The sequence below is a fragment of the Megalops cyprinoides genome, chromosome 12 (assembly GCF_013368585.1).
Source record: "Megalops cyprinoides isolate fMegCyp1 chromosome 12, fMegCyp1.pri, whole genome shotgun sequence".
Taxonomy (NCBI): domain Eukaryota; kingdom Metazoa; phylum Chordata; class Actinopteri; order Elopiformes; family Megalopidae; genus Megalops; species Megalops cyprinoides.
In genome coordinates this window covers 26,410,206-26,698,563 of record NC_050594.1, presented here as the reverse complement: position 1 = coordinate 26,698,563, position 288,358 = coordinate 26,410,206, and the positions used below count along the sequence as shown (strand labels likewise).

The 288,358-nt window shown below is 44.0% G+C and overlaps 8 protein-coding genes and 1 long non-coding RNA gene across 16 annotated transcripts in view; 1 reads left to right on the top strand and 8 right to left on the bottom strand.

The window, feature by feature from the left end:
* kcnh5b (potassium voltage-gated channel, subfamily H (eag-related), member 5b) overlaps nt 1–74,596 on the top strand; it is a 75,540-nt gene extending 944 nt beyond the window's left edge. Inside the window, exons 2-12 of one of the 2 annotated variants that reach the window (XM_036542326.1) lie at nt 9,514–9,637; nt 11,774–11,880; nt 13,321–13,449; nt 17,070–17,185; nt 19,175–19,567; nt 25,531–25,623; nt 28,636–29,065; nt 48,109–48,308; nt 49,245–49,497; nt 54,242–54,438; nt 73,572–74,596. In XM_036542326.1, the coding sequence (XP_036398219.1) occupies nt 9,514–9,637; nt 11,774–11,880; nt 13,321–13,449; nt 17,070–17,185; nt 19,175–19,567; nt 25,531–25,623; nt 28,636–29,065; nt 48,109–48,308; nt 49,245–49,497; nt 54,242–54,438; nt 73,572–74,549 (3,020 nt within the window). In that variant the 3' untranslated portion in view covers nt 74,550–74,596. The remainder of the gene's footprint in view (nt 1–9,513; nt 9,638–11,773; nt 11,881–13,320; nt 13,450–17,069; nt 17,186–19,174; nt 19,568–25,530; nt 25,624–28,635; nt 29,066–48,108; nt 48,309–49,244; nt 49,498–54,241; nt 54,439–73,571) is intronic. The other variant, XM_036542327.1, reaches the window with a different exon arrangement.
* A 36,370-nt stretch (nt 74,597–110,966) lies between these two features.
* Nucleotides 110,967–137,350, bottom strand: ppp2r5eb (protein phosphatase 2, regulatory subunit B', epsilon). Of its 5 annotated transcripts, none has more exons than XM_036541937.1 (14): nt 136,956–137,350; nt 132,213–132,376; nt 119,231–119,427; nt 118,192–118,293; nt 117,402–117,494; nt 116,746–116,876; nt 116,601–116,660; nt 116,171–116,279; nt 115,947–116,000; nt 115,798–115,848; nt 114,232–114,351; nt 112,997–113,124; nt 112,447–112,548; nt 111,651–111,750 (listed from the first exon to the last, which is right to left on the bottom strand). In XM_036541937.1, exons 2-14 carry the CDS (start codon nt 132,367–132,369, stop codon nt 111,651–111,653), a joined length of 1,404 nt encoding a protein of 467 aa, XP_036397830.1. In that variant the 5' UTR covers nt 132,370–132,376; nt 136,956–137,350. The 5 variants fall into 5 exon arrangements, with proteins under 5 accessions (XP_036397832.1, XP_036397830.1, XP_036397831.1 ...); XM_036541938.1 differs by having other exon boundaries at nt 132,213–132,373; XM_036541939.1 differs by lacking the exon at nt 136,956–137,350 and having other exon boundaries at nt 110,967–111,750; nt 132,213–132,369.
* A 4,525-nt stretch (nt 137,351–141,875) lies between these two features.
* On the bottom strand, nt 141,876–143,889 carry wdr89 (WD repeat domain 89). Its single transcript, XM_036542974.1, has 2 exons — nt 143,832–143,889; nt 141,876–143,314 (listed from the first exon to the last, which is right to left on the bottom strand). The coding sequence occupies exon 2, from the start codon at nt 143,293–143,295 to the stop codon at nt 142,153–142,155; it is 1,143 nt and encodes a 380-aa protein (XP_036398867.1). The 5' UTR covers nt 143,296–143,314; nt 143,832–143,889; the 3' UTR covers nt 141,876–142,152.
* A 3,607-nt stretch (nt 143,890–147,496) lies between these two features.
* Nucleotides 147,497–170,200, bottom strand: sgpp1 (sphingosine-1-phosphate phosphatase 1). Its single transcript, XM_036542595.1, has 3 exons — nt 168,971–170,200; nt 160,969–161,058; nt 147,497–152,206 (listed from the first exon to the last, which is right to left on the bottom strand). The coding sequence occupies exons 1-3, from the start codon at nt 169,850–169,852 to the stop codon at nt 151,655–151,657; spliced, it is 1,524 nt and encodes a 507-aa protein (XP_036398488.1). The 5' UTR covers nt 169,853–170,200; the 3' UTR covers nt 147,497–151,654.
* A 3,727-nt stretch (nt 170,201–173,927) lies between these two features.
* LOC118786478 lies at nt 173,928–176,400 on the bottom strand. The gene is made up of 4 exons (XR_005005340.1): nt 176,127–176,400; nt 174,830–174,926; nt 174,561–174,676; nt 173,928–174,441 (listed from the first exon to the last, which is right to left on the bottom strand). It is a non-coding gene; the product is annotated as an uncharacterized LOC118786478 (long non-coding RNA).
* A 712-nt stretch (nt 176,401–177,112) lies between these two features.
* Nucleotides 177,113–202,118, bottom strand: syt16 (synaptotagmin XVI). Of its 3 annotated transcripts, none has more exons than XM_036542078.1 (8): nt 201,943–202,118; nt 190,300–190,479; nt 185,102–185,314; nt 183,748–184,007; nt 181,111–181,554; nt 180,224–180,413; nt 179,360–179,677; nt 177,113–178,684 (listed from the first exon to the last, which is right to left on the bottom strand). In XM_036542078.1, exons 1-7 carry the CDS (start codon nt 201,953–201,955, stop codon nt 179,364–179,366), a joined length of 1,614 nt encoding a protein of 537 aa, XP_036397971.1. In that variant the 5' UTR covers nt 201,956–202,118; the 3' UTR covers nt 177,113–178,684; nt 179,360–179,363. The 3 variants fall into 3 exon arrangements, with proteins under 3 accessions (XP_036397971.1, XP_036397969.1, XP_036397970.1); XM_036542076.1 differs by lacking the exon at nt 201,943–202,118 and adding an exon at nt 196,045–196,185; XM_036542077.1 differs by lacking the exon at nt 201,943–202,118 and adding an exon at nt 192,660–192,824.
* Nucleotides 202,119–205,005: 2,887 nt separating this feature from the next.
* On the bottom strand, nt 205,006–210,569 carry snapc1b (small nuclear RNA activating complex, polypeptide 1b). The gene is made up of 10 exons (XM_036542629.1): nt 210,320–210,569; nt 209,200–209,359; nt 208,824–208,964; nt 208,512–208,616; nt 208,011–208,166; nt 207,721–207,795; nt 207,367–207,429; nt 206,171–206,306; nt 206,012–206,086; nt 205,006–205,612 (listed from the first exon to the last, which is right to left on the bottom strand). Exons 1-10 carry the CDS (start codon nt 210,448–210,450, stop codon nt 205,578–205,580), a joined length of 1,077 nt encoding a protein of 358 aa, XP_036398522.1. The 5' UTR covers nt 210,451–210,569; the 3' UTR covers nt 205,006–205,577.
* Nucleotides 210,570–214,402: 3,833 nt separating this feature from the next.
* On the bottom strand, nt 214,403–233,393 carry hif1aa (hypoxia inducible factor 1 subunit alpha a). Its single transcript, XM_036542580.1, has 15 exons — nt 232,961–233,393; nt 223,859–224,049; nt 223,087–223,232; nt 222,884–222,968; nt 222,183–222,295; nt 221,177–221,379; nt 220,389–220,495; nt 220,104–220,251; nt 219,599–219,828; nt 218,582–218,832; nt 217,953–218,072; nt 217,521–217,756; nt 216,710–216,803; nt 216,414–216,528; nt 214,403–215,733 (listed from the first exon to the last, which is right to left on the bottom strand). The coding sequence occupies exons 1-15, from the start codon at nt 232,990–232,992 to the stop codon at nt 215,582–215,584; spliced, it is 2,223 nt and encodes a 740-aa protein (XP_036398473.1). The 5' UTR covers nt 232,993–233,393; the 3' UTR covers nt 214,403–215,581.
* Nucleotides 233,394–245,110: 11,717 nt separating this feature from the next.
* On the bottom strand, nt 245,111–281,705 carry prkcha (protein kinase C, eta, a). Its single transcript, XM_036541641.1, has 14 exons — nt 280,787–281,705; nt 271,381–271,444; nt 266,792–266,945; nt 266,279–266,313; nt 265,820–265,902; nt 264,573–264,702; nt 264,023–264,156; nt 263,561–263,704; nt 263,111–263,284; nt 259,035–259,189; nt 253,389–253,527; nt 252,316–252,504; nt 248,177–248,323; nt 245,111–247,992 (listed from the first exon to the last, which is right to left on the bottom strand). The coding sequence occupies exons 1-14, from the start codon at nt 281,135–281,137 to the stop codon at nt 247,843–247,845; spliced, it is 2,049 nt and encodes a 682-aa protein (XP_036397534.1). The 5' UTR covers nt 281,138–281,705; the 3' UTR covers nt 245,111–247,842.
* Nucleotides 281,706–288,358: the final 6,653 nt, after the last annotated feature.

The window sequence follows — 288,358 nt, the reverse complement described above, 5'->3', positions numbered from 1 at the left end:
CAAATACCTTAGTTGCCTATATAAGGCATCCTATGTAAGCAACGGCAGTTTACAATGACAACATTTACGTAGTACTTCTAACTATTTGATATATTGTGCGCAGTTTATTGTTTTGGACGTTCTATTGCAGAGTCAAGATGCCACCACTCCCCTCATCGCCCCAAAACTATAAACGCACCCTAACCCTGTTGACTTTCTAACATATAAGACAGTAATTATAACGCACTCGGGGACAGAAAGCATGAAGTGTTGTTCACAAAAACTACTGTATTTCATTCCGAATCAGTCTAAAATTTCATGCCAACGAATGATGTCTTCCTCAGAAAATGTCCTAATCGTCGCCAATTCCCTGATGTGATGCTGAAACTGTAACTAAAGGATACTGTAGATCTACATTCGCATCAACTAAACGCAATACTCCTCCTTGTCAGCACAACGTTCAGCTTTATTTTCCACTGCTAAGTCAATTCTGATACGTTCTGTCCAAGAACATTTGAGACATTTAAAATGTCACAATTTGCCCTCGATTATTTCTTCCAAAAGTGTGTGTACAGTTGAAATATTCCGTAGCGAGCTGTTCTCTGAAACTGTCTACTGTACTTGGAAACGAAAGCTTCCCCCAGAAAATGTTGCATAAAATAGGGCATATGAACTGGGTTACAGAATGGCATGGCATAAAGCCCTGCTCAATTCTTCACTGTCAGGATTTTCTATTTGTGGCAAAAAAATGGGAAAGGAGAATTCGCTTTATATATTTTGGTCAAATAAAAAAATTGAAGTAACGTCGTTCACAGAGGAATTTACCTCACTTCAAACGTGCTTTTAACTGCTTTTATTTTAAAAAAGGAAATATCGTTACTCAGCATGGTAGTGTACCTCATATTGCTTACAGACGCAAAATACTGCCCTACCTAATGGATTCAACGCGCATACTTTTTTCATAACAGAGATTAAAGATTAACAAAGATTTAAAACAATAGAATTTAGGAAACAATGCTTCCATAAAGCAATCAGTCTTGTCTCCCTGTCTTGTCACCCTCTTGCTATATTTTCTGTAATGCATATTACTGTATGAATTGAAATGAAAGTACTAGCAAAATCAAGAACCCAATAGAACTTGTGGCATTTGTTTAGTGAGTCTTTGGACTATATGTTGAGATGCTCACATTCTGTTACTGTTTAAATTATGTAGACAACACTTTGCATTTCTACCGTTATTGACAGTTTTTCGTTGATAAAAGATGTATGTAGTTCACTACACGTCTGTGCTGATTTTATTCCGCATTTCGTTTTTTTTACCGTTTCCCCTTACAGGTGTCAAGTTTTAGCATTGATTTGTGAAATTTCTACGACTCAGAATTTTACCTTTTTGTTTATTTAGTCATTTCATTTGCTTGTGTATTACATCGTAGAGCTTATGAACTCGCACACTTTTCGGATGACGTAGTTGTTCGTGAGGTGGTGGTGCCTTTGTCTTACTTTTTTGATTCCTGACTGATGTTTGATGAAAAGCCCATATACTGCATTCCCACTGTTTCCATGCCATGGTACACCACTAGAGGTCAGATTTGGACATCTGGACGCTCTCCGTCTACAGTATGCCTTAGTGAGAATTCATCCTTTTCTGAAACATCGCACTTGGTGAGCGTTTCACAGCGCAGAATGGCGTATTTGTGGAACCACAGGGTCACAGTCATGGTCACTTTAAACTTGATTTTCAGATTTCTGAACAATAAATAATAGTCTGTCATCGACAAGATACAACTTACTGTAGTCTATTAACTAAGGCAAAATATACCATAGGTCAGCCGGTTTAAACAACAGAGCGATCGTCATCATATAGACCTAATCGTGTAAATTAGAGGAGATTAAATTGCAATATATGATCCTACACGTTTAGAATTATTTTTGCGTCAAACAGATTCAAATAAATCACGTAATAACGTGCACGCAGTGTTATCAACTGTTACTTGGTCCCGTGTACTTTAACTTTATGGAATAATATTCTCAATGTGGTTACATATCCCACTTATGAATTTACTGTAGGACGAAGTGCACTATCATTGCACTAGTTATTCCAGTGTGAGGGACAGGCACGTTTCGACGTGGTCGGCTGTGTTCAATCTGTTCCGTTTTAATGTAACTTTAGTAAATGCTTTGTACTGTTAATTTGTAGCTATAAGAGCATTCTGCAAAATGACTAAATATAAATCTGCACATTGCTCGTGATGTTTGTGTTTATAACTACAAGTCGCTAGAAAGCTATCTATTTAAGTGCACCAAGCGAAATTCGCGTGCAGTCATCACGGAAGCGAATGAAAGATTTATGTCAAGTGGAGACTATTGAGGGAGGGGCGCTTGTTACATCACGACTCGATTTAGATGCGAGGCCGCTGACCCCGGTTAATGGTGCTGATGAAATTACGCTATTGAAACCGTTCCTGAGATTTGGGCGGATAGAAGTCTGGTGGAAGTGGTGGTACCAAGCCCGTTATTTGGCTGTTACGTTGCCTTTTACGGTGTGACAGTGGTTGTTTAACTCACATTTCAAAACAGCTTGCGCTTCCTACTACAGGTTAATATACTGAGTGCAGCAGACTATTTTAAGATTGAACACATCACTCGTAAATGAGTCACTTGTTTTAATTACTCTTGTTTTATCTTTGTTTTTAATACAGTCTCACCAAAGATGATTAATTAGTTCCAGACCAGTTTATTTTGGTATTTAACCAATGAGGATTACAAAACTCCTTGATTTAACATGTGCAACAGCACGGCTGGTTCTGCAGGACTGGGTAAACTACCTGTGGGGTTCCATTCAAAGAGAATGCCTGATTAGAGCAGGGAGTTCGGCTATTTCTGGTGAGACCCCGCCCAGAAAAAAAGCTATCAGAGAGGATGCATTATCTATGCGGTATCGACACCACACGTGACGGATGCTCTTGATCCTCGCTGTCGAAGGCTGCAGTCGGATCCCTTTTGAGTTCCCTTCCCCGCTGCCTCCCGCACGGCCCACCTCATCCTACCCAGCAGCCTGCCGGACCCTGTCCCGCTGCTCGGTGACATTTATGATCCCTCTCGACAGGTGGCTCGCAAACAGCCCGCAGGAGCCGTGTGAAGGTCTGACCCCTTTGCTCTTGAAGAGACATAGAGCCAGTACCCTGCAAACCCCACCCCCCAACCCTCAGGCTGAGCTCTGCTGTGGTATTGTGTGATATTTGCTTATGAAACTTGACTAGAGGATGCATGTCATGCTGCCACAGTGCTCAGACAAGGGCCCAGTTGCATTTGAAAGGTTCTCTGCTGTATTATTGATGTATTTTTTTAGGGGCATTTGAAAACCATCACGGCTCTTTTTACTTCAGTCGGCAATACTGACATTTCTTCCGGGCGACTATTACAGGCCTACTTTAAATGTGGCACTGTGTCTGTGCTCTGCTTTTTCATAGTTACCTTGGTAACTAAAAACGCTATGTGGGGCTCCTAATCAGCAAAGTTAAAGGTGTGTGAAGCCACAAATTTGGGCATAATGCTTCTGCCTCTTCATTCACAGCACCCAGGCTCAGCAATTTTAGGTGAGGAGTGTGTCGTGGGTCTCTGAACAGTGCGACCTAACAGGCACTTGAGTGTCTAGTTGGCTGGATTGTGGTGAGCTTCACACTTGGGCTGGACAGAGGGTTATTGATTGCTCTGTTAGAAGACAGGCCACTGTATTCTGTCACTGATTTTTACCGGTGCATTGCTCACGGAAAGGGCTGTCACGGCTGGAAGGTGCACTGAATTCCATCAAAGTCTGAGCTCATTACCGGAGAATGTGGGTGTCTAATGAAATCGGTACAGAGCCTAAACATTATGTTGCCCCCTTGGACAGTGATTATGTGCTGTATTAAGGGATTACATGTTTGCCTCTCGGCTCTCTGTGGTTTGATGGGGCCCTGGAGTCCTATTTAGAGGACAGCTGGAAGAGATGAGCAGCATTACGACACCATCTCTGCCTGATTGTTTCAAAAGGGATAATCAGTGAGGTATACAGTGTGACATTAGGAGTGGGATCCTTTGTTTGAAATTGGATTATAGTGGTAGAGACCCCTTTGGGACTAACAATGACCTCCATGCTTTTTCTGCTCGATGCACACTTTTTTAAAATGAATTTTTGTTTCATTAACCAATCTTTAAGAAGGGAGGTCAGTTGAGAACCAGTTCTTATTTGCAATAACATCCAGGCCAAGCGGAATAAAGATACAGTAGAGTAGCTGTGTTGGAAGTTCAGAGACCAGTGGTTAAAATGACAGTCATATACAAAGAAGAAAATAATCACAAAACTACAGAGCACCACAAGCACTCTGCACAATACACTTTACATATGATAAACCCGGAAAGAGATCAACAAGACTCAAAGTTTGACAGGATATACATGATTGATGGTAGGAAAACAGATACTGAGACAAGTTAATTTCAGAGTCTTTTGTTGAAACCAGTGGAGAAAGATCAAGACCAGCTCATGCAGGGTCCAATTTCTACATGCCTTTCATGCAAAGTGCATTCAAGTTAAATTTTCCTCTAGAGAAATATTTTTTTTTCAATCTTTCCTTTCCTGACATGTAAGAGAAGAGATGTGAGTGAAGTTTAGAAGTCTTGAAGATACATTTGAAGCACGCTGTTTCTTTATAGCAGAAACTGTTGTAGGGGCTTTCGAGTGGCTCAGTTTGTTAAGGCGCTCTGTGCAAATGCAGGCTGAGACCTACAGCCCAAGGTGCACCTACAGGTTTCTCAAATGAAGTGAGTGGGAGATGTGTCTGTCCGCTGTTCAGTATTCCAGCTCCGGTGGTGCACTGTGGGACTTATAGTGTGAGAAACAGCCGTTGGTGATGGTGAGTGTTTCAGAGGTTTGCACTTGTCATGCTCTGAAGAGGCAAGTCTAATATGATAAATAGTGTTGATTCCAAGAGTTAAAGTGAAAAACTAGGGAACAGCATAAAAAACAATGATGAAAAAGAAATAGTTGCAGCCCAGAACAAGTCAATTGTTGTTAGCAGCAAAAGAAGTCTTGGGTTAGGTAAGTGAAAGTGTGCAGATTGCCACTTGCTCTGTGGAGTAAGAGTTGTTAGAGAAAGAAGCAGAGATCATCAGAAAGTAGTGGAAATGGGTTCTGAATGACAGAATTGCTGTTTTTGTTGACAAGGTAATAAGTAGACTTTCAGCTGGTGACTGCTAGTTCTCCTCCAAGCTCTGCATGTGCAGTAATGGCCTTTTCACAGATGCAGTGTATAAGAATTCGTGATTGAATCAGAAACAACGTTGGGAATTTACTTTTGCATCACTGCCTTTTTTGCTCCAGAATGGCCTGCACTTGCCAGACCTTTTTTATAACACATATTGCCCCAGTTGTGAGCGATTTTCTGCATGCAGAACCAACCAGATACTTACACAGCAGAGAGCTACTCAGAGATGGAGAGAGAGAGCAAGAGAGATGGGGAGGTGGGGAAGGAGAGAGCAGGGAGGGGAGGTGGGAAAGGAGAGAGCAGTGTCATATGTTGAATAATAAGGGTCAAACACTTACATGTATTGCATGTGGAGTCCTTCAGAAGTCCCACTTTAAGCTTCAGGACCAGGAGTGATCTGCCACATCTGCAGCTTGAATTGTCTCTTTTAACTCAATTGAAAATAAATGAAAAACCCTTACAGTAGCATTTTTTTCTGCTGAGAATAATGCAGGACACCATACTTGTATCCACAGTGCAGATATATATAGCCTGTTTTTAATGGTTAGACACTGTTCAGAGAGGAAAACAATAGGTTTTTTCTACTATAGAGATTGCATTGTGGTTCAGGCAATTCACTTTTTTCCTCAGTTGTAGATATGTTTAACATACAAAATGACTGCAGTGCATGAAATGATAGATGGACCTCTCTTTACTCTATGCCGCTAAATTTCAGCAAAAATACTGTTATCAGACAGTACCATAGAATCCATTGCCAAAGTGCTTCTTTGAAAATGATAATGCTGGATGTTTAAAGCATGCCTACAATTCATAAATGCATTTAAATTCCATTCAACCTGCCATAATTGAATCATCTGTGTCAGAGTAATTTCTGTCTATTATGTGCATATTTCATATTACACTTTGTTCCGTGAATAAGTCTACACTTAAACTGTTATTACCATGTGTCTTAACCACTTTTTCCTGCATGTCCTTTCCTTTTGTGTTCCCCTTTGTGTTGCCTATTTGAATTCATGTTTATACGTGTACATTTCACATGACACTGGTCTGCCGCAACGCAAACCCACTCTCTGTAATGTTGTCTTTAAATCTCCTCATTTCTGTTGTGCCGGGATAAATACTTGGATATGAAACTATGCCAACTACTTTTGCAGCTAAATAACGTTTTTTCAGATGCAAATTTTGAGGTCCCACAATGATGTCTGCCTCTCCTTGACTGAGCCATTCTAGATTATCAATTGTTAAAACCAGGCACCAGCTGTGTACTACCCTAATCTCACTGGATGGTAATGTGCATCATCTGTTCTCCCAGCTATTGATCAGCGCTCCTCGTCTTGTCAGCACCATTTACACTGAACTCCCTGCTCAGTGCTCATGAACATTTGCTCCACCTGAACACTGTTGAAGGTTGTTACTTCCTATGAACCCCAGTGACACTGACATCCAGCAGTGCCACATGAGAATTTACAGCAGAAGATGTTTACTGCAATATATTGAAAGGCTTTGAAACTTTGCTTACGTACATATCAGTATAGTATTGGCCAGGTTACCATGTGATGTAGTTATTTGTGAGAACCTTTTTGTAAATTGGTTCATCCTACGATAGAGGAAATAACTGTAAGGCATATACCAGGGAATTTACCATTCAGAGGGTAATTGAGCAGAATTTGCCATTCTGCTCAATGAGCTCATTATTCCAAAAACTTCTAGCCCTAGTAAACACTACAACTAGGGCAAGCAACCTGACCTGTCTTGCTCCCAATTGAAAATAAATGTCTTGTTGAAGATGAAAAAAGCTTTTGCAGGGAGGCACAGTGCACATATGTAGTAGAATTGCCTCTCAGATGGATTAATGGATCTGAATGCTGACACAGGAGATAGGGGCACTGCGTCATGGTGTAATTGTAATGAGCAAACAGTGGGAGTATTGATCAACTTGCTGATCTCTCAGGAGAAGCCTCCACAAAGGCATGTGGGCTCATTTGAGGTTTCTTTCCTGCTTTTTCCCACTATAACTTATCAGACCGTATTTTGAACACCTTGGCCAAATCTCTGTCAGGATTTCTGCTGCGCACTGCTGTACACTGTCTCTAACCTTTCCATAGTACCCTTCATCTGCCCACTGCTGGGCACTGGGCAGTGCATTGGATTGTGGGAAATCTTTCTGTTTGCCCTGGGGGCAGGAAACATGTGACACACATGATCAGCCTTCCAGGAGCAGTCTGTCTTGGTCATTCAGACTGACACTCAGCATGGGAAGTAAAGTACTGTGTAGTTTTACATGAATATCTCACTGGAAGACATTCTTCATCATCGCTCCTTCCTGATCAACGTGAGCTGCCAGCTTAATTTGTGGAAAGAGAAAGAAATTACAATGTCGCCCATCTGTTCACACTGAGTTAAAACTGTCCAAGCATGGCAGTAGCCCAGCAGCTGCAGAACATCGCTTTGTGAGACTGGAGTGTATGCTGCACAATCAATCTCTATTGCGTCTCTCATCCCTAAGCAATATGTACCTATTCATTACTCCATTAACACTGAAAATGTGTCAGAGGTATCTTAGTGAAGGGAAAATCAACACAATAACATAATCATGCTTCAAACAATAGTCTTCCACATTTTAACCCTTCAGTCTTTTAGGTGAATATACCACTTCATGTAATGATCTTGTACTGTATAAAATAAGGAAGCCTATATGCCCAATTTTTGTGTCTGTGGCTATGGATTACTCATTGGTTCATGAATCAAAAATGTAGTTTTTGCATGTGATTTATCAACAGGATTTTGACCCAGCTAGTAGTTAGCTTTTTGATGTGAAGAGAAAAAGAGCTTATGTAGTGTAGTTCCCTTTCACCAGGGGCCACTTGACCCTCAGTGAAAAAGCCTGGATATCTAACATACTGTATCTACCTACTTGTAAAAGAACCACAGAGTACAGACCAAGCTTTAGAGGATTTCATATTAATAGGCAGCTCAGCACTCATTATATAGAGATAAGTCATATGTCCTGAATTTCATTTGTTGGATGCAACAACAATGTTGGATGTAATCGGGTCATTGTGGTATTCATAGTTGTGTAAGCTCACTGAACTTTCCTGTTACCTTTTATTTCCCTTCTCCTCAGTTGCCTTGCTCTATTACACATCTGTCAAGTAGAAAAGGACTTGGCTTTCATTTAAAATGGCCAATCAGGAAAGGCTGCAGCAGTGTACCTTGGCTCAGGCTGAAATGACTAAGCGAAAGGGCCCTGAACATCTGCTCTTGTTGGCCAAATATGTCGGCGGTTTTCTCAAAAGAGTAAGCAGAATAGAGTGCCAGGGCTGAAGAGCCTTCTATCTGTCTGTGAGCAGGCCTCAATCATTAATGAGTCCCACAGAGCTTCTTTACAGCTCACACGATTAGCTCATCGCATCACTGGCTGCTTCCGTGCGATATTGTCATAGGCATAAGAGCGGAGAGATGTGGCTTATAATAAGGGTTGGCAGCCATTGATCCAGGTGGCACAGCATGCCAGTGCACAAGGGATTTGCTGTGGAGTACTGGTGTGTGCTGTGTGAGAGTGTATGAGTGGAATGTTCTGGCCAATACCCCAGATTTCAGATATTTGTCCAGATGTGTATTTCTGTGATTTCCAATGCTGATACCATAGTTTTGGGAAGTTTGTTTCTTGTGCAGTGAAAATTCACATTCTCTGCCAGCAGTGCACTTCTTAGCAACCCAGTCATTGGAGTGAGGATAACAAGTAGAGTCATTGCAAGAAAAATAGTAATAAAACCAAATAAAGAAAGGTTGACTGATGTCTGTTTTTAGGCCCAATTCTGATACCACTTTTTTAGAGATCAGATAGGCTGAAGGCTGATATGTAGTGGGGCGGCCACCAGTTGATAAATCAACTGATATTACACTCTGATAAAGTCCTGGTGTATCTGGTGTCTGGTGATCAACTTTTAAGTGGACTTCCAATTAACTTTACTTTTAATGCACTTTTAATGAAGCTGAGCTGGACCTGATGTTCTGATAGGTAATATGAATGTTTCTTGATGAATCATTTGGACATCATACTGGCCGTGCAGATATGTGATCCAGAGACTTTATCTATCAAGTATCATGCATAACAAATATGTAACAATATCTTTTGTTATAGAATTTACAAGATGTTTGCTAATTAGTGGAAAAGAGAGATTTGGTTATGCTTAAATTGATGTAATGTTTAATATTACAGACAGATCAGAATGTCTGTAGTGTCTGCTGTGTTGCACTGTTTGTAATGTCTCTTCTTTTTGCCGTCCAGAAACAAGTTTCCTCCTTGGGAACGCGCAGATTGTGGAGTGGCCTGTAGTGTACAGTAATGACGGATTCTGCAAGCTGTCGGGGTACCACAGGGCCGAAGTCATGCAGAAGAGCAGCACGTGCAGGTAAGTGCAGCTCTCTACAGCCTCTGAAGGGTATTACTGAGGGAGGCCTAACAGCACGAGTCTCGTGGCAGACATCAGTGTGATGTGTTGTGCTCTGATGAGCTTTTGGCCAGCTGTGTGGTTGCCTGAACCCACATGCACGTTTGTGAAAGTAAAGCCAGGGCTGGTGTTTGTGTGTACTCTAATTAATGGTCAATTAAGATTTCAAAATGTTCCATGGCTTGCGATGGAGCCAAAGTGTTAAAAACAACCCTTGGCTAGTGTGGCCTTTGGTGTCGCTTTGAGAGTGCTCGTGTTGGTTAACTGCCGAGCACTGCTGTCAGGATCTCCCTTTTATGTTTGTTTATATGCCCACTTCCTCTGGCTACACCAATGACAGTCCTCTTCCCACTGCTTCTACCCCCTGAGCTGTCCCTGGATGTCTCATTACACACACATCAATAGTCCCAGAGTGCCAATAATCACAGGATCTAGAATAGAAACACTGCCCACTAGGGGACGCAAGGTGTGGAGTGGCATTGGTGCAGGGAGGCAAACAACAGAGACAATTCACTAAAGCATTTATCTTCACAATACAGCTCTCTCTAAATCCTTGTGTTAGAGCCAACTGGTACACTCTGACCTTCCTTCTCATTAATGACTGGAAAAAGAAAGTGGCCAGTGTTGTCAGAGGGAAGTTTAATCTCCCCCAGAGAGCAGATGTAGCTCCCACTGCACAGCGGCTGGTTCCATCAAAGACTTTCTGAAGATGATGTCTATGATATTGACAAAGAGGAAAACAGTTTGTGGATTTCTGGCACTACTTAAACCTGTCTGTGCAGGTGCAGAAAAATCACCAAAACTGCCTAGCATCTGGTGTCTGCCTGTGCAATAGCTGGCCATTCAGATAACGTAAAAATGGACCAAACTGCTGTTGCTATGGGGATTGCGTCTATCTGTGTGAGTGGCTGGGTCTCTGGGTTTCTCAACTTAAAGGTAATTCTGTTGATGATCCCAGGGCCGTTATTTCTGACACTTTTCGAGGGACTTATCAAAATAGAAGCATTTGTGAATTATATTACTTTTTATAGTCCTCCTTTGTCAATTTTGTGAAACTTCACACTCTAATATATGTAACAAGCGGTACAGTCTTTTAAACTTTGGGTAACAGTCAGGTAATTGTACTTGCATGTGGTTTACTAATTTTAACCACTGCTTAACTTTTGGTATAACGCTGTGTAAGAAAAGAAAACAGTAACACTTAAATCTACAGGACTAAGTGCACAGTACTTAGATATAATCGAGGTCTCGACATTTCTGTTCAATTGAAGGCATTTAAATAAAAATTGTTCTATGGAAATTAAATGTCAGCCTGTCCTATCTGATCCCTTTCGTGAGTGCTTGACATGAGAGTAAGCTCACCTTGAGCAGATATTCTTTTTGTAGTTATACTGGATTATAGTTCCATTTTTAAAATGTACTAAATGTTGTAAAAGAACTAAATAAATCATGAAACAAATAAATAACATTTAAGTTTTTATTTTTCTGTTTAATATCCACTATGCATCTCTGTGACACATGATAACAGTATCTTTTCCAGTGCAGCTAATAGTTGTGAAGACTGTTTTTTCTACATTCTACATTTTTCTAAATGCTGCAGTTATAAATCGGGAATGTTCAAAAACTATTTTTTCAGTGAAAAATGTGACTGTGACAAAAGGTCAAGGCTATGATATCATTTTAAACAAGGCACTGTAGTTATGTCAACTCCATCGACTGGACTAACCGTGGTCCCCTCTCTGCATCCCCAGTGGAGGAGAGACAATTATACAGCCTCTCCTTGTTTACCAAGCAACTCATTGCCCAGTGTAGACAGCGTGAGGGTGTGGATGTGAGTGGACACTGTCATCACCCATACACCGAACAGTGGGTCACATACGTAATGGCTGTGATGTTTGTGGAGCACAGACGTGCTTCATAACTCTGTATCTTCTGTACCCCCCCCCCCCCCCGCTTCTTTTCTTTTCCTTCACTTGATCTCCCTGTCTCCTTTCTGCTCTGTCTCCATTCCTTTTAACCCACTATTTCTCTCTCCTTTATTCTCTCCTTCCCTTCTTTTTCTCCCTCCTCTCTGCACCTGTTTGCCTCTTCCCACAGTTTTATGTACGGTGAACTGACTGACAAGAAGACAATAGAGAAAGTGAGACAGACCTTTGATAACTATGAGTCCAATTGCTTTGAGGTCCTACTGTACAGAAAGAACAGTGAGTATTCCTAAGCATGTCATGTACATTTACTGCACTCTTAACCCTGCAGACAGCTAAAAAAACTGTTTATTTTATTTGATAATGTAAATTGTAGTGGTTTAGAATCACAGTTAACTGTAACCTTCATTTAAGAAATGCTTGCTTCCTTGAAGAGGAAAGATCACTCCAGTGCTGTTTTTCCCCAATGCAATGCTCTCTGTTTATAATCATTACTGGTGTATGAGTAAACTGCATATATTGATCAAAAATAGTGGGATAAAATCATTCCTTTTCTAATGCTGCTTAAAAAATCCACTTACAAGAATTAAGTAATCCGCTTATGAGAATCAATTTGTGTTCACTCACAACAAGTAATATGATACTCCTGTGCAATGATAAATAATATTTGAAAATGCATTTGAATGCGGAAAGTCATTTACCGTGCGTTAATCACTGTAGCACCTAGCACATAAACTGTTTCAAGAAAAAAGCTGTGCAGTTAAGCTACTGTAAGTGCCTGGATGCCAGCTGATATGGCAGGGGAAAAAGATGGTTTTTGCCAATTATTTTTTCTGCTGCCTTATTGAGTGTTACCGTAGTCTCGTTAAAACAAACCAAGGAGATGCAGCTGAAAAATCTGGCACTCCACAGTCTAACACTGTCTAAGATTTTAAAAGGCAGGGAGAGCATGGAGAACAAGGGAGACAGGAAACAAATGAGAGCCAGCAATACACTTATTATTGCCATGGCACTTAACACACTGGAGAAAGGGCTTTATCAAACAGTTACTGCGCCACAGCGTTGTAGCCTGCTTAGATGCAGTTATTACGTGGACATTCAAAATCAGTTAGCATCGGTCAAATTCTTATCTTAAGTTTGAAAGAATTTGGTTAAGCATATTGCAATTCCGTCTTTTAGCCTCCACAGCAGCAACACAGTGCAGAGTGACTTTATAAAATAATCACGTCATAGTGTAATTTTTAAAATTTTATTTACTAAATAACTGTGTAAAATGCTGTACATTGTCATTTTATTCCATGTCTGCAGAATTTAATTAGGAAATTACTCATTTAAACAAGAGAAAGAGAAAGTAATTTGAAATATAAACATCCATTTGATTGATTCATTTGGAAGTCTCTTTGGAAGACTCTTTTTAAGAATCATTGCTTTATAAATATCAAGTAGCCCTGGATGGATGGGATTCCTGTCAGCAGAGTGCACTGTAACTGTCTTTTACAACTTCCATCCGCTTAGTACAAAAACAGAATGGCTTCATACCGAAGGCTGTAAATATGCCTATAAACAGGGCATTAACATTTTTTCAGATTAACATTTTAATGCCAGTTCTTGCCTCACAGGCTTCTCATCAAGACCAAGTTTTGACGGCAGAGCACCGTTCCCGTGCAGTCTATATCAGCCACCTGGTCACCCTGTCTCCTTTTTCTCTGAATCCCCCAGGGACCCCTGTGTGGTTCTACATGCAGATTGCGCCCATCCGGAACGAGAATGACAAGGTGGTCTTATTCCTGTGCACTTTCAAAGACATCACTGTCTTCAAGCAGCCCATCGAAGACGAGTCCACCAAGGGTAGGTGCAAAGGTTTACTGCCGTACTGAGATGTGAGCACAGAACTCAGACAGAGAGACTAGACGGGGAATCCTTTGCCTTTTAAAGCTGGACGCAACATTTGCGGAAAAGTGCTCCATAAATTGCACGAGAGAGACGAGCTGTCAGCTTGTGTTTAATAACGCTCCATCCAGGCAGCTGGAAGTGGAAGAGATGGAGTGCTCCTCTCAGCTGTGATTGATAGGCATTGTCAGCTCTTCCCTCTCCCCGGGCTGTTACGGGCTTGTTCTTGGCCGAGTTAAGCGGGCGTGTTTGCCCTTTGACAAGGATCCTGCCCACAGAATCCCCCCCAGACAGCTGCGTGTGTCTGAGAGGGCCCCTGGGAGGATCAGAACACCTTACTTCTGGTTGAGCAGACAGGGCGGCACCAGAGACGTATCGCTCCTCAGGGACGCTGTACCTGGATGGGGCTGCCAGTCATGCCCTCCGTGATGCCACACACGTGCTGGTCAACGCCCCGCAGTGGCTTAGGTGATAAGTGCAATCTGCAGACAGCAAGGAGGCTGTTTTTTGTTGTTTTTTCAATGTGGAGGGATGTCAGTTCTGAAGTGAATAAGAGGTGATCACACATGGTAGCTCAAGCTGTTCCCCTGGGCTCACCCCGTCAGAAAGCATTCACTCAGCACAGGGAAATCAGCCTTTGACTGATCATACCCCTGACACACGTCTTTTTAGATGCTTACACTGTCCGTCCCACTGAACGACAGTAAGCCCCTCTCATAGGGTCTTGTATGTTACTAATTATGTGATATAACCTGAATGCTGGCTTGTAGGACATTTCAGGTGTGAATCACAGCACTGCTAGCACAAGTACCTCAGCAGCAACCCTAACAGGTCTCCATGTAAGAAAAGCATTTTGTTCATTGACATGTTTACCCAACCCCCCGATTTCATAGCTCTATATGTGATATCTCTTACCATATTTCATGCTGAGTAGTTTTCTAAATAATAAGATTCCCAGATATTTTCAAGAATCTTTGTGTATTCTCCCAGCAGGGTTTTACTTTAAATGTGTTAAGCTTTAGAAATAGAAGCACCTGCAGTTAGGAATATTGATTTGGTCTTGAGTATAATGTTGTATTCTGTGGGCCAGAGGTGTATGTTCATCAATAAGCACAGAAGCATTAGCATGCTCTATAGAGCAAATCACACACCCACTGGTCCTGCTGCAAGGGCAAACATTTAGGGCAGCCACCAGGACACCTCTCACACTTTGAAACTGGATTATTCAGGTGCGCTGTGCAAAAAGTTACTGGGTGACATGTTGGATGGAATTCTGTAGTCTTGTGTGGAATAACTTGCTGTCAGCCATCTGCATCTTTCTTTGAAGACTCTCAAGTGAAACACTGCTTTTAATAAATGTCTCCGAAGGTATAAGAGCCTCATGCCAGCTGTTTTCAGAAAGGAGCCCTCATTTTCCTGCAGGATGACATTATTCAGCAATAATATAAGATCTGGAGCCCCAGCTCTGTAATGGTGAAATGAATGAGAATACCAGCCAGTGCTGGGTTCCCACTAACCAAACTGCATTTCTGCTTTACTGCCTTTGTAATAAGTATAAAAGTATTGTGACTTCCATGAAACTTCTTCATTTGTTTCACCGAAATTGGGTTATTTGTAATGGGGAGAGGTTGTGTAATTGTTCTATAATGGGAAACCACTGCGAGCTTTCTTTGCATGTGGTAGTGCCATCTCCAGTTTCCAGATGCACACAGTAATAGTAATAGTAACAGTCATATGATCAAAATAATAGACTCTAGGCTGTGGAAATGAAGTATTTGTTGGTTAAAAGCACAGTGCCAGAAATAGAATTCCCACAAAGCTTTGTGGCACCACCTTTAGAATTCACTCAATTAGCAAAAGCAACATGCTTAAACAGCGCTTTGTTGTTTCGAAGCAGGCTGGTGCGCTCTGGCTTTAAACGGCAGATGCGCGCCAGCAGGGCGGTGGTCTCCTTGAGGCGGGGGTTGACTGCATTAGCCCACTAGCCAGATGTGTATGGCTGGGCAGACGTGATGTGTGTTACTCTCGCTTGGCTGTCAAAGCACAACCCCTCCACCCATCAGACAGCAGCAAAGAGGATGGGTCCCTAATGCAGCAGCAGATGGCAGGAGCACTGCTTTCCCCCCAAGGGACAGCTTTTGGAGAGCTCTTCCTCATGCTCTGAAGACGGAGGTTAAGCACAGGCGCCTGCGTGGGGTGTTCATCCCCTTATGATCCTGACATGTGCATTTTTTCCCCTTCTACACTGTAGCATCCAGGAATACGACCTCATTGTCATCTATTTGTAAAGATCCACTGCCCTCTTTGCCTCAGGCTAATTATCTTTTTATCTATTCATGCACAGTTGTGTTGTTTGGTGCCGTTGGCTATTTTTGCATCCTGTTTTTGTGGTCATAATGCTGGAAGGTCGTGGCTTATGAAACAGCCCTGTTATTGGGGGAAAATAGCCCTCCTATTGTCCTGCTCTGGCCAGTCCCTGTGGAAATGCTGTCCTGTACAGAGCATTACTAATCTTGGGCAGTTCCTGTCCTCTACTGCTATTTATTATGCACTGTTATGCACAGAATTATTTTAGATTTGGAGAAAATAATGTTGTTCACCGTTAATTCTGCTCAAAAAAGTGCAAATAGTTATGCTCCTGATAAACATGAATGGAAATGAGGTTCCCTTAAAAGAACAGGAGATGTGGAGAGGACAGAAAGTAGAGTTGTCAACAGACAGACTTTTTCACTTGCACAACAATGAAGGGAACGTCAAGTCAGTGGGCTGTTCTAATCTGCGGCACCACGTTCAGAACATTGCAGATTTAATCACCTCATCACTTGCTGCTATTATGTTCTTAAGGGAAACAGTCACAGAAGTACTTTACCTCATTGCCGGAAGCATCTGTTTATCATTCTTGCACAAGCACACATGCAGGTTTTGAGACAAAGTGTAAGGGTGCATTTGTACCTGGGTGGTCTTGCTCATAATGCCAAAACCGGTCACATGACTCCATACATTCTGTTTAGCTCTGAGGCATTGTCAAGGAAATACATGTGAGATACCTGAGCTTTAATGGCTTTGTATAGGTTTTGTCATATCCTGCATCCAAGAAATTCACTTTTCAACCAAAAAAACCCATTAAAGGAAGAGCCCTGGTCTTTAAAATGTTAATGAGAGACTCACATCAAAGGCTTAGCTCTGCAGCATTCTCGTGTCTCCTGTCACCGCCCCATAATGTCTTTCAGCGCAGAAGTTGTTCACAGTTGTTTCACATTTATTATATGCCAGGGGCGTTGGAGTTTTTAGTTGTGTGTGTGTATGTAGGAGGGGGGACAGCTATGACGAGCTTTGTTGGTTGGTTGACAGTTAAAGGTGAAGGCAGTACTCCTCTACTGTACAGTGTGGAGATAAGCTGAAGGCAAGGGTATTGAAGCTTTGCAAAAACAGGACCTAAGGTTTTTTTTTGTTTGGAAGAGAGATCAGGACTGAGCCACTAATTGCTGCATGGGATGAGCCCGTCTCTCCACGTCACGTGCAGGCCGGCTGTCCCTCTGGCTAGCCAAAGCTGAGACGACTGTCCTTGTTTCTGGCAGGATGGACAAAGTTCGCTCGGCTGACGCGGGCTCTGACCAACAGCCGCAGCACCCTGCAGCAGCTGACGCCCATGAACAAGACTGAGGTCAGCCACAAGCACTCAAGACTGGCAGAGGTGAGTTCTACCAAGACACCCACACACGTACTGTATGTCTAACACACACACAGGCACACACACAGACATACACTGTATGCTTATGTGTCTCACACACAAACTATGTTCCTAAAAAGTTACAGACAGAGCAGAACATACTCACACTGCACAAAAAAATGAAAATTGGTCAGCCGTTTAGGTTTTCAGCGTTTTTGTAACTTGCATCAGGTGAGAAGCACTCAGGAAAGACTCTGCCAAACCTTTTTTAGCTGAGTTTTTTGTGCCATTTTTGCATAGTTTTAATAGTGCTGTATCTGTGCCCCACTTCCACAGCTGGGAATGATGAGCACTCTAAGGCAGAGCGCCCTTTTTAAAGCTGCAACACTGAGTGAAATGCACTCGGCGATGGCCCTGACAGAGCTCATTGTGGAGTCATGAAGAATTCAAAGGGCCTCACTGTGGTGCTGTCGTTATGGAGCGTGTCCTCAAACTGTCCTGAAGTGTGACTTTCTCTCCCTGCCTCGCATCACAGCTGCTCAGCGTAGCGTTTAGAGTTCATTAGAACCCTCCAGCTCAGCTAACAGCCACAATGCTGCGCAATGTCGCCCCTGTCATCTGCACCCAGGAGCTGAGCAGTGCCACCCCCTGTCTCTGAGTCTCAGTCATACTGTACCTGAGCAGCGGGCATATCCGTGCATACAGCTCTGTTTCCGCCAAACTTCCTGCGACCAGGTCGTTGAGGGTTTGTTCAATTAGAAGTGGTGTGAGGGACAGCTGGGTCACCATCTGTATGACTGAGGGTGCTGCAACTACTGTAGCATGACGCAGCACCCCACAGGCCGCTGATGTCAGCGGTAGGTGTTAATTTTTCATGCTGTTGTGGGAGTGCTACTTCCAGCCCATAAACCCCTGTCATCGCTGGTTCCTGGACTTGCTCCACAACGTGCACCCAGGTTGAGGGCTGCCGTGCTTATCTTGGCTGAGTGTAAATGGGAACAGAAGCCAGTCTTTTAACAAAGAAAAGGGAAAGCTTGCCTTTTGACTGGGTGGATACTGATTGTGGAGAGACTGCACTCGATATGGTGTGCCCATCTGAGCCCACTGACAGACCTAAAGGAATTGCATGGTTTAATCTCGCAACTTCCATCTTCTCGATCCAAAAATTCTCACACCAAGTACAGCCACTGTACTGTATGTCCTGAAACTGCACAGGAAAGCAGATCGTGTAAATGGTGGTTCTTGGAAAAACATTTATGGAGAACCGATGTGAACAATTGAAATCATTATTCACTGTGCACATATGAAACTCAGTGTCAGTTCTCATAATGAGATTTAAATGAGAACGAGCAGCTGGTAGCCAGTCTGTCGTGTAATTTCTTCGAGTGTATTTGACTGAGGCTTTGAGCCTCTTTTCTCCATGAAATGAGAGAGCCTCTCCTTTTGTGAGATCTTGTAAGAGAGTCTTCCATGAGAAATAAATTCAGCCTTCTGGAAATGAGACGGCTGGCTTTTGTCTCCTCCATGGTTGCTTCACCCCTTGTGCTTTGAGAGAAAGATAACATTTCACTGACATGCTATGTAGAGGCGAGGGTGAAATTTTCCACCGGCTCTTACAACTTGCGAGACGACCATGAAACTTCAACCCACTTTATAAAGCCTGGTTTCTGTGCAGAGATAATAATGAGTCAGAACCCACTCTCCTGGTGATGATCTTTTCAAAGAAAAGGTCCTACTGCTATTTTTTTTTCACCTTAGTGTCACTAAGTAAGTCAAAAGTCAGTCTGGTTAAAATTTATTATTAGAATTTTATGCTTAAATACCAACTTAATTACCATGCTGGTAGAAAAAATTCTGCCCACTATAAGTCTGTGTGTGATTTGCCTTGATACACGTAAACACACAATGTAATTCTATGAATGTAGCGATGAAGAAGGCTGAGTCATGACTCCTCTTCCCTCCATCTCTCCCCTGCATCTCTCCTCCATGCTCTCCATCTCTCCCAATCCCCAGGTTCTACAGCTGGGCTCAGACATTCTGCCCCAGTACAAACAGGAGGCGCCCAAGACTCCACCCCACATTATCCTGCACTACTGCACATTCAAGACCACTTGGGACTGGATCATCCTCATCCTGACCTTCTACACCGCCATCATGGTGCCCTACAACGTGTCCTTCAAGACCAAACAGAACAACATCGCCTGGCTGGTGCTGGACAGCGTGGTGGACGTCATCTTCCTGGTGGACATCGTGCTCAACTTCCACACCACCTTCGTTGGCCCCGGCGGCGAGGTCATCTCGGACCCCAAGCTCATCCGTATGAACTATCTGAAGACCTGGTTCGTCATCGACCTGTTGTCCTGCCTGCCCTACGACATCATCAATGCCTTTGAGAACGTGGACGAGGTAAGCCGCATGTGTTGTGCTGGAGGCTGACTCTGCGCTAGGCACAGCCCAGAGACCAGAACTGGGGGACTCGTGAGAGGAGATCGTTAGATTTCCAGTCTGTTCAGTAATCAATATACCTTCAGATTTTCTGCAGGCTTTTATCCTGGAGATTTTCTACCTGAAAGAATGTGGAGTGAATTGAATTTCAGCCTGAAAAAGCAAAGCCCTGTTTTGTTGGGTGTCTGTTGTGAGGTCCTCTAAGTTCTCACCTCCTGATGGTGGCATTTACAGCGCATCTCTGCCGTGACTCCCTAGATACAGAGTGAGGTCACATGGGAATGACACTCAGTCCCTCTTTTCCTCTCTATTCCCCAGAGCACCTCAAACCTTTGGCCAGTTAGGCGTGTGTCACACACACAGCCCACAGGTGCTCTGTATCAAAGGACTGGGAAAGCAGGCTCATTAAAGAAACATTTCTCTCCTTTTCTTCCCCTAATCAGCCAGGCGGTGCTCAGCTAGCTGTAAAATCCTTGCTGATCAGTCTGGTGTGTCAATAAAAGGCATTTGGGAGAACCTGCAAGCGGGTCTGATGAGTGGGTGATTTATGTCAGTGTTCCAGACCTTGTGATGCTCTTAGTAGAGTCCTATTGTTTTTACTTGGCGGCAGCTTGCAGCAGTCAGATGGGGACAGCTGTGTCTCTGTAGTGCACTGTGAGATGCAGGTAGGGGAGTGGGGTCTGTCGAGAATAGCAGCCACCTCAGGGCTCTTGTTTGACTGTTTGAGATGGAAATTATGTAATTAACGTCACGTCATGGCATGCAAGCCAGTCCTGCTGTAGCCCAATGAGGTTAGGGTGGAGTCATTGTTTACAATTTACAACTTGGCATTTCGCAGACGCTTTTAAACCAAAGCGACTCACAATTAGTGCATCAATCAGGTTTAGCTGACTTCCTCATAGGCAAAAGGTCGCAGTAGGAATACGAATAATTATTTACAGTACCTGGCTCCTGTATATCCTGCAACAATAAAACAGAAATCTGCAAACAAAACCTGCAACATAGAGACAGGGTTAGGTTCCCGAAGTGAGGGGACCGCCAGCTGCCCAGAGGAGGTTGAGCGGAGAGATCTGGTTGGAGTGTATGGAGTGGTCAGAGACTGAAGGTAGGACGGGGCAGAGCCTCTTGTGGTCTGGTAAGCCAGTGCCAGTGTCTTAAACTGGATGCGGGCTGCTACCGGAAGCCAGTGAAGTGCAGTGAGTAGTGGAGTGACATGAGAGTGTTTTGGGAGGTTGAATACCAGGCGTGCATTCTGAACCAGCTGAAGCGACCTGATAGCGCAGGCCGGTAGGCCAGCCAGTAAGGCGTTGCAGTAGTCAAGGCAGGAGATGACTAGTGCTTGAACTAGGAGCACTAGGTTGCTTGTTTGGTAAGGAAAGGGCGGATCCTCCTGATGTTGTAGAGGGAGAATCTGCAGGACCGGGTGACGGTGTGGCTTGAGAAGGTTAGCTGGATGTCCAGGGTCACACCCAGGTTTTTGGCTGACCCTGAGGGGGTCACCACAGAACCCTCAACGGTGAAATTGCGGTGCAATCTTTTTTGAGCACCTGAATAAGTTGATCAGACTGCTTCTTATTTCACTTCGGTGTCATATCCAGACATTCTCAGTAAGGCTTTCATCCTGACTGCTCTAGTCATTAAGACACGCATACACACACTGACACACTTGTATACACCCACACATACTGTACAAGCACTCTGTAAAAACAAATATTAAATCCACAGCGTGCTCTGCTGTGTTTTTGTTCTCCGAGCAGATTCCTGTTAGTTCTGAAATTAATTTCCATGTTCAGTGGACCCAAAGTATCCCCCTGCGTTTAAATGCTGGTAATTATTCATGCATTGACTCGCATTGATCTCATTTTTCATCATTATCCATCTTTTTTATCATTCTAAATTTCAAGATTAATTAGGAAAGAAAGCAGAAATGAGATTTGCATGAATCTGCATAGCTTTCTGTAGTAGGTTCTTCACTGTGGCATGGCTCAACATGTCAAGACTGAGTATTTATAAGCTCTATACCACTGACATTGAAATATTAAAACTTCTTTTTGCAAATTCCGGATTTAAAACACAAACTGAACCTAAATTTTAAAAATAACACTTTTTTTGTGCTGTGCTTTACAATTTCCAGATTGCATATTCAGTTGGCAGCAAGACAAGATTTACTTTGTATATACAAGTTTTATTGTTACAAACCCACTTCTAATAATTTGTTTACCTCCTAATGTAAGTAAAAATGAATACATTGAAAAGTGCAGAATTAATGGCTGTACTTTCATTTCAAAATTATAATAATTAAATTATACAAATGAATTAAGCAATTTTCTTAATTTGGAGGTTTTTGAATCACCCTGCAGTTCACCCATCATCCAACTCTATATAATTGCAATCAGAAACAATCATTCAACACATAATACAGGCATTTTATTATCATTGTCTAAAGTATATGATTATCTGCCTTATAAGAAATATATGTGTGCTTGAAAAAGTGGTTGTTTTATGCACCAGTTTCCAAGGTTACCTGTATCAACTCTGACGTAGAGTTATGAGATTGCAAACCCTGGCAACAAATGGAATCAAGTAAGATACAATTATGTATAGAAGAAATCTCTTTACATCAGGATTCTCAGCTACACAGAGCTTGGCAGATTGTTTAATCAATCCTGATTCCCTTAAACTGCAATATACAAAATACAGTATACCACTTGATATAACTTGATTTGGTGTGATTCCATTATATATGTAGAGATGTAACAGTGTGTTGCTAAGATATCAGAATTTGTAAGCTGTCAGCCTTTATTGTAGCTTCTACATTTTAATATGTTGCTGTCAATTTAAAAAGAGCTGGCTGGGCTTTGATACCAGGTCTGAGGTAATAAAAGTAGGCCTGAAAAGAAATCCATACTGTTCTCAATGTTCTAAAGCAATATGACTGTGACTGTTTTAGGCAAGACCTGAAAAGCCCTGGATCTAGAGGTACGTCCTCACCCAAAACCGTTGGTAAATTAAGCTTGTTTTTTTGCTGTGCTATAGTTAAAGTTGGTGATACTTCATAGCAAATACTGGCCCAGTCTCTGATGGCAGATAAGGCCCTCTGTTGGGAAGAGTTTGCGATTGATGGAGAAGGGGCCCAGGTGATGAAAGCCACTCAACAGGACCGCAGTAGGTCAACAGCAAGTGAGGTGCACGCAGAGAGCAATGTAATGTAAGACTGCAGCTCTGATGTATCCAAACACCCTCCTCTCTGGGATTTGTTGGCATTGTTTGAATGTTTGTGTTAAATCTTTATATCTGGATCCATTAATGCCAAGGTGTGGTGACTCAAGCATGATCCCCTGAAATCTGTATCCAGCACTGTCAGCCTAATGTTTCTCTGATTGCCTTTTGTCCCATTCTTCGCTGAAGTGAGATTTAACATCCAGATGCTGATGTGAGACCTGCCCAGAACTGCTCCAATCACTCATAGGGTGCAGCCAAGCAGGCGCTGCCACCTGTCCAGATACTGCTGCCTCCCTGTCTGAGTCACTGCAGCTGCACTGTAAGGAGAGAAAACCTTCCCACAGAAATATAAGTTCAGAGACTCAGAGGGTGGGGGAGGGATGGAGACAGGAGAAAGACATTTACAGTGGGGGCGAAGGGTGGGAGAGGACAGAGAAAGAGTAAGAAAAGGTCAGCGCTGGTAAGCGGAGGTGAGAGACTGTAACGGTAACGCGTCACTGCTCCTCTGCGCGCTCCCCATGCGGCTGATTGTTCCCAGGGTCCCGCTGTGGAGCGCAGCGTCTCGTGGAAGCAGGGGCGAATGGGAAATGAGCTGGAGCTCATGGGAAATCAATGCGGTCAAATTCACAGCGTCTTGAAAACTTTTAGCGGGGAGCCCTCAAGCTGTGTGCTCTCACTGAGAAGTGTCTATATAACAGGCTTTGCCATGGCTGGACTGGGGAAACATGTTTCTTTAGCAAATTCTTTTTCGCAATAAAAAATCCCACTGCACTAAAGCTGGGCTTTTTATTGGAGTTTGTATACCTGCCTCTTTTGTTACAAATGTTTGAACCTGTCAGTCTGTTTTGACGCACATGGTTGAAAAAGATAAAATTAAAATTTCTTTTAATCCTCGGTTACGTTTTCAGGACGTTACTGAGCTAGAGCTCCAGACAGTGTTGATTTAACTGAAGACATTGAAAAAGTCTAAACAATAACAACATATGCACTGAGAAACGAGTCATTACATAAGGCTACCAAATTCCCACGATGACAAGCATCTGCTCCATGTGCAGGATGTGCCCCAACAGATGAAGAAGATATGCTGTTGGGTGAAACGACCCAACAGCTGGAAGAAGAGGCCTGAGGGGAGGGCAGATTCAGGTGAATACCGATAGGTGGCTGAACACCACTGAGACAGGGTCATGTCTCTGTCCCACAGAAAGAGAGATGTGGGAGCAGTGGAAAGTGGGAGGGAGAGACCCTGCTAGGAGGTGAGGCCCGCATAGACTGAGAGAGTGGGGACATTCCACAGCAGCTCAGCATATGTGTGGGCACGCCGTTAATATCAGAGGCGCTTCGGTGTGTCAAGTCTCTGAAATCAATTACATTACTTCTTACACAATCCGTTTAAAAGATTTGATGCTGGTTGCCATGTTAACGTAAGCTGCCGTGTGTTTATAGACTGATTACTCTTGATGTGACACTGAGTTGAAATGGTAATCCTTTTTATTGTTTGGATTGTTTTTCCTCTGTAAATCCCATCCGTTTCCACTGTTGGCTAATTGAAAGCGCAGTGGTAGGAAATGAAAACCCTTCATATGTCCTGGATGATGTCGCTGTACTATAGCTGGCCCCATGTACACATGCAACCCCCCCTCCTCCCCCCAAACAAGTCACGTTTCTTACAAATGCATGCAGTTGCATGTTCAGCAGCTATGATTGCGTGTGCACATAATGATGTAAGGCTCCTTTGAATATTTAATGTTCATCAAGTGTCCCCGAGGCCATGGTGGAAGAGATGCACATTCAATCGCCCGGACTTTACCTGCTGTTAAGGGGGCTTTTATAACTGCACTTTGGAGCACTTCTCGTGCCTGACGGGCAGACCGGCCCATGTTTAATCCAGCATGACCTTTTTGTGTCGCGCTGTGTTGCCAAGAATGTGGAAACAAGCTGACAGAGCTCCTGGGAGCCTCCTTCTAGCATGGCTGGAGTTAGCTTTTGGGCTCCAGCTGAGAGAAAGCAAATGTGTTCGGGGAAGAAACACATGTATAAATGCTGTATAGCTCTGGACAACAAGGAGCTGACACAGTTAGCCTGTGTGGTGTGTCTTCATAGACAGGCACATGGGGACATGGTCGTGATGGTTATGTTCCAAAAACAGCTAATCAGTTTTTTTCACTGTATCTTGAAAGTGTAATCTTAATCACTACAGTTGCAGCTTTCCAAACCAGACAGAAAATGTTAACCTTGAGACAACACATCTCAGACAGAGCTTAGATAAAAGACTGAAATTTAGACAAAACAAATACAGAGAATGCAGTACAGACTACACAGGAGCCTCTTGCCAATGCTGTCATGAGCCTCTGTGAAATGAAAGACCCAAAAACACTTATCCTGACCAAATTACGACACTGCCTTAACTGAAAACTGCCACGGAGACACACAGGAGTGTCTATATGTTTTACCAGACTAACAGCAAATAAAAGTAGAAATCAATACTCAAACTATGTGTACCCCACTCCTGGTTAAATGTATCTATTAGAGATGTCATGATCTCCTGTGATGGCATTCATCTTGCATATAGTGAAAGGAATTACCAAACACAGCCTCTCTACAGTTAGTTGAAAGCTGGGAAGTCACCAAGAGCGGGGCTACAGTCCTCGCAGCGTAGAGATGAGGACCATGTGTTCTGAGCTGTGCTCGTTGTGTCTTTAAAGGAACCGATCTTGGACGCCTCGTCAGTCGGGCATCTGCGGGAGACGGCTAATCCGCAGAGAAATGCTACCCGGGCAGAAGACTCTGTGCTCCCGGTAACCGAATCATTCCATGTCTTCTCTTTATTGCCTGGGCTCTGAGAGGTGTCCCTTCTCACTCTCTCTGTCACCTCTCAGCCCCAGAGTTCAGTATCAGTCCTGACAGTATGTCACGGCAGTGGAAGTAGCGCACTGCAGCAGAGGGCTGCGTTAGTGTTCCACTCAGACCTATTGCCAACTCCCACTGAACACTGCAGAAAAGCACACCGCCACTGAGCACTTACATCCGATGATGCTTGAGCAGATCTCAGGAAAATGTTGACCGTACCGTGAGCATAACACCTAAATCTGTTTTCATTGGTCCTTTTTCCTCAGATCGATGATGTGTTTCAAAGAGAGCATCCTCCTTGTGCACACCCTCTCTGCCCTCCTCTCACTTCCCTGCCCCTCCCGTCACCTATCCCTTCACATAGCTGCACTACACTCTTTGCTTTGTACTGGACAGCTGTATTTGCTCACAAGGATTCTCTGTATCTACTTTATTATTTATGACTCCTCATCTGTACCCAACCCCACAGTATACGTTTCTGAGTTTGTTTACTAAATGTAGGCATGTTGCATGAGCCGCACGTGATACAGGCCCCAGGGATGCCGTCAGTGCAGGCAGGCTTGTGAGGAAGCCAATCAAAGAGACAGTTTTTTGCTGGCCTGCTGCTGTGTCCTCGGAGGGTGCCTTTAATGGAATCAGAATCTGTTTTCTAAGACGTTGTGCATGCACAGTTTTATTTGCATTTTCTGGTGCTGCTGCATACAGCCATCCTTGAGAGTGTTTTTCTAAGAGCCTGCCACTTGTTGCAAATATGCCCATGGGCTCTCCCAGCGTGTTTGGGTATTAATTAGCTACGCGTTAGCGGAGTTCTTTTTTGTGCTTTTCACTGTGCTCCCAAGACATTGCACAAATTTGGACAAATAGGCCCTTTCAGGAGGAAAATGGGTGGAATGCAGTAGAAAATAAGAGAAACCAAAGGGGTATCATTACAGCGACCAAATGAACACTAACTTACCCCCACTGGATCAGCTGAAAGGAAATACAGTAGAAAATAAGAAATAAGGGAAAAAAAAACATCTGGAAATAGTCCATTTATCACAAAAAGGTAAAAAAGAACATTAAGGAGCAGAAGCTGTGATATGTTAAATGAGTAAATACACCTTTTTTGTGAAGCACTGTCAAGGACCAGCATGAAAGAAATATCAGTGAGGCTGCATCTGAACAGTACCTTACATTATTAATTTGCTTAGTAGGTATCTTTATCCAGGGATTCAGTGCTGTATCCCTTACATGGTTATTACCTTACTGTCCATTTATAGACATATATTCTCATATATTCCAGGGTCCAACACCTTTTCCACACCTGGTAATTGAACCTGAAGTGGTCGTTCACACTATACCACCCTTCTGTCCACTATGCCACACATTGCTGCCAATAATTAAATGATCATCTAGTAAGTCAGCAGAATCCCACTGTTTTTCCTTAGGATGGATCCGTGTTTTTTGTAACAGCATCATATATAGAGAGCATTATTTCAGACACAAATGTATATTATAGTGTTCTGAAAAAGGCTGCTATTGTCAATGAGATCACGTAGGCAACAGCTCCATGGGCAGGAGTGTAACATAGTGGTAAGGAGCAGGGTTTTCGGTTGGACTCCACCATGGGGCACTGCCGTTGTAACCCTTGGGTAAGTTGCTCAACCCAAAATGTTATAGAAAATATCCTTCTGTACAAATGGATAATGGATCATTGAGGTGCCTGCTAAGCAAATATAATGTAATGCAGCAGAAAATTAAATGCAGGCGTGTAGGCTATTGCCTGATACTTCTTCTCTCACAGTGACCCACAGAGTATGAAAGATGTAATTAACCCTTTTTCTTTGCATGTGTGTGTATGCGTGCATGTGTACAGATGCAAATTCACATGGCAGTGTATGTTGGGATGCACTTACATCAGCAAAATGAACTGATGTCAACATCCTGCTTCCTCCCAAGCAGAGGGTCTGTACAGTGTTAGACTGTTCCCCTCTGACAGGGAGGTGAGATGCATGCTAGGAATTGGCATATGGTTACAAATGTACAGATGATGTGCTTGTCCTCAGACTTCTTTTTACTGACCGGTGTGATAGCCTTTGATATCTTATGGCCTCTAACCTTCTAAAGAGCACAACACTGTACAGTTAGCCATCAGTCCAATCCCCTCCGCTCTGACACATCTGCGTCAGACCTCCTGATTCAGAGGACACTGTTTGGAGCCATGTGGTTGAAGGGCTGGTATCACTGTCTTTTTGGATGTGACTTTGGCTCAGTCCCTCTGTTGTCTGCTAGAATCTCAACTAGCCTGGACAAAAAGGAGGGAGGGATCCAAGACATTCTCCTCTCAGGCCAGAACAGATGAGGCTTTTCCTCAAAGACATAAAAGGCATCAGATAAAAGAGCTATAGGTGGAGGGAAATGTAACTTCTCTGACTGGAATTATTCATGTAGTCTGTAAGATCTTTCCTGGTAACTTAACCCTTCTGTTGCCTCACCAGCTATAGGTAGGTTGCGGCTGTCAGTGTTTACAATGCAAAGCCATTGAAAATCGTGTGACTTCAAGCTAGCAGTCTTAATGAGTAAGATGCCTTTTTCAATGATACAGTTCAATGATTTGACTAGGCTTTTGCTTAATTTCTCTGGGGAATAACTTGACATGAGACCCTTCATTTGAAGCCACTGAACAGGGGTTAGGTGTTACTGCCAATAGCATCAAATGTAATCTTCTGAGAAAAAAAGCTTGAAATAATATGAGGAATTAGTGATTTTTACCTGGCCTCGTGTAGTCCTAGTCTGAATGTGTGTGTGTATGTGTGTGTGTGTGTATGTAAGCATATGTGTCTGTGTATGGGAGCATACAAAAAAATTTGTGTGAAGTGTGTAGCTGTTATGTGTAAACAGTTTGCGTGTGTGTGTTTTTTTCAAGTCAGTGTCATTAGCAGATGAGTGTCAGCATCGATCATGTGTCTCCCTCCACACAGGGCATCAGCAGTCTCTTCAGTTCCCTGAAGGTGGTGAGGCTGTTACGCCTGGGCCGGGTGGCCCGCAAACTGGACCACTACCTGGAGTACGGGGCAGCGGTGCTGGTGCTGCTGGTCTGCGTTTTCGGGCTGGTGGCCCACTGGCTCGCCTGCATCTGGTACAGCATTGGCGACTATGAGGTGATCGACAAGGTCACCAACACCATCAAGACGGACAGTTGGCTCTACCAGTTGGCTACCAGCATCGGCTCACCCTACCACTACAACACCAGTGGTTCTGGCCAATGGGAGGGCGGCCCCAGCAAAGATTCACTCTACATCACCTCCCTCTACTTCACCATGACCAGCCTTACAACCATCGGCTTCGGGAACATCGCACCCACCACCGACGGGGAGAAGATATTCTCTGTGGCCATGATGATGGTGGGCTGTAAGTACCCTCAGTTCCCTCCCCCCACTGTAATTAGCCAGATCTACAAAGAGGCATGTCTGTACATTTTGGACTGAGATTGATACACCATCCATTTAGAGGTCCTTGCACTGGTGGACGGCAGACATTTGTGCACTGATAGCAGCTTTGAGAATTTATGTTTGTAGTTTATTCTTCAGCTTCCTGAGCTTGGTTTATAAATACAAACATCCAGCAAGTATTGGATATCTGAGTTGAAATGTGATTTATGGGAACTTGTATTGTGGCAAGACCCTGCGAGATATTGAGATGTACTGCCTCTAATGGAACAGTCAACACACCTGCTGGCAATGGACAATAGCACACCTGCAGGTGGTTGTGTGTCAGAGCTGTGTGTGGGGCTTTCCCAGAGCAGTTTTTGCAGTGGCTGAAGCACAGGCAAGACTATTAGTGCCATTCTGAATTCTGGTTTAAATTACAACAGGATGCATTAGTTGAGTCGTGCTGGTTTTCTTCACTGTCACCTGGTGACTAAGATTTTTATGTCAAATAGGAAAGAAAATCCTGTGCTGAACCTCTGTTTCAAATCTGCCTCTCTCTAACATTTGTATGTGTGGTCCATCTGGGCTCAGTCTGCGTCTTACCTCTGGGATTTATACAGTTCCTGCTAGCAGACACCCAGCCCTGGCTGATCCCGGTACAGTAAGGTGGAATTATCAAAGTAATGGCTATGCAGTAATGAGATGGCAGTGTCTCCCAAACAGTCAATAAAATGGAGTCGTTGAGCCAGTGGTTGTTCACAGCAGTGTGGAGAATTGACCAATTAAAAGGTCCCCTGGTGCTTTCAGTGAGGATCAGTTTTGAGTCATAAGCATTTGTTTGCAATACGGATCCATACCAAGGCAATTAAGCACAGGTCACCTCACTTCCTGTTGGTATAGAATGAGAGATGTCCTTCAGGAAGGTTGTCATAGCAGTGGATGGTTTAGTGGATTGTAGATTAATTGTAGTAATTGTAGATTATGGGACAGATTGTAGAGTGGAGAGATGATAGATTCCAGTGGTGTGTAAAAGCATTGCAAACATGTTTTCTTCCCCTCATAGATATGTACCACTGCATAAGGTGGTAACTGAACGATGCATTCCTAAATGAATGGAACGAGCAGCCTTAGAAAGTGTAGTTTTCTGATGATTATGGCTAAGGGTTGTTAGAGGTGATGAATTATCCACAGACAGCTGATCCAGTAGGGTCAGGCAGTGGTCATGTGTTTGCCATAAGGATTGATTCCCTTTAAAATCGACAATAATTTTCTGAACTCTTGTTTTTGAATAGAATGATGTTGCAATTGTGTAAGATGGATTTGAACAAATACCATGGCATTAATCTAGTGCTCTGAAAAAAAGATCACAGCACTTGTTTCTAAAATTTATGTAAGCTTTGTTGCCTATTCAGACAGCATCTTGGTAATCCGTCATCTTCGTAATTATGTTATATTTTCCACACTTGTAAGGGGATTATGTGGTTTCAGACAGGTTGAGACCCAGACCTTTTAGCAGTGTGGTAGTGTTACTGCATGTCATTATAGATTAAATTTAGTTTCACAGCAGTTCTCACTGTTCCAGTCCCCTACATCCCTCCCTTACTATTGACTTCAATGTTGTCATGCAATGGCCTTAAAGAGCCTCTGGAGCTCCTAGCTTGGTTTCTCTTGCCTAGGGAATGTTTCTTGACGGTGTTTCTTTTATTATTGATCAATAAGGAAATTATATGGATTACCTATGCCATGTACAAGAAGCCTACTCTTGAAGGTTCTGGTGTGTGATTATAATATTGAAGTTGGCTAGTGAAACACGGTAGAAGTGATTCAGTGTGTTGAGTGTTGATTGAGGTGAAACAGTGACCTGTCCTTGAGAAAGCTCCTGCTAGAGCAGACTGCCTCATCATAAGTTCTCACCTCTAGCAGATGATGCCGCCTTCAAGATGTTCCTCAGTTCAGAGGCACGGATGATGAGTTATTGTGACGCAAGAAACATCACACAGTATCAGACCACACGTATTGGGTGTGCTTTTTTTAACCCTTCCCACTCCCTGTCCATTATTCATCACAGCTGCTGGCTGTGAACTCCCAGTCTGACCTCATTTCAGGTCATGCATCTCAGAGAGGAAAGCAGACATTCCCTCATGCCCTCATATTATATGGAGGCTGAAAAGGCAGCAAGGGCACTTGTATGAAAGGCGGATCTAATATCTCCCATATCTGTGATTCATAAACAGGTGTCACAGTGAAGACATCGGAAAGACATTGAATAAGACATTTTTGCAGTGTTGTGGGATGTTACATAAACATGATCTTTAATACAGGTGACAAGCGTCACCAATTCTGCAACAAAAAAAAAACATAGCAAAATTAGTGCTGTGGTGCTGTGCCTGGGTTCTGCAGTTTCACCGATCAATGTTTGCATGGCTGTAAGGATATAACTGCTGGCTTCATTTAAGATGCATTCCCAGTTTCAGTTATAAAGCTTGGCTTCCTGTTTCATCTTGTGATTGACATCGCTCTGTTTGAAAGAGAGTCCACCATGGACAATTCACTGCAACGATAATGTACTTATGTTAGTGGGCATTTAAGACGAGCACCATCCTTGATGATTATTTTCCATTGTTTGCGTTCTTCCTCCCATTGAGTGTTGGGTAATGCTGAACTCTCAAGTTGGACCCTGTCACTGTGATAAAAGGACCACATTAAAAGCTTCATTTATTCATACACGTCTTCTCAGCCAAGCACTCTGTGTCCTTTCTGTTAAGTCCTAAGAAGGAACTAAGGAGCAGTCACACTTATTTTCTCTGCTCTGCCCATAGCTGCAGGCTACTGTGTGAGCAGATGTCTGTGTGGTGAGTTAATCTGATGGGACTGTATATTTCCAAGATTCCACAGAAATGGCCCCAGTGTTGACTTTCTTATTAGTGTTCTCCATTGCTGCAGGATGCTTGTTTCTTTCTGCTATTACGCTCTGTTCGGCTTCTCCGCTCTTCCTCCCTGTCCAGCTATGTTAAGTACAGTCCCAGCATCACTGATTGCCCTATTGCCTGAGACAACCCCGCACCCTAAAGATACTGCCAATTTCTATCAGCTAATGCAGTGCTTGTGACCCTTGGTCCCGCAGTGCCAATGTGTCTCAAGCCAGTCAAGCTCATAAGTGACTTAATTGGAATCTTTCCTCAAGTATCATTTGGGCATCTTTGAAGTAGTAAGGGCTCTTAAACAGCCAAAATTTGGGCAAATGCTTGAGACGTATGACTGGTCAGTGGAGGTGGAACAGGCCTGCGCTCAGTCAAACGCACTGACCATAAAGATACCAGCTCTGAACACACCAGTGGTCCCCGTGCTGCAAATACGTAGGAAGTAAGGGGAGCGTTTGATTTCCGATCCCTGCGGAAATCAATAGCCCTTCACATTTGTGTACACAATGTGTTCTCTCATTCATTTTATGGAGTACACTAACATATCCCCCCCCCCATCTTCTGGCTATTGATTTACTGTATTTACTCCCAGGTCAGTGTGACTCATGCACCAGAGCCTTTCTGTCTAATTACCACAGACATTGTGATGCACCAGAACAGTTTGTTAGGAAAGATTTCCCATGGAATTCCAGCATCAATGACCAATATTCACCGACTCACTTTGCTGCTTTGGAATGCATGCTTTGAAGAGTTCTGTTTACCCCCATGATGGACACAGTTTCCTAAAATTACAGTACAATGTACAGTGAACCAAGCCGTTTAAAGAAGTTGAAAGAATGAGGATGAGTCTTCATCGTTCATATAATTGGTCTTATAGAATATAGGATGAGCCTTTGAAAAGTCTCCTCAGATTGCTCAGAGGGCATTTTGTGATGAAACAAACACAGCTGTAATAAATGTCAAAAGCTCCCTCTTTCATATTGAAAACTTGTCTTTTTGGGAAAGAAAATATAGAATACAACAAAGAGAGTCACCCTCTCTTTGAACACATGTAAATCACTGTGCCTCGGTCCAGATCCATCATGTTTGATGCTTTAAAGGGCTCGCTTGGAATGGGCACATAAAAATGGAAATGGTTAGTCAACTGGAGGCTCTGGCTTTAATGGCAAAGTGCTGCGTTCCCTCCAGTGTCTGTCTCGTGGACAAGAGGGGAAGTGTGTCTGCCACCACAAAGGGAGATGCTCAGCAAGGTGAGCTAATGCTAACTTGATTTTCAATGGTGTTACGTGCACACGTGCCACAGCAAATAATACAGGCTTAGCATTTTTAAGTTGTCATTGTATTTTTTTTTTTTTCATTTTTTTGTATTGTTGTTTTCTGGTGGTTTTAAGGTTATTAAAGCTGGCAAGCATTTAGGAATGTAGCCTTTATTGATTAAAAACATTTAATTATGTAACATTTAATTATGTGGACATTTAATTATGTAATTATTCAATTATGTAATGAGGTAAAGCATAACATGTAAATGCAAGTGATTGTCCTGTACGTAACATTTATGCCTTGCTACATATAGGACCATCAAAAGAAATATATTTATTTTAATAAACGAGGTAGATGACAAACATATACCTATATAAGAAAGGGAAAGCATTCGGTAAGTCCCTGTAGCTGTGCTCTCTAAAAGAAGATAAGAGGTATGTGTCTAGCTTAGATGAAGAGGTGGAACCTTGATGGGACCAGTTGTTTATCCTTCGAAACAAAGCCTGAAGATGTGAATCTCTATGGACAAAGACATTGAAACATGCTAGGTAGATAAAAGGTTTTAGTTGAGATTCAGGTGTAAAGAGCCGAAAAAACAGGACATATGTTTAGGAAATGAAAGGTGACCTAACCTATAATGAGAGAGTCTCTGTACACTTTGTTGCTGAGTAGAGGCTACTGTGTGCTTTTTCATCAATCAGTCACACTGAATATAACATTGTGCCCATTATACTGATATTTTGTTCAGTACTTAAAATAGAGTGCTCTTTCTGCCTCCTTGACAAACACAAGCCATATTGTCTCCTGAAACATCAGGAGGTTTGGCTTTCAGCTTTGTGAGCCTTTCGACATAATCTTCTGTACTGTTACTATATGTGTCTGTATCGTTGTCTGAGAACATGGTGGTGTATAACACAAGGCATGATTTGAACGCAGGCTGTTCGAGACAGCGTCTCTCCTGCACAATGCAGTCTGTGTCACTCGGTGGAGAAGCAGGAGCCCATGTTTGCTGAGATGTGTGTTCTCCAGAAAGGTCTGCGTGTCCTCTTCCCACACCTTTCTCTCCCTGGCAGAAATAGCTATTTTTGATTAATGGGCCACTTAACTCCATCAGCAGCAGATATGCATGTGAAGGCCACGCTCATCTGCTGAGAGCACATATGGCAGCACGGCTCAGAGATAGTAGTTTTAATGGAACTAAAGAAATCAAATAAAGCGGCTGCTGTTTGAGCAGGAATAAACCATCGCTGTTGCATCTGTGTTCGAAGAGATTCTGTGCTGTGTTGAGATCACTTATTTAACTCATGTTATGGGAGAGAGGTAATCAAAGGAAAAAAATAAGGGGAAGAACCTACTGCGAAATGACTATAATGGTTCGATAAATCTAAATTGTAAGGTAAGCCATCAATAAGTCCCTTGTAGGACTGAAGGGAAGGCTTGTATGGAAAAGCATAGTTTAGCAACCTGCATTCCAGGCTGAGGTAAACACCTGTCCTTTAGCTTCCATGGAAAGTAAGAACACACCACACAACTCACTGGAGCAGGATATGCAGTCCGTAAAAATGATAGAGACCTCAGCTTTGTAGTGAGAAATAAGCTTCGGCCCAAACTGCACGGCTTGCCCACTTCCTTCAATGCGATTTAAATTGAGCAGAATAATTGATCCAGGGTGATTAAAGTGATTATAAATGCGTAAATCGGCTCTACCCCAGAAATGTCCCCCCGCGGCAGCCGCAACGCGGCAGCCACTTAACACTCTTCTGACAGATGGTCTTTCACACTGCCTCCAGTGGCAGAGGGAGGGGGAGGAAAAAAGCAGGCAGAACATGAGAGTGTTGTCAATCCTAAATATATGGGCCCGGTTGGAATGGATACTTTTTTAAAGCCCTGTGGTGACAAAAAGGTTTATTAGGGGAGCCAGCTTTGTGAATGTGACTCTAGAACCCTCTCCTTAGAGCTGGCTCCCTTAATGTCAGACTGATAGTTGTCCTGTTGGCTGATCCCCAACAAGAGTAGAAGCATTCCATCACTGCCTACAGGACGATGAATGCAGAGTGAGTCTGGTGCACACAACTCATTCAGGTTGTGTCTGCTTCCAATACGAAGTATCTCAGCTCTGGAAGACTGTAGCCCAAATCGGGCAGAGCTTCATTACAGAGGAGGGAGAACAATTAGAAAGCATGCTCAAGACACTTCCGATGGGAGTCCTCACAGCCTGGTGGTGTTGTTAATTGTAGTTTCCCTATAGAATGCCCCTGAGAGGCAAGCTCTCCAGGCTTTAGAGGAGCAAGCTCAATTTGTTCTACAGAGTAATTGGTTGCGATTCATTATCTCATGGTCTTTTCTGCGGCAAAACTGCAGAGGCTGTTAAAAGGACGACCTGTAGTTTGTGAGAGCTTGATCTTTTTGATATATTATAACAACACACACACACATACACAAAAAACCCGGTATGTCCCTCTCTCTGTCTCCCTGTGTGTACATGCTGTGTACTATCAACTCTCCCTCTGTTTAGTATGTACCCTCTGTCATCTCCTTACCTTCGAATACCCTTTCGTCATCTCCCTGTCTATACAAACCCTCTTACGCTTACTCCCTCTCACCGTACATACTGTATGTGTTAAATTTGATCTTCATGGGCTTAAATAAATTATAAATTAAATTACTTTTTCACCAAAGGCTAACTGACGTAGTTTACAAGGAACTTTCCCATGATTTCCCCTCTGATTAATTATACTTCATCATATCAGTTGATCATCATTGCGCATCTGTTTTACTGTTGCAAGCATACCCACATCAATGTGATTTAAATTTTGCAGGCTAATTGATCCAGAGTATCAAGCATCCACATGTGAACCAGCTATGTCAATCAAACACTTAAGTGGTCATAGAAATGAATGAGTCTCCCCTGCAGCAGCCCTTTAGTACGCTTCAGATAGTTTCTCTTGCACATTGTGAGAGGAAGAGAGCAAGAGATAGTTATCAGTTCACAGTACCAATCACCATCTACCTGGATTTAATGAGGAATTCACACGTGGACAGGGAGAGACTGAACGGACGCATGGAAGGCTCAGCGATGTAATTACTCTAACACAGGCTAATTACCAGTGCCTTCAAATTGTTTCATACATTTGCATCTTGTTAAGGTAGCATTCTATCCACATAATAGGAACAGAGACACGGATATTAAGATTATCCCAGGGGAGGTACAGTTATAAAATGGAAAAATCTCTGAATGGATTGGCATGCTTGTAAAATTACTCGTTTGACTGCTTAGGTAAGATTAGAGTTAATGCCTTAGCCTTTTTAATAACATATGAAAGTAGGGCCATACCTCTCAAAAGATATTTATCCAGCTTGGTTTATCAGTTGGCTGTAATATTTGAGCCATCACTCATTACTTTAGTTCCTGGTGGCCTTATTCTTTTAAATGAATTTGACTGAGCATGAAGTGATCACAATTTGTATGCCAGTTAGTAATTAATACCCATCTTATGTAACTTCCCTAAGAGAGGTCGTCACTACATCGTTTTGCGCTGGTAGTTGGTGTGGCTGTTTCTCTCTGTGTGTATGTGTCTCTCTCTGTCTCCTCCTTCAAGTACCCTGTTTTTCTACAGGGTACTTACTTGCAGCACAGAGAGGCTTGTTTGGCTCAGTGCAACATGAAACCAATTAGCATGGAGAAGAAGCACAGCAGGATCCCACAGTTTCCCTGTGGCAGAGTCCCTCCCATTACCCTGTGTCCGGGCCCGAACCCCACCCACCAGCAGGTCCGCAAAGACCTGTCTGGCAAGGTTTTTCACTCACCCCTCGTCAAATGTGAGGGGATGTTCTCAACAGTGCAAATGAATGCAGTCAGCCAAAATTAAAGGCCTTTGAATCTGTAGACAAAATAGAATAATTAATGTGAGGACTAAGCAAATGCACGACTGTTTCAAAATTGATGTCTATTTCAGCTTGCCTGTTGCAGCTTGCAGCTTTTTTGTAGATGTTGGAATAAATATAGGGAGTGGGATTTGTACTCTGACAAAGTTTGGTATTTTTTCCACTCTTTTGGAAGGTGCAGTGAGTCAGCAGTTATGGGGAGCAGTGCTACAGCATTGATTTTTTATTTCAATTGGTGGTATAAAGAGAGGAAAGCTCTCATTTCAACTCTGGGTCTGTAGCAACAGATGTAATCTGTATCATATAACAGAATATATTCTGACAAGAACTACTGACCTCTATACCATTCAGTTGTGTCCTGCACCAAAGTCTCCCATCTGTCAGTCTTTGTCTTTCTCTCGCTCTCTCTCTCTCTCTCTCTCTCTCTCTCTCTCTCTCTCTCTCTCTCTCTCTCTCTCTCTCTCACACACACACACACACACACACACACTTGCTTTGTCTCTTAATATATAAAGTATTGTTAAATTAGGTTTGTCATCAAAAGAGAGAATATAAATGACATAATAATGGTAATTCAGTGACATGAATGGTACCAAAAATAACAACTATAATAATAGCATGGAGAAGAACTTAAAATATAGAAGTTTCATTGAGTTTGTTGGCGATGGCATTTTCCTGTTCTATCTTTGAAATCCTTTCAATGAACTGCCTCAAGAAAATGTTTTGCTCTACTATTAGAAGTACATTTATCAAATGAAAGCTATGTTCTGGATAAGGGTCAATATATAATGCTATACATCATGTCGTATTCAGAAAAATCAAGCCACTTATTTAATGTAATGCATTTTTTAAATGGCAGCCATCTGTTGCTATGTACCTTGAGGTAAAAGGAAAAAACGATGGCTTTCGTGAGGAGAATGTCAGAATGTTAGAATGTATGAGCAAGCAGTCGAAATCTGACTGGATGGCCTTGCTAAGAGAATGCCACATTTCCTACTGAGCCCTGTTGTGAAGCAGTTTATTGAGTCCACTGTCAGACCCATTGTGATGTATTGAAACTCCTGTGGCACTGTCATTTAGCAACCGCTGGTTTTAGATGCTCTGTCTGAAATCTCCAGTTGAACAAAACCCCAGGATGTGTATACTCATGCATATGGCAGCCTAAAAGTATAAATCAACGGCAGATTTGTAAATGTGCTTGTTGATCCTCACCTTTACTAAAGCAGGGATACACATTGAAGAGCCCTTATTTTTAATAGGCTATAAAATAAGGTAATTGGACATTTTGTGTGGTTCTGTCACTAATTCTGTTGCAATTGGGACTCATACAAACCACAGAATGTATTATACCACCTTTCTCACTCTTTGGAACAAACAGCTTATTAAACACTGTGCATGGAGAGACTGGAGGAGCATTATCAGGGATCACAGCCTGTTTTAAGTAAAATATTTTGAAATAACAGCCTCCCAGTAAAAATAAAAATGGCTGATTTGGTCAAATGCTGTTGAAAATGTTTTGGGCTCATATGGAAATAAGCTCGTACTTTACTTCAAAGATATTAAGGTAAAAAAACACAGTTGTACCAAGGAGTCTGAAGTCAAGTATGCATTCACTTTTAATTCAGTGGAGAAGGGAAGTGTAATGTTCAGACACCAGGGGGGGTAAATATTTAGAAGTGAAAGGGAGAGTTCTTCTGATTTTGCACACTTATTCTGAGTACCCATAAACTGGGTAAGGCACAAGTTAAAAATAAATTTGAGGTCTGCTGAGTGGCAAGGCATGAGCCCTATGACCGGTTTTGACCAGGAGTCCACAGCAGTGAAACAAATTGGCTTTGTTTCAACAAGGACAGGGGTGCGTAGGGCCACGTCTCACCGCTCACAAGCACCCTGCCATTCGTGACAATAGTGTCATGAACAATAATGATTGGTTGAGTGTAAAGAGTTCATTCGTCCTGCTTTAGCACTCCAGCACGAGTGCACAGATTGTAGCCATGAGATGAATAGCAGTGTAGCAATGCACAATTGGAAATTCTAAAGCCAGGTTGCATAAAGGGCAAAAAGAGATAGAAAAAATTAAGGAATGAATGTGATTTGTGAGTTAGTATCACTTTAAAGATTCTCCTTAAGCCTAAACACTGAGGTTGGGAAGTCAGTCTGACCTCAGGCTGAGGACATGGTTCTAAGTATGCTGCATTAGGTACTACAGTCATATTGTGCTGTCAAATAAGGCTCGCTGTGTGTGTGTGTGTGTATCACTGGATTTGCCAATTGTATCTACCTTCTTCTTAGACTGTTCTTGCTGCAGCTTTGCAAATCCAATATTTCAGGAGAGAGCTAGAAATTGACTCAAATGTGGCTTCTACAGCATGGATATAATCAATTGCTATGGGTATATGTAGCAGTGTCATTTATTTTATTGTGTGCAGTGCTTTTCTCTGCCATACCTTTAGTCTGTATGGGCCATCAGCCACTAAGTCTGTCATCTACAAATTTCACTTACATTTTTCCTGATTATAGGGCTAGTTTTGTGTGCATGTTTGGGGATTCAATCCAGTACCCTGTATTGGCAAAATATACCTGGCCCTGTGGGAGTGTGAATGTTTGAGCTGGATTTAGGAGTTGGCTGGTGGTGGTTTTTCAGGCCCTGTGAAGTACGGCTCATTTAGAAAGTTTGACATTCACAGCTAAATTCCCAACTTGTTTCTGCTGATCCCCCATTAAATAAGTTTTCAGTTTTATTTTCTTAATAGATCCCACAGGTAACTGCCCATTTTAAAGAAATTACTAACATAAAGTGTCTTAATAGGACATTTGGCCACCTAAAGCCACCAGAACAGCTTCAGTTTGCCTTGGCATAGATTCTACATGTGTCTAGAAATCTATCAAGGGATGCGGCACCATTCTTCCATGAGAAATCATTTGGTGTTTTCTTGATGGTGGTGGAAAATGCTGTCTTAGGCATTACTCCAGAATCTCCCATTTGTTCAGTTCGTTTGAGATCCGATTACTGAGACAGCCAGGGGACATGGTTTGCATTGTTGTCATGCTCATCAAACCATTTAGCGGCCATTCATGCATTGTGGATGGGGATCTTGTCATCCTGGAAGAGACCACTCCCATCAGGATAGGATAGGATAGATATAGTATAAAGGTGATCACTCAGAATGGCTCTGTATTTGTTGGCATTTACCTGATTGGGCTGAGTAGACCTAAACCATAGCAGGTGAATGCACCCAACACCAAAACACAGCCAGTGGAGCATTCAGGCCTGAAGGTTTCTTTTGGGGTGCACCACACATGCCCTGTTCACTTGTTTACTTGTTAGAAGATGACTCCTCTGACCATATGAGCTGGGCGGAGCTTTTCCACTGCTCATTAGACCGCCACCCCTGTTCTTTGCACCACCAGACAGACTGTTCCTGATGAAACTGCCTTCTCACACCCTAAATTTATACTGATTCAACTGAACCAATGCAAGGACCTCATGTCCAAGGGGTGTGCGGTTATCCCCATGTCCACTCTATCAAAGTCACTGAAATGTCTTCCTCTAGCCATGGTAGCCAAAATAATGGGCAACTGGGCCAGCCCAGCCTGTTTATATGTGACCCTAAGCACAATGGGATGTTAGCTGCTCAATCAACTCAGCAACTACAGCTGTGTGGAAGCACTTGCTTTCAATATACTTTGTATTCCTCATTTACTGAAGTGGTTGCTTTATTTTGGCAGTCATCTGTATGTATTCTGCATTCACGTTTTTGTGAGAAACTTTAGCCTCCAGTATTTTTCATGCTGTTCAATATTACTGTTTTTCTACCCCTTCCAAATATATTGCCACAAAATAATCTATGTCCATATTATGAATTCATTTCATACTCCCATTTGGAATTCATTCGTTCTGGATGCACAAACCAGCTGTGGTTCACATAGAGAGAAGTAAAGAAACCCACAGTAGGCTCTCTGATTATGTACTCCTGTAGAAAAATCATGACTAATACCCTACTGATTTCCGCCTGAAGTGTGGCGCCTCTGTCATTCCTCCTCTGGTTTCAGTACTATTCCAAAGTTTTTCCTCCTCCTCTCATTGATATTCCAATACCTTGTGCCATCCTACATGGGGAGGGAAGCGGTGTGCTAGGAAAATATCATTAAATGAGGCTCAGCTAGTAAATATTTAATATGAGTTTCAATATCGAGCTCAGTGCAATTACAAGGGGGTTGCTTTGTGGCGAGCCGACCATTATTTCCATAATTATTACTGTTATTATTTTCTCTCTTTCCATCTCCATGACTCATTCATTTATGGTCCTGTTCTGTATCGACCCAATCTCACGGTGTGAAAAGCTGGTGAATTAGCTCTCCTCTTTTAATTTCTTTCTTGCGATTTATGCGAATTCTGAAAGAGGCAACTATGCCGTGTGAATGACGGCAGCAATAATTGAATCAAGCAGAATCAAGACTTGATGGATAGCTTCTTAACATAATTGCTTTCATTGACCATTGGACATACCGCATGTGCAGGGGTGTCAGAGATGGATCATTGAGTTAGAGGTGGATTGCGAGATTAGGAGACGGTACAATACGTGTGTGCATCAAGAGGGGAAATGGAATAATAATAATACAAATTATGAGATGGATTTATATCATTACTTTAATCCTTTTCATTGGGAGGAAAATGCTTTACAGTACAGTGGGGCTAACTCGCATCAACAGTCGCCAATATGTACCCTCATCTGGATAACTGCCTTCCACAACCCCACCCAAAAGTTGTCATGGTTTAACCTAAGCCCATTAAACTGACTACACACTCTACCTCTAGGGTTGATTAATATTCTCATAAAAAAGACAGTCCTGATTTATGAGTGCCTCTCCTATATGCTGACAGAGGTATGATTGGAATATTATTTGTCCCGATATTTAGGTTCTCCCCTACATTACTGAAATATATTGTAATATATCGAGAAAAATGTTAATCAAAATATATTGCAAATACAATTCAAATATCAGTAGAAATCAGAAATATATTACTATATACCAAAACAGCAATAATTAAAAAATATATATTTTAAATACCTTGATTGTGCTAAAAATACATTCTACATTTAAAAACTTTGTAAACTATAATTCTTTTTGGGGTTTGGATCTTTTTTGAGATAACAAATGCTGCCACACTGTTCATCAAAAATGACAAGTTACGGATGCTGCATGCCAGGTTGTTTCTTACATCATTGCTAGCCAAGTGTGCTACCCAGTGAGCTAGGCAAAATTGAAATCAAAGACAAATTTAAAATTTAAAAAGACAGTGTAAGTATTGAAATAAGTGGTGGAGGGCTGTATTCAGATCTGTGCTCCTTGTGACGGTGTGATGAAAGCTTTTTGCAGTGTCTGCAGTATTTCTCATGGCAATGAGGCTGACACAAAACACTCTATAAGCGGCAGGAACTGAGCTGTAAAAGTCAATGAAGCAACGCCCTCATCTCTGGCTTTTTCAGTAAACCCAACAAGTCTCTCGGTGATCACGTAGCTAGTACCAAGCTCATGACTGTCTTATCACATTGCTGTACATCAGCATTCATGCTGTTTGCACTGACTGTGAATTGAAACTCTCCCACCCTTTGCACCTCTACAGTAATAAGCAGAGCTGAGAAAAGAGGGAGAGGGAGAGCAGCAGTGGGGAGCAAAGCTCTCTGTGAAGATTGATCCAAGTTAACTCCACTACCGTCCAGTATTGATTTGTAAATATGTTGAGTGGGTTTTACACCACACACCGTTGTGCACAGCACATTGGCTTATTGAGCGATTGTTTGTTCTTTTTAAGATCTTATGAGAGATTGTTTAAAGCCCAGTCCAGGTACAGATGCTGTCTAACTTTGTGAATCCCCCCCACCACCACCACCCCACCCCCTCAACCCCTCACCCCCTCATCCTTACTGTAGCTGAGCATTTTCAGTGGGCATCACCCATGAGATCTGCATCGTAATTAATGGTACTTGGGGCTTATTCCGATTAATAATAAAGCTGTCAAAAAGGTGGAGACAATCTGCTATTCTCACAGTGGTGTTTTACACATAATTCATTAAACAAGGATCATTTGAAGAGAATCTTGTAGAGAAAGATAAACCTTGCATTTGGAGGTTTATTGTAACAGTTACTAAATGAAACAGGAGTTACAAAGTAAACTACACAGGAATTAGAAATATACACTGCCCAGTTCTACTGAGAGTAACAGATTGTCTCTGCCACTTTGATGGCTTTATGAGTAATAAAAAACTGAAAGTGTTTGCACTGAAGTCTATTTCAGCACACAGGTGCTTTTTTGTCAGCCTGCAATTGCCCTCTAGCCCGTAGTACGAATGATAGTGTGGTCATGGATCTATTTGTATCTCTGTTAATGGTGATGTATGAGTGTAATTAAAAAATTGAATGAGACAATTAATCTTGTCTCCCGAAAAGGCTCAGCAAATCTTGGTTAAAAATTACTGAATGAACTTTGTGTCTCATTATTTGCTATAAGAAAGAAAAAATGGTTGATGTTTCTTTCTAATTATGTTTCTTATAGTTGTTAATGGTTTTAATTAATGCACAGTGTGATTATGACTGTATACATTGAAGAAACAACACAAGCTGCATGTTTAATGGTAATGGATTTAATCAGATATAGCTGGACCACTTTTCTATGAAATTTGCTCAATACAATATTAATAACTGCCATTAAAACAAGCCTTTTAAAACAAATGCACTGTTGGATATTTTTTAATGTGTTAAAAGTGCTTTCATGATGCTATTTCATACCCATTTCATTCATAAATACCATTAAATTAGATTTTAAGTTAACAAAATGAGAAATCGGAGCCTTGAAGGGAACACAAAGGTGTTTATGAAAACGATCACCTCCCAACAGGAAGTATGAGTAGAATGCAATTCCTTTCCTCGACCCTCAGATCAATTTTTATTTACAGACATTAGCAAGACCGTTTCACTTTGAAGAAGCTCCTTCTCCTCAGTTACACTTTATCAAACAGAATTACACGGTGGCATTTTGAAAGTAATAGGCCTTGCTAGCATGACCCTTTTGTAAGCGCTGTGAAGGCGTGCTGCTTTAGCATGGCTCTGAGTCAGAGCATGCCCACTGATAGGGCAATAATGAGGCGAATGGAAGCTTGAGGTGAGGCCCTTGCTATAGGTTGCAGCCAGTGTGTTTTTTTTTTTGGGGGGGGGGGGGGGGTGGAGTAGCACTGATTGGAGTGCCTGAAGAGAGGGTCAAGAGCTGTGTCCTGTGGGTTCCAACCTGCAGTTCTTGGGCAATTGAGAGAACACTTGTCTGGAGGGCCTGCCCCTCCTATACAGCTTAATGACATGGTAAACGAGCCAATCACCCATTGACTCAAGGGTTCCATCAAGGGGTTGCTGGAGAACCAGCTGGGATCTGAGCGTTTAATTATTCATTATTATTTACCTAATTAATTAGAGCTCTATATGGCAGTTCGAGTACATTGGTAAAATGGATATAGCCGTGGTTGACCATTTAATTTCCTTTAATGCATCCTGAATTTAGTTTGGTTCATCGAATGGGTGTTTTTTGTATCTTTTTCACTTTATTCCAGTTAAGTGTAATGTAAGTGTGTGTGCATTTTCTGTACTGTTAACAGCTCTGTAACCTGTATTACCACTCTATTACTGAGTGTTGTCTGCACAGTTGGTATAACAGTCACTGTTCTGTTTATATATTATCAATATAAACTAGTTCAGCAGTGACTGTCACATTATTATTATTATATTTAACATTTTATTCTTATAACAATTTATAATAGCAGTAGTAACTAGTTATACTTTATACCCGCTTCTTTAGTAGTAATAGTTCATAAAATATAGTGCCCAACTGTCTCTCATTTTGTTCATCCCATAGCAACATACTTTATGGCCTCTCCTTGGTGGATTTTAGAGACTGGGAATTCAGGGAGGCTGTTAGCTGTGCTTTCACTCAGTTTCAATGTAGCTCTCTGGTGCTTTAATCATGGACTGCATATAAATCTTCCCTGTCTTAATTTTACACTCAGAACTTGTTAAGGCAGAAAAGTAAATGTGTCCTCCAAAAGTTTAAGGTTTGGATTTATAACAAAAGAAGTTAAGGCTTGTTTCTGGAGTAGGATGATCAGTTTCTTTGACAAGCCTACTGCCCAACAGAGACTGGCTGTCTGCTATCCATCAAGCACAGAGAGTAAGTGTATACAAACAAATTTTATCTCAGTTTGTTACCCCTAAACCCTCTGCATTCAAATCAGACTCTTCCAATTGGCTGAGAAATGTATTCCATTCTTTGGGAACGACTGGCATAAATAAGTCCCAGAATGGCCTTATTACTTGTCTAGCTGTGCTGTCCTCGCTGCTTTATTGGTCACTTACTTATTCTATGCTACCACTAAATAAATGGAGTCACTTATTTATGCATTGTTAATCTGTGCCTGATCAGCAGTCTCAGTGTGCTGCTACTGTAAACCAGCTGTAGGGAAAATACTCTATGCATCTCAATGTAGTCATAGTTCTCTCTCTTTCTGGCATCTTACTACCTCAGTTTTGTCAGCAGAATTTATTTATGCACAATTAATATTCATCTCTCAGCATTCTCCTTGTAGTGTTACTTTATATCATCTATATGGCACTCACAAGACTATGAATGTATGCTAATGACCTTTCATTAACTGTCTCTCTTGGCTTTTCTGTCACTGGACTGCAAAGTATGGCCATGTTTGACATCAGAGCAAAGGCGTAGTGTTTATAATTCTACTATGATCAATGTGGACTCAAGTAAGTAATAGCAATTTGTGATAACTTTTGTTTTTGTTGTCACAATTTTAAAACAAATGTAAAATGTATGCGTATGTTTGCCTTTTTTGAGTGCTTCTGGGATTTTTCCAACTAGCTGATAATCAGATCCATAAGATACTTCTTCATAACAGATACAGTTTCTGTTTGTAAAGTGAAACTAGAAAGCAGAGTATGAAGTATAGAGTTCCACTTGTTTTTGTTCATTTCTGTACTTATTATTAGCAGTACTGATTAGCAATTCAGCTAATGAAGAGAATTGTTAGATTGAAAAGCAGGCTGCACAGTCAGTCCCCGAGACCAGGGCTGAGAAGCATATAATTAGATTGCAGGAATCTGGTACCCCTCACAGTGAAGCCCTTATGTGATCATTCCAGTTTTTCCTTCTTCAGTCCCTCTTAGACATGGTATCACTTTAGAGCACAGTGCACACATACAGAATCTGGCTTTTTCTATCCACAATGTGTTCCACTTTTAGTTTTATTAAGTAATAGCTCGGGTACAATCTACTTTCATTCCATTGCCCTATATGCACACACAGGAAAAAAAGAGCTGTTGATTTAGAAATACACTGTAGAATATCGGTGCCAAACTCACTTCTTTGATAGCCAGTGAATGTGTGGTTTTTGGTACAACCGGTTTTTAATTTCTTAATGAATCCAGTCATTTGCTTACTTTTGCATTCCTCTGATAATACGCTACATTGCAGCTGAAGATTGGACTTATGCCCAAAGGGTAAATATTTTACTGGTGTGTATTTTGGGAAAATGCATCAGTGTAAATGTATAATCAACTAATTGAATCAATTAAGCCGGGGTAATTGGCTGGAACAAAAAAACAGAGTACAAAAAGGCCTTCCAGGAAGAGATATCAGTTCACATGAAGTACCATGTACCAGTGCAGCATTAGCTTAATCCTTTGGTAACTTCTATGCCAATCAGACGGCTCTTAAAAAAATTCCAGCGTGATTCCACCCACCCCTTTGAAGTCTGATAATTCTACTCATTATTTGCATGTGGTGCAACAGCTGTCATGTTGCAAGAGTGTATCCAATATTAACTATGTGCATGATAGTTCCACTGGGCTCTAATGATCAAAGCTGTCTTTGACTGCTGTAGTCCCTATAACTGTCTAGGCTCCCTTCAATAGATGCACCAACTATAGGTATTGTGGAAAGGTCACCCAAATTCTGGTGTGTCTCTCTACTGTTTTGTAGCGAGTAGAGACTACTGTTTCAAAACGACCAATAATAGATTACCTTGAAAACATTATTTAACAGAGTAGAATGATTAAACTCGAATTAAATCATGACGTCTTTAGGTGAAACGGTTCACCACATTTTTAGAGTCCCTGTGTCTACTTATTATTACGTTATGCTCTGTATTATCACTGGATGGAGAACACTCATCATAAACAGATACATCATAGTAGATTTTCCCAGGAAAAAGGCCTTTTAACCTGATAACCTTCTTCCCTGCTGTTCTTAATAATTATGTTCTGAGCAGCTCTCCTCAGAGTTTTGTGTGCCAGAGCTTCTTCCTTGAGTAAGTCTTAAATTGTTGCCTTTCGTTTTTTTTTCTTAGTGGTTTGAAAATGACTGAATTATTTTAAGAACTATTTTGGGTCATGTTTCTATGGTAACACTGCACGGGGGAGCAGTGTTGGAGGCTGTCAGTAAACAGCTCGGAGGAGCTGGAGAATCAGCGCGTTCGCATTCCTCCAGACTGCCTGTACAGGGACACACACAGTACAGTACAATGCCTCATAGCAAGAGTTTGTCCAGAGATAAGCCTTTGCAGTTTCTATTCTTGGTTTCTAGTTGTGTAGCTTCAGTGTCTGGGGTCATATGTTTATACTATGCATCATTCAGTTTGTGCTTACGCATTGTTTCTGTGTGTTATTTCAAGCTGATATTTCAGGCTGAACTTACAGTGGAAAACTTTCAAATGAAAATCTCCCAGTATTTGGCAGCATATCCCAGAATGCACCTACACTTGTGAACTTGTTCAGTTCTAATAACTCAGCACAGATAGTGTAACTGTAACCCAATATCAGTGACCCAGGTCAATTTATGAACAAACCTAATGTGCCTGAACACAAAGGCTTACCCATGGCTCTTTGTGATTGCTTCCAGCTCTCCTGTATGCAACTATTTTTGGGAACGTCACCACCATCTTTCAGCAGATGTATGCCAACACCAACCGCTACCATGAGATGCTCAACAACGTGCGGGACTTCCTGAAGCTCTACCAGGTGCCTAAAGGCCTGAGCGAGAGGGTCATGGACTACATCGTCTCCACCTGGTCCATGTCCAAGGGCATTGACACCGAGAAGGTACAAGACTCACACTATATCTGAGACGATATTCTCATCAAAGCAGTACCTACATAGCATTTTGCCATACGAATTGAATGGAAATTACACTTCAAAAGTGTGTGGTGATATTAGCTAAGAATAAGAGTGTGTGTTCATCTCCCAAGAAACTTTAGAGAGCAATCTAGGGCCAATATCATCTTTTAGGCCAGCATGATATACATTTACTTTTGAGTATCTTAGCTGGGTTCTGCAGCTTGCTTTTAGGCCCATGTGAGGTAGTGAGAATGCTGGTGTGTGTACAGGGGTGATTGAGAGCAGCCCTCAGTGTATTTCCATGGGCCCTGAGGACTCCTGACCTTGAGTTGGCTTCAGCATGCTGTCTGTAGGCGTATGAAGCAGCAGGCCACTCCAGACAACTAATGACAACGTTTGTGAGGTGAAGAGATCCCCCATAAGTGTGTACTCACAACTCCTTTCACTGAATCTCCCCCTGTGCCCTGACTGAATGTTTTCCATGCAGTGCAGCTCTGCATCACTGTTCACTCTTCCACAGCAGGAGACCCCTCTGGAGGCTTTAGTGTGTATAAAAGGTGTCTGAACTGTTCGTGGCATTTTGTGTGGCTAGTAGGTTGCTTCAGTCTTAATTCTCTGAAGTATTTATTTCTGAAGGCTTTTGCAGAGAGAAAAGAAAATGATGAGGCATTATGGTATGTCTGTGAAAGCAGATTAGGACTCGTGATTGTCATGGGATTTTGTGTCCGCGCAGACTTTGTTTTGTCACTTTATTTCTAAAGATGAGATCTTACTGTAGATATTAGACTTGCGGCAGATTGGCTCTACACTTTGCGGGCTTGCCCGTCCTCTCATACCTGCTTCTTCTTCCTTACACCTTTTGTCTAGCATTACTAGTTCCTGTGGAACAACACCTGACGGCACGCTCCCATCTGTCCCCAGGTGCTGTCCATCTGTCCCAAGGACATGAGAGCGGACATCTGCGTCCATCTGAACCGTAAGGTTTTCAACGAGCACCCGGCCTTCCGGCTGGCCAGTGACGGGTGCCTGCGTTCCTTGGCGGTGGAGTTCCAGACCATCCACTGCGCTCCTGGAGATCTCATCTTCCATGCCGGCGAAAGCGTGGACACCCTGTGCTTCGTGGTGTCAGGGTCGCTGGAGGTCATCCAGGACGACGAGGTCATAGCTATTCTAGGTATGAAGCAGAGAGGAAAGGGAGATAAAGAGTCTATTCTTCATTCATTCGGGAGATGTGCTTATCCAAACAGGATCTTTAGGGATTTCCATTCCAGCTGATTAACCCCTCAGGTTTTGTATTGTTCAAATGATTCCAAAGAGCACAAAGTGCGCACTATTCAGCTCTCTTCACCTCCCTGCTTGTTGATCCCAGTTTTTGCTCAGCCAAGCATTGCACATGAACATGAATGTGGTATTTTTTTCAGGGAGCTTTCCCCCTGAGGGTGCCAGGGTATATTACCGTCTCGGCATCAGCACATCTCCCTAACAGAGAGAAATTTCCTTTCATCAGCTGTAGGGCCGGGGGGCGGAGCAGGGACTGTATTTACTGTGAACAATTCTGTAGCATCATTAGAAGCGATGCAAAGTACCATTGGAGGGTTCATAAAAATCATATTAGCTTGCAGATTCAGTGTAGAAGAAATGTGAGACATTAATCATGAGCTCTAATGGATGGCAAAGGAAGGCCTGTTCCTCCATGGGTGGGCCTGTACCCTCATTAATGCTCCATGCATGGGGTGGGCTCCAGGAACTGATGATGTGATGTTTTAGGCCCATTATCCTGACAGGATTAACCCAGGGGGAGAGGAGATGGGGAGAGGAATTTCCATGGTTGGGACTGTGATTTTTCAAAGCAGTGACACTAAGAGCCCATCAGAAACAGGGAAGGCCTGTGACTACTCAGAATCTGTGTGTGTTTCTGGATACTCAATTCCTGGTTCCCAGGCTAAACTCCTTAATGGGAAATGGGCAATGATGGGTGCTGGCTGGTTTGAATCCCTGTATCTGTGAAATTCACAGAAATGGCTTCATGTGCGATGCACATACTAAAACTCCAGAATGTGCAGCAGCTGTAAACTAAAGAACACATCAAAACTGGGGGATGGCCCCACCCTCCAAACTGCCAGGAGTTTTATCAGACCCTCTAATGGACTATTGAAAATTCAATACTCTATATTGCTATTTTATACTACTCGGTCTGCCTTTATTTTATACAACTTCATAAAATTAAACTACGCCTGCTTTTGAGCTAGGAAGCAGTTAACTTTCAACTGTTAGCCACAGTCCCGTACAGCATATGGCTTATGTGACGGGGCGAGTCATGGGCAGACTGTGTCAGCTCAGTCAACTAGGCAGCAGTCTGTCAGTGCTGTGTTCCTCTTGAAAGGTTGACTCTATTTTATCTGCAATCCCTTTACACATGGGCTGTAAAAAGCTAGATAAGCATGGGTGTACTTTCTTCTCATTACTGAAGATGCCACTTTGGTGTCAAATTCTGACATGACATTCAAAGAGGCCACATTGGCATTTTCTTTGAAATGTCTCCCGACATAATCATATTGTTATATTGCCCGCGTTGTGTGAAGTTATATTGTGTATAAAGTGCAGTCACAGCGAATCTATTGATTTTCCAAATTGGTTTTGTAGATGCAGCTTCTATGAGCATTAGCCCACATCTGAGCTGTTGTGTTCCCACAATGCTCTAGGTTCAGAGTTGGCCTGGCAACAGGATTCCCCCCTCAGAGGTGGCAGTAGAGCACTGCAGTCTGTCAGACCTACACTTGACCTAGACCAGCACCACTCCCCTCCGCATGACAAACATGGTCAAAACACAAGAGTACAGTCATGGCAAATTTACACTGATCAGAACACTGATTTGTATTTGTTTAGTGGTATATGTTTGAGACAAGAGTGGCGCTCAATGACTTTGTCATTGCTGACTGATGTAACACATAAATTATTTTAAAAGGCTTATTGCCCTGCAGTTGCCACCTTCTAGGCCTTGCTGACCATGGTCATTACCTGCTTGTCAAGAGTGATGTGTAAGAGGTCTCTGCTCTTATCTCTTGCTGATAGTTCCCTTTACCCCACCATGTTGGTTCTTAGTGCAAAGCACCCATTGTTGAGGTCCTACTAAAGAGAACTTTCAGACCTTCAGTCTACCTAATGAAAAAATCATGTCCGATGCCCACAGAGCTGAGCTTTTGGAATGTGAAATTGGTTTGTTTAATTGGAGGTTTTATTGGGCTTTAAGCCAAAATGATGGCTACAAACTTAATGTCCAGACATTTCCCATCAAAAGTGGTAAAATTGATCCCTGTTCCTGATTTGCATGTGATTACACTGAAAAGGATTTTATCACAGCTGTATCATTAAAATCTGACACCTGTTCATGTCTGATTCTAAGCAGGTAGTGCAGTGAGAGTAAAAAGATCATCCCCTTTTAAATATGACATGAGTGACTGACATGTGTGTTGCTTGTTAGTAAGGTGATGGCAAATTTAGACTGTTGGCATGAAGATGCTGGGCAGTTTTACGCTTAAACACCATTGCCTCTAGACATTTTTGGTAGAAATTCTTGTGTTTGCCTGCAACCCCCAAAGAGATTTTTATTCCTTCTTGCAACACAAATAAGCTTCAAGAGCTGTTATTTCCTACAGGAGGCAAGAATCCTAAAACTTGCTTTCCCAAAGGATTTCAGCAGGAATTTTATGTCACATAACAATATGAACCCTGAAAGCATTGTATCCACAGCCCCGTTGAGCAGTATGTCTCCAGTGACCAAGATGACACCATATTGTGGTGAGCTACCTGAGCCAGAGGCCTCCATATTAATTGGCTCCAGTGGTGTGTGCACAGCCGCGCGGGAGTGAGTCACCTCAACAGGCATTGATCTCATTGACCATTGGCCGGCCCCCTCAGATTGCTGCACACCGGTGTATCAGCCCAGCACCACACTGCACTGGCAATTTAGAGCTCTCCTCCTCCATCTCCCAGCAGTGTCCAGGCACAGTAATGAGTTCTCCCACAGAGGGATAAAGCCCCATTCCTCATGCCAGGAGGGAGGGAGCGCTGCTGCTCCCTGGGCCAGTTGGCATCTTAATACACAAAGACCCCCATTCCAGGAAGATGTGAACCCACGGTCTAGAGTGAATGTGTGCCTCCCATCATGGGAGCTGTCCAGCTCCATTTGTCAATTTACTATAATGTCAGCCTAACACAGTCATCCATACTTGCTTCATTTATGAAATGGTGGCATAAAGCATACAATTACATTACATCAGGCTGAGCTGTTGGCTTAACTCCCATTTTATCTCACATCCTTTGTACCTCAGAAGGAGCATGGACTCCGCCCCCTCACCTGTATATAATTATGACTACCAGAGGAGAGAATGACAGTTCCCTCAAAATGTGAAAGATTTGAGCCAATTAGCCTGTGGCATTTCCTTGAATTGCTAGCCTTCGGAGCTGTGGAGCTGCTCAATTATCTCTACTGGCTGATGGGAGTGCTGGGGGATAGCTGTTTCTGCCTCCACAGCAGTCAGCAGACGGCACCTGCCACTCCCGCCCCAGGGGGCTGTCAGAGACTGCATCAGCATATTCTGGCGCCTCCGTCTCAGGAGAACGACTTGCACGTAGCTCACCGCCCTGTCGCTAAAGCCACACCCATCCAGCTATCAAAGCCAGTCTGAAATCCCAGCTCTGATTAACATGGCCACTCAGACCGTTGTTCACCCACCCCATTAAATCTGGAGGAGGCATCGTATTTGCAGGGCTGATACCGTGGGTCCAGGGTAGGACCAGGGTGCTGAGCTGGTGATTTGTAGACTGCGGACACACAGAGCCTCCCCAGTGCGCAGGGTTTAACAATGTTGAATGAGTTCCAGAGTGCCCCCAGGAGAACTATCGGCACAAGACTTATTTCTCCCTCTGCAATGTTATTTGGTTCATTTTTATTCTCCACTGCCGCTATAAACCACATGCAGGCAGCTGTGGGCTGGTCTTATTTGTTGTCTCTCAGTTAAATCAATCCAATCCCAGATTCCCTTTGGAACTTTGATTTAATGAGATGCAACGGTTGAATAGTTTCCAGTTTCCATTAAGCACATTGAGTATTCATTGAGAGGGATGTTGATTTTGTTTGTACTGCACTTGTAAAACAGTTAAATATTGCAGTAGTGGCATTGTTCAAGTTTTTTTTGCCCAAAATGAATTATTTAGTCCCACTTTCCTATTTCTTATTCCTAAAGCGAAATGTGTACTGACACATTGGTGGTACCTTCATTGATGTGGAAATTGAATGTGTTAAGATATTCTCATTCATTGCGGTGACTTAAGTTTGAAGCACTGTGTTTTGTTTCACTGAAAAGGTATTGCATTAGTTGGTTGCCAAAGGGTTAGGGTTAGGAGCCAACTCCTGTGGTGATGATGATGATGATTATTATCAATCTTATTATTCATGTATATGTATTTGTTTATGTTTATATAAGCATTTATGTAGCATCATTTGAGGATCTCAGAGCAGTTTACAGTTAGAAGGGGTATCTCATTCTAGCCATCACCAGTGTGTAGCATCTACCTGGGTGATGCACAGCAACCAATTAGCACCAGAGTGCCTGCCACACATCAGTCTGACTCGGAGAGGGAAGGAATTATTTCGCCAATTAAACATGGGGGTTTACTAGAAGGCCAGATTTAGTGTCTGAATTAAAATTTTACTAGCTAGGATATCATGGATGCCATGGGATCTTTAACGATCACAGAAGACAGGATTTTGGTTTAGCATCTCATCCAGAGAAACTGACACCTACTGATAATAGTTGTGAGCATGATAATAATGATGATGATGATGAAATGCCTCTGGTATATTTTTTTATTTTTTTACTATTCACTGAGTCTCCTTCCCTCTTCCCCTCTCCCAGGTAAAGGGGACGTGTTCGGGGACGTCTTCTGGAAGGAGACCACGCTGGCTCACGCGTGCGCCAACGTGCGGGCACTGACGTACTGCGACCTGCACGTCATCAGGAGGGAGGCTCTGCTGAAGGTGCTGGAGTTCTACACCGCCTTCGCCAACTCCTTCTCCCGCAACCTCATCCTCACCTGCAACCTGCGCAAACGGGTACGCTTATCGTCTGCCATTCCTCCCTCTAGCCCAGCAGAGTCTTATGGCCTGTGTCACAGTGGTTCACGATGGAATGATGCCAATCCAAACCTCATTGTAGAAAGTATAGAGCAGTGACAAACATAATGATGTGCTCCTTCTGTTTGCCTGTAATGTTGGCTCCATGCTGACAACAAGCTCCATTCACTTGATGCTGTGGTCAAACCGATGAGGCTGTCTAACATAATTATTTGCTTTCTAATTACTTGCCTTGGTCCAGTAACCCTGTGTTTATTTTTATGACATTGCAATGACAATTTACAAAAATATTGTTAATGACACAGTGCGAAGAAGTAGAGCACAATGACAATACACAAAGCTGCTGTCATTTCCAGTTCTGTAAATTGCAATCAGGAGACTGGTCTGAGTTTAGATTGAATCCAAGGCCTACCCTAAATCATGTTAAACACAAACTGAGTATAAACACTTGTCACGCTCATCAGGTAGATTATGGACAGTGTCTGAGTCAGGACTGAGCCCTGAATAATTGGGTGTGCCTGTACTTCCTGCAGGGACAATGCTGCTGTAATTCATGTTTAACTTTTGAACCCAGTCACTTTTTCTTGCAGCGTTTTTGCTATGATCAGATCTCTTGTCTGTTGAAAGATTTGTATTTACTGCAGAAACAAAAGCAGTCACAGATGGGTGTTTAATAGATGAAGAGGTCTGCTGCTGATGCTGCAGTTTGTTTTGTTTTTTAATTTCATGGGGATTTGTGTGCTCATTGCCAGACAACTGTATTTCAGGGCGTGGTGAATAAGACTGTGTACCAGCCATAAGACTACAGCTGCTTCAAGCCCTGACTGTTTGTCTGTTTTATACAGAATAAACAAGAGTACACTGATAGGCATACAGCACACATATAAAAACACATGAATGCAAGTAGACACGCGCACACATGCACATACACACACACACACTCCCACACAAACGTACAAACATCACTTTACATATCCTGCTCATCCCTGGAGTTTTTACCTCATCTGAACCCTGTGTCAATGCTGATTAGCAGTGGCTATACAAGATGGTTGCATCTGCAGAGATGTCCCCCGTTTGATATTAGTGAGGAACACAGGATTTGGCTTTTTGGAGCAAAGAGCCTGACGGATTCATTTTGACAGGCCTTTGGGCGAACGTTTAGTGGGAGCGGAACAGGACAGTTTGTGGCTAAGTCAGGATGAACACCCGTGCTGCCGCAGCACAGTGCTGTAGCCCTCTGTCTCCACTGTTTACCACCCAGAGACACAGAAAAACTCTCCCTGCCCAGGGGGCTACAGTACCTTTTTCATTTTAGTAGTGAAGGTGGTGAAGTGAAGAAGCAAGCAGCATAGGAGAAAGCTGAAACCCAAAATGGAGTACATGACTTGACTGTAGCAGAACCTGGACTGGGGATTGACTCAATCTGCAGTGCATTACCGCAGTCTACACCGATCCATTTGATGCTGTACGTAGCACCAGATTTTTATTTAGTATTGAGGTCCCATACTTCACTACTCCGTCTTCACTTCAGACAGAAGAAAACCTGAAGCCAAGCTCAGGACATCAATCAAATGCATTGTACTCTCTAATCTGACAGGAATGCCAGTCTAAAAGTTCTTGTCTTCTGCGAACATGCAGGAGTATTGGCAAGTGGATGATAGCCAAAGTAACTTTTGATGGACTCTGACACTTGTATCTCGCGAATACCCTACACTGTGGTTGTTTCTATTATTGTACTTCACGCTAAGATACGAGCCTGATCTCTTGTGAACTTTCCTCCATGTCAGATTCTGGATTTGCATCAGCTGTGGCTTGACTGGGAAATGAGACATTGAAAAGTGAAGAGGCCATGCTTGGCTTTAGTTTGTCATTGATGAGAATGATAATCCCTAAGAGGATGCATTTTTGAAGTGCTTTTCAATTGCCATCAGTCCTGTGGCCAGTGCAAGATCAGATTCCCTCTTCATATATAGTTGACACACAGGTTGAGGGGCCACATCATGGCCAATAGGAGAGCATTATACATTGTATACCAGCCAGTGCCTTCCTTCAACTCAGATTTACATAATGTATTTCAGTCTTGGTGAATGTTAGAAGAAGACAGACAAGCAAACACTGAAGGCCTTTATTTATTATTTATCAATGAATTCAGTCAGAATCTTTGAGCTTCTGTATGCTTTGCTATTGATATTGCAGTTTAAATGTGTTAATCCACATTAACTCAAAAGTATGTGTAAATGTTTACCCATTTAAATTAATTGTGAACAAAATGCAATGCAAAATCGATGAAAAGATCATTTAGAAGGAATGCTAATTATTTTGCTTGGTACAGTACAATAGTTTTGAGGATAGGGAACCTCACCCAGTGGGATGTAAATGTAGGTTCTGCTAAACAAATTATTTATAGAAATTAACTGAATATCCAGGGCTTATACAAAAAGCATTTTGCCCTCTGCTGTTAGCAGCCAGAGGGATGTGGCTTTGAGCTGGGATAATTGAGGAAAAACAGACTCCTACAGTGACTCTTGTGAATAAAGAGCAGATCAGAGCTGTGGGCTCATATGTCTCTCACACAGACACCAAATGGACTCTAACGGCTCAGACTGTGCCACTCTTCTTTTCTCTCTGCAGAGTACACAAACCAGCTTTCTGTCTGCTGTCCCAGTGCCCAGGCAGCCCCACCAGCACAGCACCCCATTTCCATCCACACTGTATGGCTCCTATTGGTCAGCTGTGCAACCACTGTGCAGTTTCAGTTGGTTTTACTCTGTTTATTAGAATGGCTCAGTGGCATATGAAGCCCCCCTGACCTGGACATTGTTCAGGTTTGTCAGAATGGAGCTTTGAACTGCAGCATTCTGCAGCACACACCACTAAATGGTTATTTCACAGGAAAACACCATTCTGCCCCCTTCTAGTCTCATTACACCTTAGAGGTTACAGCCAATTACAGAGATGGTAGAGAAAACTCTTAGGTGTCCTCCTTTACAGGAGACCTGAGAGCATGAGTCCCGAGAGATTAGACTTACTTCTTTTGTGTCTGTATCTGTGGTATTTTTGCTCTGTTTGCAAAGCAACTACTTTCTAAAATGTAGACTTATGAAGTCTTTATCGCCAGTCTCCCAGAGGAAGGAAGATATGCCTGCAGAGTAAATTTCATTTTCTCTCAGCTGACTGCCTCAGCTGATTTCTTCTGGCGAGTGCAGAGGAATGATGGGATGTTGGCCACGTGACCTCAGGACTGACACAAACGGTCATGGCAGCCCAAAGACCCGCATGACGGAGCAGTCCCTGATGGGTAATGGGAAGAGATGAAAACGCGCTCTGCCTTCCTCGTTTATGTCTGAAATGCTGGTTCACAGGCGCGTTAGCTCACATGCTCCCAGTTTCTGCAGTCGTTGCTCAGATCACTGGCAGGCACTCTGTCTTTGTGGGTTGTGAGAAAACAATGGTGCTCAGCTGCCTTTGACTCTGGTCTTCCGCATTGTTTTATTTCAGGCAGAGTTGTGCGGGCAGTATGAAGTAACAGCCCTATTTCAAAGCCATGAATTGAAAAATTCCCTAGCATGATTAACATATCACTTTTAGGCTGTTAACCTAAGGCTGAATAAAAATAGGCATATTACCTCTATGGCTTTTGCAGCGCTGACTGAAACAGAGCAGTGGCTGAGTTGCACAGGGGATGCACAGCAGAGTGGCCATTTAGACAGCAGTAGTTGGAAAGAAGAATTTTATGTTTTAGTTCAACTCCTCACTTCTGTGTTGAACTGACCTCCATTTGTTCAGAGCTGCTCAGGGTAGCATTTAGGTGAAGCGTTCTGTTCCGGAGAAAATCACACTTAGGCAGAAAGGAAGGGAGGGAGTTGCCTATGTGCCAGACTTTAGGACTTACCTTCAGTTTCTCAGCATTTTAAACCACTAATGCATTGATGAACAGCTTAGGACAGTGAACGAACATGCACTTTTGATGAAACAAGCCAGTTCCTTTATGTGTTCAAATGCAGATGAAGTTAACAATTGAGAACACCAGCAGTATTTCCATAGTTTCCATCAGTGTCGAAGGACAAAGGCATCTTGTATTTTTTTTAGGGTTTGCGTTGATGCAGTGTAGTTCCACCATGTCCCACAGAGCCCTATGTCCACAAGGAGCATACAGAGGGAATATGCTCGGGGGTAGAAGTGAAGGATGTAGCAGGAGGCCCATACATTAGTAATGTGACTCAGAAGGAAAAGCAGAAGTGAGTTAAGCAGGAAAAGACAAAGAAATAAGAGAGAGAGACTTGGAAGAAAGGATGGAAGTGACAGAAAGAGAAAAGGAGATACGAGGAGGGGATTGAGGGCGGGGTGAAGTCTCGGATGCAGAAAGACTCATTTTCTCCATTCCTGTCTGGTAAATAATGAATCGAGGACTTTGGAAGAGAACTGACCTACTTTCCCGGTGAGAACCCTGAGCTATGGAGGGGAGAGGGAATCTCTTGTGAAGGGGGTGGAAAAGGTTCAGAAAAAACTGAATAAGACAAACAAGCAATAACGGCAGTGTCCACCGACATCTCAGCACTAGGCCCGGCGTTTGACCCACAGTCAATGTGCTGTCCCCGCGGGCTTTAAAAACTCCACTGCTGCTCCACAGTCACACACTGCTGGCCCCAGACAGGTGCGTCTATTAGGGAACAACAGGGGGGTTTGTGCAGCACATTTTTAAATTACAGAAAGGGGTGAAAATAGAGATCTACCAGAGCTCTTGACAGTCAATGAAGATAGCCTGAGTCATCTCCAAACATACAGGTGTCTTTATGTTCTCTGGTATGCGTCAGGACTTAATCCTACCTTAGTTTTGTCATGTTATGTTACTTCCACTTCTTGATCTTCAAAAAAACATTTTCGCAGATTTTGCTGAGGCTTGACGCCGCTGAGGGAGATTTTCCCTGTCAGTGACTCCCCTGTAACCACATGGAGCGTAAAGTAATATTTTGAAATGGTGATTGTCTGCAGTCTTGTCAAGATGCGTATGGCTCCAGCGTGCTTGCTGTCATGCAGAGTTGGGGGTGGGATTTTGGGTGCCTTTTTGTCAGATGGTTCTGGGGCCCAATGAGGCCTGAGAGAATCAGTGCAACAGTAGCTCTCAGTGTTCCAAATCACCATTCTTATCACTTTATTTTATAAGGATCACTTTATTTTACATTTTTTAAAACACTCTTTGGTTTCTGATCAAATTCAGGAAGGCTGGATCCATAGGTTCCTGCATGAATCACATTACAGGAAAAATGTCTTTCAGACAGATTCTTATGGTGCTATCTTGCCAGAAGCAAGCACTGAGAAACAGTGAATTATGGATTTATATGACTGATTTAAAATAATCTGCATGCTGATTCTGTTTATTTATCTGATTCTGATTTGTCTTTTTATCATAGTTACCTTAAACTGAATGTCTGTTTTGTTCTCACTGAGTCGTGCACCCTATCTGCTGAAGGAACTCTGCTTTAATGTGCTAATTAATTGTTCTTGGCCCGTCTTTGTCCACTGTCAGCTTTCTGACCTCAGCAATGGTTTAGATAAAGTGTTTCTCATTATGTGCCAAAATCAGACCCATAGAGACATGTGAGGCAGTTATTTTTTTAATTGGCAGAAATGTCATGCTTTCCGATCTTGACTTGGTGGGTTTACGGAAACAAATTTTTCAATAATTAGCAGTGATGCAAGCTCAGTGTTAACATGAGACAGAAATAAATCAAAGCAATCAAATTCATTTTGTTACAGCACATTTTTATAATCAGGATCATCAGTAGGCACCAAACATGTAGCGCAGTCAATTTTCAGGGACTGGAATGACCAAAAAACCCAGTTACAAAAAAAATAGAAAGTTATTCCCTGACCCTGGGAAAAGATGGTTAATAGATTGCTGGAAAAGAGTGGAACTGTTAACATTTGAATAGCATATGAAAATGCAACGGCCAAGTAAAGTAAACCTGGCAGGTGGATGAGGGAATACTGAAGTCTGTGCCCTGTTGCCAAGGAGGCAGCAGAGCGGTCTGCCAGTAATCTGCTGATTGGCCGTGTTCAAGAGGAAACGCTGACTGGTGTCTGGCATTAGAGACCAGCCCTGGTGCTGTGGCAAGGCACTGCCGTCCCTGGCATCCCACCAGCCACTGCCTCATTGTTCCGTAAGTGGTTAAACAGGACAATAGATCACTGGCTGGTCTCATTAGAAGCCTGGCAGAGAGAGGGGGGCTGAGTTTGTGATTTTTCCCATGGGTTTCCCCCTCTCCTCCCTCTCCTGCTGTGATCAGCTTTAAGCGCTAGTGATTTACCGTAACTGTATGAGAACCAAATGTCACCCCTGAAATAAATATGCCAATCAACACACCTCAAAAAGGACAAGCAGGGATAGCTACAGGGCTTGCAGTGTGTTAAAGAATGTGTTCTCTCTGTGAATGCATCTGAGGGTGTGCTTGCCTATACCACTGCTGCTGCAAAAAAAACGTCTCTGTGGACATAAGTATCACTGCATCTGTCACATGACATCTAATGGCCTCCTCTGAGGCTTACGCAAGTGTTCCAACAGTAACATGCCTGGGGCAGTGGCCATAGTGAATAGTAAGAGTCTCAGCCACAGATTCACACTCCACTCATTCTTATTTACTTAGGTCACGTTGCTGTGATGTTCCTGTCTGTGATGCCAGAAGGGGCAGGGTGGGAGTAGGGAGGGATGCTTCCAGATTTTTGGGGGGGCTGTTGTCCTTCCTGTGTGCGGTCTCCCACAGCCTGGGAGGCATCAGGACCTGGGACAGCAGCAGTCTCACCGGCAGGCACCTACACACCTGAGGATGACTGCTTATTTTTCCAGGTGTGCCTTGCTGCCTTCATTAGGCTGATTATAAAGGCAGTCTAACTGCCGCCCACAGGGCTGTTTTTTGCTTTGTTTGCCTTGCATTTACAAATTGCCACTGAGCTGAACATGTTTTTCTTTGTACTTCATGTACTAAGTAAGCCTTTTTTGTGGTTGTTTTGGTTATTTTACATAACCCAAGTAAAATGAATAAAATAAATGGCTGTGGGGTAATCCAATGCTCTGGTAGTTATATTCTTGTCCATTCAGCTCCTGGTGCTGTGTCTACCCCATCACCCTCCCATCCACTCCCCAAGGAAGACCAGAACGTCCCATCTGAGACAGCAGTGGGAGAGAGATGGCAGGCAGGATTACAGAGGGAGCCTGGATTTGGTATCCATCCTCCCAGAGTGACCAATCTGGTGGAAAAGAGACTCTCTTGGATTGTTCTCCCCGTGGATTCTCTAAGAGCAAACAGATGCAGAGGTAGGAGAGAAAGAGCAAAGGGATGGCTTGTCACTTGAGGGCCAGCATACCATGTCACAGACACTAGTTTGCACAGAGCTGCTCCTCCTCCCTGTCACTCCCTCTCACTCTTCCTCTCCCTCCTGTCTGTGAGACCAGTCAGCTCATGGAATCTTCCACCATAGCCTCACTCCGTAGGAGGTTGCAGTGGTTTACATTTGTGTTCAAATATCGGTCAGACAGTCGCCAAATATTCTTCTTACCCATATTCTGAACAACAGAAGAAAAGACCTTGAAATTTGAGGATTATATCACTGGCATGACATGTGTAGTTAAAATCATACACCCAGAACTGCTGTCTGCAATAGTATTTGTTTGGATTTACTGCTATGGTATTGGACTTGTCATCTCTTCATAGTTTTATTTAATCAAAATGGACTTTGACATTCTGAACATGCTTACGTGAGCACCCCTCTGTTAAAGCGAATATTAACAGAAAATTATTCCCCTCTTAGGCATAACCCACATATTTTGAATATTCTGAATATTTTGATAATGAATGAGCTTCTAATGTGTACGGGCTAGTATATTTTGAACGTATTTCAGTGGTCAGAATCTGAGTACGATAACAAGATGCCTGTAAATATGTCACTGGTTTGTTCAGCTCTTCAGAAGTTCTGTGTTTCATCTGGCTATGATTTATTAGCCTGAGTTTCCTAATGCATGTGACAACTTGAAATGACACAGAAAATTAACAGTAGCAGCTCATGATGTCTCTGGGGCTTTTAACGCAATCAAATCCAACAGTCCATGTTTTTATGAAAAATTCATGAATATCTTTTATTGTAGCCTGTGTGATTATTCCATTTTTATTTGAATATATTTGTTAACCATTTGCATTTTAGGTTGCAAAGCCTGTCAGATATTTTCGTGTAAATGCAATGCCATAAAGCCGGGCTATCCCAGTGTCATAAGCCAACAAGTCACTGAGTGAATGAGTGTGAATCCCTTTTGAAGAGGCTCAACATGTTCTTGCATATCTCTCAACCCACCTCACCCTTTTTGTTAGTGGTTCCCACTTTCCCACGCATGCTGCTTTAAATTGTGTGATTACTCAAACAGCAACGTTTTCCCTTGAACAGTATCTGCATGAATATAGCATGTTCATGTAAGAGTGCTGGGCCTAATCATGCTGTAGTGTCCAACAAACCTGGGGTTTTAATACAGCATGTGGAAGAGACCCATCCTAGCAGAGCAAGGTCCATTTCTGTGGTGGTTGCTTTCTCTGCACAGCTGACACAGTTGCTGTTCTACTGTCTCTGATTTCAGATGTTAACAGGAGTTTACAAAAAATGATATAAAACACGTAATAAAAAGTAGTTTTTGTTCCAATATATCAGTGTTTTATTTTTCCCAGCATTGCTCACCCAAAACAAACTTCTAAAAGATGTGTGGAAGGGAAGTGATTTTTATTTCTTGGAAATGTCTGAACATACTGGGCTGGCATGGCTCTACATCTGTAATGCCATTAAGGAAATTAATTTCCCACCTGCTGCAGTAAAAATGAGTGTCACTACTTAGAATTCATTTACAAGATAATGACAAAAGAAGGAATAGGAATGAGTGCCTGAATCTAGACCTGATACCACCAACCTGTCAGTGAGCAATAGGGTTTACAGGTGTTTGTTCAAACAGCATTCATGACGTTATCCTAACTGTTTGCTCCCCTGTGGACATGACATGTTGCTGGCTGGGCATACTGTGTTGCATAAAGCTATTATAAACTTTGGAAAAACTTGTTGAATGCCAAATGTCAAATATCACAAGTGTGCACTTATGCACTTATGCACATTACCATAAACAGGCAGAAAAGAATGGCTTTTATTCAAATAGGTCAGCTTTTATCAATAGTACTTACGTGAACATTTGTAGGTATGTAACATCTTCAACAATGAAGTCTTTCTCGATTGTGTATTCATTGTACTGGTCTAAATGAAGCGTGTGTGAAGAATAGGTTAGACTGTTCACAGTCTGGATGGCTATGACAGTTGACCTACATGAGAATAAAAGGCTTCCCTCTGAAATGCACATTGGTTCCACTGCCATCAACAAGACAGCATTAATGGGAATTGCATAGCTGGAGATCTCAAATATGCATTAAAGTACCAGTAACCTAACTTTCAGATTTCATGAAAGTAACTTGCCAAACAGTATACTTAATAATTGCATGATGTTTTAAGATGAGATTTTTGTATACAGTGTATACTGTATTGTGTACAGTGTTGTATACATAAAATGAAAAGACATTTCACTGACATATTTTTTCAGTTCCTTATTGTGAAGGTGTTAAGGTTGTTGAATAAGAGTTGTTTTGATTTTTTGTGGAGTGTTGATTGCCTCTTGCAATGTTGTCCTGAAACTCAAAGCAGACATGAATATGGGCCTTAATTTGTACAGCATACTGTTTCTCTGCATGTATGCTCACAGTACAGGCCACACATTAGAGCAGGTTTGCTTTCACGAGAGGCTTTTGTAAAATGGTATACACTTGGAGAACTTGTATCATAAACAATATATCACTGTTATTCTTATACTCTTAATTTCTCTCATGCTCTCTCTCTTTTTCTCTCTGTCCCTCCCATTCTCTTTCATTCTGTCTAGCTGTATTTTATAATGACAGTTGGACCATGAACAATGGCTATATCTGGGGAGATGTACACAAGTATTGGCTCATGTTCCACATCACAAGACGGTTTCCTCCTGTTTGATTGAAATTGACAATAGGGTGTATGATTAGCAGTTGATGAATCAGTACACTGACTGCCAGCCTCAGAAGGGCATGTCTGATGGGTGCAGTTAAACTGCAGTTTTGGCTCCAGTGGGAGGACGCAGTAACGCTAGACATCGCTCAGTTCATCCAAATATTCTTTATATATTCATTACAATTGCCAGAAAGTGCCACTCCTCTAGAGTGTTAAATTATTATAACCTGTCATCTCCACGGCCAAGATTCTGTTTCCTTCTGTCTATTCAAAATTATTTCTTTTAGATTTGTAGCCATGATTTTCATAGAATTGTTTCTATTAGTTGGTTTCTGATCAAAGTGATTTCACAATGTCTTGTGCTTCCAAAGCAGACACTACCAGAAATTTGATATGAAAAAGTATGGCAGACTAACACACACATACACACACACACACACACACACAGTGATTCTGCATGTGGCTTAGACAGAGCCCTACTAGGGTAATTATATGGACTTTGCTTTGTTGCCTGTCATTCTGCCACTGCTTGCCACTTTCCCCATGTATTAATCACTACTTTCCTAAAATCAAGACTTCAAGGGGAATATAAAACCTGATATTTCAGAAATACAAATGCATGTACTACTGAAAAAAACATATTGTCCTAGTCATTAAATGTATATATTGTTGTATTACAGTATGTTTATATATTCCTATGTATGTGTGTAAAGGGGGTAGACAAAATAATGGAAACACCAAATAATATATGAATGTTTACTAATTGGTAAAGAGTTGGGCCACCCTTTGTCTTCAGAACAGCTTCCATTCTTCCTGGAACACTGTTATGCACGTTTTGTACTGTTTTGAACAGGATATTTGTCCATTCTTTAAGGAGGAGATGAAGGAGATGGAAATCTACTCTGCATTGTGTGATTCGGAACTTTCCATAAAGGTTCATTGATATTTAGGCCATGGAAGGGGTTTGACTTCACCCAGTAAGAAACCACTCTTGAATCCATTTGCCTGTGTGTATGGGGGTGTTATGGGAACATCTTAAGGAAATATTTCTCCATAGGATGCAACTGGGTGCATAAAATGGCTTTTTTCCCTGGCCATAATTCTGCTGTGCAGAACAATAATGATACCCAGAGACTCCGGTGAGATGGCTGCCCATACCATAATACCCGCCAGCATGTGTAATGGTTAGGAACAGGCAATGTGGATTTCTTTGGCTTTCTTTGGCTTTTTCCAAACCCGTTCAGGACAAAGAGTTGAAGATGACTCATCAGACCATATTACTGTCTTCCACTGCTCAGACGTCCAGGTTTTGTGATCATTATACCAGTTTATGCATTGTTGTGGATCAGCCTTAGTTACAGGTAATTTCCGAATGGGAGCCCAACCAAAAATTTCTTTTGAGTTTTGTGAAGCTCAGAACATACAGTTGTTGTTGACACTGGGTTACTGAGTTGTAGATTCAGTTCTGTGGTAATTTTGAGACTGTTGTTTTGTAGTCTTTAGCAATTATTCTAAATCATTTAGAAATGATCCTGTCTATCCCTGTGAGTGAATTTCAACTTGTGACCACTGTTTGTTCTTTCCTGATGCAGTTTTTCCTTGTTTGGAGAATGTCGTCACAGTTTTCTTAATTCATTTTGTTGTGTCTGTGACTGACGCATGTTCGATCTGTTAGACCTTTCATCCTCCTTTAGAAACTCACATGGTGAAGTATTTCTTTTAAAACATCTTTTTTAGCGGAAACATATTGATATATTGACATAGAGGGACTGGGAGGGATGAGATTAAAAAAAAAAACTGGATCTTGAGTCTCTGAGTTGAGGCTTCCAGCACTTTCTCTCTCACAGACAGATCTCCAGTGCAGTAGAGGACAGGCAGAATTCCAATCACACGTACAGAGCAGCATCCGCAGACCATTTTTCTCTCCTCCCGGTGTCTGATCTCTCCTCTCATTCGCAGTGTTCCTTCATTCTGTGATTGGCCCGAATCTTTACAGAGGCATTGTCAGAAGCAATGAAATGCAAAAATACTCAGGATTAACCTTTCCTCCGGTGCCTTTTTCCTCACCCTGTGCCATCTCTGAATCCCATCAGTGCCAACATCGGCGGCAGCATTTTTCATGCAGAGAGGAGCTGAAGGGGTCGCAGGGTCATGCTAAAATGCTGAGCCATTGTTAGAATGTTGGCTGTGAGGAATCTTTCTTACATGGTTAATGCTTTGGTCTATTTTGTGCTTCACTTTGAACAAGAGTGGGTTATTAAAGTTCAGTTTATATTTGAACAACGGCAACCAGCAAAGTCTGCGCACTAAAAATAGGAAATCCTCTGTATCTGGGCATGCTTGATATTGTCTACAGTCTGGAAACAGTTTAAAGCAGCTGCTATTTTTAGCCAGTCATGATTCCTACTTTGGTTGCATTCACTCATAATAGAGATGTATGATTTGCCATGCCAGTGTGAGTGAGGTGCCTTTCTCCTGAGCTCTGGCACCATACTGCATCAGGGGTTGGATCTGAGTGTCTGAGCAGTGGAACCATTGTGGGATCATAAATTACTAATGGAGTAATCCTAATCCATCCTTGCTCTCTCACCACTAATGATGATATGAAGGCATGCAAGATTATTCAATAGTCTGAGTTTTCGTGACTTCATTCTTGGTAAAAGGTAGAAACAATTTGCCTGTTTCCTCCCGACCTAATTACCCCAACATAACAAACTCTTGCTTAAAGCATCCTGTCTGTCTGGTCCTGGAATCTTTTTTTTTTATTATTCCTTTTTTTTCTTTGTGGAATAAACATTATTGTAAATAAGACCACACATTTACATCACATGGTTTAGTACAGGCATGACCTCATCCCATTAAGGTGGGTATTGTGACCATGCCGGACCTTGGCAGTCTTGGTATGTGAGGTGAAGACAAAACACATGCCCACTCTTTCCAGAGCCCAGCAGAGGGTTAGACAGGGTAACACTGCCCAATCTTTGTGTGACTGGGTGGCACAACAAAATCCAACTACCATCAGAAAAAAAACGTCCCAGACACTTTGCACCAAATCTAGCAAGAAACTGGATAGAAGAATCTAGACTACTGACGCAAAAGTACTGCTAAACCGTTGTGCTTTGCAGGGCTTCAGAAGTACAGAAGCCATCCTTTCAAAGCAGAGCAGGCCTCCCTGTCAGAGCACTGCAGCCCTGAGCCCTAACACCCATTATCATCATGAAAGCTGCACAATCCCTGACACATTCAGAACATTTTGTATTATCTTCTGTGAATAGTTGTTAAAAAAGGGACAGATGGAGGAGGAGGTGGGGGGAATAATTAGGTCAGTCGAAATCAGGACAAGTATTGGAATGTTTTAGTCGATCCAAACAAATGGTACACGAGCAGGCCCGCTCACCGCCTAGTCTGAAGGAAACTCTTCTGTGCCAGGCCCTGGTCTGAGGGCCATGCAGACATCTGCTACTGCATGACTTTGTCTGCGCGTCTGCTAGTGATGCGCAGCTTAGATGCCCACATGCCGTTTACATCTGTGTTTCCGCAGTAAACAGAATGGCAGGGCTAGGCAGACCAATTAGCAGTAGTGTTGTACTGCCAGAAAAGCTCCATTTTTACTTGTGGAACGGGAATAGAAAGTCACAGGAACAGGAACAGATAAAGTACATATTCAGTTTTAAAAAGAGATTAAATACGGAACCCTATTTGAGAGCATTTCTCTGTTTGTGGTTTCTGTTGTTGTTGCTTCAGTCAGACAGGACATAGAAGAGGAAGACATCTGTCCTTATCACTGCTCCTGAAGCCTACATCTGCTTCTATTGTTGCTTCTGGGAGAACTCAGATGGTATGAAGTGGGTCTGTGTGGTCTTTTGTCTTTGGATTGCTTTGCATTCCTCCTGCAAGTTTCCCCCTAGATGATTATATGTGATTATGAGTAATTAATTGACTGCTTAGTCTTGTTAAATTAGTTTCTCTCTGATCTGCTGATGAGGATACTGTTAGCACAGTCTTTGGCTTCAAAAGGTCTTGCATCTTGCATCCTGGCAGAAGATTTGTTGTTCAGGCATTCCAATAATCCAATAAGATACAGTGGGGGCAATTAATCATCGCTTCTAATAAGAAACTGATGGGTCATCAGGTCACCGTCTAAGGTTCCAAGACCATTTAGGTTTTATCCTGCTAAAAGCAGACCACCTGGTTTCTGCTAAGTTTGAATGGCATCATCAGCAGGGTTCCTGGTGGCTTTGTTGACCCACTTTATGCAGTTATCAAAGGTGTTAAAGTAATCACCACATTGCATGCGCATTCGGGTGCTCTCAGGTGTTCTTATTTCTGCTCTAAATATTAATGTGTTCTGTCGGCATGGTCTGGGGGGGTGTCTTACATCATTAGTTAAAACACTCCTGCGTTTTGGACAGCAGTTACATGAGCGATGTTGTGAGTCTGAATTTGGCTATTAATGGTTGATGCATTTATTTGTACTCCATTTGAAGACTGCGAGACCCATAAACCCTAACTGACTTCCCTTGGTAGACCGCACTTTCCACCAAGCGAGGAAAGGCTTTTCTTGCCCGAAAAGACCTGTGATTGCGCACAAGCCCTAACTGCATGCGGCACTGCACACGATCTCCAAAGTAGCACTCTGTTCTGCGGGCTCCGGGATGCCGGGGCGAGCTCTCCTGCCTGATCAAATGTCTTTCCGCCTGAAGAGGCTGGTGTTTTTTACTGCGCCGCGACATCCGAAAGTTTCTCATCTCGGAGCATCTCCGGCGTCTCGCTGACACTCAGAACAACATCAAAGCGGTGAAACCCATATCCGATCCAGGACGCGCACGCAGACCCCCCCCCCCCCCAACAGCACGTGTCGGCGGGAGGGTGAGGGGCGAGGTGGTGTAAATGGAGTAGAACACACCTCCCAATAATAGTCACTGCTGGCATGACACAAGCATTTCCCCAGTCCCTGCAGCTCAGAAAAACATTACTAGATTGATTTCCTGGTAAATACCTGACATTTTCCTAAATGCTGTACAGTTGTGTTGCAGACTGGACTTCACACCTGCGATTCACCTGGAATGATGCTCTGCTCCTCTCCGTGGGCTGTAACAATGTGGCAATCATTTCCTTCAGGAGAAATGGTGGCTTCACTGTGTAGGAGGCCTGTACCTTCTCACAGCTGTATCCACATTGCTCCAGAAGACTATTGTGTGGTTGTATTTTGGGTCTTCTGTTTGGCTGAGCTGTTGAATGATAAACACAGACACTATGGTGTCCTACTTTTGTCTTTCTTCCAATCTGAAACTTTCACTTAACTTTGGGAAAGACAAACTAAACACTTTGCTGCACTTTTTCGACTAAGAAGGTATTTTATCCCTGCAGTCATTTGCGTACTAATGTTATTTTTGATTATGTAATCCTGAACTTTAACTTTAATTGCCTCACTTTTCAGCCAAATCAACAAATACCATCTTTTCAAAGTTGTACTGCTGACAATAAGGTTTATCATTTCAAATCAACTTTATGCAGTTTAGGTGTTTTCTGTCCTGAATTGAAAAAGAAAGGTAAAATCTTACTTTCCTCATGCAGTTCAGACAATTTGATGTATTACATAAATGGTTATGAGTTCAGTGCTTGAGAAAGAGCGATAATTGCCCTAATGAATAGTCAGTCTTTGCCACTGAAAAGAAAGTGGTCTCTCCATAGTAGGTTTGATGGATGGGTCCTCTCTGCTCACCTGCGTTCAGGAATTTATCCTGCAATAGCATTAAAGGCACTAATACAGTGCGGATGTAATGAAGGCTTTTTTTTTGGGGGGGGGGGGGGGGGCAGCTGAGCCATGAGTGACACAGACAGAGAAATAGAGGAAAATTGTAACTACAGCTGCTGAGAGATTATTATCATTTCAAGTAAAAAAAAAAACACTGTCCTCCACAAATTCTTGCCACTTCCAGCATAATTAGAGTTGAAGTCCTCTCTCCGAGAGTCATCCGGGTGCAGCTTAAATAATGTAAAATGGCACAGGAGGCTGGATGTATAATTTAACAGAGACCTCCTAAAGCCAACACTTGGGGGTAAGAAATGCATAACAAGGGCACGTGATGGCCATTATTCTATTTATATCTCTATGGATTGTCTGTTGTTAACGGTGGGGGTAGGGCATGGGGGTGGGGGGAGGGCAAGTTTTCATCAGTCCATCAAGCCATGGCACATCATGCTGGGCGCCTCTCAAAAATGCCAGCAGTGATAAAAGCCATATTCACCTTCCATTTGTCTGTCGCCATGTTTAATTCAGAAAATCAAGAGGAGAAACAGCTTAAAAAGAACCCCGGAAACCAGACAATGATGCTGAGGAGGCCACGTGCAAACCTTGTTAAAACTCAGAGCACAGGTGCCTAGAGCTGGTTGAGATTGCCCAGAGTAAGTGTTGTGGTCTGTCTAGCGTGGCTGTTAAACCACTGCACCAGGTTTTCACTGTGCCAAATCACCAACTCGTACCTATGATGTGGTCACTGTTGCCAGCAGCCCATGGCCTGTTCCTCAGCTACTTACAGTGCAGTGCAATGTTAGAACAGGCTTAGGTTAACATGGGGAGAGAGTGTTAATGTGAAAACAGGATTTTATATTATTCAGCAACAGTTCCACTCCCCACTCAAGTGCCATGCTGCAAGTGTCTAATTGGAAGTGCAATTCAAAGTTATCCGTGACTCTAGACTAGAGTTGACTCCTTGCTTTCTGTGTGCCATCTTTCTTATCCAGTGCAATTCCTCCCAAAACCATCAAGCCCCTGGCTGACAACATCATTTATTTATACATATACTAACTTTACTTAGCTATGTAATTACAAAGACACAAGGTCATTATAATATCAAGATATCAAGTGTGATTGATTCATAGCATGAATATAATTATACAGTGAGAAAATGAAGATGTACTTGGTGTACTGTACTGATATTTGGCTATGTAGTTTGCTCTGTGCTGTCAACCCCCCCCTCCCCCCACCGACACACACACACACACACATTCCTTAGAGGATAAATGTCTTTGATTATTGCTATTGCTTTACCTGCTCCCTCTGTGATAGTGCTGATGGATCATTCTGGAGTTTGAGAATGTTTTTGAATGACTGATATGATTTTAAAATGCTCTTCTGTAGTAGTATAATCTGTAAATTAGATAGATTGCCAAGAGTGTGCCAGTATATTAAAAGAGCCTTTTCTCCGTCTCTCTGTATTGTTTGAATTGTTGTGCATTTCTGTGATAACTAACATGCCCCTTTTGTACCATATTTTGGCAGCAACCATCCTTATATAGTCCTATTTTTTGATGTTTTTTTTTTTTTTCGGGGGGGTGGGGGGGGGGGGGGGATCCAGTTAGAGCAGATCCAGTTTGGTCTGAGTGGATCTGAAATGGAGTCTGGCATTTTTCCAAACAGTTGGCCTACAAAGTTTGTCTGGGAGTGTGTTCAGGTCAGTCACCCATGAGGGTGCTCAGTGCTAAAATATTGTCTCATTTATAATATCCTGAAATGTCTGCACTTGATATTTCTGCTTCTTTCGTATCAAAGTCGGTTCAGTATCAGTTCAGTATGCTTGTTACATTGTATAAAAATCTTCTTGCAGATTTTTACATGGGATTATAGTCTTTTAATCAATCAAACTGTGTAAATGTACTGTTATGTGTTATGTCTATTAAGGAGATCATCCATGTTGTTCTGTTTGGTGGTTTGTTGTTTGTTTTGAATGTGGAATTGCTCCAGGTTAGTTGATACAGTAGATTGAGTGGGATGGGTTAATAGAGAAGAACAATAATTACTATAATGTAGATGGTTCAGGTAACACCTGTTTTTTAAAATAAGATTCATATTATGGGAATTGGAGGTGATATGAACCATTCCCTCATTGGTATTATGCCTATTATTGAGTGGTAAAAATAGAAGTTTGAGAGGAGAGGTTCATCCCTCTATTATTTGGAGGTCCAGTGAGTCATTTTATTCCCCCAGATGAACTGAGATTTTCAATAAATATTCAAACAAGTTATGTAGATGGGGAGTTTTTTTATAATATCTTTGTAGTATCATCACGAATGGTGTAAGGATATTTTACATCTATATCCATTTATGTGAATACCTTTTATTTCTCTAGAATTCCTTGTTTTTGCATGCTAATGGTTCAAGAGTCAGATTGGACAATAGAGGGGAGAGAGGGCAGCCTTGCTTTGTCCCATGGTATAGAATGGAAGGCTTCGTAATTTCCATTGAGTATTTTATGCATTTACATTCAGTCCAGTCCAGTCCCATATAATGTGAATATCATGTAGGCAATGCCACTCTGTTGTGTGGGGCGGTAGTGTAGCATAGTGGTAAGGAGCAGTACTTGTAACCAAAAGGTTGCTGGTTTGATTCCCTGGTGGGCCGCTGCTGCTGTACCCTTGGGCAACGTACTTAACCCACAGTTGTCTCAATAAATGTCTAGCTATATAAATGGATAGCATGAAAAATGCCTCTAATGTTGTCTCAATAAATATCTAGCTATATAAATGGATAGCATGAAAAATGCCTCTAATGAAATGCTTTTTATGTTGCATAGTGCAGATGTTATTTTGGATTGTTATTTAGGATTGCCTAATGTGTTCAGTCTGAACAACCAACATTCTAGTGTTATCAGAACAGATGGTTATCAATGTGTAATTAGTCTTTTACTTATAATCTTTTTTCTTGAAATTAGTTTGGTCTGGATGGTTTAATTTGTGTTGAACTGTAGGGGTTGCAAGTATTTTTGCAATAATATTATTATGAAAGTTTGCAGGAGTGATTATAACGGCACCTTCTTTGCATGAGTGACATTGTGGATTCATTAACAATTAACATGGCATATTTAACTAAAAATAGTCTACGGCTTGGTGTATTTCCAGTAAAGTGATAGGTCCTTCTAAAAAACTCCTCTTGGTGTCAATAGAGGACCTGCTATCCATGTGCAGCTGCTCTCATGCCAAGGAGGAGTTGGTAACTTTGGGAGGGGAATGTTTCTGGACTTTCTTCACTCCAATGTGTATTCTCCTGTGTCCTGCAGATCGTGTTCCGTAAGATCATCGATGTGAAGAAGGAGGAGGAGGAGCGGCAGCGGCAGAAGGACGAGGTGACGCTCACCATCCCAGTTGACCACCCCGTCAGGAAGCTCTTCCAGAAGTTCAAGCAGCAGAAGGAGCTGCGCAACCAGAGCTCCACCCAGGTGGACCTGGAGAAGAACCAGCTGCGGTCGGAGCACCACCTGCACTCACACCCCCACCAGCACCCGCACCCCATGCAGAACGGGGCCTCGACCACGGGCAGCAGCAGCGTGGTCACTGTGTCCCAGATCACCCCCATCCAGAACTCGCTGGTGTACATCAAGACCAGCGAGCCCAGCAAGCACATCAACCGCGACATCATGGAGCTCAAGCCCAGCCTGGCCATCGGCGACCAGAACTGCCTGAAGGTCAACAGCCCCATGCGCGTGAAGCCCGCCGGCGGCCGCGGCTGGATGCGCCTCAAAAACAACATGGCGTCTGCCGACGAGAAGAAGGAGGACTGGAACAATGTCCCCAAGGCTGGCTCCATGGAGCTGCTCTCCGAGGACGGCAGGGGCCAGGCGTCGAAGGCCCGGGCCAGGGCTGCGGACAAGAACTCCCTGCACAAGACGGACTCTTGCGACAGCGGCATCACCAAGAGCGACCTGCGCATAGACAAGGCCGGGGAGGCCCGGAGCCCCCTGGAGCGCAGCCCCCTGGACCCCAGCCCCGTCCCAGTGGAGGCACGGCACCCCTTCTATCCCATCCCCGAGCAGGCGCTGCACGCCACTCTGCAGGAGGCCAAGCTGGAGCTGAAGGGGGACATCCAGACCCTCAGCAGCCGCATGACCACCCTGGAGTCGCAGGTGGCCGAGATCCTCAAGCTGCTCTCGGAGAAGAGGAAGCAGCCCCAGACTTCCACCCCCAAAACCAAAATCAAATGCCAGGACATTTTCACTGTCTCCCGGCCAGTCACACCCGACTCAGAGAAGGACGATTGACAGTTCTCAACTGTGAACTCTTTACCTGCTCATTTATCTATTTCATTTTTTTGCACACATGCCTTTTCTCTCAGGAGAAAAGGAGGAAGAGAAAACTATTTTACATAAAAATGATAATTTGTTCTTTTATGTTTTTTTTTTCTTTGTAAATACCTATCTGCATGTCCAGCTGGATTCTGGCCTGCCAAAGAAACCTAATGACTGTAATTACTGCTTGTATATTATGCAGTTGACTGCATGCAAACTTATTTAAAGAAACAGAGAATTTATTGTTCTACACACTGTATCTACAGGAATTTAGGATTGTTTTAATGATGTCGATTTACAATTAAATTCAGGGTTTGAGGAGAACCTCGTCTCTTGAACACCTTTGGCTGAGTGGACTCAGCATACTGAACACAGCGGCTGCACTACTGAGTTAAGTTTAGGGAGTGCAGAGTGTTTGGCTAATTCCTGCCCCACAATGCAACATTTCCCTGTCCTTACCTTGCAGGGAAAGATGCATTCTTGTCCACATGACATGTGGGTACTTGTAACTTGAATGCATGTCACTTCATGTCATTGTAGCATATGGACATACTCAAAGAGATAAAATTCAGTCCTTCTGCTATAAACTATTTTCAGTACCACCACATGCATAATAAAATGCCTTCACTGGCCCACTGTAGAGGCTGTGTGTGCTTATATGTTGCTGTCAGCTGAGATTCAGGGAACAAGGTAATAAGTGATTTTAACAGTACTGTTAAGTTGGAAATGCAGCTTAGGTTTGAGAAAGACAAGACACAAATTTAGGGACACAGCTTAAGGGATATAGCTCCCAGTGCTCCTCCTCACAAGACAAGCTTTTCAGCAGCAAGCACTATGTTATGGGGATTACACCGAGGACAGCGCGCCAAATTGTACAGTCGAATGTGAGTGCATCAATTACACCTCCACAGCTAAGAGCCCATCTTTATGAAATGCTTCTTCCTCAGATTCCCATTTTGCTGAATAGCGGTTTTAGCCTCATTGCGAGCGGTGCTAGCCTGGGGTTTGATTGCCTTAGCAGGTTTTCCATAGGATCACTGCCTGAGGCCCACAACTCTGCCATACTGAGCTCTGGGGCTGTGCAGCATTGGGTGAGATCACTTCCTTAACTTAACTCATCATTGCAGCAGTAACTCCTGCCTACAGGGAGATATCTATTGCATGCTTCGAAGTGCTCTGTATTTATAACCTGTAAAAAAGTGATAATGAGACTTGCCAATGCTGCGTTTTTCTGGGGTTTTTTTGTTTGTTTGTTTTGTTTTTTGTCTTTTTCATGTATATGTTAACAAGATTCTAACTGCAGCTCATCCAGCGTATTCCTTAATGCAGCAAGCACTGAGTCTGTTTAGCACTTGTCACTGTTCTCAAGATCAATTTTGTATTGAGGAAAAAAAGACACTGAGTAGTGATTATGTTGCAGGATGGGATGAGGCACAGGTACGAATAGAAGACTTTGGAGGGGAAGTGGTCTGTTAAGGTGCTCAGTTACATTTTCATGAAGCTTTGCACCTTTTTATACTTTGTGACTCTATATATACATATGAAGAAATATATAGACACAAATTATTGAAGTAATTAATACTGCTAGTAATAATGTTAATAAAAGAATACATTTATTGTGCTAATACTGCTCACTTAAGTCTGCCATATCCAAAGTTGTAATCTCTTTCAGAGTATTGAGTGCCCTTTATTTGTGTACCCCACCCACCCTCTGTATTTTGTTTCTTTATTGGAGCTGTCCTTAGTATTGAGTGGTAAATAGATGGCTGGGGAAGAGGTTCTGACATTTAAGACTCCAACCTAACTTGGCAATATAATATCAGCACACAGGTGCATTTGTCCCAAACAGAGTCAAGAAGGACCTGAAAACACGTCTAATCTCTGTCCAGCCTTGCTGTGAAGTCCAAACCTCTCACACAGAGACCCAGTCAAAACAAGCAGCAAAAGGATGGAGCAAAAATCAGTTGATCTGAATGTGGATGAAAGCTTTTACATTCAGTGCACGCTGCTACTTAAATCTCTGTCTCCAGCTATATTTATGAGTCCTCCCCAGCCCTGCAACACCTGAGATTGAGTTACTGTGGATACAGCACTGTCCGCTGCCCTTGCCAGTACATTGATGGAGGATCGGTGTCTCTCTGATTACCCCAACACCCCAGAGTCAGGGGCAGAGTGGAGACAGCCAGACCATAATCACCTCCCTCGTGACTGAGAGGGGACCCGCACTCTTCCCCCCCTCTCCCTCTCCTTGCCCCTCTTTGCGACACCATATTCTCTTTCCCGCATGATGAGACAGGTGCCGGCAGTGATTTAATACCCTCTTGGTGGAGCGACACGCCGCTCCAGCACTCTGACCGTGCTCTGATACCCCCATAGTGGCATGAGGGTGGGATTGACACAACTTAGTGTACCTGCGCTCAGTGAGGAGGGGGGATCGGACTCTCAAGCTCAAAGGCTGCGCTCCTTCGAGAGACTCGCAGTGCACTGTGGTGTGTCAGCACTGGTGTTGTGAAGCACCGGGGTCGCAGAGGGTAAATTTTCCTACCTACAAACCATTTCGTTGCTATAGAGAACATCAATCTTCAGCCCCTTTTAAGGGGCTGTTTTCCAGTGACAAACCAGAAATTGTGCATTGAATTGTCACTGATTAATTCACTCAAGTAGCATCATGACATTTTTGAAAAGGGAAACTTTGCCCCAAAACAGTCTCTGATGTGCTCAGTCTTTTGTTGGTTATAGCCAGGGGACAGAATTTAGATGTGTACCATTCCGTTGCAAGAGGAAGTGTATGATTTCTTGTCGATGTCTCTTGTACTTGTTTTATGTTATAATGTCACAAACTATGCAACCCCCTTTTGATGTTCTAGCGCAGTGGAGAAGGGATTGTTCCCCACACTTTTTTACTAGCAGGGGAAATGGCTGGCCCTTAGTAGACATAAGCCCATGCCTGTTCAGCAGTGCATTGGACAACTGATGCTCCTGCATGGCTTCCTGTTTGGACAGGCCGCAGGTGTACAAAGCCGAATGTAAAATATTCTGTACATAGAAACGTCATGTCTTCAGCAGTATTTTTATAATCATAGATTTAAGAGGGACGCCTAGACAAAGTCAGTCTGTGCTACACAGAGTGCATATGGACTCAAGATGACCAAATATCAGTCCTACTGTTTAACTGACCAAATACAAGTAACGGACATATCTGAGCTTAGCTGTATCTGAAAGTGGTCCCATTGGATTCTCAGATGGGTGAAACCTTTTGTCATTGTTCCTTAATTCAACCGGTGGGAGGGAAATCCGACTCAAACCACTGTGCAGTTGATTCCTTGTGAGAAAGAAAATACACAACTGGATCAGCAGATGGTTTAAAAGTCCAACTGACAAAGAACATGTTTCCTTGCGATCTCTGAGCCTGAACGTCATGGCAGGAAACACATCGCGTCACAGTCACTTGAATGTACACTCAGTTACAAGAGGCAGGTTATCTTTTTTTTTTCTCTGTGAAGAGCTTATAAATCACTGATTGTCCTAAGCATGTAAATGTATGGCTTGTATGTGCTACTGTACTCATTTCCTCTGACAAATGTGGTGGTCTACTAGGGGCTACTCAATGGCAACAATGAGAAGCAACAGCTTTTAGTGCCAGCCCATTTAAATAATTACCTTGTATCTTCAAGTAGCGCCTAATAGGACCAGTGGCAAATGCTTTTTTTACTGGAATGTTTCTGTTTTATACATTTTGTTAAGCAACGTGAAGTAGCATTCACACAAAGCTGTTGTTTTGCAATTACACAAAACTGGAGTATCAGCACAATAAATTAATGTCTGGAAAGAAGGTTTATGTGATTCTTGGCTCTCTTTAATCCTTGTGTTTTCCACATTATTGAAAATGCATCCATAATAGGATTATCAGGGTACAGTGTACATTTTAAGGTAAAGCCAAGCGTTGGCAGCCTATGAGTATTATCATACAAGCATGTTACTTTGGAACACTTTAATAGCACTTGTTAAGATTAGGGCTACATACAGACACCCACTTTTTGTTTTGTTTCTATTTGGCATTGTGCTGCAACATAATTATGCAGCTAGAGGCAGCCTCCCTTTCAGGTAAGCATAGAAAGGCGAACCACTGACCGGAAACAGAGGGAGAAATACATAGGGCAGCAAGTCTGAACAGAACAGAGACATTGGGACCAGAACTGATGCAGTCTAGATGGGCAAACCAGTAGTGAACATTTGTTGGGGACTCACTACGATTTTGATCTTTTGGTTAACGGCTGTGTGTTTTGGCCGGGAAGCAAGTATGCAGCGCTAAGTTGTTTAATATGCTGTTTTCTTTCGCTGGGACTCGACTGACAACATTTTCGGAGCCACCTGTTTGCCTTTGGCTCCCTGAAGCCAGGCATAGGAATGTCGCCACTGTGCCACCCCTGTAAAAACCCCAGAAGCAGCTGACCTGCAAGGAGACCCCTGAAGTAACTGAGTTCACCTTTGCTACCTTCGACTGAGAGGTCTGCATCGTGACACGTTTGGATTTGTTTGTTTTTTTGCACACCCACACAACACACAGGTTAAACTAGATATTCCCCTAATATAGCCTTTATAATCATTTGCTTTCAAGGCAAAGGGAGGCTAGGTTGTAACATGTTTAGACCACTGTAGAAATCAATAAGTATGAAACATGACCGCTTTTTATGCTATTTCCCCTTTATGTAGCCTTGTTTGGAATCACCAGTTGTACAATAGGCTCTTTTCAAATATGTACACACACATATATGTGTGTGTGCGTGTGTGTGTGTGTGTATACATACACATGGTGCTTGTTTAGAATTCAGTTTATGGGATGAGTGCACATGTGGCTTACAATAGTTTGCCAGCAGCAATATAAGAATGTCTGTATTCAGTGCAACAAAGCAAGATCATATCCCAAACATTCTCTGGGGATTGATTTTATCATACCCAGATTTGACTGACACATCTAATGGCTTGTTTCCCCAACAAGGATGTTACTAGGATGTCAAAGGCACACTACTCTCCTGCCTGCAAATAGACTTAAAAAATATTTTTACCAAAGGCAATAGAACAATTACAGTAAGCCATTTCTACACCAGTGAAGCCTTTGTGGAATATTTTCCTCCATTACAAATTATCCACTTAATTTTATGGGTTATTTTTTAAGGGTTATTTCCACAGTGTGGACTTTTTTTCTTAACGCCATGTAAGGCAGCAGTGTTGTTTGACTCATTGTTGACCTGAACACTAAAATGAGAAAATCCAGCTTTGATGCTGAGTTTTTCAGCTGCCTGATAATGAAATGGAGTCACTGAGTGGGGAATTCAGCACTGGGGACTGACAAGTCAACCTCTGCACCTCATGGAAAGAGGATGCATAATAAATCCAGAGGAACTACGACAGTTGCACTTTAGGATCATGTTAATAGAGTGTGCAGTCAGAATATTCCATATCCGTATATTACTAAGCAATGTGCAGTATGACAAATTGTTTAGATGTACCCACTCTGCTCCCAGCTTAAACTGCGAGAGGTAGGATACAGTATACTGGTCCCAAAAAAAGACACAAACAAATAACAAAGTTGGCAACATTGACAGTACATTTCATTTTTTGTCCTGATAAGTGGGTAAGTAGGTGGGGGAAGGAACATGTTTTCACTTTTCAATGTGTGAATATGTATGGCGCTGTTAGTATTTTGAACCTTACCCAACAGGCATTTATGTACCAAAGGTTCCACAAATAGAACGGTTGTCTTTTCCTCAGCACAAAATTAATTCTGAAACACTTGATAGGAGGCCTTTGTTTTGAAGTTGGCTCACACAGTGCAGACTGCTTTGCCTTGCTGTTTCTCCTGAAGTGAACATAAAATATGAATTTCATATTACAGTGGCTGTGAAATACAAAATCTATGTATGCGGCATTGATTTACACTTGGAGCGGAGCAATGGCTTACACACAAGATGCATTGGTCTTATTGTGTTATTTACATAAATACATATGATATATGCTGATGCAAAGATTAATACATATATCAATAATAAAAATTGTACTTCATGCCTTCCTTCATTTCAGAAGGTGCGTACTTTTACATTTTGTCTGACCAGCAAACCAGTGCACAGATGAAAATGAATCCTGACTCAGAAGATTTCCAAGCAGCTCTAATCCATCGTAAGCATGCAGGAGCACTCCAAGAAAAAAAGCCTTAAACCATCTTTTTAATTTGGAGGCGTTTGTCCTGAACATGATATTTGAAAAGAACTGAAAAGACTACTGGAATATTGGCCAAAATCCTGCCATTTACATGCTTATCAGCTTCACTTCTCCTGTAGTGGATAATGAATGTTTCTCATGAAATAATTCTGAAAAGAAAAATACAGAAACAACAGAATTGATTACTTTAATTCAGCAATATTTAAATTTAATTATCTTTTTACTGTTTTAATTATTGTACTATATTATTTTCCAAGGCAGTGACCATGGTTTAATAGTTTCCGCTAGCTGACAACCAGCTTTGGTTACTTTTTGCCAAAAAGAGAGCATGGGTGGTTTGAAATAATGAAACGTGGTAGAAGTGCAAGCAGACCACAGCAAACTTAATTGACGGGGCTGTGTGTCTTTCCAATTGTACATGACTATGATTTGTGCTAAAGGAGTTTTGTGTTTGCATCCCCACCTTGAACATTGCACAGACTCTGTGAACATGAGAGGGAGGGACAGAACAGTTGGCAATAATGCAAAAGCTGGGGCTTTTATTTTGACTCCCCAGCTTGGTTATCCGGCAGCACAACATACGTTCTAGGAAAACAAACGTTAAAAAATCAGTCTCAGTGGAAATTAATGCTCACTGCTGAAATGAAAGCACACCAACTAAACCCCAAAAAGCAAGGCCTCTGTATGCATGCTTCATTAATTCAAATGAAAATCACAGCCAGCTCAGCACCTAATGTACTGCTTTAAAAGGCATGGAAGCTATGCTCTCAGACAGGCCCACTGATGAGAAGATAAGTAGGAGCAACACTGGCTGTGAGCAGGGCCAGTGCTCTCCACAGTCCTGCAGTTAATAGGCTAAACCCTGGTGCTAATGAAGGTGGTGAACAACAGCAGATATTAAAGATACAACAGGCATTTAACAGCTAATCATGAATATAAATGAATGAATATAAATTAACAAAAGAGGAACTGTCCCTACCAATTCCCATCAGAACCTGCCCTTTACAACCTAATAGTCCCCCCATAAAAAATGCAGAAGCCAAGTCTTTCACCATAGAGAAACTCATACGTAAACACTTACAGGCTGAAATAATAGAGTAAGAAGAAAAACATTTTGAACATCTGTTTTAAATTCATATAAAACTGCTCTTTACTTTCTTTTGCATAATAAACAGCTACATAGCTCATAAATAAAAGTATAATTGCCTTTCTTGTGACTGCTGTCTATTCATATGAAGAAATGTGAGTGGACATGAGGCAGATGTATACCAGTGACAAGTGCACAGAGATCTGGGCCCATTAAATGCATATCTAGGTTTGAAAAATTTAGAGAGAACGCAGCAGATGGTGAAACAGAATACAGCACATCTATATGTACCCTCAATTCAAGTTAGCCACATAAACTCAACTCCATGAACAAACCCAGTGTTAAGTAAGGCTAAGTGCTACTGTATTCTATGGTCAGGGCTGTCAGGACCTTGTTGTGTTCACAGACAGTTCCTCCTTAAGAACTCTTAGGACATTGTCTGCCATCAACACAAACAGTCAAAAGGTTACCAGCAAGGTCCAGTGTGACTATCAGAAAGGCATTGAATGCAGGATCTTTAAATGCAGGAAGAGCCCTACAGCCCAGGCTCAAAACTGGTTGTGTCATTAGGCAACAATGACTGACACAGCGGTGGCATAAATTGGCTTTGTGCCGCTGTAGTGGTGGGTAGGTTGGCCAGAGCTTCCTCACCATTCTCAGGCACCCTGCAATGTCAGGTGAACTGATGATGTCAATGGAGTGGTGCTTATCTCCCAGTGAGAGCACACTCCACCGCGGTGTCCTGTGTGGCTTGTAGTGTGAGAAGCAGCAGGTGGCTGCGTGCGAGCGCAGCATTGCATTCGTCTCGCCCCGGTGCTCCTGTGAGAGTGCAGAGGTTATTATGCAACTGATGGATGCAAAACAGGGTTGCATAACAGGAGAAAAGCATAAAAACATTACTACCAAAAAAGCAACATGTTGAACCTGCCATGTCTTTGGTTTTTGCCACAAAAACGTGAACCATGTTGAGGCTCTTCTCACTGGATAACATAAGCCATCTCCACCAATACAGTCTTGAGAGCTTGTCAGCAGCCATCATACTGCTCAACTGTGTCCTGCCCAGTCCTATATCTTTCATATCCAATCCAGTCTATTGACAGTGACTCAATTCAAAGGCATATAACCAGTTAGCAGCTCAATAAAGGTTAAGAACTCAATAAAAGCATAGATGGAGAGGGATTAGAGTGGGTAATAGATCAGTACTTCTGTGTGATGAAATTCAGCCAAGAGACACAGCTCAGAGCAAATCTAAAGTTATTACTGTTATTATTATCAAAAACCTTAACCTTAAAGTTCAACATGTCATTTAATGAGACATTAAATTTTTTGTCTTGGGCAATTATTATTCTAAGACGTTTTTTCAAGTTATGTTTGAACAAGCTAGCTATTTTTGAACAAGCTATTTTTATATATATCCTTTCTGACAGAATGGAGTTCCTATTAAAATTTTTGGAACTTCAAATGTCATGAGTCCGTGAAGTAACGATTTAAGATGTAAAATAACTTCAAGGTATTTCAAACCTTTTGAGAATTTTAAAGTCATGTGATAACGGCAAGGCAGCACATTTAGATTGGGTTTTAACTTTTTTTTATTCCAGTTATACCATAGCCTATAAATACACATGTAATGTTATAGTTAGCTGGATTACATAAATGCAATAAACTGACATTGCAGTTCAACCATAGTTTTAAGGTGATCCACCTGTAAATCTACTGCCCAAGCAAAGGGTTTTTATTGGACATCGATGGTTGTAAAATACAAAGTTGCCCCTGCCTAACGTGTATCTAATTTCTCTTTCAGTATAGTTCATTTCAACATGATAAAAATTTAGTAGGACTTGAACGTGTCTCTGTTTTTGTGGCAGGGAAAAGGGAAAGGGTTGTAAGGATGTTCCTAACTGCCCTTAGCAAATGGGCCTTAAAAGACATGAAAGAGACAGGCTAGCACTCTCCAAGATGCATAGGCACTGGAGGTTCTGGGCGCTGATGTACTGCCTCGATAATGAACGGTTATATAACTGCATATATGTATTTGCAAAGGCTGCATGAAAATGAGAGACCTGAAATAACATTTACAGTATCTTTATTTCTGCAACTACATGATTACAGTATCTGCAATAAACTGCACTTTGGAGCTTTTACTGAAGCCATTTTACTTCTGTCATAGGTCAAAACAAAACTTGAAGAAATGTGTATATATGCTTTTGTGGTGCTTTTTATTTAGATCTGTGGGTGAGGCACATGGTTACTAGAATTCAAATAAAAACAGCTCTTGACATGGCTTGTCATTGCATTCCAGAATATTGTTGTCAATAAGTGCTATGAAGTATAAAAGTATTTTAGCTATTGAGTTTACACAGCTAATCCAGTATGTTATTTAATGCAGCCCTCACTTAACCTTACAAGTCACCATGTGATAATAGCACGTGCTTGATTTGTGCCCTGCAAATTAGTGGCCAGGCTCAGCCTGCCTGAACTCTAATCACCACCTGGTCAAGTGTCACAGCTGAAAGATTATGACTCACCTCACTTCTGATTGTAGCACTGGCATGGACGGTATGTTCAAAAAACAAAGATGAACTTTACAGTAACCAAAATCAACTACTTATGCTTTTACATTGGTGAGGGGATTCCACATAGCCAGAGTAACCTGCAATGAACTGAAGTTTTAATAAATTAAATTAAACCATCGTACTACGTAATCAGTTTACAAAATATCCCAAAAATGCTGCTTCAATTTTTAATTAAATAGTCATTTTACAGTGCTGTTATTTATGTAAATGTAAAGTTATATGTACAGCATTTTACCAATATAATTCCTGTGTCTTTCAAAAGCCCAGATGGCAGATTATGTTTTATGGCAGATGCATTTTATAAACAATTCTTACATTTTGCAGATGCTAACCTTTAAGTAGCTAAAGACTGAAGACTGAAGCTGAAGCTGAAGCTTTAAAAATTTTCTCACGTGGCTATATTATTCAATGGCTGTAGAGGATTTTTTTAAAATGCAATGTGAAGTAAAATATTCCTGACATTTTTACTATCTGCTGGGGAAGGCAAACATGAGAAGACCTGAACTGGTTGGAGAGGAAGGAGTCACGTTGCCTGGTATAACTTGAGCATGCATGCGAGGACTGTCCGCCATTACGTAATACCTGTCATCACTGGCTTCCTTCTGATCACACTCTAAGCGCTGCTAACGTCACTGGTGGTCCTTTCACATGCGTACACCTCTGCATGCTGTGCCTTTCCCTCCGTCTTCTCGCCAGGAGCTGTGACAGGTTTCCCAGTGCTCAGCCACGGGAGGCCACATTGTCGGAGGTGATTAGGGAACCAGGAGCCAGGAACAGCGGCTCGCAACAGCAGGGCTAAATGCGATAACGCTAGAGCGACTGGTCGGGTGACGGGCCTAGTTGACTGTCACAACGTCTCTTTCGATTCAACACTCAAAGCACTGGACAGGGGACGATGCAATTATCCAAAATCAGAGCTAATTCACTTGCATTACCTTCAGTTGAAGTGACTCTTTTTATGTTGGAATAATAGAGACTGGTAGGTATTTATGGACAGACCGTGAGTCTATTTTGGGTGTTTTATAAGAATAAAAATGAGTTCTGACTGATGTGAGCTAACATCAGAGTCAACAGTATATATGCAAAGATCATACCACATCAATTCACTTCTATCTTTCCAATTTGCTTTGAATTTGTTCTTTTGCTTTTTGATTTATATCATGTTAACACTCACATGCAGCTGCATCTCATGTTTTATTTCCTCCATGATAAAATAGGTCCACATTTTCTCTCCTTATATATACTGTACTTTTTGCATTAAAGCATTACACTGCATTCCTATGCTTCAGCATTAACTGTGTGCATTTCTACAGAAATACTGCCCTTGAAATTTTCTGACAGATCGGACTTATTTGAATATTTGCAATAACTATACTTTTGCAAACAGAGCTACATTTTTCTGATTATTTTTGGAAACCTTCCTGTTTTCGATGTTTTGCCCTTGACGCTGCTGTTCTTGCACTGTATCTTGTTAACTGCAAGTTGAATAGTTCATGGCAGCTGCACTGATGCTTTCCCATTTATAAAACATGCTAATAACATGTGTGTGTGAGGGTATGGAGGAGGTAATGGTAAAGCAGGGAACCACTGTAATGTGGCAGTCCTGAGAGTAGCTTCCTTCAATTCATATGAAGGGTGTCATACAAAGACACAAAAATAGACAGAGAAATACAGGGCTTTGAGTTGATGTGTGCGGTCCTATCTCTTTATAACATGGGTTATTCAAAGATTATCAGTAATCCACCTGTCTTAATGCATACAGAGGGAGGGAATTCTTTAAGGTTTGCTATTATGAATGCTCGGGCTCGAGCAGAAAAGTCACCTTCAGACATACCATCCCCTTGCCATAGAAATACAGTGTATGTGCATTGTGTTATACTAAACACAACACAGATATTAAGAAAGAGGAAGAAAAGGAGATTTTTTGTAATCTGCAGGCTATTGTTATACTAGAAAGTTAAAAAATAATCTATTATGAATGATATATTTTCAAAAATCATAACAAACTATTTGTTGCATTCAGATAAAAACTAACTGTGCTTGTGAAAAATATCAGAAACACTTTAGCTGTGAGTCTTAGAACCACTGCACTTCAATCAGAGGTTTATCTCAATACATTCTGTCTAATTTCTTAAATTTAATGTATTATTCAAATTGCTGGGATCTTGGTTTTTTAGTGTTTTAAAGCTGTTTTGAAATGCAATGCTGCACCGTGACATCGAGTTTGGCAAAAGTGGTGTCTGTTTTCATGAAAGCCAAGCCTGGGCCCCATCGTCCAGACTTCACTCAAAGAGCCGTGTAAAACACCAGAGATAGTGACAGCTGCAGCCAGACTCCAGCTCCACCGTCATTCTGCAAGCCTTCTTTTAGCTGTCAGCAGAGCAGCAGATGAACCAGGACTCAGGCAGGGGCTTTACAGCTGCTGGTGCAGTGGATATTAGGTAGACATGTTCATGGTATGTGACCCTAAGCATGTGTGGTTTTAAACGAAAATGTAGTAAGTAAATGAATTTTGGAATTTACTGAAATTTTTATGCCCTCAGTTGGATAAATTGGTCATTTGTGACCAACAGACCATGATACAGTGAAAACATTAATTGTTGCATAAGCACTTCTTCACTTCAGTAGTCAAAGAGTTACATGATGATTTCATCCGTTCACCGTGAAGCCTGGTGAAAATCGATCAAAAAAATACACACACACATACACACACACACGCAAAAGGACTCATGAACCATTTATTAAGTGAGAAATGCTCTCCTACCATGGTTGTGTAGGAATATGTGAGCATACAGTTGCTCTTGGTTATGTTTTGTGACTATCAGAGTTACCTGAGCATGTTTCAGTTAGCCATGATTGCTTTATCAGCGTGATCAGCTTGATCAAAGATATCTCATCATTATTCAAATTGTGAGTATACTGTGCGTCTCTTCTCAATGTATGCATACATAACAGATATGTTTCTTTTGATTCTCAGTGTATTTTGTAGGAGGGATGTCCATGTTATAAGGGCCTTGTAGCCCTGTCTCTTAATAACTGGCTGCCATGTTGCCAGCAGTTGTTCAGTACCTGGTGAGGCAGGTGCATGTGACCCCTCACCGCCCAATACAGAACAGCTACGTCCCTAACAGATCAAATAGAACTGTGATGAACTTAGGGAGTAGCTCAGTATGATGGAACTGCAATTTACATTTCTGATACTTCCTGTGGAGCTTCATGATCATCATGATGATGTTCTTTGTGTGTGTGTGTGTGTCTCAAACTGTCTAATACATGTTATAAAAAGGGAGGCGATACCTTTCTTCATTTCCACTGAAAATCATATGTTCCAAAGATGAAGCTCTTTTGAAACCCAGTATGGAGTCAGTAAAATAAAGAGGCTGAGTCAGTGCTGTAAGACAAAATAGAGATCACCAGGAACTCTTGTGTCAGTTCCTTACCTCTTGTGTTTCTGAATTGGTAGGGCTAAGTGTGATCGAATAACTATGCAGTAAATTTTCCTCTGGGAGTTCAGAACAGTACAAGAAAGTTATTCTAAAATATTTGTCTTGTGGTGGACACAGTTACATGTTAATCACTATTATGGTGCAGTTTTGACCCCAGGGTATAAAGGGCCTCAGTCCCCTTCAATGAAGGGTCTCCTCACAATATTCTGTCATTCAGTTTTATAACATTAACCATGATCCCAATTACCTTCATTTGCTGAAAGGAAAAGAGAAGCTATAGACACACAATTCATGACGACATAATGCATTGGCATATGTCACTCAGGCAGTCCAATGCAGATCGGAATAGTCTGATGAACTATAATTATATAACTGTTTACAGACTGAACTGTACTATAACTGTATATGTACTGAACTGTACAAATTGGACAAGGACCATAAAAGGTCCTTGACAATAAAGAAATCATAAACTGGGCAAAATTACTGTACATAAAGGTAAAATTAGTTACAAATTTTGCTGTAGTGGTCCCCAAATGTTCACCTTGTTATGCCTTAAACCATTACAGATTGTAGGATTATGAATTCATTTCACTCAGATTATTCATCAGAGATCCATATTTCCATATTTTATCGGAGCAGAACAGAATCTTCTTGCTGCGATGACGTCCTTTTGGATGAAGTAATAGCATATTAACTCAAAATGGCTTTTGCTCACAGCATGAGAATTATTCCAAGCACATTTCTCCCAGTGCTCCTAATGCTCATCAAAGTGAAGGTTTAAACTAATGGCCCTCTCAATTTTCTGCAATAACACCAAGCTATCTATTGCTGTCAGCTATGATCACATGCGTTCTCTCTAGCTCCCAACATGTGGTGAACAAGTGTAAGACATTGCTGTATAACACTTTCCAGTTTGCCAGCTAGGGTCACTGAATCAGCCAGAGGTGTGGGTTCTGAGATAGAGAAGGGTAAGAGTTCATTTGTCCCTTGTTATACTTGGGCAGACTTGGGATGACTTTGCTGGACAATGCTGTTGGCCATCACAGATCATTAGCAGCAACGATTCATGTCATATGTCCTTGATGGGGATTAGAGGTGGTTGAAAGATGCAAAGATTACCAGATTATCAGATGGTGATTCTCACAGGACAGAGGGGGTCCACATGAAGCACAAAATCTCTTCAATAAGGCAAAGAGGGAGCATTTGCTTCGATCATTGCACTGAAAAATGAAAACGTGGAAGTTTAAAACTGTGATCCTGATCACATGTATAAAGGCTTCAAACTGAATGCTGACATAGTTCAAGACTTGTCTGGCACAGCCGATGGCCAAGTGATATGTGTATGCTGACTGTGTGTTAAAGGCAGTCACAAGGGAGTGCTACCTGCATTATCAAAGCCCTCTCTCACAGATGAAATAAAGGGTAAGCACAAACCTGCAGGAGAAGCAAAGCCGTTCGTCCAGGTGGCAAAGGAGAGGCTGGCTGATAGTGCTGTTGAGCCCGCAGGCTACCAGCAGGTAATGTATCGGTCTATTTCTGACCCAGCACTCTCTGTCTGTTGCCTGCTTTTATGATGCCTTTATTCAGCGGAACCAAGAGCAATGACAACACTCACATACAAAGATCACGTCCTTGCTGGTGTTTAACAAATCGCAAGATGCTGTCTTTGCATCCTCTAAAGGGTGATTTCTTAAAATCTCCCTTCCCACACACACCTGAAATTAATTACAACCAGAAAGTGCCAGTTTAATGCAAAAAATTGCCACCAGATTTACAAGATGCTTTTTTAATCCTCTGGTTTCCCATAAATTTGCTCTGGTCGATAGAGACGGCATATGCCATCTGTTCCCGAAAGCAAAGCAAACAGAAGCAAACTGTAATGATTTACGCTCTCTGCTCTAGCTTTTGTTTATTGTAGCATTTCTGAGCCAAAAAAATCTTGTCAGTTGCGCATTTTTAATTTATATACTACAGTGATAAATCAGATTTAGAGCTGTTTTTTTAACTAAACATCTAGATTTATGTTTTCAAATTTTGTTCCTCCTTCGTATATTGACAGTAGCACACTCTTGATGGGTACATAAAACTCACCCAGTTTTAATCCAGGGAGAAACGTTAGCACAGGTTAGCTGAACTTGTCTGTGTTGTGTGTGCTGTGTTGTGCTTGGTTGTGCTGTGCTGTGTTGTACCTTTCTACAGTGTGCTGCGCTGTGCTGCGCTGTGCTGTCCTGCAGTGTGCTGTGCTTTGTTGTGCTGTGCTGTGCTGTGATGTGCTGCAGTGTGCTGTGCTGTGTTGTGCTTTTCTACAGTGTGCTATGTTCTGCTGTGCTGTGCAGGGGTTAATGTCCAGAGTAATGCATGGCATATCAGCACCTACCCTTCGTGCACAACGACAGCTCCTCAGAACACCCATTCACTGCATTGTATACTAAGTGCCTTCTCCATTTGTTTTCTCCATTAGACCATCATTGCAGTTTAAAAAAAAACACCTAATTCCTCTGTGGGGCTCTTCAAAGTAGCATGTTAAAGGATTGATTTGAAGCTGCAGTTTGATGGAGTTGTTGTCTGGTGAGAGAAAAAAGGGTGTGAATTCAACAGTTGTTGAATGTGTTTTAATCTGTACTTTTCCTGGGAAAGGTGCTGGGATGGTGAGTATGAATGGTTGCAGCTGTGAGGAGATGCATGTTGATCTTTGTGTGCCTCGCTGATTGATGAATGGTGATTATGATTATGAAGAATAATAATGGAAGAGAAGACTTCCCCTGGAGGGTGTTACACCTCACTTGGCAGAGTAAAACTCTCACAAAGAAGGGCATTGTACATTAGATAGCATCCCTAATGTGTGCCCATGGGGCATGGTTATCATTCTTGTCAGCTGACACAGGGTAATATTGAAAAAAAAAAACAAAGGTTGATTGTGTCTGAGCAATCAGAAAAGTGAAAAAAATTTTAATGGATTGAGGTTTTAAAAACATTGTGAGTTTTTCATTTTTGTTCGGTTTCCAGACTCAGTACAGGACTCACCAGGAGTCTTTTTCTTGTGACACACTCATTACATTATTACATTATTGTGACACACTTGTGACACACTCATTACACTATTACATTATTGTGACACACTTGTGACACACTCCTTTTTATTAATAGACCAGTGTGGCTGCACCTCACACATCTCTCTGTCTGTATGTTTCACTGTTGTAAACAGTACACTTGGCTCTAACAGGAACAGTGTCCAGAAAGGCTTTCTCTCCATAAAAGAACTGTCTAGCTGCTTATCAGTTGTGCTCAGATCTGTCTGAGCTGGAAAGCTACAAGATTAATACATGCCTCCCCCTACTTTTTTATCATTGATTAGAATGAAATTTCCCATCAGAGGTCCAGCATTTATGGTGGTTGTTAACAAATGGTATGCAAATGAGGTACATGTTACATAAGGCATTCATAATCTTTTCCGTGGCTTATTGTCTGGGGAAGGAATCCCACTTGACCACTGAGGTGAGACAGTTGATCTCCTTTAACTATAAGTTCCACTTGTACACTTGTAACAAAATAATGACCATCTAATTACACAGTTTTGGCACTGCAGTCCTCAAACGAATTGGATGAAAAACACAGAATCGTGATCCTTGGCATCCCCCTGCCTTTGTGGCTGAGCAGGTCTATTCTGTACTGGGCACTGGTCTATCCTCACTGTTCATTGCAGGCCGAAACGGGCAGGACTTGACCCAGATGGACTGCAGTCACATAAACACTTCAGGCATGAGTGGCCGTACACCTGTGCGTACAGGCTTAATGAGCATGCTAAACACTGAATGTTCCACTCTGTTAATGTGTTTCCACACAGCTGTTCGATTAGCAGGTGCTGTCACGCTCCATCAGCTCCCAGACTCACGCCGTTTTTATCAATGCAGTCGCAGCTATCTGTGAGGCCTCTACACATGGCCCTCGGCTCTCTGATCCTCTGTGCACATACAGAGCAGCATCTGCAGCAGGAGATATCCCGAGGAGTGAATGCCTAGATCAGCACGCATTTAATGCTGTTTATACGCAAGGCATTTCATTGATTTCAATGGCCACTGAACTCACCATGTCAGTTCCTTACCTTAAGGACAAAAGTACAAGGCAATATAGACAAGCTTGCAACAATGCAGTAGTTACTTGTTTCATTGACCAGAACAGATAAAGTTTGGAAGTTAAGTCTTCTTCCAGTCTGTGCTATCTAATCCCTAGATAACCTGCCCCCCCTACCAAATACCCTCAGTGCTCTGCGGGTCATGAAGAGGAGACAGACCTTCAGATGAGAAACCGATGTGGATCTCCTCTTTCAATTTCACACCGCTTAAGTCTCTTGTAGAATCACCAGATGCACCCCCCACAATAAGAACGGATGGCTTTCTCTGCGGACCGGAAAAGCCGGCCCTGGCACAGCTGCAAGGGAGCAGTGTGTGTGTGTGTTGTGCAAGGGCAGAGGTGGGTGGGATGAGGAGACATCCTCTGCTCCCCGTCCCCAGCTTCCACTCACTGCTGAGCGCTCCTTTTCATTAAAGGACAGACACTCGAAGAATGCAGCGCTGCGATTGTGTCTAAGCGTTCGCGTAATGAAGGTCTTCCTCCCCAGCGATGCCCTGCAATTTCTCCCTGTGATTAGCACATGTGGGGGAAGAGTAGTGCAAAACAAAAAAAACACACCACAATGGGGCACAAAGAAACCAGTCATTACGGCCCTTTATTTTTCTGTTTGCTGTCTCTGTCCAATGAAGGATAAATGTGTTGCATTCCTATTGACTTCCAAAAATAAGCATACCAGCACGGTGTGAGTCTGGCAGGGAGGAGTGTGTTTTGTGTGATGTGTCTTCTATGCCCTGTTTTGTATTTGTAGATTTGTATTTGTTCATTGTGTCTCAGAAAGAATGGAGCTTTGCTGCTTTAGACTTTAAGGCCATTCTATGCTATTATTGCACTTAGAATGACGTATCTTTCCAAACACTGTGTATGTGTGTCTGTGTGGGGTTTTGTGTGTGTGTACGAAGCGAAGAGTCAACCGCCCTCCCTTCCCCAGGGGTCCGGAACACACACACAGAACAAAGAACACTGTCACATCCCTCCGATGATCAAGTTAACAACTCCTGGAATGCCCCTTGCCCCACAGTGACCTGCCTCTCTACCCGTCATGCCTGAACACCTCTGCAGTGCCATTCAGCTTTAAAGAAAGTGGTGAGATGGCAATGCACCTGCCCTTTCTGTGGCAGCACTACGGCTGGATTATGCCTGGATTCACTTTGAAGTGACAGTCTTCTTTGAGGTCTTTGCTGGGTCACACATTAGTTATTTTTAACTCTGTAATGTGTGACCCGGCAAAGACCTCAAAAACACAGTCATTCAGGGTCATGTTCTTTTTTGAAAGGGTGGTCATGTTGTAGTAATGAATTAAAGCGTGCTTGTTACCACCATTTCTAAGCCCTTAGGAAGCTGCTCCCATCCAAAATTATGCTTCATGGAGATGCATAACAATGGGTACTGTGTGTTAAAATGTACAAATTTTCTTGTACAATAGCCTTTATCCATCAATCCCTCCTCATGCAATGTGATGTTGGTAATGGATGATAACAGTGACGTGAGGAGCCATAACATACCCATTGGGAAGATCATGTCATGTCAACCAGTGTTTTTAGCCCATCCCTAACACTGAGTTTGTGGAATCGTGACTGCCAGCAATCAGTACTCGTCAATCTGACACACATGGTGTCATAACGTGTCTCAGTTAGCACTCCCCAGCACTACTAGAGAGCACCACAGAAACACACTCATTTACTGCCATCTTAACATGGCACTGTAAACCGTAAACACTACACATATAAAGGTATGGTATAAATGACATACTGGGAATGTGAAAGAAAAACCTGGAGCTCTTAATTCATCTTTCTGGGGAATGCCCATTGTGAAGCACTGCGATAATTTGAATGGACATGGTGATATACCACATAACATTTGATTGATTTATTGATACTACAACCCTCCATCTGGGCTCCATGTGAATTGTTTTGTTGTATATTAAACTGTTATCTTCTTGATCTTAATACAAGAATGGGCCAATCCAAACTTTCATTATAATGGAATGCATTATCATTATGACTGTAACAAGTGAGCAAAACAGCATGCACGGATTTAATACAATCCATATCAATCATTTCTATGCTGACAGAAAAACATCATAACAGATTCCTCTCCCTTGTGACCACAAAGTAAAAGAACCACTTGACAGAAAAATAAAGAATAAAAATAAGCAAATGGGCTGATTTGCATTTAAAGCACTGCTGCAAATTCTGAAATCAGATTTAATGTGACATCTCAAACCATGTGTGCCTTTTTATTGGGAAAAGAACCATTTAAAACATACGTGACATTTAATATTATTAAACTCTATCTGACATGAAGTGTAACTCTAACTGGGATGAACTGTAGCAGATTCCTTCTGTTTCATTGGCACCCGAAATCAAACTCCAAATCATCCAACTGGTGACCTGTTATGTCATAGCCATATGAATGGTGACGGGTGTTGAGACTGCTAATTAGCTAGTCATGCAGGAGCTCATTAAGATTGCTAAACTCAATGGCCAGCCTGACAGCATCTCTCTCTCTGTATTGCCCTCAGCTGATGGTTCAATTAGCACAGTGGTCCTTGGATCTGTAGAACAACTTGTCCACTAACAGGCCTGACAAAAAAAAACAATCTCAGCACAAAATAAGGCCTCATTTCTATTTTTCTGATTAGTTGGGCAATGGACAATATTCCTGGTCATTGATAATTCAGTTATAGAGTCATTCATGTACTCCAACCTCTCTTTACTTCATACACTACTATATGTAATGTGTGCGTCCCTATGATTCTACAGCATCGTTCCGTGCTGGAGTTGAACTCTTTTTAAACAAGTGTGGAGACTGGGGTATTAATGCTTCATTGCAGAGCTACAACCTCTCTCATTTGTGCCTCCTGTTCCTGTCTGTGCTATAACAGCTATTTTATCTTGCCACTCCTGTAATCTCCTGCAGTGTGTTACTCCTCAGCAGCGGCGTCGTTAGGTCCGATCATTCGGGGCATATAGCCCCGAACGTTTTAATCCTAGCCCCGAATATTTTCGCCCTAAAAAAGGAGGTGTTTATAGCAAAACAACAGACAGTCTGTGTAACAGAGCGGAACTTGACTTGCAGCGTCCGAAGGTGTGATAATATTTATTTATTATAAAGGTAGATATAACCTCCCCAACCTACTGATGCCGATCTCCCTTCAAAAAAAAAAGACAAGCCCCAGGCAAACTTGACTTAGCCCTGGATCTTTTCAACAGCTAGAAACACCCCTGCTCCTCAGCTAACTGGTATGTATATAGTATCACTGGTGTTTTGTTTAAGAAGCAGAGCCAGTGAAGAGGAAAAATGCTGGAGGTGTTATTGGTGAGGACTAATCTCAGGAGAGACAGGATGCACAGACTGCATTCCTGCATTCCCCCAGAGCACCATCCCCCTCCCCCAGGAGAAGTACTACAGCCTCACAGCAAAATCTGGCTCTCTTTGAAGAACACAGAAACTGCATGCTGATATGATGGTATTGGTATGCTGATACTGATACCCTATGAGTTGCTGAAACATTGTGGTAATGAAGCCTAGCCACATTACAAAGCATTGATTGGTATGCCAATCAATACCAATCAATAGTTTGTAATATAGACTTTCTAACGTACCCTAGCCAAGTATTGATTGGTATCTGTGGGCTGCTTTCAGCAAAGGACAGACAGAGCTGTAATCTTTTGTCCCCACTTTAGTGTTAATTATGCATTTCCTTTTCACTATACATGGTCTCATTTTCCCACCTGAAAACGCAAATGAATATACAAATTTATGAATTGTTACCATTTTCTGCCATGCATGAGTTACTTGCCATTTCCACATCCTTATAAAGAGGATGATGCCAACCAGTTTCCCTGGAAACACAATATTGGCTACCAAGTAACAATGTAAAAGACCAAATAAAGCATCTTGTTGTGAACCCAAGTTAGATCAATGATGCAACACTAATCACTGATGAAGCACAGGATGGAAAAAAATATGCTCATATCATGACATATCATAACACTAATGAGCCAGGTGTTTCAAATGCTATTGAACAGACACATGAGGAAAACCAGCTGCAGCTCTGATCACACGGGCTGTGGTCGGCGAATGGGCATTTGGCCCATACAGCCAGCAGCTTTCAACCTCCCTCCTGTTTACCATCAGCTGTAACCTTTCCAGAACTTTCCAGAAAAGTCAGATGTCAAAAACATTCCAGGCACGGTTGCTTGTGGACCACAGGGAAAGAGGGAGAGTAGCGGTATGGGGGAAAACATTCATAGACAGGCTGAACTTCATTATAGTTTCATTGGATGGTGCATTAAGTGTGCTGAATTATGCAACCACATGGGAGAAGTGTGGAGAAAACAGTATTTGTGTGGCCTGAACTGTATAGACTAAGCCAGCCTGGTTCTAACACTGTGCTTTAAAAGGGCACAGACCAGAATCCACTCTCTTCTTAAACACAAAGATCAATTCATTCCCACTCACAAAAGAATAAATAGACACTTTATAACCTGTGCAAAACATGAATACTCAGATATCGCTATTCAAGCATTCTCTTCACCTGACTCTGATATTCCCTAATAACTTCATAACAGGGGTTCACAAAGCAACGGCAGCAGTGTTTGAAAGCAACAGCATCCACAGCTATGGAGGACACTTAACCTCTTTTTGATGCACAGGCTTGAGAGCTCACTTGAATGTGACTGTGTTTGAGATTGTGTCATCGGCAAATTACCTCTCACTGCGGAACCTCTGTTTCAGCTGACTCACTCATGTTCGTGAAATGGATGACTCAAGCAAAGCTATTTTGTAAGATGAAATAATTAATTCATAATTTAAAGCAATGAAAAACGACACTCAGGTCCTCATTCGTGCCACATGCAAGGTTTCAAGTCGGCCAGAGGGAGAATTTTTATAATCTCAGAAAACATATCAAATTAGAGAGAACAAATCTTCAAGAATTTACAATACAGTCCGCAGGGACTGTTGTCTACAAGCAAATAATCTAATTCATTAACAGTCGGGACTGCTGAAATACTCTTTTCCAAGCATGCGTAAGTAAGGATCAATGCACCAGTTGAATGGACTTGCCATGGCAAATTTATCCCTGCATTCACACGATGGGAATTCAAAAGGTGCGTGAGTAACATTAAAAAACTGTTTTTGGGCAATGAACATCTCAGAGAGCAAATGACCAATAAAGTCACATTTAGTGCACAGTGCACAAAAGCATTTAACATTATTTTTTACATCCAGCTGATTTTTTACACGCATCAGATGTGCGTACCTTTAAGATTACATTCACATTTTTTATTTCCAGTAGATGCTCTGATACAGAGCAACCCCTGAAGACAAGCACAAAGGGCATCAAAATGACACAAAGTTTACACAAACAAGGAGACCATCGTCCTGGCATCATGAACAGTGTCATTACAGTGACATTACAATGCGCGCATTTCTCTCATGTCAGTGTTCATCATGTTCTTCCCAACATGCATAATTTGATGCAAAAAAAAAAACACATCTTCCAATGTGTGATCACTCTTTTCACTTTCCTTTGAGAAGGATGGGAATTACTTAGTGTCGTTGACTGATCGGCTTCATATGTAAGCGCGCATAAACAGTTCACAGTCAGACAGCATGTTTACACAGAGTCCACATCACTTCTTAATGAATGTGCGCTTTTTAAACATTGCTCTCCTGCATCGGCTGTGACGGGGGGGAGAGCCTGCGTTCCTCTGCAGGGTGTTCCTGTCTCTCTGTCTGAACATCTGCAGCCTCGGGGAGACACAGCAGCAGGAGGGGACCGTCAACATGTCATAGACTCTCCTGCCAGCGTCAAGCTGTCTGCCAAGCCACACAAAAGATCCTGACAGTGGCGGGACCTCCAGGACCACGCCCTTTAGCAGGACTCTTCAGACATGCCCATGGACTTTTCCTCTGGGACCCCAGAGCTTGTGCAAGTATGTATCAGAGGCATATGTATTTGGTTTCTTTGCCAGCTCATGTTCTCTTAGTGTGGTGAAATGTGGTCTTGTTGTGTTACATTTTACAACAGAAAGTATTCAGACAGATGGTGCATTGGAATTCCTCACTTCAGGAAATGTCCTCTGCTTAAGCCAAAACCAGCCAAACGCTGTGCCACAAAGGCCAAACTTTGATGCATTTTTCACATCTTCAAGCCACCCCCCAGTGAAAGGTAATTTTGGTAAGCGGATGAGAGGAGGTAAGAGGAATTTCTATATGGGGTAGAGGCACAGTTAATCCTGTATTTGCATCCGTAAGGAAACTAAAAGTAAGCTTCACGCTATAGTTCTCACAGTAGTATCTCTGTGGAAGGGAGCTGATAAGCACAGAGCACAGAAGAGGAGCTCTGTGTAGGCTCATGTGAGAGGCAGGAGCGGGCTCGTTGCTAGCGTCACTGTGCAGCAGACTAAGAGTCAACGCGGTATGGGCTTCCTTGCTTGTGGGCACGCAATGAGGAGCCATGCGTAGGCAGGGGGTTTCTGTTTATTTCTGTAACACCTGTGGGTGTTTTTCTTACGCACTGCTTTTCGCATCCAGAGGCAGACACCTTAAAGGCTGGATCAGAAGCATCAGAGGCTGTCGTTAGACAACACACCCACTATTGGACGATACTGCAGGTGGGGTAACGATAGGAACAGACTGAATGTGTCTTTTCTCTGGATCTCGAGCGGAGTTCCAGGGCACAATCTGCTGAAATCAGCAGGGTTTGGCCTTCCCCTGCGAAAAGTTTGGGCTGAGGTCAGATCTGAATGCATCCCGTATCCCTCTCATTTGTAAAACCCTGACAGTGCCTCCACCACACCAGCTCAGCTTTAATTAGGGGCATGAATTAAGTGATCACGACTTGCAGCTTTGAAAATGAACAGCTTCTTGCGGAATGCAAGCGAGAACAACTTCAAAAAGAAGCTCAGAAGAAAGTGATGATGGTAGCTGTGACATCATAATCCAACTGTAAATCCACAGGGGACCATGACTAGAGAGTAAGAATATATCATTTCACAAATAGCTTCCTCACTCTTGACCAGGATCAAAGGTCTCAGGTAAAACTCAGAGAGTTTTACATCAGCAAAATCATGACCGGGACTGAATCAATATTTTATCCTTTATATTTTAACAAATCAGTGAAGCTGCATTTTTATAGCAATAAAGAGCTATAGGCTCTAAGGTAATAAAATGCAAGGCATGAGAGTTGGTTGTACAGCACAGTGTTTGAGTGTGTGCCAAAGCCTTCTGCTAACTCAAAGCCTGCTGCTGAGCCACACACACAGCATCAAGAACCACAGCGTTAAGCCCTGAGGAAACCTACCCAAACCTGAATCTGGATCATCACAGGTACGAGAAAAAGCAAGACAGGCCAGTGATGTCACAGCCCTCCACCCTGGCCACAGCGCCTGTCTGTAAGCCTGCTGCAAGGTAGCCCCTCCCACCTGCTGCAGAGTTATAACCCCTCCTGGGCTGGCGTATTCCCTGATGAAGCAAATGTAGTAGTCCCATCACCTTAATGACAGGTAAGAATAGACTAGTGTAGCAATTAAACATACCTCCTACTGAATAATATCTTCAGACCCTGAAGGTAAAGTCTGACTTTATTCAGCAGATGTGTGACCATCTGTATCTCTGGTAGGTCTAATTGGTTTGGCTTGTTTTGCCTTCCCTGTGCAATTTTAGCATCCAAAATCCCTACGTGAGCAGGAGATCATTTAGTTTTTTCACTCCATCATAAAAAGGCCTGCTGAAGAATTTCAAATATTCACATGGATTGAAGCGTTACAACTTTTTAATGTGCTACAATATAGGGAGATTAGTAGCAGGCAATGCCCTGTTGATAAAATTACATTAGGCTTTTTATTATGTATAGTAACCCTAACACAGGCTAAGGCTGATCCTGGGCAATGCTTTAAACTGCTGTCAGGGACATGGAAAAGTAGAGGGGGTGGTGCGAGGAAAGGGGGGGGGGGGGGGGGGGGGGCTGGAGCAAGGGAAGTGACATGGCCAAATTAAGACATAAGAGAACATTTTCCACAATTCTGCATCAACAGCTAGGGTCTCAGCCCTGGAGGTGGGCCACTCATAGTCCAACTGCATTACATTACATTTGGAATGAGGAAAGGACATGTTGGAGCATGGGAAAATTCATTCTGAGTGGTCCCTCAGTGCTATTTAGGGGGAGCATGCTATTGCGTTGGACAGGTCAAATTGATCAGTTGAGTGTCACACAGGGTTAAGTCTTCCTTAACCTGCAATTGATTTATATGGGGTTCAGACTCATACTGAATCGAAGTCACCCGAAAAATAAACTGACCATACTGTGCTCAGGGATGTCTGCTCTCATATATTCATATTCTCTGAGCTTTATGTGGAGGAACAGAGCCAGATGGCAACAAGGTACCCAGGTCCAGAGAAGGTTTTTACATCTTGAAAGTCAGGGATAGTGCCTTTGTCTTTGGAATGTGTCCCAACACAGGAATGGGACTTTGGCTATAAAGCTTCCTTTCACATATGCATGCAGGTACATTTTGAAATACCTGTTAGCATCTCTAGGCCTTTCAAACAGTAAAACGTCTATCCTTTCTGCAAATGATTGGGAGAATGGTGCTCAATATTCGAAATCTGAAGGTAGTCAATTTAAGAGCATTCTCATATAATTATTATCCAGCAGCTTTTAAAACACAATGAAAATATTTATTCAAAAGGTACTAATGACGAATGAACCCATCTTCAAGATCCGTATGTGTGGTCTGTGCAACCACTCTCTGAAAAATCAGTTTTTTCCCGATGTATAACTGTCCAGAAACTGTGTGTCCTTCCATACACTTTAGTTTGAACACCTATGTAGTAAACCGAGCTCTCTGGCTGCACAGATGATGCACTTTTGATTGTTTTCCTGGAGCCTGTATTGAATCATTAAGATGCAACCTTCAGCAGACTATATTCCCTGTGAAAAGTACGGGGACCACACAACCCTATTTCTTATGCCTCCTGTCCCCCTCCAAATGCATACACACATACCATGAGTGCTTTTTGACTCATGTTATAACATTAATGGAAGAAATACTGTGTTTGTACACCCATGTTCAATTCAGTTTCATAATAGTCAGTTCAGTTTTCATGTTTGATTAAAAAATTACTTTCTTTGTTTAGGTGTACACTGCAGTACAGCCAATTCCCAGTAAAACAGTCAGACAGATTAACTGTCAATGTCGATGTTACACATTTAGTATTTCACACAGAATTTTGAGTTCCATCAGAACCAAAATGTCTAAAACAGCCAAACTCCTGAAAATATTCACAAAATAACTCTGAAGTGATCAAGAGCGCCACACTTTGATAGCAAAAACAGGGTAGCTGGTGTTCCCTTACACACGATAAACAAATAAAGATCACAGAGGCACCATTTATGCCAACATTAAGTCAGCTGTAAAAAATTGCCATATTTTATTCAGCACAGCAGCTTTGCATATCCCTTCTTGCCTCATAAACTTAGTCTGCTGTGAGCAGGCTGATATGCATGTGCTTTGTAAATGAAGAGGTGGGGTGGGGGTGGGGGTGGCAGAGGTACAGACACTGAGATACTCAAGCCCTAATGCAAATGAATAAAGTCCACACAAAGCCATGCTAATGGCATTACAGGACTGCAACGCCTATCTCCTTTCTGCTCTGGCCTTCTCTCCTCATATCTGTGAGGGGACCGTTTCTGCACCCATGCACTTTGTCCTCTTAATCTTTGAAACCCCTCAAAGAAGGAGAGTCAGAAGACCCCACCCCCCAGCCACCACCACCACCAACACCACCATCTTCATTGCTCACCTGTCCCCTCATTGAAGGAAACAAGAAACGATCCACTTGGGAGAAATGGGAGGGAGGAATAATTCAACAGCTCTGAGGTCAAACGGTGTGACACATTTCCCTCCCATTCCCTGGAGAAGCCGCAGCTTGGAAGATCTCCGTATAACAGCGCAGGTGAACCAGCAGGAATTCTTAAGCACGTGTCTGGGCAATCTGATCAGCAGACAGGGTGACGGAGGATTTGTTCAGAGCGTGTTTGTGTGTGTGTGTGTGTGTGTGTGTGTGTGTGTGTGCACGCATGTGTGTGTGAGATGTGGTGGCTTTCACAGCCAAGTCAGTCGTGGACGGATAGGCTGTCTGAGTGGGTAACAGACCTTTAAGTTTACTGCCTCATGGATCCATGTTACAGGAACTAAATCTGGTTGGAAAATTTTAAGATTTAAGATTATGAAAATGAAATCATGCAACTGTGTCATAAAAGCACAAGATTCATTAATAATTAAATTAAAATTAATTTAAAAACTACTTGTACCTTTTAAGTTTAATGCTGGCAAAAGATGGGAATTCATGAAATTTCTTCTGCATTAGACTAAGGCATTTGAGCACACTGATTTGATACATGCTATGATACTTTAGTTATATGGGTAACATTATATGAGTTGGGTAACTTCAAACATATAAGTATTTGGTTACTATATGTACTTAGACATTAGTTGTTACACATAATTTATCACCTACGTGTATTGGTACTTTCTAGTAAGCAACTGCTTGAGTCAATACACAAAACAACCCTTTATTAAGCCATAAATTTCCCATTCAACATTATATATAGACCAGGAGTGGGTGTAATCTGTGTCTGGGAAATGTACTAAATGATTCCCAAATGTCCAGGAAAATTAAACACTTTCTTTGATAAAGAACATATTTCAGAGAAGAAATCAGTATAAATCTGGTGCCTAAATGAATGGTATCTTCCAAAGGTTTCCAAACTCACAGTACACAGAAACCCATATACATCATCAAACTTCAAGTCCTCATTAGTTAGTGGACTTATTTGAATGTTTACATCAAGACATTTTCTACTTAAAATATCCAAGAAAACCTTTAGACACATGAAAATGTCATGTCATGTCCCTTTGTTTCTGAAGAAATGTAAATGCATTCCTTTCTATTAAAAATTATTTTTAACATTTCAACAAAAAAATCAATGTTAAAATGGAATCCCACTATGCCATTATTAAGTTCAGCTCATGGCTTGTGCAAAGGAAATAATATATCATTCTTTCCAGAAAAGAATGATAGCCACACAGATGGCAGTTTTAAAAAGATAATTTTTTGCAGCCAGATCATTCCATCATTGGACAGCTAAAAAACAGAATGTTTAGAAACAGCAGTAATGAAAGATAGAAGAGATACCATGCCCATAGATGATGATCTCAACAGACAAGAGGGAGCACTGGAAGACATAAAGGCAAGACAAAGAGAAGCATTGTAGTTAACGCGATGGTAAGTGGTAACAAGGGTTTCAGCGCTTGTTAGAGCAGCAACAGGGAGTCAATGAAGGGAGCTCGGCAGTAATGAAGCATGAGAGAGGCGAGAAGGTGGAGACAAGCAACAGAACTCAGGGTTAGTTAAAGAGGGAAGGGAAGGGAAATGCAGAAACCAAACTCGGCAACCAAGGTGAGGCAATTTCAATGAGCATGTGCTATGTGACAAGACCAAGGACACAGAGGAGTTTATGGTGACACCTGGATCTTCAAATGAAGAGGAGGTGGAGAAAGATAGACACCAAAAGATGGAGGAGTGTATTATGAGGTTGAAGGAACAAGAAAAAAGTGTCTGGATTTGGAAAGTTTGAAAGTGCTAGGACTCTAGGATATGTCCAATTAGCACTGTAAAATCCAAGACAAGTATCTGACAAAAAGGAGAAGAAGAAATAACTCCATCATCTGCAAAAATATGGTTGACACTGTGGGAAACAATGAAAAGATTCAAAGAACTGGCATAGATTTTAAAAAATCATAAATTTGCACCATAGCTTGCCCTTTCATATTGATTGGCTCAAAGCAGTTTTCTACTTTGCCTCTCTGATTCTCTCAAAGGCACATCTCTTTGGTGCTGTTGACATTAAGATCTAAAAAGCTGTCATCAAACTATGAGACAAGGGTATTTATGCGCTGAAAATATGAAACTGATTCGACTTTGTCTTCCAGACACACAACTAAAGCCATGTTGTCTGCATACTTAATGAGCTTTGGATCTCTGTCATTGTGCTCAATCTTATTAGTATAGATCGAGAACAGCATTGGTGCCAAGATGCACCCTTGGGGAACGCCAGAATTTGAAACCTGTATGATTGATTGACTGCATTTTCCTATCACCATGCTGAATCACTTAAAAATCTGCAATACACAAAAGTAGATTCATATTCAAGATGTAATCAAAATAAGAGCAAATGGACAGAGAGCAAAGCTAAGGATAAATCCATGAATAAAATGTAAATAACATAAAATATGTGTTGGCTTTGTCTAGATGATGGGAAACTTTTTCAGTGTCAGAGTAGCATCCTCCAGCCCTTACTTTTCTCTCTGTTTGCAAAATGCACTGAGTCTTTATTGTCGGCTACCTGCACAGTAAGCTGTTTGCAGGACCTTTCAATGCACTGTCAGAGAGAGGAAAGTGAAAACAATTGTTCTAAAATCATTCAATAAACTGGCATGTGTTACCTCAGACACTGGTATGCTGGAAAACAGATTAATTAGCTGTGTAAAAGCATTTCCTGGTTGTGTGGCAGATTCTTTCAGGACACTTCCCTTCCAGCCATCTGGTCCAGGAGACTTGCTGGGTGAAAACAACTGAAATACAGGGACAGCCTCCTTTTCCTCTACTGTTACAGCATATGGCACCATATCCTTGCAAATGGTGTTACATTCCTTGCAAAAATCCTTCTTGTCAAACCTAGCTTAAAAGAGGGCTGAACTCATTTGCAGATCTGAGGGGATCATTGCATTGTATTTAGGTTTTCTGCTTTCTGCTACCCGGCATTACATTCAAATCTTTCCATCTTCCCTTGCACTACCAAGCCTTAAGCTTCTCTTCTGTTGAATTCAGTTTTGGCAACCCGAATCATGCATCTGATAGCCTTATTTAATTGTTTAACTTTCTGGAAAGAGAGAAGCACACAAATTAGATCAGGGAATAAGATATGCCCACATATGTTTAAGGCCCAAACAGCTGTCTTGAGCAGAAAGCCTCGTGGAACAGCAGGGTGGAGGGGAGGCTGAGGTGTACCTCTGAGGCCCCTCCTTGATGAACTCCATTGGATTGATTTCCTGTCTCTGTGAACTTAGGCCTTCCATTTGTATCTCTTTACTGACACAGAAACTTAAACATTCCGCTAACGTTAACGGCACAAACTGAGAACATGGTTCCTGCAAGAGATTACAGAAATAAAATGAAACATTATTTCATTAACTGAAACATCTCTCATTTAATTTGCATTAATTGATTTTCAGTCCGTTCCCTGTATTGTGAAATCGAACTGACCCAAACTCTGGTGTGTTTTGCGTTGTGGTAGATCGAATGACAGCTGAGTCACTTTTGTTCCTGCAGAAAATGAGGCATTCCAAGACTCTAAGGAAATTACACAAGCAGGCTAGTCTGCAGCGTTAACATCGAACAGCTTCAAGCCAGCAATGGTTTCAAGGATAGTCAAATGTACTAAGGTTTCAGTGTGTTGTGATATCTCTGCGATGCTTCAGCACTGATGTAGCTGCAGTTCTTAATATCACATGCAGAGCAACTGAGCTATGTCCAGGAATCCCGGACAAGGTCCAGCTCTCCTCAGTTTTGGGTCTTTGCCCAGACAAGCAGCATCTCTCTCCCGGGCAGTCTTCAGAGAGGATGGGTACACGCGATGGAGGAGCATATGGACAGGTGGGTAAACCCGTGCTCACGCAGACAGATGGAGGAGAACTGCTGGACAGCAGAGAGAAAGCGTGCACCGGGTCTCTGCATAGCGCTGCTCAGCATCGGATACTGCAGCTACCGCACATCCATCACACGTGGCACTGCATTCAGCAAGGACGTTAGGAATACGCATTGACACGGGGAGAAAAACAAAGATGACAGCTTTAATTGCCCGGTAATGTGTGTCCTTTGGCCACATCAGCCTCAAGATTAACAAAATGCTGTACATTGTCAAGGCATGTATATTGATCTGCTTGAGCCTGGATGTGTGAAGCACGTTACATGTTTGTCTGCTTTTTTCTGGATAACCTTTATGTTTTGCATACAGGTCATACAGTATGTATAAATCCTTGTGCCACTGTGCCACTGTGCCACTGTTCTGTGGAGCCAAGGATTCCGTTAATGGGCCACTCTCCTTTTACATGCTCACCCCAAACCACCAGTGTACCCTGATCTGCTGTGAAACTCAGCCCTTCCCACAGAGATCAGAGCCAATCAGGTTATCACTTTCACCTGGAGACACTGTATACTGCTCAAGAACACAGTAGTATACAGGAGCAAGTGCACACTCTACTCGCAAGAGGAATATCTGACATAATGCATGAGATGGGTAAAGGGTCACTATCCTCATCTGTGCAAGTGGCGCATGGGCACTGTATTCATGTGCTTTTTGCAAGGGGTGTTCATCCATTTATGCATGACATCATGCATTTTGGAGATTGCCTGCCAAGATGTGTCTGCCCACATTTCTAAGAAAAAAGAAGTCAATGGATTGCATAATTTTGGAGATGCTTTTTTCGGGGACCTTCAATTCCATACAGATCTAGCAGAATTGCTTGACCTGAATTTTGACTTAATGATACAGGCAGAGAAAACTGCTCAACATGCCATGTCCACACCAGGCATCAGACACAGCTTCTGTGTTAGCTAGGTAATCCCCAATGAGTGAAAGCTTCCTCCCTGATAGGACAGCCTCTTTCTCTCTCTCTCTTCCTTTCAGTATCACAGTCCACCCCCAGGTGTTTATTTCTACACGCTAAGGTGACAAGTGGACAAATTAAACATGAAAGCTGCCTCCTTCTGTTAAATCCACTTTTCACATCTAAAGGACTGAGGAAGAGGAGCCTAAAAGCTCTTTAGAAGTGCACAGGGTGTTATACTATCTGCTGACCTTATTCCATCAATATGCTTTCAGAGAAATGTTGTTAATGACAACGTGTGCTAAGAAATTGGCTGAGATAATTCACTGCTATTTACTAGGGAAAGACAGAAAAATGCCTCATCCCATCCCATTATAAAGTAAATATAATGCAAACGGGTAAGGTTCCAAAAATTTATTTCCAACTGCCTGCCTGTATTCTTCACCAAAAATCATAAATCTGACAATATTACCTTTCATGTGGTACTTTACCACTCCTGCAGGTCACAATTTCCATGTTTTGAAGGTTGAATTCTTTGCCTCTGCACAGAAGTACCTTAATAGAGACAATGTTAAGTGTTAGGCAATCCATGTATGGCTAAAGTTTAATGAGTGGATCATTTCATCTCCCTAAGGTCCCATTCATCTCGTTTAGCAGTTGTGTCAGCATACAAGTTTTAGTGAACACCTCTCGGGGTCAGAACAGTGACGACACTCCCTGCAAGTTCTTACTCAAAGAGGAAAACACTCACTCGTATCTGTCTGCATCATACGTGGACACTGACTTAACTTAATTTTATTCTCCTGATATATTTAAACAAGCAAATGCCTGAAGCCCTGGAATAAAAGAGATTTTTTACTTTCTTTCTGAGTGAATAAATGAGGCATATTTTTAAAACATACCTGTCTCCATTCAAAGGTCTGCCTAATTGGTAAACCTAATTAAAATCAGAGATTTTCCATTGTCCAAATTTCCCTGGTGTTGTATAACCCTCAGCCAGCGGAATTAGACTGTCAGACAAAACTGAGGGTAAAAAGGGCCTTAACAACACCGTGCCTCTGACAATTAAACCAAACATGCTCCCCTCCTTTACCTGTGAAATCCAGTTAACTCCAAGCAGCTACCATCCAGTTATGTATCATAGCTGTTTCTTTTACATAGCATGTTTGGTGTCTTTTGACTGACAGCATGCAATAACATCACAATGCCATTCACAACAGAGGGGTGGGGCACTCTGGGATACTTCTCCAGCGGCACTCAATCACAGCAGCACTAATGAAAGCCAGACAGAACACCTCTTAACTCACACTGATTCAGCAACCAAGGGATTCATGAAACACAGGACCACTGACCATAACTGTTCCTGCTTACAGAACGTCAGAATGTGTTTGTGTTATTGCGGGTGTTCATTCAGTTGCCAATTACACCTCTGTAATATCTTTCAATAAAAACAGTAAACATAAAGCTGACTCTCAGGGTATTTTATCTGTAATTTATTGCAGTTGTTAATAATGACTATACCCTTGTAAATCAACTGTTCAGGCATTCTACTCTCACAAGTTGTTTATGAATGGAAATATGAGAAAATATTTTATAGTAGCTTCTGGATGCCAAATTTGAGCTTTCTGGATGGGACACTGCTGTTTTTTCTGTTATCATCAATACTGAACAGTGAATATCCTGTTTTTGATTTGTACACCTTCATTAGTTGTACAACTTCAGTATTTCTTCAGTATTTTTAGCATTGAGTAGACAGAGTGGAAGTGTAGAAGAGTAAAAAACATAGGCAAATTTTAGTAGATACTTTCAAACATAGGTCCACTTTGTGGCATGTTGGAAGTTGGAGGTCACAGGTTATTGAAATGGGTAATAGCTAACAAGGGGGAACAGAGGTCATGAAGGCCACAGGACAAGGGGGTCTTAAGGTTTATGGAATTTTTAAGGTCAAGGTCAAATTTGCTGGGCTTCAAACACATGAATAAACATAGTTGCAACAAGTCATGCAAGAGCAAGACCCTCTTTCACCTTGAGTTCCTGCTGACCCAGAGGGCTTTGTAATTAATCATATCTATCAATAGGGCTGCAAAAAATGTGACGGGTTTTAAATGGCATGGAGATACTTCTACTCAATAAAGAATAGACTCTGGGTCCATCCCATATTGAGTTCATTAATCCGCTTATTAATACTCAATGATAACATCCTTGGTATGCCTTAGACGCAGACTCCCAAGGTCCTGTGGATTTGCACTCCTAGTTAATTTGGTTGAGGTGACAAGAGCATTTGTAAATGCCTCAAAACAGAACTACAGTACTGAACAGCACTGAATCCTCTCTATTAAAGCAAAGAGCCACTCAGGCAACTTTCTAAGTGCCTTCTCTCTTCATGAGTGGGGTTTTGCTGCTCTCTAGTGGCATTATACAGTACTGCATCACACTACTGCAGATTAAAAAAAGGGCACTTTTTTCATTTACTATTAGGTCAGGTTTGGGGTTAACCACTGATCTCTTGTAAAAAAGTAATCTTTCAAAATTAGTTCCAGTACATTCAATGAAAGAGTCTATACAACAGTAGATAAAGCCATAACCAATAACTGCTTAACCTTGGTGGTCCGGGTAAGGAGCCTACCATGACAGATGGCCAAAGACCCCACTGCACACCTATGGACTGGGCTCATTTTAGTACAAATTTCTACTGCGTTTTCGTCTAACCAGAATTATGTGAAACAACATGGGCCCACCTGGTCACTGGCTCATATCACTCAAGGTCATATTAGCAGATTAGCAAAGATAAACTTCAGTCTCAACAGCAGTAAATTTACTTTCTACATTCGTTTCATTCTGTGGAGAAAGATGGACAGTGGGGGGGGGAGGGGGGTCTCCAGCAGGGGGGCCAGAGTAGAGAACAGACACAATCAAGAAGATGGACCCTTTTGGAGAGGAATGACAACTCAACCGGACGTTTCCGCGCAGAGTGGTCTGGCCGGAGTGAATGGTTTGATGATAGACTGAAGGTAACAAGGTGCAGTTCCTCTTTCTGCCCCACAGAGCAGCACGGCATATTTGTATTTCACTCTGGCCACAACCGGTTTAACAGTGGAGGGAGATGAGGGAAGACATTACATGCGAGTGTTTCAGCCGGATACAGATAAGAAAAGCAGCAACCTTCTGTATAGGCTGGAGGGGCCTGACACCACAGAGCAGCCAGTAGTCCAGTCAGGACAGCACATGTAGTGAGAAACGGACCATTTTTGTAGACACTGAACAGAAAGAACTGACTGCTCCAGATACCTGATGCTATGTAGCTGTAATAGACACCCTCAGACACACACTCATATACACATCCATGCATACACACACAGCAGAGCCAATACGCTGCTCCCTGACTCTCTCAGCAGCAGCAGACTTAAGTCTACAAATAAAACCATTCTGCAGCTCTGCTTTATCACAAAACAGGTTTAATTTAATATCTCTTTATTTTTTTAAAATAATTAGACATTTCATTTATCCAACCCTTTTTTTCTTTTTTTTTTTTTAATTGTATTATATCTGGGCCATCCAAAAGCACACATTAAGTTTGAATGGGGGTCGATAACGCAGCTGTTACTGTGGATTTGAGCACGATGTTGAGTCCTCCCCAACCCTCCTCCTGCACTCCACCACTAACAAAATCTCAAATGATCAAAAGAACTTAATAAAAAAAAACAGGAAAAGGGGAGAAAACAACATCATAAATACCAGGAAGTCTTGTTCCATTATACCACTTTATATACTGGATACTCCTCAACTGTTCCTAAGAAAATAGAAGCTAAATTACTACAAGATACAAGATATCAATGTACTGCATTCATTAACAATATACAGATTCTTAATACTGTGAAGATTTGACACAAATAGTGTTCCTTTTCACAATACATGAGTTTCACAAGTTCACCACTAACTTGGGAACCTCTACAGCTTGCAGTTGTTAACATGTTCATCTTTACAGGTTACTGATCAACGGTACCAGTACCAGACCGGTACCACCTGGTACTGCAGAGAGAGGACAGAAACCAAGAAAAAAAAAAAAGTTGAGAAGAAAAAAAAAAAAAACAAAACAATCCAATGGTTTGGTCAGATGCACACGCAAATGTTAAAAGTGAACAGAAGATAAAGTAAAAGGGAGAAAAATGAAAGTGTGCAGTAATTCAATAATTTATTTTCCACTTTTTTTTTTTTTTTTTAACTTCCCAGATTGATGCAGGAATCTGGGGGTGGGGGTGGGGGTGGGGGGGTTGATGAATTCTTTTTTGCCTTCTTCCTTCAGGCTAATGGCTCTGCAGCAGTTTGTTTCGGCGGGAGAGGTGAACGAGGCCAGCCTGCGAGCCTCCAAAAGGCGGGGTTGCATCCTCCTGTTCGGGGCCTGGCCTCGACGCCCCTCCTGCCTCCTGAAGGGACCCCGTGTTCTGCACAGTCAGGAACGCAGCCCTCCGAAGAGGTACAGGTACGCGTGCACCTTTGGAGAGAGAGGTGGAACCGAGTACATGGGGATGGACCGATTTCAGAGGGAGGGGCTTCCGAGTGGTGGGGGGATGGGTTAAAATAATCTTTTTTTTTTTTTTTTTTTTTAAATCGATTTTTTTTTTCCCAGAAGAGCTCGTTTCAAGTCCTACTGTCCGAAGTCTCTTTTTCCCCCAGCGTGTTTCTTTTTCTTGTTTTAATTTTTTTTTTTTTGCTTGTTTTTAACTTTTTTTTTCTTTCAGCGTAATATCATTTTAAGGGAAAAGAAGTTATTTACAGTGCGGTTGAAATAATGAAACAGACGTGTGAAATCTACCGTAAAGTAAGTCGCACAATACAGGGGGGGAAAAAAAAAGTGGGCTGCTCCATCTCTGGCGCTAAGACGGCCGTGGATGGCTGAGAGACAGGGCGCGGGGCGGCGCGGATGGCGCCTGCCTGTGTTAAGTGGGGATGATCCCGTCACTGCGAAGGCCCCTTTTCAGCTCCAGATCCTCCAGCTTCTTCCATAGCTCCTCCCGCTCCTTCTCCTTCTTCTTCTCACTGCGGGAGGGGAGGAGACGCGTCAGAAAGCACCATGAACACACACACACAACAAACACACACACACACACACACACACACACACACACACACACACAACACACACACACACACAACACACACACACACAACACACACACACCACACACCCCACACACCCCACACACCCCACACACCCCACACACCCCACACCACGCACACACCCCACACATACACACACCCACAAATACACACATACACACACACATACACACACACACACACACACACATACATACAACTGTCACCCAATCACCCAACACTCTCCAGCCACACGGTCAAAGGTCAGATTACTGCTGGCAGGTCATGCATGTGCACGATACCTACAAGTGTGTATGCAAGTGCTTGTGTCGACATAGTCACTTGTGATTAGTGATAAGTGTTCTTGGAAGTGCTTTTACCAATGTTTACATTTCCTTTGTGTCCTGGAATGGCCCAGTGTAAACGCCTTAAAGGCTGTGAGCACTGTGCTAGTACAAACGGCATTTGCTGTTATGCATTTTAATTATTTTTTAAACATATTCATTGCAAAAATAAAAACACAAGCTTTTTTTTAATAAACCAGACATCCTACAGTCATGCTGCTGGTCTAACAAATGGTACTGCAGATACTATTGTTTTGACGACAAATAGCAGAGTGCTTTAGGTGACTCTTACCGCTGGCGGTCTGACTTGTACGTGGCTGTGAGTTCATCAAACAAGGTACTGTTCATTTCCATGAATGCTTTCAGTACATTGTAGACTAAAGCTACTATCGCCCTGAAGATTAGAGAGAGACACACAATACAAAAATGAAAAACACTGTCATGTGAAAATGAACACAAACAAAAAGCAGGCAGTTTCAACAGGAAAACAGGAGGTCAACTCATTCATGCCAGGGGACGGGCAACTTCCCAATGTTTACAGTCTGTCTGTTTTAAAAATTCCACTCGCACCACCTTGTTTCACCCAACATCGTGAACAACAGCGCTTTGTCTCTCCCAGCAAACGTATGTAGAGAGGCCAGGAGAAAACCATGAAAATCATGCCGGTGGCATTAACAGACCGATCGGCTCAAGATAGGCAGTTCAGTGCTGCTTTAGCTAAAGCTGACAATAAAAAACACTCCCAGTGGACATTGTGGATGAGACTCAAAGTGGGCAGTCCAGTGCTGAGACAGTGCAAGCTAGCCGGGGTTGTGTGTATGGGGGGGGCAGGAGTCACTCACGGGTTCCAGTGTTCTTTGGAGATCCTGTAGAGGCTGGCGAACATGATGGGCAGGATGACGCTGGAGTTCTCCTCAATCAGACTCATGATGTACTCGTTGTTCCAATAGTACAATGCCCGTTCTGCCACCTGATGGAGACAAGAGCTTTCTTACACGCGTGTGTGTGTGTGTGTGTGTGTGTGTGTGTGTGTGTGTGTGTGTGTGTGTGTGTGTGTGTGTATGTGTGTATGTGTGTGTGTGTATGTGTGTGTGTGTGTGTGTGTGTGAGATCTCTTCTAAATATCTCTCTTAAACATGACTATTTAAGCTACTTAAGTCAAATGAAACGGGCTTTGTAGCAAAGATTGTATTTCATCAAAAGACAGTAAAATGAAGCGGCAGACTGAACAAAAGAGGCTATTCAGCAGACATCGTTGCAGGATTCTGGTCAGATCGGGTTTTTTGGTATCCTACTGCATAATATGTTTAAGGCTTTTTCCATGTCTTCTTTTAATATATGACACACTCTTCCTGTTGCTGTTACAAGGGTCTGTATTAGTCAAAACCTGGGCACAAGTTCACTGGAATGTCCCAAACACTTGGAGGTCCATCGAGATGGAGGAATCTTAATTTTACTCCAGATATTGTCATGGTAATCCCCAAAAGCAAAACCAAGCTGCCATTGTGCTACAATCATTCCATCAGACTCAACAGTGGCAAAGCCCCTGATGTTTCTCTCGGTGGCCTTTCTGAAATAACCTTCACCTGCCTCCTGGATTTTGACACTAGGACAAATCAGTGCTTTTATGTGTCTGGGATTATTTCAGCAAACTGTCCCTGTCCTTTGTCAATCTGTCCTCTTCCCAGTCTTTGCTGGAAAACATAAATGTGATTCAAATCGTATCCTCTCTGCCAGAAAAGATGTCTTCACCTGGTGAGTCTTAGGAATACTTGCATTTGAAGCAGTTCTGTGATGGTTGCCCCCAAGACAACCACAGGCACATAAAAATTCCACTGTTTGTTACATTGTCACCAGTGGCAAGTAAAGTCTTGCTTGCCTGGAGCATGATGGGAAATGGACAGGAAATTTCACAATTGGAAATCATATCAAGTTTCAGGAAACTCATAAAAGGCAACTCCAATATCATGTTGTTTTAACAAGGAATGCAAGGCTGATTTAAGGGTCAGTTTAGATGCACTTATCAACACACCCCAGCTTTAGAGGAAACCAGCAAATGAGCATTCTCTCGGCTGACCTGAAAGTGTGGGCTGGAGACGCATCTGGAGATCTGCTTGAAGAGCGGCTCCTGGATCTTTACAAACTGTGTGGGCTCAATCACATCCAGGATCTCCTCCAGCTCACCCAGGAACATCACCTGAGGAGACACAACCAGAGATGAATGAACACAGAGAGACTTGGAGTTGTTCACTGTCCAAACTAGAGCAAGGAACTAGGAAGCAGAACAGGGGAGTCAAGTCATGTATGTCATGAATGACTATACACCTGATGACATCCCTCAATACACACATGGTTAACCTGTAAGCCCCCCTTTGGCATGAGGAGAGTTGCTAACTGCTAAATACCCATTTCTGATGAATGGTAGGACTGTGTGAAGTAATGGCATCAAATTAAGGTAGCAATTCATGCTGGATGGTTGTGGTGCTGTTCCGATTAAATAAAATTGGTGAGGCTGGAAAGTTAGGCTAGCTAGGCTAGCTTGTTTTCTTACTACTGTGTAGGTAGCTAGTTAGGTGGCTAGTGTGGCAGCTAAAATGATAGCTTACTAGCTATCGTGATAGCCATTTACAAATTTAGCAGTGTATCAGAATTAAGTTGTGATCATTTTAATAACTAGCTGGCAAACTGATGTCGAACTACCTATTTGGTAAGTATCTACAATTATCATTGCCCACAGATATTTCTTGGACTTCCACAAAAAAGTAAATCACCTTTGCAATTCTTTGTTCAGTTGTCAGTTTCTCTTACATTTAGCCAAAGGCACAAATTTCCTCTTGACATTATGAATATCAAGGGGAATGCTGATGACCTGATTTAATTTTCAGGATACGTGTTTTGTCCAATTTTCTCCAGTAACAAGTACACTGTCAGCTAACATTTTAGCTCTGTAACTGCTGACTCAAGAGAAAGAAGTTAGAAGGGCTTTACTGTATGCTTGATCTGCATGCTAGTGTATATGTCTGATAGAGGAGACTCAATGAGATCATCCAAGACCATCATAATCCTCTGTTCAGAGCATGTGGTTGAGACGGTGTGGTTTTTGGATTCATTGAGATGTTACATGTCATTGCGTTACTGTTCATGGGATAAGTCACTAGATGTGTGGTCGTGCTTTGGTGGCTTTCCGATTGGCTGAGGCAGGCGCTGAACAGGTGCGGCTGCATGAAAAGGAATTCAACGGGAATATGAAACCAGAACCACAGCAGCTTTCTGGTTCATGGTTTTCAGTCTGTGACTGTAGTTCCCTCTGGCTTCTGACAGCAGAAAAGCAACTATGGGCAGCGGTGATAAAGAGGCTAAGTAAAGTAAGGGAAATTACAAGGTGGTAAATTCTGCTTCTGTGCAGGCTACAATGTCCCTCAGTATTAAAACTCACATTTATATTCTACTTCCAAACATGTGGTATAAATAAAATGCATGCTTTCATATCAATCAGGTGACATTCACTGCATCTCCAGCCAGCAGACATGATAATGTGTTTATAAATCTCTAGATGTTCTTATATGATGTGCTTATGTATAAAAGGTATAAGGTATGGAATGTGGGCTAAAAATGAATAGCATGTGACTAATGACAATTTTACCTCTTTCTGACTGCAGGTTTTTGGCCAGAACTTTAGCAAGCCTCTGATGACCTGAATGAGACAAACATGCATTAGCGACCGTAGTGAAATGAACCACTTGCTAATTAAGAGAAAAACGTAGGCTCTTCAGAAAAAAAAAAATCACTTACGGGTTCTGTTAATGCGGGGTCTTTCTCTAGGAACTGTACAATGCAATATGCCAACTGGAAAGGAACAGAAAACACAAAACTTCAGCGTTGCTGAGTGAACAAACTATTGGTAATAATAACAGGGAAGGGAAAATGTACACACTATATAGACAGTACCCACACACACACGCATACGCCTACTCTCACACAAGAACACACACGCGCCACCAGCTTCACCGCCTTACCTGTGCGTGGAAGAGGGAGAGACTCCGGACTGTATGCAGGGGAATCAGCACTTTGACCAGGAACTGTTTGTGTTCAGCCTTCAGAGGCAGAGCGAACCCATTGATTATGCTGTGAAGGCAGAGACGAGACGGTCACAAGGAGAGTTAGCTGGAGGATAGCAAGCAGAGCCTGACAACAAGCAGCCACTACACGTCACAACGCAGCTACTGTCAGATGTCAGCACGCATCAGCCGAGCGGGACAGGCTAAAACACGTCTCAACATGCATGCTATGCGCCGATTTCCGACTTCAGACAGCCTGTTGTCATTTCAGAACATCGGTGTGACAGTACAGAAGAGGGAGCATTACTGTAGCTGGGGGGTGTGGTCAAGTCATCACACCGAGTTCGGTGGCTTCAAACATTCAGTGGCTGGGGAATGATGCACGTACCTTCCCAAAATCTCCAGCAGCTCAGCTACCCCATTGAAGTGCTCAGTTTCATAAACAAAACTGCAGGAGACAGAGAGGGAAGGTGTGTTACATGAATGCACAATGCAACTCACGGGCATTTAGGGTGGGATTTCTGCACACTTACCGTAGAAAAATATTATTAATCTGTTTTCGTATAAAAGCCCGCAGTCCCAGGAACTTCCCGTAAATTCTGTGTAAGACTGTCTTCAGGTAGTCTCGCTCCCGGGGGTCCTCACTGTCAAAGAGCTCGAGTAGCTGTGTGGAGAAAGGGAGTGGGACACTGACACACCCATGTGCACAGAACCCTCATACACCCACATTCAGCTATACAGCACCTTCACACACCCACATTCAGCTATACAGCACCTTCACACACCCGCATTCAGCTATACAGCACCTTCACACACCCACATTCAGCTATACAGCACCTTCATACACCCGCATTCAGCTATACAGCACCTTCACACACCCACATTCAGCTATACAGCACCTTCATACACCCACATTCAGCTATACAGCACCTTCACACACCAGCATTCAGTTACACAGCACCTTCATACACCCACATTAAGTTGTGCAACACCTTCACACAGCAACATTCATTTACACAGTATTCTCATACACCAACATACAGTTATATGCTCCAACAATATCCCCACTGTGACCACCAAAACCCGGGTAATCTCAGATAATACAAGCATGTCCTCATCTCTCTTTGCCCATGTTTCCTGACACATGAATGCAGGGCAGGCACACTGTGGTGCAATATGCATCACCTACCTGTAATACAAATTTCTGGTCAATGTACTTTTTGGCAATGCTGGGCTGGAATTCTTGACTCTCCAAAAACCGTATGAAGAACTCGTATACGAGCTGTGGAAACAGAGAAGGGGAGAGCTATGAAAGATGGGCCGGGCGGCAGCGCGGACTTCAACTGAGGCTGGAGGACGACTGCAGGGGGGTGGGGGTCCTGGGAGGTCAAAACACATGACGGCCAGCATTAGGCACTACTGCCACAGGGGGGCGCAGGTCTCTAGTCTGAAGCCTCTATCACAGTGACGAGGGTTAGTAATATGGGGGCAGGGAGGATGACTGGGGATTAATCTCAAAATTTAGTTGATTGAATGAATTTGGTTTTTAATTCAAATAATACAATATAAGAAAAACAAATGAATGTAAATAAGGTTTTACCAGGAAGATTCTCCTTGAGATATGCATCTCATTTCTAAAGGAGTCCTGGAAAACAGAGCAGTAAGTACACAAAAAAGGGGGTGAGAGAACACCCGCACCAAAACGAAACCAAAAAAAAAATAAAATTAACTCATATGAAAAGAAAAGGATCCAAATGAATCCATAAAACACTGCAATGTTAGAAGACAGAACACAAACCAACCAAAAAAAAGGACTAAATCTACTCCACAGGCAGGGAGATTTCCACAGAAGGGAAGGAAGACTGTCAGGCCAAACAATCGCACGCACGCACATACACACACACACCCACACACACACACACACATTCTGCCTGCTTGGCCATTACAGACTGGTGCAGTCAGCGTTCCCTTCTCAGTACCTGTAAGTGTGGCCATGAAGCCTCAAGCGTCGGTTCATCTTCTTCGGGGTCAAATTCATTACTGTCACTGGGAGGGAGGGTCCGGAATATATTGTAGGACACCTGGGAGAGGAAAACATTACTCTGTTCACAAGGCTTTTCTGCAGCTGCTGTTCCAGCGCAGATGTTGTGGGATGGGCACAATGGAGAGAAGCCCACAGACAGTCTTGCTTCTGTTTACAGTGCACCGTGCTGCCCTCTAGTGGAGGGTCTAAAAAGTAACAATGGGCTTGGGTAGGGTAGGAATGCTCGGACTACGCAAAGAAATCGGGCGAGAAATGTAGTTTCTCACTACCCTGCACATGCTAAGCCTCAACATCTGCAAATATCTGAAAGGCTCTTAGCATACTAACGCTCCGTATTAGTCAGTCTTTTACACATTGCTCGGTGCGGGTTGTGTAAGTGTGAGGAATGCGAAAAATGCAACAGGACGGCACATTAACGCCTTTGAGAATGACATAACCTGTTACGAACACGTACTGAACACACGCCCGCTCAGTCGGATACCGTCACAGGCTCTCCCACAGGCAGCCGCGGTCGGAGGAGTGCCGCAGTGCCTGGGCTGTGGGCCCAGCAGTGAGCCGGCCGCGGATATATATTTAGGGTAAATATTTATATTTAGTTCTCTCCCTCCACACTGCTGGCCTCACAGGAAAATCTTAGTCTGGTCGCAGAGCAGGAATGAGTAACTGCAGCCGGTGCACCACGGGTAAATGCCACCGTGGTGTAGTCTTTTCACGAGCAGCTGAAACAATCTAGATTTGGCAGAGTGACGTTTGTGATTTAAAAAGTATGGCATTTATTCTGGGAGATACGGCGATAAAGACAGGCATGTCAAACGGTTTCTGACTGAAGGCTGCTCTGAGCATCTGATTCCTATCTGTCTCCTTCTGCGTGTTCCTTCGGAGACTATGAAGTACACAAGGCTGAAGGTCATGGGTGTGGGAGGAGGGAGCGGAAGTGTGTGTCCGCACGTGCGCACGTGCGCCTGTGTGCTCACCATTTTAACGACTTCAGGATAGGCCTGCTCCGTCAGGTAGCCCCGGCTGACTGTGACGTAGTCCACCAGCTCGTTGAGCGTGGAGCGCTTGTACTCCTTCATCTTGAGGTCGGACAGCGTGTCCATGAAGTCAAAGACGGTGCAGCACTGCTGCAGCTTCTTCAGGAACAGCTCCGGCTGCTCCGGCGCCGGGACGTCTGCGGGGAGGAGACCAGAGAGAGACAGACGTGAGACAACCCACCCGGGGCAGGAGAGGGAGCAGGAAGAGAGACAGGTGAGACCATCAGGAGAAGAGAAGTAGCAGGAAGAGAGACAGGTGAGACCATCAGGAGAAGAGAAGTAACAGGAAGAGAGACAGGTGAGACCAAGAGGAGAAGAGGAAGAGACAGGTAAGACCATAGAAGAGAGCAAGCAGGAAGAGTGATAGGTGAGACCATCAGGAGAAGAGGTAGCAGGAAGAGAGACAGGTGAGACGAAGAGGAGAAGAGCGGTAGCAGGAAGAGAGACAGGTGAGACCATCAGGAGAAGAGAGGTAGCAGGATGAGAGACAGGTGAGACCATCAGGTGAAGAGAGAAAACAGGAAAAGAAACAGTTGAGACCATCAGGAGAATAGAGAAAACAGGAAGAGAGACAGGTAAGACCATGGAAGAGAGCAAGCAGGAAGAGTGTTGGCAAGACCAACAGGAGAAGAGAGGGAGAAGGAAGAGACACACGTGAGACCAACAGGAGAAGATAGGGAGAAGGAAGAGACACACATGAGACCAACAGGAGAAGAGAGGGAGCTGGAAGAGACAGATAAGGACAGAGAAAGACCTTACCCAGAGAGAGAAAATGAGGTAATGAGAGAACAGCAATGTATAACATGAAAGACTACAGTACAGGAGAATGTATAAGAGAAAGGAAAATGTGAATGGGATAGTGGGAGGTGTCAGTATAAATATTCTAGGTATTTAACAAGCTACATAAATATCATGCCCACCATTTATATCTGTTTAGACTATGTGGTTAGAACTGAGTCGGCTGGAACTCAGCAGGGGAATTGGTATCGATTTACAAGTATTACATAACACCGGTCAGCTTCTGTGCTCGTAAGCTGTGTCTGACAACATATGGCTTTCCTACTGGCGGTCCTATTGAGTGGGGGAATCTGCCAGCTGCAGCTGAGCTACCAAACAGCTCCACTGCAAAAAACCCTGGGAAAGTTTTGCCAATCCCGGGCAAAGAAAGGGGGATAGAGAGAAGAGTGAGACACAGGAACTGGAGAAGAAAGGGAGGTGGGAGAGAGGGAGAGAAAAGAGCCTTCAGGCAGGGCAGAGATTGACTGAGAGAAAGAGTGGGCACAGCCTCCTTCAGATGGTACAAGGTTTCAGGGACTGACGCATCTCATCAGAGCGGTTACTGAAATCACTCCATTCTCTTTCCCTGAATAGGACTGAATGCTGCTACTTGAAAACAGGAAATGGATAAATACTGACACTGAGAGGGATTTGCACCAAACACGTTTGTCCTCAGAGGACCACAGGAAGCATGAACTCTGGGTTAGAGACATTTTAGATGGAGAGAACAAGCCAATGTTGTGAAACACTGAAAAGGGCTCAGCTGGAACAATCTTTCCTTGCATGGCCAGCTGAGCCATTGGGGAAAAATGTGAAATGAGAAAATACAGCACGCACCCACGATCAGAAAAGCCAGTGATGACCCTTGATAGGACATTCTGATACTTCAGGAAAAGGAGGGACACTGCGGGATCAAAACTTTCCAGCTCCTAGCTGGGTTTTGATAAACTACACCACACAGATCTACAAGATTCTACCACAGCTTCTGTAGCAACAGCTCAAACAGTGAAAGAGTGGTGGCATTAAGGCTTGATTTATATGTGTAGAGAGTACTCGCAGGCAGATTGCAAGGGATCATTCATGGCTACTGACAGATGATAGTGCCAGCTGGTGAGACCGGGGTGGGGTGAAGGTGAGGTCTACAGGCAGGGGTTTTTGATTTGGAGGAAATGACCCTTCCAGGACAGGGCACTTGTTAATTGTACCACACAGAACATTCCCCCTGCAACCCCCTTTTTTCGAGCACCGGTGATTAAAACGCTGGGATTAGCAGGAGTTTCCTGGAATGGCCCAGGACGACGGCGCAACTCTCCCTGAATGCGGGCGACGGAGCGATACAGCAGTGTGTGCACGGCCTAATCAGAGCTGGGTGCCATGCCTTTCTTGCTCGATGTAATTACCTGACCTGCCACGGACTGCCCTGGGCCCCTGAGACGCTATGGAGCATTTCAATGGCCTTAAAGGCGGCTATTAATAGCCAAGATAATCACAGAGGAGAGAGTAATCCCCTGCGGGCCACCATCACGGCCTGCAGCTCCGCTCAGGCCCGGGCTACAGGGCTCTCTCACCATCATGCACCTATTCCCCCAGTCTGGAGGAAGTCTGGAGTCTGTATGCAGTCTAAACACTCAAGTGGGGTAGCAGAGAGACAGAGTAACAGTACAACTGAGGTAGGGGAAAGTTCAGCCCTGCACCTTTGAAAGCCCTTCTCATGTATTCTGTATGAACAGAGGAGAGTCAAGTCCTGCCTAGAGCACCTGAGGTCTTCACTGTGGACGGTTATGTCTTTCTGTGACTGTTTCCTCATAGACGTTTACACCCCAGCCGATCAGACCTGTGTGAGAGAAACCTGAGGTGTGTCCTTTCCTGAAACTGACAATAAGGTTTTTAGCTCTCTGCCCTCCTATCGCAACCCAGCACAGGTGTGTTGGGTTGGACGTCACGGAAGCAGGACCAGGGAGAAAGGAGGACAAAAGCCACCGTCACACAGCAACTGCCACCTGTCATCATAACAGAAATTTCATTCTGCTCTCCCTTCAGAAACAGGGACCTTTCACAAGGCCATTCACAGACACAAAGCTATGTATTCTGTTTATCCTTCGTCAAATTTTTTGGTATTATGCTCACTCCTTAATAGTGATTAATAAACCTTTGAAGATCATCTAAACCTGGGAGAATCTGCCCTGATATGAGCCAACTGTTCATTCCACATCGAGCAGCAGTGTTCATGTTAGTGTGATTACATTCCGTTTTTCGCTTTCTCTCTAGCGCTTGGCATGACTCCTGTTAAAACTGGGAGCTCATATTAACTACCTGGTTCTCAGCCAACTAAAAGTACAGGCATTTCTGACCAAAGCAAACCAACCCTGCTGCAATTTTACACCTGTTATCAGGTCTGAAAAGTGACATGTTACATAACATAAACATGCCTACTGAGAAAAAAAAAAAAAAACATGCCGAAACCTATGTGTCATGATCAGCTACTGCCAACTTCTACAGTCAATTGTTTCAAATGAATTCAACTTCACGGGTGATTAAACCGTTTGCTATTTGCGCATCTGTTGTAGCCACGCTCCCAAGCGGAGCTATGACAAACCCTGAGAGGCGTACGCAGTCACAAATACAGCTTCTTTTCCCTTTAAGCTGAATGCTGAAAATACACAGCATGTTCTACGCTAACATATCCAGCATGATAAAGCATTGGGTTTTCCAAGGGATCAGTCTGAGGCCGGACCGAGCCGCTAGTTTTCAGATGCTGGATGAGAGCACTGAGGAAGGTGCAGTTCAGACCACTGTTCCTGCCTCTCCGCAAGGCCCTCGCCCTCCCAGCACCTAGAGCACTTTCAGTGCCTGCCGTCACTCACTCATGATGCAGAGTACTCTAGAGATTCATCATTAAATATCGGTATCAAATTCCTGCTTTAAATACTGTTGACGGATTATATTTTTAAACCTCATTTGTTTTTAAATATCTGAGCAACCAAAGGGTAGTTTGTAATATGAACGCATCAGATAGCCGGCCACTTGAAAACGAAATGAGCCTTCATGACAAGCTTTAAAATGACTTTTGGGTGTGTCTGAGAAGAGGTATGTTTCTGCCGAACAGTGATGTTTAAACAGAAACCAAAACATTTAAATGAAGGTCCTGCAGTGTTGTGTGACAGAGGAATCATCTATTGTTGGATGGCAATTCTCATGACAGTGAAGACACCATTAATTTACCAAAAAGTACCAAACACCAATTAAAGCAACAGTTTCAAACAAGAGTCATTTAAATAAGATGGGCCATCATTTAGTTCATCAGTATATTAAAATCTTTGAATTCTTACTGAAATATATAAAATTTTACAGATCATAAAAAATCCCTTTGGATATGTTCACCTAACCTAAAAGTGAACTTGGTTCTGGACTGATGACTAGTAAAACTGTCCAATGAAGCAGAAAAAGATTATTTCAGTCATAATTGAGTTAATCCTGACAGAACAATTCCTGTGTGTGTCTATTTTTGAAAGAATTAAGTCACAAAAAGGAATTTTTGTTAAATAAAATGTTACAAAAATTGCAGAACTTAAGAGTACTCTAGACATTAAAGTCAACAATTTTATTGTGTATATTAATTCTTGACTCAGTAACTGTACTGGAACTGTAAAAGTGAATGGTACTGCTGAATAAGCATGGCATTGGTACCAGTAGCAATAAAACCTTACAGCATTGAGCCCCAACATCTGCGTGAAACACTCACCTGCTTTCAACAGCAGGGTGCCTCAGTACTCTTAGAGAAAACACAATATTTGCTGTTGAAGTTGTTTTGACAAAAAGCCTCTTCCAAAGGACCAGCTTAATGGCTCGCCACCCAAATCTTCAAGTTAATTTATAATCGCTTAAACCTATTGAAAAGAGTCCAGCCATACTACGTGTGGTTTCAGCTCTGTCGTACCCGCACCGTGTCTTCGTTTGAACCAACCCAGACAGCAAACCCTGACTGGCCGGTCTGAGGCTCCTCGGGCGCAGGCTGGTATCCCCTTTTCCTTGCTCACACCAGAACCGGCTTAGCTTCCCTCAGCGGGGCTACGGCTCCCCTTTATCTCCCAAACCAGGGGATGGGACTCTCACCCGTGCATCCTCCCCATGAGGGAACAGTAATCCTTCCCCCCCCAACCCCACCCTCCCACATCACTCCGCCGGTCTCTGTCGCAGCAGTCCAGAGAGCTTCCTGTCTCCAGGGCTGCGGCCTGCGGCGGGGGAAAACCCCGGTCTATAAAAGCCCTCGCGCACGGCTGAGGTTGGATTACTGCTGGAGAAAGTGAGCTGAGCAAGCAGGTGCGTTCGGCAGGTGACCAGGCAAGATCATGCCAAGTGTGAAGGTCAATATGCATAATATGTACTGTATGCATATGCAAACCAGCACAAACACCAACAACGTCTCCAGGAAAGAATTTGTTCCACTGCTGTCGTTACCCTGCACATCACTATTCCTAGTTCTAGACATTACAGGGTATAGGCTACTTGACAGCTACTGCCCAGCTACTGGACTGATCAGAGAGTTAATGTGATTAGAGATCAGTCCAATAGCTGGACAAACACAAAATGTCATGTATACTAGAACAACTGTAATTGTCAAGTTAACAAACAAGATCAAGATCATACTTGTTTCCAATTTTTACAAATTTTAATCATTTCAGTACTTGGTACTTCACAGAGTGGGTGCCATGTAGTGTAAGTATCACTAAACTATAAGAAGGAGTTTCTGTATGACACTGGAAATTTAGTACTACCACAGTCGGAGCGTCTCACAGCAGACACAAAGAATGAACAAAGTTTTGACCTGAAAATGCTATGTCTAAGACACGTTATCGAATCCTTTTTTAGAAGCGTGAGTAAGGCACCCTTCTGCCAGAAGTTATTAACATCAGAAAGGTTGAGAAGGGCCAAATTATTCAGAAGGAAGGTCTGCCTCTTCAACATACAGACCATTGCAGTCCCTGCCGCTAAACGCTACCTATATGTCCCCCACATTAAGAGTAACCCGCTCCTAAACAACAAACATTACAACTGTAAAGCATTATGTTTTTAAAAAGTCAAATATATGGGATGATACATATGCTTACATCATATATAAGTTTTACTTTAAAATGATATATGAAAGTAACTGTCCAAATATGGAACTACTTCAACCTTAAAGATGCATTTTTCAGTGCGTAAAGCAGCCGATTAACTCCTATCTGGTAAGTGCATCTAGATAAAGACGATTATCGGTCAAATGGATAACAGTACGTTATCCTAACTGAATATATGATGTGGGCTACTTCATATATATATATAAAAGAAGAGGACAGAGGAGAATGTTGAGCACCCACCAATTCAAGACGTGCTCAGCTCAGTCTACAAACACCTGCCTTCTCAGGAGCAAACTCTCAGAGCAGCTAACCTGCATGCTAACCTGAACATTCTGTTCATCTCCCCAGCCGACAGATTTTGTGCCGCGTTCACACGCTTTGAGCGTCCTCCTACACTTTTTCATTGGTGTTATTTACAAAATGTGAGCACATGGCTTGAGCGTGCAGCGGAGATGTCATCCGGGGTGACAGGTCTTTCATCCTCCGGATCACACACATCCTGACAATACGCGTGTCTGTGTTTACAGAAATGTTCTGGAATTTACAAGTCTTTCTGAACTTTTCAGGCTTCAAGGCAACTTAAAAAAAAATCGTCAATCCACTGAAGTGGGCGACCTGACATGTAAAAACTAAGACTCATTAATAAACACGCCTGGCTCTTCTTAGTGCTGTGAATAAAAAAAATACTACACGACTAATACAGCGGGGGAAAAATACAATACGGCTACAGTGCACAACAGTTTTCAGGAAGTAAAAGCCGTTAGGTTCATGAAACTAAAACACAGCTCGGCACCACTTCTCCTGGAGCGTGAGATGGCCTCAGAAACAGGTTTCACTCTCTCGCTGTCTCCAGGACAGAGGCACCAGCAGAGGAGCGTCCTGCTTCGCGGTAATCTGCGCACATGCTGCGCTCGCACGTGCTGCCTGTGGGAAGCGTGCGGCTATAAACGGCCCCCTCGTCAGCACAACCCTTCACCTCACGCAGCCTCTCGGCTCTGCTCCTGCTGCCCTCCCCGACCTCCCCCCGCTCAGACCAGGCTGCCCGCTCAAGGCTAGGGAGAACTGCAGCTCAGAAGCCTTCACAGGTCTGTTTTTCAAAGTAAGCAAAGGTGGGGGGGTGTCCAAACATCAACCGAAGGTACCGCGAGGCCTCTGCCCCGCTAAGATGTGCTAAATAAGGGACAACACCCTCAGACGGAGTGAGAGGGAGTGAGGGTGGAGCAGAGCTCGTAATGACAAAAACAGAGACACCCCCCCCCTCAACGCCAAGAAGAGCGCCGCTGCGCCAGCCCGCGCTCAGCGGCTTGCTCAGCGAACGCAGAGCATTTCCCAACACCAGACCACCGAGGGGAGAGCCACGGTGTCCGGACCACCCCTGGGTCACTGCTCGCACCTCCTCACCCGAACCTGCCCCCTCCACCTCCCTGACAGCTGAGCGGAACATCCGGCCATGCCCAAGACACTCCCAAGCAAGCACAGCAACACCGCGCACCGGGGCACAGTGGCAGAGAGGGGGGTGCCTCCCACCCCAAGCAGATATACAGACCCCCCCCCAGTGCGTGAGGACTCACTCAGTCAAGCTTCTGTCTCTCTGCGGAGCGTGCAGCGAGGTGGGCGAGGGCAAAACCGGCCGCTTCGGGGGGCAGCGGTGAGGATCCACAGGGAAGAAGCACAGTGGCCCACCCTTCCTGCTGCTTGTTTAGAACTGGTGGGACGTGGAGGCTGTAAAGAGACACCTCGGGGATCGGATTACCCCTGCAGGGGGGGTAGGGGGAAGAAGAGAGCGAGGGAGCTGACCACAGGGGAAAAAAAGAGAAGGGAAGGCTGGCGAGGGAAGACGGCGAGCTGCCGCAGAGCCCGTGACAGCCTCTGCCTCTCCCCTGCCGCCGGCCTGCTATTTATGCTCGCCTCTTTATTTCTGCCCATGAGGTCAGGGTGACAGTGATCCGTCTTCCACCCGGCGCACAGGGGGTGGGCCTTATTTTAGAACTGGAGCGGGCCCGGCCTGCCCGACACGGGGGAGCGGTCGGCCGGGGCGAGCGCACCGATGAGCACCACGATGGCTGCAAAGGCGGAGGGAGAGGGACCCCGGGGCACGGCGGTGCTGGTGGTGGCGGCGGGGTGACAGCTTGTCCCGAGCTGGCCTGCTTTTCGGACAGGACAGGCTCGCCCCTCCCTCCCTCCTTCTGCTGCCGCTCCGTCTTGCATCGTAAAGAAGCACTAATCCCCCCCCGCCAGGCCTTGCGCCAAACCCCTCTCTCCCGTTCTCAGTATACTCAGCTGTGAACGCACACAACCATTCAAAAAAGCATGCAATACAAAAAGCACACAAAAACAGAGGGCCTTTACATGGACACAAACGCTGCAACAAGCTTCTGGTAGTGGTACAAAGCTGTATCACCATGGCATTACCGGAGAATGCCTTTTCCAAAGCTACCCACAACTGGAGCTTACAGAATGACCTGGCCTGGTGAAATGCAAAGAGGAAAATAACCATGTGAGGATGACAGGTGCATACCCAGTGGCTCCATGCGCTTTGGAAGCAAGTGTACAGCCTCACTGTACAGAGATGGCCTGCTGGAGTTGTGGGTTGTGGACTACGTTTAGAAAGGCTGAGACTACATTTCCCATCAGACCTTCCAGGGAATGTTACAAGTTGTTGAGCTGGAGATACTCAGTTTTCTGTCAGAGACTGAGATTACACAGACACAATCACCTCACAGCTGAGGGTTACAGCCCCTGTGCTGGATCTTTTTACTCATTGCAACACTCCTAATTCTGTTCCAGATGGAAAACTCAGTGCTTTAATCTGAGTATCTGTTTCACTGTATAATCACAAAGTGCTTTCAACTCTCATTTGACAGGCTGCAACAATAACCTGGAAGTACTAATTCTGATCACATCACACATTAAACAGCTTTAGTAATTGTTTTTAAACCCATTCCTAAACAGGTACATGCATTCAAAGATATTCTGATCTTGACGTATGCTTACATGCTTGAAATTTGTACCATACACAAATATATATAGTGACATTAATGGCTACATATGAACTTTCCAAAAATATTTTTGATTTGTTTAACACTTTCTTGGTCAGTGCATAATTCCATTTGCGTTATTTCATAGCTACCAGTCTAAAACATGGAAAATAACCAAAGAATAAAAGCTGTGTCCAAACTTTTGACTGGCACTGTACATAATTAGGAAATAACGTGGACGAGTTTCTGCTATGGAAATGAACTGCTGTGAATCACTATATCAGTGAGAAGAAAATGTACAAATCCAAACCTGTAAAAAAAACAGCTCTCTATCTCTGTGTTTGCCCACCAGTCGAGAGCTGGTGAGTGAGTCTAACTCTCACACTTAAAGCTGTTACCGGTGCTCGATTAGTGCAAGTGGCAGCGCTACAATAGCTAGCAGAGAGGCTATGAAAGCCACTTGCTCAGTTGTTGCAGGTTTTGATAAGGACTTACACAAGAGCAGAAAAAAGGCAGAGAGGGCAAGTGCGGAGAGATTTCCTGACTTTGTGGCCGTGCTCGGGCCCCGCCCCGCATGGAGGGCTTTCCTGAGCCCTGCAGCAACAGGACACGTGCCACGGGAAGAGGAGCAGTTTCCTGTCTCCCCCGCCCCTCCCACCCCACAACCCCCCCCCCCCCCCCCCCAAAACCTCCAACCTCCACAAGTCTGTCCCAGCCTTCAGCTGACACAGAGTGCCCAGCTAGATACCTACAAGGGAGGATGACCAGTTTGAATGTATGTCTCACCCTCACGCTGGGTCACAGTGCCAGAGGACTGAGATTATGAATCCCCACAATAAAAGGGTGGGTCTGCCGTTAAGAGCCTCGAAATGAGGGCACGGTCCTGGAGGGATCAGAAGAAATGCGGGGGTTTAAACGCGAAACAGCTGCCCGCTGTGACATCTGTGCCGCGCTGCCACCTACACAAGGGTCAAGCCTGCTACGGGCAACCAGAATGGCCACAATTGTACTAAAAGGGAACTTTGTCATTCTGTGGTGATTAGATCATTTTGTACACAGCTGCTTCTGTATAAGCCATAAAATCATCCTCCACAGACACTATACTCACAACACAATACTACTCAAATACACTCTATATATGAAAACTACTGTGTGACACAAAAGGATGATGCAGCCAGAGGCCAGAGCTAGAGGCTGCGATCCATTGCATAGCTATAGTCTATATCTTACTTTCCCTCACACTTGGATCTTTGGTAGACTTTGTAGCAAAAAATGGATTACTGTGCAGAAATTTGCATCAAAACACTGGAACAAAGTTGACAACTTCATGCTGTGAGTTTTATTCATGCAAACATCATTCAAGCCTTATGCCTGCTTCTTGCTTCTGAAAATCAACTTCCTTAGTGTACACTCTAGAGCACCAGATGCATAAACAAGGCATCCAATAGCTTTCCCAAAAAACTGTAACACCCAAACTTTTCATTTGTCTTTCTCATACATATGAAGCTCATTTATTCATATTAAGCTCACACACACACAGAAGTACACATACAGACACATATATAATACTGAGATAACTAAAGTGGCTCTGAAAGTGGCATGAATTTGCATGGATATGATTAAAAGCAGTACCTCACAGGGAGTCCTAATCAGAATGTCCACTTCAAAGCTCATCCCAAAAAGAGGTCTGGTGCGGGTGCCGCACGCACATACCCGCCCACGCACTGGAGGCACGCACCCCCACTGGGGCAACGATCGGGCGGGATTCGGATTCCTGTCTGTTTACATTCCAAGCATCCTTCCTCGCCACCTCCCCGAGTCACCAGCTGTTCCTGACTCGCACTGCCTCCTGCTGGCTGGAGGGGGTGCGGCGTCTCCGACCGACACGCGCCAGGCTCGTGGAGTTGGCCTTTGGGGAGCGGAGGCCCAAACCCTCACCCCACCCTGGGAAGGGACTGTCCTTGACCATGGCTCAGGCTGCTCTTGTGTGAGGCCTACGCGGCCGAGCGCACATGCATGTACATACACACCGGCCCCCTGGCGATGGTGTCCGCTAATGCGTGACACGTGATCAGGGACTGTGACATGTGATCAAGGACATCTCTGTCCTGCCACAGTGACAATAGGCTGACTAAAGTATAGAGCTAGTCAATGCAGACCAACCTCTCATCTAAAATGTGGGCATTAGGGTGGTGCAGCAATCTCTGTGTCATCACTGTTTTTGTGAACAATCATCAATGCATGGACTGGAAAATCAACTGGGATGGTCTTACACACAGTGTACACATCTCATTTTTGGCTGCTTTCATTCTCAGAGCTCACAGAGAAGTGGCATTCTGCTCAGACCACAGCTTTCGTTCTCATACCTCACAGAAAATTGATTCTGTTCATATCTTTAGCCGTTCTGCTCATGTGACCATGCAACAGAAGCACATTATACTGGATTGTTTTCTCTGTGTATTATTTATCGTCCCTTATCTTCTCATCCTTTCTCCCAGAAATCTCCACTTATACTGTCACCCTCCAGATACAAATAAAGGTATTTTTGCCCAGAATATAAATATGGAAATATAAATAGAACTATCAAAGTGCACGCTGGCCTGTGATGTAACATTTAAACAGAGAAGGATGTGTTCAGGAAAGGCAGAAGGGGTCTTGAGAAACAAACAATCCCAGTATTATACTGTCAGGATGATGGCCATGGAGTTCTGCTGACAACACAACTCCCCTATAGGAGGTATTCACCAATGAAGCAGAGTATCCTCTAACGCTGTGGGAGAAAAGACCATTTCTTTTTGATGGCAAAACTTGCCACACAGTCTATCTTAAGCACAACCAGACTGTGAAAGATGGTTCGCGCAGCAAGGAATAACATAACGTCTTAGCCATTGCCCTTAAACCAGAAACAGTGGTCATTGCTGGTACCAGAACTTGATCTTTGATTAAACATTTATTCTTACAACTGTTTATCAGATACTACTGCTTAAAGCTGGAAAGAGTCCATTGTTTATAGGTCATTCAAAAATTAGAAGGAAGTAAGCAAGTTCATTGTATTAATATCACATATCATAATGACTTATCTAGGTTTTCAATCATACTGTCAGATCAAGCTTGACTTTTTACATGGAGTGCTCTTACAGGTTCTGTCACAACCCCACTGGCTTTAGACTGCAGTCACTCTTCGCTGAGCTTTCGGAAATCTCTGGGTGCAGATGTCACACCACAGCACACAGGCTAACTTTTCGAGCGCTCTACCTGAACAGGAAAAAAGGCTGTCCACAGGCTGTGCTAATTATCCATCCCGGCCTCAATCAGCCACGTCCTGTGGGACCGGACAAAACAATTACTGCAAGCTCAAATGGTACCTGAGCAGTAATGAGCAGCCAGCTCTGTGTCCGTCTGGACCCTCAGCGTGCAAAACACCGCAGGAGATACGTACAGCGCTCACATAGAGCAGGGGAATACAATCACACCACACTACACCTTATACACTCCCTTACAGTGTAACATACCTACAGGGGGGTGACTCCTCCAAAGGTTTCCTCTCCCCCACGTTGCTGAAAATTGAACTCTCTCACCAAGTACAAACATGTATCCATGAAACGTGATTTGACATGCGAGGTGCACGACAGCATCACCCGGTCTGACGACACATTATGAGCTCTTGAGTAGCCAAGAGAAATGGTGCAGGGAACAGCAAGTGTCAGAGTTCAGAAACCCACTGACATCATCAGGCTGCATTTCACAGAGCACTGGTTTGTGAGGCAATTTCAATAAGACTTTCGTTTGTTGAAGTACACATCAAATTCAGCAATAGGTGTGGCAGACGTGTCTCTTCCACCCATCATTCCGCACGGCATGAGTTTGGAAAGTGACCTCAGCGTATGATCTTTCTCAGTTCAGATAACTTCAGAATTCCAACTCACACTCAAAATGAAAAAATGATTTTTCAACAGAAGCACAAAGCCAAGGGTAGAGGTATGAGTCCCTGCTGGATCCGAGCGTGTCGTTAAACTGGCAGTGTGGCGGAAACGCTCAGACGGGCCTTACCTTTCAGCAGTGGCAAAGGCGTGAGCTCGATGGGTTTGCCCTGAGATCGGAACTGTGAGGAACTCTGCGACCTCTTCTGTTTGGCCTTCCTGACAGACTTCCGGGAAAATCCGTCCACTTTGTCCACTGATGGAGGTGTGGTGGCTGTTGAGGACATAGCCCTGCTGGGGGGGGGAACACACACAGAAGGAAGGGTCAGCCACTCACAACGCAAACAGTCAGCGCTCGCAGGCACACGCACGCACGCACAAACGCCACCAATCAGCGCTGCCGGCACACCCCGCCGCAATCACGTGCGGCTGCTGGAGAGAGCAGAAGCTCCAAGCAACCATCCGCCTGCTCCCGGTTATCTTTCCCACCCTTTGATCAGAGTATCACGATCCCCAGGAGGCAACACACGAAAGCTGCAGAGCGCCTCTTCCCTGATGGAATGTTTTGTGACAGCAACATCAAAGCGATGAGGCATGCCGTAACCAACCCTCACAAAATCACCACCAAAGGAAGACACCGATGGCTGCATGGGTCACGATTAGCACAGACCTCGGACTACCACATGACAAATTAGGGTCACTAATCTAGAACTAATCTAATAACGCCGCTCCAGAATCCTGATCTGCGAGGCCCGGGCCCCGATGTGGAATTCCAGCTTTGCTCGCTATCAGCTGCTGGAATCAGCCACACGTGCAGGGGAGGTCAGGAGCCCCGGAGTGTTGCGTTGAAGTCCCACCGCGCTGAGACGGACGGCGTACACCCAGGCAGCCGAGCAGAGCAGAGAGGAGCACGAGCAGGAGCAGCAGCAGGCGCGGGGGGGGGGGGGGGGGGGGGAGGAGCCAGCGGCAGAGCCAGCACAGTACAGGAAGCAGGGTGTGTATCAACATGGTGCAAGCGCAGACAGGAAGAGCAACAGGCAGGGCCCTCCGCCGCTCACGCAGCACGCCGCAGACGGTGGCACTCAGCGCCCAGTGTCCGACGCCTAAAAGCTGCCGAGTACACTTCCCTGCCTGAAGGCTACACAAGTATTTTCTTCCACAGGTCTACAGTTAGCCTATTGGTAATGCCTACATAATTGCAGCTTTTGCTCAGTTGAATTTTAAGAGGTCAGACTGTAACTCCTTCCAAGTCCCAATCGATATCGCATACATGGGGATGATCCAATGCAAGTGCCTGTTATTTTATGGCAATTGAACCAACTCCTCTTGACTGTGGACTTCCAACCACACGAGAGGCGATGTATGTGTGCTGTTTAAAGCAGGGTGCTTCCAGATGCACTGTGCTCGTTACCGCCCTCTGGGACTTATTCCTGGTTGCGATCTGAACCTGTCGCTCCATGTGACAAGCTGTCAAAGGTGCGTCATGCGGTCATCACTGCTTATCTACAGTGTCCCGCACACTGACTCACTGCATACAGCAGAGAGCATGGTCCGGTTAGCCCGGCACAACTCCACCGGAGGCTAAAAAGCTCAAACACCGCCCTGTGGGTTAAAGCTTACCATTCAAAGTGTGCATTCAAATCTATACAAAGCACCAGTGTTCCAATGTCAAGGGCACACACCAGGATTCACAAATGACAGGACAAAAAAAAAAAAAACATGCCAGTAGATCCCATTGCAACTACACTACTGAACACTTCCTACCGTTAAGGAAACACAGTGCAATCTGAAAGATGCTTACCGTTATGCACCGCTTAGTCACAACAAATACACTGTCAGCGAGTGCTCAGACAAAGCAAGGACAGCCCGTGGTTAAACCGGGGGGGAGCGCGGAGGGCAGGCCGGCATACAGCATGTGCCGATCTCCCTCCCATGCATCCCTCTTACATAAGCAGCCAGATGACATCTACGCGGGCGGGGGGATTAAGGGCCGCCAGCCGAAGGGCCTGCCCCGGCCCAGCGCAACAGGAAGTCAACAGGCATTAGCCCCTGCTGCGAGGAGGCCCCGGCGCTCTGAACGCGGAGCAGGGCGAGAGTCGCGGGAGGGGGGGAGCCGGGGTTCGGCGGGTGGGCCTCGCTGCGGAACAGAGCTCCCAGTGCATTCCACATTAGGTGTGTGACCCCCCGCGGATGAAGTGATCTTTCTTCTCAGATTTCCCCCCCACCTGCCTGGCCATTTGTAGCAGACCCACTTAACAGGTTCTCATTCTGCTTTGATGAGTAACAAAATGGCTTTTTTCACATTCAAAGCCTCAATACACTCCCGCTTGTCAAGGTGTTCTAACTCTTCCCTATGGTTTAGTTCTCAGAAGGAGATGCACCAAGGATCTGGATAGCTGACAGCATTACCTCATACACTTCAACTACCCCATGGTACAGGAGCAAAATTAAAACACAGTATGGACACAGCAATCCCATAATGCACCACGGCACATAGCAATGCGTCCATAAAAAGCAGATAAGGAGAAAGAACAGCAGCGATGGCAAAGATGAAACTACCAGCACATGGCCCTTATCTCCAGCCATAAACTTTAGGGACTTTGGAAGGTAAGCTATCAACAGGTGGAGATTAAAATTACATGCCTTGTAATATCTGGAAACATTGAAAAAGCCTTCATGTCACATGCACATACTTTGGCACCTTATGAATTTGGCCTCTGATAAAAATGGGATAATGTGCAAGGCTCAATATGCCTTTTTAGAGTCAGGCTTCAACCATGCAATGATCTCAAGATATTTGACTACTTTAGAAAAAAATGTTTTCCCTTCTCGAAAAAACAAAAATCCACATTTTGCATGGATGGTGTCCACTCTGTGTATACTTACCGCTGGAAGGAGAGAGCATGGCTTGAAGAGCATATTTTCCCACAATCACACAAGTACCTGCAACATGTAGCCCCAAAGTTGTTTGCAGCATTTGGGGCTGATTATGGAGCATGCAAATAGCTACATGAACAGCAACCACATCATGGCCACCAGAGGCTAACGCATACCTAACTCCTTCCTACACTTCAAGAATGTCTCACCACACTGAGCATAACATGCAGCTTTAGGGAAACATAATACCTGCCTGGCTCTAACTGAACTGAAAACCTCCACACAATTCTTCAACAGACTCACTTGTGGGCATCAAAATGCACCCGAAGGAGAGCAAACTATTAAGTGCGGCCCCAACTGAACAACTCATCATGATATATACACGCCTATTTACTTCCAAGATGACCCTCTTGATTACACATAAATAATTTAGTGGTGTGGTGGGCAAATGTACCCTTTTTTCAGATGGTGTATCTTCTGCAATGCACTAGATGGACACAGTGTCAGAAATCACTGATCTAAATAAAACAAGCTGAGGAGACAGTGTCTTCCAACATTGTGAAATGAGGCAGGTCCTTCTTTCTCCTGCTTGCTGGCCAACATCAGAAAAACAGGTAAGGCTGTAGGGGTCTGGGAAGAACAGGTGATGGTGTACTCTAAAAATTCCATCAAGTCATAAGTGGGAGAGGCAGTTTATATCATAAACTTGCCGCCACCTCTATGTACCCACCAATCTTGTAAAGTTGCGAACTGGTGACGACTCGAGTGCAAACTATACACAGTGCCGACCAAATTGCCTTTGAGGAATAACAGACCGAGATACCACCACAACAGTAGCTGATGAATTTGCCAGTCTCAAAATCACAGCAAAGCCAGACACTAGACTAACTGCTACTGTGTCTTGGCCCTTGAGCAAAAATACCGACGAGCTAAACAGAAGCTGAGCAAACTGTAAGTCGACGGCGACGAATCCGACTGGGAGTAGCTAGCTAGTAGTTTGACATTTCAAACGTCTGTAGCCAGCCAAGCAAAAACGAAAACATTGCGTCAAAGGATTGTTTCAAAGCCCAAATGAAAATACAATTCCTTAGCTAACGATGTAGCTAGATATTTGGATGGAACAACATGCATTTTCCCACAACTATCTCCAGAAACTTAGGCTAACGGCAGCTAGCTATCCTGCTAGTATCACAGCCAGCTAACAGCCGTTAGCCGTTAACGGTACTGTACTGACTGCTGCCAGCTGTAAATTTAATCCTGATCACATCCTCCGCGGCATATATATTAGCTAACTAGTTTAGCAGCACGCTGTTGGTATATTTTCCATAATTTTGTTTTAGATCATAAAGTGTAGCAAGCTACCTCATATCTAACGTTACACTATATATTGCTAACGTTAGCTGTTCTTTGAAGCTGGGTAGCTACCTACCTTCTGACAAACAAAAATGTGAGCGTGCTAACTTCAGTGTTCTTTCCGTGCTGTTTTTTGCGCTGTCTTGCTAGCTAGTTAGCAGATCCAGCTAACCTAGCTGTCTACCTATAAGCTAGCTAGCAAGCACCTCACGATAATCATGAATAACACAGCTTGCTAGCGACTGTTAATAGGCCTAGATGGATAGCAAGCTAATCATCACAGACCCGTAGTGAAGACTTCTAGCATCGTTGAGTCTGATACTTTATAGCTCGCAAGCTAGGTTAACCAGCAAGCTGTGAGAGATAACTAACGTTACGCTCGGTGGCTGTCCAGCTTGATAGCTAGTACACAGCCACAGAATGGTGCTAGCTTGTCAGCTAACGTTAGTGCAATTTTTAATATTTTAGGAATGATCCTCATTTACTCGCCAACGTGTGACTGATGTTGCTGTAGCTAGCTAAATATGTTATTAGCTAGCTAGCTAATACCGTGTCACAGACGAGAGATCCCTCGCATTACTGAAATTAAGTGCACATACCAGAAAGGGCTGTAGGAAGGCGAATGGACTGTATCATACTTTACCTTGATCCTCTGTGTTTCGGAGCGGAGATGATGACAAGGAGTGATCCTAATTTAATAGTATTTGAACAAGGATGTTTTCAGTCCTGTGCAATGAGCCTCTCCTTGCAGCGGCAATAGCAGAAAAAGCTATCTTGGCCTTTTTAGACAGCCAAACCCACAAGCACCTTTTTACCTTCTAACGAAATAATCCTCCGAGTCCCATTAATAATGAAATACGAACGTATAAAAAGACGAAAAGAAATGAATCACATTCCCTGATAGTTTACGGAATCGCCTGCTTGCAGCGCACCCCCGTGTTTTCTGGTTATTTTTCTTTTGACTCTGTTTAATTTAGGGCAATCTCTTTTCACCCTATTGTCAATATTACTGGGCTGAGTCCATGGCACACATAACACAAGCACATTCTACCGTGCTGTTCAGCTCGGGCCTATGGCCGACGCCTATTGGCTGGTTTGAAGGAAATAAGCGATTGGGTTGGGTTGCCGATGACGTCTATCATTTCGCAAGTGGAGACGCTCCGAGAGAGATGAATAAGTAAGATCGGTTGTAGAGAATAGGGGTAGGAAGGAGATTGGAGAAGGTGGACCATTCCCCGTATGGAATGAGGCTAAACCTGTTCGAAGCCCTTCCCTTGCCGTGCTATACAAAGGTACCGTGCTATATTGTACAGAACTAGAGCGAACTACACTTTCTTATAATTGCTCTTAGCAAAACTCATTCTGTGCAGCGCCGTGGACCAAAGGACAAGGATTTACTCTGGCATCTGGCTCCGTTCGGAGAAAAGGATTAAATGGGGATTTTTTCAGGAACTAATACCACACACTCTAGAGCAAAATGTTACATAACAATAACAACAAAAACAACGATTATGACAAGCATGAACGTGCAGAAATCAGAGACATTGAAAAATATTTACAAAGAATGAAAGTAGTAGTTACAAATAATACGTAATAGTCATTATGCCTATGATAACAGTTAATGTAGTTTCATCGTATGAATTAACAGAAAACTGATTTATCCTTTTCCTTACTGTCTCTGAGAGGGTCGAATGTATATTAAAGGTTAAGAATCAATCCAGGAGCGAACAGATTACTCTGACTAGAGGTTGACGTGTTGATTTTGTGTTTTGCTCTTGGGCGTTTACTGCATGAAATACACTCGTATCTGTATTTACTGAGGTTATTAGTAAAAAATGAGCTATTGTGTGCAATGCAGAATAAAAAGTGGGGTCCAAGGGGTTGTGTGAACTGTCATTTTCCTATTTGTCACTACTCTTTCAATGCAACAGCTGTATCCAATGTGTAGATGTAACTAAGAACTGAAGATCAAGTTTACATAAAAGTTTACTTTCTTCCCCCCTGAGTCTCCATAAATTGAATCAGAATGAGACTGTCTGAATCAGTAGCCGAGTGTGGGTTTTTGATTTGTTTTGAAAGCATTTCTGATATCCTTGTCTTCAAATGCACAAGGAAAGATTACAATGGATCATGAGATCAGACAAGATTAGCTCTACAACAGAGGAGAACAGACACAGGGGTGGTGAGGTCAGGTTTAAACGATTCTGTTTTTATTGATTTCACACAAAAAAAGGCCTGCATCTAAAATCTCCTCACACCAGACATTCACAACACATGAGCCAACAGCGCACATTTGTGTGAATAATGTGCGATAATCCTGTAAAGCAGGTATTTGGTGTAGGGAGGGTTTACACATTGTGCAGTAGATTTATATCTTCATCGATTATTTATTGTGTTCATTTTTGGACCGTTAGTTAATCATTAGCTAATGGTTGTCCTCTTGTTGTCCTGGCAGCTGAACAGGAACGTACACTTTATGGCAAAATGTATTGCCCATTACTTGACTGAGCACTTTTGCATATCAGGATAGTTTAAATGTTACCAAGATGTAAATGTGATCCATGTGTCTTTTTGTACAGTAGCATTCAAACCCCAACCTTCCACCTTTGCTACTTCCCTTGGACACACACACAATCTTGTAAAGATATGAGATATTGCCTTTGCAGTAAATATTTAAAGATGAACCTGGCAGTGCTGATAAAAAGACATTAACCGTTCATCCTTGCTGGAATGGCACCAAACAAAACATATGAGAATTATCTACCCTACATCCATATGCTTAGACATAAACATTCGAAAATTAAATTATACTTCATGGCCCATCGTATCCCTTGACTTGGCAAGAGGTAGTGCTCATTGTAAACATGTCAAATCTCTTGACTTGGCTCCGAAGGAATGATATGAATGACCATTTTCAAGATTCATGTCCATATATATATGTTCCTGAAATGGCCCGGTACTCACCACTACACAGTACCTTGTGTATTTTAAATGTTAAATTGATATGTCAAAAGATACGTCAGTGTTGGCTTCTACAAAAAATGTTTTTCAGCTAATAAATAAGGCTTTATGTATTGGGTGGCCAGAGAACAGAGACGATGGACAGGAAGAGATGGAAAGCTTAAACAGGACTATAAAGTAAGAGACAGATAGAGAGACAGGGGCAATGAACAAAGGAATATAAACAGTGAGACACATAAAGACAGCTTCTCATAAACAGAGACAGGGGAGCATGGAGACACAGGGAAGAATACCAAAAGAGAGAAAGACAGAGCAAGGCACAGAAGGACTACAGTGAGGACCTGCCCCATGTTCCTCTTCATTTCAAGCACTGCAACCAAGGAACAGGCAAAAATCTGCCTACCACCTATAGCTGATCTCTTCCCAATGCTAATGTTTAACACCACAGTGCAGCATATGGACAGGCAACAACGGCATAGAACAGTAGCCAAAAAAAACCCCACAACAATCAAAACCTTGTTCCCAGAAAGGGTTTTTTTGCAGACGTGAATGCTGGTATTGTCAATTGCTGTGTGATTTATCTGTAGTTAAAAGGCCATATGCAGATCCAGTGGGTTCCTCTGACCCAACCATGCTCCAGTTTCCCTCTCTGATCTGTGCCAAAGGAAACCTAAGGGGAGCTAGTTAAAGCATGCTGAACATGTTAAAAAAAAAGCACACCCAGGCAAATTAGTGCCTTCTTAGTAGTGTTCTCTCCCTTGCCTAATTTTTAGGCAAAAACAACAGGAAATGGTGGCACAATATTAAGCATCTCTCCATTTGTGCAGCAGTGTGATGTGGGTAACTGAGCATGGTTTATTCAGCAACAAAAGCTGAGGTGCATCGTACTTTGTGTATTTCTTGAGTGATTTTGCTTTTCTAATTGCAGGCGCACGAAGTGAAAACGGAATGGGCCTGGCAATAAACAGATACATAAAATTAAATAGATCATAAAACAATTCATGTCACAGTCTTGCTGACCTATTGTCAACAGTCAGAAAGACCTTGTGACTGGATTTCACTGATGGTTCATTTGTTCATCTCAACAGTAGTTCAGTTTGTGACGTGCCCTACGACATAAAAAATACAGGTTGGCACAGTCTTGTTAGTATCTTATTATTTTGACATATGTGAAGGAGGAGCCGTTACCTGTGCCTAAAATGGCTGCATTGTTTGTTAATATGGTATTAGTCATCTGTTGTATTTTCATTACATTGCTAACATTTAGCAGATGCTCCTATCCAGTGCAACTTACAAAGGTTACAATTTTTAGATTGCCCAAGAGTACAGCAGCAGTGCCCCAGCGGGGAATCAAACCAGCAACCTTTCGATTACGATACTATTTCGATACTATTTAAACAATTAAGGATCCTTAATTTTTGTAGTTGCAATAGACAGATCTTATACCATCAGCTTCATTCCAAACAAGCTAATTGTAATTGTTATTGTATAATTTAATTGTAGACAGCCATTATTTAATGAGCAACACCTGCCTAATTAGGGGCCTATTAAATACAGGTGTGTGGCTGAAGAACAGGAGGCAAACTTTGTTTCAGCTGGTCGTGCACTCAGGCCCATTCTTTTTGTTGTTGGTTTGTTTTTTTATTGGTTGTGTTTTATTGTTTTGGTAGAAATACTCAAAAAATAAAACAAAATCTACAATGTCAAACAGTACTGTACAGTGCAGACACCATAGAAATGATCTGCTATTAAATATTTTTTCCAAAGATTTAATAAGGTTTTTAATGCAACTCTGTGGCTCAATACCTCACACAAACACCCAAACTTTTATACGCAACTTTTAAAATGTAACACAAAAAATCTATAGCAAACATGCAGAATTGTAACCTTTTCTCTGAAAAGTACTCACCTCCACTTGAATGACTCAGAACAACCTGTAACTACTGGCTACGTGAACCGTATTTTTCTGTGACCCATAGCAAACCTTCATCTGTGTGGAGAGGGCCTGCTCTGTCATTATGTTTCCTCGCTGTGTGGTTTCAGACGCTGGTCGATGCCCCAGGAAACACCGCGCAGAGCTGCCCATATCTCATCATCCTGAGTGATTACAGAGGACGCTCTCAAGACTGCAATCCACCTCAAAGTCATTAAATTTCATTATGTTTATTCTGCAGAACACACAAGGACATTGTCACTCTGGTGCATCTTCCACCACTTCACTGATTTTAATAAAGCGAACCTTGTAATCAGAATCCATAATGAGGACTGATTTTTAAACTATACCTGCTCATTTTCTGTCGACAATAACACACAGACCTCGGAGTGGAAAATTTAATATATTTATACATAAAAAATCAAACAGTGAATAGATTACATTTTAAAACCAAAGTCACAAGTCATGTTTTGAAGAAGTTAGAAACAGCATTGACTTGGACAAAGCACAGAGGAGATGGCTGTCCTTGCATCTGCCATAAACATTTCTGTTCTGCTGGCTTTGAAAGCCAAACCCCTGTTGACACTCGAATGACCTCAGGGTAACAAATGAAGACACATTAATGTCAACTACCAAGTACGACATCTCTCCTTTCTTCTGTGGCTGTCTCCCTCCTGCTGCAGAACGGTGGGACTGCCCTCTCCTTTCTGTGATCAGATATTAGCTACTGATGTGCAAACTTGCATGCAATCCAGGTGCTCCTTTCTGCTGACTCTTGGCTTACCATTAATCACAAGACAACTTTCAAGATCCTGTACCCTGATGCTTACACAGCTGTTTTCAACCAGCCCGAGAACAGCAGGCTGTCCTTAGAACTAGCCACTCCGCGACGCTGACTGCCGTTTCCCCTCTCTTTGATGTCCTTCCGAGCGACCACCCGTTTGTCTCATTTCTCCGTCTTGCTTTTGTGCTTCCCACGGGCCCGAACTTTCAGCTGCAGTGCAGAGGCACTCTTTAGGCTGCACCTCTTCCCAGACGCCTGCTCCTCCGCTCCTGGCTTCCACTGCAGCAGCTGAGCGTCCTCCCCGCCTGTGATCAAGGCGCCCCCTGCTGGATCCCACTGGAAGCAGCGCACAGTGGCAGAGTGGCCACCTTCCAGAGATTTCAGCAGCTCCAGGCCCTGGTCCCTGCAGTCAAAGACGTGGAGTTCCCCCCTGCTGGTCCCGCCCAGCACCAGCAGCCTCTTGGTGTCCTCCACCCAGGCCCCTCCGACGAAGTAATCCAGGGCTGCGTCTCCAGGGAGGGTGGCGGAACAGCGGGCATCAGGGACACTCAGCACAGTCAGCGGTTCTTCCGTGTCCACGTGGCCCAAGTCCCACAGGTGGAGGCCCTCGTCGTGGCTCAGGCACAGCAGCCGCCCGTATTCCTGACCCGCCCAGCATACAGTGCTGACAGAGGAGCAGGAGTTACAGGTCGCCTGCAGAGCGTCCTCCTCTGAGCCATGGCTCAGGTCGAACACGTTGACCAGGCCATCAGTGGAGCCTGAGGCCAGGCGGTCAGGATCCCGGGGGTGGAAGCACACCTGTGTGATGTCATCGCTGTGCGATTCCGAATACACCCCCAGGACCCTGCCTCTCTCCTTCGCCATGCGCACATCCCAGAACATCAGCAAGCTGTCCTCCTCCACCTGCTCGGTGCCTGCACACAGCACCAAGTCGTTGCAGCTGATGTCAAAACTGCAGAGAGGGTAGGAGGGGGAACTCTGGAACACCTGCAAGGGCTGAGAACCGGGGCAACGCACGTCCCAGGCGCGGAGGGTCCCGTCAGCAGAGCCTGAATACAGCAGGTCTGAGGAGGTGTGGGCGAAGCGCACTCCAAACACAGCCCCGGGGTGGCCCTTGTACTCACCCTGCAGCCTGAGGGTGTGGGAGCTGTGCAGGTGGACTGACCGGTTTGAGCAACACACAGCCACCAGACCGTCACCTGAGCCACACCTCTGAACAGCCATGCCCAGCAGATACGTGGGCTCGCTCGGCTGCAGCCGTCTGGCAACAGACAGAGCTTTAAACTGATCTTCCAGGTCCTCCATGGCAAAATTCAGTCACAGCCTGCAAGCATACCCAGGTAGGAAAGGAACAGGAAAAACACGATGAGAATTGTTGGTCGTATTTATGATTGAGAGAAGGTTACACTCAATGTTTAGATGACCAACCAGACCTTGTGAGTGTAAATACTGAGACGCGTGTGGTTATGGAGGTGTCGGCCAAGGGGGCTTCCACTAATCACATGGTCGAATGTGACACTCTTGCATTGACGTTTATTTCTGACTATACGCGTCTAAAATAACATCCCGTGTTAAAGGCACCGATGCCATCTAGCTCTCAAGTAGCTGGCACCTAATAAAGCAAACTGATGACGCCTGATGCTTTCTGGCTTATTATTTTATCTTCTAATTAGCTCTGCTAGCAGCTATACAGCTAGCTCACTAGCTTCACAACATGAAGCTCTATAACTGTATTTGTTGTCAAGCAAATAACGGCAACTCGAGTGTAACAGAAATACATTCCACGAAAATGATCGCCTCTTCTGAATATTTTTCATAATTACTAATGTGGTAGAACATACCTATGTCTGCCTGCCTCGGTCCTCTTCAACGACTTCGTGCATGTTCTGGCGTATTGAGTTGCACGAATTGCTGCTCCTAGGAAACTCACCACATCGAAAGATGAGTTCCGCTGTATGAACTGACCACGGAACGCTCATTTTCACTTTATTAAAAATACTCAGAGCATTTTTATTTATACCACAATACAGTATATATGCGACAAAGAGAAAAAGAAAAACCGACGAAAGTAAATAATGTGGTGGTGAAGATGGTGGTATTCTTCAAATAAAAATTATAGCTGTCACTGGCCACCAGGCGGGAGTCATTCACTGAAAGTATGGCGCTGCCAGTGGTGGGGACATTAATTTGAACGGGGCCCTGTCCCAAACCGAACGCTAAAGGTACTTTCACACCTGTTTGTTTGACTGTTCGTCTCATGTATTATAGGTCTCATACACTGAACTGAGTAGAGTGCTATTGAATTAACAAATTATTTGATGATTTCAGCACCACATTACATTTTTATTGACTTCAACAGTATTTTGTGTAACTCAGTGCTCATTTATTATTTTTACTTTCACTCTTCTATTGTGAAACCTGGTGATGTCCTTCACTAATGAATTCAAGTTTACTCGCCTGAAACAGAGCGAACCTAAATAGCAATTTTTAAAATGAACTGAACAGTGTACCTGATGTGATACAATTGCAAGGATTGGGAAGGGACCAACGGCTGCCCCAAATGTCATTGTCAGTCACTTATCTGAAGCACAGTGCATTCAGGGTGTGCCCAATGTACAAACTTTGGTGTCAATAAGAACATAAGAACATATGATGACGAGAACAGGCCATTCGGCCCAACTAAGCTCGCCATTTCTTAATTAAAGAGTATCCAAAACTGCATCGTCTAGACTTGAACACAGCAAGGGTCTCTGCCTCAACTACATGACATGGCAACCTATTCCATGTATTGATAACTCTTTGTGTAAAATAATATTTCCTTATATCAGTGCGGAACTTACTCTTAACTAGTTTCCATTTATGTCCTCTTGTTTTACAGACTGAACTCACCCTAAAGAATCTAGTATAGTTAACCTTATTGATTCCTTTTATAAATTTAAATACCTCAATTAAATCACCCCTAAGCCTCCTCTCCCTTAGTCTAAATAGGTTAAGTAACTTGAGTCTTTCCTCGTAGCTTTTATATTTCATGCCAGGAACTAATTTAGTTTCCCTTCTTTGAACCTTTTCTAGAGTTTCGATATCTTTTTTATAGTGCGGTGCCCAGAACTGCACACAGTATTCCAGGTGCGGTCTGACTAAGGCATTGTATAATTTCAATATAACCTCTTTAGATTTATACTCAATACTTTTGGCTATATATCCCAGCATCCTGTTGGCCTTTTTTACTGCTACAGCACACTGCCTAGATCCTATTAAGCTTGGGTCAACCATCACTCCCAAGTCCTTTTCAAATTGAGCACATTCTAGTTTTTTTCCACCCATGAAATAGTCTTGTCAAAGCTTCTTATTTCCCACATGCAAGACTTTACATTTATCTAAATTGAATGCCATTTGCCAGGTATCTGCCCACTTTTGGATGCTGTTTAGGTCTTCCTGTATTACCTTAGTTGATTCTATACTGTTGGCTAGACCCCCTAGTTTTGTGTCATCTGCAAATTTTACTATTTTACTACTAACTTCTGCATCAAGATCATTTATGTATATAAGAAATAGCAAAGGCCCCAACACTGATCCCTGCGGGACTCCACTTCGTACAGGACCCTGCTCTGATACAATTCCTCCCACAATTACAGTCTGCTTTCTATTAGACAACCAACTTCGAACCCACTCAGTGATATCTCCTGTAATTCCTGCAGATAAATATTCAATAAAGAATCCCAAATCAGTTTCTTCCCTGCACCTGATAAATCATTTTAGCCTGTTAACATAATGCCTTTATTGTAGGTTAAGTAAATTGTTTCCTTAGTGATTGAATGTATTGATCTACTCTACTTTTGCAGTTCTAGAAAAGGCTGTGGCTTATGCTCATGCAGAGTTGAAGTGGTTAAAAAGATGTACTTTTCTAACTAACCACTAAGTGGCGCTCCTTTCATGATCAAACCTTGTCAGGGTCAAACCTGCCAATATATAACCTGTATGTAGATTCAGAAATGATCACTTTCAAATAGAATGATAAAAGTGCACCTAAGCCCTTCAACCCCTCATATGCAATGAATTCCTAAAAAGCGTTATAAAAGCGCAGTGATGAGTGAAGCCAACGACATGATAAATTCCCAGACGGAGAATGTGTAATTTGGGAGTAGCAGAGGCGAGACTGAGACTGTGTTCTGCGCGATCCCTTCAGGGGTGCGCGGCGTGCACACAGCATTCTTCCACAGGAACAGAAGCGCCTTTGTCTCCCGCTGACTGAGAGAGCGAAAGAAATGCACTGCCCCCCCTTTGTTTTGATACTGTGTTATCTCCATAGCCGTTCCCGGTGGGCACTCTACTATCCCACTTCTGAGTCGGGTGATGAAATTTGGGGGGGAGGGAGCTGGATCTTGTACAGGACTCCCAGTTGGTGGGAAGTGCGTGGAGATGGGGAGGGGGGGGGCCAACAAGGCTGCCATTGTAAAGCAAACAGAAGCTGTTCATAGTGCCGTTCCTGCAGCTGTCTGTTCGGATACAATGAGAAGAAGGTGGGGCCTGGAGGTCAGGGTGAGGTCTGGCTGTCCGATCGCCTTTAGCACAGGCTCCAGCCATTCTCAACCAGCATCGGCACCGGGCCGCCCATAACGGCACACAGCATCAGACGCTCCTGCTGTGGTTTGGGCTGCTCTGCTTTGTGACAGGTGGCCGGACACGTGTGACACGCGTCTGCCAGGGCCGGGAACTCACCAAGCGAAGAGGACAGCATGAATGTCAGCTGACCAACACCTACACACACACACACACACACACACACACACACACACACACACACACACACACACACACACACACACACACACACACACACACACACACACACACACAATGGAAAAAGACCTTTCATCCACAGCCAGCTTGAAATCTGTTTTTGCGTGTGTGTGCGCGTGTTTGAATCTGCCTGGTACCGTCTGGCAGTTTGGCAGGCCAGAGTGGAAACTCTGCAACGAGTCTCTTTAAGGTACAAGCTAACTGATAATTTCCAGAAAACTAAACAGCAGAGAGGAGGGAGGAAGGCCGTTGGGTCAGCTGTGGGTGCGGCCTGGAGCATTTCACATTACATCTGCTCAGGTTTAATAGCGGATGCAGTGAGGTCAGGGACAAGCACTCGCAGGTGGACAGAAGAGAGCGGAGGTCTCAGTTCTTCAGCACCCATGCTGGGGCCCATATTAATAATTCAGCCATTGTAAAGCAACACAGCATGGGACTCGGGTGGATCTGGTGACCTGGTGCGCGCTCCGCTTTTCAGGACTGGAACAAGGAAGGCAGCTCTGTTACATAGCCAGAGAAGAAGGTGACAGGCAACACAAACAAGCCAAACCAACACTTTTCCAGGCTCACCAGATTACACTACATTACATTATGTCATTTAGCAGACGCTCTTACCCAGATCAAAGGCAACATTCCATTTCTAACTTGAAAACATCAGAAGCAGTGACTCACACAAACGATCAAATTCATCTCTTTATTTGCCATATGTAAATTAGAAAATACCAATGAATGGAGTGGATAGTACTTTATGCACAGGGGGGGATAAAAACTTGTTTGCTTCATGAACTTATTGTGCAATCTTATATATGAGGAGGAAAAAACGAGTCCCCATATGCATATGATACAAATATTTCTCAAAAAGGGAAACCAATGTGACGCACGCACAGGCACACATGTACTCTGTGTCACATGGGTTGCTGATTCTTACCACAGCTCTTTCCAGACAAACACTGTTATACATTTAGGAAAATGACAGGATAGTATTTGCTACAAATTCTTCCAAGGCAACCATGAAGGGGATATAGATTGGAGCATACAAGTTTGGTGTCATTTGTAAACTATGGGTTATGTACGTTTTCCAGTTTCACATAAACTAGTTGAATTGGCTTGAGATTTATTTGGTCAAAAATGGAGCAAATGTAGAACTGAAGCGAAAACAAGAGCTCTGACAGTTAGTTAGTGCAGGCGAGCCAAAAGTCAACAGTTCCAAAACCTTGCTCCTCAAACACTAGCCCTGCACTCAGTTGACACTAGCATGTAGTGCGTTTGTACACAGTATCAACGTTGCTAACATGAAAAGCACTAGTTTGCAATCCACAGGCCCAAGAGTAGCCCAGTGCAGTGAGCAGACAGGACCTGACAGTCTGGGAGAGACGTCACCATCCTAGTGGAGAACTACAGAAGCGCTGCTCACCTGGACAAGACCTTACACCTTAAACGAACCCACCCTGAGGTCAGAGACATACCAAAGCCTGCTGTTCAGGCAATATGTGCAAATTACTGAGCTTTCCTGAATACAGTCTTAAGTTCAATAGAAAAACAGCTGGCAAGTCATTTTGCTCGATTCGAATCCACAGCTGCAACTGCAGCTGTTAGTGATGTAACAAAGGCCTGAGTGAGATTTGCACAGATTAAAACTACTCACAGCTCCTTCCCTGTATGAGTATGGAGGAAAGAGAAACCCATATTCAACTGATGAAAAATATTTTTCAACATCTTTCAACATCAGTAGGACTCCTGTCCTTCACCTTAGGAGTGAAATCTCTTGTGCAAATTATTTATGCAGGTTAACACGTTAACGATTGAGGAGCAAACACCAACTCTGAAACGAGGAACTGAAGGCAGACATTTTTCAACAGATTAAATGCAAGATATTTTTTAAATTTATGCTGCTAAAATAAACAAATAAACAAATAAAAAAATCTGCATTATCTGCAGTGCAGCATGTAGAGAATAAATCGGTCAATTTTTACAGAATGAAATTAAAGACACAGGTTTTTATATGAAGGACCTACCCAAACTGGTACTAATTCCTTAACATTCCACAGTTCATTACAGAAGACAACTGTAGCCTTGCTGCTCCAACACACCGGACTCACTTAGCATTTCAGAGCACAGACTTGAGTTACAGTAAAGGCACAAGGGTATATAAGAATAATGGAGCTCGGTTCAAACCTGAAAATCTAGGGTTTTTTTTGGTCTTTAATTCTTTAGTCGCAACGCTCAATTCACCATCTCCCTGGACGGTTACAGTATGTCTCTGACCTAAAGTATACTGAACTAAAGGAACACCTATACCTACTGACTGTACATACAAGTACACAACTAAAAGCTTTAAAATAATCACAAAACACATATACACACATACATACATACATACATACACACATACATACAAATACATGCAAGGACACACAACCTCTTCTTTCTCATAGTACAATACTGAGGATTTGTAGGGACTGGAATCCAAAACATTTTGGCTGTCTTGACGCTGGTAAAGAAAAATGAAGTAGGGAATGAGAGAGAGACCATATCACCTTGGGGAAATCAGCTGAAGCTGAAATAAAAGGAGCATTTAAGGCATCTGAGTAAAAAATCTCTGAGATCTTTAACTTTTTTTAAATCAAATTTTTAAATGTCAGAATGCCTCATGGCTGCACACATAAAAATTTACGCTTTGTTTGAATATATTCATTAGGAGAGTCCAAATTTGGGGGCAGTTAAGAGTGAGTTTAGGGCATACAGGTCCCCGTTAGAGGAGCAGCAGCAGCCTGTTTCTCCATCCCTGACCTGGCCTTCCTGTTGAAGGGTGTGGAGGTGATTGTTGCAGCTCTACAGTGCCACAATCCCAGACGCAGGAGGCAGTCACAGCCATGGGTTGCCTCAGATGAGCTCCAATCAAGTGCAACCTGTTTTTTCGGTTTGTTTAGTTATTTTTGGAATCCAGGCCCTACCATGTCACACCATTGAGTCCTTTGCGTCCAGCTGACTGGAACACACCCACACACAGGACAAGGACACAGGATGAAAAGACAATTAAAAAACACAAATACACAGAGCCGTATCACTGCTGAGCGCTGACCTGACCCCAGGCTCCTCCTCCTGCCCTGGGGGAGGCAGCAAAGCAAAAGATAAGAAAGCAGTGCACTCTGGGAGCAGTACAACAAAATGGCACATGTGGAAGGCTGTAAATCAGCCAGCCAGCCAGTCATTTCTGCTGGTGGTGAAGTGGTATTCCTCCCATTTTGTCATGCTCCTTTTCTCACAAGTATGAGGACATTTTACAAAAAAACTTCAAACAATAACAAATATTTATGTATAATTTATGTACCGTACTAAAGCAGCGATTGCCTTGGTCATTTGGGGAGAGAGACCGATATGAGAATACTGAACTAACACTACTTTCTCCAGCTAGATTTAGCTGTGCCTCACACGCACTCGTTGGTTAGGGATGCAGCCCGGGGTTGGGCTAGTGAGGCCAGCGGGTAGGAAGGGAGGAGAGGGCAGAGGGGGTAGTGGAGGGACGCCATGCTACTCTCTACATTTTAAGAGACAACGCTGCTCCAATCACAGCACGTAGTAAAACACCTCCTGTCGCTGAATTCACAGCTCGGACAGCAGTCTCCCATGTGAGAGCGTGGAACCGTGACCTGCTTTGACGTTCCCTTGCGCTCAACATCTCTGGTATAGATGGCGGTATCATCTGCAGGGCATGACTGATAAGCTCTTCTAAGGCTTACGAAGACAACCAGCCACTCGGACATGAGAGGGATGGCGCCAGCCTGCCCTGCGAGCTGCATCCCTACCTCCCAGGAGCCTCAGCCCTCCGGCCATCTCTCCGACACTGGCCTCCCGTTTACCCTCCAGGAGGGGCGGGGCCAGTGCTGCCTCGCCCCTCGCGATCCCAAAGTGCAGGAGGTTCAATCCACAGGAAGGCGATGCGTGCAGTCCAGGCGACCCTCAGCTGAAACAGGAAGCCCCCGGGCAGCCAGCCCAGATCACAGCATATTGATAGTAACTGAGGGTCAGGTCAGGAAGAACAAGATAAATAAGGTCTGCTATCCCCAGCTCAGACAACCAGGAGACTTCCCTCTGCACTGAAACCACAGCTATCAGGGATGTCTATGAATTCTATGTGCCCATCCATGGCTTCTTTCCTATCAGTCCACAGCACTGGAATATATCCATTCAACATAACAAATAATTACTCTCTTAATCAAGAGTAGCAAAAATCACAAAGATACAGACAAAGAGCCCTTCAGAGAAAAAGAATACTAACCGTGAGAGTAGAGTCAGAAATTATACCATACATCGGGTATGATTCCTGGATAGATTTTCAAGTACAAAAAGAAATTATTTGAAATGGGCAAGCAAAAACCAAATACAATATTGAGTTATTGAAAAAAAAAAAAAAAAAAAAAAACATCTCTTCTGTGTTCCGTGGTTTTTGCAAGATCCGCGTGCTCGTGTGCGCATGTGTGTGTAGGAGAGACTAAGAGCAGCAGAAAGAGAGCGACAGAGAGCTAGTCAGAAAGAAAGAGAGGAAGGGGCTGGGCCAGACAATCTGACCACAAAAAGGCAAAACTCAACAGTGGAAGCCCAGTCACAGTACCCTCTAAACCCTGTTCCACCTCTGCTACACAACCACAGTCCTGTTACAATGGCCGACGGCCTGAGAAGAATGGACTTGACATACCGAAATCAATAAACATCTGATCGCTTTTAAATCTGAGCCACTGAAAAACGGAGAGAACAGACAATAAATCAAACAATAAAGCACACAGATTATGATGAAAATCACAAATAAAGGCAGCTGGTCCTTTGCGATAAGTTATCGGCTTGGTGTTGACAGGGGAGGCGCTCGTCAGGACAGGCCCAGGCATCTGAAGAGCTGGGGGACCAGGTAGACGGTGTTGAAGCCCACGGCGCCGTAGACGATGTACCTGTAGGGCAGCTCCACCTCCATGTGCTGGCGGGCCTTGCGCACGTCGTCGCAGGGGATGCCCGTGAGGCGGCACACCAGCGGGATGGTCAGGGCCTTCATGGCCGCCCGCGTCACCAGCAGCGCCACCACGCCCAGGCAGAAGCGCAGCAGGGACAAGGCCACCAGGGCGGCGCTCAGGGGCGGCATGGAGAGGGGCAGCTGGGACAGGGGCGGGTCGGGCATCAGGCCCAGCTGGTAGTTGAGGTGCGAGGCCAGGGCGATGCCCGCCCCCGAGCCCAGGATCTGGGCGGTGTCGCCGCGGGACGTGCTCCAGGTGTCCAGGGTGAAGGAGAAGAGGCCCATGCCCAGGTGCAGGGAGATGATGATTAGGGGCGCGTAACGGCACGTCAGGTTGAAGTTGTCGATCACCTCCAGCGCAGGCTGGAACACCACCAGGATCAGGATGCTGTACAGGAAGCCGGCAATGACATCCTGCAAAAGAGACAAGCACTGGTCAGTGTCAGGCCAACCTCAACTGACAGGAGTTTCCATCTCTCTGGATATGCTCCTCCACACTGTCTCACTTGGTACGAAGCCCCACACACAAACACACAAACACACAATCTAAGGTTCCAGACAGACCAACTTTGCTACAGCAGCAAAATCCAAACCAACACTACAATCGCGGACAATTTTCAAATGACCTTCCTATACAGAAATCTCTTTTATACACATGCAAACAGAACACACTGACTCACTGCAGCATGTGTTGGGGAATAAACACTCTGCTGATATCGAGCTACTCAGCGAGTCAGAACAACATGTTCCTGACCAGCTACCCCAAGTTTCACCTTTCGTTACCTTCGGCACTGACTGAATTCTCCATTCAGTGAGGTGGTAGGAGGTACGAGAGAAGTGACTTCCAGCACAGTAGAACATAAGTGTATCCATATCTTTACTGGGCTTTTAAAACAGACTGAAATGCATGGTATGTCAAAAGTGTGCCAAGTCCCACAACTCACACTCCACAGAGCCTGAAGCTCCATGCAAATGTACAGCGACACAGCTACACATTCTCTGATGTATGCTCCTTGTGACACAAGCAAGAGTGTGTGTGGTTAAACAATGACAGACAGGCTACCGTCCCCAGGTGACTGCCTGACAACAGGTTCACGCTTCATTACCAAACCAGCAGAGACCACAGCGCAGCAAAACATTATCCGCAACAGCGCTTAAGGACTCAGGCAAGCATGAGCAGCATCCAGTAACGCAATTAACAAGAATAAGACTGTTTCCATTTGCTTCACTGTTAGCCTTCGCTGCTAGTCTGTGATCATATGCTTGACAGATAATTAGAAGAACTGCAAGAGGATGACTCATGAGCATGAGTTTACTCACTGGTATCAATTCTCTGCTTAAAAACAGTCTGGGGGTGTTCTGTGAAAATCTCAGAGTCTCTCCATCCTATACCCCTGAACTGCTTTGTATGTAACCGAGTGGAACAAACCCACAACCACTGCCATGCACATCCTGAACAAGATGACCGCCGCGAACCGCATGGCTGGGAGAGGTGCCCTGCAGCTGTGGTACGAGAGAGGCACGTGGGGGGGGGCTCTCCACTAGGGCAGGGGTCTGCTACACCCGCCCCATCTGCTAACACTAATGATGACTCCCACTGAAGGCCTTGTGTGGGGGTGTGCTGCAATCTCAGAACATTTCTGGAGGACCACTTCTCACTAGAGCACGTCTCTGTACTTCGTCTAAGGCTATCAGCGCCTGAGAGTGTGCAGATTTTCTCATTACACATTACCATCTTCTAACTGAATAAACCCCTGAGAGCAGCGGATAGCAGCACTCTCTCGAGGGTTAACAGGCCAGGGGCCTGGGTGTGAGGCACACACTCCTTTTCACAATACAGGAAGCGGTGAAATGACAAAGTGCGGGGAAACCGAGCAGCAGTGGGGAAGTGAAAAACAGGATCTGATGCGGACGCTGCGGCTACAGGACAGGGTGCCTCTCTCCACCCTCTCCCCCGGACGGGGGGGGCCTGGGTTTGAGAGCGGGGAGGATTTCCATGTCAAAAGCAGCGCGACTCTCCCTGGGGCATCAGCCCCCCTCCCCCTCCGGCGCCGGGCCCCCGCCTCCTCTCCCTGCTCTCAACACACAGGATGATGCCGATGACACCGGGACAAGCGATGACGTCAGGGAGCCACATATCAACCCCCCGCCATTGCAGGCCTTTGTCAGAAGTCCATTTCACAAAGGCGAGGTAGGCCGTGGCGGCTTTCACAGCTCCTATAAATAACGCCTCCTCCCAGCAACACTTGTCGCGGCTGGATTCAATCAGCCCGTAATGAATGGCTCTGCTTTGACAGGCCCCGGGTGCACGGCCTGCGATGGAAAGGTGCAGTTGCTGTGAAAGCAGAGTTAGTGCAGCACCGAGGGCCCCCTGAACAATGTAAACCACACCATGCTTTATCCCCTCAGGGAAGTGTTATTGAAGCAGCGCAGACGATAGCCTCTCAGAGAGTCAGCCTCATAACCGCTTTAATATGCTGTGCTGTAAAACGCTGCAGCAGATTTATTTTATGCTTCAAAATGCTGATTTATCTGCAAACTAAAAAAAGAATGTTTTTCTTTTGACAGTACCACTGTAGGTTCATTCATACATCAACAAGTATTCAGCAAGTGCATCATCACTCACTCTGTCTTGTATAGATGAGAAACAAGCAGGCTTTTCGGTGGCCCTTTACCCTGTGGAGGTGTCAGAGCAGCATCCTTACCGCCCAGCGTTGGCAGTGCAGTGCCGGATCTGGTGTAGAGGTCCATTACTTTTAATGAGACGGAGCTGTGGGGCCACATGCATCACTGCTTTCAGCTCAGTCCTGCAGTCTGTTTTCCTCGCCAACCAGAGACGTAAACCAAGCTGCTGAGGTGCGTCGAGTTCATCAAAAATTAAGCATGCTGACACATCAGGAGCAACCGACACACAGGCACACGGCTAGCAGACAGAACACTGTCTTGTAGTAGGATGAGCCGGGATTCATTATGCAGCGAGACATTTTTGAATCCGTTCACCTCGTTAGTGTAGTTTTCCCCGTCTGCCTTTGTACTAGTGCGTGAGTCTTGGATTCGGGTTCTACTGTTGAGTGTGACATTCCACAGAAGACACACAACACACACTCTCCACACACAGACCACCACTTCTGTGTGTTTGTCACTTTCCACACAAAGGCCACGTTCACAATGAGTAAAAATGAGTTCCACTTTAGCCCAGCTGCTAGAAGCAGTTAGTGAAGCCCATTATTAGCAGTGCTTAGCATGCTAATGAACGCTAACTTATGTGCGTGACCAGGACATGTATTTGAATAGTAATTAAGGCTGTGCACTAGACGTCATTCCATTTCCTTATACCATCTGTGCATATCAGCAACATGTTCAGCAATTAAGATGCCACATGGCACTTGAGTGCTCTGTAACATCACCAATGGTCCTTATTCCCATCTGTGATGACACTGTCAACCACCAAAGAGAGCAAAAACAAGCGTGCCCAGTGTGTCCATACTGTTTAAAATGTAGCCTTGCATTAGTCACGCAGTCTCCTTGCGTTAGCATAGCCGTCTGACTGAGGGCAAGGTCTGTTTGTTGTAGACAGGAGAGGGCAGTCACTCATGTAATGTGTGCATGTGAGCAAACGGATGAACAGCAAGAGCTGTGTGGGACCGAGGACATCACAGCCCACTCCGTTCACCCAGTGACCTCTGACCCCGAACCTCACCAGCCTCCACATCTTCTTCAAAGCCAGACTTTGGACACGCACAAGGCGGCTCTCCAAACCCCCGTGACCGGGTCAGGGTAGATAGTCCAGGTGGGCTGTATGTGTGTGCGTTAGGAACACAGGCAAACCGCATCCCTGACGGTGATGTGGTAACACGCTCCGGGGGCTGCTGGCCGCGCTGACACGCCGCTCAGATCACATCGCACCCAGATCTTTTATTCATTAACCGGGAGGGCCGAGCGTCTCTCCGTGGCTGAGCACAGCGAGGCGGCGTGAGCACACCCCCCGTAACATCACATGTTCGGCTTAGAGGCTTCGCGAGGGGCCCTTTGAACTCTACGCCGTGAGGCATTCCTAAGTCAGGCCACCACTCCGGAGGGTGAGGAAGGAGCTCTCACGTTTTACGCCGCATTTAGCATTTTAAAAGGCAAGAGTAAACTTGTCCCTGTCCCCTGTCCCTGAGACAGCATTACAGGGAGGCAGTCTTTGTACTTCAAAGGGAGTGCTCAAGAAATGACTGCAATGAGCCTCATACTTTACATAGATGCATGCAATTATAGGCCTACGCTGCCCATTTCTTGTCCTGCAGTTTATCCTCAGTCTTCCACTGTCCTCCATTCCTCAGCTCCCTTCCTCCTCATCCCTACCCTAATCTTTGTTCGAACCCACCAGCACTCCTGAATCCTCTGTGCCAGGCCATTTCACACTATTCTGACAAGGCCACCCAGAAGAGGATCACTGCTGTGCAAGCCTACAGTAAGCCTTTTTGGGACAGTCCGCGCAAACCACACTAAACTCTGTACAAAAGGCAGTGTTGAAACCAGCCACATTATCACCACGGTTCAAAGGTATAGTAACAAGGTTTAAAAGATTAAGAAAGATGATTAGCTGAAGATGATTTATATCCTTATTACCGTGCCAATGCAATACCACGTGGTCGTTTATCACTTCCAAATCTGGGCACTTAATGATTAAACATAAGATGCATCCCTTGTCCCAAAGGGCTGAAGTTATAATGCTTAATTACATAACAGGATGCATAATCAGCTTGAATGACGACATGCTCATGGTTTTCAATGATCAGGAGAGACCTGGAAAATCTACAGGATCACATTACTTGAAAAACAGAAGTAGCGTAATTTTCTGAGCATGAAATACTAAACTGCTAAGAACACAGAACGAGACGAACACGAAGCGGCCTTTCAATAAAGATGTTGCCTGACCCTGGACTGGATGCATTAGCGACGAATGGTAATCAACTTTCACAACCATCAAAAAGAAACAGGAGAGCAGCACTGCTGTTTCCCTGACTGAGCAGAAAGAGCCCTCTGGATGTAAGCAGAAGGCCGTGGGGGGAGCCGAGCCCTCGAGCTGAGGCGCAGAGGGGCTCTCCTCCTTCCTGCTCCCCCACAAACAGCATTACGTGCCATTAGACCTGCCATTAAGTGCTTATTAGCAGGAAATGAGCGGCTCGATATCTGCCATCGCAGGGGGGTGGAGGAGATAAGGGAGGTAAGGGAGATGCGGAGATGCTGGGTGGTGTGGGGGTGCTGGTAAAGCTGAGGCCTAGCAGAATTCGCCACACTGAAGAGCAAAGCGCAGACAGACACATGGGAGGACCCGGTGGTGCTCTCGTTAAAAAGCCATGAGGTGTGACTGGCAGCAGTTACAGGGGACACTGATCTATGTTTGAGAGGCACAGAGAAGCTGTCAGTGTGTGCAGTCAACAGCTATGAGATGAAGTTCCACATTAACACAAGAACACATGCACTTCCACATATGTGAAAGGTGCCAAGGTCAATGGCTAGGTCTTTCCATATTCCTTGCTGCCATCTTTTGGATTGCAAATTAAACCAAGGTCCTAACCGCGGACATTAAAAACCCCACAGCTTTATTGCAAAGAGCAGGGAGTTCCTTGTTGCCCTGGCTAAATTCCCAATATAACTCTTTTGATCTAGCCATCTAATCACGCCCACTTTGCTTGACTAAACATATTCCTCCAACCACCCTGGCTGATGAGCGGTAAGCATTGTGTGGTGCTGGCACAAAACAGCTGCCGTGCACTGCCGAAGTAGCTGCTTCACATTGGTGATGGTTTAGGCGGCCATCCCCCAATCACAGCAAACTTTCAGATCCTTGAAAAGTGTAAAAGCAGTGTACTGAGGCGAATGTGCATGTAGGACTTGTCTGTGAACTTGTGTGTTTGTCTGTCTTGGTTTCTAAAGCAGTTTGATGGTTAGTAGCTAGCTACTAATACTTGAAATTTGCTGTTTCAAAGGTAATTTGTGTTAAGAACAGACATAACTAAGGAAATACATTTCTTTACAGGCAAATGGAACGTTCTTTTAAGTGCCCGTTAAGAAAAAAAATTGCCACATTCATGGAACTGTGCACTTGTTTAGCACATAGGCATGAAAGGGTTAATCCCTATCAATTTCATGAGCTCTCACCTAAAGCTCTCCCCAGTGAAACAGTGGCATAAACAACACAGACCGGCAGCAGTGAGAGGGTTAAGTTTGCCTGGCCTCTCCTCTCTCATTCTCATCTGCAGCTCCTGCTGTACACAGCCATGCCAGAGCGGCTCATTTCTCCAGCAGATGACCCAGCCTGGCAGAGCTCTCCAGCAAGAGTGTACACCCCCCCCCCATCTGTCCTGTGGAGGGGTGGAGGATGGTGCTGATGTTTCAGCTGAGGGTGCTCCGTTCGCACATGCGGGCCGGGACCCCTCGGGTCCGCGAGTGAGGGGGGGGGGGGGGGGGGGCAGTGTATGTGGTGTGATTTTCGGGGCTTAGCGCGAACAAACGCAGACGCGGGCAGATAAGGCGGCGGCGGCACGGTCAGCGCGTTCCAGCCCGCGGCTTTAGGGACAGTCAATAGCAGGATCAGGGGGGAGTCTGGAGGGCACCCAGCACAGAGAGGCTAGGAGGCGGCGAGTGCGCCGGGCTGCTTTCAGCAGGGCTGCGGGCAGTGCTGATTCAACACGGCCCGGGGATCAGCGGTAATGCCAATCGGTGCTCTGCGCACGGCTGCGTCTCGCTGCTAGCCTGGGACGCGACGCAGGTCACAGCGCAGCCAAGGCCTCCCAGACTGCAGACACTCATCTGCACACTAACATGTGACTAATGAGGTCATCTGAAATGACACTAACAGACCGAATGGAAGAGGAGAGAGAGCACTCCACCCTCGCAGCTCTGAAACCCGGCTGACACACTGTCTAATTAAATATAAGTTACTCCGCACAGATGGGAACCAAGAAGACGCCCCGCGCTGAAGGAACACCCCTCATCTGGACGGAGCTGAATGCAGTGAAGAGACGACCTGCCAAGCAGGCATTTATTCAGAACTTCTATTTTCTCCTCTGTGGCAGCGAGAGGGCCAGGAGCTGTGTGCGCAGGGACACACGCTTTCCAAAGAATCACAAAAAAAGGAATAAAGGGAACAAGACCATCAATGTTGTGTGAGGTGGCCAGCCCCATGAGCCTTGTTTCTTTGCATTAGAACAAGAATGCAGGGAGCATTCTGCTGAGCTGTTTACTTCAGAGAGACAGAAACACCCTGTCTAACAAATGATGACAGTGTTGGCTTCCTTGCAAGGAACAAGCCGACTGAACTTTATTGTGCTGGCAAGCGCTTTCTAATGTCTGCAGGGAGAAACACAGCCACTGCCAGAGCTACCCCCCGCCCCACCCCAAATCCCCCTCAACCCCCTCAACCCCCTCAACAGCAGTTCATCTCTGTCATGATCACAGGCCACTCTCGACTGGAATATTTCTCTTCAATATGCTGCCTTTTAAGGAGCAGGCTGACTGGGACAGCCTCCATTAACGGTCACTAATGCAAAGCAGTTTGTCTTCTGGACATGCAAAATGGTCTGCCCTGTCCTCCGTAAGGCGACGGGCAACTCTGCCTCAGGATCTCAACTGGTGCTTATAACTAACAACCCTAAGTGTGAGATGGTTTCAGTACATGCAGAGATGACACTGTTTACCAGATAATTTACACAGTTGAGGTGTTTAAATAGAGGGGGGCAAGTCAGGGCTGGTAACGTGAGTTTAGCAGAGGAAAGATCTCATAATCCAGGGCAGAGACAGCCAGGAAACACAGACAGTACTTATTCTACAGGGAGGTACAAGTCTGAGCCTGAGAGGGAAGCTAAACTTTTCTCTTCCCTGTTCTCTTTATCCTTCCACTCCTACCCTAGACTCCTACAGAGATGAGGCTAGCCTAATGTTCAGCTTCCTGTCGGTGGTCTGCAGGGGGGGGGGGGGGTGCCGGGACCTCAGCGCAGTGGCTGTGTGTATGTGTCTCTCCTGTGTACACTCTGAGGACAGCGTGAAGCCGTGTTCGGGTTGCGCTTGAAGGAGAAGATGTTCCGCTGCAGTTACAGGGCTATGAGTCACGGATTGCTACACTTTCCCAAAATGTCTAAACACATTTCAAGGTTATATAATCCTGTTAACAGCATCAAAGCCTGGATTAAAGGCTACAGAATTCTGCAAAAATGCCTGTTACATATAATATGTATTTACCTATGACATATTTTTGCCCGTTAATCATTGGCAATTACGTTTCCAGGCATGGAAATGTTATTTTTGAAATGGCCTTAGAGGTCTGTAGGAGCTTCCAGAGCTTCCGTTTCCCTGCTTATGTACGTGGCAGCTCCATGCTTTTGCACAGGACTGAAACAGTGGCCGTGTCACACCCTCTGATGAACAGCATACTGTTGCTGCTCCACAGCCAGCACTCAGTCTCAGACAGAGGGCCCTAATCCAGCCCTCCCAGGCTGCATGGCTGCAGCTCCATCTGATTAGGGCCTGTCTGAATTGCCTCTAATCCTCTGGTTAAGTGGAGAGTGATGAAGCCCTTCCTCCTGCCGGCCCCTGCGGCCTCCGACCGGCCGCACTCCCACCCACATTTTAAACACGCTGCTGCAGACCGGCGAAAACTGATATCTGCCTTAATTCAGCTCTGTAATTCTACCCAGCGATGGACAATCAGAACCCCTGCACTGCTCTTCGTGAGGGATGGATATTTGAGACAGCATGGGGGGTAGGGACGGGGGGGTTTCAGTGCTCTCTCCTCCTTCCAGTCTCTAACTGAGCTCACTGCTACTGGTTCCCTCTGACGTTTACATCACATTTACATTTATTCATTTGGCAGACGCTTTTATCCAAAGCGACTTACAAGTGAGGCAGAGTACAGCACAACCAAAAAGCCATATAAGAAGTCAACAATATTAGAAGCACTGCATGACCAACAGTTGGCCAGACACGGTACAAGCTAGCTGGCAGAGATTAAGGAGCACGAAACCATAGATTTGAATTTTTTTTAATAAGGAAAACGAAGATTAAGATATAAGAAATTGCTTTAGGTGGAAGTGTTTCAGGCGTTCGGGTGATTGTGGAAGAGCTGCGTCTTCAGCTGTGTCCTCGACAGCCGGACAGACAGATGAGGCAAAGACGCAATGCACACTCACCAGGATGGAGTGCATGCCCATGTAGATCCGGCTCATGCAGACCAGGACGCACCAGCTGAAGGCCAGCACCAGGCCCAACACGAACGGGTACTGTGGGGAGAGAGGGGGGTGGGGGAGGAGAGGAGAGAGACGGAGAGAGGGACGGAGGGGAACACATTACTTCAGTGCAGCTGCTGGTAAATTATGTATACCTCAGACCATTGCTTCATCTGTTTTTTACTACCCACACGTGCATCCAATATATTCACAGGGCCGATCAGTCATCTGCTGCCAGCAGCTAATAAACAACTGAGCTATACTGAAGTTCTGGTTTCTGTATTGTCGTTGAGGTCACATATTTCAATTATTTTTATACACTTTTAGACTGAAAGTTAAGAGTTTTGTTCACTGCCATTTTACTGCCATGTTGTTTTTTCAGATGGTCTTGATACAGACTTTCTCCACTCGAAGCTGAATGCTTAACATGTAAAACAGTAAGGCTGTGCAAAATAATACCAGGGTTTGACAGTTTGCTTGGCAAGCTGCTCATATTTGTGATTTGTGCGTTTCTTAAATCCTGGGCTACAGTTCAGACCAAAGTCCATTTTGCTTCTCTATATTGGCACCTCTTTACACTGGCTGAAATCACTACTTTGAATAAACTGTTTTGCTTCATGAAAACAATTCTGTTTAATCATTAAACACCACATAAGCAACATCTAGTCAGTAAAGGTCATTGTAATTCTATGTCAAGTGAAATCATAATCAGTGATAAAGTAATAAACTCATGTGCAAATGGAAAAAGACCTTCAAAGCTGCTTGGCAAATCACAGTCTGTTACTCTCTCTCTCACACGCCCACAAACACAGGTGTGTGACAAATTGCCAGTCACACACACACACACACACACACACACACACACACACACACACACACACACACACACTATTGCAACACTATTACAGAGAAATAACGTCATGCAGACATAGGTCATGTTTACTCAGCTTTTTCCAGCACTGTGCCCTGGGTGAAAATTAAGGGCAACCCATTTACACTGACCTCCTCAGCCAGCCATCCCCACTGGCCTCCAATCACAACCATCGGCACTGACGGCCAATCACAGCCATTCGCACTGATCTCCAATCACAGCCATCGGTATGGACTGCCAATCACAGCCATCCGCACTAACCTCCACTGACCGACCTGCACTGATCTGCCTGAGATTTCACAAGAATGCAAAAACTATCGTTCCTATGGCGATTTCACTTCCCCTACAGATTGTAAATAGCAAATTCCTTTTTCTTCTTCTTTTGTGTCAGCAACTCATAAAAATGTGACATTCTGCAGGCTGAAACCACTGCGAGCTTACTTAGCACATGGTAGTACAATCTCCGCTATCCACATGCACATAGTAACACTTAGTTAAACTATTATACGAGTATATGAGTTCCAGGAACTCTCAGACTGATGTACAATGTACACCATCTGTCAGGAAACAATGCACTGACCTTACCACAGCCATCCACACTGGCGTCCAAGCCACAATCATCCTTCAATCAAAGCCATCAGCGTTGACCTCCAATCAAAGCCAAGGGCATGGATCTCTCCCGTAGTGAGGCCTGGGGGCAGTGTATGGGGGGGTGGGGAGTCTCCAGGGAGACTGGCTGTTCCACAGAATATACCCTCTCCTGAATCAGTTAGGCCAGGCGTACGCTCCTAAATTGGGTAAGCCAGGCTCACAATGCTGAATCATTTAGGCCAGAGGCACACTCTTCAATCATTTAGGCCAGAGGCACACTCCTGAATCATTTAGGCCAGAGGCACACTCCTGAATCATTTAGGCCAGAGGCACACTCCTGAATCATTTAGGCCAGAGGCACACTCCTGAATCATTTAGGCCAGAGGCACACTCCTGAATTGATAAGACCAGGTGCTCACTCCTGAATCATTTAGGCCAGAGGCACACTCCTGAATCATTTAGGCCAGGCTCACTCTCCTAAATCATTTAGGCCAGGCTCACACTTCTGAATAGCTTAGCTAGAGCCCTGAACATCCTTGCTGGGAGAAGCCAGTGGAGGGTCCCAGATGAGAGTCTCACACCCTCATTGTCTCCTTGTGTTCTAGGCACAGTGTAACACAATATGCTACTGCTCAGAACACACACTCTCCCGAATCTCTGGCATCCCGGGGGCTGTGTGTGCGGAGGAGGCCCTGCTGCATTCTGCCCGGCTATGTAAAACCTGAAAAGCAGGCCCACTGGACCAAAGTACATTTCCACTACAAACAGAGACACGGATTCATAATCCCACACACCCTGGCACTTATCTCGTTTTGATCAGACGTATCGAGTGAGAGAGGGAGGCAAAGAGCCAGGACTGCTGATGTTTGCACACCACCTAAAAGCCTTTTGTTCCTCCTCCTCGCTATGGTTGCCATGTTTGGAGTGTAGCTCCAGTGCCTTTTTAGTAGGCCCTCCCACCACCACCCCTCCTGCTCCCATCTCCTGGGAAGCAATGACCCCCATCTGATTCTCAGGAACTAATGACTTCATTCACCTATGCTCCACAGCAGCACACTGGGCCTAGCAGCACTGAGATTAACCAGGAAGAATAAACCTTGGATCCAGCTGTCATTAAAACATTGGAGGAAGTACTAGCTTCGCTGAACATACAGTGTTGATTGCAGTCCTATTTCTAAGATGATCTCACAACTGAGTGTCCTAATCCAGTATATTCGATGTCTGCACCTTGAGCCAGTCCCAGACACAGTGGCCCAAATCTGAGTGGGGTCAACATGGCTAGGGGGAAAAAAACAGAGAGAGAAGGTGACGACTGGATGGATTAGAACAAAGCTGGGCCACTAACGAGCACATGGCAGCCTGCTGAACCCTGCGTGTCTGCGCTCAACGGGGGGAGGCTGGGAAACTGCCATTCTGTCGCGCTCTGCACAAAATCCCCACCTCCTACCAGCCGGAGAGCTCACGCAGGGAAACACACACACACGCACGCTACGAGCAAGGGCCCTCATCTGGCCGGCTTCCTGCGCTAGCGTGCTCGACTGAAGTCGCGGCGCGAGAAAATCCGGCAAACTTTCACGAGCCTGCGGTTTGCGGCCCAATGCGTTTCCGCGCAGGGTTAGGGTCGGCTTTATAAAGCAGCGGTGAAAAAAACGCGCATCTCCCAAGGGCAGGGTGAGGACGAGAACTGGCTGGGTGTCAGGGCCGATGATCTCACCAAAACCCCCAGGCAACGCGGCAGAGCAGAGAGGCTGATCCACCGCGGCGCCAAGAGGAGGGGTGGCACTGAGAATTAAGGAAAAAGTCGATCAGATTTTAATGAGGTAGGGCATCGCTTGCATTGTTTGCCAGAGTGAGTAAATAAGCAACAATGCAGGGCACACAGTACAGCCATCACAATCAATATTCATCTGTAAATGTAGTCCCCATCTTAATGACTCCAAACCACTGCAGCACACCACTTTTCTGGTGTATGCCATGGTCCTTACCAGTGGTGCCATTTGCTTTCCAAAAGTGACAACTGAATAGCTAGAGTGCAATTCACTTCTCAGGGATAGTCAATGACTACTGATCTGCAGTCTGATCTGTAGCGTGTGCACCCAGAGTAAATCAAAAAAAGGCAAGTGTAATATCAATCAGACCCAAACCCTATAAAATAGAAGGAACAGGCACCAGAAAATCTGGTCCACATTTCCGGCATCCCTCCCACCCCCGTCTTGACAAATCAGCTGAAACGGTCCAGACTCATCAGGACTCCAGCTAGCATCCTGGTGCTGAATTTCAACAAACTTCAACAGCAAACACAGAGAGCGAACCGCTGCCTAAAAGAAGGGGGGAGCAGATGAGCTTGCGGTGAAACTTTATATCTGCAGGCCACCAGTCACACCACTGTGCGCGCTTTGATGGGCTACCACAGCACCACAGCAGAAGCCGTGGCTGAAAAACCCATGCTGGCAGAGGCAGGGAGGCCGCGCTGCTCTCGTTCACGGCCGTTTGGCACATCCACCGTGGCGGCCCGGACTCCACGGACTCAGCTCACTGAGACACAAGTGTTGCCCCTGTTGTTTAATTACTTTAGGAGAGAGGCCCAGCAGAAAATGGAGTAACTGGCTCAAAACTGTCTTTGTTTGACAGTGTCAAACGAAAAAAGTCTAAATGTTTAAGGAAGAGGACAATCAGACTGCCCGACTGACATCCTGCGTGAGAACATATCTGTTTGAACAGGGTCACAATTATACATTCTGGCTCTGTCTATTGCTCAAATTTCTCTGATGTAAGAAAGAGAACTGTTAAAGACTCTGATTGGTGGATGTACTGATGACTTACATGTGGGAACACCATCATACTTATCATAACTTCTGGAAGGTCCCCTGACTATATAAATGCCTGCTGGGAAGCCTAGAGGAGAATCGCTTGGAACTCCTTAGATAGTTAGCGGAACGGGCCAACACTGATACGCAAGATCAACAATAGTGGGACGCAACCTTACAGGAAATCCGGCTGGAGTTCGCCAACACCAACACAGCTTTGAGTGGATTCCCGAAAGCACAATTCATTGACGTAAACGATTAAATGATCAGTATCTAAGCTGTCTTGTGTGACATAATGATCGCCTGAATCAAGGAGGTTCAGTAAGAAGGAAAAGAAGCTGCTGTCAGTTTAGCTGTACACCCAAATATATAACCTGCCAGTTCTTGCACTGACGACTTAAAACTTGGCTGTTAACTGCTGCTAGCTGACAATCCTACTACATCATACTAATTGGATTTAACATTTGTATTCCAGTTAAAAAATGGAAGAACAACACTATGAAAAATGTCACACTGAACCCAGTGGATGTAACAGTGTGGTTCAGTTAGAGATAGGAGAACACCATAGAATTGCTTCTGTTTAGAGTGACCATTTCTCCCTGTCCATTTCTCTCCTGCTCCAAACAGTACCATAAAGCATGGGCCACAGGATCTCCAATTCAACATCAAAACAGGGGGTTTAATACAAGTTTAGTGTACGCTGAGGAGGCTGAGGCCAGCTCAAAGCCTCCACATTCTGACTGTGTACATGCTCTCAAGACCATAATGTCACTACTGCGCCAAAAACACACAAAGGGAATGGCCACCTTCCAGTCACCCTACCATAATTATGATCGCACCTCTTTCCAGCAGAGCTTTAAGTGCCGTCTCTGCAGTGTACCGACTCCCAGAGCAGGGGAAGGGCTGTTCAGCTGGGAGCAGGGGAAGGGCTGTTCAGCTGGGAGCAGGAGAGCCGGCCCCTGAGATCAGAAACCCCCCCCCACTTCATCCTGGAGATAAGAAACCAGGCTTAGAGGAAGTGGCGCTCTGCCTCGTGCTTTTCTCTTAGATCCGTTCTGCTCGGATTTCTGTCAGACGCTCACCGCATGCAAAATGGAAGAAAACACCGTCTAACACAATTTAAACAAACAAAACGCTGAACTGTGACCTGAAATGGCAATAGCTGTGGTATCAGCTATCTGCCTTCAACGGTCGCTGAAAGCATCGCCTGCCCCACTCCCTTCTGGCCGCGTTCCCACTGGCGACTCCCCGAGATGGAGAAACATCTGTGTTCAGTTACAAAGGTGGGGGGGGGGGGGGGGGAGAATCTCTTGCGCATCCCAAAGTCCTGCACAGGCCTGTCAGTGCTGCAACATTCCAGATGCCTGAGAGGCACAGTCAACTGCTGCAGTCTCCACCCAGAGCGGGGCAACAGCACAGGAAGGGGGGAGACGGGGGGAGACTGGGAAAGGCAACAACAACCCCCGTCAAAGTGAGTGCAAAGAAGAAGGTAAACCAAGAGGAGTGAGAGTGTAAGGGAGGAAGTCATGAAGAGCTGAACAAAGCCGCAGGAGGAGACAGGCTGGGTTGTTTTCTGTGTGTCTGTAGATCACTGGCCTGGGAGTCTACAACTAACCTGGAGCTCTCCATGTTCTCCAAATAGCTGTTCCTTAATGTCTGAGCAGGCACAGAGATACCAAACTCTGCCACGGTCTCACCCCCATACTCACAACAATGTTTCGACAGTTCCCTCCAAATTACTTCATGAGAAAATTTCCAGCACCCAAGGGGGCCAGAAAGAAAGAAGGGGACTTCTGTAAATGTGGTTTCCAGGCACCTCATTGCTTTCTTACTCACAGACTTGGAAGAAATGACTCAGTGACCGTGCTGCACCACCCACACACATCTCAGCTTGTGGGGTCCCCGGTTCAGGCAGTGATGCTAAGCATCCAGTCACCATCTGAGAAAGGTGATCAAGTCCTACTTCTCTCATCCTGCAAAGTTCCTCAAGCGTTAGAATTAAGAATTTAGAGAGGGGGCTTTCTGAATTCTTACTTATTTGAATGTATCAAAGACTTCAAGTGCCTTTGATAAGTTCAAATGTTGCTGAAGTAATGTTTTGGTTACATGAATGAGTATGTGAGTATGAATGAGAATGTGCTCGTAATTAGAAACAGATAGAATATCATAATACCTTTAATAAGTACCTTTACTGTAGACATTCTGTCATTCTCTAGCTACAACAAAGTCAGTCGTCTGGCCACTTCAGCCAAATGTGGGCATTAGCTATGCTGCCCATCATTCCTAACAATCTTGCCTTAAGTTAGCTGATCTTCCAGTTTTGCTTCAAATATAGCCGAGACCGTATCTGCCTTGGCTCAGGCTAATAAGACTGTGCATCACAGTTACATTCATTATGTTCATTATCAAAGGCTTCATTTATAGCATCCATGCTGCTAGGCAAGCCATTTAAAGTAACACTAGTCAAGTACATACTTCAGGAAGTCAGCATGGGTCACGTAGCTGGAAGCAGAAAACCCAAGATGGAGATGTAAAGAGGCTATGACCTAATCTGGCTGGAAACTTCTATCATGTAGTTGAAAAAGAATGGTATTCGGCTGAAAGGTATGCGGCAGAAAGGTATGTGGTCACTGTCCACAAAGATACATAATCTAACCGGTGAAAGTGGATTGTCTGAGTAAGAAGTAGTGAAGAAGGCATCAGTGAAGAAGGCTGTTGGGCTTGTCAGTTACCTTCCGAAATGCAGAGACTCAGTGAGCCTCTTCTGCAGTTTAAACAACCCCAGAGTACACAATTTTATTTCTGTCCCTTTACTTCAGCCCCGATTAGCTGTTCAGCTGTCTGCTGTCAGCAGGATTTGTCTTTTGCACAATAAAGATATGCATTGTGTATCAGGCTGTTGTTTTCCCTAAGGAAAGCAACTCTTACAACATTCTGTGTATTTCACAACTAAAGTGCACCAAGCACACCAGGTGCTTATGCTGATCTGGTCACATGTTTCTTGCACTCAGTCCATGTCAACCTGTAAACCCTTCTGTAAGGGTCTGACAGCCTGACAGTCACCTTCCTCTCTGTCAGACACCTGCACACCGTCTAAGTGATGGTTAAAGTCAATGTGATCCTGACCACTTTCTGTACTTCAAGTCAGTGTTTATGTTCTACCAATGTGTCAGAATGACACTCAGACCTTCCAGTAGGGAACTGTGCCCCCTTGACTGAGAGAAGAGGCAAGCTATCCAACGCTGCAGCCCAACAGACTGACAGGGAGCCCAGCTGAAGTGCTGGTAGTGCAACGAAGCAAGTACCATCGTTGACAGCTATTGACTTCTGATGAGAGTCAGGGCAAGGTTATTAGAGTGCTTTGCTCTCCCTGTTTAGACATTTGTATTGCTTGCTTTGTGTTTAACTTACTAGTACAGTATTCTACACAGCAGTGTAAGTACAACTAAACAGTTTGGCTCTGAACACTGCTTATGTTAATCATCTGTGCAGTTACTACCTAACAGGTGTATCAAAACTCTTCGGTGAACATCCAACGTGCATGCATATGACTGAATATGTTTAATAAGAAGCATAACAATTATGTTTGAGGAAGACTCATTCTATCACCATCTAATGTACGTTACAGATGTATGTATATGTATTGCCAGAACGTGACGACGGCTGCTTTGGATAACAATAAATGCAATAACTTTACCTCCCATCGGCCGTAAGTGAGCAGGAATAACTCAAAGGGGATAGCAGTGCCCGACATGGCGTGCGTTGAGGGCATGCTATACTCGGAGTTGTAGAACATCTCCACCTTGACCACGGGCGGCGAGGCCGGCCTCGACCAGCGGATGACGTCTTTGGTGCACTGACCCAGGTACATGACCCACACCCACACCACGATCAGCCGCCGGCAAACGTAGGCGTCCACGTTCCACATGAAGAAGGGGAAGAACGTGATGTAGAAGAGCTCGTTGCCCAGCTCGGTCCCGAAAGTGAACAGGTAGTACAGAAACTTGTTCTTGATCAAAAACTCCTGCCCGACATCGCCGGTCAGAGAGTTCTTGCGCAGCGGCTTGACCGTCGTGCTCCTGCAATTTGACCCCTCATTCAGCCTGTCCACATCCGCATCTGGAATGCGCTCCCCGCCGCAACCGTTATTCGGGTTTCGCAGCGAGGTGTCCCTCGCCTCAGCGACATTGCTGTCACCAGAGAGGCAAGCGCTTAAGGTGCTCCCCACCGTCTCCCCCGCTCCGAGAGTCAGAGCTGCCCCGTTCGGAAGGCCGTTTCTACAGCCGTCCTCCTTCACGCGGGTTCCCGTCACGTTGTTTTTCCTCTGCCGTAGACCATCATTGCTCTTTCCCTCATCTCCGTAAATGTCACAGTTTTCGCTTTCGCCCTGGCAGTGGTTTATGCAGGCGCCGTTGTGCAGACCTTCGTGCTCTCCCCTTCTTTCACTGGAAATCCCAGAAAATGTCCCCCTCACCCCGCAGATCTCCTGAAACCTCGCTACATGGTGCGGATCTTGAAGATTCCGACAGAGCTGCACAACTTTCGCTTGAAGATTATTTGCCATATTTCTTAAACCCATGCTGAAACATTAAAGAAAATTACGCGAGCAACGTCTCAGCCAAATAAAGAATTTTAGCTAGCTATAACACGTTACCTACGCTCTCAGGCTAACTGGTACCAAGGGAGCATATGAGACTTGCAGGCTCTCTAGATAGCCAACTAGCTAGCTAAGCTTACTGCCAAAGTTTCCACTGGAAATATAACAAACACGTGCAGGAAGGGGAAAAAACAAAATACAAATCTCCCAACGCGTTCCAGGTACAAATGTCAATGAAGCGTGCTAAAGAGCAGAAATCACGATGACTCCATTTCTTCAATCAAGGACTATGCTTGGCGCTCCGTTGCTTTGGAGAGACTCCGCTACTCCTTTCACTAATATCCGGTAACTGTCAGCTCACTGTGAGGCAAGCTGACGGGAACGCGCACGTATGCCTGACGCACCAGATGCCCGCCAGCGAGTCCTTTTAACTGCGCTTGCGCGAATAAAAAATGAGCAACGCCGTAAACGAGCCAGTTACCGCCAGAAGGTGATTTACATTTACATTTACATTTCCGTTACTTAGCAGGCGTTTGAAGTTGTATATTTCGGCATACTGTATGCTGATAAATTAAATCCAGTTGTTTAATGCACAATATGTATTATATTATATTAACCTACCTTGCAAATCAGAAGCAGGATCTGGTTCTGTTAACCAGCGTAACGTGATGTGTAATATATATACAATGTGCATTAATTGAACATAATATTCACACGCTTTACATGGCCAGTTGTGTGATTCCGCTTCCTACTGTGATAAATATCATTACATATGGAATGATAGGGGTTAATGGTTCACTTCTTTCCACTAGTGCAATCCTTTTCACGCTGCACCTGGCACTTTTTGTACACACTATAAAAGATAATTTATTGACAGTACATGCTGCTATTCCCCTCCAAATATACTCTAAAGATATGCTGCTATGAGACTCAAAGACAATTTACAGTACACTCCTTGATTGTACTGCGTGTATTGTACATAGTTAGGCTGTTCTAATTCTCTTTCTTAACTTATGTACACTGTTGGTATAGGAGAAACGTTATTTCATGCCTGATTGTACGCAAGTGTATGATAAAATGACAATAAAGGAAATCCGAATATGTATCATTATATGTATGTATGATGTATGTGTAGTCTAGTTTATTAGTATAATATATAGTATATACTAGTATACAGTATTAATTGGTATATATTTGTATAAAAACATGTAGACACATCCTTAAATAGGCATAACTTCTGTATGTATTAATCATGTTTATAATAAAACAAAATCATTACCTGATTTGCTGTCTGAATAAATCCACAAATGTTGGATAACTGATATGACTCAGTCATATGGTTGCATTGAAAATGTGCATTTTGAGCTGTGGATATTCATGCTGAATTTTCCATTTTATTTAAATACTACAGTTCTGAACAAAAGAAGATCCTACCGCTACTGCTTGTCCACTATGACAACATTGCTGCCTGAAGACAAATGTTGACCGAACAACGGTTTCTCTCTCACATAAGCCATGGAATGCCACCTGTATTTTTAATGTTGAAAAAAAAAATACTGGTTTAATTTTAAAACTTATTCTGTATGAAGGAACATTTCTGTAATACAGGATCACTTATGCCACTCTTAACTTTGATTTAAATGTGTATATTGAGTTAATCCAAAATGTTACCTGTTTTCTGGTTGCGAGAACATTTCTTCCTGCTCTTTTCCATCTCAGTCATTTTTCCATCGCTAGCTGCAGAAAAGTGTCTTGTTGTGAAAGGTTTAATATTGCATGCCTTTCTTGTCTGCATTTTTACATGCAGCATCATCATAACAAAATGATTTTCAACTTCATATCCATGCTATAGATAAAGATATATATAGATAAAGAAAATCCCTTCACTTTTCTAGGTGTCTCGCCCAGCAGTCCTGCTGTATGTTTATTTAAAAAGTACATTATTTTTACATTATGATATTTTTGAAATAAGACCCATAATAGCAACATTACAACATTTGTATTTTATTTGATAGCAAACATCTCTGAAAATAAGGCAGATTATTGATGCTACTTTCCCAAGACATTTAGCAAAATAACATTATAATGTTTTATATATTACAATATTTTTACGAAGAATATTTTGAAGAAATATTGAACAATTATTTTTTCCTCAAAAATAATTTCATACAGTAAAATATTGTGCATTTAATCTTCAGAAAAATATTTCCAATTGTATAATTAATTATTCAAGGAGTCACTTCTAAAGCACTTTTGACTGAATCACTTTTCAGAAAAAGGATTAGAATTACTTTCTTAAATATATCAAAATAGAGAAACAATGATTTTACACACAATGCACATTTTTTAGAGAAATGTTTGAACAAATATTTCAACATTACATTATCATATTTAAACCACATCAATGCAATCAAATCAATCTTATTTTTGACTTGTTTCACCATATAGTTCTAGAACAATCATGTCATCGTTACCATCTCAGTTTTAATGACGACCTACAAACATACATCAGAACACTTCCTGTCAGTACCACAAAACCTTTCAAAAATGACAGCCACTTCACTAAGCATATATAATTTAACCAGAAAACAGAAACCTCTCAGACCAGAGACGTGAGATGCATGTTCTGTTCCTCTTCTCCAAATGTACAGGAATGAAAAGCCCATTGCAGCAACATCATAGCAGCAGCATGCTGTTAAGTAATCCCCTGTCGGCTCAAGAGGAAACAGAACGTGGGTAGCAGATATATCCACGAGAAGATATCTGAGCCAATGTGACCAAGGTAAGTTTGGACTAGAGTTTATTCCCATTGAGATTTCTGGATCATGGGAAGCAGTGAATACCATTTTTAAAGTCTTCAGTATCACTCAGCAAGCCATAAAACGCAGAACAAAAGATCATACTCTAACCACACGGCCTCTGAACTTTGCCTGTGCTGGGTAAGCAATGGTATACAGAAGGATTAAGAAATGACAACCAGGTCTTATTGGAGGACACACTCCAAAAGACTGTATCACTGCGTAGTCAGTTATATTGAAAAGAGTCGTGTTTTATAAAGTAAGTGGCTCTGCTGCTCTTTAATATGCAGAATGCGAAAATGGACAAAGCAAGAGTTTAAATGAGTCCAGAGACGTTTGTGCTCTCTGGGACAGTGACAGACAATAATAGGTAATTAGGTAAGACAAGAATAACAATGTCACAAATATACTCTCACTGAGTCTGCACTATTTATGCTGCAAAGAAAAGACTGTCTTGGCCAGTCACTAGTGTTCTTCATTTTAAGTGCAAATTTCAATGGAAATACAGTCACCTTTCAAACCATTAACAGTAGAGGGCAGCACAATGCATTTATTAAAAGACAAGTGAAAGTTCATGCAGCCACTCAATGAGTGAGCATTTACTATGAGAGGTTGAAAAGAATGTACCCTCAGTTTCACACTATATAGACAACAACAACAATAAGAAATACTCTTATACCTGACATGTACTGGCTTACTATAGGCTCATAAACCAGCACATCCTGAGCCTCCACGCAAAAAATTAATCAATGTCAAAATAAAGTTTTGCATCTAAAAATCATTCCTGCCAATGTCTTGTTCCCCCTTTCTTCATTCTGTATTCTTGCAGAATTCCAAACACTATTTGAAATGAAACATTTTGTTGAAAGTGTAACTATTCTGTATCACAACTTTGGCAGTTCAAAATGCACAACATAGCAATTATGCTACTGCACACTACACCACTTCACTCCCAACCATCGTAACTGTGTTTTATAGCTACAATAAATAACAAAGTTGACTGGTTCTGAAACAGTTATGTCTATGAAACAGGTGCATGATTTCAAGAACTAGATTTAAAAAATCCCTGAAACTGATACCAGTTCTATAATTAGCATAATCAATAACCAAAACAGTCTTATTATAAGTTGTGCATCATTCCCGTACTAAGGTATGATTAAAACTTAAAACAAGCTGTTGATTTGGACTTTTGCTGTATATTCTCATAAATCAATGTCCTCAAAACCCAGCTAGAATGATCTTTTCAAATCATGATGAGACTGCCTGCACAGGCACTCAATAAAGCAGCCCACACTACAGCATTCTCTAGCTCTGACCAAATATTGTTTGAATGTGTGTAGGTGTGTGTCTGTTTCTTCCAAGTACAGTTAGTAAGAAACTCGGTCACCCGTTATCGTCCAGGTTGTAGAGGAGGACCCGAGCGTTGTGGTCAGGTGTGATGCTGGGGTAGCTCCCCAGTCTGTAAAGGTAGCTGGCGGAGCTATAGGGCATGACGTGGTAGTGCTGTATCTCTTCATAGCCGAAGGTCTGGGAGCAGCACTCCGCCACCACCAGCTTCAGCCTCTTTCTGTCCGGGTAGAGCAGCCTCTGGCCGGGGCCCCTGTCGCACGGCACCTGGCCCTCCTCCGTCTCCTTCTCCTCATGGTGGATCTTGCGCAGCAGGTTGTTGATGAGCACGGAGCGCCTCAGGTAGGCCTCCGGATCCTCCAGGAACCGGAGCTTCTCCAGGGAGAGTTTGAGGATGCAGCTGCGGTCCTCCGACAGTATCAGGTGCTAGGGACAGGCACAAAACAAAGCAATACATATCATGACGCTACAGAAACAGTCAGCTCTCCCGAATATGCCTTTGTGACAACTGCACACCAGTTACTCACAGAGGAAGTAGCTCTTACTCTCTGAAAATACCCATGAAAGTCTCTTTGTACATCCTCCTCTTCCGCATATTTCCTCTTGAAGTAGGCGACTTTCGACGTTGTTGATGGATTTGGTCTCTCTTGGAGGGAATCAGCTGTGAAGACGTGGGGAAATTCAGCAGATGTGTCACATTGCCAGTGCTACACCTCTTTTCTGACTCGACAAAAGGAGAGTGGTGACATTCAAGGACAACTGAGTGGCTTGTTAAAGGACTACAGAGCAATGAAAAAGACAGTGTCTACAGTACCTAAAGAGGGCAGAAATCAGCCACAGATGAGCTCTCTGCCTGGGTTTCTGTTCCTCTGGGCCACCCTTTGCACTTCACACATCGCCTTCACAAGTTTCTACAGGAGGAAAAAAGGGGCCCACACCATTAACACTTGTACATCCATGTTGAGCATACCAATGAGGCCCTAATACCTCTATCTTTGATTAGTAAAAGCAGATGGTGTTTCATTTGTCCGTCAATAGCGGTATCCTGACTGGGGAACATATTTAATCTTTTATCTCTAATCCACCAACAATGACAGCTTTCACATGTCAAGAGCTTTATGCCTGACAATAGAGGTAGCCATATTTATTTTCATTTATTTTCAAAATAAATAAATGAAGAAATAAATCAACCACATAGAAATACACATATGGACCATTAAACCAACACTTGAAATAACCTGGCTGTCTGGGATAGGGTTAAATTTTTTATTTCATTTCTTTTCTGTACTAATCATATGTTTGCATATTTAACATTCACCACGTGGAAAGGAATGTTAAGTTCGTTTTGCTGAAATAAGCATTAGATTTTTCTATCCCACAACAGTTTTAGGTCTTCCATGTGGCGGAAGAAGCATCGAACCGAATATCAATGTTTGTTTTGTTCAAGGATCATGTATAACTTGAGGTTATTACTGTTACCTTCCAAGAGGGACGAAGGCAAAAGTCTGTTTATATCATTAGATAAAGATATTCCGCTGAGGGAATTCTTACACGAGCGCAGTAGCTTCTTAATTGACCGAGATAGTCCTTTGAGATTACTCTTTTGCCATTTCTCCGTGCTGACAGCTAGGCTATTACTAATAATATGTTCAACTCTTAGGGGACATGTGCGATTAAGAACTGGTGCATCACAATAATACATTAAGAATGTCACATCATTTAGCTCTCATATTTACAGCGCTGTTCAACATTTGTGGGCGGTTTAAAGTAAAATGAAAGCGACACCTAATGTAGCCTAAGTATTGCTCTAAGATTGAAGACAACGTACCCGCAAGTCGTATACTCCCACAAACTATTAGTAGACTACAGCGCCGGAATGAATACATGCTAAAGCGGCAATCTAAACATGTTAATACGAACTATTGTAAAATAGTATTTATTTCGCAAACCCAATTTTCACAGTTGTCAGCATCTTAATGCAATAAATATCAATGAGAAATTAAATGAGTAGAAGCAATCCAAATTATATCGAGTAGTTAAACAGTATTTGTATTTATCATTAGAAAATTAATAATGTCAAGTATATTAAAAGACACAACGTTAAGAAATACCTTTTGATAGTGACCAGAGATAATTCACTTTGAGAACCAAAGCAGTAGGTTGATCAGATGGATGAAGGTGATAAATGTCTCTGCTCAAGAGTGATAAGGTCGTCCGGTGTGTTAGCGTTCTTTGCTGCGACATTAATCCATTTGCTTTCTATACCAATTGTTCCCGCTCTCTGCTCTGACAGTTTGCCTTTTACACCCTACCGCTGTATCGCTGTCTTAATAATCCCCTCGGAACACGCAACACTCCTAGGTCTTAAAATATCCCTTTTTGTGCAACAAGCAACAACACAGTTCTTTCTGAAACCTTATTGGTCCTCACAGCAGCAGATGTTTCTAGTTGCTAGGAGAGTCGCTAGGCAATGATGACGCTCCATCCTTTCAGCATCCTCTTTATTTGGTGCAAGGTTTCGTGATTTTTTTCCCCCGCTGGGTTAGATACATATATGAAGAGACAAGAATGTTTGGTTTAAACGTAATATTTGGTTTAAACATAATAATGAGCACAGTCTTATGTTGCTGTTGTAAGACTAAACCTTTATATAAAAGTATTACTTTATTATTGGCTAGCTACATTTTATGTAGTATATTGAGACAGTAGTTCAAATAATGCATTCTGTTACCTTAGTACACAGTGTGAGAAAAGGATAAATGTACCACAAGTCAGCATCTCTGAGTGTCCACAGAGGCTGCTTCCCCTATCTTTAGTGCTGATTGCACATATTGAGGTCTTCCAAAGCACTATCACTGCCTAATTACATTTAAACCTTGTTCTACAAACATAATGATTTCCTTTAAGCATGTGCAGTGCAGTATTAAGGCAGAGAGTCTTTAACACAGAGAAGAGTGTGCTGCTGATCATAAAGGAAAACTCACTGCATTGAAAATGAGGTTGTCATCCACTTACAAAATGAAACCAAGGCAACTCTGGTATCCAAATAAGAATCAAAATTTACTGAAAGACAAAAATAAGTACAAACTATGTTCTGTCTCATCCTTTTGGCATGCGTGGTACAGGCACTGTTTACACAGATATAAGAATTCACTGGTCCATGCATTCTGCCTCCAGCTGGAATAGTAAACGTGATTGACAATGCATGCTCACCTCTTACAACAATTATACTTCACACGCAAACTACTCCATACATACACTGCAGGCACTTCTTGTACAGTTCAAAGTCAGGAAGCTGTAAAATGGGCATGCCATAGAAAATATATTTCTGGAAATAACACGTCAAAATTTCTCTCTAAAAATATACAATAAATATTTACATAAACACTTGGCATGCATAAGTGAATCTGTAATCACTACTGGTGCGCTAAACAAGTGGGACAGGTTAATCTCAATCATACCGATAACATACATGGCGCATTACAATATAATCAGTGGTATAGGAACCAATGGACAGTCTGTATTTCTAAGAATCAGATACACTGATAAATCAGTGGAGGACTGTGGGGTTGAGGAGGGTGGTTTTATTAAACGATCTTCAATTTCCATCTAAGACTGAAAGTGCATTAGGGGAGGAAAAAAAAAAATCTCATTTTGGGAATTTAAGTTTCCATGCCAATAAAGAACAGCAGTTTCACCAACCATTAACCTTACATAATCATATAAATCAAATCCATCAAGAGACTATTTTCTCAAACAAGCATTTGTCTAGATTTCAGTAGGGCACTAAAGTGGGATATGACTGAACACCCCTATGCATACACTTTAAGTGCTTTTGACTGTCAACAGAAGCATACATGTATGAGTACACTTGATAAAGTAACCAACCCCACCATTCCTTAATGACTGTTTTAAGCTCCACTAAACCCAAATTCAGGTTAAGTTGGGCCCATAGCTCATCATGAATAAAGAGCATTTCATTTATTAAATTTGGGTAAAATTAAGTAGCTTGAAGATAAAGCTAAATAATAAGTAAAACCAGTAAAACAGCCAAAGAATGATTCATTGTGTCGATTAATTATGTCAACTTGACCTGAGTACAGGTATACAAAGTAGCATCATTAAAAACTGAGTTCTACAGCAATTGTTCAGTCCTTTTTGGTTTACCACCGCTGCACTGTGTTGTCCCAGCACCCTTTAGAATAATGCACCTTGAGGACAGAGATTTTACAGGCAGCATGATACAAGGAGCCATTACAACAGCCATTCAGAGGAGCCAGTGAAGCAAGGCATGCATGGCAATATATATTAGCATCACCTTGTAGCCTATCATTCAAAGAGGATCTTACTAATTATGACTAAATGGGAAAAAAAGAACACCACATCCTAGCGCAGCAGCTGAGCACAGTGTCTCATAGTGGAGAGCAGATGGGAGTTGAATGGGCCCTCTGTGAAGAGGCTTCCAGAGATGGCCGCAGCACTTCCTTCAGGATGAGCGGAGAGACTCGAGCAGCCCCTCTCAAGCAGACAGTGGCTTTCACTGACTGAGGGAGGAGTTCCGTTCGCATCCATTAGCAGATACTTGTACGGGGAGGGAGATGCAGTTGTTGAGATCCCGAAGCCCAAAATGTCAAGGCTGTGAGGCAGGCTGAGGAGGACTGTGACCTGGCTGAAGAAGAGAGAAGGTGAGGTAAAAAGGAGTACAATTTTCACTCAGAGCCAACCCAATGCAAGCTGGCTCTCAGAAAAGCAAAACAGGAGAGCAAAATACTCCATTTGCTGGCATTCCTGTGTAAAATGCTCAACGTCAAATTTAAGTTAATGTCCTGTTAAAAGAGATAAGTACAATAAGCACAACAACTTTATAATAAACAATCACTGTAGCAGAAGAGAAAGAATGGATGTCTGTTATAATTTTAATATCAAGACATTTCATCAAATCCAGATTTCACATAAATGAATTCAAACAAATAAAATGCCTTAGTGTTTTTTACTTGTAAAATTGATATTTCTAATTTACATCACAATGATTTTGGGTCGATACTATACTGTATGTTCTATAAAAAAAACCAACCATGGGATACATGTCCATTTAGTCAGCAGTTTCAACAAGAAAAACTGCTGCAAAAATCATCTGAATAATTTGTTCTCCAGGTACAGATGGCAATACCTTTGGCTAATTCAAACTGTAGCCACATTGAAAAAAACGGCTATAGATATGACGCAACAGCACTGATTTTCAGGTTAATGTAAATCACAGCTTTCCAATGACATGGGGTACTATTGTCTTTACTCTTACATGGAAAGTGAGGTTTGGGGCTGGGGGGAGGTAGGGACTGCATACGTTTTTAGGACTCCAGCAGCACATGCCAGCGACAGACTTGCTGGCCGCGTGACTCCTTCATGTCCTGCCAGTGGAGCTGCTCCTCCTCGCCGCTGCTGTTCTGGCCCATGGAGATCCAGCCCACCATCTCCTTGCGCTTCATGCTGCGCCGGTTGTAGATGGAGATCATGAGGGTGACGTCGCTCAGCTGGAAGAGGGCCACCTGGAAGACGAAGGTCTCCTTGTAGACCGGGTTGGGCTGCCCCCGCCGGATGGACGTCTTGCAGCGGGAGATTTCCTGCCCCATGGAGTTCAGCAGTGTCAGCTTGCCATAGGTGTCTGCCAGGGAGACGGAGAGGGAGCGGAGGCTGTCTGTTAGGCCACATGTCACCAGCGGGTTATCTAAAAGGCTGTCTGGCTGCATCCACTGCGTGGACTGTGAGTGATCAGCTTCTACAGAGATGGAAGCACTTAGTCCAGGTGGGTCTGTTTGGATGGACCTATTTTATCAGGTCATCTTGTCTTATGAGGAATTAAGAGCTTTTGCTCATATACCCACAGCATTTGTATACCTGTCCATTTGTCGATGGACAGCAGATACTAGGCTTAATGTGAAACATGAGAAAAATGGTGGTATCCAATTGCTAGTCATTTTCTGCACAGGTGGATTTGTTGTAAATTCTGAGGAAAATTAATTCTGGGTAGAAAGTACTGTGGTCTGCACTTCTGGTTATGAGATTACTAAGATTTCTTTGAAGTTAGAATTGCGGTAGTTTGAATCAGAGGCCATCTGTATCTTGTAAATATGGTCTGTGTGTGTATGTGTGTGTGTGAATGCATGCGTGTGTGTGTGTGTGTGAGTGTGTGCATATACTCCAGGCTCACCAGGTGGCCTGTTAATGGCCAGGTTGCGGAAGTGGCTGCCCTTGATGAGCTCCACAGAGAGCCGCCCTGTGGTGGCGTTGTAGGACAGACCGACGAGCAGCTCAGGGACCCCTCCGTGGGACAGGGACTGAGTGGACGAGGCACTGTCACTCTGAGAGATGGCAGACAGGCTGAGCTGGGAGTCTGCACTCTGGGTCAGAGAAATACACACCGTCAGTTTTGTCTCAGCAAAATACCATACTGTATCTGCTACTGTATCTCCCCTTGTTAATTCTATCTATGCTTGACTGAATGCACCTGCTATGCAACCTGTTGTACATGCCTGTGCTTTATTGTCCCCGCGGGGAATTCCTGAGCCTGTCTGTGCGGTGTTGCTCCTACCTGTGAGATACATACAGTACCAGTGAAAAGTTCAGACACAACTTTCTTTTTTATTTTTACTATTTTCTATATTTTAGAATAATAGATAAAACATCAAAAATATTAAATAACTCAAATGCAATTATGCAGTGACCAAAAAGTGTTAAACAAATCAAAACTGTCTTATATTTTAGATTCTTCAATGTAGCCAAAAAATATTTTTAAAGAACAATTTTTTTGGAAAGAAATTTATACATTGACATCAACTCCACTAGTTATATGTGTCTAAGAAACAAGCATTTAAGCATAAGTCTTTCGATCAAAATGTCTCTGAATGCATGGTTCCCATCAGCTTAATCAAGTGTGTCCAAACTTTTGACTGGTACTGTACCTTGTGGGTTTTGACTGATTGTACCTGCCTGTGAGTTACTCTAATTGCCTGTGAGTTAATCCTATACAGTGATTTATAATGGGTATAATGAAGTTCCTGAAGGACAACATTAGCAGTAGAAGCTGAGGGGTTTCACCTTCATGTTGCTGCGGGGCTCCAGCACCAGCGTGGCCTCCATCTCTCCGTCCAGGCTGAGGCCGCGGAGGTGGAAGAGCGCCTCGCCCATCATGCGCTCCCGGGACATTTTGCCCACGGCGTAGAGGCGGAAGCGCAGGGCGGAGCCGCCCAGCTCGGAGGGGTCCAGGCGGGAGAAGCGGAAGGTCTCGCTGAAGCGGGGCGCCGAGCCGCGCTGGACGCCGGTCTTGTGGCGCTGCTTCTTGCCCGGCAGCAGGACCACGTGCACCTGCCAGGAGTCCATGCCGCTGCGCTCTTTGTCAGGGATGTTGCGCGCCGTCACCACCGTCACCAGCAGCTTCTGCGCCTCCGCCTTGTAGTCCAGGATGATGATGAGGTCGCCGCACTTGGAGATCGGGACGTGGGCGCTGGGAGGCTGGGATAGAGCCTCCCCTGTGGCCTGCTCCTGTGGGGAACGCACACACACACACACACACACACATAATAATTAATACATTATTATGGTTGTTTTCACCACAACCCTACAGAGTGACAGTGATGTAAAAAATAGGCATCATATTATTGATTAACCTAACTATACCCCCGATCAAAAATGATTACTTTTTCCATCATCAAAAACTAGCAAAACATAAACACTGTATACACAGATATGTTTTATTCGCCATCTACAGTACCTATCTTGGGGAAGTTTTTACATAGCTCTCACTTCAGGTATCACAATGAATGCAACTAATGCATTGCTTATTAGCTACAAATGAACACATTCTTTGAAAATTATATGAAGTTCCAAACATATAAATACCTGCAAAGCATATGTTGCTCTGTGAAGCCTTAATACAGTGGTAGTATTAACACTTTACAAATGCAATTGCAATTCTAATGTTAAATCAGGTTACAATTTATCAAGGTTATGAATAACAGGTGATTGGATATACTGTATATATAATACATAGGATCAAAAAAAATTAGTTGACTAATTTCTTGTTTTTGTTTTTTGTTTTTTTTTGATTAATCGGATCTGTTTTCCAATGAGTTACATGTTTTCAGGTGCACTTCAACATTCTGAAAACCTTACTGGAGGCCTTAAAACATCAAAAGAGTGCATTCTGTATGGCCACTATTACCACAGTGTCCTGTACAACCATAAATGGTGGACATGCTGAGGCAGTCCAAGTAGCCACTGAGGTAGTAGGAGCTTTTCATGTGGGTGTGCTCAAAGCTTTCAAAGTGACATGTGAGCGCAGGAACACAAGAGTGTCCTCGTCCCCGCTTTGTGTATATTGTGTATAGATATCCGTTTTCATAAAAACAAAGTCCTTGCAGAAGCTATGCAACTCATCCATGCCTGTGTAAAACCTGAGATGAAAAGCAAAAGATTACGTAAACTGTATGGAATAAAAAAAACTGAAGGACACAGCCTTGTACATGTCACTATATGCTTTCAGACGAAGCACGAGAAAGAAAAAGGAGGCAGTGGAAGCAGTCAAAAGGAGGCCGAATGGTCCGTTCCTGATCGACTGTCAGAGCTGTATTCAGGGTGGGTATCAGCAGGCTGCCCACACATGCAATGCGAAGGCCAGAGCACGCAGGCCTGCAGGTCTCACGCCAGATAACTCCTGACAACGCAGATCACAGTCACTGCGCCCTGGGCATTACCTGCTGTTCGTAGGCAACAATTTCCCCTCGCACAGTCCCATGGAAGATGCATCACGCTGCACTATTAAATATCCAGCTGCAATAAATGTCTAACCATTCGCTGCCCAGCACAGTCAGCGGTTTGTCCCGTGGGGAGAAGCAGTAATGTGTTGAACATCTCTCGCTATAAAAAAACAGCCCCAACAAAACAAATGAATAATGCCAGTAACTGGCAGCAGAGCCGGGGCTGCGCGCTGAGAGTGTGGGATGTTTAAACGCACAGCTTGGACGACCTGTCATTCGGCGTCTGAGTAACAGTGCCACACACACACACGCGCGCGCGCGCATGCACTCACGCACACACACAGGCTGTTGTGAGAAGGTGCCCGCGCCGGGGGCGGCGTTTTTTTTTTCCAGAACCAGGACGTCCTGGGGGACTGCCACGTGTGAGCACACGCTCGCCCACGCCTCTCACCCGCTCCCACTGAGCTGATAACCGAGCGCGACACATTAACACAGAATGTGTCCATTAGCAATGCTCAGCGGCGCTCGGGATCATCATGTGATGTTTTGATATTCTTAATTCCCCATAAATATTTATGATGGCTGGCTCTTACATGAGCTTGTGGGCAGAGCTATGGACTGGCGATGCAAATTAGGGCAGCAGCCAGAAATGACTGAGCAATGCCCAAAACTAGCTTGAGAGCAAAGTACTAATACACAACTCGATACATAGCCATAGCCTGCTTTAAAACATGGTCCAACACATTTACATGACATTATTGGCATTTAGCAGACACTCTTATCCACAGCGACTTAAAATATAGCTGGATATTTGCTGAGACAATTCTGGGTTAAGTACCTTGCCCAAAGGGTACAGCAATGCCCTAGCAGGGATTCAAACTGGCAACCTTTCGGTTACAAGCCCTGCTCCTTACCACTATGCTACACTTTACTGCCAAGTGCTGTCAAGGGTCTTTAAGCCTGCCCCTGGCTGCAGTACCTCCGGGCTCCAGGTGGAGGAGCTGTCCGTGGCGTCATTGTTGTCGTAGCCTTGGTTGTCCACAGCGGTCTCCATCTCCAGGCTGCCCTCTGTGGCCTGCCTGCTCAGGCTGGGGGCCAGGCTCCCCTCCGTTCCCGCAGAGGCCTTGCGCCCGCCGGGCTCCATCCCGTCCGCCGTGTCCTGGGACCCCAGGGAGCCACGCTCATCGTCCCCGTACGTCAGAGGGTCCTGGTAACTCAGCCTGCTGAGCCCGTCCACATCTACAGGAGCAGCGACACCACGTAACACCGCGGACTGCCCCTCACTCACCCACACAGCAAGCAATGTCCCCGACACACAACGGTCACACATGCTACAATAAAATATACATAACACCATGTACTTCCACTAAAAGACACTTCAAAGGCGATAAATAGTTCAATGAGAATATACAAACTCTGAACTTGCTCACACAAAGACACACAGCAAATAATTTCTTCATTCAAAAAGGTCCTTCGAGCCACTGTCTAGCTAACATGAATAGTGCTGACCTACTTTTAACTTATTTTCTCTGAGAGGATGTATTGTATATGTGTAATCCTTTGATCCTTTGACGACTTGATTTCCCTAACATAACATAAGGAAATCTTATCTTAGCTGTAATTACTTCACCTGGTAATGCAGAATTACACTAACTGCATAAAGCATTATTATATATGCCCAGATTTCAACTGTACTGAGGAAAGCACTGAGATCAAGCATGTTCTCATTATACCATGTTCAATATAAACATAGTATTTCAAACATCACACCTAATTACCCATCAGACTTCAAGTATTTAACCCCCTTCCTCACACAAGTGATGGGGTGACCTTTTAGTCTACCTGGATCATGGCCTTCTAAAAACAGATACCTATTCTCGAGTGCTATTTTGGACCTTGGTGAAGTGTGGGTTTGCATGCTGTTTGGTCTGCGGATCGCGGTGTGCTTGGTGATGACAGGGCCCTGACAGGGAGCGGGCGTGAATGGCAGTGGGAGAAGGGGTGAGATCTGGCAGCTAAGGCAGTGTGAACTCTGCATGCTCCGACGTGGACAGCGGAGCACGCCCCCCAGCAGGGTGAGATCTGGCACTGTGGCACAGCTAGTGCAGGGCTGTCGCTGAGGGAGAAGGATGCTCACCCAGCCCCGGCGTTGACACCTTCTCCGTTCGTCTTCTCCCAGAGAGCGGTTCCCCTCTGCACCTCCCTCTCTCTCAGTCTCTCTGTCTCTCTCTCTTTCTCTCTCTCGGTCTCTCTCCCTCTCTCTCTCTTCCCCTCTCTCTCTCTCTCTCTCCCTCTCTCTTCCTCTCTCTTTCCCCGCCTCTCCCCGCTGGTACCTTCGCAGTCCGAGGGCTCCGTGCTGCCCTCCTCCTGGTCGGACAGCAGGCGCGTGAACTTGTGGCGCCGCCCGGGCACCGCCTGCGGCCCGCTCTCGGCCGCCGCCGAGCGGAAGCTCTGGGAGCGGGACACGGAGATCTCAAACTGCTTGATGATCTCGTCCTCGCTGTCCGACGACGTGGACTGATTCTCGTCGTCCCCGTAGCTGTTCACTGTGCACGGACACAGGGAGGAGACAGGGAGTTCACAGGGGGGAGGCGAGCCCGAAAGGAGAGGGGGAGAGAGGGACGAGAGGCGACAGGCAGCGGGAGGGAGAGAAATAGGGCGAGATGGAGACGGGAAGCTAGGTTATTCTGTAGGGAGAACAAGGGATATGCAAGGCGGAGGGAATACAGGTATGAAAGAAGTGTCCTATGAGACAAAGAGAGTGAAAAGGAGTGAAACAGAATGTAAGAATGTACTAAATGGGAGAAGAGAAGATGTATATCCTTGAGGAGATTCCAGTATCTACAAATCCCCAACCTGCTTACTCTTTAAAGAGAAGAAAAAAATCACGAGGTGAAGACCTATGCAAAGATGAGAACATACAAGGCCGAAGGAGGCTCCTTTGAAAGATGTGTCCATACATTGTGAGTCTCCCCTCATGTTTGCTGTAGTTTTTCTCCTGTTATTATCGTAAGTTGCTTTTTCTGGGTAATGACGTTATTATACCATTAACAGACAACAGCTCGCACAGTTACGTAATCTGACAAAGTGCTAAATATTATACCACTTTAATGGATAATTATGCCCCCACCCATGTATCTCCCAATGTACAAAATGTCCTTCTTTACCCATATCCATATGGGAGAGACAACGGCTGGAGTGTCGCCATGGAAACCCTTTAGTGCAGCCCAGCTCTGCTGTGTGGGCGCTGAAGATGACTGACTTCCTGTCACCCTCCTCTCTCATATTCTGCAAGCCTCCAGGGCTCCACTGAGCGAGCATGCTAGCGCCTGTTTTCGAACATCAGCACAGAGCTGAATGCCGCGTAAACAAGCTTTGATTTCCACAACGCAGCAAAATTAGTGTTTGTGAGGTAAGCCTGACTGATGCGCCCAGACAACCTGATCGTACTGCAAATTCATTTCCTAATAAAAATTTCCAGGAGCTGAAAATTTGTAGCTGCCTATGTTACAAATTAAATACTGTGTGAACTAGTGGAGACCAGAGCACTCATGGACTAGAGGATGTGGAAGGTTCATTGGCAACTAGCAAACAAGCTGTTATATGTTCTTATTTCCGTTACTTGTAGCTGCAATGTATTTAATATATCATGCCATATTTACTTTATAAGTAGCTCTGGATAAGACTAGCTGCCAAACAAAAGATAAGTCAATAATATTGAATAATATGGGGTTGACGCTATTCAGTTAAGTTTCGATTCCTGTCCATCCCTTGTACCTTGTAATGCATTGCAGATAAACTGCAGGTTTTTTGAGGTGATCTTTCTTGTCAAATTCAAAACTCAAACCCTTGTGTTCCACTCCCCAACACAGTGGCTTACATGTTCGGATAAATGTTGCATCGGACTGCTTCCAAAATCTTCCAGGTGATGTCGCGCTGCTTGGTGGACAGTGGGATCACTGCTGTATGTTTTCTTTTCTGTCCTCAGACCCTGGTGTATACAGTACACATGATGGGGCTGCTGAAATAAACTTTATGTCTCCAATACCCTCTCTGTATCCATGCAACAAAAACAGATGGGACATAAAGTGGCCACCATTGGAGAGTCCATTTAGACAGCCCTTACTGAAGCTGCTTCTAAAAGCACACCCACTCAAGACTAATGCTTCCACTGTGAAGAGTCCCAGACAATAACGTCCCGAAAGGGCCCACTTCTGCTGCCTCTGTTCCCATGGCAAAGCCTGGGCAAGTGGCAGCCCATTATTCCAGCAGTGCTTCTGCACATTTTCTCCGGATGGACAAGGCCCTACAGCACGGTTCTCAGCATAAAGGTCAGAGAGGGAGAAATGGCCACTCCAGAAAGGATCGATACTGGATCAAGGCCAGAGCTTGTTTGGAAACATCAAGCAATGTACCAGAGTACAACTGAGAGCCGTATAAACATATCGACATGCAGTACAAATAAAAGTGAATAGATTTTGTGTATGTGCGTGCGCGTGTGTGTGTGTGTGTGTGTGTGTGTGTGTGTGTGCGTGTGTGTGTGTGTGTGTCTGTGTGTGCGTGTGTGTGTGGGTGTGTGTGTGTGGGTGTGTGTGTGTGTGTGTGTGTGTGGGTGTGTGTGTGTGTGACTGGCATTTTGTCTGTGTGCTTCAGTACGTTCAGAAAGGCAAAAGAGTGGCAAAAGTGGATACTTCCCCCTCTTTGAGTGAATGTGGCACTGGACCATTTCAAAAGGCTTTATGTTTTTCCTCACTCAGACTCAGGCTCATTCTGTCACACACACAACAGTGTTTCTCTCTCTATTGAGCTGCCAGGGTCATGTTCAATAATATCTGAATAATATCTGAAATTCTGCAAAATTTCCATGAACATTGTGTGCTATGCTATGCTGTGCTGTAATCGTGATAAAAATTATTATCACAGTCCCCTGCTATGGTAAATCAATAGATTTACAGCATGCAGTAGCCGATCTTCTCATCTCCTCCTGATACTGGAACCTCATGACCAGTGTGTGCCCATGTATTGACTCAGAGAATATCATTCCACCACCCCTTTTTATACATTAATATTGTGTCCAGATCACAGCATCTTCATGGTAGACCTAACAGCATGCAAACACACTAGCGTTGTCTCAACACCTCATTGCAATTACATCAGAGCCGTTGAAGAATTACAGTGTGACATTAACGAAAATGTTGACAGCCTGCTTTCACAGGAAACACGTCACCTGTGATGTCACTTGTCACACGTGGCAGACGCTAAAAAGCGGTTGCGTTTGCTGTAGCGGATCACTCTGACCTGACAGTATGCGCAGAGGATGTGAGGGGCATGTCTGTCATTACTGCCGCATCAGATCCAAGCGGCGAGGACAAGCCTGCGGGGAAGAGCTCTTACCAGTGCGATGAGAGGGCAGTGCACTCGTTCTGCCCTCCTCTAGGCTGAGGAACTGGCTCTCCAGGTCCTCGTTCTCCTCGGGGATGGTGGAGAGGCGCTCGGTTATCTGCTCGTCCGTCAGGCCCAGGTGGGCCAGCCGGGCGCGGATGGCCTCCAGCCTCTCCCGGGCATCCATGGAGGACACGTCCAAGCCGGCCACGCCCACTGCAGAGCTCCCACTCCATGCCGGACCCGTCTGGGGGGTGGGGTCTGATAAACGGTCACTGTCCACCGGGGACCCCTGACCATCTGCGGGCTCGAGCTTGTGCGGACCACCGTTCGCCTGGCCCAGCTGGAGGAAGGTGTTGGATATGGCCTCGGAGACGTGGGAGAGCCAGGAGCTGAACGAGGAGGTGCTGCCCTCTGTCTCCGGAGGAGACGACATCACTGCACACCTCCAGACAGGCGGGGCCTGAGGCTGGCGCAGTGGGATATGACTGCACAATCCCCTCCTCCAATAGTAACAGAGGAATCCCTCAACACACCAGTCAAACAGCCTGTACACCCAGGACATAATACAACATGTTTACTCAAGGAACCAGACAAAAACACATTCTCCCAACATGGAAAATGTGTAGTTTACCAAGAGCACATATTAAATATTTGCTAGAGTCTTACTATCCATTGAAAGTGTAATTGTGATTGCAATAAGTATGATTTTTAACTGAGAATTAATAGTATGACACTGGCACTGATGACCACAGAATGACGAGGCTGTTCACAGGAGCCCAGAGATTGTTCCTTATTGTCATAACGTGCCTTGCAGATAAGCAGATAAGTTATGATAATCTGTCACTTCCTTCCCTGGCACGTTCCCATGAAAGGATTTCCCTGTATAGGTTTTTGTTCTTCTTGATTAATACGTTCATGTTGATAAATTCACTGTGAGGGGCGGACACCACTTTCCTGGAATTTTCTGGAGCGGATACCACGAATGACAAACCCAGCCCATTTGATGAGACGCCTCTTGTTCTTGCTGCTGTTTGATGAATGTACAGACCTGGTAAGAGCAGGATGGTTCTTAAGTGTCCAGGCAAAAAAGAGCTGGTTAGCTCTGTACTCTTCCCCCAGATATGGATAGCTGTAGGCCTGCAGGCTTTCTGGCTCCCTTTGAACTACTGGAATCTCTCCGAGATAATCACCAATATTGATGCATGGCCAAAACACACTCACCTAGTCCCTAACCAACAGTGCTGCTTTGCAATAAACAATCTGACCAGAGTTCTATGACTTGTATTTTGTCTTAAATCCCTTGTTCAGTGAGGCCCTACGTATTTGCTACAGTTGAAGTCTTCAGCGTGTCTGTAAAGGGGATGCTCCTTGGGAATGGCCAAATGCTTGTCATGAGACAAGATGCTCTTTTCACAAAACAAGAGGCTGTGGGATCATTTACAGAGGCTCAGTACTGAGAAAAATACAACTTCAAGGAAATTTTCATCCCTTATTACCACCACAAACTCAAGATAATATCACACAAAGTCTAAGTTCCTACCCAATACAATAAAATCCATGTTCCTGTGGTAAAATGACTGCCTAGCTCTGTGGCCCTGAATACATTTTAACATTCGAATGGTCAACAGGCTAGTATTAGGAAACAGATTTTAGGATCAACAGGAAATCAAACTACAGCAAACATGACGAGTGAGAGTTTTAGTGTAGAAGGTATAGGGCAAATCAAATCTCAGGCAAATCAGACACATACAATCCCAATAGCAGGTGGGATTTCATCATTCAAGCATTATTGTGCTGTTGATTGACAGTATAATTAAATCCAAACCCCAGCTCGGAAATGTAATGTAGCATAAACAGTAGTATGGTGTTATGGAATTGGGCTTTTAACCTAAAGGCTACAGGTTCACTTACAAGAAAGGGCATGGGTGCTGTACCCAGAAAGGTACTTAACTTGTAATCAGCCAACTGTACTGTATAAACTGATAACACATAAAAATATAAGGTGTGCAAGTCTGCTAGGCAAATAAATATAGCAAAAATGAACTAGTGGGAAATGACAGGAGGGTAAGCGCAAAATCAATTGCAAACTCTCTGATGCACTCTTGCTTAGACCCCTTCACCCCATCCTCTGGGCCTAACTGCTCACCCAGGCCCTGGTGGATCCCCGCCTTGTCCCGGGAGCGCTTCTTCCTGCTGTACTGCTCCAGGCAGGGCAGGCCCCCCACGCGGGAGAAACACAGCTTCTTGTTGATGAAGAGGAAGAGCACAGCCAGCACCACCACAAAGACGCCCACCGCCGACAGGAAGCCGATGGCCTCAGGGGTGACTGTGAGAGAGAGGGACATGTTGACATGTTGATCAGACCACACACACAGTCTGAACAACATACACACATATATACACACACACACACACACACACAATGGGTAGCACTTCAAAGTTCTCAACCTGACAGGCCATGCCAGCCTCCATGACCTTCAGCCTGAACTCAGTGCAACTTGAGTCAAAGCACAACAACATATGCAAGAGACAGCTTTTAGCTGTTGCCTTTAAACAGGACTGAATCATTGCGCAGTAATAGATCAGATTAATAAAGTATCTTTCTATAGGTTTCCACACAGTGTCCACACACTACATATACTGAAGGAAACCACATGAAATGAAACCAAGACACCATATGATCCTTAGAGAGATAGTATGGTCAATATGCCGTAAACATTTGATCATGCACTGAAGGAGATCGACTTCAAATGTTAATCCCTAAGATTTCCCTCATCTCATAGGAGTGATTGTTGAGCTGGAATACGTGTTCAAGCCCCCAAGTCCTCTCTAAAAGATCTGAAGCGGATTTTCACAAGAGAAACAGGACCCATTCCGAAAAGCGCCCTCAATGGCCAGTTGTGCTGTCTTTGCACATCAGAAGAGGGCTGTGACCTTTGCCATTACTGCTTTGGCGTTCACATCGTAGCGCAGACATGAAAGCCTTCTGCAGGTAACCTTCAAGTACAACTATGACATCTCTGATGCAGGAGGTGTCTGTGAACGCAGACGTGTTTGGAAGGGGCTCTGTATGTGTGTGAAAGATAGATCAGTCATTTCAGCGCAAGTTAAAAAACCAGCTCGCCTACTCGTCTTCCCACGGCTCAATCCTGTCCTTCAGTCCCTTTTGAATTTGCACTGTCATATCAGCCTAATCTACCACAGTAAAAGAAAAAAAAAAAACAGTCACAGCTTTTATTTCTTTTGTGATCTTTCTCTCAGTATAATTCCACGCTCTGTGGCTCCACTGCAGGGAGTACAATAGGCCAAGACCTATCTCTACAACCTGCTGTTCAGCATGCACACTCTGTGTGTGTGAGCGTGTGTGTGTCTGTGTATGTGTGTGTGTGTGTGAGAGAGAGAGAGAGAGAGAGAGAAAGAAAGAGCAAGAGAAAGAAAGAGAACAGGAACATCATGCTTGTTAGGCATATGAGCACTTGCAGGTACTCAGAGGATCCTCTTACGCAAAGATCCATCTTATTGGTTTGTGGCCACACAAAGTAGGCAAACCACCTCCCCTGTCAACACACAAACGCGCACACACACACTCACACACACACACACACACACACACACACACACACACCAAGCAGAGCTAATCAATGCCACACAGATGGAGGGGCAACAGAGGAGAAAACAATATTGTCATTTCAGAGACCCCTCAGCAATGCAATCTGCTCCGGCACAAAGAGTCAGAGAGGCCTCCTAACTTACACGTCTGTTGACATGGCAGCTCTATACAGGACCCAGGTGAACAACAAGGAGACGAACCAAAAGCATTCACTCACAATATTATCTGAATAATAAAAAAACAATGCCACAAAAATATTCTCGAATATTCTTCAATATCCTAGTTACAGACTATCTGGAGCATGAGGTAACAGAACATAATGATGAAAACTTCATGAACAGACTCATTTGCAACTCCAGCTCAGCAAATAAACAAGATGAGTGGGAATTCATATCAAATAAAGCCTGTTTTCAGAGCGATTGATATTGCTTTAGTAATAAAAAATCAAGCAATGCAATAGCATCAAGCATTTCAGCACATAAAACTGGAATTATTCTGGGGGCAGATCTGCTCATCATTTCCTCTGTACAATAAAGAGGCTCACCGGTTCACAACAAATTAGATCATTAGTCAAAGTAATGGCACTGAACTGGAGCTTAATGGGTGTCAGAGACAGGGTCTCCTATGCACAACTGTGAAAACATCAAGAGGCAAAGGTATCAAAGAATGGATCAGGAGGAATTAAAAGCCAACATCAAAGACTAATCTGCTCTTTTTGCTGAGTTCAGATCAAAGCTGGGAAAAGGACACTATCTCCACAGTGTCTCCACACTCATGGTTCAACATTCATGATCTGATACACACACGTACGCACACACAAACACACACACACACACACACACATACACACACACACACACACACAACACAACACAACACACAAACATCCTACATACCAACACATTCCACTGTGCTCCAACACAGTGGCGATGATGTCATTTCAAGGACTTCTTCAGCACAGATACAACAATACAGGGTAGCATTATGTACCGTGGTACCAGATGAAGATAAGTAATCCAACACAATCCACGTGCTTCTGTGGGACCCTAACCTGGCCTGTGGCAGGCAGCAGCCACGTAAAAAGGAGATGGGAAAGCAAGAAAAGAGAAGGGAGTGAGGTGGAGCTGTGCTGTAGCATGGTGTTTGTTCTGCTGTGAGTAGTGTGCCATTGCAGCAGGTGTGGTTTGAGATACAGGTGTGTGTGAAGAGGGCAGAGCACAGTTGCGGTCAGCCCACGGTTCAGAAAAACCCGTAGCATGACTAAGGATGTTGGCGTTCGGTCAACAAACCACCCTGTCGCTTTTGCCCTTCCCACCCGTGGTTATTTCTCCCATAATTCAGCAGGAGCCGGAAAGACTGAAGGAGTGACTGGAGCTCAAACAGACAGCCGAGCCAAGCCAGCCTGAGCGAGTTTCACCTGATACGCGACTGCCATGATCCTACTGCGTGTTACGAGATGGCTGCTGGACAGTGTGACGTGGGATGCGGATCCTTCAGGTGATGAGCAAACACAGGTGTGGCCGCAGCGCAGACGGCACCACAGAGAGGTGAAAGGGAGAGAGATCGAGGGTCCTTCCGATCCCTGGTTGAGATCACCTTCCCAGCCCCCACGTCACGCACGTTGTTTTCACAGCACAGCGGAGGAGGAACTCCGTTCACCTTTAGCGCCGCGGAACGGCCAGTTTCCCTGGAAACCGCCCAGTCTTCCGCGGGCCATACGTCTGAGGCCTCACCCACAGACGGAACAAAAAAAAAGACTCCATGTTGCCATGGCACTGATGGCCTTGTTTGATTGGGCGGGATCACGAGGGCTTTCTGGTGTTGGAGTGCACATCTGAGAATGGACCTCCTTGTATACAGGGTTCACTGATCTTGCACTGAGACTGGAAGACTAAGTTACAGACGTGCGGACCTCATCAAGGCTTACCCTGCAAATGAGTACCACACAATCTTGTAACATGTGGTTCCCCAGAGCTGCTCATTACAGTCTGCACATCCTCCACACACCACTCGCAAGCAATCAAGGTCACAATGCACACTAACTGGACTGAGATTGATGTGCATTCCTGCTAATTCTAACAATAATAAATACAGTGTCATTAGGGTCTGTTTAAAACAGTGACAGCCAATTACCATCCACATATTAGAGGTGTTTATCTTCAGTCTGTCTTTTAAAGACCTGCCTTAGTGTCCTGAATCACACATTTGTGCCTCAGATGCTTCATTAAAGTTGAATTGCTCACAGACTGTGTTCATTAAAAACAGCAGTACATGGGCCTGATGAGAAAAGACTTGAGCACTCAGGAATCCACCTGATTACCAGGAGGTGCAGAGAACATACAGCCCTAGCAACAGCAGCAGGGTGTGAGGCAGAGAGAGTGAAAGGGTGGTGTGAGTGCCTGAATGTCAATGCATGTGTGTGTGTGTGTGTGTGTGTGTGTGTGTGTGTGTGCGTGTGAATATGAGTGTGTGTGCCTGCGTGTGTGTGTGTATATATATATGTATATATGTGTATTCATATGTGTGTGTACAAATACATGCGTGCATGTGTGTATGAAAATGTGCATGTGTGTGTATGTGTGTTCATTTATGTCTGTGTGTATGTTCGTGAGAGAGAGAGTGTGCGCATGTGTGCATATGCATGCGTGTGTATGTGTGTGTGAGAGAGAGAATGTATGTGTGTGTGTATGTGTTTATGTGTGTGAGAGAGAGAGTATGTGTGTGTGTGTGTTGGTAGTATTCTTCTCTTGTCCTCTTGCTGTACAGCCCTGATTGCAGACAGCCCCAGCAGGAAGAGACGGCATCGGGGTACTGAGCAGCTCCTCTCTGCAGCGACACCCCATCCACATACAGCACCCCTGCCAATACTCACCAACACAAACACCCTCAATAAAATATAACATGGTACATCTGTGATTATATATAATATATGTGATTATAAAGCATTATCCAGCTTAATTGGCACATTCATAATGAATCATAAAGCATTCTTATTGCTCTGTAATGTCTGACTTAAGCATTAGCATGTATTCATATTATTATTTTTTTAAGGCATAAATGGTATAAGGCACTGTCTTGCATTCATAGCAGAAATTAAGTGACCATGTACGATCACTCATAACTTCATTACTTGCATTACTTATTTGCTTAGCCTACACCCTTGACCCGAGCAATTTATATAACGTAAACATCACCAGGTGAATATTTCCTGAAGCAATGCAGGTGAAGTGCCTTGCTCAAGGCTACAACAACAGTGCCCCACCTTTGGGTGACTACATACTCCTTACCATTACAACCACACTGCTGCCCTGTCCTCATACGAACACCATTTCACTGTATGCGGTGTTAGACTGGACAGAATATAATGGAAAGGGAACTACCACCAGATGCAAAATATGGACATTTGAATTCTGGGACACCTGTTAAATGTAACAACTAAGAATGGCAAGGTAAGCCTATTACTTGTAGCTGCAACTTTTACATTTAAAGAGAACTTAAAACATTATGTTCTCCTCCTAGAGCATTATATGGCCTGTTATTACGTATTATATGTGTTAACATAAGCCATGAATATACAGTATATACAAATGTTTAAATTAAATATCAAATAGCAATATGAATGCCTTACAGTGCATTATGAAGGTGCTTTAAATTAAGCACTGCAGCCACATCTTGCTTTAAAATCACACATTCAAATAAAGTGTCGCCAAATAAAACCACTGAAAACTGAATTGTAAAAAACAGTAAAACAAAGTGACCATAACAGATGACAGAGAGTTAAACACCCTATTATCAAAGAGCCCAGTAACTGCTATATTAGAGTTAGAAAGGGTTCATGTCATAAATTTTGACAGTGCCCCCTGTTGGACAGACATTAACTTTCAAAATGACATGCATTTCCATTCAGATATATAAATGTTTTATCAACAATTAAATATAATCACTGTAAAAGATCCATATGGCATACGTATACACACACAGGGAGTCATATGATTAAAATCCATGATCTAACAATGAACACTAAATCTACATGTAATCAAGGAGAAGTCTCATACTTAGTAAAACTACAATATAGTATCACCACCTACTGGCCATTTCTGATAGCATTCTGAAAGTAACCCTGGCACAAGAAAAATCAAGCTTTCCATTAACAAAACAAACATTAGGTTCTGGTATGAACAACACTCTTTGTTAACTGTACTGATGCTTCCTACTGTTTCAATTACTATCAATTTAGGGTACAAAGACACAGCAAAGATAAACGGCTTAATGAAGGCTCACAGGTCTTGGCTGAGGTGTATAAAGTCGTCCCTGTGCCTTGTGGAGTTGGTTGGAGTGCCATAGGTCCACTCTCGCCCTCCGTGTCTCAGACACGGGCTCCTGGTCTGGGTCGGTGGAGTCGACTGGCCCTCTATTACAGCATGCCTTTCACCCCCTCCTCTATCTGCCGGGAACACAGTGCCCACTCTGTCGGGGAGCTTCCTGTCTCCCCAGGCACAACACCCTTCCTGATCTCACCCAAGACAAAACAAGGAGAGAGAAGGACCACAACAGCAGGCAGCTAGTCATGAGCAAGCCATTCCTCTGGCTTTTAAATTAAACAGCAACCTGTTTCACTTGGATTCTCTGGCTAATCTTCTTCCAACCAATTCCTGAAAACTCACAAATAAAAAAACCATACATATTCAACCAGTATTGCATTTAATGTGTGAACTCATAAAGTTCCTGTTAGTACACGTCAGTGTCTAGTGGGGGATACAGCACTCCATACACAGCTAAAGTTAATGCTGGTGACGGATATGTCTGTGTTCACAGCTGGGCAAATAACATGCACTAACTTGCACTTGTGCACACGTATATTTGCACCCCATGAAGAGCCACACAGACTGTGCCACAGAGAAACAGAAAGGAAATCAGATACAAGGGCCATTTCCCTGAGGGGAAATTGTGCTCTGTTGACCTGTCTTGTAAGGCATTGAAGCAACACCGCATAAGCATACGGAACTGATGGTGTTGCTGCCTGGTCAATGTGGCATGTGTGCTGACGTGACAAAGTGTGCTAAGCCCAAAGAAACAAGAGATACATGACAGTCAACCCACAGCCCTGTTCTCTAGATTTGGAATCAGCTTTACCATATCTCACTAATTTCCTGTCCAGCTGAATTCACACACTCTCTTGACAGCTTAAAATCTACAGACAGAGGAAATCATTAAGAAAAAATCTTTTTATCTAAATGATATATCCAGACCAACTGATTGCAGTAAGAGCAGTTCATTTTCTTTAGAATATTCTGCCAAAACGGAATGCTAATTGAGTACATCTGAGTTGCAGCAATTCTACAACATGGCAGCACGAAGAGGGCATTAGTGTGAACTCCATGTCACGGTGGGTGAATCTTCCCCACAAAAAAATGCTGTGTGACATAATGGTTTTATTGCCAAAACATAGCTTCTCCCCATTTTGAAATGGATTACTGTAACACTATCTATTAAAAATTGATGGGGCTTTTAGTGGAAAAATAATACTTTATCTTCCTTTATGGAGTAACAGAAGCTTCAATGCCAAATGATTCAGATCTGTTATTTGAAGGACTGTCTAATGGGCTACTCATTAACAAATGCACACGCCCTGTTTAAAGACAGCTATGCAGTGAAGAGGCAAGGTTATGCTGGTGCAGAGGAATTATAACCCTTCAATTAACATAAGAACAGCCCAAGCATACTGGAATGTTCTTTCCTTTGCATTGCATGGATGTTGGCCCAGTTACAGCATACAGCCAAAAATATGAGGTGACTTATAAACAGATCCTAGTGTCCTCATACTCAGCAATGTCCCCAATCTTGATCCATCACTGCATCTGCATCTACTATACTTGACTGTAGAAACACTATATACAGCCAATCACGGTGGGATGATATTGTGCGAGATCAAATGCCTTCTAATGATCTGCTGCCTGCATTGCTGACTATATTTCTGCAGTCTTGGAGGCATGTCCCAAGAGTATTTACAGAACAGTGCAACAAGAGAAACAGAGAAATTTAATTTCCTATGTTCTGGTCCCCAAGAGAAGTTATGTGTTATATGTGTTGAATGTACATTGGCCTATTTCTTTCAGCTGCCTTTAAAACATTTAAATGCTTTTGCCAGCTAAAAATGGAAGAGTATTTCACTATCTATGGATTAGCTTTATGCCTTGTGGCTTCTGCATTTTTAAATAATTAAACAGCAACAGAGATTTTTAGTTTCTGATTCTTCAAAATGGGAACTAAGCAATTCTCAGAGACTGCCACTCTTGAGATATCTCTTTTCACGTATCCTCAAAAGCTGCCAAGCGGAAAACTCTTTAGACAAATGAGCTGCATGTTGCTCCCTCCCGTCCTCAGCCACCAGGAGTCTGTGACACTGACACTGGCCTCAGGGCTGCAGAGGCATCGACTGGGTCATAGTAATAACAGGAAATTCCTCCACATCACCTCTCCCCCTGCCAAGAGCATGAATTATGCATGGCCCTGAATCTAGGCCATGCAGATCTGCAGAACCAGTGGTGGCCTCAACATCCGCCTCTGCCACCAGCCTAGACTCAAAATGCGCGGAGGAAACATACACCACAGCCTCCACTGTATCTGAGTTTCAGCATCTTTGGCAATGTCTCAAAAATTGCCTTCTGATATGTGAGCCTGGAGTCCAGACATGAGAAATGGGCACGAAAGACATTCAGATTTCCACAGCCAGAGGAGAATGAACTGAATATGGCAGAGCTGCCAGAATTCTCACCACAAAGACAATGTCTTTCCTGGGTCCACAGGAAAACTGCACTGACAATACTGCTGATTCACTTCTAGCTGCAGGGGAAAATTTAGGTCATTAGCCACATAACTGTCTAGTCAATTCCATCCATCCAGAGAGACCAGTCTATACCCAGTTTGAGCTCTTGTTAGTACCAAAACAAAAGAGAACACCAGAACATAATTTCAACTCCAAGACACACCTTATATCAGCAATCCAAATCAGCACTGCAATCTCTGAGACAGGTGTATTAATACATCCCTGGCAAAGGAGGAATATATTGCCTATATAGCAATGCTTTGCACATCTTTTCAAATGGCTTTCATTTCCAATAGATGATATTGTGAAAAGATGTACTGGAACACAATCACTACAATTTACAATGAAACAGAAGAACACGCTCATAATCTCAGATTCCTTAACTGTCAACAGACCTAACACCCTTAAAATGTAAGTTGTGATATTTACTAAATTGACTGAATGTGCAGTAACATGAAATATTGGACTGAATGGAAAGCATGTCATAATGCATAGCTGTGTTTTCAGTTGTATGCAGTGTACTACTAGATCAGCTCTCTGGGTTCTGTGTCCATGTCAATAGCTGGGTGTGGACAGGTCTTCTGGATGTGTGTGCCCCTCTGTCTGTGTGGGACCATGCCGAGGCATCCAGCTCCACCCTAATTGGCTCCCTGCACAAAAAGAGGACTGTTCAGGAAAAAACCCTGATACCTCACACTGTTATTTCTAATTTACCTAACCCCACTCTGACATCATAGAGCCCTTGACAATCACCTTGAAATACTTTTATTGCCCTTATGAACCTGTTCTAATCTGACACTATATTAGATGCCAGATTGAAGAACAGATTGCTTTGAGCCCCCTAACAAAAATGGCAACAGCTAACAGCATGGGTCTGTCAAATAATAAAAGAAACAGCTTGATGCAGGTTGACTTCATTTCCCCTTCAAAGGGACTGCTGAGAAAAAAAGACTGTCAGCATCTCCACCTATACTGTCATTGTGAGGGATGATGAGAGTATCTTTCATGCACAGTGAGCAGGAGTACACCCCACAGTGGGAAAGGGTCAGACAAGGAGCCCCTACAGCAGAGCCCTCTGCCTGCATCCCACAGTACTGCACATGGAGGCTGTCACTCAAATGGCCCCGCCCCCAGTGAGAAGCACAGCTTCACCTACACTGTAGTGCAGCTACACAACCTACCCATGTCACCTAATTATGACTCAGTTATTGCCCTATTTTGTTTTGCAAATCCAGATAGGAGACCTTGCAGGCAAATGCAAATTTTGAGAACTTGGTTCAATATGATGTTTTTTTTTCCTGATGGTAGACTTTATTTTCATTTAGATCTAATGTGGCCAGCTAAAGAAAACACAGGGATGAAATGAACTGAAAATCTCAGCACTGTACTTTGCAGTGAGGCTGAGGCATTGATTCACATTTACTCATTCATTCACGCTCATTCATAAGGCATTGCTATATAGGCCAAGTTGTGCATGGACTACTCGCTATGTTTTACCATTTCCTCAAGCGGTTTACAGTGAAACAAAGCAAGATAGTTGACACAAAGATTCCAGTGTTTCTAGTTGATCTCCATTTCTGTATCATGGCAACAGCAATGGACTGTTCTAGGGAGCTGCTCACCAAGCTCACGGGGGATTGGTTCAGGAGATTTGATACTACAGATGCATGGTTCTTTGTCATTTAAATATATGTTTAATCACATGTGAATATGTTTTCTTGAAATATTCACAGGTATTTTATATGAACCACAAGGCAAGAAACTTTTCATAGAGACTTAGAAAACACAGGCCTCAGGCAGCCTAAAGACTTGGCCAGCAGATGGTTCTTCAAACAGGAGACAACAGACAGAGCGCTATCCTTTTAGCTGGATTGAAACTGCATGCAGTGTGGTGTTGGACCCAGTAACTTTCAGAGCACTGCATTTGGCTCGGGTCAGCTATTTGTGAGCCACCAAGCAGTGGTGCAACAGATCTACTCATCAGCAGAAAGCACAGCGGTTATATTATTAGCAGACCTTACCACTCTGTCCAGCTTCCCATGAAGCCAACACTTACCCTCTGAGCAATCCCCAGCGGAAATTAGATGTTCCCTCTGGCCATCAAAGACAAACAGAGCGAGTGCTTATTCTTCAACACAATAGACTGCAATTCTGTTTGACAATGTCCTTTAATTGGCTCACCTCCATTTGACCATCATGATTCTTTACTGTCAACAGTCTGGGCCTTGTTAGCCATGTTAGCCAGGCCTTGTCAGCTGACTGACGACCAGTTAGGAGGAGATTGATAGAGTGCATCTCCAACCAACAGTGAAGCCATTTTACCCATACATTTTGTGTATCTTGTGCCATGTCTTAGCCTTGAGTACCCTAAAGGTTTCTGCTTCCAGTGCTGTATGGGAAAAAAAACTTTCTTGTGTCAGTATGAAATTTACCTTAAACTAAATGAACCAAACAAGACAGGTGTCTGCCTAAGGCCACCAAGCCTTGGAATTCAAGATGCAAGAAAGTCACTACAACTTCAGAAACTACAACTCTGGGTGTCATTATGGGGTGAGACATGGCAAACCAAGGTAACTACCTCAAAATTATTGGTGAAATACTAAGCATAATAACAGGTACACAAAAAAACTAATCATGTGCCAATGTTAGTGAATGTGTTATTCCAAGCACTGGAAAATTAGGAAAAGAAATATAATAACAGTGCACAGTACAATAACACATAAAATGATCTCTCTCATGCATTTATAATAACACAGTAAAATTATGCCTTGATAGAAATGACTGACTGAACGAACAAGGCTGCCACAACCAATAAACCTCAAACATTTCTTGAATGAGCATATCACAAATACTGGATAACTGCAAGGTGAAGAGGTAATGCCATCATCAGCCACTGTGCATTCTGCATTACTGTCCTGACTTCGTTTACGCCTGGCACACTTGTCATGTCTTGATGTGTCCTGAAGACTGTAATGCAAGTCAATCAGTATTGAAAAGGGGAAATCAATTTGACACTGCATTTCTTAACGTCCCAACATATAAACGTTACCATTAAGGCACAAATCGCTTTACAGCACTTACAACGAATTTATCCATATTGCCACGCTATCACAAAATTCATTCATAATTGGAAAAAGAGACAGAGACGAATGACAAATATAGCTAAATCATTCAAACGTATACTTGTTTCTGCAAGCTTGAGCAGTATCGAACATGTCAAACGTTTACTTGCCACTGCGTAACCATTCACCGCAACAAACATCGATTTTCCAGATGAAGACGATGTCTATGCGATGATCAGATTTTAAGGTTAAGATTGCTACAAACGACATTAGAATATAAGAATCACTCACTATCTGAAGCCATGGTCGGAGATCAGGTTTATCCACGCTTATTATTCGATTGCAGCATACAATGTTTGCGCTTTGCGCAATGATTGCATTCTCCTCGGATTACTGCTACATAGATAAAAGCTACCGATGGGATGCTGCTGAACCGACCAGCCGTTTTCCTCCGTCCTCCCACCTCCTAGGTACGGCAGCCGCAGTTACGGTTTGGGTTCCTCTTCCTGTCCCCCTCCTGCTTTTTCTATGGGTCCCACAGGCATCAAACGGTGACGTGCTCCACCCTCCCTCTTCCCAGTCTTTGCTGACCAGTCCGCGTTAGCTAGCCTTAGGTGCGGATTCAACAATCACACCGACCTAGCTCATTCAGGTGTTATCAATATTTCCTGCCCTTCACTCAAATACCGCCTCTGTCACTTACTTCACACTATTTTTTATCGGATTCCCATCGAAGACCAATTTTATTCGGAATTGGTCATTTAGAATTAGTCTAACAAGAATTACAGAAACATTCCACTGCGATACCATCAGAAACTTACCAAATGTTACATCATCATAAAGAAATCTGTCCAGCTGGAAGCAAGCAATAATAATGTCGGAAATCAGATGGAACGGCTTGGATGCGAGGCAGAAGTATCTCTTTGTTCTATTTTGCCCCCCGTTGGTTTCGAGTACCGTCACGACCGGTGATCAGAGCACCACGTACACCAATTGTCTCTTTGACATCTCGGGTGAGCCATGCATACCCTCATAATTTTTTTCGTCTCGCTGCTCACAGTATCAGAAGCTTACTTCTCAACTGCAGCGACGTGAACATGATCTTGTCTCAAGACCCATCGTTTAAAACACAAGACAGTGAAATTAACTTACACGTTAATTGTTACTAACTATTGGCTGCACATACAGTTGGAGACAAAGAATGAGGTAAGTTTTATTGACCTTTTGTGGGGCGGTGTCTAGTGCCTACTGCCTACTGCCTAGCCCTAATAAATGAGATTTAGACGGTTAATTTGCTGAAGCCTTGAGTGATGTCTGGATGTTAAAAACAAACTGATGGTATGCCTGCATGTTAGGTAACAAGAGTTACTGTTGAAATTTCAAGGGAAGTTAGCTTAGGTTTTAGTCAAAGGCTTCAAAAAATATGATGTCATTTAATACTTAAGCTAGTAAGTGTAATTAATAATTAATAAAATGTCCAATCATCTATCTACAGATCAATAAGGAACCGGACAGAATGCAATTAGAGAAGCAGGTGGTACGAAACAATGTGACAGGTTAGTATAAATGATAGCTCTAACGCTTGTGAGCACACTGTGGCCGTATGTTGTGATGACAACTGGTATCATTAGCCTGTTCCTCAGATGAGAAATACCTATCACTGACACACCAGCATGAGTTTGCACCACATCAGAAGACAACTGGCTTATTAAAAGAATCTATGCGTCATGACTTGATACTGCTGAGAAACACCCCTGCTGACCCCAAACCTATCAAAATCTATTACATTCCTCATTTTCAACATTGTATTTTTCCATAAGAAAATAAATTTATGGCCTCATGAGGTTTATGACATGAATCCCTCCCTCACTAATTCATCACTGACACAACTGTCAAGACAAAGAGGCGTGATGAATGTAGACACTTCAAACTTTATTTCAGCTACAATAACATCTCCATGTAACTTCCATTTAAAAGGCCCCTGGGGTGCTTCCATAATAAAATAAAACTGATGGAAAATGTCTCCTTGGATGTATAAAGCATTTTTGAATAAGCCCTGTCAGAGAAACTGATGTGTGCTTATTACATCCACTGAAACCCTTTCACTACAGATCATTTTAAAATACATTCAAATATTTTATTTTAGGAAATACTCTAAAAATATTCTTAATCAATATAAATGTCACTTAACAGTGCCCGTTAAACACACAGAAGCTCTTTTATCACTTCAGCAACACTTCTTCTGACCAGTTTGATATAGCTTTTACATACACTTGTGTTGCACTCTCCCTATGTACAGCATCAGTCAAAGGTTTGGACACACCTCATTGAGATAATGGGAAACATGCATTCAAAGAAATTTTGATCTACAGACTTATGCTTAAATGCTTGAAATTTGTCTCTTAGATGATTATAAATAGTGAAGTTGATGCCTATGTATGAATTTCTTTTTCCAAATAAAGATATATTTTTTTAAAGATTTATGGCAGCTTTGAAAATCTAAAATATAGGATAGTTTTGACTGGTTTAATACTTTCTGGCCACTGCATAATTTCATTTGTGTAACTTTGCACTTTTGATGTCTTTACTATTATTCTAAAATATGGAAAATAGTAAAAATAAAGAAAAACTCCTCTATGAGTAGCTGTGTCCAAACTTTTGACTGGTACTGTAGATAAGTTCTGACTGCAAAAGGACCAACTGACCACATACAAGTTAATAGCCATGATACTGACCATTGGAAGACGTAGCTATTAAGTTTACGCTGATTTTGTATTTTTTGCCTATTTTTGTCTCAATACACCTCTTTAAACCATGCTCTTACCTGCAAAATCAGTTTTTCTACAAGATGCCTTTCTATTCCTATGGAATATTGTTTATGCAAGCTTCTAAAAGGCTCCAGATATGGGGTTTTGGCATGAAATAACACAGGAAAAAATTACAATACTGGAATGCAATACATTTTAATAAGTATTATTTCAAATTAGCTAATATCTTTAAATCTCCTTGGTATTTTCATGTGCTAAATATTACCACTTTATTAGAATTTCTGTCCCATGCATTGTAAATTGCCCTGGGATAGGGAGTTTTCTAACAATATTTACACACATAATGTGTTTGGCAGATCAGTAGACACATAACTCCAACTTTATATTCTGTTGAAATGTTAACATGTCTTTAACTAACCACAGGTGACAATCTGGTCATCATTTGGTTATTATTTTGATGACTGGAATTTATCATGTGGCTATACTGTACACACTTAACTTATAGTGTGTCCATCACACTTTTCCTACATGGATAATATTTGTACTAAAAATGTTTGAAATGAGTTTGAAAATGTCACCTGTCAAATGTTTCTGTAACATTGCATTAAAATGACGGCATGTGGTCATTTCCTGGCCAATGCCAGTGATATGTAGGCACTCTGCACAGAAAATTCTACAACATTCTATAGAGGAATTAATGAAAGCCTCCTATTTTGTATCATGGCTTTTAGCTTACATATGGCTGAATGGTTTTATATGGTCATTTTCTATATAACAACTGAGTACACAAAACTACATTCAAGTCATTATTACGTACATTGTCAAATGTATCTGCATCTACCGTATAGGGCAGGTGCAACAGAAGTTCTATGTTTTAATATGACCCTCACTTTCTTAAAATTCTTAAAAAGGAACTTCAGTCGATAGAGCAAGCTGGACTGCTCAGCAACACATGACTACTGACACAACCACTGACTTGTCAGTGACATGTGACCACAGACAGCAGTTTTGTAATTCTCTGAAAGATACACAACCAATCAAGAACTCCCTAAGAGGGTTAGCCCTCTGAGGTTTCCCCTTCTTAAACTGGCAAGTTTTCATCAAGTGGCCCTTCCAAACACAAGCTCCTCTTCAGGCTCTGCGTCCTCTTCTCATGTTTTACCACTTGAACGGTTTTTTCTCTCTACGTCTCTCTGGATCAAATTAAAAGAAGAAAATGGTTAATTTACCTGAAATTTCTGAGTGGAAAAAAAGTTACCTTTATTGTAACATTATTCATCATTATGACTGTTGGGAAGGATGGCCATTTCAATGGGCATCAATAAGGCTTACAGAATGATGCATTGGTCCATAGTCCAATACTGGGAAAAAGTCAAGTCAAGCTCTATTTCTGTTGTTAAAAATCAATGACTATATTTTACCTATCAATAGTTTTAAAATTTCTGAACCTACTGATTTGATATGTATTTAAAACTGAATCTATTGATTCAACTAGGGATGGTGTAACACTCAAACCCAACATACAAATTTAAAAGAAACATCAGCAGAGAAGGCAAAGTTATCCTCCTGCATGTTCAGTTTCCTATCCCTACCTGCTAACTTATCTTGTTCAGTCATGGAGAGACGCCACTGCGTGGTGGACTCCAGGGCTTCCTGCTTCACACTCCCTATCAAACAGACAGAGAGAGACAGTGTGATCACACGGGTTCACGGCAGCAACTCTGAATGGAGAGGAGAAAGAGAGGGCCCACCTTGGCTCATCAGTTTTTTCCTGGTCCTTTCCCTCAGTGACATGGGCTTCTTACAACGAGCGGTTCCTTGGGCTGGGTTTGGCTTGGAGGGCGACGTGTCCATTTCTGTTTGCCGGTGCCGCCGCGACCTAGAGGCCTGTGAAGCCGAGCGCAAGAGAAGAATTGTGGAGTTAAGGCACTGATGAAAAGTGAACACTACGTGATTTCCTATTGCATTGAATTATACATTACGAAAAGCTCCACTCCTGATTATTATTAGGCTTAGCAGGATTTGACCTGACGTTGACAAACAGCTCTACACAACAAAGTTAAGTAAAATTGAGTAACACATTATTTTTAAAAGCAAAGGTTTCACATACACTTGCTTCAAATATTCGATAAAAAATGTTTGGGAGACTAATTTTTTTCCACTCAAAATTGCCTTGTGTATTTCCCTCTACACTGAACAGCAGTTTGAAAAGCCAAGAGTAGTCATGGGTGCACCGCATCAGATTCAGAATTTTAGAGAGCTAACAGAACAAGTTTTGAGGGCCCATACTGAAACTTTCAGAAACACTGACTTCTTGCAGAGAGTACACTTCCTGGAACAGGCAGAAGTATTTGTGGACACTTTGCAAATAGAAATTGAGCAACTCTGCTCCTGAGACAATTTAGTGCACTTCACCTGCATGCTAAATAAACTGTAAGGTACAATGTAAAACTTGAGGATTAGTGTCCCTTTAAGGGGTAGGTCTCATGCACCAGAGAAAAGAATACCAGAAATCTGGGCAACTAATCCACAGCACTCTGGCTAGAATGCCTTCAGAACATTTAGAATAACGGAGTAAATGAACACAAGGACATAAACACATCACTCCCACTTCAAGAAAGAGCAGATCATAAGCTTTGCCAGGAAAAACACATATCAGCCAAGTAAACATGGCTGTGAATAACTCAAACTTTTTCTTAACTATTCAAGCACACAGTGATAGTCTGAATTGACAAAAGGGCAAACAGACCTGCTACAATTATGTAAATGTCTACAACAGAGGCAAATTAATCAAACCACCATTGATCTGGTTATGAAACTGTAAAACCCAGAATGCAAAATTAGTAAACTGCAAAATGAATTCTAAAGCACGAATGCATGAACTGCAGCACAGAGACAGGTAATGTACTTGAAAATTATAGTGGTACATTGAGAAAGTGAGACATACCTCCACTACTTGTCCATAAGATTTGGATTTGATGGATGCCAGCAGCTGTGCTCTACTGGAACACTGGAGAAACAACACCAAAGAGCAGTTACTCCATGTGGTTTTTTCACAGCAAAAGCCTCTGGTTAACCACATAATTGTAATCCAGGGTCAAGAGGAACTTACTGAAACAAGTTCTGCAGGTTATCAAAAGTCATTCAACGGTCTTTATGAATAGCTGAAAATGATTATTCAAATTAATGCTCCTCTTATATCTTATCCTCAGATATGACCAAATAAATACACACAAATATGAAAATTAAAGAGAGAAAGTCATGACCCGTCTCATGACATCCTGAGAACAGAGTCACTCACCTCACTCTGTTTAGAGGTTCCTTCACCAGCATCTGTGTCACTTGCATCTTCATATTCATTCCTCCTTCTGCTTTCCTAAACACAGAACACAGAGTCAAAAACGACATAACACTAGATAATACGCAGCAGAGCACAGACGCACTCAGCAGAGGTGAGGATCTCACACAGCGGCCTTGCAGGGTGTCTTTTTCACACACACACACACACACACACACACACACACACACACACACACACACACACACACACACACACACACACACACGCTGAATTGATCTTAAAACTCTTACAGTCTCCTCCTGCCACTTGTGGAACCTCATCACCGTGCTCTGCATACGTGCCGCCAGGTCCTTGTTGATCATGTGGATGCCGGAGTCTGGCTGGCCAGGGGTGGCTGAGAAGGCCGCCTTCACTTTTTCATAGTGCTCGTGCACATTCATAATCTCCTGCACAAAGACCATGTGAGTGTGACTACGTACCAAGACCTCCTCCACACAACCCAACTCAAGGACATGCAGCTTTACAATCTCAATGACATCCACTTCCACCTAGGACAGCACCTTGTTTATATAACGCACGCATATTCTCTGGATCAACAGAAACCCAAGATCCGTTGTGCTTTTTAATGTTTTGTGAAACATTTTTAAAGAAAGCATAATATGCCTGCATCATTTTCATTGGCACTGTCCCAGTGCTTTGCTCAGAGTGCAATACCAGGGTTCACAACTCTAAAGCAGCCCTCAGTGGGCCAGGACCCGGGACCATCACAGCAGCCAAAGGGGCACCCTGACCTCCATCGTGTCTGAGGTGATGAGGTCCTTCACCCGCGTGGGCCGATCCCAGAACTCCTCGCACACCGTGTGCCTCGTGGCCTTCCTCTTCACCTGGAAGCTCAGCTGCCAAAGACACACACAGGAGCGGAGGTGGGTTACACAGATTGTGCCAAACAGACAGCTTTGCAGTGGTCAGCAGGTCAGCATCCACAGCTCCTTTCCATCAGTGTGGTGCAGAGCCTGCAGACACGCTGCTTCCCGTTCAGCCCTGTGGAGACCTGGAGGCGCATTAGGTTTTCTTACTGCAGACCTTGAATGTGCACGGCATACCTGTTTGGGCATGGCAGCAAAGTAGATGGCTTTTTCAGAGAAAAGCCTTCTGAGGATGTAGGTGACGTCATAGTGCTGGGCATTCATTGCATCCGTCTGGAACTTCTGCACATTCTCCCAGTCCTTCAGAGCAAACCTGATCTGGACACACAAAAACCTTGCACAGTGACAGACTGGAAGCTTTCACTTCTTTTTCCATGATAGGATCTCAGCTGTTCATCAACGTAAAGGCTGATGTATGACAAAATAAGGTCATGAAAAATATTTGGATTACAGCCAACCACAATTATGTAAGAGCAAGGAAAATGTGTAGTAGCTTGAAACATGTCAGATTACTGTAGACATCTGTGTAGACTGTCAGAAAGTTCATCAGTACCTTTTCTTTGGGTGATGCAAGCTGTGAGTGATAAAGGCCATAGAGCAAGTACAAGCCCCCAACTCGGATCTGGAAATTGTACGGAGGTAGGAAGTACTGATAGGCAATGGTCAGTATTAAGCGACTAAAGGCCCGCATCTCATTGCCTGCCATTTTACCACTGGAAAGAAAGAGAGGGAAATGGTTTACAAAACAGAATCAAATAAACTTATCAAGTCACTGATTTTAACTTAGTCTGCTCACTATAATGCTGGTGACTACCAAGTGCATTGCTACCACAGCAAGCTAATTAACTGCATGTTTACAGTATAAATACAAAGCTGGTGAGGTTTCAGACTTGCTCAATGCCATACTCAATTATCGTGTTATTAATCCGTTTCATAAAACTGCTCTAACAGGTGCCCCACTAACGACGCAAAAGCATGTCCTACAAGGATTGTTGACGGTTTTTATGACCATAATCTCTATTCATTTGTTCAAAAGTAAACCTTTGAAATACAGGGCTTCTGTATTCGTGCAGAAAGATTTGACACAATAATTAGACACGTGCATTCATTCACCATATAATTAATTGATCAGTGTCCAAATGATTCATAGATGCACAAAAATGTTTAAAAGGAAATCGTCATTAAAAAAGAAAGGGTTTGTGTATAATGTGGAACATTAATTACAGTAAGTACACAGAGTGCCTAACTCAGCTCATCATAAAGGCCTAAATGTTGTGCAGCAAATTTTCCTCGGAATAGTCAAAAAGATTTTCTTGGCCAAATTGTATACAATGCAATAAAATAAATCTACTGCTCTAACAAAACAAAGTACCACCAATAAATCAAACATCGTACCTAGACAGCTCAATCTACATGTCTAAGCAGGAAAGACCTCTCAGCCAGAAACTTGTGTGTTGTTAACGTGTAGCTCTGCAGTCTTGATAGCATTTTCACTGGTCCACTGGCTAGCTAAATTACATGAACTTCTAATCTTAAATTACTCAGATGACAACAAAACATTCTGATAGCAAGATGTCGGTTGCTTGGCTAGCCATCTTCTCTCATATACACATTGTTAATTACAACTTTAAGAATGGACCGCAAGGAAGCGAAGACATCAATAATCATCTTACTAAAATATACTGGAGAAGTTCATTTTCCTCCATATTGCTGTGAATTCCTCGTACCGCACCGACTCTGTCTTCTGAAATTGATTCAGCAAATCTTCGCAATCTGCTTTGAGGGGTGGGATGTAGTAATCCATTTCTGATCAGCTAAGGACTGTATTTAAAAAAACTAGCAAAACACCAACTTAAAAGATAACCCAAATTGGGATAGCATCACTAACAACAGTCACATCGTGTGACTAACGTTCTCAGTAAACTTCCGTGTTGTGTGTACAGGAGGCAGGTAAGGACAAACTATGCGTGATGAAAAAGCGGAGTGAAGGGGCGTTTGCGCAGCCTTGCGTCGCAGCCGTTTGTCATAAATACATTTTAAAATGGCAGTTTGTCATAGCATATTGTTTAATTATAGTAATACTGGCTGTTATCCAAATGAATTATTTATCCAAAGAATAATGGATAGAAAAGTGTGATGCAAATACAGCAAATCTATCCCAAACTCTATGGGAAATTACATTAACCCAAGAAGCCTCTCAGAATTTCTGTATACAGTAGCCTATATTAATCCGTGAGCACACGCATTCTGTGCAGGAGCAGAAAAAAACGAGTTAAATGTTAAATAGATATACATTGCTCTCCAGTGTTTTTATTTCGTTAGCGGTCCATTTTTAGTATCTGAATATACAAGCGTCCAACGTACTAAACAACATATTTAATATGCAATATTTACAAAGCAATTTTGATAAATATCATGCAAGCAAGTCGTGTATATATTACATAGCATGTTTACCCAGCAACCTTGTTCAAGACCTGCTCCACATCACACTACATTGTTGTCACATATCTTATATAGACTAGCAATGTTAAGGTAAAATATGTGCCAAACCAAATTAAGGACCACTGCATCACTGCATACTGTATTTCAGAGTGAGTGAGGATAAGCACGTAGCCACAGCACATCTGATTATATGCTGATGATGTGAGGATATGCCTGCTGTGTTATATATTAAGCGACAGATCAGTCAGACACCAGTTAGACACAGGTTGCGGGAAAATTAGAAATCTGAGTCCAACAATGCTGTGTCATTGCCGAATCATAAAGCCATTCGGAAACTCATTCCTCACGCCTTCCTACACCATTACAGGGACATGAACGAACGAATTTGACTAATTTATGTTTCTTCATGTGTGCGTGCTTCCAAGGGAATCCGCTATCACACAGCCATGACGACCTGCACGTATACATGGGATGTGGCTGAACCTCAAACGCAGTGAGCGTGTCGCGGTTAAACGCGGGAATACAGTTGTCACCCACTCTACCTTTACATGGACAGCAAGCCCCTGGTGCACCCGACAACGGTAAGAATCTGAACTAAAAAGCACTTGTCTCTGTTTACGACAAAACTGTAACTGATATGGTACTTGCTTAAGTAATAAATGTAATGTGTGTATTTTACAAACTATGTCTTTTTGTAAACGTATGTAAAATACCTCGACTAGGTACAGACGGGATATGATAAAACACCTTATTTTATTCTTCAGTGAAGTCTAAATAGTCTGTGTTGTAATTGTGTGAATAGGTGTGGCGAAAATCATATTGTGTCGTCATTTTATATCAAGAAACGCACGTCCCTATTCATGTTAAATTACTTGATAAACTTGAGCCTATTAAAAAAAGCGAGTGTTTCATTCCATAATGTTGATGTAGTATTGACAAAATCTTGAAGGGAGGTTTATTATGGGTTCTTGTTGTGACCACAAAACGTTGCTTTTATTAATATTTCTCTCCAGTAGTACATCTATGTAATTCTAGGTGTAATTTTTGCAGCATGATTCTCTTAGGGGTGTAGTAGCTGTTAACATCACCACCGAGCTACAGCTCACACAACCGACTAAAAAGGCCAGGACATACAGTACCCGCTATATTTATCCATACCACTTAAAAAATCTGAAGACATGCTTTGAAAGGCTATTTTTTCCTGCTTAAAACATTTTTGAATGGTATGATTTAATCATAATATCTTTGCACAGAGTAAAGTCATGTTGTTTCCAAATTATACTTCTTATTCCATAGAACAAGAGGGTCACATTTATTCACACAGCTGTCATTAGTATTTTGTAAAATTCTCCTCTGGTATGGAGGACACTTACAAGATGCTAGCTGGTTTATGAGGTTCTTTCTCTTCTGAGGGGGGACTTTTCCTCCTGGATAATTCTTGGATTTTTGTTTATTGCTTGTGAACTGCTTCCTTTGATTGGGGTCTGGAGATAAAAATGATCAATTAAGAATATCAATTTTGTGCTCAGTTAATCTGGACCATTGTCATCTTCAGACAAATTTCAGCTTCTTAGCAGAAGAAACCATGTTTTTGTTGATAATTTATTTTGACATGAGCTCCAGACACATATGCAAAATGCAAAATAATCTAAAAACATAACAGGTTCTTTCTTAGCATAAGCTTGGCCTGTTTATGCCAAACATAAAGCTCATGAGAATTGCCAGTTGCCTGTTTGTGCCTTGCCTTCGAAAGAGGCTTCTGTAACATTAATGCATGTGACATGGAATGGGTCTCTTTGCTAAATGACGAGATGTAAATGTCAGACACTCTCATCCGGAGTGACTTTAAAAAGTGCATACAAAAAGGTAAGGCCAAGAGCAGGGACGACGCCATATCGTCATTGTCAGAACCAACAGCAGCAGTCATTACGTAACATACGTGTTTCTGTTGAGAGCCATGGCAGGTGCAAGAAGTAGTCTGACAACATAGTGTTTATAATTTTGCAAATATATTTGAGGATATCATATGACTGTTCAGAGTTAGCTCATGTTAGTTGTGCCAAGATGCAGTTTAGACAGATGAGTTTTCAGTCTGCGGCAGAAGATGGACAGCAAGTCAGCTGTCCTGACTGTTGCGACTAGCTCATTTCACCATTTTCAAACTGAAGATGCCGCTTTGTCTTTGGATCCAAACCACTTAGCTCAGGTCGGCAACATAGGCATGCATTCTCTTCCTGGCAGGGTTGCCACTGTGCCAGAAGCTATAAATTTCTTACTAACAGACACTACAGTGGAAAGTGGTGGATTCAGCTTTTTTTTTTTTTTTTATAACTACCTTTCAGCTCATGGAGGTCAATGTCTGTTTACTTGTAGTCTCCAGAGTTGTCTGACCTCAGTATGATAACGCATGCTACTGATTAATCTCTTCGATTTCCTCCTTTTGCAACTTCATAAACAGAAAGCCTTTGTATGCCAATGTATAGCTGAAGAAACTTCCATTAAACCTCGTACGAGCAAGCTGTTAATGCACATTTGTGCTGCCAGATTTAATCTTAAAGATTACTTAAGGGTGTGAAGCAAACGATACCCTCCTGTTTTCCAAATTTACTCTGTGCAATGATGATACAATTAAAGTATAACAAAGAAATGACACAGAATTTTTTTCTAACATGTTTTTGTTCCTATTCAATCAGGGGTGTACATAAATATGGAGACACTGTATGTACAGATAGTGTGGAATTAGTGGCCTGACAGTTTTAAAGCATTAGATTACTTTTGTTGTTGAGGCTTGCTATTGTGTGGTGAGAGATAATGATCTGATATGGATGACGCATAACAGTTTAACACCAAAGTCTGGATAAACTGATACTTGACAATCCGTTTGTAATCGACTCCTCTGAACCTCTAATGACAATAGAAAACGTAATGCGCAATGGCGTTCATGCTGTCCATGCAAGCAATGTCCTAGAGGATAAAGAAGTATACCCTTGAAATATTTCAGTGGCTAAATGTGTTCTGCCATCCGCCTTTCGGGGGGAGCATTGTCGTCATCACAAGTGTGAGAGGGTGGACCCCGAGGGGAGTGTGAGTTTAACCCCTGTGTTACCAAAGGCTTGGGGCTACAGTGTCACGTGTCATCTCACGTTTGTGTTAACATGGATCTGGTATCCCAGGGAGAGGAACGCACCTTCCATGTAGCCTGGTCCACATTTACCATTTACTGATGTAATAAAACAATACATGTAGTGTTAAAAGAACAAACTGCAGAGCAGAAAGACAAATGAACAATAGGTTACATATATGACCAAAAAAAAAAAAAAATCACATTAGGACATTCAATTCCTAAAAGACGCAAAAACAAAGAAATAAATGCCTCTGAATAGCTGCTTTATGCTGTAGTTCTAGATAGCACTGTGAAAGCACTACGAAGCATGAGAACCAACATCGTGTGACTGGATCTACACCATTACGTACAACGTAAAACTGTAGAAAGCTTTGCCCGACTCATCCACAATGCGCTTAATAAGCATAACATCTAAACTTTGTCGGATACACAGTGAGTAACCATGAGAATTTACATCTACTGCACAGCTGCATTTAAGCTGGTGGAAAAAAGTGACTACAGAAAAAATATATATAAAAAAAATCTATTTCTGAATTAAAACAATAAATCTGTGCCAACAACTTCCAAAGAGACAGCCCAGCAAATTCAGGTCTATGGATGACCCGATCCTTTTGTCTAACACCTTCTTGTGTGAGGTTTTAATTTTGCTGGTGTTTTTACACACAATCTTTGTCATTCTATATATTCCAGGTGATCTATGCATACACAGGATACAGCAATTGCATGGACTGACATTGAACAAGGTAAGCCTCATATATTGGTACGTCACTAACAGTCATGATTCAAACCAGGACAGGTCAGACAGGGTGACTAAAGCCATCCAGATTGAACACATTTTATACACTGTACCATTACACAGGGAAGAGGAAAAAAAAGCAGAATAAAATAAATGTTTGAACCTTTCATTATAATTACTTTCAAAAACAACAGATATTGCATGAACTGCTGGTAATTCTTTTTCTTTTTTTTTTAAGAAAATATATAATTGTGCGAATGTAGCTACAATTCACCGCTGGCAAAAGCACTGGTACTTGTGGAAACAGCATACAAGACAGGTGCCTTATGTCATTGGCGAGTGAAGGCCTTCAACTCACGCTGGGCTTCGATCATAATAAGCATCTTGCTCTTCCCTACCAGTGCTCAGGGTTAAGGCTACCTCAAGACTGCTGCCATGGTGTTACGTGTATTTCTGCCAAGGAGTAACGCCTCAGGGTCTCTGTAAGGTGCAAGACAGTAGCTGGATTGTAAAATAACGACATAGAAAATATAAATAGAGGGTTTTTTTGGGGGGGGGGGAGCGGAGGCGGGCAGTGGATGGGAGGGGAACGGGAGAGGTGCAGTGTCCGGTATTGCGCAGCATGGCGCCGCTTCAGTTGATTTGGTCCAGAGCCCGCAGCAGCTCCTCCCCCTGCAGCAGGTGCTGGCGGCCCAGGACGGGCGCGTTGACCTCGCAGTCGTAGCGCGTCAGCTGGGGGAGGCCGCTGCCCTCGAAGGAACTTCCCAGCAGGCGGCAAGCCAGGTCTGAGGGAGAGAGGAGAGGCAGTGTAAGGGCTACATTCGGAGATACCGGTGTAGGCCTGGTCTAACGATAATCTGGGGCGCGCTCAACAGCTGTGATGATTCAAAGGGCTATGAACGTTCTGCTCAGGAACGAGCAGTTTAAACTTAGTACTGTTTGAATTGTTTCTACGCAACACCTTTCAGTGGTAGTTCTTTCCTTTTGTGAGCGTGTGAAAGTGGAGAGGGTTTTTGGCTGCTGCTGACAGGGGGCTATTTAAGCACACATTTCGGATGATCAGATGAAACAACAAAAGAGGGTGATGGGAACACTGTGTAAATGTAGCTAATGCGCCACGCGTTTCATAGCACTAAGGGATGTTCACCATCGTGTTTGTCAAACACATTTCCTATTTTTATAAGCAGCCTACACTTCAATTAATTTCAAATTAAACTGTAGTTATAGAGTGTTAAGTAGTTTGTATTAAATTTAATTTCTCAGATTTAGCTGGCATCCTTATTTATTGAAGCAGAATACTGAAAAAATAACTCATTTTTGCAACTTGATGCTCAATTCAGCACTATTGCCATTTTAGAATGTATTACACAACTGTTTCCATAACTCAGAATATCCCTGGTTAACTGGTCCAGATGTTTAACAGTTCATAAATACAGTGTGCTATATTCAGTCATGAGAGAGCTACCTGAGGGCAGGAGCAGGATGGTCTTGCTTGAGAGCAGCTCTGAGCCCCTGGCCTCCAGCAGTTTGGCCCTCTTGCCCTGCTCAGCAGAGTCTGTCATGTCCTGGAGCAAAGCATCCTGGGAAGGCAGCAGTGAACAAAACTTAAGCTCTAACTGTTCAGAACGAGTGATGAAAGTCAAGGGCTCTGCACCATGTAAGAACACTATCCAAACCATGACTCACTGATCCACTTTGGTTGACAGACATGTACATTTTTTAAACTAACGAGTGGGATAAACACAGAGACCGGAGACTTACCAGTCCGACAGCCTGGGACAATGTAGTGCCAGCCTCCAGCTTCCTCTTGCGCTGGGAGTTCTGTATAGCCACCATCTTGGGAGATGCAGACACCCTGAAGTGCAGGAAAAGGTGGGGAAGAGAGGGGTCAGGATGGGCATCTGCTGATGCTGGTGTATGTTGCCCTGCCTGTGATACTCATTTCCAAAGCTGGTTTTACTTAAGTGCAGCAGTGTGGTCGTGTCAATGGGGATTATCAGCAGAAAGCGCAGATTTGAATTTCAAGTAAGGCACTAATAAAATTCACATAAGGCACTTACAGTTAACTGCTTTCATGAATACACAGTTGTGAAATGGATCATTTTTTACATATAAGCTATAGGGGTGTACTGAGACAACGATCTGTATCGATGTTAAATGTGAGAACTGATCCATACCACTGACTTTTATTTTTATTTACATTTGTGCAGCTGCATGGATGAAACGAGAGTGCTTACACAGTCCCAGCTATCTTTGAACACTGAGTGTTAGTTCACTGGCATATACTGAACTAATGCTGAAATACACTACATTGTTTTAAATTGAATCATTGTGCATTGTGTGAAGTGAATTCTTAGATGTATTCTGATATATTACATCATTGCTGAGGTATTAATATTGTTCATATGTCAACCTTGGGTAAGGCTCTGCTAAGCCAATAGTAACAATGTTTAAATACTTGACACTTAATATTTACTTAACTTCCCCCATCATGTTGAGGCCACAATTAAACCTACACTACAAGAGAACAGTATAGTTGAGTATGGATAGTTATTCAGGGAAAAGCCTTTACCTCTTGCTGAGTGGTGCGGGAGCAGGTTTGGCGTCGGCCAGCTTGGAGGGTGCGGCAGCAGGCACGGGGGAGGCGGGGGCACTGCACACCTCATGCAGCAGGTGCAGTGGGGAAGAGGCCCCGGATGAGGGGGAGCTGATGGAGAGGGGCTCCCCCGGGGACAGAGTGCGCAGCTGGAAGTCGTCGTCCATGGGGATGTAGGGAGCCAGCATCTCCAGGTCCAGGTCCTCCATGGCCTGGGGAGGCACAGAGAAGGAAGGGCGTCAGTGAGTCTGCCCTCCCTGCTGCTGCACAGCAGTCCACAGGGGACACTCTACCATGGATACCTCAAGCACACTTCAGCTTAGCACTTACTGCCTTCAGGCACAGAAAATCCACCTCACTTCAGCCTCTGCTGAAGAAACGTAAAATCTAGTACTGTGTCAGGAATACCTGTGTGGTGAAAGGGGTCTTGGGTTCCGTGTCGATGGCAAACAGTTTCTCCACCAGGTCCAGTTTGAACTCGGCACCGATTTCAGAGTCCATGCGGTAGAAGTCCATTGGGCTTCCGGGCTGGAAAAGGCAGACATCATAAAGCTCTTCATTTCAGTAAAATACATGGCACCAAGAGCTTGCCGAGTCAGCCTGAGGTTCTGCTCAGCTTTAAAAACCTGAGTGTGGACACATACAGAGCTTTCACCCTGTGACCGAAGCACACAGCTTTATTGCTTACACACATTGTAAGCAATCTCTGTCCTATTTTGAAATACCTCTGAAGTGACTGACATGTAAGGGGCTTTTACATGCTGAGACTGAGTGTCAAATGTTTGGCTGCTTCATATTCATTTTCATTTCTGTTTACATTCATGAGAAGGGCTTCCTGCAGCAGGATAAGCTGTTTACATGGATCCTTTTACAGTAAACATTTTCAAATTCAGGCTGTAACCAAAAACTCTTGCAGTGTATTCTAGAAATTAACTGCAAGTCAGCATCAAACAAACCAACTCAACCATGCCCATATCTTTGAAGGGGTACCAGCATCATCACGGCGGTTCTGTGGGCAGGTCTGTCGGCGTGCTCACCTCTGGGGGGCTGTTTACAGTGCTGGGGCCTGACGGGGCGCTGGATGTGCCCCTGGCCCGGGACACGAAGCTGTCAGAGCTGGGCTCCAGCTGGGCGCCCACCTCCATGTTGAGGGAAGGCTCCAGGCCGCTGCTGAGGGCCTGGGCGGGCTCGCTCGGGGGCAGCGGGGACAGGGGCAGCTTGTCACTGCTGGGGGGCAGCATGACGTCGTTGTAGAGGGGAACCTCCTTCAGAATGTGGATCTCAGAGTCTGCAGTGTGGGAGTAAGGAGGAGGAGGAGTCAGGACAGTGTGCAGACTCAAACGAAATTTAACACAGCAGCTAAGGACAGCTAATCATCAGCAACAGGATGTGTAAGGAGGCAAAGATTGAAGTGCTAAGATTAACACCGCAAGTAGTTTTAAATTCTTTCCTGTGTACAACTTCAGTTCTTTCCCAGTATACAAATACGGATGGCAGTTGGTTATTTTAGGATATCTGAGGTGATATCCTTGACTGAAAAATTAATCCTAACACATTTACTTGCACCTCTATCCAATTAAATGAATCAATTATTAACATTGTAATATGTTTTGAAACAACTTAAAGTTAATCACAACATCAGCATGTACAACTCTGAGAAATGTCTGTGATAACAGGCCAAACGCCTATCACAGATTAGCGCCGGCATACGTGCAGTTTAAAACGTATAATGTAACATCTACAAGCCTTGTTTATGTTATTTAGATACTTATTATAACTTCTGTTATCAATAAGCTGATGTCAGACATAGGAGGAGCTTTAAGCACCACAGCAGTATCTCAACAATCAGCTGTGGTCATTTTTCTGGACCTATCAGTTATATTTATCACATATCTTGTTTGTGCTGAATTGGGTGGTTTTTGTCAGTCACAGTCAATCAACAATGAACCCAACGTGTTAGGTGCCTCAGCAAAGTAGCGCCTTGTGTGTCTACCCCCCAGATGGAATTGCTGGGGGCGGGTGCATGCGTTCAGTGCGTTCAGTGTGTTGCGGACCTGAGCTGCTGAAGTCCAGGGTGATGATGGTGTCTCCGGCGGCGGGGGCCAGGATGGTCAGCGCCTCGGGCTCCTCCTTCAGCTTCTCGTACAGGCTCCCCGTGCCCTTGGTCTCCTCGGCCTTGGTGAAGATCTTGACCATGCTGGCCTCGGGGCTCTCCGCCTCCACGGGCTCCGAGTCCTTCTCCGTCTGATCCAGAGAGAAGACCAGCTTCTCCTCCACCACCCCGCTGTGGGGAGAGGCAGGCCGAGGTCACGCACGGGAACATGCCGCCGCCACCACTAGGGGGCACTACCTTCAACCTCACACAAGTTGTCCTGTAGTGCTTACTGCACCTTGCCAGAGTTGTCATTCATATCTCCAGCTTTTTTTCAGCTTCCACTTACAGAAACCTTGCTCCATTGCACCACATAGTTGTCTAGCAGAAGTTCCATGCCATTAGTGGACAGAATGGGGACAAGGATTTGTGAGAAACACTTCCCTGTCTCTGGTCCAGTTTCGTACCTGAGCACATAGTTGACACACACAATGCACTGGGGCTGGGAGTTCTTGTTGTTGTAGATGACAGTAGCCTGGGTCTCCACCCACACATAACCTCCTCTCTTGGCCAGCATGCGGTACTGGCCTGTGGTGGCCTGGCCCTTAGCAAACACTGTAATCGGGAGAGAAGAGAAACACAGATGGGTCACGGGCTGTGCTAACAGAATCAAAAACTCCAGGGTAAATACTTTCATGTATCGTGATACGAGAGCAGATGGTCAGCATCTGCTGGAGCGTGCTGACACTTACAGTTATGGTGTGTCTTGGTGAGATGGTCTGAGTCCAGAGCGTGATAATACTCATACACAGAGCGATTCAGGAGATCCTCCGGCTCATATCCCATCAACTCTGTGATCCTGAGGAAAAGGCAAAGATGGAAAAAAATGGGTCCACTTGCTCTCTGGCATAGCAACAATAATGAGATTACAATGCAGTTCTTAGGATGAAAGTGAAGTCTGCTTCAGTGTTCATAAAGCTTTTTAAAACACCAGACGCTAGGTGGCAGTGTTGCTTTAATTTCAACAGGAGCAGCCATGATTACATCCAAAACGTTTCGCTCCTACAGAAACATGTTCAAGCAAGAATGCAAAACATTCAAGTTATTCTTAACACAGTAAATGTCCCCTTTTCAGTCTAAACTGATGATATGTGGGAAACACAAAAACAAACTTAACTTAACCACTACATTTTCATATTATGCATAAATCTCACGTGTTTGCTTTTGCAATGCCAGTTTCCTTCTGATTGCTATGTTAAGACAGTCTTTTTAAACCTTTACAGCAATCAGAGTGTGACCATCCTGTAAGAAAGCCTGACTGGATAAAGTAAACATCCACCCCCCCCCACCACCACCATACTGCATGGAAACACGATTCTAACAGAAATGAGTAAGATTCAGCACACTGTGGTTTTTGCAAATCGAATTTAATGAGTGGAGCTTTGGATGCAAGCACAGCTTCTTCAGGCCACTGACCAAAAGCCCGGGTTACTAAATGAGAGGGCTGGCTGGGGATACATGCTGTGGCGGTCGCACTAACCTCTCGTCGCAGTAGGAGAATTTCATGTCCAGGGTGTGGCGGCTGAGGAAGGTCTTGCTGTCCAGAGGGACCTCGATGTTGGAGGGGTGCGGGATGGGCTCGCAGATCAGCACCAGATAGGGGACGGGCGGCTCCTTGTAGCCGCACTTGTTGGGCGTGTCCTCGTTCTCGTACACGCGAATATGCCCTGTGCAGTGCAGCACCTGAGGAGAGGGGGGGGCAGAGGGGTGGCACATGGTCACACAGCTGCCATTTTGTGCACAGCGCCAAGCAGTCTGTCTGTCTGCTGTCGGTCTATCTGTCTGCCTGTCTTCCGTCTGTGTCTGTATGTGTACACACAAAGATCTGTGAGGGATAAGGCCTGACTGTGTATACAACCGCAAACTTTCAGTGGGCTTCAGAAGTGTCACTCCTTCTGTTGATGTTATTTTCAATACACAAGATGCGTGGGGAGGTTTGTTGAGGGTTTCGACTTTTGGCTTGTGTGTCCGAGTGGAAATTGCTGATATCAAAACTGCCCCTATTTTGTCACTCGTGACAATTCCTTATCTTCACTTTGTGCATTCACACAAACACACTGATCAGGGCTGGCGCGAGTCCAACAGGAATGAAATAACAGCATTCTGATACCTCCTGCGGAGCGAATGAAGTGCAAAACGATATTGTTTCAGATCGCAGACAGCACGTGCATCAAAGGTTGCACGGCCAGCCCGGGTAGGTTGAGAAGTCACTCACACCCATTTACAAACACAGCCCGGGATTAGCGCGGGCAGCTGGCACGGCAGAGCCAGTGAGAGCTCTTTGTTTTTGGAATCTCCGCCGAGTCATGGGACGAGACTAATCCAGCTGCCGCGTTGGGGCGCGAGGATCTTCCCGCCACCGCGCGCCACTCGCAGCCCAGCCTGCAAGCCGCTTATGATGGCCTCACCGTCTATACGTGGGAGACCAAGTGAAGGACACCGTGACGCAGGCCTGCGTCTGACCCCAGCGGGGGGGGAGGGCTTACCTTCCACGTGGCCGACTTGATGTTGACGGTGCGCCCCCTGCTGGTGAGAGTGCACTTCATGCGCAGGAAGAAGCTGCGCTCGGTGTTCGGCTCCTTGGCTTTCTTGGAAGACCCTGTGAGGCGAAAAAAGCACTCACTGCAGCTTGAGGAGTATCAAACACGTTCACACATCCCAGAGGGATCCTGAATAGCACTCCCACGCCGGCCAGCTGTCACCCATAAGGGACCGCTTGTTCCATGTGCCTCCTCGGGGGATGGCAACACAAGCTCCACATTTTTTCAGATTTAGATTTAAAGACAAATTAGCAGTTGAGGAAAGTAAAACTCGGAAGAGAACACAAGGTTAACAAAGGTCACCAGGGGGTATGTTTTTAAAGAGTCTCGACGGCACCGGCTCAGGGCCAGAGAGGGATGTGCAGATTTGTCAGCTGTGCTCCCAGTGACCAAAGGCTAGAGGAGAAATAATTCTTATGTTCTGCTCATGTGTGGGTGCTGACACCAGGAAGTGCCAGGAGCACTCAGAGAGAAACAGGACTGGGCAGGCTGCTGCTTTACTGTGTAAAGGACACGTGACCGAACTGGCAACTCTGCCCAAGGCCTACAATGACTTTAATCTTATATTTTAGTGGGGCAGCACGGCATGCTTGACTGTGTGTGTGCACATGTGTGTGTGTGTGTGTGTGTGTGTATATTTATTTTACCTGTTCTGTGGATGAGCATCTCCCTCATCTCTTCATGGTCGCAGGGGTGGGTGAAGTCGAAGACGCTGTGCCCCGTCAGGTCAAACTGTCGTGATGGAGAGAGATTTTAGAAATGCCCCTCAAACATTCCCTCAGAACATAACGCCACGGTCCTTAGAGCTCACACACCTCACAACTACTCTGGAACGAACAGGTGGGCTTACCTGGGCCAGGCCCAAGCACTTGCTGACGTTCTCCGAGAGGTAAATCATGTCCCCATCCTCGGAGAGCACCATGAGGAACCCCTCGAGGGCCTTCAGGTAGAAGCTGTTGAGCTGGGTGTCAAGCTCCGACTCCTCCACCGCCTCATCTGTGGAAGTGGCGAAAGAAAGACTCAGGACTTGCAGGCACTCGAATTCTTAACACTGCAGCGTGTGAGAGAAAGGACAGCTCTAATCATGGAGAAACCGAAGGCTCATTATCCGGCCTCTCTGTCCATACATGCATGTGTGTTCTTGCTCACTAGCTTTTTCCCGCTGAATTGGCAGAAAGTTAATCCCAGCCCAAGGCCCCACTTTTACGCCTGAGAGAACGGTTTAAGGCTGGGAAGGCAGTGGGGAGGCGGTTCAAGGCTGACCTTGTCTCTCACGTAAAGCCACAGCCTGCTTCCTTTTCACAGCCTGGAGAATGCGAACGAGGAATGCTAACACGAAGGCTAAATACAGCAGGGCAAACTGTGTGTTTGTAGAAAGCAGGGTTAGGGTGCGTACTGTAGCTGGCTCCTTCCTCTCTTGCAGAACTACCTGTAATTCTGTCATTATCAATGGCCTGACTGGAGGGATATCTGGTTAGCTCAGCTACTGCACTGATCACAAGCCTGCCGCTCAGGGCTGCTGCTCCATTGTCACTCGTCCTACGACCTGAGCTCCACTCACCCACTGAGGACACCCCATTTGCTTGTCTCGTGTAATTTGCACCCTCCCTCAGGACACTGACCGGTGCTCAGCAGCTTCCTCATCCGCAGGTAGCTGATGGCCAGCCTCATGATGGAGGCCTTGTCCAGGTTGGAGCTGATGCTGTGGGGCAGGGGCAGCTGGTGCGCCAGCTCGTAGAACACCTCCGACTCCTTGCCCCTCCGACATCGCGCCGCGTCCCGGGACTTCTCTTTCCTGCGCTCCGAGCTCACCCTGCAGTGGGGGGAAGTAAAAGCAGAGGTCCCATCAGTATCAGTGTCTGGATCCAAACCTTGCACGCACAATCTCGCCTCTCGCATTCTTAGGGTGCCGGGCGGGGGGCAAAACGCAGTCTCTATCCAGAGTGGGGACACTGCAGCACTCTGGTTTTTCATGTGGTCCTTCTCATTTACATGGACATCCTAATCTGAATCATATTGGCTGGGGACTAATGAAGGGGCAGAGAGTCCCCTCGTGTGATTGGATGGAGAAGGGGGCCTGACTGTATGACACGCCCTGGATTCTATGTTCTGCTTCGCGGTGCGCGGCCAGAACAGATCACTAATCACTCTGACACTTACTGCCTTGGCTTCTGTCTCCGCTGACAACAGATTAACATGTTTCAGCTTTGTCAGTGGGAGGAATATATTCCATTAATACAGAGAACTGCACAGCTCACTGAATCAAAACATGTACGTCTCTCCTTGAAATGACATTCGTTAAAGGCGGCAAGAGATCTTTCCACACTTCTTTTTTTTTTTTAAAAAAACACAGAATTTGAGGATGGAAACAAGTTACAGTAAGGTCATTACCCTGTTATGTGTAACGCCCATATCACACCTGTCTAAAGAACACTGCAATCTTCTCTGCTTTAATCAAATTTCAGTGAAGAACAGATTATAGATTTCTGCTGCCAGACCCTGTTGAGACACATAACTGCCTGAAACATGTCTGAAGACAACAAATGCACGCCCACTGCAATTTCCTGCTTTTAAATGGAAAAAAGTTAACTCTGCTAAACAGCCGGGTTTCCTGCCTCTTAATCTTTATTCCAGTCATCACATCTCATGTCCTCTTCCTGGTGCTACAATGGCCCTTGAACGCCCAAGTGATGGAAACCCTTTCATTACAGAGTAATGCACCCGTGAAAGTTTGGAGAAATGGCAAAAATGTTAGGTAATCACGCAGGCTAGCTGTTTCTGCATACGTCACAAGTAACCAATATCCAGAAAACAAACCAATGACATATGTATAATATTGTACCAGATAGAGACAGGCAGCCATTAGATGACATTAGTTTTTTAACTGTTCCTGTAACTCCATTTCCATTCACAGGCTTGGGGAATAGGACATTTGATAAAAGGATGGGGTTTGGAGCCCAAGGTTTGGGATTCTATTCCCATGTCTGAGGTTCCCCAATTCCAACTGAAAATCCATGGCAGCATGTATTGCAGGGAAAACAACTCTCTCTTTTGCTACCCAAGTAGCAACTGTTATTCTTTAATACAGAAATGCAGCACCAAAACAAACACACGTGCACTCTGGTTATTTACTCGCTGTTGATACTGCTGTTATCGCAATAGCACCACGAAGCCCGCAGTCAATTCGGTGGGAGGTCCTTGCTCTCAGAACGCGAGTGCACTATGAAGCATACCCCAGGCCCTAACCTTTGGAACTCTGCTACATTAGTGAGACATATAGTGTAGACTGTGCCAGAAAAATGTAATGATAACAGCCGGAGGAGCAACTCAATTTAGGTCCCCCTCCTCCTCCGTCACAGTTCTGGGGTGAATGATGTCCCTTGTACACCATTGTATGAACCAGGCTGGCGTGCAAAATTCAGATTATGAATGCTTTTCCAATGCCTTCTTTACAACGCATGTCAGCTCAGCACACTACTGGTGCTAGTACCAGCCTACTAACTTACTTACTTAGTGAGCTGTGGGTGCAGCCAGAAGACTTGCGGTACTATGTTGCCTTGGTGAGTTCCATTATGGAAAACTGTGAAGAAGTAAATGCAGAGGGAGGAAAAGGAGCACACTGCCATTGCTGATCAAAGCAAACAACCAGAGTTATAAGGAGTCTGTATTTCTCTCTTTTAGAAGAACCCCAGCCAGGGACTCGAGACCAGTAGGAGGTCACGTACTACCACTCTGGGTGCGGGCAATTCAATGGAAGAGCAATTTGCTGTATCATCAGTCAGCTTTTTTTCCCAGCTTGTGTGATCTTAGTTCTTACCCTACAGCGGAAACGTGGTATTCGAGGGGGGCAGACAGAGAAGAGGACGAGAGGCCCCATTCTCTGTCTCTAAATGGCGATATAAGGCTTATAGAATATGACAGGCAGACACAGCGTATCGTTAACCACTTGCTGTACCACTCCCGGGGTACTGTCCAATCTCTCTGCTCTGGTGACAGCCTTGCTGCAGTTTTGTATTTACATAACAGTCTGTTCTGGATGCCTGAGTCAAGTCTGCAGTCAACCAGTTCAACAGATACAGTATCCTAACTGCAAAACTCGCCTGGCCAACCCCAGCCATCTGGTCAGCAGAATTAAACAGGTGAAAGAGTTTGTGTACATCAAGTATTTAACAAGTGGATTGGCTTAAAAGGGTTCATTCAGGTGCTTGGTACACGCAGCCATTCTTCCTGGATAAGCGGCTTATACCGATATTGGTTTTAAGCACATATATATTTTCCAAAACAACACAAGCAAGGACTGTAGTTGATATTACCATTACCTAATGACGTTAACGTGCTGGAATGTCTAAATGTGACCTGTGAAATCTCATCTAACAGCACAACTGAGCAAACCAAGGCAGGCAACTGAAGCATATGCCCTCAGATTTTCTAAGTAAAGCACCCGCTGAATCACCTCACTTAATCGCTCTGTAAAAAGCTTTTACTGCATATATTGACCGATCCACTTAGAATGTTTACAGTTCCCTTCTAAAAAAAGAAAAGGCCATTACATCTACCAATAATCTTGATGAAATCTAAACACTTCTCTATCCACTTGTGTGAGGTATGAGCCCCGAAGGAAAAAATCTGCCATCACTGGGATGAATTTTGCCATATATATTTATTTATCACAAATGATGGCAATCAACTTTTCATTTACAGGGTTCATTAGCAACAGGCCTCAACTAACATGAACTGTGCCAATGTTAATTATCTGCAGGAAACCCACAGTTATCCATCATTAAGACATTACCGTTAGCAGAGACTAATTTTGAGATTGTTTTGTTTAGATGCTGTTGTGCAAGGGTATACAAGGGACGATGTAACAATGACACATGGCCTCGATTATATGCAGTACATGATGCAGAACATGCCAGTGCAGGAAATATGCGCTCAAACAGTTACCATGTTTCAATGTCGGGCAGCCATTTCAACAACGGAGCGCTTGTTGTCCACAACGTCTTTGATCTCGCTGACTTTGTGTGGCTGATTAGGGTGGGGCGGTTTAGACAGTAAAGGCATTCATCAGACATAAGCCGGCATGTCTGTATGGATTCACTGAGCTGGATGATCTGCTGGGACTTGCCCTACCTGTCCTGTGGGTTTCAAGGAAACCAAACAATGCCCCACGATAAACACAGGGCAATAAGCTGTTTATGTTTGGCAAAATTTCACCAGTCTTGTGGAGGTAGCAACTGCATTTCAATGCTTTCGTTTCTGTTGAAGGCAGGGGATAGGGGTGGGGTTTTCCCCCTGAGGTGCACCCTCTGACACTGAACTTCAGACGGAAAATGTCTGCTCTGTCAGCTACCGATGCAGCCCAGTGTGACCGTGGCCTTTATATCTGAAGGTCACCTGCTAGCAGGCACAAACAATAGGTTCACCCAGGCTAGCGCTTCCCTTTGCGTCACCCTGGAGAAATCCTATTTGTTTGTGATCTGCATACCACAGGGATGAATTTAATTATGATCTCTTACAGAGAGAGAGATGAACATCAGCAAAGACAGTGAAGGCTTTACAAGACGAGTAATTATGAGCTATATACAAGGGTTCTTGGAAATTCTAATCACTCACCCAACATTAATACCAACCAAGTGATTCCATCATTTCTCACATTCTAAGGTGGTGATAATATTTTCTTGTGGGCTGAATTGCATTAAACTCATTAACTGAGTTCGTAGCTTCATTGAGGAATTGTGACTGAAAAAGCACTTGACAGGAGTTTCTCCCCACTCCACTAACACAACTAACGCAAGATACTGTAGAGTCTTGCTAGCTAGTAAACGTACTTTCAGCTAACAAAAAAATTGAGTGCACTTTGTGATTGTATTCACAAGAACAGAAAAAATGTGTGATTTTGTCAACAAGTAAGCTTCCACTTAACCATATTCATGACACTATTAACCCCTGAGAAACAATGGAAGCTGGCCATTAGCCATAGTTTCTCAGAGGTAATCTTGTAGTGGGCAAAGGCGGTTACTAGCTTCTTCCTTGCTTTTTTTTTTTTTAATTTGAAAAATGTCAATAAAGACTACAGTCGCTGTACTACTAAGCAAATAAACACCTAAGCCTAAATACATACTGACTACTCCATAGGACATTTGGCTTATGATCCCTAAACAGGCCTGCAACAGCAGTGCTCAGAGGACAAGAGATCTAAGTAGCTCCACTCAAATGATCTCGCAAGGGGGAAATCATACGCCACACAAATCCATCATAGTCTCAATGACAACTACACCCCAGCTTGATGCCTGCAGGCCCTCACCTACACATCTGCTCACGTATCTGAATCATCTGTAAATGCTGACGCACCCTGGCGCAGCTGCTGACATTTGCCAGCACTTGCTGATGTTCATTGACGTTTTCTGAAGATTCAACATGCTAAATCCTTGCAGGTATTTACTGCTTGAAATCTTCGCAGTGCGTCTTGGTTCCCCTAGTCAACGAAACGCTAGCTGTGACACTGTTGGCTAAACGATAAGATCTGAAGCGTTATTGTTACTTTCCTGCATATTAAATCAAGCAGATGAGGTCTGAGCAGTCGGATCTACGTGAAACAAGAGCAATTAACCGCACTGGTTCGTGTTCATTCACAGGCCAGTGGATTCACCAAATTGTGTTGTAGGACTACTGTCAAAGCATGCACACAGCCATTTATATCTGGTTGTTTATAAGGAGCAGCTGCTTACAGAGTGTAATACTGCACCCTTTCAGCTTGACTGGGAGAGTCAGTCTTATTGTCCCTTAGAGAGGTACTCAGACAGAGGACAAACGACTGCCTCACCAGCGCAGTGTGAAGGTCAGGCAAAAAAAAGCATTCGCACAGACACCAGTCCCAGTGCGACAGGATGTCCCACTCCAGACAGTTCAGCTGAGTGACAGAAGCGTGGTTTAAAAAAAAAAAAAAAAACTCAGGTATTGTCACCATTTTCTCCATTTGCTTTGTAGGTCAAGCAGAGCCCAGTCTGCTGTCTGGCAGTCTGGAAAAACTTGGAAGGAGTCTGCGATGAGTTCTCTCTGCTGAGGTTTGGATTTGATTTTCCACAGTACAAACAACAAGCCAAAAAACAGACAGGGAAATGCAACTGTTGTTCATTATCACCCCCATGAGAATTGCTTCACTAATTAAAAAGCCATTTCTCAGCAGATTCTGTCTATCATACAATTATACATTGAAGGGGCCCTAACCTCCACACAGCGAAGCAACACAGAACACACTATTATTGAGAAACTCTTCCTAATAAGGCAATAATTCATCTCTGCTGATAAGCCTTTGCATATTAGAAACGGAAGCAAACATCCACTTAACACTGTTTAGAAAGATAAAAAGCTCAGTGGAAGGGAAAACAGCAATTATAATATCAACAAATAACATAAGCCTACATATTCATTAATAAACGGAAACATTCAAACTAATACCTAAATGTAACACACTGAAGAGTCAAAATGCAATTACTACTGATGTAACGTCCTTCTCAGTTAACCTCACCCTGATGTGCCGATGCAGAACTACATACACCTTTGTTGCAATTCATGGACATAAATGCTCAGCTTCTTACAAACATTAGAAATGTAAGGCACCACAGTTTAAAGAATGCTTTCAGTCCATTTCCAAGCCAAGTCATCAGAAAAAATTATTCCCTCGCTCCATAATGAAATGCAAGCCAGTAATAAACATCAGCTTGTTACCTTTCGGGGCATTTGTCACTTGTAATTTGTGTGACAGAAGTGATTGTTCTGTATTATGTAATGCTTGCCAAGCCTGCACATTGCACTTCCACTGGTACAACTCTGTAGAGTTCTGAGTTTATCTGCACTTTGTCCACCTCGCACTGCAGACCTGATCCCAAACAAACTGCTGGCACATTTTCATGACCTAGATGTATTCACTGACGAATTATTAAACAAGACGTGTGAGCAACACGGCTTCGCTTTGATTTTGAAAGGGAAAAATGCACTCCTACTCCTTGACGCTGGAACTGGAAGCGTTTTAATAAGACCAAGTAAAATACACAGTGCCATGTGGCCATACAGATAAAAAAATAAACCTTTAGGCTTTTCTTGCCTTCACTGCAGCACATTACTGTAGATTGACTCTTACACTGGTATATGGTTTGCTGCCAGTTTTTGCTCCCCTACAGCCTAGCACCAAGCTACCACATTCTGTGGCAGTTACAGCCAATGACGTCAAACCTTGAGTGATTAAGAAGTGGGAAATGAAAAACAGTAATAAGACATAAGTAGACTGACGATTCAACGTGTAAAGGCAAAAAACGCAGCATTCCTTTGATGTGATCAACAACTTGCTTTGAAACCTAGCAGAAATGACAAAACAGAAATATTTATTCCTGTTTTTCTATGGTGTGTTACAGTGTAATTGTCTCTACATGCAGTACAAAGGTGACATCCAGCCCCAGCACAGCTAAATTAAAGATACTGTCTGGCAACGTCCCGAACCTGGCATAAGACTGTAGCTGAAGCTGTTTAATAATGGAAAGACCAAAGGACTGCTTTCACTAAACTTTTAAAAATTAAAGAACAAGTACCAGCCAATACAGGGCACTACCTTGAGGCAGACAGGCCACCTGACTGACAGCAAGATATGGAAAGTTTTTTTTTTATTAAACCAAGGGGAAGACTGACTAGAAGGGGAAAAAACATTATCAGGAGTTTGTGAATGTGTAGAAAGTTCTATATCATTCAAGTAAAGCCTGGCACAGATCAACACAAATGCATTTCAGACCACATTAAATCCAGACAAACCAACTTGAACTACATGACCATCTCTCTCTCCTTTTCGAGAACACACAATGGCCTCTTTTTCTGCAATCTCGCCCCTGTGCTCTGTTGACTTCTTGTCACTCAGCTAAGCAAAGCGCTCTAGGACACAATCTCAAAGGGCCCACAGTAAATTACACAGCACTAAGGGGCATTAGTGGTGGCTGACAGTGCACGTTAACTGAGCGAGGCTTGAGGCAGCGCTGCAGAACCAGCACTGAACACACAGATCAGAGTCCCATTACACCACACGCAGGAGACCACCGCAAGGTAATGTCCTGGTAAAAGGAAATGTCGAAGAGTGATCCTGTGCAGACAGCCATCAGCTCTGTATCAAATGGCTTCGCTAAATAAAACCCTGTCCAGAGAAACAGTTAAGTACAGTACCTCACTGAAGCCAGTCAATTTTGCAACTCTCTCACATTTCCAGTAATAATGTGGCTAAAATGTTACATGTTAAATAAGCGCAAATACTGCCCTATCAGTTCATTTTCAGAAATTGTAGACTGCAGCAGATTTAATTCAGTCAATTAAAAACATGTTAGGTTACACACCAAACAACCTTTTACAATTAATTACAACCATGGAAAATCCAGTCCACATAACATGGTCGGTGAATGTTTTTGCTAAATTAACTGCCATAAAGGGTGACCACCTGTGGCAGAAAATCTCAAACCAACTGTAACCTTTCCACCCAGCTAACAAAAAAATTCTTCACAGGTTATTCTTTTTGAACGGTGTTGTTTTAATCTCTGGTGAGGCTTAGTGTGAATTTCTCCAGTAAATCTTGACGTGTATACAGATTGAAGGCTACATCAATTAATCACTCAATGCATGCCTGAAAATGTGTATGGTGCAGGAAAACGCGACTGAAGAAACATTTGATTTTCACAGAATGTAGAAGAGCCTACTTTAAAGGGTAATGCTAGATTAATTATATTACTTCGCTTGTAGTAATTTAAGCAAGCAACAGGTTTAAATCCTAGGCTTAAGCGGTTTTAAATTTGGAAAGTGCTTAAATCTCAGAAAATATCCTCAAAACGCTTTGATAACACAGTTTCTACCACGTTGGATGCCAATCAAGCTGGATAAGGTCAAACATGGTGCGTGATGCAACAGAGTCGAGATCAAGGAATTACCTAGCGAGCTATTTTAAATCGTCTTGGTCTGTACCTGTATTCAATTAAATATAACTAGTTAGGAAAAGACAGTTACCATTCAGCTTGACAAACGTTTATAAAAGTTCTTGCTAACCAGTCAGGTCCTCTGTTAAAAAAAGAAAGAAAGAAAGAACAAAAAAACTAACGTTATAGATCAACAATTGGCGCTACATTTACGAAAGTGTCAGTGCGTAATCGAGCTAACATGCATGCCAACTAGTTATAACAAATAACTGTCGCTGAGTTTTCGGTTTAAACTTAAAAGGTAGCTAGTTAACGTTAGCTAACATATAGGTTATTTTACCAGCAGCTCTCTTTGCTAGTAGCTAAAAATATTACAACTCTGAACGCTCGATTGCTAACTTGCCAGTGACAGCCAACATAGTAGCCGTTACCCAATTTATGGCATAATTAGCTAACATTACCACACTAATAAAGCTCGAAGCGTGTGTCCAATAAGTTGGGCAATTTACCACAATTTGTTTGAACCGAACTAGCTACTACTTAGCTAGCAACTGTCCGCAACAAAATGGCGACGTAGTCACTGTCGGTGTAGCCTGGGAAGTAGCTATCTGTAACCGGCAACGTTAGCTAGTCTATCCATTTAAACAAACTAACTGTTAACTAAAGCGTACTGTTAGCTAAAAATGCAAGCCAAAGCAATTCCCCTGTGGAACGCATGTGCTAACTTGCAGCATAACAAAATGCAACATACCCCTAATCCCCAAATATAAACATAACATGTACCTTTTCTTTTCAGTGACAACCCCTGTATCCATTCTGGGATGAGACCTTTCTGTTTGCTACAATTCTAGCTAGCTAGCTAGCTAGTTTCTTTTCCCAAAGCAACGCTCCAATCAAGTAAGTTCCAGGCCCGTGTGTGAAGATGTGGCTAATCTGCTTGTTCCAAGAAAACTCCGAGAAAATCGAAAATTCCCTTTAATGTAAAAACTTTGTTGATCTGCGTAGTATCAAGAGGTTAACCCTCCGATGCACAAAGGGTCAAAGCATTTGTTTGACGCCTTTATGTGGCTAATCTTTCAGTAAAAACAGTTTCTGCAGCTCCACTGTCTCAGATCCCACCCGCCAGTAGTACTATTTTATTGTGTGTAATCTGTTCGTCCTCGCTGTGTCTTTACGGGAGCGAGCAATCACATGCCTTGTAGACGACAGGGGCGCGCACGCCATGATGAAATGTTTCCCGTACAAACTCTGTGCTCTGTTAAAAAAAAAAAAGCTGAACGAATTGTGCACAGGTTCTTTTATGGTATCTGTTTTGTGTGTTTATGTATTAAGTGCTATTTATTGGTTTGTTCGTTTATTCATTTTATTCGTTTATTTTAGTTTCAGATGTTTTTTTAATTTATATTTTGTCGCGAGAGTTGTTGCTGTTTATTAACTGAAAATGAGTGTTAAAATGTACATAAATTACATAAAATTGTAAGGACAAGTATATTTTCTTTTCTCAACACCAAGCTTTTTATTTTTATTTGCTTCAGATACCTCAGTGATACAGGTCAGAGGTGAGCAGCAGCTAGCCACATTGCTTCCAACGTGACTACCTCTTATCAAGTAAATAATACTGTAAATGTAAAGGTGAAGTGATGTTAAGAGAAGCCAGGCTTAATTTAAAACAAAATATATGGTAAAGGCTGGCAGAGCGGCAGTACATACGAGGAGAGATTAAGTTAAATAGAATGTCTGTGGCTGCATGTATTTGTTTAACCTCACAAATGGGAAGACTCGATATCTGAAAAAGGACAAAAACTAGTTGAATTAAGTGATTGATTGGTTTAGGCAATGTTTAAGCATAAATATGAGAGGTGTTTGCACCTGTGTCTGACTGATATAAATACAAACCATTCCAAACTACCATTCACATTTCACAACGGCCAACTTGGAAGCAGTAATAAACCAGCTCTAAGGTAGTATGAAAGGCTAGCTGCTAGCAAGGTTATGGATGGACCCCTTTCACGCAGAAATGAAATTGGCACCAATAGTCTGGAAGAAAGGCAGTTTTTGCCATTGTGTGAATGAGATTCAGTTTTTTTGTTTTTTTTTCTGCAGTATTAGTGCTTTTCTCAGAGGGTGGGGTGTCTTGAGTCACTCAGAAGGGTTGGGCTCAAATTTAAATTCAGCTAGACTTTTTAAAAAGGGCTAAAGTATACATTTAAAGGTGGCTGTAAGTGTATTTTGTAATTACCTAATATACTCTGAATTTTAAACTTAATCGATTGTCTTCAGAAAGCATTCTTCTTTTCAGGAAAATAGAGAACAAATTATGGTCTATCCAAACAGAAGAGTGGGTGAAAACTGTGAAGATTGTGTCTGTTCATTTTGATATGATAGAGTGCAGACAAACACTGACACTGCACCTCTGTGGAGTGTAGTGAGACAATGTTCCCACACAGACTAAATCCCTCTGACCATGCTAATTGGTAGCAGATCTTACGGTATCTCAGAAGATAAGGCAGTGCTTTCACAGGGAAAAGGCTTATTCGGGCAAAAGAGTAATATTGATTCAGGCATCTTGTCTAGATTGTACGCAATCATGAAAATGAAGTGGGCAAGTCTCAGGACTTGTCTTGTCTGAAGATCGTTCATAAGCTATCCATTTTGATTTTCTTTCAGAGGCTGTGCTCCTGCTAGCTTGCAGATTCATATACTGTAGAAGTGTGCCTCCAACACTACCTCGAGATTTTAATGACCCTCGAGGAATGTTCACAGCCTAATGCAGACAATGCATTGCCACGGCCAATTATGTTTTGTCACAACCACTGCAGGGAGAATAATTGTGGTTACATTTTACCCTTGAATGCATTGGTAAGTGGGATGTGAGCTGTCTGTGGCACTGAGACAGGCTGCAGGCTCCTGGCCTCAGTTTTCACTGTCTCCAAAACTGCTTTCCTATGAGAAACGTGCGAGCCATGCAAGGGACCCGGTTTCATCATGCTCTGACCAAGCATGGAAAAAACTCGCAATGCCACACCCATTTAATTATCTCTCTTGAAAAGTGCCCAACTTGGATGTTTCTGCTGCAGAGATTTCTCACTGAGTATTAGTTGCTTCAGACTTACATATGAATTTGATTATTTTTACGGACTGGAAGGTCGTGTTGTTGTTCCCGGAACTGCCTGGCCGGGTGGCACAGCATGGAAATGTGAGTGGAGCCTACCTGATGAGACCTCAGCACTGAATCCTCACTGAGCAACAGTGTAAAATAACACCACACCCCTTGTAAACAGCTGCTCCAGCTGGCACTAAAACTGTCAGCGTATATGAACTCAGGTGCACCTTTGCTGCCCCATCACCTTCAGCTTTCTTCCTTAAGATTCTTAGATACTTTAATTTCTATTATACAGCAGGTCCTCACTTTATTGACAACCAGTGCACATAGTGGAAGAAGGATGCAAGCTGACATTTACTTTTTCACTCAAGTAGTTTCCGAACGCCCCTCTTGATGTATTGGCCAATGATTGTCCCTGCAAAGCTGCTCGCTCGGTTGGTGTGAATGTTTGCATTTGATTAATGCAGACAGGAGAGATTAGGTTTCATGATGAGGCAATGCAGGCAGGATGTGGTGAAGTGAATGCTGTCTGTCTAAACTGTAGGCAAGCTGTCAGCTGAGGAGCTACAGTTCTCCATCATCAGCCACAGGATGCTCGGTCAGTTTCAGATCAACAACAAATGTTTAATGTTACGAAGAAAGTAAGTGTGAGACAGATGTATTATTGCACACTCTTTCCTCTACACCAAAACTTATTCATCATTTATGAAATGTACTTACATTTTTCATCCAAGGAGTCCTGCCAAATAAGGACAAATGAAAGCTTGTAACTTTGATATTATAATAAGTATTTTAATTAGTAAAGTGTGACACAAGGCTACAGTAGCTGATGAAGGCCTCAAACATGTAAACCATGTATATATAATACCATGGCCTATACACAGACATTCATCAAGCTGCCCTGCAAAATGCTCTGATCTACTGTTTATCTTGAGTAGTGCTTTAAGTGCAAACAATGGTTTGGTGGATGGGTGTTGGAAAGTCATTCTTATCAAAAATCGGTTCAGGAAAGTGATATTGAAACAGGTTAAACCTTGATTGAATTTAGTTCAGCCTTGTATAGGCCCCCTGATAAACTGATAGAGCACATGCACAGAATTGAGTTGTTTGGCTGAAAGAGAATACGAGCAGTTGACCTGAGGTATGTTTACACTATCACATTAGAACTTGTGAATAAATGTTGTGTCCTCATGGGGTCTTTTTTCTATTAGGGAACATTTCAGAGCTGGAGTGATAAATACTCATTAGCACGCCAGAGGGATCAAAGAAGAATAGCTCAGGAAGCTGTCCTCCTGATGACCGGTCCCTCCCTCTGTCTGTCTGTGTTTTCATCCTGAGGGGGTGATCACTCTCTCCTCTGATCAATAAAACTGGGCAAGGCGGCTCACATTAATGCTTTTATTTGTGACGGGGGCCCTGGGCTGTCCTCAGAGGCGGAGCTGTAATCACGGCTATGTCACATTAAACATTCTGCCCAGGTACGTGATGCCTTCCGTACAGTCTGTTCTCTATGGAGCCTTTGACATTGTACGCGTCAGCAATGCGTCAGGTCTGACAAAGTGTCCTGTAACACCTATGTGCCAAGCTGGCATAATGCATTAACAAAGCCCAGGCAATCAAAAGCAGCGGGTGCTTTACCTGATCACTGAGTGCACAGGAGGTCTTTCTCATTACTGAAGGGTAAGTTTGAAACAAGCTAGGGCTTTTGTGGTTTGAGCGATCTTCAGCTGATAAAAAAGGCTGGCTGAATGAGACAGGACTGAACAACAACTGGTAGGTGAGGCTACTGTGGAAGGCGGAGCATGAACTTGATTCTCCCACTCATTTGTCTCCGTGACAAAGCAGTGTTAAGCAGGTCTGGGCACTGAGTGAGGGATGACGCTAATTGGATTAGCATGTGATTGAGTTTTCCTTGTATCTTAATGGTGGGGATAGACAGCTGCAGTCCTCTTCGTCAAGTTTGTGCAGGTTTTGTTGACTCTTTCCTTTTAAAACTATTAAGACCTGGCTTTGGGAGCTGATCTGTCACCACAAGCACCACGCACAGCTAAGAATAAAAGGAAAGGGCTTTGTCAGTCCTCTGCAGCCCGCTGGATTTAATGTTGCATGATAAGAAGAGCAAGCCCACAGGCATATACAGTTCTATAATTAACCAGGTAACATTGGTAGCAGCGGTCATTACTGCCTTGTATTCCCTGTTCAGAAAAGCAGGGTTCCACTCAGGTAATGCCACACAAATGGCCCAGTGTCTTAAAAGGAGGGCAGAACGGGAGTCAAAACCCTGAATGCAGTGAAACGTTTGCACAAGGACAGAATGAAGTTTATATTCAGAATTTCCTGGCTGCAGCTAAGCCCCTCCCTGAGCAAGCTTGGGGCTGTGTTGAGATCTTGTGCAACTGTAAACAGTTTGGATTGCTCAATCCAGGCTATCAGTCAGCCAAGACACAGAGGTGAAAACCAAGATTATGTCAGTGACAAACACAGCTTATGCTGTCCATAAACAAAGTCAAGGTGACAGATTTGTGTTAAGCCAGTGTGGGATCAGCAGTCAGGGCAAGGAAGATATGTGCTGAGGAAAACAAATAAGAGTGCTAAGTGGAATACAAATGTGTTATCCAACGTTCTGTACTAACATGGTTGCAATCTTTTTATGATTTAGAGTGTGTTACTCTACTACCTTCCCAGATGGTTATATGATAAATTGCAGCAGACAGGAGCCGTTGCTGAAGTCACCTCAAAATGAGACAATAGGTATAGCATATTGTAGAATCATTTTTCTATAATGCTCAGGTGAAATAACCCCAGTTAGCCTGTGTTTTTATTACATAAATCATGACAAGGGGAAACGGTGACCTGTTTTAGTTTAAGGTCATATTTTAGCTGCTGTCACGAAGTAACTCGTACTGTCCAACAGTTATGAAGAGGTATGAAAGGAAGCTATTCTTTTGAAAGATGTTTCACCTATATACGTCTGACCTGAGCTGGTTATAGATCAAAGCTTTACTCCATGTTGAATGCATTATGATATCAAATATAAGCTTCAGCAAGGCTAAAGGAATCTATTTCAGTCACATCCAATAACTCAGGCTATCTGCCTGAAGGATGCCATTCTTTTTGTATCTGATGAGTAATGTAAAAGCCTTAATTCAACATTATGAAGACTGAATATCTGTTGTTGGCCTAGGCGCTTTTGAAAAAGCAGATAATGGGCCTTTGTGCAAAATGTCAACAGTAAGTACTTTGACTTGTAAAGCCCCCAGATCTCCAATATTATGTTAAAAATGGTTAAACAATCAGTCCATTTTTATAGACTGCACTTTGCTGGAGCTATGGTGCTTATCTCTTCTGACATCATTTAAATAGGATGTGTGAATTTCTTGACAGGAGCCTTTCTACAGAACTTCCCATTAAACCAACTGTGACCTTGTGTGACCCTTTAAATACATCATTATCACATAATAATCTTACTAGTTTCATTTCATACAAAGACCAATCAGGAGGCATTTGCCTGGTCCTGAAAATGAGATTTTGCTGAGCACTTAAAGTTTAATGCTCTAATTTCATATTTTGAATATTGATCCATTTTGAAAATGTAGTCCACAAGAGAGCTGTAACCCCCATGGACCATTTTAATAAGGTCTGCCCAGAAGTGGAGCTCAGGCCTGGAACACTAAATTAGCAGCATATGAGAATTCAATGAGCTCAGCTGGAAAGTGATTCTGTCCTTAGTACAACTGACTTACGGTTGTGTTTAAAAAAACACAAACACGGTTTTTAGTCTTTTTATCTCCTGGAGCAGGTAAAAGTGCATTTTCATATTCAGGAAATGTGCATGTTGGCCGTTGGATTAATTCTAACACTTGTCTCCCTCTCCCCCTAAAAAAAAAAAAATCTACATCCTGATATTGTTTTCTGCCTGCATAACTTACATAATTTGCATGTGTTCAGATTCCAGTTAAAAATACATAATCAGCCATGGGTGGAGGAAGTGAGGAACTCCGGGAGCCAGTTAGGGCTTCCTGTGCAACTGGAGAGAGGAACGCCGGAGGCTGAGGTGCACTGCTCACCCACAGGGGCTGAGGCAGTAGCACTGCTGCTTTGTTTTGCTTAGAACTGAAGCCAGTCAAAACCAGGGATGGGGGCCAGCATTTTCCTGTCTGATGTGAGACTTAAACACTAGCCTGCCCCTTTTGCTGTGACTTGTCTGTGACACCTCTGTGCTGTTTGGTTTCCTGTTTTGCAGAAACAATGAGTCGTCCTGAATCTCCTCTGAGGATTGTTTGAGAGGAAGGAAAAGAACAGCACTACCAAGGATGGCCGAGTCCGAGCGCTGAGCTTTCTTTAGAACCTCATCCATAAGAGAGAGGGATCGCTGTATCGCGCGCTGGATTCCTGCTTCAAATGAGTATCATTGTCAGTAAATGGCGGAATATAAAAAGCACGTTTTGAGTGGAGCTGAGTCAAGATCAATTACCAACAAACACAACCACGGTTATTTGTAACCCTCCTTCCCGTTTCCATATTTAGCTGGTCTTGTAGCTGGTGGTACAGCACAGTACTGAAGAAGTCGTTCTAAATTAGCATTGTGTATACATTGTGAGTGTGTGAAACCCTTTGTTAAATGACAAGCCCCCTTTCACGCTGTGTCTGGAGCTGTGTGTATGCAAGGGCCGGCGGGCCAGCCAGCGCTAGAGAACTGAGATCCCGGGGATGAGAGAGGAGACGTGGCTCGGGCGCAGACACACACAGACATGAAAGCATTGTGCCCTGTGAAAGGGCCAGACGCACTGTCAACATGGCCTTGAATGACATGCCCAGATGGGGACGAGAGGCAGGACACTGCGAGATCTGCAATGCAGATTGGCCATCAAGGTGTGACAGCACCAAGGAAACTGGCCTACTGTGAGTGGGGAGCCGTGGCTCGCATATGAATGAGAGTCCGAACCAGAGAGGGAGAGGGCGCTAACAATACCACCATGTTGCTTTCACAGGCATAGAAATGGAAATAAATGTGTGACTAGCTTTGCTAAGTATATGAGAATAGATAAAAGTGAAAACAGTCATTAAAAATCATGCAAAAGACTGTAGTTGTTGTTATGGTTACTATATTAGCATTCTTATGTAGGGACGAACAGGAAAAGCAACAGTTTGTGGCGCTAGGTGCAGACCTTAACCACTCCTACTGTGAACTGAGCTATATAATGTGGGATATGCTTTTGCATCTCATCGTAGACATCACAGGGGCCCTCATTTCAGTTTGATTTTTGTATAACAGCCAGGGCCTTGATAGCTGACAGCAGGGTTATTTACTTAACTGAGTTTTTTGATGCATTGCAAAACATAACTGTGTGATACAGAGTTGCCCAACCTGCTGTGAGTTTTAGCTCTCAAATGACACACTCTCCTGACGTGCCTCTTAAGTGCTTCATGTAAATATTGCAGAGACAGAAGACTGGAGCTGGGGTATGTGGATGGTGTCACCCAGGAGCTGTTCTTCTTTTTGGATTGGTGCACAGGACTTAATAAAGAGAAACGAAAAAAATGTAAGTTTCTCTTATTACAGAATTCGTTTAATATGAAAACATTCTTCTTGTACAACGGTGCGGATCTCTTCATAGCTGTAGGCTGGTTAGCCAGTGAGCTATGTGAGTAACAGGGCTGGAGATACCTGGCTCACTGCAAGCAGGGGGAGGGGAGTAGAATCATTTTCGTTAATGCAATCGAGAGTGACAATCTGGATGAGGTCTCTGTGTGCCAATGTTGCTGAATAAATATGGTGCATTTGATAGTCTAATCTAATTAACCTGAAAGGGTGCGTAGCCGAAAGAGGGCTGTTTTTCTTCCGCGGACTGCCTGGATCAGGACCAGGGACTTCCTACAGTGCTAGCACACCTGGGATTGATGAGATACAGGGTGGATAGTAGGCTTCGGTCTCTCTCTTTTCATCCTGTTACTGCCACTTTGCAGCCACCAGGTCTGCATCACCTGTAGGTTGTATTGGACCAAGATGTTTACTGCTGACTTTTTGCCACTGGAAAAACTCGACTTTCCACCAGACGCTTATGTTCTATGTTTAAATTACTGTTTTACAACTATTGCCTTTTTTCACACTTTTAGGACATGGAGGGGGTCTGAGTTCACCCAGCCAAGTAGTCTGAATGGGTAGGTTTGAGTCTGCGCTCTAAAGTGGACAGTGATCCCGCTGTTCTGACAGTTGTGGGGAGCTCCTTCCACCACTTGGGGGCAAGGGTAGAGAGGGGACATGAAAGACCTCAGTGACCCTTCCAGGAAGGGACTACTAGGCTACCAGAGGAGGAAGAGCAGAGTGGTCTGGCAGGAGTGTAGGGTGTGATGACAGATTGTATGGGGTGCAGCTTCCTTTCCACACCCAGTTTATTTTTTACTCCATTCACACATTAAGATGTTTAAATCCCACTTGTATTACCTATGAGAAATTGGCCCCATGCCATATTTACTAACAAAAAATTACTGAGTTAGATAGCTAACTAATTTGATGGAGTGCTCTAGAGACCCTGCAACAGCATCCATGCCCCACAGAGAACCTAACTGGAAATGAAACAGAATGTACTGGTGGTAGCAGAAATAATGTGGATGATAAAGACACATTTCTGTTTGAGTCTTTGTGTCCTGTGCTGTGCAGCTGACCACCATATGAATGTAGCGAATGAGTGGATCGGCCTGAAGAACCACGCGCAACTCTCTGTGTCATTATCCAGGATGTGAATACCTCAGGCAGGTTCTGAACGGGAACTGAAAATGTTGCTTTGGCTTTGGTAACTCTGCATCCGTGCAGAAAGTGGTAAACACCAGCTACCTGTGCACAGAAGGCAATGTCAGCCTTTTTAAAGACAGAGCGATCCTGTGCATTGGATTGCACCAGAAACAGCCTTATCTGTGTTTCAGACCTGAATCAGATCAGACAGAGTAGGAGAAGGTGAGACTGTTTATTACGTCATAAACTATGTCCTCTGCACTTCCTACCTCTGTCTGAGCTCCGAATTAAACACAACAAAATAAAGTTTTATTGAGATACAGTATAATGTGTCCTGGTTGTACTTTGCACTGGGGAACATGATGGGCACCACAGATTAGATCTTATTGCTCCACAGAGGCAAAGCAGAAAGTTTTATCAACAAGGAGAGCATAACTTGAAGGCATGTGTGAGATAAGATGCTGGCTACAAAATGCTGCATGTTACAGAAGTATCGATAGGTAGCCATGACACAGGTTCCAATCAACAAGCTAGGCCTGGCTGAACCTTAACTGTTTGCTGTGACTATACCTTAATGTTCTTCATTTCAGTTTTATTGCAGCATACACATATCATTTTGCTGCATCATTGCTTGTTTAGTCATGAAACATGAAGCTAAGACATCCCTCTGAGCATTAATGGTTATCAGTTCCAATGCAGAGTCAACTTATATTCTTTACTTTGATTATGGGAGTATATCAATATTAAGAATATGAATATTATATTATAACAATATCATAATACTATTTGGCTATTTTTTCTGTGGAAGAAAGTAAGTGTGATTGAGAGAATTTTCCATGGCTTGTGTTGCTCTATAAACAGGTCAAAGACTTCAAAAATGCCCCAGCCTGCAACTTCACCAACCACATCAACTCATTCATCGCCCTGAAGGCAGAGAGCTCATATATCAAATCAAATCAAGCGAAAGCCGAGACGTCCGCGGGCAGTTGAGAGCTCGCAAGCCTTAGCTTCCAGAGACAGCAGCTCCTCTCCTTGTACCACATGAGAGCACTGAAGACGTCTGCAGTTTCCTTTTAGTGAGTACGATCTGATGGGCTGCTGCATTAAATATAGCAAATATACAAAGGGGAATGTGATGTTAGCCGAAGCACTGGGATTTTGCTCAGAAGAAACTGATTGATTTACTTCTTGTTCTAATTTTAACAGTCCAAATAAACCATCACTGCTCAAGCTGCACACATCTGTGGGTCATCTTCCTGAATTTACGTATCCAGGAAAATAATTGCACCGCCTCCATAACTTACTCATACTTTCCTTATTGCCTTTGGTGTACCAGTGATATACTAAGTGTAGAGAGAGGCAGAATATAATTTTTCTTTTGAATTTTGCCATCTGAACTGTCAGTACGGGTCTACTTAAGTGAAAGCCAGAGATGATCAACCTGAGACGTCACCTGCTCCATCTACAGCAGCCTGATTGTTACCGTTGTTTTTAAACTATCCTCTTTCATCTGGATAAAGAGCAGAATTAAAGATGGAATTCATCAATTCAATCCACTTCCTCCAAGGTCCCTGTAAGAAATGCAACTCTACCTCTGTGTAGCTGAAGGAACGTGATGCCAAGGGCACTCAAATCCATTGCATCGATTGTGCACCCTGAATAGACTCACCCGCTTTCCGTAAAAAAAAAAAAAAACAACCCAAAAAAAAAACGTAATTTGCTCAAATCGAATCAATGAAAATGGCAATGGAAAAAGAGTATAATGCAGTGAGGTTTCAATCCATCTTCTACAAACTCAATAACCACTCTAATTACAGAGGACAGCCCTCTGATGGGAAATGGCGCTCGGCGTGATTTGCATCATCACAAACATTACATTATATTACTGTCATTTAGCAAACTCTCTTATCCAGAGCGACTTACATATGTTACAATGTTTACACGTTATCCATTTAAACAGCTGGATATTTACTGAGGCAATTGTGGGTTAAGTACCTTGCCCAAGGGTACAGCTGCAATACCCCAGCAGGGAATCAAACCAGCAGCCTTTTGGTTACAATCCCTTATCACTATGCTACATTGCCACAACCATCATGCAAAGGTAGGAGAGTGGGGGGGGGTGTTCCAGAGCCAGTTCCCTGGGCTATGACTGCTACTGCACAGTGCTATAAATAACCTGTGAAGCACGGGGGAGGTCTGTGTCACATTTTGCACCTGACCACTCCGACCGATTTGCTTGCAAGCCAGGGCCATCGATACGTGCCAGAGAGGTCACCATGTACCCCTCTCCCGTCTCACGATCCTCTCTGCTCACATGCTGGTGACAAGCCAACAAGGAGAGTTGGAAGTCTTTCAAAAAAAAAAAAAAAAACCACGATGAAAGATTTTGCCACCTAAAACACAGGCTCTACTTTAAATCCCAGAGGAAGTTAGAGAGAACCTCTGAAATATTTAATGGAGGTGCCTGAAGCAGCATTAGATTACAGATGATATTATGGTATTACAATACTGCAGATTACTGTATCAGATTGTATTCCATATCTCAGTTGCATGTTTGGAAAACACTGGGGCTAAGAGGAACATGGGGAGGGGCGTACTAGCTATATGATTTTCCCATGTTTATTTTTGCAGATTTCCTCCCATACAGACAGGATGTTGTCTCAGTAGTGTGCCTGAACCCTTTTCTTGTGACCAAAAATGTTGTTTGTCCCCGTCTCTGCTTAGCAGCCGTCCTTCATTTATTGTCCCCGTTTCACTTCCTCTTGTGTGCGCGTCACAACACACAACCCCACCCCATATAGCCCTCCGGGGAACTCGCTGAACTTCTCAGCAGCTGTGAATCACCAGGCCTCCAGCAGAGAAGGCCCGCCTGCGTCAGTGGTTAAAAAGGCTTGCTTCAGGAACTGGGAATGGCGCTCAGCCGCAGACCGCTCAACACGGCCGGAATCCCTGCCACCCCCCCCCCCCCCCCCCCAAAAAACACACCCCTCCCTCGGGCTCGCCCTCGCCATTCCTCAGAACTGTGCGAAACAAAACTATAAATGACCGCAGAGGAGCAGGAAAGCTGAAAGAGGAAAAAGCGGGAGGAGGAGGACAGAGAGGCCACGCCGAGGAAGACTTTTCGATTCTGTGTGAGGTCTTTCAGTCAGACCAAAGAGCAGAGCAAGGTCCAGCTCCTCTGTGATGGCAGAGCGACATGGTTATTTCCTCAGAATGAAATATTCATGTCCGAAGTGTGTCTAGCTTTTGTCTGCGTGCCCGGGCATTTCAATGCCACAGGCGATGAATTATTGAGTGACTGATAGGAGTTTATATTTGCTCTTTGACAGATGGGTTCTTAAATGGCATTTGAGGACCCTGTCAATTGAGCGATGGAAAAAAGGCACATACACACAAAAGGAAGATACAGACATACACACAAAGGGAATATAATGGAAGAAAATTTTTTGATGTGCAGTGGGATTAAAGTTATTAAATGTGATGATATGAAAGTGTGATATGAAAACACAGAAGCACAAATGAATAACCACAAAACAAACAACACAGCCCCGTAAATCTGAATTTTATTGAGCTCTTGTTATGTTACATTTTTTCCGTAGCTGCCGCTGCATTGACGGGTTAATTGGCACGACACCTCAGCCAGAGCAAGAGTGCAAACACACTCACCCCGCTCGTTATCTCACACAAACTAGGAGACGTCACTCAGGGACTCACCAAGCCGCACTGAGTGAGTCGTCCCTGAGCTGGGAGGAGGCAGCAGGTAGCTGGTGGCTAACAGGGCTTTACCACAGGAAATTTGATTCAACGCTCGCTTCATCGGTACTATAAAAAAAGCACTTATTTACAGACATACAAGTCTACGCTCCTCTGAAGAGTGAAAATGACGCGTAACACTACTGTACATTCTGCGCAGGCAAGTTCTGTCCCACACACAGAATCTCAAGCGAAAACCTGATGGACAGTTAAAACAGCAAAACCTGAAAGACTGTGTGCTTTAATACTTACTGTCAAAAATGTATGTTAGATTCACATTCATTGAGATTTACCAAGACTACATAATTCTGTATTCTGATTGACAATGTATACAAATAAATAAATCACATTTTTTATTAAATGAATCCCATCTACATACTGTTCTTTTACAGTTAATTGAACTCCTCCCCTAAGATGAACTTCCCCTTCGTTAGAATAAATGAAGCTTTAGGGCCAGCACAGTTATTCATGAGTAAGAAAAGTAGCTACATGAAAGAACTGTGCTGCTTGTCTATCCCAGCATGTATGGAATCTGTAATATATAGCACATATATATTCCTGAGCTTAGTTTCATCTTTCCTTTTTAATTAGCCAAATAGGACTGTTTGCCAGTCAGATCAAGGACTAGAATATTACAGCATGTAAGTCATTACAACTGAGATTCCCACCCGTCACCACATACTACAATATTTAACACCACACATAATGAGACAAGTGGTCATTGGGGTGGAACCTTGTGAATGAAATAATATGTTTAATCAATTCACCAATAGTATTCCATCAGTTGCTTCATCTTTGGGTGAATGCATGGCCATGAGGATAGTACAAAAGACCAGCATGAGGCACAAGTTCTAAGTAACCACAGGGAGGGCTGGACTATTGGGTGCTATTAACTAACACAGATACAGATGAGGTTTACTGTTGTGACCACAACTGCACATCCAGTGTCCAAAACAAGGCCCCTTTTCTAGAATTTTCTTCTCTTCATAATGACCAGAGAAGACATCTGGCACTTTATTTCCTCTACTCATGTTAGTAATCTGGCACTGAGTGTCGCATCATTGAAAAACTATTTCACAAGACCCTTCCATGGGATTTTAATGAGTAGCCTTACCCTTACAGGAAGTCTTGGCTACCACAGACCCACCCAGTAGTTGGCCTTTTTTTTAAAAAAATGATCCACTCTGGCTCTCTGTGGTGGCCTGGGACACAAGGCAGACTCCTGCAAGATGTAATTTTCTTTGGGACAAGCTCAGGTGATGTAGGATACACCTAGTTTTGTACTTTGTTTGCAGTGGTATCAACAAAAAGTCACAGCTGATACGAGCACCCGCATTCAGTTCTCTGCCTCTTTTGGAAGATACACGAGAGCCTGGCGCTGTGGGAACCTGAGACTGAGGCAATGGGCAGCAAGGGGAAAACACAAGGTTCACAAACATGCCTGTATTCAGCCTAAAGTTGCAGAATGCAAATTCCGTCAGCGCTGTTTTGACATGTACAGGGCAAGTTACAACCACACCTCAGCAGAAAGGAGGCTTACAAAGGAAAGTGGAGGAGATCAGGAGATTGACTCCTGAAAAGAAAAGAGGACTCGAATGCAAAAGCTCCTCTGTAAAGAGGAGAGCGTGTGGTCCAGAGTATCTGCACATCTCTGTTCATTCAGCCCGTTCCCGGGAAAGCAGACACCCAGACTCCTCAGGCTGCTGATGGGGCTGATGCGATCCAATCAGAGATGCCCTTCCTCCAGTCTGCGCTGCAGGGGCAACGGCACCGCCCGTCCCGGGTGCTGCGCGTCGATCTCTCTGGCTCTGCATGCCTGAGGGAGCTGGGTGACATGCTCTTTCTGCAGCGTACTGCGCGCCCAAACTGCAGTGCATTGTTGTTTTTGGGGATACATACTGACCCATGTGAAGAGAGGGACACGGCAGGGCAAAAAGGCAGGATTGTGAAAGGGGAACACTCATAGCGAAGGGGGACAAAAACAGACAGGGGGCGAAGATCGAGGAGGGCTGGAGGTGATCAAAAAGACAGGCATTGAAAGACATGGAGAGAGAGAGAGGGTTATCAGAGGGGGCTCTACATCTCCAGCAGCTCAGGGGAGGTGAATGAGAAATTTCGGAATTCGTCCTGGTTGACGGAGGGGATCATGGGGTCCTCTATGGGTGTGAGGATGGGCTCTTCCCGTGTGAAGTCTGGGTCAAAATTATTCACGTCCTCTGGCGTTTTCTGCAAAGAAAAGCAAAGAGAAACAGAGACCAGATCAGAATAAAAAGATGGGATCACTGAAGCAGAAATAAAGCCCCTGCTGTGTCCCTGAATGCCTCTTTTGCCTTAGATGGAGGCATCACTCAGCCACAGATGCCTCTGACCAGTGCTCAGGTGATGCACCAATCAAATGGGGGGGACTCACAATCCTGGGTTTGAAGGGGGGCTCCAGCTCCCTGCGGTTCAGCTTCTCCCAGTCGATGCCAGTGAAGAAGGGGTGGCTGACGATGGCGTTCTCACCGCCGTCCGCCGCCACGCAGCCCAGCCGGCGCGCAGGGTTCTTGGTCAGAAACTACGGGGAGAGGGGAGATTCCTCACTCAAAGGCAACCTGAGGGAGCCGGCTCTCTCACCGCACTGATTAAAGTCCTGTCAAACGCCACGTCTCCTCCCAGACTGTTCTGGATGTGGGCGCTCTGCACCCTGTGCTGTTTTATAAATCGGTCTGACTTCCAGTAATTGAATAACTGTCACTCCTGCAAATGGGCAAAAGATATCATCCTGAACGATCATCGATGTGAAACCCAAACAGCACCCAATGGCGACAACTGGATTAATAGCAATGAATATGGTTTCTAGTTGGATGAAGATATCAAAATAATCCACCTGAGAGAATTTTAAAGTGAATAGATCATTTTTCGATAGTGACATGTCAATCGATAAAACAGAGAATTGGGGGGGGGGGGGGGTGTGAGGCAACATTATTCACTGCCAATCAGGAAGAGCTGAGAGGCAAAGGCAGCAGTGGGACCACCCTGTTGGGCAAGGAGAGGGAAGGGCCTGAGGACATGTGCTGGGGCGGGGCCAGCCAATGGGAGCGTGAGCGTGTGCGCTGCTCCTCGGTGAGCAATGAGGCTATGTAAATGGGCCCTGGCAGCTGTGTGAGGAAGGGCCCAGCTGCTCCACTGCCAGGGAGGAGCTGCGGTGCTGGAAGGGCCCCAGGGAGGATGGCACACTGACGCATCGCGCTCTCACGTGGGAGAGGAAGTGCAGCCCGGCAGGGAAGCCTGGGCTTCTTTCTTTGCAGTGAGTCAGTCCTCTGTCATCCTCCGCTACACTACTCCGCCGGCCCTTAGCAGCCTTCCTCTGCTCAGACCCAGGCTGATGCTGTGACGTAATCTACCTAGAACAGTACCTTCACCTTCCCCTGAGCCTGCATAATCTACCGCAACACAGTAATACCCTATACCTTCCACTGGGCCTGTATTATCTACCACAACACAATAATACCCTATACCTTCCTCCGAGCCTGCATAATGTGCCACAACACAATAGCTATACTTTTACCCCGAATCTTCCCAAAATATCTGTAATTTACCACAACACAGGAATTTCACAACAGTATAATAGTATCCTGATGTTTGTTTTAAAGAGCATGTGTAATCTGCCTCCACACAGTCACTTTACCCACAGCATATATGCATTCCTTTCCCAAAGTGTGATGACATTGCATTTTGTTGAGGTGGCTTAGAGTCTCCATGCTGAGGGTACCATCTGCCCCGCGCCTCCTGAGAAAGCCCTCGGTTCACAGATGTGATGTGGTTTGGCGGAACCACACTGGCTGCACCCCCGCCCTCTGCCCACCCCCGTTCTGCCCACAGCCACTGTCTGGCACCTCCTCTCAGACCCAGATGGGGTGAGGCACGCAGCTCCAAAAATCCAAACGACCTCAGAGTGGGGCTGATGGGAAAGGGCTGGGAGCTCGTCTCGCTAGGGTGGCCTTCACAAGTACCCATCATAACTGTAGCCTGTGGCTGGGTCTGCCTGCACTTGACAAGTTCCCTGGGGGGTAGGGGTGGGGTGTTCATGTGGATGTGCTATTCCTGGCCTTTCTCGGACCAGATATAAGCTGCTAAGGTAAGATAGCATGAATTGTTCTTCCATTATCTGCTGAAACATGACAGCGAAAAAGGTCACTGAGCTGAATGCAGAGCTGTGGGCACGGATGATTCACATTCTGTGACCTGGCTGTGGTGACATACCTACACTGAGGGTGATCAAACCCGATTTAACCCCCTGCAAAAAATCCCCACCCAGCCGCGAGTGTTTGGTAATGCTTTTAACTAGCATCTGCATCATCAATCGATAAAAGTTTGTCTTTCCTAGTCAACAACGGGGTCAGCTTTCATTACCCACCACCATAAATGTATCTGACCATCTCATTTCACTCGCCTGGCAACACAGAGGCGAGCACACGGTGTGAGCAGCCAATCAAAGAGGAGCATGAGCCAGTCATTGATGGAAACGAACCTCAGCCAGGCATGAGTGATCAGGATTATCTACACCCTGCTGCTCTGAGAGAGTAATTATTATTACACTCAGCTGTGATGGCACTACAAGGCGTGTGTGACCACGTTAATTACACCTTATTGCACAAACACTCATTTCTCAGTAAATACAGCATTCTCCAATTAACTTTTTATGATGTAATAATGTGCCATGAACTGCAAGAGAGCACTTATCCGTTATTTCACATTTAAAGGAGCATAACATGTTTTTGACTTACTGCTATACATTTTCTTGGCATTGACTTAGTGTGCAATATCTACGTCTGTTCTAAATATGAATGTCTCATCTAGCAGAAGTACAATGGTGTAAATGACTAACTTTAAATGTGGATCTAAAGTTATTTTTTAATAAACTATTAAAACTCCAGGAGCTGCTGGTGTCAGGCAAAAGCGATAAGAAACAAACACAAAGAACAGTTTTTCCCTTAAATTTCGAGTACTTCTGGCCCCTGAAATATTGCTGCCCTCTCTGTGAACTTTGAGAAAAAAACTACATTTTCAAGTACCCTCACAGAGACAATTCAAAGCGAAAAAACTGGTTGCAATCAGTTCTGCTTTTCTCAGTGGAGAGAGGAGCCGCCCCACAGTGCTCTCTGAACCATTTAGACGCCACATACCCAGGTTACAAGGCTTGTATTATGACAAACAGGATCTCAATTAAAGGTAACCTAGTTCAGCCCAAAACATTACGGGCCTGACCGAACCCATATATGGTACACTGTAATGCCATGCGTAATAGCCTAGCGGTGCTTGTTAGTGTTACACAAAAGGTCTGCCAGAGCACCATCATACACATGAAAACACCTCATGAATCAGCCGAACAGCGAGGTATTCAAGCCTGACAGGGAGGGAGATGAACCGAGGCAGCCCTGAAAAGGCAATGCACAGCAACCTGTGATCATGGGATTTCACCCCCCGGCCGCAGGGGAGACACGGGGTGAGCGCAAACAGTGTGCGTCAGATTCTCATCCTTCAGCTCCACAATACACCTGCCAATCACAGCCAAGCCCTTGGCACCCTGGAGAGAACCGGGGGGGAGAAAAACGTGTAGTCACGCGAACCTGTAATCCTTCCAGTAAACCACTGGAGATACTGCTGCGAACCGACCTCTTTACCTTTCATGAAGGGAGGCCGCCGCGACACGAGTACGAAGAAATGGCCATCGCATTTTAAATGGCAACCAGTAGGCACTGTGCAGATACACAAAAAGAGTGCCCTAAAGGGAGGCAAACCGGACAGAAAAGGGCAGGACGCTGGAGGCAATGCAATAATGGCTGCACCATGTACCATGTATGGCTTTAAAAATCTAAATGCAGATAAGAGGCGAGCTCAGCTCTGTGTGCGATGATGCCGGGCTTTGCGTAACGTGTCACAGAGGGCAAATCAGCGCCAGAGAACCGGATCCCTCTCGTTGAGGCTAAATGGGGGGATGGGCGTGTATTTTTAGCCCCGGCTATAGCGCTGAGCGTTGCCTTAATATAGTTATGTAAGAGCCTGAGCCCCGGGAGGGAACAGCTGGGTAATGGAATTACGGAGAACGGAGGGGTCGCAGGGGGGACTCGAGCCCATCTTATCATCGTGGCCCAGTGCCAGCTCCAGGGCCATCATGACACTCACACCACAGCAACAAACTCATTATGCTCGTACCCTGTCCTGTCCGTGCAGTGCCACCCTCTATTTACTGGCACGCATATTAGCTTGCAGGGGGAGGGTGGGCCACCTCTGGCAAAGCAACCTCAGTGCTGACAAGTGCTGATACTCCACTCCAACAAACAAATGACAATGTAACTGCTATCACCACCGGGAAATGCTGACCGTGTGACATAGATAGCTTGTTTGAAGCACGACAATTTACTTAAGTGCCAGCGGAGGTAGGAAGGAGACGAAAAAATAAAAATGTCGCCTACTGTGGCCTACTTCCTCCCTGACATTTCTGACTCATGATATGCATGTTGCTGTGTTCTTCGACAAGGAGAGGAGGGCAGCCTCTGGACTCACAGCTTTGAGGATGTTCACGGAGTCCGTGCTGAGCCAGGAAGCATAGACGATCTCTTCATTGAGGATGGACTCAAAGAGGTCATCCTCGTTCTCCGCCTCGAAGGGGGCATGGCCAGAGAGCATCTCATACAGGAGCACGCCCAGTGCCCACCAGTCAACTGAGGGCCCGTACAGCATCTCCTGGAGGATCTGAGGGAACAGCATGGGGTGTTACAGCATCTGCTCTCCTTTCTCCCATTCTTTCTCTCTCCTACTCACATACATACACACACACACACACACACACACACACACACACACACATACACAAGGCCTCCACGGTATTCTCTGTAAGACAGCTCTCTCTCAAACCTGTGCGCCATTTCAATGTCACTCAGACTAGGCTGTGTTAACACAGGCCGGCTGGAGACTGTGACACTCTGAAAGAGCCATTGCTGGTATGAGTGGAGCCCTTTTTACCCCTTGCTGGGCCCAAAGGTCTCTTTCCTCAGTGAATTCTGGTGAGGGGCCCTGAGAGTCTTGGCAAGTACACCCTCACCCACAGCGCTCCAGATAGGTTTCACACAGTGGCAGCCAGCCAGTGAAGGGCCACAGGAGTCCAAGATGGAGCAATGGCATTGCATGCACCAACAAACACATCAGCAATGACTAAACAGTCAAATGAGGGCAAGAGTTCTCAGGGTTCACAGATAATCTTTGAGTTGACTGGAAACCCTCTCCCTGCAGCCAAGGCACTCATACCAGATTCCTGACTGTTGTACAGAGAGCCTGTTCTTGATTAGGATATATTTTAACTAAGGGGTAAGGAAGAGGACATAAGAAATGAGGAGGGGGATGGAGGGGGTGAGTCCAAGTGACCAGTGGGCCAAGTGACCAAAGGCAGGCCAACAAAGCCCAACCCCAGAGGAAGGACGAGGCCCTGCCACACTGGAGGCTTGCTGAGAGGGTCCACTAAAAAGAAACCCAGAGTGGCACTGCCATATGATAATAGGCCTCACTGAGACACTTGTTATCAGAGACAAGGGCCCCAGGCAGGCCAGTGCGTGACTCATTTGGGTAGCGGATGGCCGTACCTCTGGGGCAATGTAATCCGGGGTGCCGCAGAAGGTCCCTGTGGCCGCGCCTTCAAACATCCCCTCTTTGCACATGCCAAAATCGGCCAGCTTGCAGTGACCATCCTTGTCCAGGAGCACGTTGTCCAGCTTCAGGTCCCTGGAGGGAGGAGCAAAGAACACCCACTGTTCAGCAACAACATACGACTTGTTTTGCTCACAGCTCTTTTAGTTGATGAACGCCGTGAATGAACACAAAGGCTGCATTAACGTTGCCTCTGACAACTAGCAGTGTATCTATGCTCATAACTGCTTTCTCAACTCTCTTGAGCAACATGACCTTCAGTGACAAAAATATCTGTTCACCCAGCAGAAAACCAGAAAGAGGTGCATTTAGGACGTAACATTAGGTAATCTTTCAAGGAAATCTTCAAGGCATCTTTCAGGAAAACAAATAGATGAATAGATGTTGGCTGGGTGTTGCTGAAACAGCATTTTTTGGCAATTTTTTATCATCCATGGAACCACTGCGAAGAGAAGCTATTCATATTAATGCTAAAATTATTAGCATTACTCATATGGAAAAGGCACGTGAAGTTAGAGACACTTTTCCACACTTGCAGATAGTGGAGAAGCGGGCAGTCACTGTTTCTAGTGACAACAGCAAAAATGACAAATGCCAAAGGGAGATGAGAGTCTTCACCGAGTGCGAGTAATTCACCAGTGCTGGAGGCAGAAGCAACTTCAATATTTACCCATGCAGTGAGCAAATGGAGTTTTCACTCACGGGTAGGATATAATGGGAATTGAGAACAACCGACTGTCCTGATTTACCACAATCCGCTGTTAGCTTAGTAAACAGACTGCAGTCTGGGCTAACAAATCCAACTTGCTTGACAGACAATGTGTCTTTAAGCAGAGAGGGAGCAGGAAATACAGAGCTACACAAAAATACCACACTGACTGCAACACAATACCACTATAGGACTGCACAGCACCAAACAACAACTCACAGTGCAACAGACAGCAAGGTAAAAAGCATATAAACACAGCATTAAGCCACACACAAACACACACGCACACACACACAGGCAAATACCCACACAGTAAAAGTCCACTGCACGTTGTCACTCACAGCCAAACATATGTAACAGACGGCGCAATGACAGATGAAGTTGATCAAAGTAAAACACATAAAGGCTAACAAAACAAAGGCATGAGTGGTTTTCTTGTTAGAGGCTTGACCACAGCAAACTGAGAAAGGGAAGAGACACAGGGCAGAGGAAGCAGAGGGCTGTGTATTACATGTCTCAGTGACACAATATGACTCTCTGTCACTTCCCCAGCTCCACAGTGCTGAGCAGAGCCTGTGGAGGAGGCTGCTTTGACAGACACAAATAGGCCCACAAAACACCGACAAAACTTCTGGAGCTCCACACTCCTTCCTGTCTGTGCCCAGCAGCGGAGAGACCTGGGGGGGGCCTGCCAGGGGGCTGATGGGTACGCGGGGAGGTGGAGGAGGGGCAGGGAGCCGGGGCTGTCTGGGTCTGTGGCACTTTAACGACATTCAGGAAATGCCTGATGGACCTCAGTGGAAGAAACGGGTCACGTGACCCTTTCCACGAGCGGGAAGGAGGAGGGGGGAGGGGCAGAGACAGAGGTTCTGCACTGTTGGTCCCACTGGGGCCAGCTGACTGGAAAGCGGTAACACCGCCACCACCTGACTCCGTCTGAATGGGGACAGCTTGTCAGGGCTCTCGCTTTGGGCTGCTGGGCTGGCGGAAAGCTGGCATTGCCACAGAGACGACGTGGCACTCGAACCAGCCTGGCACGGAGGTGTGTCTGCTCAGCTGCACCGTCGGGAAAGCCACTCAGACAGATCACCCTCTGTTTCACAGGGAGACTCTCCGGATTCAGCTGATGCAGTGTGTTTGCCGAGTATGAAAAAGGCACACTGTGCATTTCTTCTTTACAAAAGGATTCACAGTAAACGCTGGAAATGGAAACCATGATAAAAAAAAAACATTGATAAGTTTCACATTAAATCCATTGCACAAAGCTTCAGCCCACAATGCCAAGAAACACAGGTCTCCTGCATGGGAAACTGGACCAAATCTGACCAATTCCAAGCAGTGACATCATCATCACAGTTCCCAACACACATTACCCATGAAGCTGAGCTGTGGACTGTAAAAGAAGAGTTGTTCATCTACAGCACTGCTCTTATAAGACAAAGAAAGGGAGGAGAGATTTCTTAGGGACTAGCCTAGGTCAAAAATGGACTAAGAATATTGGTACGTACTTAGTATACAAGTATTGCTCAGGCAGTCTCAGGCTAGATGCATTACCTCAATGTGATGAGATTCTGTCTGACAAAAATTCATGCCCAAAATAATTGTGTGTGATTATTTTATGATCCAGTGCGAGGATAAAGCACACAGACGAAGAATTTTTTTTCAGACTGCGACAATGTTACCTCAAAACTTTCCAGCAACAAACAAGTATTCTTTGTAAGAAGAAGTAAGAATCAAGATCATCCTGCATGAAATGAGACAACCAGAAAATCATTCAGAATTATCTTGTGTTTAGAAATAGCAGATTATAGTATATTTGAAATCGCTATATGTGAGGAATAGGTGGATATGGTGCATGGAAATGCAGATGTCCATAAGGTCTCAGTGAAGCATAACCTGACCACCCCCAGCATTCCCAGCCGAATGGTTGCTCCACAGCAGATTAGCAGCAGACGACAGTCTGTAGGATTACTCCTAAAGGTGATTCCACTGACTGTGACGAGGTAGACCATTCAAAGTGGCTTAGAAGCTGTGAGAGAATGGTACAAACCCATCTCTTCATTGAACAGAAGGCTATGAGAGAGGGGCACAGACCCATGTTTCCACAGAAGAGAGTGGGCCAGCCCTGGGCTGTGAGAGAGGGGTACAGACCCATGTTTCCACAGAAGAGAGTGGGCCAGCCCTGGGCTGTGAGAGAGGGGTACAGACCCATGTTTCCACTGAACAGAGTGGGCCAGCCCTGGGCCTATGAGCAGTGCAGACCCGTCTCTCTCCTCTTCACTAAACAGAGCGCATAATGCTGGCTCCTTTCCTCAGCACACCAGAAGCAAAGCAAGCATGTATGGACAAATCTGCAGTGAAAGGACTTACTGGAAAATGTCGTGGGAGTCAACCGCAGTACAATAATCTCATCTATCTCTGGCCATGCAAAGCAGCCAAAAGAATGGAACATTATCCTTCCCTCTGCTTCACAACGGCAACAAACAGCAATAAATCTCTTTCCTGCACCGGTACAATTGCTCTAGCATCGCACACTGTTTAACCACTGCGACAGGAACTATTTAAATCCCTACCCGTAACTGTTTACTTCAACCTTGTCCTCTGACTACAGAAGAACCTCACGACAGAGTAACTCTCTCCATGACTGACATCGCCGTCAACAGGGGTGCAAGCATAAACAACTCCATTGGAATATTCACTATAATTAAACTTTGTTTAATTAACTATGTTGAGGCACAGGTGATGGGGCTTTAAATAGCCAGAGTCCTCATGAGGGCTCACACAAACTCGGTGAACCCCCCCCCCCACCGTCACTGCGGAGCTCTACATGTGACTCACAGTAAAGTCACATGGGACTCAGCCATCTGGAGGGGAATCATTTAGTCCTGATGGAAAGAAGACAAACAAAACCCCCAACACATATATGACTGGGAGATAATGATGGTGATGCCGCTGTTCATTTACAACTTGCATATAAATAAAGCTGTGTGTATGTGTGTGCGTGGAGCCTTTACTATTAATGTTAATATTAATCTATTTATGGTCATTTTGGATACACTCTTCTTAAAGGCTGTGCCCAGAGTGAAATAAACGTGAAAACATATGGGGTTTGGTCGACATTGTGGTTTTTGTAGGGACACTGTAGAGGCTTTATTTGACTCAGCATCATGCTGGCACTCATATCTCCATTTACCAGAGCGTCAAAAGTGAGTCAGAGGAAGTAGGTGTGGCAAATGGGGAAGTTTCTACATGTTCATCTCTCACCTTTGCCCTGGGTCAGATGGGAATGGGTTTCTAAACCATCCTTCAGATTACAGAAAACCTCTGTGTTGTGGTTTTAGCCATACCTACACAGTTCATTCAAGACAAATATTATGCGCTGTTGCCTCATTAGCAGTGGCAATATGAAGGAGGTTTGGATTCTAACTCTTGGTACCAACAACCTAATATGCCAGAGTGTGATACTGTGATATTCTGTTTTAAATCTGGAGCCACTGATACCTCTGCAGTGAACTGTAGAGCCTCTCAAAATAACGGACCGCTTGGTGACATCTTTGATTGGTGTCTTGTACTTCTTTGTTCATTTCTGCAGTCTGCACCCAGAGCCACTTTGCGAGCCATTTCCTGTTTACATCACCGTACACTTAGCGGACGGGAAACTGCGAAAACTTGATCTCACACATCTATGAACAATTAGGTCAGAGACGTATACAGAGCAGTTGCAGGTCAGAGAAACAAGAGTTTTACAAAGATCAGCAGGAGGTCAGAGAGACAGATGTTTTGTAATGGTCAGCAGCATTTCAGAAAGCTTCTCTGTAACCTCCTTCAGCGCCCGGTAGACACCCCCCCTTTCAGCACATGTTGGCTTGCATTATTACAGCAATTCCACAGAAATTGCAAAAATGTCAGTTGGGCAACCTTTTTTATACTGTATAATGAATAGATTATAGAGATATTTCGCAAAAAAAACAGAAGTTAAAGGAAAAATTTCAGATGGTGACATACTCAAACACACTTTGATGTCCAAAGAGTAAGATTTCCACACATAACAAGGTTTGACGTTAAAGGTTTAAAACAAAGGGAGAAGGATAAAAGGGAAAGCTCTGGTTTAAATGTGGGTGCAAGTCATTGTCAATGTAATTGTGTATCCCCCATTCACTGTAATACTTCTAAATAGTGTGACCTCTGATCGTCAATATGCAAAGCATCAAAGGCTAATCATGCACTACATTATATAAAGTGACATGTATAAAACAGTAACATTATATACATGTAACACCCCATCAATGCACTCTGTGGCCATATGTTGAACAGTCACTGTGTTGCATTACAGTCATGTACAGTCAATACGTACAACAATGGCCATTTCAATGCTAGTTTCTCAAGCAAAAATAGAATTCATACTTTGAGCTGCTGACATGGAACAAGAGCTTTCAAATTACAAGCCACCCCTCACATATGCCTGCGGCATCTCTACACTGGTCGCCCACGTGGAATCAAGACAGAAGACGGAACGTGCAGCCAAATGATATCTGTGTGATGGTGACATCTGAGATGGGATGCTGCCACCTAACCCACCTTAAGAGAAAACCGGATTAAGGACAGCATGGTGCAGGACCATTCAAAAGGGTTTCTGTTATTCACTTGAACAGGCCTTTTCATGCAACTCAGATAAAGGGACTACAAAATTTGTATGATAAAATGCCAGAAATATCACTCAAAAGGGATAATGGTGAGAAAAGTAAGTCTTCTGTATTTTTACAGAAGATTATGTTGATTGCAAACCATTTATGAGGCAGTCTGTATGGCTATCAGAGGCATGTGTTTGCCTCTGTCTCTGACCATGCTGAGGAGTTCAGGCCCAATCACCAACCTGTAGATGATGCCCTTGGCGTGCAGGAACATGAGGGCAGAGGTGATCTCAGCTGTGTAGAACCGTGCCCGCCCCTCTTCGAATTTTCGAGACTTCTGGATGTGGAACATGAGGTCACCTCCGTTCACGAACTCCATGACAAAGAAGAGGCGGTCCTGGGACACACAAAACCAGGGGTTAATGCCAGAAGGACAGGATATTGTAACATCTTCACACATACACAGATTTCTTTCTCACTGTAATCCAGGCTTAAAAGACTGTGTAAAGGCACAGCCTTCTCCCTGCGTATTCAGTTTACAATAGTGCCACAGGAAAAGCAGACTGACTGGAGAAAGCAAGAAGGAGACCACATTACTTTACAGTTACAAGTTTTCTGTCAGCAATTGATGCTTTTCTTGGATATTATCTTGAACGTGTGCACACAGACCTACAGAAATACATACATTACCACATATCTCTTTTCCGCTAGATGGCCTTGGTGCAGCCAGATGGTTTCAAGGGAGTGGTAACAAGGAGAAACATGCACCTCTTCCAACAGATCAAGGACTGAGGAATTACTATTAGGGAAATTATGCAGCAATGCAGGCAGGCCACAGAAAAATGCCTGACAACTGAAAACCATCAGAAAACCAGTGGCATACATTAGACAGAGGAGAGCTCTAGTTAACCTGGAAAACAGTCGCTACCTCTGCACATTAGTGCAGCCACTGGCACGGAGCTGCAGGCGGGAAGCAGGAATAATTCTGCTTTACGCTTGACTAGCGACAAGCAGACATAAGCCAAAACTGATGAAAAAATAAATACATTTTGAGGTGCCAAAGAGGTTGCAGGTTTTCTGCAGAGGTATGAAGGCAGGGTGAGTTTTTTTTGGTATTTTATGTCTTTATAATAGTGGGAGAAGGGGGAGAATGTATAAGGGGCGGCGGGGGGTGTCTATGAGCGTCACATATACCTACACCCCCACCTCGTAAACTTCTAATGTGGAGGTGTTTTAAACCAGCTGCCGCCTCTGCACGTCAACCAAGACATGAAATACCTGCATCACAAGCAAACAGACAGCGCATCATGGGGTACCTGCCACGTGCAATGCAGCAAAGAAAAGATTAATGTCCGGTGCTTGCTGCAGACTGAGGCTCGGCAACACTGTTGCCCTTGGCGGCGGGGCCAACCGAGGTGATCCCCTCGTAAATCTCCGTTTACAGCTCGCGCGTGTCACTGGATGGGATGGGCACACGGGCCACAGAACATTCAGGCTGTGCTCACTGCATCATCAGCAGGTTTTCACAGGAGAGCTCCCTAAGAATACCAAACACTCCCAGCTCCGCTTCATCTATGGCTGCAGAGAGCACCTACTCCTGTGTTACAGAGTGGCCAACTCTCAGAGGCTCTGCAGCTCAGGGCTGAGAAACAGGCTGTCCTCTATTGCCAGCTCCGCTATGTGATCCATTATTAATGGGCAGAGAGGTCCTGAGAGCTCAGACTTACACTGTTTGAGACCGCTTGCTGTGTTTGCAGAGGAATCTAACAAACAGTGAAGTCTGCAGGCCTACTGTCACTGGTTTCGCCAAAGAGTCTCCACTTTGGCTCTGAGTTCAAACCAGTGACAGAATACAGAACCCATCTTACCAATTATTCTAATACAAAACCCATTATCTAAGATCCTGCTTGGGGACAGAGGGACGCAAACAGAGGACGCCACGTCTGTGCCAGCGCACATTCTCATTAAGGTTAATTGCTGCACAGAATTCACAGTGCATCATCAGCCCGTCCATTGAGAAAAACACCGCTCAAATCATCCCGTGCTCTGGGACCTCGGGCTACTGCGTGGCAAAAAAGCAGGGAGGGTCAAACGGGGGCAAGGTGATCTGAGTGTTTTGGCACAGCTGCACTCCCTGACGCGAGCCAAAGACCTCTTTTCACGCGGGAAACCCAGAGCATCCACAACAGGACAGAACGACAGAAAGAGGTGCCCTTCCCGGCAGCTCTCTCACCCAGCTGCTGTGACATTCACACAGAGAAAGGAGACACAGAGAAATTACAGATTGTGTAGCACTGCTGTGGGTGAGGCTAACTTACAGACAGGGCAGTCACAACAGAAGATGATAAGAGCAACATAGAGAGAGAAAGAGAGAGGGAGGGAGAGCCGCAACACCCGGATCTGCTGGATCCTGTAAGAAATGGGCACTTACACAGTAAAAAAAAAAAAAACAGACAGGAAAGCAGATATTTCTTCACACTAGGTGACAACACCCCCAGAGCACACTTTTAGTTTTGATTACCTTAAAATCAGTGCTTTGGTCAGGCAGTGAATGCATCAAGAGGAAAAAGCCTTTCCGGGCTTTCCGATAAGAAATTTTTCCAATATAGATCTCTTTCCTTATCTCTTTACTGTCAGAGGTACAGAACAGAGACAGATCCTGACCACGCAGGGGCTTAGTGACCACACACCAGCAACCGAAAAAGGTAGGCACAAAATGTCATGGGTGCCAAAAGACAAGCGGATACGTGGTCACTGTGAGGCAGGAGAGGTAGAGATATAGATGCACTTTCTCCTAGACTGTGAAAAATATTAAAAATGACCAAATTAAATTTCATACAACTCTCCTAAATTATCAGTAATGTACATTAAATGTAAAATAATGAAAAACTACAAATCCCACTATAGGAAAGACTGGCAGCCCCACTACCAGCATACTATGTAGTATGTATGAATACTATGGCATGGCACTATAATATATGCCTGTGTGTGCATACTTATATGTGATTACCCTATGCTTTGTCAATATTTACACAACATATTTCATGCCAATAAAGCACATTTGAATTTGATTTTGAAAATTTTGAAAGGCAGCAAAGGGAGAGAGAGAGAGAGGGAGGGAGGGAGAAACCCCTGCTGCTTGTGTGCTATCAGATCCGGCCTAAACAAGGAACACACTTCCCCCCAATGACTGACTTGTTTGCTTGTGGGTGTGAGTCAGTGAGTGTGTACGAATATAAGGGTGTGTGTATGTGTCTGTTTACAAACATGATCAAATATGTGTGAATCTGAGGGGGTGTGTTTAAGTCTGAATGAGTCAACATGATATGTGTATGTATACTAGAATATGGGTGTGTATTTGTCATTGTATTAGTATGAAAGTATGACTATGATTTTCAGTGTGTGCGTTCATGTCTGCATACAAATATCAGTGTCAGTGTTCCTGCGCTCTAACCTGGAGGGAGGGAATGTTTGACGCTTATTTTAATCTTCGCCAAAGCAGAGTGACGGCTGACCAACAACAGCTAAGGCAGATTAGATTTGACCTTCACTGAATGACTTTGGCATGTGGTATAACAAGCTCTCTCACCCCTCCCTCCCTCATAAACCCTCACTCTGCCTCAGAGGTACTGTGCAGGGAATGCAAGCGAACAGGATAACTGCTGCCATCTGTTGACAGTAAAGAGAACTGCAGCTTGAGCTGTATTTTGAAAAATACCCGAGAAGCCATCTTGGCAACGGGAGAGTGAATGAGTGAGAGACAGACAAATTCAGTAGGCGTTATGATTGGGGTGTTCAAATTAAGCAAAGTGTGTTCATATCCTTCTACTCTGGTGTTATACAGATATACACTGACAATTGGAAAACAACTGTTTTATAGCAAAGGCAATTTGTGGAGTGGAACTGGTGAGTGTATATGTGTGTGTGTGTCTGTATTTGTGTGTATGTTTATGAGAGAGCACTTGTGTGTGTGCCTGTGTGTGTATTTGTGTGTATGTGGGTATATGTGTGTGAGAGAGCACTTGTGTTTGTGTGTCTTTGTGTAGTGTGTGTGTGAGCCTGTGTGTGTATGTATTTGTGTGTGTGTGTCTGTGTGCGAGTATGTATGTGTATGTGTGTGTGTGTGTGTGTGTGTGTGTGTGTGTGTGTGTCTGTGTGTGTGCGTGTGTGTGTGTGCGTGTATGTATTTGTGCGTGTGTGTCTGTGTGTGAGTACGTATGTGTGTGTCTCTTTGTGTATTTGTGTGCGTGTGCCTGTGTGTATATGTATTTGTTTGTGAGTACGTATATATGTGTATGTGTGTATGAGTTATTCTCACCGAGGTCTGGAAGCAGCAGTAGAGCTGTGTGAGGTAGGGGTGGCACCGAGCGAGTGACAGCACCCGCTTCTCTGTCATAGTGCACTCCACGTCATCGTCCTGCAGAATGATGTCCTTCTTCAGCACCTTCACCGCAAACACCCGCTCCACACTGTTCAGACGCGCCAGCATCACCTGAGAGCGTGTGTACAAACACAGGCCATCCAGCTCAAACAACAGCTACTCATACCCTGCTCACATCAGTTCAGACCTCATAGGATCACTCATACACAGGTTAAAACAGGCACAAATTCACCCCATAAAGTCACGGAGAGGGGAGGAGGGAAGCAGGAAAAAGGAGGCAGACACAGAGAGGGCTGCTGTGAGGGAGATCTCTTCCTCCACACGGCTGTTTCAGGGAGGCAGAGATTTGTGGACAGCCCACAGGGCAGATGCTGATGCTTTGCTCACCTTGCCGAAGCTGCCCTTGCCTAGCACCTGCAGGAAGGTGAAGTCTGAGATGCCCAGACGCCGGGTCTCCGCCTCTGTGCTGCTGGCCCTGCTCTCACTCCGCACGCTGGAGCCGCGGGAGTTGCCTTCATTTAGGGAGCTCCCCTAGGAGATTATACCAGAAGGGCTCAACACTGATCCGAATTGACAGCATCCAGGTGGCTCAGGTACAAAAAACCCTGATTTCAACATCTCGACAGACAAGTCACATTTTGCAATTGGAACGCAATAAAAAGGCATTATACTGACAACCAGTGGTGACAGCTGAGTACTACACCACTACATCAGTCCTGCCCACACTACATCTATGGAATTCAAAGTCGGTAGCATAGTAACGTCAAGGTATAAGAATGCTCCTTTATTCTTAAGGCTGGTGTTAGGCATGCGTATGAATGAGGTGTGGGTGTCTGCCAGGGCAGTTACCATGGAGTTGCGCTTGGAGAGCCCTCCCGGCTGCAGCCCCATCTCAGCCAGCTTTTTGGCAAGCTCCACATTGTTGACGCCACAGCTGGGTGCCACGTTGCCCTTACAGCGGATGTGCACGTTCATCTTACAGACTAAAGGCCCACGTACGGACACACACACACACAATAATACAATTAATCATTAATACAATTATCATTACATTCACCCTGACTATCGGTGTCGTTGTTATCAGCCACCTCAATTCAGCCACCACACAAATCCACAAAGCACATGCGAGTCCACACAAATATATATGATATGAGAACAATATAAGGGGAGAAATGAGGCCGTCATCCATACACTAATTTTCATAGATCACAAATGAGAACACATGAGTGCATATGAACATTTGAGACACACAAACCTGAGTGCAGGGAGATGAGCAATAGAATGAAAAACAGAATGAGCAGAGTGAGAGAGCGGGGGAGAGCGAGAGAAAGGGAGAGAGAGAGAGAGAGAGAGAGAGAGAGAGAGAGAGAGAGGTGCTGTGAAAGGGAGAGGTTCTCACTCTTGCAGTGCAGGCCCTGCCTGACAATTCCCCACAGAAGAGAGCCGCAGTGGTCACAGAAGGTGGGGACCTTGTAGTTGTGGACGTTGAATTTGTGAGGGACATTGATGCTGAAGCCTTGGTTGGTGGTCTGTGAGGAAAAGCAGCTTGTGAGAGTTTGCTCGCCAGCACCCTTCCAATTCACCTGAAGCTCTTCTGCGCTTTAAACTTTCACAATCAAGACATCAGATGAATCAGATCAACAACAAACATGCATAAAAAAATCGACAACACGCATAAATAATCTGCGCATGCTCTTTTACAAGCATCTGCACATGAGGATATGCGTGTGGTCTACACAGTGGTTGAGAAGGGAAGTTAGTTTAAAGAAGCCATAAATGTCAAACTTGTTTTCAGCAAGCACAGCATTGTCCCTTTTAAAAATGAGCAAATATCACTTGGGTCGAGCTGCAGTTATCTGATGCTCTGCTCCTCATTGCTCCCCTGCTCTGGTCTACCACAGTTTTCTGTGAAAATACAGCTGCTGGACAAAGCACACGCAGTACCAGATACATTCAGAGGGTGGCAGTGTTCAGGAGGTACTGCCCCCCCGCCCTCGACCATGACCCGGCGAGAACACTTCCTTTTTCTTCCAAGTTAAATTTGGACACGAGAGACGAATTTGTCGGCTCAGTGTTTCTTTTTTCACACAGTGTTGTAAAATTGACACACCACACTAAAAGCTTGCCATGCGTTCCTGAATGGTCATGTTCTCTGCCTGTCCTTGGTGGGGCAGTTACCATAACTGAGCATTCAGACTGCTGACACTCTGTAATGCTTCACTGGCAAGCCTAAATCAAACAGGTCCCACACACACATACAGGCACGCACACACGCACGCACGCACGCACACACACACACACACACACACACACACACACACACACACACACATAACCACACAAATAGGCGTAAAGACAGCAAATAAAGGCCTGTTGTTTCAAACTACCCACTGAGAGATGGTTATCTGTTAGCTGAGGGCTGTTATCAGGATGAGATCATTCTAACACAATTCAGACCGTTTAGCTAAATGTTTAAACCCAATCCAGGGCCTAAGCATGATGTCAGATGTTTGTACAACATATAACTACATATCACATTGCTACATTACAGTAACATCACGACAAGACCTGGATATTGCCTAAAGGGCCAGTGTTTGGTGCCAGGAAAGACCAAAGCGAGGGGCTTCTATCACTCGTCTCTCTCACCTCCTCCTTTGCCGGCTTCTTCATTCGGGGACACGTCGTGACAACCAGCTGGTGACATCGCTTGTGGACCACGCAGGTGCACACTGCGGGGCAGAGACAGGGACAGGGGAGACTATGACACTGCTGAACAAGGAGGTCACATGCCTCATGCATCCCCACATCAGGACATGCATGTCAGCAAAGCACGCTCACAATTACATTGACATTCAATGAATCTCGATCAAACAAATGAACAGCCACTACGGCTGCGCGTTGAAGACAGCTAGCGGAAGGACACTGCGTTTCTGGGGGCTGCACAGCGCTGAACCACAAAGCTCTAGAGTGAGCAGGCGGGGTCCCTGGTGGGCTGCAGTGTGGGGGAGAGAGAGCTGACTTCCTGACAGAGGGGGCGGTGGTTACACTGAGGGACGCATGCAAGCTCTGCAAGCCGAGACCCTGCTCACTGAAGGCCTCTCTCACCTTGGCACTGGTAGCCCTGCTTGCCGAACACTCCCCTGCAACAAAAGAACAAAGTCATCAGGCTCCTTTGCCCAAAGTCTAGCTGTGACATCCTACACACGAGGTGTTGTTAAATATTCTCATGGTCCTATGCAGCTCTGTAACATGCACAAGCTGACATGCAAACCACTCTACCCAGTGCATGTCTGCAGTTTCTCCTTTTTGAATATGTTTGAGTTGCTTTAGCACAATTTCAGCTGGAGAAGTGTCAAGTGTCATTCATCCTGTTCTTAAAATTTAAGGTTATTTTTCACCACAATATCATTTTTTCACAACACTAAAAAAAATACCCTGTGGAATGTGCTAGACAGCCACAACTGAGGAGGTTTTTTGTGGCCATGAAATAAATCATAAGCTCTGTGTTAATAATTCCGTAACAATATACCCAGGTGAATGCAACATGAACGGCCCCAGTGTCTGTTGATAGATGCCACAGGTGGCAGCCCGGGGCCTGGCGCAGAGCGGCAGCCTCACCAGATAAACTCTTTGCAGTGGCAGCAGAAGGTGGGCTGGCGCAGGAATGTGGACATGAACTTGTGCCCGTTGACCTGGTGGATCCTCCGCCGCACCGCCCCCTGCCGCTGCCGCGTGAACTGCTTGTACTGCCTGTCATTCCCCGTGGCGTCGTCTGCGGAGAGAAAGGGGAGGAGGGGGAAGAGGAAAGCAGAGAAAGAGATGGGCCTGCATTACGAGGGCAGGACGGTGGGCAGAGGAAGCCATGTTGGAAGGCGCCAGCTAAACTGTGTTTAGCTCTGAACTGGTTTTCAGCAATATTGGTCACACACATGTAGACCTGGAAAAGCACCCCACTCATAATGAGTAGGAGAAAGGTTTTTCCTGAGTGGAACAACTACCTAAGGCAATGCCAGAGTATGATCTAGCTACAGAGCCACCGAAAACACCTCCTGTACTGCCTGTGAAAGGTCAGAAAAGGTAAAGAGTTGCAACACAGTGGACTTTTGCTCAAAGACAAGTGTAGACCGCTTCCCTTCGTTGCAAATGCAAAGTGTACAAAGCAGGGTGAAAAGTATGATGTACAGTGTCACAGTTCTGCCTCAAGCACACACTGCAGACAGCAGCGTTATTAATATTTGAGCATTCTACTTCTCCTCCTACTTCTCAGAAGCACAGGCTTGCAGCAGGAAGCACACACACAGGGGCCTGACACCCCCAAGGGCAGGTGTGAATTCACTGCATCACCACAGCGTCACGGAGAGAGCTGCCGAACATGTATATGGAACACGACATTGAGGGTTCCAGCCGCTTGGCGGTCTGTAGGTCAAACTGACATTTTGTGTTTCTAATTCTTCTAAATCTTCCTGTGAGCAAAAGCAGCACACACATAAGCACATACATAAATTAATTTCCAGAAAAAAAGCTTAATTCCTTTCTGGTTAATACATTTTTGGTTCTAATTCATTTCATGAACATTTACATTTATTCATTTGGCAGACGCTTTTATCCAAAGCGACTTACATAGGTTACAGTCCTTTTACAATGTTATCCATTTATACAGCTGGATATTTACAGAGGCAACTGTGGGTTAAGTACCTTGCTCAAGGGTACAGCAGCAGTGTCCCAGCAGGGATTGAACCAGCAACCTTTCGGTTACGAATCCTGCTCCTTAACCACTATGCTACACTGTTGCTCGGTGAACCGTGAACAAAATCTAACCCTTCGCTGATGCATGACCAATATTAATGGGCAGTTCTCCATAATTCTGACAGAAAAACACCTGTCGCCCTGGCACAAATAAGAATTGCTCAGCCTCAACGACTACAAGACTTGCCTTTCAGAGGTATAAAAAAAACAAAAAACATTCACATTACAGCCTCACTCAAACTTCTCAAACTCGGTATGATAAAGAAATGGGAAACTAAAAATAAATGAAAATAAATTATCTCATCCACACCACATTTTGAAGAATAACCTTTTGTGTGTAGTTTATTTCCTTTTTTGTTAACTTTGAAGGATATCTTCAATGATAAAGGTCAAAGGTCAGTTCTCCTCAGTTTCTCCTTCAAGGAGTTGTCTTATTTTATGTTTCTGAGACTGAGAAATCCCCCTCCCCAATACATTGCGCTTTTGCGAGTCTCCACAGCCAGTCGAAAAGGCCTGCGCTAAGGCAATACACAGCATGTACACGACAAGGCCTTCGCAGCTATGATGGAAGGATGACCTTCTCGTGCCCCTCTTACTTCTTTTTTCCTTCCTTTTTATGTAGTTTCACTGTATTTTCAGTCGCAGTATGACGATTTTATGATGCGACTCTTTAGCATCACTCCTTACATATACAACACTGTGCCAAATGTGAATTATTAGTAAATTAGGCTTATTGGTTAAATTAACAATTCCCATGACTGTTACACTTATTTTTTTAATGGGCAGAACCTAGTCATATGCTATTAACAGTTAAATGAAAATGACAAGCAACGGAAATTTTTTTAAAAATCACAAAAAAATAAAAACACCTGTTCAACAAGAATACTTTATCTATAATCATACACTATTTTGGTCATGACACTTAATACACAATTTTGTGGTCTGGTCCTACCTGCTCATTGGTAGGATTCTAGCAAGGATGGGAGGATGCTCTGGCCATTGTTGGCCATGACAAATGTAATTTTGTGAATATATAACTGGAGAGAGACTTCTCCCAAAATTTGTTTTTAATGCCCCCAGCGTTTTGGGCATAGGTAGCTGAGCTTTGATTGCCTCAAACTGCATACACAAACCTTGTTTGTGGGACCATGGTAAAGGCCCTAAGCACAACAGTAAAACACTGTTGTGCTCCTGGGTACTTTGTAGCAACTGCAATTAGGGGTTATGAAATCCCAACAACCAAAACATCCACAAGCTTTAAAATGATACAAAAACCCAATCTCCGAAAGACAACCAAGTCAACCGGTAAGTAACGCTGCAGAAATCTCATGAGACAAAGAACAGTCTTCGCATGGCAACGCCATCTGAGCACTAACATGCGAAAAAAAGAGAACGGCAAATCTGTGATAATGGTTTTTGGAGCTGTGGTCACGGTTCAGTTCCCCTTTCCTCACTCTCCCTCTGTGTATCTGAACAACCCCCAGCCCCCCCCCCCCCGACCACCTCTCCCACCCCCCTTTTATTTCCTGTGGTCTGAGAGAAAAGCATGGGCACACTAAAGCTACTCTGAGGGTAGTTTCCTAGCGGTGTTAATCCTGGCCATACGCTGCAGCACCAGAGCCCACATGACACATATGTGTGAAAACCAAACACACACCTCCGCGGCACAGTTTTCCTGAACACTTAGAAGAAGCCATGCATGACTGGTCACCATGATGTAACAACACCAGCAGACAGACCAGACCAGAGACATGAGCTGTCAGCAGGTCTGCCGCAGACAGGTGAAGGGAAAAGGTAGCTATCTGATCACTATACGGGCACACTGGACAGGACAGAGGAGAACGGTCAGCTGTCAGCACTGGTCAGCCGCTGTCTGGAAACCAAGAATGGTTGAGTTTGTCACCCGCAAAAATGCAGCTCAGCGTTAACACGACACGCACCCTCTCAGCTCACTGCTAAAGCATGATCGTAAGCTTTCTTAGACACACACAAGAGTGACACCTCCATTTTAGCATTCTAAACTACTGCTCTTGCATCTTTCCAAATGAAGTCAACACCAGGTTTCCAGATAAAGGGGAACTTGGAGAAAAATGAAACTCTGAAGTGAGCTTCTTCTCCCCTGAAACTGATATGCCCCTGCACGCTCTGGCAAGGCCTGGCCCACGTCAGCTGCCTTTGCCTGGACAGCTTCCCTGTGCCACAGCTGGCATAAGGCTCCTGAGGGGCCCGAGCCAGTTGTGTCCCAGAGCACTGCAGCTCTGTACATCTGGAATATGGTTCACAAGAAGCACATGGGCCCAAAACCTGGATCCAGCAGAGAAAACACCACAGAATGGTGGCCATTTCCTAGAGACACAGCACATCATGGAATATACTGGAAGTCACTCTGGATAAGAGTGTCTGCTAAATGAATGTAATGTAATGTAATGTAGTCCAGCGAAGTCCTGCTATGACCCACCAAGCTGCATGAGATGTGGTCTCATATCAGGGAAGGAGACAGAAGAATAACCACACTTCCATGTTTAAAGCCATCCGCCTCATTCTACCTCTGCCTTCACTGAAAGTGGCCTGACACCATGCTGTGAGCAAAGAGTTATTCAGATGCCGGCCCTGAAAGAACAGTTACTCTGCAAGCTCTCGAGAGATGACGGAAACAGCTGTGAAGTATCCAGGCGTAGGAGGCTGGCTGAAAGGCCAGAGGCTGCCGTGGCTTTAACTGCTGTCGGAGTATTACTCCCATTCCATCCCATGGTTCAGTTCAGCCCTCATGCGATCACCCAGCCTACATGGTGACAGTGGGACTGGAGCAGTTTGCATGAGAATGTAGGTAATGCTGCTGTGGGCTGGACCGCAGCAGCTCAATGGCAATGGACAAACAGAGGCGGGAGGAAGTCAGATATACGATTAAAACAGGTCTATGTGCATGACTATCACAGAGGAAGCAGGAGGGCCAGCAGGTGTGAATTCTTATCAGCTTCAGTATTTCCCCATCAAACCCGGCCGAAGTGCCCTTCGCTGCACACACGACAGGTTTCTGTGACACGCGGAGCGCACAGCGTCTGTCTGTGGCACCTGCAGAGCGTGTGAGCGTCTGCATAAAAATGCCCCTCATCGGAGGCCCCTGTCCGCAGCTCTGGCAGTGGAAATTCCTGGCCTCTACACCCAAGCCAAGACTGTGACCAACCAGAGAAAAGAAAAGTACAGCACCAAATGGGTAACACTTTCAGACAGAGATGATTCAGGTGAACCAGTGGGCGTCACTTACAGGGGCATAGGTTTCATATGAACATTTGGTGGGGGTGGGGGTGGGGGGGGCGGCACTGCCGTTACCATTCACATAAATACTGTAAGACAGTGTAGTTGGTTAATTACCTTCTCTCAACATGAACATGCCCATGGTTGTATGTTCATGTGTTGTAATCAGTGGGTTGAGGTTGGTGCATGGAAGAGAGGAGTCTTACCATCAGTGAAGGAGCCTGTGAGAGAGATGACAATGTACACCTTGCCCTCTGGCTCCAGGTCCACCTGGACAAAAACAGAACAGAGCAGCAGCATTAGCACACGGCAGGCAACACAAAGTCAGAGGTACGCTGGCACAGGAGCTGTCACAGGGAGAGGGGGTGGCAGCTGGGCCAGCCAGCCAGCAGTCTCACTCCTAATATTGTATCTGGGGCAAGGACACCCTCCCATTATCAAACCCTGCAGTAGGCCTGCGGTAGCCCTGCAGACATGGCTGTGGTGTGATCCAGAGGTGCCGTCCTGACACCTGAGGGACAATCCCCAGCTCATATCATCTGCAGGACCTGCTCAGCTGCTAGCGTATATTTTGAACTGCGGCCTTTTTCAGAAACTGACATAGTGCAGGAAATGCACTCAAGCCGAGAGCCCTTGTCACCACTCCCCTCTCCCCCATGTGAGCAAATGCACCGCACAGTAATACAGGGAGCAGCACTTCCCTCTTCAGCAGGCCCGGGTCTGCCCTCAGAGAGCTGCTCCCAACAGCAGGAGAGAAGCTGCTGCAGGACCCTTCCCCATTACACAGCAGTGTAGTAAGGGTGTAATGATACATGCATCATTTGGATGCATTGACAAAAAAGTAATGACACAGCTGTATCCATGTTGCATGTGAAACACTATCCATACCATGGATTTTTTAATTTATTCATTTACTTTTTTCATGTTAATGTAGCAACCCTGCACTTAATGAACTAATACACTGAATGAACGAATGCTCAGATACTCTACATTTGTTTTGTTTATGGTGACACTGAATCACATTGCAACAAAACATATCATATCAAATCGTGTCACATCACAAAGAAGTGAATTCCTAGATGTATTCCAATATATTTAATAATTGCTTAGGTATTGATATTTTTTCTTTTATCATTGCTAATCCTGAAGGTCACGCCCCTATAGCGTACAGTGAGTTCCACCTCACAACTGATGGATTGCCAGCACTTTCATTGGATAAATGAAAGGAGGCATTTTGCCTCCTGCTCATGAGCTCATTTTAATAGCGCTGCTGTGTGCTCATATCAGGTGTACTGCATCTATCTAAGACTGTGCCAGACCCACACATGCACTAATCTCCACCCACGTTGGTGGCACAAACAACATGATATTTACAGAATGCTCTTGACATGAAGGGAAAAAAGACCAAAAGCAGCAGGAAGAGGAAGAGAAAAGCCATGATCTCATTGACAAAGATTCAGAAAACTATTTGTGTGAGACAGAAGAAAAAACTCTGAAAACAATGCTGCAGGCACCATAAACCTGTTAGTCCAGAATGTAGAGGAGATCGTATCGCAGGAGGTACAACACAATGCACTGGTCTCGAACTGTAAAAACTGCCCTGGTTTCACTCACTGAAAAACAACACATGCACGCACATGCATGCACACACGCACACACACACACACACATACACACATACACACTCACACATACCCTCACACATATCCTCACACTTACCCTCACACACACAGACACATGCACACACGCACAGACACAAACACACACAACTGAGGGACCTAAGGCTGTTGGAATGCATCGCCCGCTGCTACCACTATGCTAGTGATTTCCAGGTAGCAGGAATTTGGCCATGCCATGCTGCTGAATGAGAGCGAAATGAAGGCACAGTAGTGGCAGTCTGCGTCGGCCACCACACTCCCTGCCCGAATGGGGAACACGTGGGACGCCTATCAAGCGCCATCTGCATACAGTGACATTCTGAAGCCCGCGTCTCGCCAAACATGAAAGTTTGAGAGCCAGACGCACAACCACAGAATCACACAGTGCCTGGGGGGGAGGGTCACTGAGACCAGCACCTGCAGCTGATATCTCTCTGAAAGCTTAGGGTGTCTAATAAATAAATACATTCAGCAAACAGCCCAAACACGTTCGTTAATCAACACTTTCAAAGTCGGTATGGTGACCCCTGCCATCTCCTGCTCGACAGCTGGGGGTAATGCTTAGAAGCTAGACTGAAGTAGGGCTTGCAAGTTTTTCGAACATACTACAATTAGGCTCTCCCGAGTGGCTCAGTCGTTCAATATTGCTTTCAGCGCGTATTGAGCTCTACAGACCGGGTCCCGTACCAGCCTTGTCATGAGCCAGTGATGACTGTGAGCCAATAGAGGCGGAAAAAATCCTTTCTGCCAGGAATGGCAGCAGATTTGTCACCTGCTTTGTTCGAATGACGCCAGCGATGCCACGGCTATTCTCCAATAGGAGCCCAGCTCACCACGGCACATTGACAGACTGGCAGTGTGAAAAAAGGCCAATGGCTGCATGCAAGTTTATCAGATGATTACACTTGTCTCGCTTCAGCACTCAGACAGGTGTACAGTGGTTGTCATGGTATAGACAACTGCCAATATCTAACTGGTGAATCCAAATTACGGCTGCAGTTGTAAAGATAAGGGGGAAATAAAGCATAAAAAGCACATTCTGTAGTTGGTGTGGATTTGTGGAAAACATTCTGTGCTCCACAATACCTGACGCTGCAGAGACACCTTGTACACACACGCACAGGTGTGTGTCTGTGCGTATTTGTGTATGCAAGTGTGAGAGCATGACAGTAAGTTTTATATATGTTTGTTTATAAACACAGTCGTGCGAATATGGGAGAGTGAATATGTGTGCATGTAGCTGTAGCTAGTAGGGACATGTGTGTTTGTGTGTGTGTCAGCAGTAATGTGTAGAGAATGTCAGCGATGCGAAGGGGAGAGCAGGTCGTGCAGGTTAGGCTGGCTGCCCAACGTGCCGCGAGTTCCCTGCAGGAAGTGCGTCCGTCCAGCCGAGAGTACGGGCCTGCAATTAGCATCTCAGCGCATTATAGGAAGTGGATCACCGCCAAACAATGAGAACAGGTGAAGGAAACACTTTTAACGCCGTTCAGTGAGCTATCAGCCCATGACAGTCTGACTGAGCTGGGCCCACCTTGTGGACAGAGTTTCCCGTTAAGCTCACCCCAGAGAGCGCTGCCGCTGGTGACAGAAGCCGAACAAGGCACCCGCTCACACCTTTCCCACACGCGTGCGGTGAACTCTCAGAGTGGAAAACCGTGGGCAGACAGGAGAGCATCATTAGACAAGAACAAAGCCCAGTGTCACCTGCCTCTCTCACGCTCTATCGTAAATCTTCACTGTGAGCAAAAAAAAAAAAAAAAACCTGCTTTGTTTATGCTACTGATCTGTGACACCCAGATGTTGTCTGCAAGCTCTGTAGACCAAACTGCTGAAGCGTGCAGTAAAAAAGTGTCAACCAAAAAAAAAAGAAAAAAGTACATAGTTTACCAACGGACATGATGGTCACAGCGTGCCGTATTTAAAAGCAGGAAGTGTGCCTCACTGGGAGCTAGTCGGCAGTGAAGGACTCTGGGACGATTCGGGGAGCATTATGTACTCATACCCTCTCATCCACAGATAGCCTCACGCTAAATGCCATGAGAGCCGGGAGCGGACCATTTCAAAGCCATGACTTCTGGAGATCTCACTAGCTGAAACCATACAGCCCACTAATACGGTCTTCAAATATAATGCAAAGATATCACATTCAACCATGCAATATTCATTTCGCCAACATTACTGTGACATACCTGAAGTTCTTTTCTATGCTTCAGCCCAGCCCAGCTGTATAAATGGATAACATTGTAAAGAACTGTATGTAAGTTGCTTTGGATAAAAGCATCTACCAAATGAATAAATGTAAATGTTAGGACTGGTATTTGGAAAGGAGGCATGGATATAGGAATTTGTTGTAGACATACACACACGTTCACTATACATTTTGCTCATTGGAAACTATCTGTATTGTGCATGTGGTGCTACATTCCGTGCTCTCGATAACATATCATCACACCATCTTCAGTCACACAGTCTCCGCCATAGCAGTCTAGAGTCTATAGTCCACCGCCCTGCTTGGGAAACATACCCACAGTGTCTGTCCACGGGCCTCAAAGAGGAGCTGCCAACACCGGCAGCCAAAGACTATGCGGGACGCAGCTGTTATGTCCCCTGCACTCTTTACAGCAGCCCCGCTCAGCCAGCGGCAGAGACGCAGTGTGGAGACAATGCCACGCACCAAGGCTGTGAGGGGAAACTGCCAGGTGGAAACTGGTGCCCACAGTGGGAGAGTGGGCGGACAGCAGAGCGGCAGACTCATGTGGTTCACATGGCCCATAGAGATGTGACTGCAGTTATGACTCAGCATCTCTGCTCCCAGCTATTCTGGGAGTTAACATTAATGTGGCGGCCGCGCGAGTTCAGCCCTGTGATGATCACATGGGAACATCGAGCAGAGATGTTCAGCCTCAAAGAAGAGCCATTTACATTCCTGGAACTAGCTCAGGTAGAAACTTCATATATTTATATTTGCGCTTATATCATACCCTCAATTGGATGTAACTCAGCTTGGTGCGCAGGGGGCACATGGTGAGACTATCACTATCTCACAGATCAGAATTTTCCACCTCGAGACCGAGCCATTAAAGTGTTAAAATTCAGCTTGAGGCGTGGTGTGAATGGAACAGAAAAACAGAAGCATGCGCATGAGTGATCCCCTGACACCTGACAACAGTGCATTTTGCAGACTGCATGGAAAGAATAGAACAGGGAAAAGTCCAGAAAAAGAATGAACAGTCCTGAAGCATAGAAAAGAACTTCAGGTATCACCAGCAAACAGGTTCAGGAAAAAAAAATCAGATCACATGAAACTCTCTCCTTTACTACAGAAATATATCTTTACCACATACAGTAAAGCAAAAAAAATCATCTTAATAAATATTTTACCGTGGATTCCAGTAATTATTAACTAGTTATGTTTAGTTATTTACATGACAATTATTGTGCTAAGTGTTTACTCAAGCTGCAACAGTGAACACTGACTTTACACTGGAGTCATAGCCAATATTTTCATTACAATAACTGGTCATTCCATTCCAAGCGGGGCTGGTTACCCAGTTCTCCCAGCTGGAAATTTATGGACATACCAAGTTCACCAATCTGCAATTTTATGTAATTTCCACTTTTATATTGTGACCTGGCAAGAATCAATAAAAAAAACAAGAACAAAAACATTTGTATACCTGGCATTGATTTTTGATAAATGGTTGATGATTATATTCATTCAATGCATTGCAGATGGTCTCTTTGATGAGGTTTAAAAGCTACATAGTCCTCTCCAAAAAGACATTTCCTCAATTTTGTAGTTATTTATCCACAAAAAAGTTCATGTTCATCAGCTTCCAGTGTATGGGAACTCAGGCATCTACATGGTTTACCTCAGATCAGTATTTAATTTCTGGTTGATTTTTTTCCAGGTCACATCCTGAAGTGGACATTAAATTATTTCTGATGATACAATGGCTTAAAATATCATTTTTACTAAATACTATCGCCTCCCCCATCTCATCTAACATCCAGGTCTCAGGCAAGTTCAGGAAATGATCTAAAAAAATTCATTATTGATGAAAAACAGTCAAAAATATGATATGATAATTACTATATGTAAACCATTTTAACACTATCAGTACTTTTTGTGTGTGTGTCAACACATGTGTAATTACAAAATGATGTTGTGTAAAAGAAAATATTTTATGATGCATAGATTTTATATAAGGAAAAAGGAGAGATGGAAAAAAGAAAAAAGAGAATACAAGACAATCAATGTAAATAAATATCAAGATACACTAGTGTAAAGAATTATCTCAAGAACTTCAAAATAACATATGTTTTAGATATTAATTAATTGCTTTCAACATGTGCATAATAAATAGTAGTCTTGGTCTCTCCTCATTTAAAAGTTTCATTGATGAAGTTGACAGTGCATCCAGATATCCAGATAAATATGGTATATTCATATATATGTCAATACAAAAATACTTATGCACATAAAATAAACTTATGTACATACAAATACAAGCTGTAGCTATTATAATACTATAATTTTAAACTCATCATGCCCAAAAACTCCAAGTTGAATTTCTTTAAATGTAAGGCAGACAGGCTACCAACCTCTAACACTTGCTCGGAATGGCCCTAATACTAACACTACTACTGATACAACTACTGCTAGCTAATACTAAGCTACTGCTACTACTCTTACTACAACTACAACAACTACTTCTACAACTACTCCTACTCCTACTACTACTACTACTACTAATAATAATAATAATAATAATACCCATTACTATTATATTTTCATGTCAGTAATAATTATATTAATAGAGTTAACATAGTTATTTTATAATTATTTGATGTCTGCAAACAGCAGTATCACACCATTTGCCTACTATGTGTGAAAGGGTACAAACCCAGTGGGGGAATTCTAGCTTTGGGCAGAGGTGTGAGAACAATGATAGTGAGCTGTTCTTCAGCAGCAATTTGCTGGCGTGACAGTTTGTAAGTAAGTGAGTAAAAGCAACATGACTCAAAAACCAATATCAAGTAAGTATCAGCTGAAATTGAGGTGGGATGTCAAAGTGCTGCTCTTTTGGGGGAGGCTTTCAGTGCCACAGAGAAATGCCACTGAAGAAAGAAGACACATTCTGGTAAAGATTTCTATGTGACATGCGAGGAAGCCACTTCCACCTGTTCTACTCACTAATCCCCTAATCCAACCCTTTTGAAAAGAAACGCCACTAGCATTCACTTACACTGAAAAAATAATCTGAAACCTAATAAAAAAACATCTGTTTCCTGATACAAATGGTGGTTAACGCCACTGTAACTCCATGGTGCGCACGCTAAGTTGAAGCAGAAATAGATGAAATAGTTGTGCTCTGTGCTCAGCACTTATCCAAGCTGATCACTGAATGAAACTGGAATAGACCTGAACGGGAAAGTGGGTGCAGCCGAGGAAACGGATTATCTTGGGGGGAGAACCAGCTTCAATTTATGGGTTCAGCTCAAGATAGGAGTGGCAGGGCAGAGCAGGAGGCAACAGGACAGAGAAACATAAGAGTCAGGAAGGGACCAGAGGGGAAGACAGTGGAGGGAGAGAGAAAAGTAGAAAAGAAAAGGGGGAAATTTGGAGTGAAAGCCCCTCAGGGATTACCAAGATGGTAGATACACTTTAATAACAGCTAAAACTGCATGCTGAGACTTGTGTGCTCTGTTCAACATATTATGCCACAACAGCGAGCGCTTTGCTTGTAACAGTAGAAATGTAGTTCCTACAGTTACACACTGTAAGATCTGTTGAACCTGACTGAAAAAAGGTCAGCTGCACCGGTTTGTAAAAAGTCCCATTTCATCACTGCCCTTTTTGGTGTGTGGTAACCTTTTAACACTGGGTCCTGTGGGAGGATAGTCAGTCCCTTCTTTTGTACAGGTATGCTTTATCTAACAACCCCACAAGCCTAACAAAGCAGATGGAATCAAGGGGAGTTTGCATGACTGCATGCTCAAAGCATGTTCTTGCCCAGATAACTAAGGTGACAGCGAGGGCCGGAGGCCACACACAGGTGGCACACGCTGACGAATCACCCGGCACACCGAGCACGACCACAAAGTTAATGCAGCCGTGACACACAACAGCACACACACTAGAGAAAGAATTAAAGAATGTTGTTGAAAGATAAACTCTCAAACAAGAGGTTTAACTGGTAGCCTGGCAGTTACATTCCCACTGTATAGTTCTGAATTCTCCTCACTGAAGGATGGGAGAGCATGGAAGGTATCTACAGCAATGTATGTCTAGACAGCTGTCTGTCCACAGCACAAACCCAAAGGATTCTGCATGGCTGCAACTCTTGTTTGCCAGTATGTGAGGGGAAAAAAGGTGCTACAACCAGGTACAACCTTAGCTACTCACAAACTTCCTAACTAATATGATCCAGGCAGGAACACCTTTAACATGAACTCCTGATGATGATGAAGCTACCCTACATTATCTGTCCCCAACTGAAGATGCCACTCATTCCTGTCATGGCTAAGGTTCCAGACAGACGGGTGTGGCAGCTTCCCCTGGCGCAGACATCATAGGCCACAATACTGCAATTCCCACAATACCTGTGGATATCTTCTTTAGCTGCATGTGCCCAGGATGACTTGAAGTGATTGTGGGAGCTTTTCCCATTACAGGAGATTGTTTCAACACTCCTAATTACAAACAGCAGCAAGCAGGAGGACAGCAGTCTTAATGAACACAAAACAGTCTGAGCAGTAACAGGTGAATCTTATGATCGTCATTTCCAAATGTTGGGCTTCAGACAGATGTTGAAGCACACATACTGCATACATCTCTTTGCAAAGCCATAGTAGCCAAAAACAAAATAAATAAAATAACTTAAAGGTTAATAATGCTACCCACACCATTCCATACCGTTATTCATCTGATCACTGTGTCTCTGACTGTGGTATTGGCCTGCATGCTTCACCTTTGGAGATGCAGAGCTGTAAGAGCAACCCCCAAAAGACTGCACAGGGAGGCAAGGCTGCTAACAAACAGCCATGCGTTGTGGCCGCATGGCTGTCACAGGCTGCAGACTTTAACACCTCACAACGTGACTCCTGAAATACTCCTGGGCGGGGGCGTCAGAACTAGCGTGTTAGCAGGTCAGAAGACGGAGGCGCCTGCGGTTACAGAGCGCAGCCGGCGCTCTGTTTTCTCCGGCTTGGACAGGCTGTAGCAGAGCACACCGCAACCAGCAACGCTGTACGCAGCCGCAACAGGCGAGGAACGGAGAGCAACGGCAGCGAGGGCTGAATAACACCCTTGCAGCGAAATGTACAAACAAACAGAACGAGGGCATGTCAACGCGAAGGGCTAAGAACACAGAGATACTGTGGCACAGTTTCAGCTGATAAAGTGTACGGTGCTGGGATTCTTGATGGGGGAGGTGGGGCCTCCTGGCCTAAATTCAGCACAGCAATATCTGTCACACTTCAGCTACAGTCGTGATAATTTAAGGAAATCAGTAGCGTTCCCTGATAACCACTACCTTTCCTTATCGAGCTACGCAAAATGCATATGACTTGTGGTTAAGGAGTTTGCAAAGCCGTTTTGTGAAGTCTGGGAGAGCTGGCCACAAATACCTCACCAGTTTCACACCAGCTGAACTTCCTAGACCCCATAATTGAGCTTGTGTTGCGGTAATAGGTGGATGGACATTCATTTTAATTGCGGTGTTAAGGATTTACAAAGAACAATGACACATTGCAGCAACTGTACCTTTTACTCCACTCAAAGTCCACATGTAGTTTTAAATCATAAATAAACCGTAATGATGGCCTATGATCATATATTAAATCATAATAAATGTACCTTCCCCAAGCACAACCCAGCCAGACTCAGTAATGTCAAATAATTACACCTGTCTCCCTTACGGTCCTCGACACTTCCAAGCCAAACACTTACCCATCCCTCGAAGGTTTCCTCCGTGTTGGAAGTTTTGATCAGGTCCTCAAAGTGAATAATACAGTTGGCGACAAAGTCGTCGTATCCAATAGGAGCGTCGTGAAACACTGCAAGTTCAATTTTCTTGCCATCGTTGACATTGAGGCAAAACTCTTCGTTGTAAGTTGGCATGTTGGTCTTCTGCTTGGTGTGTGTCTGGCCAATTTTGAACTCGTCCACTTTGACCACAAGATAAGGATCCAGGGTGGAAGACGTTTTGTTGAACATAACGGAGTGCCGAAGTGAGGTGGTTGTTGGTTTGAGGTCCACTGCCTCCCCAATCCGGAGCTTCAGGTACCCGTTGAATTTCATATTCGTTTCTTATTAAGTAATCCTGCTAATGAGTGATCACAAATTAAAGATAATTGAACATTATCTTTAATATTTTAATATATCACTCTGTTCGATCGTTTAATCAGTTTTAAGATAGCTGTGTCAAAAATCGCACAGGAAAAAGTTACCAATATTAATCTGTCCGATGCGTTTTCTTGTTGGAGTTGTATTCCAATGTCACGGCGCAAGTAATTCCTTTCACAATGCCTGTAGCAGGTGCAGGTTGTGCAAATATGCGACTTAACCACTTGAGCTTCCCACACGCTCCTAGAGTCCAGCGCGTGTAATCTTGCCTGTCCTCTAAGCAACGCAGTAAGACCAGTGTACCCACTGTGAGCCGAGACCAACAAATGAGGAAGAGCAGCGCAAGTTCCGCAAGTGGGAAGTGAGTTTCGGTGTTATTAGCAAGCGTGCACACATACGAAACTAATACATGTAGCGTTACACTAACCCCAAATTAACGCTGTCTTTCTGTTCAGGTCTGGCATGGCTTTCAGGGTTGTAGCACAATCCGGATTCTTCCAAACAGCATCTGCTTTGCACTTTCAGTCCGCCTATATATGTATGTGAAAAGAAGAACGCAAAATATCTTTCAAGTCTATCTTGGAAATTGTAGTTTCCTCAGCCCCGACGATTGTTCGCAAACTTTGACGTGAGGTTTCCTCAGGACTGCGATTACCGAAGTGCACCGCGGTGTTTGGGTTACACGCCTGCGATACAGGTAAAGGTAAACAGAAAGTAAAAGGCAAGGACATCCTTCTTGAGACATCGCAACTGGACACGTTTATGAAACAGACCGAATACTTTGCGAACAGGACATTTAACTTTAATTTGGCAGCGATGATGACCAAATCGAAATGGAGCTGGTTTCGAATACTGGTGAATTTCTTAAATATATTGACAGCAGATATACAGAAGATACTCTGGATGCTCATCTAGTCAAAAAAATCGGTGGTTCTTTTAAAGTTTAATTAGACATTTGACTGGCCGAAAAGTCACCCGCACGCAAGTCTCCGATCTGCCTGTACAACACTGCCTCACCTGTGCTGCCAAAGTATTGGCTGGAAGCGCAACAGTGCACTCTGCTGTTGTGAGGAGAGAAGAGACTGCAGTACAGGTATCGACTGGAAGCGCCCCTGGTAGATGAGTTATTCGTGCCACGCTGTCGTAAAGTTTGCAGAGGCAACCAAGATAGTGCACTCATTCAAATACGTGCGTGTATGCGCACACGTAGCGTGCGGAAAGTGACTGACAAGTAAATGCATACATCAGTATTTACAATAAAAGCAGTCTTAACTGGTCTTGTCTATGGCACAGCCTGTGGATTTTCACTTTGCTGTGACTCCTATGAACATATAATTATGAACCATATATTTTTTAATATAATAGTTTGACTCCAATCTTATCACTATAGTAACACACCTGTTCTGACTGTCTAGTCTCTCCCTAGAAAGCCATGTCCATACCTCAGCACTCCCATGAAAGAAGAGTGGAACTGTGGCAGGAAACTAAAGAAGCCACTGGCTGGAGACTAGAGTGGTCACAAGAATATAGCCTCCAGGGGCAGTGATTTCAGGATTTGATAATGAATGCAGGGAAAAGAGAGGCCTGAAGGTACTGAGCAGACACTGTGAGGCAAGAGAGGGGAATGTGAGTTGAGAATTGCGACTGACTGTTAGAAATGATTCAGAGCTTGAAGAACCAGCTTAGCCTAGCAGTGCTAAACCTCAGCCACAGCTGGTTTCATTTTTTTCCCGTACTGTTATTCTTTATTTTCCATGCAAAGGAAGTGTACCAGGCTGTCTCAGGAGCAGAGAACTTATTCATTGCTTTCTTGGTTTCTACTTGCAAAGCATCTGTATGCTACATTGACTAATTTTAAAATAAATGGACCAGATAGTCAGTTTGATGCACATGAAATTTAAAATTCTGTTTCTGCCATTGTTGAAGCGACAAGTTTTCCGATTTCTGGCTTGATATGAACATTCCTGAATGGTTGTGGTCTAAAACAGTCACCTCCCCTGGAAACTGCATGCTATGTTGTGTTAATTGTTAAAATGTTAAATATTCAAGGGCCATTTTTCACACATATCAATAACAAACCATAGTTTATCAATTGCATCAGAAACTGAATTGTTCATTGTTTGCCTGTTGTCAATGTAACTGTCCAATGTGTACATTTGCAGCCAGCCATTGGTTAACGGGTGACACCTGCCTAATTAAATATGAGTTAAACATAGGTGTGTGGTTGTTGCTGGAAATACATTTTGTGAGCAGCTTGCGGCCATGACTGGGTTTCTTAGCTTTGTATATACACATGTGATGCATGTTGGCCAGCTTCCTCTTGAACAGAACATCCATAGCATAGTCAGCATTGGAACCTCATATTACCAACTGCCTAGATAGGGGATAAAAAAAGGAACCAAATGTCTTGTCAGAGTTGAGTGCCTTTGCTATATTCCTCCTTCCAGGATGTGAGAGATAAATACATGAATTTATCCATTTATGTAATGGAAAAATTATTTCGGATGATTTCAACTGAAATGCACAATAATCTGTACAATACTCCCTATTGGATCCAAGGACAGGATGTTTCTGGTAGGTTTATCCTGATTTCAGCTCCAGCTAACACACATCATCACTCCTATTCCAAGAGTTCTCGGCTCTAAACTACAACAGCCAGGTTGTTTGCCTATTGTTTATTTGACACTTGATGAATCAAACACACGTAAGGAATTAAGAGTTTAACTGGTTGAAAGCAACTTGTTGCTTTATTCTGTTAACGCATACGTGACTATCGACAGATTTTTTTCTAACTGTGAAATTATAACCTGAAGTAAAAACTGCAATGAAAGGATTTAGGGATCTTGGAGAACTCTCACCAGGAACAGACCAGAACCAGGGAATACATAGGGCAGGTAACGGTAATCGTCAGCCAGCTTGGTTCTGTGTGCATTCTTTGTGAATTCTCCCTGGCTCACAAGACACCTCTCTTTTACTGCCCCTATGGCTGTTATCCCAAAACCAGCAGGGACTCACTTGCTCTCTTTCATCTGTAAGAGAGGGGTCATGTGGGATTCCTTCAGGTTGAGGGAATGGGGGGGGGGGGGGGGGGGGGGATTCGGAGAGATGCGGGAGCCTACTGTGGGACACAGAGGCTGCCGGAGCTGTGGACGTGATTTATGCTAAGTGCTCCTATCACCTTTCAAACAGAGCATGGAGTGGAGTTTTCTCAAGAAGGATGGTCTCAGAGGCCTAGTAAATGACAGAAAATGTACAAATGGGGCAGCCCTGAAGGGCCCTTTGACTGCCCTGCTTCTGTAAACCGTCACCTCCTCTCCCCAGCCATCCTTCTCCCGTCACGTCTCTCTCTTTCCGCCTGTGACCGTTCCCTTTCACATTCTCTCTCTCTCCCTCTGTCATCCCTCCCTCCACCCACCCCAGTGAGCATGGAGCAGCACAGTCAATCTGTAATGTGTCAGGATCAAAGGATTTCAGTTATTGGTGTTAGCCCTGACCTCTCACCCCCTTCCCCAAACTTCGGCACCCCATCTCTTTCCCAGCTGCCTGGGTTCCTGATCTATAATCCTGGAAAGAGGGGTGTAACTTCCAAAGCTCTTAACACAGCCCTAACTTGTCCCGGATTGTGCCTGTCTTATGTAAAAATGGCCATTGTTTCCTCCATAAAACTGCTCTGTCTTCTCTCACACATCACATACTGCTCTTATGCAGGTCAGTCAGTGATTGCTCATATTGCCTCTGTTGAGGGAGTCTGTGAACATTATATATATATTTTTTTAAATTATTTTTGGTTATTTATATTTTGTATGTTACCCCATTTTTTCACTCAAGGTTTAGTAGTTGTTGGTTATACATTTCAGCTCATCACCACCACACCATGACGACCACTGAACCCACTTGAGAGTGGACATTTCAATCCTCCAGTACACACACACACACACACACACACACCTACCACAACTATTTTCCACACTATGAGTCCAACAATGCACAAGGGGGCAAACAACATCAGAGGATAACCGTGTCCTTCTGATGCCATCATAGGCACCCAAGCAAGTCGTAGGGTAATGGGAGTGGAGTGACAAAGGGATCCAAATTCTCAGTAGAAAGAAAACGTGTTCTGTCAATGCATTGTTGACAAATGACAGCCAGGCTCAGACCCATTGTTGTAGGGCTCAATCTACTGTCTGAGCTACTGGGAGCTCAGTAGGTCTGGTTCTTAACCAAGAAATGCACTGTCCTGGTCACTAAGAAATTTTAACAAGTTAACAAATTAATCCTAATTTACAATTCCTGTTTATTGTGTGCATGTAAGTGTACAGGCCTAACTCTCCTTCACTGTGCCAGTCCCAATCAATGGAAAATCAATAGTGTGATTCTACACATTGGACAGCAGAGGGCAGAATGACACTACTATTTAGCGGTGCAAAACCTATCATCACAGAGGCGTTCATTTCATCTCACTGCCACCTTCACACATACAGATACAGGCAGCAGCACATTAACATTCAGGGAGTCTTATTCACATTCATGAACTCGTGCTTGGCACAAATACAGACAAGCTTTGGTCCACTGACACAGTTGTCACTCAAACACTCCATTTGCAGAATCCATTGATGCAGTCAAACACTTTCTCACCAGGCCTCTAAGCCGTTGTGAATTTTGTCCCTCCCTCTCCTCTCAGTTTTAGCCAAACTGAATTCAAAATGCGTTATGACATGAATAACTACAATTTCTCTGTCTTGCTTTGTACTCTAACTCTCTCTCTCTCTCTCTCTCTCTCTCTCTCTCTCTCTCTCTCTCTCTCTCTCTCCTACACACCCATGTATCCACACGCACACACGCGCACACACTCTCTAAATGAAAGGCAATTTAAAGTAGTTTCAGGGAGAGTGAGGCACCACAGGTAAAGCACGGATTGCTGCTCGGTGGGCTGGCCCTGAGAGCTAGGCCGCTAACCTTTCATCGCTCTCCTCTGGGCGGCGACAGATCCGCTCCGCTCAGAGCACAGCGGTGGGTAAGGTGCGGGGTTAACCCTGCCGCGCCCCTCTGTAATTCCCCCCTTCTAATCCCCAGAGAAGTGAGCCTGGGGTCGGGGGCTGAGACGCAGCCCTGCCAATCATCCGTCTGTTTGCTTTTCTTTCTCCGACCCCCCCCACCACCCCCCCTTTACTTGTCTTGGCAGAGTTATTTTCTTTGGGATTACCCCCACCCTTTTTTAGGGAAGCAATTTAGCTGGTGCTTCGGATGGCATTTTTACGATCTTGTAAGATAATTTGTTTGGCTTCTCTGTTTTCACAACTGTCCTCCTCACTCTTATTTTTTCTCCTTTTCCCCCCTCCCTGCAGCTGTTGTCATTCCCCAATACTGAGTAATGGCCGCATACGCGCACACACTTGTGAGCTCAGATATTCCCTCAGACACACACACAGACACACACGCACGTACACAGCCTGGATGTTGCTGCAGACATGAGCGGGAGTGGTTCTAGGAAACCACCAGGAGAGACAGGACAATTGATCGGCAAAGGGGGGAGGAAAGGGGGGGGGGGGGGGTTCGACCTGGCTTTGCTGGTGACGTGACGCACAGTAGAGACAGAGAAACAGTGGTACACAGAGAGCCACATGACACTGTGTGATGGACAAGCAGATAACGTCCTCTTACTCGCATGCTTAACGTTACCCACACTTTCACTGCATCAAGAACTGCTGGGTGCAGGGGAAAAAAAGAACAGTCTCTGCAACCAAGTGTAAGAGCTGGAATGAATCCCACTGGCAACATTTCTCATGGGCACACCATGGAGGAATTATCTAAACCGAGGCACACTGGGAAATACTGCACATAAACACCTGGTTAATGGATTCAGAAAATCCCACTTGTTCAGCACACTGTGGCTGTTTGGAGGGAGTTTCATGGCCCATATTGCAACTTTAGAAGGATAACTTCTTATTCACCACAGCCTGCTTAATGGCTCTCGGGGTGTTCATGACATATTGTCATGTGCACTGTTCCCTTTTCTATTACAGGCAGATTGGGCTTCACTGACCCAGGCCAGCCCAGTCCTCTGGAATGAACATAGCCCAACCAGGTGCTACCGCTAATGAAACCCTGTGTTTGTCCCAATGCGGGGAAAGGGACGTGCGCAGGCCACTGGTCACAGCGGGTACCCCTCTGGTCTACAGTTTTGTGTGAGAGGCCACTACAACGTATCCCTCTGTTGATACCTGAATATGCACAATATTTCTTATTCACTTCTGAGTTGACATATTTAAGCCTGTGTGGACACATGGCATAATGGGAATGACATGTGCTGTGCGTGTTCTTTTTAAGCAGTCTGAAGTGAATAGTGTTGGATTTCTGCTCACTCTTCCACAGCTTACTTTAGACTGGCTGCTTAGTTAGACATAAAGTAAGCAGCAACAAGAATAAAAAAAAAACATCCTGGGCCCACCACGCACACACACACACACACGCACACACACACACACACACACACACACACACACACACACACACACACACACACACACACATATGCACACATGAACACACACATGCATGCATTCAGTCATTCACTAACACATACAAGATTATGAGTCTCTGGAGTTCTCTCCCCTCTGCAGATTTAAACAAGCGGTGCTATAAATAAAAAAAATAGAAAAAAACACATCATATAATTCACTGTCATAAAAGTTGATTTGGTGCTAAGTATCTTTTTTCACAGGTCTACATTTCATACCGGCGCTCTGTCAGAGAGGAAACACGATACCTTAATTGAAGTGCAGGTCGAGGGGGAGGGAGAGAGCACTCTTTGTGTGGGTCAGGCTCAGACCACATAACCCACCCCCCATAACAAGAGTTTAATGAAGTGAGCAGGGAGAGAGCTCTAACATAACAGCACTTGAAGGAGGTATTAAATATTCCTCCCTCCCAATGTTCCTAGCCCCCCTCTCCCCAAGGCCACTGGCAGACTCAGGTTTCATATTTTGGAGAAAAACCGAATAACTGCAACACAGATCTTGTATACATTTAAAAAAAAAACACCATGGACGCCCCATTAACTCACAGAGGCTTGTAAAATTACTGCACAGAGTTTACTGTGGTTTTCAATGGTTTTCACCCTTCGCTGAAGGAAAAAAAGCCAAAGATCCAGGGCCGCTCAGGAAGAAAGGATGAACG

Bases quoted from the DNA above. Each gene is read 5' to 3' on its own strand.
- syt16 (XM_036542076.1), bottom strand. From the start codon at position 196,105: ATGGCACTCCAACCAACTCCACAAGGCACAGGGACGACTTTATACACC. The intron at 181,555-183,747 runs GTACTGCAGCCA...CGTTCCCCACAG, and splicing joins CCTCCACCTGGAGCCCGGAG to GAGCAGGCCACAGGGGAGGC. The intron at 179,678-180,223 runs GTGAGCCTGGAG...TCTCCCTGGCAG, and splicing joins GGCCATTAACAGGCCACCTG to ACACCTATGGCAAGCTGACA.
- snapc1b (XM_036542629.1), bottom strand. From the start codon at position 210,450: ATGGATTACTACATCCCACCCCTCAAAGCAGATTGCGAAGATTTGCTG. The intron at 208,965-209,199 runs GTACTGATGAAC...TTGTGTGTCCAG, and splicing joins TTGCATCACCCAAAGAAAAG to ATCAGGTTTGCTCTGAAGGA. The intron at 208,617-208,823 runs GTATGCCGTGCA...TGTCTTTGGCAG, and splicing joins TTGCTGCCATGCCCAAACAG to CTGAGCTTCCAGGTGAAGAG.
- ppp2r5eb (XM_036541937.1), bottom strand. From the start codon at position 132,369: ATGTCCTCAACAGCCACCACACCTCCATCAGTGGACAAAGTGGACGGA. The intron at 114,352-115,797 runs GTAAAATTGTCA...GTGTCTCCTCAG, and splicing joins AAACCTGCAGTCAGAAAGAG to GTGATGTTCCTGGGTGAGCT. The intron at 112,549-112,996 runs GTGAGTGACTCC...TCTAATCTTCAG, and splicing joins TCCAAAGAACACTGGAACCC to GGCGATAGTAGCTTTAGTCT.
- hif1aa (XM_036542580.1), bottom strand. From the start codon at position 232,992: ATGGATACAGGGGTTGTCACTGAAAAGAAAAG. The intron at 220,252-220,388 runs GTAAGTGTCAGC...TCCCGATTACAG, and splicing joins CACCAAGACACACCATAACT to TGTTTGCTAAGGGCCAGGCC. The intron at 218,833-219,598 runs GTCCGCAACACA...CCCACACTGCAG, and splicing joins CCTGGACTTCAGCAGCTCAG to ACTCTGAGATCCACATTCTG.
- sgpp1 (XM_036542595.1), bottom strand. From the start codon at position 169,852: ATGGGTTTAAGAAATATGGCAAATAATCTTCAAGCGAAAGTTGTGCAG. The intron at 161,059-168,970 runs GTAAAGTTATTG...CTCTCCCCACAG, and splicing joins TCACTTACGGCCGATGGGAG to TACCCGTTCGTGTTGGGCCT. The intron at 152,207-160,968 runs GTGAGTGTGCAT...TCTCTTTTGCAG, and splicing joins TGGGCATGCACTCCATCCTG to GATGTCATTGCCGGCTTCCT.
- wdr89 (XM_036542974.1), bottom strand. From the start codon at position 143,295: ATGGAGGACCTGGAAGATCAGTTTAAAGCTCTGTCTGTTGCCAGACGG.
- prkcha (XM_036541641.1), bottom strand. From the start codon at position 281,137: ATGAAATTCAACGGGTACCTGAAGCTCCGGATTGGGGAGGCAGTGGAC. The intron at 266,314-266,791 runs GTGAGGCTGCCG...CTTTTGTTGCAG, and splicing joins CACTGCAAAGAGTTTATCTG to GGGAGTGTTCGGCAAGCAGG. The intron at 248,324-252,315 runs GTGAGTCCAGAG...CTCTCCCCGTAG, and splicing joins CCGTGAACATCCTCAAAGCT to TTTCTGACCAAGAACCCTGC.